At 43.8% G+C, this 287,622-nt stretch overlaps 9 protein-coding genes and 1 long non-coding RNA gene across 26 annotated transcripts; 5 read left to right on the plus strand and 5 right to left on the minus strand.

Annotated features, from left to right (window-relative positions):
* Positions 1-3,969: 3,969 nt before the first annotated feature.
* secisbp2l (SECIS binding protein 2-like) lies at positions 3,970-40,053 on the plus strand. Of its 6 annotated transcripts, XM_048262676.1 has the most exons (19): positions 3,970-4,227; positions 4,509-4,607; positions 22,739-22,926; positions 24,197-24,524; positions 24,668-24,845; positions 25,442-25,701; positions 27,338-27,362; positions 27,460-27,569; positions 27,754-27,906; positions 28,047-28,136; positions 28,239-28,406; positions 28,688-28,829; positions 29,054-29,223; positions 29,501-29,633; positions 29,760-29,919; positions 31,049-31,269; positions 31,627-31,781; positions 36,500-36,719; positions 36,886-40,053. In XM_048262676.1, the coding sequence occupies exons 3-19, from the start codon at positions 22,811-22,813 to the stop codon at positions 37,524-37,526; spliced, it is 3,270 nt and encodes a 1,089-aa protein (XP_048118633.1). In that variant the 5' UTR covers positions 3,970-4,227; positions 4,509-4,607; positions 22,739-22,810; the 3' UTR covers positions 37,527-40,053. The 6 variants fall into 6 exon arrangements, with proteins under 6 accessions (XP_048118633.1, XP_048118629.1, XP_048118630.1 ...); XM_048262672.1 differs by lacking the exons at positions 3,970-4,227; positions 4,509-4,607 and adding an exon at positions 17,534-17,754; XM_048262673.1 differs by lacking the exons at positions 3,970-4,227; positions 4,509-4,607 and adding an exon at positions 17,534-17,754 and having other exon boundaries at positions 27,463-27,569.
* A 189-nt stretch (positions 40,054-40,242) lies between these two features.
* Positions 40,243-53,051, plus strand: LOC125306993 (SHC-transforming protein 4-like). Of its 3 annotated transcripts, none has more exons than XM_048262679.1 (12): positions 40,243-40,312; positions 41,647-42,226; positions 45,275-45,345; positions 47,563-47,626; positions 47,884-48,003; positions 48,249-48,302; positions 49,655-49,706; positions 49,827-49,953; positions 50,660-50,846; positions 50,956-51,028; positions 51,358-51,665; positions 51,937-53,051. In XM_048262679.1, the coding sequence occupies exons 2-12, from the start codon at positions 41,720-41,722 to the stop codon at positions 52,063-52,065; spliced, it is 1,692 nt and encodes a 563-aa protein (XP_048118636.1). In that variant the 5' UTR covers positions 40,243-40,312; positions 41,647-41,719; the 3' UTR covers positions 52,066-53,051. The 3 variants fall into 3 exon arrangements, with proteins under 3 accessions (XP_048118636.1, XP_048118637.1, XP_048118635.1); XM_048262680.1 differs by lacking the exon at positions 40,243-40,312 and adding an exon at positions 40,341-41,316 and having other exon boundaries at positions 51,358-51,741; positions 51,937-52,043; XM_048262678.1 differs by lacking the exon at positions 40,243-40,312 and adding an exon at positions 40,346-41,316.
* Positions 53,052-67,866: 14,815 nt separating this feature from the next.
* fbn1 (fibrillin 1) lies at positions 67,867-127,548 on the plus strand. The gene is made up of 66 exons (XM_048263387.1): positions 67,867-68,187; positions 68,403-68,687; positions 69,755-69,837; positions 70,748-70,846; positions 71,840-71,935; positions 72,082-72,177; positions 77,537-77,734; positions 80,693-80,818; positions 82,571-82,696; positions 84,969-85,121; positions 85,566-85,781; positions 86,050-86,190; positions 86,389-86,508; positions 86,685-86,810; positions 87,308-87,427; positions 88,139-88,261; positions 88,742-88,894; positions 90,946-90,999; positions 91,114-91,239; positions 91,516-91,641; positions 91,773-91,892; positions 92,029-92,166; positions 92,282-92,332; positions 92,562-92,687; positions 93,021-93,248; positions 94,098-94,223; positions 94,629-94,757; positions 95,696-95,821; positions 97,680-97,805; positions 97,926-98,048; positions 98,556-98,681; positions 98,988-99,113; positions 106,125-106,247; positions 106,522-106,644; positions 106,742-106,867; positions 107,338-107,460; positions 108,256-108,378; positions 108,634-108,801; positions 109,135-109,203; positions 109,387-109,512; positions 110,131-110,253; positions 110,446-110,604; positions 110,701-110,772; positions 110,866-110,991; positions 111,291-111,413; positions 112,605-112,730; positions 113,034-113,150; positions 113,426-113,551; positions 113,773-113,892; positions 115,367-115,492; positions 117,143-117,295; positions 117,451-117,513; positions 117,623-117,748; positions 117,941-118,060; positions 118,400-118,522; positions 119,258-119,389; positions 119,998-120,123; positions 120,548-120,754; positions 120,982-121,107; positions 121,238-121,360; positions 122,881-122,997; positions 123,677-123,805; positions 124,021-124,140; positions 124,830-125,061; positions 125,317-125,494; positions 126,199-127,548. The coding sequence occupies exons 2-66, from the start codon at positions 68,521-68,523 to the stop codon at positions 126,580-126,582; spliced, it is 8,652 nt and encodes a 2,883-aa protein (XP_048119344.1). The 5' UTR covers positions 67,867-68,187; positions 68,403-68,520; the 3' UTR covers positions 126,583-127,548.
* A 3,044-nt stretch (positions 127,549-130,592) lies between these two features.
* dut (deoxyuridine triphosphatase) lies at positions 130,593-135,242 on the minus strand. 3 transcript variants are annotated; one of them, XM_048263391.1, is made up of 7 exons: positions 135,083-135,242; positions 133,689-133,836; positions 133,475-133,566; positions 131,834-131,878; positions 131,603-131,677; positions 130,878-130,948; positions 130,593-130,719 (listed from the first exon to the last, which is right to left on the minus strand). In XM_048263391.1, exons 1-7 carry the CDS (start codon positions 135,087-135,089, stop codon positions 130,663-130,665), a joined length of 495 nt encoding a protein of 164 aa, XP_048119348.1. In that variant the 5' UTR covers positions 135,090-135,242; the 3' UTR covers positions 130,593-130,662. The 3 variants fall into 3 exon arrangements, with proteins under 3 accessions (XP_048119348.1, XP_048119346.1, XP_048119347.1); XM_048263389.1 differs by lacking the exon at positions 135,083-135,242 and adding an exon at positions 134,415-134,933; XM_048263390.1 differs by lacking the exon at positions 135,083-135,242 and having other exon boundaries at positions 133,689-134,211.
* LOC125307423 lies at positions 132,878-138,034 on the plus strand. 2 transcript variants are annotated; one of them, XR_007195715.1, is made up of 4 exons: positions 132,878-132,933; positions 137,503-137,606; positions 137,710-137,827; positions 137,944-138,034. It is a non-coding gene; the product is annotated as an uncharacterized LOC125307423 (long non-coding RNA). The 2 variants fall into 2 exon arrangements; XR_007195714.1 differs by lacking the exon at positions 132,878-132,933 and adding an exon at positions 134,211-134,340.
* Positions 136,360-147,710, minus strand: slc12a1 (solute carrier family 12 member 1). Its single transcript, XM_048263388.1, has 26 exons — positions 147,298-147,710; positions 145,901-146,035; positions 145,269-145,344; positions 144,167-144,262; positions 143,820-143,959; positions 143,486-143,596; positions 143,264-143,375; positions 142,981-143,108; positions 142,580-142,664; positions 141,817-141,965; positions 141,608-141,715; positions 141,346-141,469; positions 141,085-141,186; positions 140,795-140,950; positions 140,561-140,660; positions 140,360-140,471; positions 140,088-140,228; positions 139,797-139,903; positions 139,607-139,689; positions 139,055-139,168; positions 138,431-138,559; positions 137,999-138,110; positions 137,727-137,813; positions 137,460-137,595; positions 137,239-137,306; positions 136,360-137,112 (listed from the first exon to the last, which is right to left on the minus strand). The coding sequence occupies exons 1-26, from the start codon at positions 147,493-147,495 to the stop codon at positions 136,977-136,979; spliced, it is 3,045 nt and encodes a 1,014-aa protein (XP_048119345.1). The 5' UTR covers positions 147,496-147,710; the 3' UTR covers positions 136,360-136,976.
* Positions 147,711-151,538: 3,828 nt separating this feature from the next.
* Positions 151,539-154,159, minus strand: ctxn2 (cortexin 2). Of its 3 annotated transcripts, XM_048263300.1 has the most exons (3): positions 153,893-154,159; positions 153,584-153,762; positions 151,539-153,010 (listed from the first exon to the last, which is right to left on the minus strand). In XM_048263300.1, the coding sequence occupies exon 3, from the start codon at positions 152,961-152,963 to the stop codon at positions 152,721-152,723; it is 243 nt and encodes an 80-aa protein (XP_048119257.1). In that variant the 5' UTR covers positions 152,964-153,010; positions 153,584-153,762; positions 153,893-154,159; the 3' UTR covers positions 151,539-152,720. The 3 variants fall into 3 exon arrangements, with proteins under 3 accessions (XP_048119257.1, XP_048119258.1, XP_048119259.1); XM_048263301.1 differs by lacking the exon at positions 153,584-153,762; XM_048263302.1 differs by lacking the exon at positions 153,893-154,159 and having other exon boundaries at positions 153,584-153,802.
* Positions 154,160-157,250: 3,091 nt separating this feature from the next.
* On the plus strand, positions 157,251-165,687 carry myef2 (myelin expression factor 2). 2 transcript variants are annotated; one of them, XM_048263223.1, is made up of 17 exons: positions 157,252-157,519; positions 158,473-158,681; positions 159,330-159,382; positions 160,164-160,171; positions 160,263-160,356; positions 160,450-160,623; positions 162,002-162,155; positions 162,366-162,415; positions 162,514-162,574; positions 162,658-162,759; positions 163,401-163,439; positions 163,680-163,769; positions 163,873-163,962; positions 164,593-164,661; positions 164,833-165,011; positions 165,110-165,161; positions 165,278-165,687. In XM_048263223.1, the coding sequence occupies exons 1-17, from the start codon at positions 157,311-157,313 to the stop codon at positions 165,439-165,441; spliced, it is 1,797 nt and encodes a 598-aa protein (XP_048119180.1). In that variant the 5' UTR covers positions 157,252-157,310; the 3' UTR covers positions 165,442-165,687. The 2 variants fall into 2 exon arrangements, with proteins under 2 accessions (XP_048119181.1, XP_048119180.1); XM_048263224.1 differs by lacking the exon at positions 164,593-164,661 and having other exon boundaries at positions 157,251-157,519.
* A 199-nt stretch (positions 165,688-165,886) lies between these two features.
* On the minus strand, positions 165,887-169,625 carry slc24a5 (solute carrier family 24 member 5). Its single transcript, XM_048263245.1, has 9 exons — positions 169,421-169,625; positions 169,081-169,260; positions 168,883-168,966; positions 168,594-168,697; positions 168,346-168,446; positions 167,710-167,993; positions 167,282-167,488; positions 166,463-166,564; positions 165,887-166,379 (listed from the first exon to the last, which is right to left on the minus strand). The coding sequence occupies exons 1-9, from the start codon at positions 169,572-169,574 to the stop codon at positions 166,057-166,059; spliced, it is 1,539 nt and encodes a 512-aa protein (XP_048119202.1). The 5' UTR covers positions 169,575-169,625; the 3' UTR covers positions 165,887-166,056.
* Positions 169,626-186,504: 16,879 nt separating this feature from the next.
* Positions 186,505-202,835, minus strand: sema6dl (sema domain, transmembrane domain (TM), and cytoplasmic domain, (semaphorin) 6D, like). 4 transcript variants are annotated; one of them, XM_048262815.1, is made up of 19 exons: positions 202,696-202,835; positions 197,671-197,830; positions 197,145-197,256; positions 196,903-196,963; positions 196,659-196,721; positions 196,449-196,550; positions 196,099-196,189; positions 195,678-195,797; positions 195,121-195,209; positions 194,296-194,513; positions 194,058-194,189; positions 193,806-193,961; positions 193,543-193,716; positions 193,141-193,281; positions 192,901-192,978; positions 192,746-192,804; positions 192,306-192,362; positions 191,525-191,689; positions 186,505-190,347 (listed from the first exon to the last, which is right to left on the minus strand). In XM_048262815.1, exons 2-19 carry the CDS (start codon positions 197,777-197,779, stop codon positions 189,062-189,064), a joined length of 3,213 nt encoding a protein of 1,070 aa, XP_048118772.1. In that variant the 5' UTR covers positions 197,780-197,830; positions 202,696-202,835; the 3' UTR covers positions 186,505-189,061. The 4 variants fall into 4 exon arrangements, with proteins under 4 accessions (XP_048118772.1, XP_048118773.1, XP_048118774.1 ...); XM_048262816.1 differs by lacking the exon at positions 192,306-192,362; XM_048262817.1 differs by lacking the exon at positions 191,525-191,689.
* Between the last annotated feature and the right edge of the window lie 84,787 nt (positions 202,836-287,622).

Here is a 287,622-nt window from a genome sequence, read left to right on the forward strand (position 1 = left end):
GAGCCTCACAGCCACTCACGAGAGCCCAGTGTCCTGGGCGGCCCACACAGACGGCAGAAGCCGTGCCACTTCCGCTCACATTAGAGGGTAAACACGGTGGATTACTGTGGGTGAATCATCAGAGATGTGCTCAAGACCACCGAAAAATTTTGGTTTTGTTCTGTCACTTGTGTATATGCCCTGAATAAATTGCCACTTTCTCAAATAAATCCCTCTTTAACTTGATCTTGGAGTTGAACTGTTGCAGACAGGATGCACTCAGAACAGATACTAAATCTCAGGTTCAGATTCCTGGCAGTGGTCTGAAAGAGCACTGATGCCTGCACAATGCATAGCTGCTTTAAATCAGTTTAAATCTATGTAGTTAAGGCTTCATCGTCATGATTCTAAGTTCTTTGAAGGGGCATTCTGTACAAATAGCTGGCTGTAAGTGCCACATATTCCCATCTACACTATGAACACACAGTAACATACTTATATGGGCCCAAGAACTGAATGGGGAAGCTCTGGATATTGCCTATACCATCTGCGGGGGTACATGATGAACTGATTGCAGATTTCCAGAGCTTGCTTCACTCTTTGGTGTAGTGTGGCATCTACGTTATGTAACCTCAGTGACCACACACAGTCGCTGTACTGCAAATGACAAATGGCTGCTTCGGTGTTAACGTTCAAGCTTTCTCACAGACATTCATGTCACCAAAGGAGTGAAGAAGAGGTACTGCTCCAGAGCTACGTGTGACAGAGGCCCATTGAAGGCATGCCTTGACAGCACTCACAGCTGTTGCGTCCTAGAGTAGAGAGAAGCAGATTGATTGATTTATTGGCTGTTACTGGGAAGGAAGAGATATTTGAGCTCTTCATGGCCCTTGGACGGACCCTTACATGGAAGATTGCTTCTTCACACAGGAAGGACAGAGGCCTTCGCTTGGGAAGAAAGCTTTGCTTATCTAGAATTCCACTGGGCGAGACTCTGAGCAGATGGTCTAGTATCAGGCTGAATGCCAATAGCATTTGCTTCGGTGAACTGTTTTGTTCTGAGCACTACGCATTATTCATTTGACATTTTCGTATTCCCGGATGACTCAGGCCAGCACATTAGGTACTGCGGACATCCAAGTTTATCTGAGTTTGTCAGCCCTAAAAATGAGATTGCTGCTTGGCTGCTGGACCATGAAAACATGGCCAGAGGTCACCTGAGGGCCGTGGAGCACAGGAGCACATTCTCCCTAAAGGCACAGGAGCCTAAGCTCAATAGGCTGTTGCTTGAGACGAAAGCACACAGTCAGGCACAAAGTCAGGACCCGGCCACATGCCTTACCAGTACAGGTGCTCTGTGTTGAGTTTGCCTGTGTGTTAGAATGGGGGGTGGCTGTGTTCAAAACTTTGTTTGGTCTCAGTGCCTGTGTGTGTTTGACTTGATGGCCCAAGCCATAAGGTCCTTGTTTAAAGAGCTGACCTTCACAGAAAAATCTGAAAAGTCTGAAAAACTCCAGTAACAAAGACCAGCTGGTTTTCTGCCAAATAAAGGTTTGTTGTTGTTAGGGTGAAATGTGTGCCATATGCTTGATCTGCATCAATAATAGTTTGTAATTTGTGTAATAATATTTGCTTTATTACATGTAATGTAGATCTTGCCCTCGCAAATATTTCCCAGCTGGATCGAGTCCCATGTTTTTGAAAAAAGGTACAAGCCTGCACGCACACTGTCATCAAATTGAAGGGAATTGGAGTGTCAGAGACAGGGGGAGAAACTCAAGGAGACAGTTATGGTGAGATTGGCCCATTGTTTGGGACTCCCGCTGAAGTGATGCCTTGACTGTTGTTGACCACACAGCTCTCTGCAGAAATGTACACCACATTGTTTGTCAAGGAATGCGCCTTGGTTTTAATCAGAATGTCTGTTATTGTTATTTTAATATTTTGGTTTGTTGGTAGCATCCTGCAAATACTGGACAAATTCTTACTTGGTCTTGTTTGTTTTACCTGCATCTACAGCCAATGGATTTGCTTTTGCCATTTCCTTATTGAGGTTACAAGGCAGGATGCCAAGATCCATTTCTCCCCAAAACAGGACATATTTCATTAGACCTGGCACAGGGGGGACAAATATGTGCCAATGATCCTAATCAAACCACACTTAACAACAGGTTCTGTATTTATAGCAACAGCATCTATTCTTGGCCTTGGATTGATATTATATAGCTACATCCCACTTGATGGTTAGTTCAGTAAGTGTTCCAGTACTCCACTGATAAGAGTGCAGGCTGTAAGTGTCCATAAAGTTCTCCTGAATCCCGGCAGTGGAAAGTTTCAATTAGTAATTGGCTGTCCTGAATGGAAAAAATCTTTAGGACCTCAGTACAAGACGAACACAAAACTCGAGTGGCTCTACCTCCGGAGTAAACATAATTACTGTAATGGCCTGAGCACGATTTGTGTGCACCGGTGACGCAGATGTGACCAGTATGCTGTGGTATCTCGGACTCGGTTGTGGCCTTTTCAGGATCAGCTCCAACTTTTGTCAGCTTGTGATTACTGACCAATGGCAATTGAACTTCTGCACGCAACAATGTCTAGTTACTTTCGTTCTCACTCCCGACCCCCCATGTGGTGCTGCAATGGTATGGCAGCATCAGTGGATACATCTGTAGTTCGTAGGTCACTGAGCCATGAGTGGTTTGGGCAGTGCAGACTGCTGCAGGTCAGAAGGTCAGTGGTAAGAGAAAATGAGTCTGGCCAGATGCCTATCAGTCACACTAAACTCCTCAGGGACCACTGCTGTAGGCCTTGGGTATTTGGCCTTGGAATTAATGCAGAGCTAAACTTTTTGTCATGGTGGCATTATCCTCACTCAAAAGCCCTTTTTATATGCTCAATAGAAAGGATACAAGGCAAAGATGCACACTGATATTGTTTTAGATAACATGTAAGGAAGAAAGGTTAAGATAGGATAAAGCTTCTAACTTTATTCAGACAGTTAATTGGGTTATGAACTCAGGAATGTCAGTTTCCGATTTGTTTGGTTGTGACCAAAGATCTTAGAGTTTAGCATCCTAGAATCTTTGGTTGTGACATTTGTTTAACAAATATATACAGAGAGATTGAAAGAGACTTCCCATAAAAGAGATGATTTCAATCAAGATCTCATCACAGATGATTCACACAAAAGTCTGTGAATGGGCCTGTGACTCACAGGAACATGTTCTGAAATCGATGATAAATGGGAGTAATGGGAACATCCTGGCTACAGAAATCTACTTTTTCATGGGAGCAAGAAAGTCACGCAGGTTACAATGTTTCAACAGCACCTCTCGTTTGCTCGGTCTGACTCCCATGCCAAAGCAGCGTGACTGAATAGCTCTCCCTGCATATCAGCACTGCACTGTCAGCAAGAGAAATTGAGCATCTTGTGTTCATGCTATGATCAAGTATATTACGTTTATAACAATTATAACGTATGTTCCGTTTATAACAAGTAGCCTATAATGTATGTTCCGTTTATAACAAGTAGCCTATAACGTATGTTCCGTTTATAACGAGTATAACGGATGTTCCATTTGAAATCTGGGATCTCCCTCTCTTCATCCTCCTCACTTTGCTGTCACCTCATGCTGCAGTATCATTGTCTTTGTGAGCTCATTTCAGGTGCGGCAAGTATGTTCGGTGGCATAACATACTGAATGTAGTAGGTAATATCTAAATGTTGCATTTAGATGTTTTAAAATACATTTTCATATTGTTTACAGTATACACCATCCTTTCCATGTTGCCAAGCAGGTTGCCTCTTGTGACAGATTAATAAGTCAGGCCCCTACTATAGTCATCAGTAATCTCTGGTTAAACCATATGGTACCAGATAGCTGCATTGAAAGACCCATATTTTCAAAGTAAACTATACTTTTACCATATGGTTTAACCAGAGATTACTGATGACTATAGTAGGGGCCTGACTTATTAATCTGTCACAAGAGGCAACCTGCTGTGACCTTGAACATGAACTTTCTTTTACATCTGCATTTATTTTCTTGTTCTGTGTAGACTGAGTTGGGAACACAGCAGCCTGATACTGTTAACCAGTCATCGTCGTGTCAAGTCAAAGTCATAACAATACTTGTGGGATATAATGCTATCTGAAAGTATAATTTACTTTGAAAATATGGGTCTTTCAATACAGCTGTCTTCCTTTAGACTCCTGTGACCTCTGAGCTAAACAACAAAACAAAGGTGATTGTCATATATAAACATACAGTATATGCACATATTTCTTATATACATCTTACATAGACATATCTATATCTATCTATCTGTCTATCTATCGATCTATCTATCTATCTATCTCTCTCTCTCTCTCTCTCTCTCTATCTCACTTTATATATGTATATGTATAAATAGACATACTGTATACGGGTATGTTTTTATTTCATCCACTGGAATGGAGAAAGAAACAAAAAAGTGAAAGTAAAAAAGTATTTTGCATTGATGTATCAATTATTTTTTTTTTCCAGTGGGAATGTGGAAGATGTTCGCCACCTGCCTTGGCTTGGGCCACCGGTGTCACATCTGGACAGGGAGGAGCAGATGACTGATGGTCCATATGGGTCAAGGTGATGATGGTGATGGATGACGTCAGCCACGTGCGTGTTGTGTGCGCACACACCCACACACATACCTACACCACACCACACCGCACACCACCGAAAAAAACTAGCATGTGCGTGCGAGCGAGGAGGAGTGTGTATGTGTGTGTGTGTGTGTGTGTGGCGTGCGTGTGTGTGCTCAGCTTGTGTGAGGCCTCACTTGGAGTCTACCCTGATGTGCAATAACAGCCCAGCACACCCAAATTGGTTTATAAAAAAAGCCAAACACGCTTATACCTTGTTAAAAAAAACAGAAACAAAAACAAAATGTCTAGTCACGCATCCTCAGCCTGTGAGGAGATGACCCACGGCGAGCACTGGCAGTCCTCCTGAGAGCGCGCGGCATCGCCCTTCCGTGAGCACTTTATTGGAGAAACACATTTAGAGGTGTATAAAATCAAGCAGCATGCTGTGCAAAGTACACAGGGGCGCCCTTGCCAAATGCCAGGCTGGAGACGTATAAAAGGCTCTGGTAATGTTTAAGGAACTGTCAAAAACAGGATTACGTGAACTATATTATGGTCATTAAGCCTAGCATAAAACAGTTTTTGGCAAACCAAAATTAAACGACTGATAAAGCCTTGTGTACACATTTATGACACGTGGATAATATTAATGTGTTAAATTTTGTGAAGTGAATCAGCAGTAACTTGTGACTGTTGAGTGGGCTGCTTAGTGATGTTTAGAACTCCCCTCTTTGTTGTTAAATATGTCTGGAAACACATGTCTAAAAATGTCCTCAATAAGCCAATAGATCCTCATGGACTGGGTATCACTCAGAATTAAGAGTAATACTCACACTCAAATCATGACCTAACACAGCCAACTACAATTCATTTTCATCAAGCATTGCTGCGCAATTGATTAAGTAGCTTTCTAATACAAAACAAAAAATATCATTGACCACATTGTACATTACAATTAAGCTGCTCAAAGTACGTAGCAAGAAATCTAAGAATTACAGACATTTAACATCTGATGTCAAGAATAGTTTGAATGATTTTGCCTGCTGAAAACATGGCTCTAAGACAAGGACCGACTGTGCAAACATATAAAGGAATGTCTGTGAATTACTGAAAGGAGATTTAAAAGCAGGTAGTCCACACATAACATATCAGTGGAACATCCCTCCCAGTCTCACTGACACAAATCAGTATATTGTATTGTATTGTGATAATTAATAAAAATCCAGTAGCCATATAAAAATAGTTATAACTAGCTCTTCCTCTGTATCTACTGTATCTATCTATCTATCTATCTATCTATCTTTTATTGCCTGACAAGCTAGTGATGACATCCATCTCGTCAGTGACACAGACAGACAGACTTCTTTAGCTTTCTTGGATGACATTAAGATTGGTTTAGAAAACATAAACAACTCAAAATAAAAAATGAGCGCTTTTGCAATACCGTCCTCCCTATGATTAAAACCTAACCAGTGAGTGAAATTGATTATAGCTGAGAGGACAGTACTGAGTGTGGTAGCCAAAGTTATTTGATAAACAGTCGCAAAATATATTTAAACTGAACCTGATCCGAGCTGTCTGAACTCTGACTTGGCTCTGAGCACTGTCACGCAATGTTTGTATAAATACACATAAAAAAACATGGATCATTCCTCAGTAATAGAACAATGCCAAGAACTCTCATAGTATGCAAATTTGCTTGTGTAAAGCCTAACTGTTAACCTCCAATAAAACGAAATGTGATAATCAATGAACTCATCCCAATATACTAAATTTAGTTGGTTAAAAATATAAAGAAACAAAGTGAAATTAATTAAAACGGCAGTTTAGATGTCAAGTATCATTGTGTCTTTATCTTAATGATTTCTAAATTAATTTAATGTACTGTTATTGAGTTTGCCCTAATTTGCCATTTGAGCCTTTAAACTGACAATACAATCCTGCCTGTGAAGTCAGACTCAGGTGAAACCTGTTGATATGCGATGATGGCCATAGATGTATCAACAGTGGAATGTCAGCGCCCCCTGTAGGTAAATATTTTATTATAACTCTGTGCTTCTCAAACTTTTTCTGTCATTCCCCACTTTGGAGGTGGGGAATTTTCACCCCGGGAAAATGGTAACGTTAAAATATTATTTTCGCATTTTGGTTCCACGTTACATTTCCCGCCTCGGTCCGCAGGATCTGATGATGTTTTAATTCATATGTTGGTCTGTTTATGACTGCTATGTTTGTGTGTGGTATTTTGTGTGTGGTATCTTCCTTGTCAAAAAGAAAGGCATTATTTAAGATAGGTACAAAAAAACAAACCTGTCATGTCTCTATTCCCCACTAGTGGGGCCCGCCCACACTTTGAGAAGCACTGCTCTAACTAGAGAGCACTTACAGTAACACAAATGCAGAGTTGTCCCAACTAAACAGTGCTTGGTGAATGCCTGATGTGTGAATAGGAATGTTTATTCTTTATTCACCAAGAAGCAGGTGCAAAAGGAATTTCTTGGCTGCACAGTTGCAGCTGTGAACAATGGCTAATGTTAAATCCAATAAAAAATACATACAGTATGTATATAATTTATAATAGCATAAAGTAGAGTACTCAAACAAGCTGCAAGTATGTAACATCTTAAAGGTGCAGTCAGTAATTACGCAGGAATTCGCGTTTGTCTATGTTTATATTTGAATTTATTAACAGAGTGCTTTTGTCCAAAACAACGTACATTATATATTAACTAAGAACCAAACAAAACACGTCAGAGAGGTAGCTCACCCATCCTTTCAGGATTCTCAGAGAAACCCCATGCATGGTTGGTTTTGGTTTGGGGGACAGGCTGCCCCCACTTTTCTTGTTTCCAGTTTTTGGAGCCTGGTCCAGAGACCGTTTTTTTTTTTTTTTTTTTTTTACAGAAACGTCCTTTATTCAGAAGCATTATAGACAGAGTCGCATTAATGGGGCAAAGTGCATTTTTGCAGTTCAAAGCAGAATATGTCAGGAGGATGATAGCCTGAGGAGAGAAGCTGTGGAGGTAGCGGTTGGTCCAAGTCTTTAGGGCGTTCACTCTCAGTCTCCACTCAAATGAAAACTGATGGAAGAGAGAATGACCAGGGTGTGAGGCCATGATTAACCCCGCCCTCTTCCTCATCTTGATAAGTAAACATAATCAAGGATGGAGCGCCGACTGCTGATGGTGTGGTGCAGCTATGCTTGGTGTGAAGATGGAGAGCTAATCCATGACAGAGGTTATGGAATGAATTCCATCCAGTCCTCTTAAAGGGAATGATTTGAGATACTTTTCTTGACCCGACATTGTTCTTTGACTGGCTCCAGGTCTCAAAGTTTATTTTGTTAAAAGTTTGTGAAAAACACCCATACTCATGTTATCATGTGTCCAATGTCGTACTGTCCTCTGCTGTGCTGTATCGTCATGAGCTTTAACAGAACTGGATAGGCAAACGCTGCCTCTTCTGGCCAACTGATAACTTACTGTAAGACCTTTATATCACAATGCAAGTGGTGGCAGTATTGAAATAATGGAGGAAATTTGGAACAGTTTAGCAGAACTAATACTATTTGAACCACGCACAGTGGTTTTCAGTTGATTCCACCTGCTGATCATTTTGCCTTAACAATTGACCTTCAACTTAACATGTATGCAACAATATTACATTTTAAGTTTATGATTGGGCCTTACACACCTGTTTAAAATTCAATGACTTTTGACATTACATGAGGTTATAATAGCTATGGTTTATTACTACCCTGACAAGCAAAATCCCACAAAAATGTATGCAATGGCAAGCCTAAGCCCTGTATATTTCCGTTCACACAGATATTTCAGGAAGTGAGTGTCAATTTTTTACCAGATGTTTGTAGTCTGTGTTACCCATGGAACATAGCCTATTGCTCTCTGTTTCCTTCACTATGCTCTTGTTAATTGATGCATTTACAAAAAGTAAAGGAAAGCTGACCAGAAAAAGAGAAGGGTACTTCCTTGCATGCAATAGTGGATTGCGTGTCTGTAAATAGTTACTACAACCCACACCCCATTTTAATGAATGAATAGTTTGTTTTGATTCATCTTCTCAATATTTTGGTGATGTTTTGAGAACATTACAATGTATGGATGTGTGTAAAAAATGTTTATCTTCTCAGTGACTACCAGAATAGTTACATCACTGAGTCTCAAGGGAAACATCCTGAGAACAAATCACACAATATACAGTAATGGCCAATCCATACAAAAGCATACAGATTACCTGACCGAGCGACCACAGTTCGTCAGACTGAAGAACTGTCTCTCTGACACTGTGATCCGCAGCACCGGAGCGCCACAGGGAACTGTGCTCTCGCCAGTCCTGTTCACCCTGTACACATCTGACTTCTGCTACAACACCGAGTCATGCCACATGCAGAAGTTTTCTGATGATACTGCAATTGTGGGGTGTATGAGGAACGGGCAGGAGGAGGAGTACAGGAGCCTGGTGGAGGAATTTGTGCAATGGTGCAAACTCAATCATCTTCAACTTAACACTTCAAAGACCAAGGAGATGGTGGTGGATTTCCGCGAGGTCTAAGCCCCTCTGCTACCAGTCCACATTGATGGGGTCAATGTGGAGGTGGTTAGCACCTACAAGTATCTGGGTCTCCACCTGGACAATAAACTGGACTGGTCAGCCAACACTGATGCACTCTACAAGAAAGGGCAGAGCAGGCTGTACTTCCTGAGGAGGCTGCGGTCCTTCAATGTGTGCAGTAAGCTCCTCAGGATGTTCTACCAGTCTGTTGTTGCCAGCGTCCTCTTCTATGCAGTAGTATGTTGGGGAGGAAGCACAAGGAAGAAGGATCTTGGGGCGAATTGACAGGCTGGTAAGGAAAGCTGGCTCTGTAGTGGGAGCTAAACTGGAGTGCATCACTTCACTATCTGACAAAAGGACCCTGAACAAACTGATCAACATCTTGGACAATGAGTGTCACCCACTCCACAGCACTATTGTTAAGCAGAAGAGCCTGATCAGCTGGAGACTTCGCTCACTGCCTTGCACAACTGACAGACTGAGAAAGTCATTTGTCCCCAGGGCCATTGAACTGTTCAATGCCTCACTTAAGGGAAGAGGAGAAATATACTTCTCTGCATAGTCTGTCTGCCTCTTCACCCCCTCCATGTTTGGATACTGTCTGTCCACTAGCCACTTTTACCACTGTCTTTATGCCTCACTGTTTGCATGCTATATTAGCACATTAGCACATATGCATAACCCCCACCCCTCCATGCCACAGCCACAACTGTGGACACACTTATACATTTTCTTTAAATAGTTAAATATATAGATAAATAGACTTTACTTTATTTCTGCATTGTTGCACTGTTGGATTTACTCATTTGCACTATCACCATGACCACTATCACCATTGCACCACTATCACCACAATGACACTTATTCACACAGAGCACCTTAGAGCACCTTACCATACCTTACTATGCAAAGAGAATCACAGGCTCAGTCCCTGCCTCAGTCATTGCAAGCGCCTCTGATTGATTAATCACCACTGTGGATACTGTTTTTAGAATTGATTTAGATTAAGTGTTAGTATAATTTGTATTTTAGTATATTTAGCATATTCTTTATCTTCTACTGTCCTTATTGCTTAGTTGTGTTTTTATATTATATACTTTAATTACTCTTTCTGCTGTTAAAGAATGTGTTTGTGTTGTCTGTATGTTGCTGAGACCTTGAATTTCTCCTGGGGATCAATAAAGTATCTATCTATCTATCTATCTATCTATCTATCTAGCTATCTAAGTTACTTTATCAAATATATCTGTGATTTCTGTACACAGTCAATCTTTAGGAGAGAGTTTATTTTTTTATATTATAGCCTACAAGTATATCCGATAAGTTTAGTGATCACAACAACACGAGACGTGTAATGCGAGATGTGTAATGTTCCTACATTATCCTCATTTATTCACTTCAGGCATGTTACAGCTTAAACACTATCTAAATACATTCAATAAGGCCATTTCACACAGAGATCACGCTAAATTTGCGGGAAGGAGGGGACGTCTTTTTGCCATCTTTTTGTGTCTGAAAGCGAGGTGAAAATTTGCAGGCCTGCTGATCTGTTAACATGATGCGGCATTTTGGGAGAGGCGGTTAGAGCCGAAACTGTATGGCAAGCCGATTGAGCATTTATTCAGATATCTTGATATCAGGCATAATTGTCATGTACATGCAAGCCATTTCTGTCCACTAGTTAACTAGTGAGCCATTTCTGTGTGAACTAGTTAACTAGTGACAGCCAAAATGCTCACTAGTTAACTAGTAAGACCCAAATTCTCTCTAGTTAACTATTTCATATGTTTCATATCTTACTAGTTAACTAGTAATGCTCAGCATGTTCACTAACTAGTGGACACTGAAATGTGCACTAGTTAACTAGTTTAAAGACTTCTATATTTTACTAGTCAACTAGTAAGGTACACAAATTTTTACTAGCTGACTACTGAATGTCAAATTCCCACTTGTTAACTTCTATGTAATTTGGCCAGCCGCTTGAGCATTTATTCTGATATCTTGATATCAGGCCAACATGCAAGCCATTTTTGTCAACTAGTTAACTAGTGAGCCATGTTTGTGCACACTAGTTAACTAGTGACAGCATAAATGCATATTAGCTTCACATATTAGCTTCACTAGTTAACTAGTGAGAGCCAGAAATGTCTAGTAAAGGCCCAAATGCATACCAGTCAGCTAGTTGAAGGCTTTTGGGTCTCACTAGTTAACTAGTGACAGCCAAAAATGTGCACATGTTTACTAGTGAAGGCAAAACTCCTCACTAGTTAACTAGTTGGAGTAGGTCAATGTCACTAGTTAACTAGTGAACCATAAATGGCTTACTAGCTAGCAAGGTGATGGCAGCAGGCTCACTAGTTAACTAGTTGATGCATCCTTTGTCCAAACTAGTTAACTAGTGAGGTCATAAATGTATACTAGTAAACTAGTTGAAGCCTAAATTCACACTAGTCAGCTAGTGAATGCAGAATTAAAATTAGGAGGAGGAGAACTCTGGAAATTGGGGGCTTTCTATTGGCTCCCTATGTCCAAATAGAACATGACAACCAATCACAGCGCAGAATTTCACAAAATCCCACCCACAACATTTGCATGTGGCACACAAGTTAACATGCTGGCCAAAGGAACTTTAACTAGTAAACTAGTGGCTTCAATGTGACACTTACATGTAAACTAGTGAAGGCAGAACTGCTCACTAGTTAACTAGTGAAGACACAAATGCCCACTAGTTAACTAGTGAGGTCTAAAAAATGTCACTAGTTTACTAGTGTGCACCAAAACACCCACTAGTAAACTAGTGATGGCAATTTCCATTCGACTAGTTAACTAGTGAGGTGCAAAAAGTGTCACTAGTTTACTAGTGTGCTCCAAAACGCACTAGTTAACTAGTGAAGGCTATTTCAGCCCCACTAGTTAACTAGTGAGATGCCAAAATGGTAACTTGTTAACATGTAAAGGCAAAAATACCCTCTAGTTTACTAGTGAGGGTGTTGTAGGCCTAACTAGTGGCATGTATATTTTGTTCACTAGTTAACTAGTTACACCTAAAAAGAGAAACAAGCTGACCGTTTTTGTCCACTAGTTAATTAGTGGAACAATTGAAGGCTCACTAGTTTGCATGTGTGGCAGTGAAGCAGCTCACTAGTTAACTAGTGCGTGAAACAGCTATTATGCAAATTCTAATGAGAGGGTGGGTAGAAGACTCCTATTGGGTATTATGTAAGAATCCCACCCAGTCTAAATGTATATTTACTGTTCATAGCCTCGCGATCAGGTCCTGATGGGTGCCCCTAGTGGCTAAAGTGACACACTGCTCTGCAACGGTACTTCATTATAGATAGTAAAGCAGAGCCTGCAGAATGGTTTTTAATAATAACAGGGAAACCCCATGCTTTAACAAGTGAGCTCTTAGTGATCCACACCAAAGATTCAAGGGATCGATTTTAATATTATTAAGTTTATTGTTGCTAGGCAACCACAGACATATATGTGTCCATTCAGTCGCGCTTTTCTGATTAATAACTGAAAAACAAAAGATTGTACACATTAACTGCACATGGTTTCAAAAGTAATTAAAAGCTCAAGAAAAAAAACATCATGCACTTCTAAGGAATTGAACCCTGGTTTCCCACATGATGTCCTGCTGCTTAACCACTTGAGCTAGTCCTGCCACATCAGCAAAGCTATTATCAATGTTCATGTTACTAAAACGTTTTGTTGCTAGGCAACCATATAAAAATGCCTCCAGTTTTATCGCGATTTTCAGACTAATAACTGAAAAACTAAAGATTGTAGACATTAACTGAACGTAGATTACAGCAATACACCACAACTTTGTCACTAGACATGTTATCAAAACATATTTTTATGCTCAAACGATCTTATTTTATAAAAGTTTGCTCTTAGAACAGCCTGGACGAAGTCAGACATGTTTTCTAGGTTTCTGAGTCCTAAATGGACCAATCAAAATCCTTGTTCCGCCTTCTTCATTTGCATGCAAGTGCGACATTGCGCACTAGTTAACTAGTGGCCAATGTTATGTCCCACTAGTTAACTAGTTGCACAAAATGCCAGCCGTTTGTGTATTTATTCAAATTGCACTAGTTTACTAGTGTGAGGGGCATTTTTCTCCTGCTAGTTCATTATGGACAGTGTTTTGTCTTTACTAGCTAACATGTAAGGCTCAAAATGCCCTCTATAAGCTAGTGAAAGGCATTAATAATGCAGATATGCTCACTAGTTAACTAGTAAACTAGTAAGGCTAAACATGTTAACTAGTGAAGGCCAATGTGTCACTAGTTAACTAGTAACAGTACCTTTTGCATTACTAGTGAACTAGATAGCTCCAAAAACAGCCACTAGTGTGTGTCTTGTGCGCACTAGTTAACTAGTGAGCTGCTTCACTGCCACACATGCAAACTAGTGAGACTTAAATTGTTCCACTAGTTAACTAGTGGACAAAAACGGTCAGCTTGTTTGTGTTTTTAGGTGTAACTAGTTAACTAGTGAACAAAATATGCATGCCACTAGTTAACTAGTAAGGCCCACAACACCCTCACTAGTAAACTAGTGGGTATTTTGGCCTTTACATATTGACAAGTGACCATTTTGGCATCTCACTAGTTAACTAGTGGGGCTGAAATGGCCTTCACTAGTTAACTAGTGGGCATTTTGGGGCACACTAGTAAACTAGTGACACTTTTTGCACCTCACTAGTTAACTAGTCGAATGGAAATTGCCATCACTAGTTCACTAGTGGGTGTTTTGGTGCACACTAGTAAACTAGTGACACTTTTTAGACCTTACTAGTTAACTAGTGGGCATTTGTGTCTTCACTAGTTAACTAGTGAGCAGTTCTGCCTTCACTAGTTTACATGTAAGTGTCACACTGAAGCCACTAGTTTACTAGCTAGAGTTCCTTTGGCCAGCATGTTAACTTGTGTGCCACATGCAAATGTTGTGGGTGGGATTTTGTGAAATTCTGCACTGTGATTGGTTGTCATGTTCTATTTGGACATAGGGAGCCAATAGAAAGCCTCAATTTCCGGAATTCTCTGCCTCCTAATTTGAATTCTGCGCCACTAGTTGACTAGTGTGAATTTTGTCTTGAACTAGTTTACTAGTATACATGTATGACCTCACTAGTTTACTAGTTTGGACAAATGATGCATCAACTAGTTAACTAGTGAGCCTACTGCCATCACCTAGCTAGCTAGTCAGCCATTTATGGTTCACTAGTTAACTAGTGACATTGACCTACTGCAACTAGTTAACTAGTGAGGTGTTTTGCCTTCACTAGTAAACATGTGGACATTTTTGGCCTTTACTAGTTAACTAGTGGGCATTTCTGGTTCTCACTAGTTAACTAGTGAAGCTAAAATGTGTTCACTAGTTAACTAGTGTGCATATTTTGGCCCTCACTAGTTAACTAGTTCACACAAACATGGCTCACTAGTTAACTAGTTGACAAAAATGGCTTACATGTACATGACAATTAGCCTACGCCTGATATCAAGATATTAGAATAAATGCTCAATCGGCTTGCCATTAAACTGTACTGTACCGTACTTTTGTCCTGTCTTCTTGCGGATGTTGCATAGTGTCTCCATTTTGGGGAGCCAGATTTTTGACGTGCAACAGGGGGCGTGTAGAGTGATAGTCGTAGGCCTTTATGTGCGTGGGCCTTTAGATACAGCAGGTGTGTGATTTCAAAAACCATGGCGGGAGAACCGACTGCACTTTGGTCAGCTTGCATTTGCTTTGCTGTTGCTGTTAGAATGTTAAATTCTTGCGATAGATGTCTTCAGACAATAAAACGTAAATGTACTGTGCATACAATTTATTCATGAAATCATTAAATATTACAGCAATAAAAATAGCTTGTGTAGCCTACTGTCTTAATTGGAACATGCTTCGCGCACAAATGATAGCCTAGGGCAAAGAGAATGGACATCTCAACATAAGGATACATTAGAAGATGATGATTAGTGTAAACTTTGTCACACGACGTGATAAGCAGTTCTTTAAACACGCAACGTTCCATTCAGTCATGAATCATTCAAGCGTAGGCCTAGTGCTCGTCATGAAAAGAAAACAGCAGCTTAACCCTTACAGGAGTACCGTCACACTGGTGTGACGGGAATGTTGAGAAATGAACGTTCTAAAGAATATCTGGGTTCATTGAATTCAACATAGAATTTTAGAACCTTCAATTGTTGCGGAACTTAGAACGTTCAAAAACCTACACCTTTAAGGGTTAATATTTTTCAGGTGTTTAACAGTAGGCCTAGGCGCACTGTTAGCAGTTATACCGAAGGCAGTGAGATTATTACATTGCATCCCGTCACTCAACATCGCAGTTCGGGTTGATAAGATTCAGTTAATGCGAGTATGGATCGTCTCAAAGTTTGGGACAACCAAACAGCAGTGTAGGCAAAGCAAATCCTAATTGTTAGGATACCATAGCTGTCTTTTCTCTAGTCCTGGGCCTATCGGAAATCGCGACATAAGCACATTGGTTTCTTTTTTCTTTTCTTTCTTGTTCGCGTGTTGGGTAGTGAAGCGATAATGCATTTAAAGCAGAGTATCATGTGAGCCAGAGCCGATATGGTCAGAACTGCTGCTCTGTAAAGGTATTTCTGTCCCACCCAAATTTGCTGAACTAGCCTACTTGCGAAGTAGCCTATTCATCACAGACATCACATGTATCACACAAAAGAGCTTTTTCTCAGCCTTTAAATGATGTTGTTGTGGTAAACGGTTCGCGAGAAAAGTAGCCTAACTTTATTTAATCATATTTTTTTGCGCCCGTCTCCCTATCCATTAATCTTGGTGGAATACTTCGCGAACTTTCCCTCAACACATGACAAACCATGTCAGAATAAACAACAGACCTTACCGAACATAAAGGTGTAAAGCATTCCCCTGCAGTTAGCCATTCCAGAGTAATCCGGTTTTAAATTAGCAGCGATGTCTTTATGCATGTCTCCAACTTTGCGGTTCCTAATGTGTTTAAATTGTTCAATAAGTCTACATGATTTTATAACAGGCCAAATACAAAATAAATGTTACAAATATCGCCTAGATATCTGTAAGCATTCAGAGGATATACATAGGGCAGACAGACGCTCATGAGTTCATGCTTTGTTTTATCGCTGGATTTTAGCCTATTATGGCAACTGATTGCATTCCAAGCTACAGTCAACTCTAGCAGGCATTGAATGACTGGAGACTTTGTGAATTTATAGATTGACATAATGTGCTGTCTCTGCTATTGCTGCTTTTGATCAGTTAGATTTATTTGCAATCTCATGTGGTGGGCATTGAAATGCCCGCCCAGATGCCTTTCCGCCTTGACCCATTCACCCGTTCCGCCTCGGTCTATGTGAAAGGGACAGTCGTTCCGCGATTCTGGTACATAAAATCGCGGCGATTTTGTCAGTGTGAAACTAGAAATGGCAAATTCATCAATTGAACCAAGTTACTTGAACCTACCACCTGAGGAAAGGCTGTAGGCCTAGGCTAGTAGTAGTCAAACTGCTTTAGACAGTTAGAACACATTCCTCCTTAACCATGTCACTTCTGGTCAAAAATAATAATGCAAAAATGCATTTACTTTATTTTAGTCATTGTGTGGGACAATATATCTCTTTCTTGTGCAAGGGTCAATATTTAAATGCCTATACTGGAAACTTTACAAGCCCTTGGCTAACTACCACAGCTCAGGTTTATCACTTTGAAATGGACTTTAGGCCTATAGCAGTCTGTCTTGATTTCAGATTGTATGATTATTGGTAGCATTATTATATAAACACACAGATGAGCTTGTTGACTGTTGTGTTTGGGGACATGAAACTCAATATCTCATTAATTCTCTTTAGAGGCATGTGCCAGATTGACATCAGGCAGTAAGGTCTTAGAATGGTAACTAGCCTAATGTTCATTGACATGACTGGAAAGGCACAATAAGTTGACTACTGCTTTGCAATGTAACACCTGGATGCTTGGAGATGCTGGAGTTCCTGAATGACTGCATTTCAGAGTGTGAAACAATAGGCCTTTTCACACAGAGATAACGCTAAATTTGTCTCGGGGAAACTGCGTAACTTTTGGAAAGTTCTGACCTGACCAGTTTATGGCAATACGTCTTTCAATATGTGAACCTTTTTAGAAAATGGAAGCTGACAGGAAACTGAAGAGAACCCAATGCTGCAAATACAAACTCATTGGTAAGTTATATGACATAGATAACGTGTTTTCCGCTGTTAATTTTATTATCATAGACACAGAGGCTAAAGATAGGCAACTTGTTAGCCTGGTAGTCAGAGGGGTTGACCCTGCACGGCTTCCGTTCCAGATGACTCCCACTTTACGTTGTACTGCGACGGTCCAATGAATAGCAGCTAGCAACAGTGAAGCTTCAACATTTACTACTTCGCCGATGGGGTGTGTTTTCCCTTAGTAGCCCAGTATAAACAATGATGAAATTAACGACAAAGACATCCTGACATCCACAACATAATCAATGTGGGTCCATCACAGTTTCGGTGACCGACATGGACACAAGTGACAGCAAGGTAAATGGATTTTTTCAGCTAGGGTGCAAAAGTAGTTGTCTTTTCCTAGCCGTGGTTAGCTACGTTAGCTAACATAATATCCGTTCTGCGGTAACATTAACGTCAGTGGGTGACTGTAATTGACCGGCAAAAACAAATGCATTTAGTTGTTTAACATGAAAACATAACAGCAAGATTATGTAATACGGTTAAACTAAATGTGATTTGTATCTGCAAGCTACTACAAATGAGATCCTGTACTAACATTCGCTCTGTGGTATGAGATAGGAACTGGAAACCCACCAGCTAACGTTAACGTTAGCAAACTAGCTTCTGTCACAGAAGCGTCTGATAGGCTATCACTGTATTTATTGGTGTTTCCACGTATGTGTTTTCAAAATGTTGTAATTTCCTGTTGTCATTTTCTAGTTAATAATGCTCAAAATGTGTTGGTATATGAAAGGATCTAACCGTAACGTTTAGTTATTTTGTAAAGCTAACGTTAATGTTTACTAGCTAGCCAGCTAAGTTTTGCATAACATTAACGTTATGCCCTCTGAAATTGGAACAGTGATGTTGAGCTATGAGCTTGGGATAAAGTTGGCTGACGGCAGACACGATAGTATTTTTCTGACTTGATATATTACGGTTAAGTGTAACGTTAATTCATCTGGTTAGAACAAATATTTACATCGCAACGAACTCTTCTTGTACAGTTAACGTACAGTGACTATCATTAGCTAGCTAATGATACAGTAACGTTACTCACTCATGAGTGGCTAACTTAGCTGCTTGTCTTGAAAATAAATAGCATCGGGTTAGCTAACTAGCTAACTTACAAAACGGTCTGATGTGAATACTTAATAATATACACGTTACCTAGCTATCAGTAGAGTAAACTGACTGTTTTGGCTTTACATTCAGCTTGTAGCCGTTAACTCGATGACTTAACTCACAGAGCAATACAGCTGGTGAAGTTATAAGTTAATGATCTGTTGAGAGCTGTCATTGTGTCATGATTAGGAGCGGAAGCCACTAAACATTCAGAGAGAATCATACGAAATTGCTCCTGCTGTTCAGTTATGTTGAACAAATTGATTGAATGGCGTTAATAGGGTAAACTTGAATAATAATTCGAATAGTGTCGTTGCATAAACATGATTAGCTGATTTCTGTAAGTCGAATATCTCATTGTTTTCAAGACATGATTTACGATCAGCAATGCATCTATCTCGATCTGTTTTCTATTTGAAATTGAAGCTAGTGCATTGGTTTCAGATTTTCTTTGTCTTTTGGGTTGTCATTATGTTCTATGGAAAGTGAAGGAGTTTGAGATGGTCTGAATTCCTGTGCTTGTGACTTCCATATTATTTTCTAATTTGGAGCACATGCTCCCTCCCCTTCTGTCTCTCTCTCTCTCTCTCCCTCCCTCCCTCCGCCTGTCTTCATGTTCATTTTGTCCCACCTCGCTGTATATTCCTACTGTCACTATACTGTACGAGAACAAGAGATCCTCTGTTCTGATAAGAAAGTGGAAACAATGATGGAGAGACAAAGGGCTGGAAAGACAAATGGCAAATCGCCCACCCTCATCTCCACATCAGTGTCCACTCCGCTCGTCCCCCTGCACATCTGGGGCTGACTTCAGTGCCACCCTGACAATCAGCCCTTTGCACCCAGACACGGACTGCCCCTGCACTGCAGCCTCAAAACAATCAAAAGCCTAACGCTCGCTCTGAATGAAGAATGGGGACAAATCAAAGCTATTCTTCTTATTCATTCTTTCTGAAGTAGAAGAATGCCTTCTTTTTCAGTCGGTCTCACTGCAACACATGCACACCTTTGGAGGAGACACAAGGGCCTAAATGTTTTTTAGCAGCGCATAGGAGGCCTCGGCACTAATCATGCCTCACCCATAGGCCTACGTATTATGTAATTAGCTTACCTTCTGTTAGCGACCTTAGAATGCTTAGCTTAGCGCTGTGCTTAATCCTGAGGCCACCTCTTTCCTTTTAACAATGCCTTAAAACAGTGCTGCAGCTTTAAAAAATTAGCTTTCAATTCCTAGTGATTTAATGAGCTTTTGTTTCCTCTCACCATCTTATCATAGGTCATTTGCATTTGGTCTTTTGGGAGCTGGTCCCCTTCGCATTATCGACTCTGGAGTTGCACGGAGAGGAACGGTTATAATAACGTTATTTCATATTTTCAGCTCAGGATGTCCAGAATTTGATTCATGGCTGTTGCAAGTCCAGTAGCCCGGCACACAGTCCAGTTGTTGGGCCCAAAGGCTGAAACAGTGCTACCCACAGACTATAGCGCTAGTGAACAATGACTGCCTGTATATAGTTTGAATTATAGATGCATTATGCATTCACAGTAGCTGTTGGGGAAAAAAACGTCCTTTTGTATTTTGAACCCGGTCAACTCAGCTGTAGGTTGATACAGATCAGCAGTGTTAGTGGTGGGCTAGCCCTGAATCTTTGTTTCAGTGGCTTACCATCCTGTCTGATTAGATCTGCTGAGTCTCTGCAGCTCTCACCACTGTAGTTTCACCACACCCTCTTCGGTGCTGCTAGCCCACTGGGACAGCCTCTCTGACCCTGCTTAGGCTTTTTGCTGCCCTTTCACCCCAGAATGGCCGCATTAATGAAAATCTGGTGTCTGCAACTATCCCACTGTTCGATGAATGAAATGTGAAGTGACTTGAAGGCTCTTTGGGTAAATCTATAATAAGGATTGAATAATGCACACCAGTGAAACGAAGTATCTGGCCCATACCAATGTTAAAATTGAAAAAGACATGCACATCCAGGCACAAGTTCATACTAGGTGCTGGAAAGAAAGTGAGGCACAAAAAGTCAGCGCACTATTCTGGGCCCAAACTCATTAAATGGTATCAACACCTGTGACATTCCAGGCCGAGCCCTTCCTCAGGCATGGCCTATATGACACAGTGAACAGCTTACTTAAACAGCTGTGTCGTCTGAACCAGCTCAGCATTTTGTCTGCTGTTTAGCCGACAATGTAAGAAAAGTGTTTCCATAGAATTAGACAGGGCACTGAAAACACAGTCTGTTTAGCTGAGTTATAGTTGAGCTTCAAACACACTGATTGGTACTGACAAGTATATGATTCCATTCCTAAAATGTTTAATGCCGTGCTCATTGTACAGTATGTTCTCAAGAATGTGAGCCTGAATATCTAATATGCTAACTGGTGTAGATGGCTTTTGATGTAGCCTTTAGCTTAAACCTTTGGCAGTTTTATTATATCAAAGTCCTGGCATACCGCTGTCGATGACTATGATGATTTTAGCTTAGAATTTCATGTAGGAAAAATTAATTGGGAATATTTTCACTTCTTGAAAAACTTGAAAATCCTGATGAAACAACACCGACTGACTAACACTGACAGAAATGACTATACTATTTCAGATCCATCCAGTCAGAGTGTTACGTGGATTTACTCATGAACTATAGATGGCTATATTTAACCTTAGTTTTCACGCAGCCACAGTTTCCAGTCCAGGGTAGTAGGGTGGCTTTGTGCCTCGGGATCTTACTGCTGACGACACAGTCATGACTGACGGAACTTTGCGTTGACAGAACACGGAAGCAGAACCAAGCACTGATTACCATCATGCAAACATCAAGGCAGTGGAGGCCCAGCTCACGCCCCTCTCATGCGTCTGTCTTTCCTCAGTATATTGGGCAATGTTTCCCCCAGTTGTTGTCTGATATGGCTACTTTCTAAAAGCACTCCCATCTTTTGTTTTGGTGACTCCACCTTATTGACAGTGACGTGAGTGTTTTGTCTCTAGTCATTATCCTGCTGTTACGTAGCTTTGTAAATGATTACTCTCTTCTGTGCAATATTTGGAGTGGCCTGATGTCAACCGCATTTTTATGACTGTTAATGTATGACATGAGTATTGTGTCAGAAGAGACTGTCCATGTCCAGGAGAGCAAAGGTCTCCTTCTGACTGAAGTTGAGCTTAGATGGTGGTGAGTCACTGTTTCTGGTCTCTTCATGATCACCTGTTGACCCTAAGTTTGCTGTAGTTTCAGACCAGTAGAATGTTGTTCCGCTTGCTTCATTCAGACTAGCAAACAGGGCCAGGGAGTAAGATTCTTTTAAATTATTCAGCCCTCTGTCTCGGAAAGTAAGAAATTCCCTTGTGAAAAACATGTAGGGCTCTGACACTTGATTCTAGGTTCTTTAGATGTTTGGAATTGGTTTGGAATTGAAATAGTGTGATGTGAATGAGGGGTGAATTCTCAAGTCACCAGGATAAAAAAGGCATACTTCTGCCTTGAACTCTGAAGGGACAGAAGGAGGAGGGGTTGACATTTGAGCTCAGGTCCAGTCCAACTTAAAAAAAACCGCACCCAATGCAGCTCCTTTTTTCCTCCGAAAAAGGTACATTCTTTTAGGTCACTGGCATGGACCACATGTGTCACTTCAGCAAAGTGTTTACTCTCTCACCTTTGTTTTGCTTTGTTCTCAGTAGCATGTAGGAATGCCCTGCAAAGGAGAAGGAATCTGTTCTAAATATTTGCTTAAGTGCTGTATCATTATTCAGTACTTTGTCCTCTTGTCCAGTGTGTGGACCAATCTGTGTACCTGCCACACCTCTCTTGTCTTGTGATAGCACCTACTAAAAATAGCCTCTATGCAAACAAGGCTGCTCCTGCTGTTAGTGTAATATTTGTTCATGATTATCTAAATTACCTTGACCTTACTTATAGCAACATTAAAGGCACACGCCTGAAAGGGAACTGTAGGCTAACTGGTGTAACCCACTTCTAGTGACTTATGCTAAGCTAGGCTAATGGTGTCAGACTGTGTTATTGTATGCACAGAGAACAGAAAGGTAGGTGTCCTTTGTTAACTCTGGGGTAGACGGCAAAAAGCTAATCGCTAATCTCCCAAAGAGTTGGCACGCTCCTTTAAGGTTGTGATTTTGACTGATTTGACATTGCTGTTCTGTTCTTGGCCTTAGGATGTGAAGCTTTCTGCCGAAGTGGAGCCGTTCATCCCCCAGAAGAAAGGTCTTGAGTCTGCCCTGGTCACCATGAGCTTGTCCGGAGAGGGTGGAGGGGGTGGTGGAGGCAGCGGGGTCGAACCCACTCCCATCCCCAGTTACCTGATCACCTGCTATCCCTTTGTCCAGGAGAACCAGCCCAATAGGTAAAGGTCCAGCCACAAACAACACACAGTTTGGTGTCTAAGCACTCCACTTTTGATGGTGATGGTGTAATTAGCAGATTACGTTCATTTTGTCATTTTATAAAATGATCATTCTCAACCTGAAATGGATACCATGCCAATAGAAAGCTGCATTAATGCCTTTATCTCATTGTAAAGGACAAACATTGAGGGGAAATCATTTGCACGTAAGCCGGTGGGATCATGAAAAGTAGACAGCCATAGGAAAACAGATGTCATGCTTAGGCAAATCTCCTCAGAGGAACGTACAGTTCCTATACAGGCTCAATCACTAGCATCAACAAATCTAAACGTTCTTGAGAGCTTTTGTTTCCAGTATAAAATACTAAGTAAACATATTCCTTTTTCATTCACAAGCTCAGAAGTACAAACTTGATTGTGTTTGTTTGGTTTTTGGCTTTCACAATGTAGATTACCATCAGATGAATCCAATAGTTTACTTGGAAAAATGCCATGGTCAGCTTGGTTTGTAGTTTGTTATGGCAAGGCTCTGGGCTCCCCAGTGGAGAGAGGAGTCCGCTCTGAGGTCGCCTGAGCTCTTGGTGTGATGTGTTATATCCTCAGCGCATCCGCCCTCCCCTTTCCTTCCTCTCCGGTTTGAATACCAGGAAATGCCCACTTTAGAACACTGGCCGTGAAAATGTCTGTCGGATTTTTATCAGCGCAGCGGCACGTTATCTGGCCTAGAGAGTCACCACTGTGTAAAGTCATGCACCATGATGCAGTTTTGAATGATTATCTGATGCAATGATTATTCTACTCAGAAGACAGGATGGATGGCTCATCTTTTTTTTACACAAAGTTATGAACTTTGTAGGAAGTATTCAAGGGCGATTTGATCATCATTGATGAATTTACTTCATTGTCTGCATTGCAGTGCTGTGGACATCCCCTTACACACCTACAGAAGGCCTGAAAATTAGGATAGTAATTGCAATTTACTAGGAGGAAAAATATGCATCTTGTATGTCCAGGTTCATGTATGTTTGTACACATATAATGTGCTGGTGGTTGTTTGTGTGTCTGATTGTCTGTAGGTCACAGACTCGATACTGAACATGTATTTTTTAGAGATGTCTATAATTTTAACAACCTTTGTGTTTATTTGTGAACTGGCCTTGGGTGACATGAAAGGCGCTCTAAATAAAATGTATTATTATTATTATTATTATTATTATTATTATTATTCAGCCCTGACACTGACCTCCTGCGTGCTCTCCTGTGTGTGCAGGCAGCTCCCCATGTACAGCAGTGACATGCGCTGGCAGCAGCCCAACCCCAGTCCCGCGGGGGGCCCCTACCTGGCCTACCCCATCCTGTCCTCGCCACAGCCCCCCGTCTCCAACGACTACACCTACTACCAGATCATGCCGGCCCCATGCCCCCCCATGATGGGCTTCTACCAGCCATTCCCCACCCCCTACGGAGGGCCAGTCCAGACCGGCGTGGTCAGCCCCGTCTCTGCCGACTGCAACGAGCGCCTGCCGCCCCCCAGCCAGACGTTTGGGGTGGCCGGCCAGAGAGGCAGGGGCATGACCCGAGCTGCTGCTCTGCCGAAGGTAAGACGCCACAACAGACTGGCCATTACAGGGCATTACCAGCTTTTCATTGACGTTTTCTTTTAGTCCAGAAGGAGGTAGAATATATGTGCAGGAAACCGATGTTACATGTCAAAATGTTTAGTAACATGAACTGTGCACAGAGTTGTAGCTATACCAGGCTTGCTCTCTGTGTCTATCCACAGCCCCTGCTTCAGCCAGTGAGAGGCAAGAGAATGCCCCCACGTCGCCACGACGTGGCAGTGCAGAAGGAGGTGGGTGCCTCAGGTCCAGACGGGAGGCCCAAGACGGTGCTGCTAGTGGACGCAGCACAGCAGACAGGTAGGAGACTGCACACCTAAGACCGATAGGGGTTTAACATGATCAGAAAATCCCTGTATCCGTCTTGCATGGAGATTTACTAGAGACTTGCCGAGGCGGCAGAAACCGACGTGTGATCTGAATGTATTTATACACTGTGATGCTGTGTTTGGAAGTTACACAGGATGAGACTTAAATATTGGTGGCACTGGTAAGATTCATTTGGCATGTGGTTCCATTCAGGCGTGTTTTCCATGATAAAGCATGTTTTGTAAGATGTTAACAGTGGACCTGGCACTTCTAGCCTCAGATAGATAGATGATGCACTAGACCATTGTAGGAGATATGAACAACACAAACATATTGTGTAAGCTGTGTCACTAGGGTTACATGGTACTAGGTAGGAAAACATGCCATTGGGTGTGCTGCTCAGTAGTGACGCGTTTCAGGCTTAAGGTTTTACCATCATAAGGGGGGAAGTGCCAACCTGTTCTGGTGAATTCCTGACCGCTGTGCTCAGAGGAGGAGAAGCGATGAGAAGAATGCGATCCTTCCAGTCTGGCGTGATGTGTGGCAGGAAACGATACTGATGATCTGCTGCTCTTGCTTCTCAACAGATTTCCCCGGCGAAGCTGCAGGACGGAATGTGCCGGAGTGTGGCAGCCCGCAGTCGTGGAAAAGCAAGCCGCGCCGCCGCCGGTCCTCCCACCCCGGCGAGTCGTCCAGCGAGCAGGGTGCCAGCGAGGCCGACATCGACAGCGACAGCGGCTACTGCAGTCCCAAACACAACCAGGCGGCGGCCCACGCCAGCGCTGCTGCTGCCGCGCCCCTGCTCCCCTCCTCCCGGCCCAACGAGCCCCCCGCCGCCGCACCCATGGTACTGCCCCCACCATATCACTCGGACACATGCTCACACACACACTGAGCACTGATCCTAATCACTAGTCACAAACTGATTTCTGACTATCACAAACTGATTTCCCGATATTTTGGGGCCGATTGGCGATGTACGATATATATCGATATTTTAAACAGAAAGAGCTAAGTGTTTCGTATTCACTCAACATGACAATTATGACAACACAACCAGCTTTAATTAGAATAATTTCAGACTGCTCTAACACAGCTGTGCAAAAAAGTGTAAACAATAACATAGGCCTACCAATACCAGTAGGCATAGTAGGCTACAGCTGCTCTTATAAAGCTGTGCAAAAAACAAAAGACCAATAAGTTGACCCTGACTGACAACACAGGCCTACATTGTACTGCACAACGCAATATTTTGGGCACAAAAATATTGCAGTGGCCTACTGCAGAAAAAAAAATGCAGTTTTTTTGTCACACAATGCAGTTTTTTTACCGTAAAGGTTTGATAGGCTACATTTGCTTGTCATGTAGGCCCTATGATGGCCTAGACATGTGTAACTTGCTATCGATAACAATTAAATTGTTTTAAACAATTAGGCTACTTAAACAACGTAACTGTCACTCACCAAGAGTGTGATAGACGCTACCGTCATTTTGTATGCGTTCATTACCATTTTTGCATGTTCCGGTTCGTAAAAAAAAATCCCTATGCACGATTGAATGGGGTTTCGGGAATCATAAAAAATGATGCCCCTGACTGCTCGCGAGTCCCCGCGTGCATATCCTCTTAATAAAATCAGCGTGTAGGTTATCTCCCTGAGGACTTTAGACCTGCTATATCTGCTAGGCTATGTACCAAAAATGACATTTACCGTGAGTCGAAGAGCTGTAAACAGTGTTGTAACTTAAATCTGCATGTACAAAACCGCTTGGAGCTCCAGTGGAGTTTTGATTTCACAACGAGAATTCTCGGTCTAGCCGTTGATGTGCAGACGGAACTAGGCATCAGTACCAACCTCTGATCACGGTAAACAAAATCTGACTCAGTGTCCGTCATGTTTGAAAGTTTGTAGTGCTGCGAGGGAGAACGTGAGCAGTTGAGCAGAGCTGCGGCTATCTGAATGGTCTGAACACAAGTGGCTTTGATAAAATGTCCCATTATTTGACATAATACCGGTATTACGATATTGTCTCAACTACATATCATTTTCAAAAATATATCGGTCGTAGTCGTAATACCGATATATCGCCCAGCCCTAGTTGCAATGTGGGAATCAGTATATTTATTCAGTGGTGGTTGTGGGGTTGCGTATTTAGTCAAAATGGTGGTCCCTGGTTCACAATCAGTTGAAAACACCTGCACTAGACCTTCACATCACATGATGCACACAGACAGTGGAAACTTATATACATAGACCTTGAGTGTCCTCTCAAGGGGAAGAGATAATGAAATGAGCCTGGTGTTTACTTACACCTCATAATCCCCCCTATTTAATTCGTCAGATGACCCTCACATATGACAAGATCAGCATATTTGAAAATGTGTTTGAGAAATGCAATCAAAGCTCATCAAATATGAACTCTCCTCTGACAGGCAGAGTTTGTGTAGATCATCACATTTCATCACTGTGTTTATTTTCCCACAGGCTGTTGAAGCTGGTGTTATGACCGGTAAGGCTGTTGACTTTACAGACGTTTTTATTGTTGTAACAGTGCTGCTTTGTTGTCCATGGCGCACTGACGGTGTGTGTGTGTGTTTATGTGACAGCAGTGAGCTGGGTGAACGTGGCCTCCCAGGCCAGCCAGAAGCCGTGGGGAGAGCGGAGCTCTCCTTTCCACAGACCAGCCAAGCCGCCCGAGCAGAGGAGCTTCTCCCAGGTAAGAGACTATTGCATTTGACCACTGCTCTCCACTACAAATGGGACATAGCAGCCTTTATTTAATGTAATGCTAAGAATCCATGGTAAATGAAAAATATAATCTACATGGAATGATGTAGTGTGTTGGCAGCAGCTACTTTGGTTTTCTCTCCAGCTGGTCTGAATGTGTGTGTGCTCTGTAGGATCTCCAGGTGGGCTACCAGGGTCGTGGCTCCCCGATGGGTGCTGCCTCAGACAAGGGCGTGTGTGGACCAAAGAGGCTCCAGCAGGGCACGGTGCAGCCCGCACCTCAGATCCCCGGCACCGAGCTCACTCCTGAGCCCCTCTACTTTGCGGTGAGGAAAAGCTATGAGGCGCATCAGTTTCCCCAGATGGATATCTAAGCACAGCACTGAATTTAGGAGAAGTAGGGTTTTTGTTCTTTAGTTGTTTGTGAAGCTTCTGTGTTCTAAGGTTTCTCTGTTTCTATCATCAGGATGAAGATGAGTTTCCTGAACTGGCCAGTGGTGAGGCTCCTGCGCGGAGTAGACCAGAACCGGTCCAGCCCAAGATGCCCAAAGGCCTGGTGAGTGGGTCTGGTGGCCTGGCAGCACCAAAACACACAACAGCACCAAAACACACACCACCACCTTGACCTCTGCCTCCCCTTGTGTGTTTTTATTTTCAGCTGGAGAACCTGCCGGAGAACTCGCCCATCAACATCGTTCAGACGCCCATCCCCATCACCACGTCCGTCCCAAAGCGAGCCAAGAGCCAGAGGAAGAAGGCGCTGGCCGCTGCACTGGCCACGGCACAGGAGTACTCAGAGATTAGCATGGAGCAGAAGAAACTGCAGGTCAGCAGACTGCCTCTGACTTTTAATCACAAAGCAAAACAAACAGCACACTGAGGGAGTGGCCTCAACACAGGAGCAATGCTGCCATAATGAAGGGCATCCTTCTGGCCCTACTGCTGCCTCTAGTACTATTACACTGTTAATCAATTAAAGTGTTATCTCATGACTCTGGAATGTAATGTCATTAATGGCAATATGTAGAAGTTAGAATGCATTTCATCCTTCTGTGTGTGTCTGTGTGTCTGTGTGTCTGTGTGTGTGTGTGTGCGCTCCCTCTATAGGAGGCATTGACCAAGGCTGCAGGGAAGAAGAGTAAGACTCCAGTACAGTTGGACCTGGGCGACATGCTGGCTGCTCTGGAGCGGCAGCAGCAAGCCATGAAGGCCCGGCAGCTGACCAACACCAAACCGCTGTCCTTCACAGGTATGCCAAGCCACTCCGCCGCACAGCACTGCACACACGCCAGGTAGCTAGTGGAGGCCTCGTCAGGGATCACAGGAAAATCACTGACCGGCTGTACTGTGTCGTCTGTTAGTCTCCATTCCAACACTGGACTTCCAAACGTGGCTGTGGTTTATGAGTTGGCAGAGATGTGTTTTTTTGGGTTGGTGAGATTGACAAAAGTTTCCTTTGTGTCTGACCACCAGTTGGCACTGCGGCCCCCTTCCATGGCAAGGAACCAGCTGGCAAGACAGCAGCGGTGAAAGGACAGCCCTACGCTGCCCCCCACAACATGCTGGACTCCTCTGCTCCGCGCATCAAGAGGGGCAAGGAACGGGAAATCCCCAAAGTCAAGAGGCCAACGGCCCTCAAGAAGGTAAAGAGCCCTGTGACCCTAGCACAGGTCAGCCCTTCAGACAGAATGTCTCATCTGCATTGCCACACTAAGCCAGACAGTAATTCCGGCATGTTTGTAACAAAATTCTGACATGATGTAGGTTTTGCTTGTAGAAGTTCAGCGCAGTTCAAAAAGAGGCACATTTCACACACTTTGCTTCGCTCATTGTTTTCCATGCATATTCTGTACTTAATTAAAAGAAGACATAAAAACCAATGACTTGATGACTTCTCAACCGAGCTGCCTCTGTCCCCAGATTATTCTGAAGGAGAGAGAAGTGAGAAAGGGCCGCTTCTCTGTGGACCAGAACGCCGCTGGTCCAGAAGAGCAGGGCGATGACGAGCTTCACTTCACAGACGACCTCTCTCGAGACGGCGTCTCACAGGAGGGTGAGTACTCGCGCAGTGCCAGTCAAACTCGCATGAGGGTCTTCACGGGACTTCACGGGACTTCTTAGACGTTTCAAAGTCACTTGACCTGCTCTTACAGTACCTTTGCTTCCTGTTGCTTTGCAGAGAACGGCCTGAGCATGCCCAGTGACGCCTCGCTGTCTCCGGCCAGTCAGAACTCGCCGTACAGCATCACGCCTGTCTCCCAGGGTTCCCCAGCCAGCTCCGGCATTGGCAGCCCCATGGCCTCCGCCATCACCAAGATCCACAGCCGCAGATTCCGAGAGTGAGTCAGACTGCCCCTGGCCTCCAGCGCCACTGGTCAGCACAGCTGCCTTGCAAACCCCTCAAGTAGAGAGAGGACAAGGCACCATGCCCCTGTCATACGGTCTCTCTGAACTGAAGACCTCAGAACAGGCCTGTGTGGCTGGTATCAGATCCCTGCTTCATGACATTGTCATGCTTTAGTTCATCAGAAAGATGATTGTTCTGATCATTGGTGTTCTTCACCAGTCCTGTCCATAGGGCGGTACATCTCTCCTCTTATCTGTAGATGCTCATGAGTGCCAGAGTTTTTTGTTCTAAAGTGGCGGTGCGCACTGCACACAGTGCTGAATTGTGCAGTGTGTGGGGCGCCGATGAGTGGCACGTCCTGCGCTCCACAGCACAATGTATGCCACGCTTTACAGACCCTGCTTTGTCTCCCAAAAATGTCTGCCGCAGTGAGCCCATTGTGCTGGCCAGGGCCCTGTCGCTCAGCTCCTGCGCTTGAACAATCGCTGGACGCCCACCGCGGCTCAGGCCCTCAAGCTGTGGCTGCTTCCCGTCCGCCTTACTGAGCAGGATTAAGATAACTGAGCTGTACATGAGTAAATTAAGTCCTCCATTGTGCATAATGCACACCAAAATGACAGTTGCTCATGGAAATTATTACATTACATTTTTAAATGGCATTGTACATTTGTTAGTAGTAGAATTCTCTATTTATGGTTGTTGGATATATCAGTTTTGCATTATCTGTTGGTAGCCTTTAAATATCCAAGCAAAGACATGGAAGTTAGGGGGCAGCCGTGGCCTACTGGTTAGCGCTTCGGACTTGTAACCGGAGGGTTGCCTGGCTAGGCATGACTGAAGTGCCCTTGAGCAAGGCACCTAACCCCTCACTGCTCCCCGAGCGCTGCTGTTGTTGCAGGCAGCTCACTGTGCTGGGATTAGTGTGTGCTTCACCTCACTGTGTGCTGAGTGTGCTTCACTAATTCACGGATTCGGATAAATGCAGAGACCAAATTTCCCTCACAGGATCAAAAGAGTATATACTTACTTATACTTAAGTGTACACAGCGTAGTAAGTGTAAAGGAGTGTTATTGGCTCTCTGTTACAGCCATGACCCTTTAACATGTTCTTGTTGCTCCAGGTACTGCAACCAGGTGCTGAACAAGGAGATTGACGAGAGCGTGACGCTGCTGCTGCAGGAGCTGGTGCGCTTCCAGGAGCGTGTCTACCAGAAGGACCCCACCAAGGCCAAGGCCAAGAGGCGCCTGGTCATGGGCCTCAGGGAGGTCACCAAGCACATGAAGCTGCAGAAGATCAAGTGTGTCATCATCTCCCCCAACTGTGAGAAGATCCAGGCCAAAGGTTGGACTCACCTAAATGTTCAAATGACAAAAATGTGTAATTTGTATGTGTAATGTGTGTAAAGTAGTAGAGCTCTCCCCCCTCTAATTTAATCTTTCCATTGGCTTTTTAATTTTTATTTTTTTTACAAATTCCTTCTAATTGGGACAGTACGTCACAGTATGATTTAGTAAGAACTTTTAACAGAATAAATTGAAGAAAGTAACAGTAACTTTGCTGATTGCAACAAGAAACATTTCAAATACCGTTCACAAGAGGGCAGTGTGCTCCATTCAATATGACTGTGGCACAGGATGGCTGCCTTGTGTGTGGGAAAAGATTCAGAAACACATAAATGATTACTATGTGTTGAAACAGGGGGTCTTGATGAAGCTCTGTACAATGTCATTGCGATGGCGAGGGAGCAGGAGATTCCCTTTGTGTTCGCCTTGGGCCGGAAAGCACTGGGCCGCTGTGTCAACAAGTTGGTCCCGGTCAGTGTTGTGGGCATCTTCAACTTCTCTGGAGCAGAGGTATTTAATGAAACACACTCACACATCTCTCTTCTTTTTTTAACACCCTCTCTCCACACACACACACACACACAGATACACTCTACAGTGGGCAGTGCTTCGACTTGGCCAGCTTCACTCGCGGTCCGCGCGTGGGATCACGCGGTATCACGTGACTTTAATTTGTATTTTTCCAGTGAGACGCTGCAACAACCCAAACAACCGGTGGATGGCTCAAGTGAGCAGGGTGTCTCGTAAAAAGAAATGGAGCCTGGAAAACCCTACACAGACTTCACTACAGACTTTAGCAGACTGGTTTAGAAATAATTTAATAGCCAGAAATATGCCTGCCCTGCCCTAATAAAGAAATATTTGGTTAACTGCGAGTGAATCCCGTTTGCAGCCGTAGAAAAAACGCAGGACAAATGAAACATTCTGGTTTTCTCCGAGTGCAACGATGATAGACAGACATCATTTGGACAAAATATAGAGCATATTAACCTCCGTTGCTCAGCCAAATGCCTTCCTGTTACGTCCTGTTATCACGGAGTTACAGGCGATAAACGATTTTTGATGGTCACAAGTTTACTTCATTAGCGGTTTATTTTATTTTTTTGATTATTAAAAAGTGTTTTTCATTTAAAGGTTTGACTTCGTGCTTATTCAGTAGAGCATCCTGAAGATCAATAAAGTATCCATCTATCTATCTATCTATCTATCTATCTATTTAGTGCTCTCCCCAATCCCAGACGTTCACATTGCATGTTTGTTTGTAATGGGTGCAACCGTGAGATAGGCTATGCGTTTGACGGCAATGAGTTGTTAACAGACATGAACCAAGACATATAGCCCAGCAGCAATCTAGGGACTGTTCGTTATTTATTGAAGGGGCCACCGGAGGAATTTTGAGTGCTTCAGTTGCAAGTTGCATGACCCTCTCTTGCCTGCTAGAAATTGTTCAATGACCCTCCGACAGAATTGTTAAAAAAAGACATGACCCTCCCTGCCAATTGTCGCTGTCTTCGCCCCGCGCCACAGCCACACACTGTGATAACGTTCTCAATCTTTCCCGTGAGCTTGCATGCTACCAGTCCTTCCTTTTCAAATGTGTTGCGCCTGTTTGCACAATTTCACAAATAATCATATGTGATTAATAATATGACAAATAATCCCTGTGCATGGGGACCGAAACAATACATGCTTTTTCCGTGTTTATCACGTATTTTAACTTTCCCCCGCTGTCTTGCCGTTTTAATGTTTTCCCGTAGAATATCCCATATTTTAATACTCTCATAACAGCCCTGCCATCAGGCCTGTCTCTGTGTTGCCCTGTTGCTACCCCGTGCCCTTCCAACGAAACAGATGTCTTCAAATCATCGTTTTCCTTGCTTGAAGATGAACTTAGAGTGATGTTAACCTATTTAAGTTTAACGTATGTGATTGTCGTGAGAGCACGATTCATTGGGCTTGCATGTTCGGCCTTATGTCTACGATCGCACCTGAGGCTACTCAGCTACAAGAGAAAGAATTTCCCCTGTTTGTATGTTCACTGCAAGTTGGCCTACCATAACTTACCAACTCTGCACTGTAGACCCTAACTGGCTATTTATATTTTTCTGTGAAATAAGCAAATGTATTTGTTCAACTTTATGAAGCATAATTACGCATAGGCTACTTGGAACATAATACATTTAACAAAGGACAGATGTATGTTGCTAGTGACAAAATATTAACTTTCACCAACCACGATGTCTTTGTCATGGGGAAGTGGGGGCAGCTCCCAAGCAGCTTTCAGCCATCTACTTTGAGAACATTTCAATTCACCCGACACTAATATATATATATATATATTCAAAATGTTGAAAACTATTTTGGCATAGCCTATAAAGCAGTTTAATTAAATGGAATGTTAGTTCTAAACAAACGAGCTACTTGGTGAGGCTTGGCCTCACAGATGCGCTCGTGCCTTAGATGGCAGGAAAAATCTTCACGATAGGCCTATTAACTAACCACCCGATTCACGTTGGCTGGGGGAAAGGGGAGCCATCAGACATTTGTGCCCAGTTAATCCCGCCCTGCCCCCAACAAATCACACCTTCCCACCTCTGACAGCTTAAAAGAAGTCAAGAGGACTCCTTACTCACAGACCTATTCACAAACCCATGCATTTTGCGTGTTTTGAAATCCTATGCAGCTACAGGAGCTTCCAATCGTGAGGAAGCAATTTTGCATTGTAGGCATAACTAACATGCAATAATGCCGCCAACAACAACCAAAACTAGGCTAATCATTGTCAACATGTAAATTAAATGTAACATTATTGTGAATCAAATTAAAATGTTCTCTTTTGCAAACGTAGGCATAGTAACAGAATAATTTAATAATGTTACAAAGATACTACATCAATCCATTATGTTTCATTAGGGCTACTAGGCTGTTTTGCCTTGATTCATTTAGGCTAGGCCTTTTTATTCAGGGCCGTATTCACAAAGAATTTTAAGGCTAAAAGTAGCTCCTAACTGGCGAATTTAGGAGCAACTCTTAAAAATAATGGGCGTGTCACTCCTAACTTTTTTTCACAAAAAGTAATTCACGAAGCATTTTAGACCTAAAAGTAGCACCTAAGTCTGGGACGGCTTAAGTCAAGAGGACTCCTAACTCACTAAGACCTATTCATAAACAGCTTTTTTGTGGCATTTTACGTTGATGTTTTGAAATGCGTAGCCTATGCGCAACAGGAGCTTCCAATCTCGAGGGAACAATTTTGCATCGTTTCATTGTGAATCAAATTAAAATGTTCTCCTCTTTGCAAACAAATACCATATGGTGACAGATTAATTTAATAATGTTGCAAAGGTAGGCTACTGCATCAATCCATAGGCCTATGTTTCATTAGACTACTAGGCTATTTGTTTTGCCTTACTCTTTATTCATTTAGGCTAGGCCTTTTTATTCAGTTATTAATCATCTTCCGTCCTTCAAGACTACATTTTGTGTAGCGACGCATTCTCCGACCTGTCACTCATCATCGGAAGAGAGGTGTTTGGAATTCCCGTTACAATCGTCCAGCCAATCAAGGTGGTCACTTCAGTCAAGCTCGTGCATGAGTAATGACGTCATCCATAGCCACGAAGACTCACTCCTAGTTTAGGAGTTGTCTGAAAGGCTTTGTAAATAACTTTTAAGAGAAAACTCCAAGCTAAAATCTTTAAGTGCGATTTAGGAGTAGTAATCCTCCTGCCCCTGATAGGCCTACCACAGCTGTAGATAGTGTGGAATGTTTAAGTAATAACACAATTCAATGTGTGTCTCAATTGTCCCCCGCTGACCACCTCACACATTTCTCTAGATTTTGCAACGAACTTACATGACACAATGCCATAAAATATGCCAGTTTTAGGACACAGAATAATGTTTGTAATGATACCAGGTAGGCCTCACGCTTAACAGTAACAAGTGTAATGAGCTATTCATTGTCGAAGGTGCATGGTGAAGTGAAATTCTTACTTTGGAAAACAAACATTTGCCGATATCATCACGATCATCAGAATATTGCAACAGATTCTGTGTTCTGGACTGCAGGTAACTTGTTAAGCCAGTGGTTCTCAAACTTTTATTTCATTCCCCACTTTGATCAAGGGGCATGACTGATGATAGTGGAGATAACGTGTTATCCCGAGGCTTTTGCAAGTCAGCATCTTAGACGGTAGTCTATTAAAAATATAAGTTTTTGATGTCCCAAACGGAGAGCCATACTTTATTGTTTTTAACGATCTCTATGCTACTCACAAAAATGTAGGCATGGGGACATGATGAAGTAGGCTATCCAACTGTCGCGGTGTTAAATTATTGTGATTACAAGCCAGTGGTTTTCAAACATTATCGGCCACTCGGACATCTAACTAAATGCAACAGGCTCATATCGTCCCTCTCACATAATGCAAAATGAAGACCAGTGTTTTGTCAAATTGCAAATAGCTATTCGTTTTTAACGATTTTTTGTGATAGTATGAAGTGCTTTTTTGTATAGGCTACTATCTTAATCTTGGAATATGGGGAGGGAAGTGCGCTGCCTGCAGTCAGCCAAATATGAATGTAATTCTCATGCATAAAGCAGATGTATTTGTTTATTGTACAGAAAAATAAAAAATGACATGTCAAGCAGTCAATTGACTACATTGCAGTCAAGAAGAAGGGCAAATTAAGACACTGTTTTGATTTTTATGAAGTTGCGTTACCCCCAACACTGACAATAACATAGACAGCAAATTAAGATATTTTTTCGTTTTGTGGAGCGGCACCGGTAGGCTATCAAAAGCAGATTTCGATTTTCGCTACCACCGGGTAGTCAAGCCTTAAGCCATACCCAAATAGCCTTAATCGAGGTAATGTTTAATTACGATTTATTTTGTTTTTGAATTGTGAGGCTGGGATTCCTCGGTAACAATTACGTTTAAAGGTAGCCTAGCCTCCTGCTTTTTTCAGAAGGGACGGCAGTCAGGCTACTGACAGAGCGATGTACAGTGGCAGAGCGACGCACAGTGGCTGAAAGTGGTACTAAAGCTTCACGCAGCTTCACGCCTCGTAATGCGTGACTGAAGTGGCCATTTGAAAGCGATGCCCACTGTACATGGACATGCATGAATAGTTCTGAGTGTGATTGTGTTTTCTCAGATCATGTCCAGTGTTAAATGGTGGGAGCATCTCAACCTTCTCTTCCCTTTGCTGTGCATCCGCAGGGTTTGTTCAACGGGCTGGTGTCCCTGACGGAGGAGGCCCGGAAGGCCTACAAGGACATGGTGTCGGCCCTGGAGCAGGAGCAGGCTGAGGAGGCCCTGAAGAACGTCAAGAAGGTGCCACATCACATGGGCCACTCACGGAACCCGTCCGCCGCCAGCGCCATCTCCTTCTGCAGCGTCATCTCCGAGCCCATCTCTGAGGTCAACGAGAAGGAATACGGTACGACTCGATTGACTGGTTTAGATTAGAGTGATTGAACCTCCTATGCGTTTTGGCTGCATAGTGGGGAGATTCTATTTAAGACAGTATGGCACATATGAGTTTGCACACTGTGTGCTAAGATTATTGATATGATATTTACATGTTTCTATCTGGTATTCCCTAGAAACCAACTGGAGGAACATGGTAGAGACTTCAGATGCGCTGGAGCCTATGGAGAATGAGCCCAGCAGCAAGTCCACCAGCAGCACATCGGCCCCTAAAGACGTAGAGGGTCCAGCGGTGGCCAGCGTCAGCTCCGCACCTTCCACATCCCAGACTAGCCTCCGGGCACCAGCAGCCGCCGAGGGCAGCAAGGAGGAGGGCAGCGGCAAGACGGACGACCGTCTGGAGTTGGCCTCGCAGCAGAGCACGGAGACGGGCTCGCTGGACGGAAGCTGCCGGGACTTGCTCAACTCGTCCATCACCAGCACCACCAGCACGCTGGTGCCGGGCATGCTGGAGGAGGCCGACGAAGAGGACGAGGAGGAGGACGACTACACGCCCGAGCCCATCTCCGTGGAGGTGCCCTCACTCAACTGCAGCCGCATCGAGTCCTGGGTCTCCAAGACGCTGGAGAACCTGCAGCTGGGCAAGACCCAGGACAGCACGGAGGACGACGAGGAGGACGATGATGATGATGATGACGAGGAAGATGAGGAGGAAGAAGGCGCGGCAAGCGAGGAGGAAGACCTGGAGTCCTCGGAGGTGGTAGAGATGGTGCCGGACGACAAAGAGGCCCAGGAGGCCAAAAAGGTTGTGGGCTGATGGACTGGGTTCCTCCTCCACTCCATTTTCTCCTTCTCATCCCCTCCAACTCTTCCCAGCAACCCCCCCCCCCCCCCTTCAAGCAACCAGCAGCTTCACAGCCTTGAACAGCAGTGTCTCTGGATCCAAACCTAACATGATCTCAGGAAACCGACCAACTTACAGTATGAAACCAAACACACATTTGAAAAAAGCAAACACACACACATACACATACATACAAAATGCTGAGCTGTAGCTGGAGAGCTAATAGGGACCTCCATTAGTCCACATCTCCACCACCCCCATACTTGAATTAGCTTGTATTGACTGACATTTTCAGTGAGGTGTTTCAAAGGGAATTTGCGAGTCCCTCAAGACCCCCTTCAGTTTACTAGTTGGAAGTAACTTGTGGACTTATGTGAAGTATTGTACCAGGAATGCTTGGTAGCTGTCTTGAAGGGACTCCATGATGGGGTTCCAGCTCAGTGGCCCAATGATCGAGCCATTCGCTACTCCAGTCTCTTGATCTGTCTTCATCATAAATGGTGGGTTGTTAGCTATGTTTGGGGAAACGTGGGCTTTATTTGAGCATATGTTTGTTCTTGCTCAGCCAGCGGTTCTTTAGCTGATTAGTTGCTGTGCTTCACCCATTAATTTATTCACTCATGGTTGTGTGTTTACTGTCAGACAAACATGGGATGACCTGTTTTCATTTAAATGGGGAGTATAGATGCATAAGGTTTACCCTTCCACTAATGATTATCCCCATTAAAAGGGGACTCTGTGATAGAGATGTATGACCATAATAAGTGCAAGTCATTACTTTCAAAATCATAGTTCTATCTGAATTCACTTGGTGAATTTTGTAAAACTTTCACAATTCACTTTTTTTTTTTGTTGATGGTTTTATCTCAAATAATGTCTGTTTGTGTGACAATAGTTTGAGGTTGGTAATATAACTAATGAAAACTTAATCCAGAACAAATATGTCTTGATTGTACATACCATGTATAGGTTGTTATAATAGGTAATCTGTTGTATTTATCTTGCGTGGTTAACAAGCTATCTGGGGATGTTTTCTGTGTGCTTCGTTGCTTGTTCATTCTCCCTCTTTGCTGGTTTATTTCTCCAGGTCATGGTACTGAGTCACAATTCTGTGGCGTTACCGTTGGCAAACGTATTGGCCTGTAAACTGGCATTATAGATGGTCATCTTAACAAATTTGATGTACAGTAGGCAGTGTATAAAATGATGATGAATGCTTATTATAGCAGCACCTCTTGATTTGAGTGGGCGCAGCATGCAGACAGCGGGACTGGACCAAGGCTGGGCTGACCTGTGTGGGGACAGTGTTTGTGTGTGTCGGCAGGGGCCCCCTAGCACCTACTGGAGCTGCAGCCTTGCCCAGGACATCTCCGCTCTCTCCACACACACCACTGGGTCCTGATAAGACCCACACTCTGCTCATCTTCTCTTTTCTTTTCTCTTCTCATCACCTTCTTTCTTTCCTCTCATCAAACTTCCTGTCTCCTCAAGACCAGATTTGTTGTCTTTCATTTTGAGTTCTTTCTCCTTGTTTTGTTTTAGTTGCCACTATGCCTGGATAACTCTGCCACAGTGTTTGCTACTGAGTTGGCAGAAACACCTGTTTTAAGATGTGACTGCAAGAGGTGTGTATTTCTAGATTTTATAGTACCAAATGTCTACAAGACAGTCACATTTTGTATGTCACCTCTATTGGAACACTGCCTTGGTAGAACTGTGGCGGAGTTAAGCACGTCTTATGGTCGCTGTCTCTGATGCAGTTCTCTTTCTTCTTTTCTGTGTTTTTGAATGCAAGTATTATTATGGATTTGGAAAACAAAGCAATGGTGTCAAGCTAGTTAAGTTCAGTAACAGAATCAGTGATTTAACCCATCTTGCTTGTGAGGAAATGGGCAACGAATCCTGACAGGAATAATGAGTTTAAAAAATTGGAATGATAAGGATTAAGTGTCATGTTTAAAATATGAACTTATCACCAAATTTTAAATTTATTTTGGTAGAACCTTCAAATTTTATGATGATGAATGAAATGTTACAGAATCAAAATTGTGAGACCTATATTTCATCATGCTCAGACATAATGGCAAATGCTCCCATGTGAACAGTCTAGTTAAGTGTTGTGCAATACCATGGCTCTGGAACAGTAAAATGTTGTAGACATGCCAGTAAAAAAGTGAAGGTCTTCTGTTTGATAAAAGGTACTATATGTTGTAGGCTTTTTGTCAACACTCTATCCTTTTGTTACCATGTGTCTAAAGTAATGAAAGCAAATGTGTTCTTTGCACTATGTAAATAATAGTAAACAACCTCTTGTAATTAATGTGAAAAAATGGTTCTATGAAGTACCTTTTTCAGTGTGTGGCTGTTCTTTATATTACTATTTAAGAGTTGCTCTTTAAAACTGTACAGCACTAGTAACATGTAGATGCCTCGCATATCTAATTGTAATCTTAACTATCTGACTTATCGTTAATGATAATAAAATGTTGTTTAAAAAATGTGCAAAGCCCTGTGTATGATTTGCTATGTGGACATTGCTTTTGTGGAACAATCCTGTTGCTGTTGGGTAAATATGAGCAGTGAGCAGTCTTAATTCCTAAACAAGTTGTTGGCAACACCTAAACAAGTTATGCGTTGCGTTGGCAACATATTGAGTTCTTAAGTGTACAACAGGTGTCACGATGGGACGCTCAGGAAGGATTAGATTTTCTGCGGCTGATAGGACTCATATGCAAATAAATTCTGCCTCTGCCCTTCCGGTACAGTATCTTGCTTGTATTTGAATTTTCAGGGGAAGTCTGTAGGCTAAAGACCAGTTATGGGTTGGTTAGCCTAATGCTTTTGTGCGCCTCATCCGGATCTAATATTATAGCCCGTTTAACGCTGATGCAATGTAGCCTAAGTTTCATTGTAAATTACGGAAGATGGTGTCTTCTGCGGCTTGAAAGTTGTCTCGTGCAGACAGGTCGACGGAACATCATACCAATTCTTTTGTGATCTTAACAGGATAGCGCCTTCAGAGGGTCTTATTGTTTAATCTTTTCACATCGCCAGTTTGACACCGAGGGCTTCAGGAAGTTGAAACAGGCCGGAGATTGTGACTGGGCCATAAAAATAAGACTAGCTGTGAGAAAGCGCTTCATAACTTCCCTGGGGGGAAATACCATATGCCTCAGTGTCCAAGGTAACGAGCACTCAGAGATGCCTTTCACATCCTGTGTGTCTTTCCCAGTCTCTAGCTTCTGTTTAATTTCGTTTGCCCGCAAACTGCATCGACTGAACGTTTGGCCAAACACAAGGGCATCGTTCACCTGTCAGTGTGCCTAAAGATAGAAAACTGATTACAATACTAGAGAACGTTCAAATGGTTGCTGCTATGGTGGATGAGTCATTCGGCTTGTACGCGATTGGGCGATGGTTTAGCGGAGAAAAAAGCTCGGGGGACTGTCAGTCAATTACAGGCATCTTCTCTCCTATTCACGCGTTTCTCAGCATGCGCAGTACGGGAGAGCAACTCATTCATAAAAAAAGGGAAAGTTCATTCATGAAAATTGCGACAGCGCGCGCTCTGTCGCTATAGCATCGTGGCGCAAAAAGGACCTTGACTCACTTACACACGCGCACGCATTCTGCCGAGGAAGAGCTTTTAGTGAGTGTCGGGACCTCTCTTTGCTATGGTGGCGTTGCCTGTGAGCGGTAGACTAACCCGTCAGGGTACTACAGGATAACATTACCATCCTGGATATGACTCTGCCCCATGGAGGTGAGTGAAATCAGTTTAAAAGTACTACTTTATTGCATTAATAGATCATACAGAGTAGGCTATACTCTGAGATACATGCTTGCAAATTAGTATGTTAACACTAACATTATGTGTTTGGGCAACCTTTACTGTCTTTTGGATTTGTGGATCAGGGCAGAGGCCAGTAGCTGTCTGTTAAAGACGGGTGAGAATAATATTTTGTGTCTCTGCAATGTCTATTAGCAAGACGGTTCACCCAAGCGTGACCTGGCAGGGCAGAGCAGAGCACACGCATTCCCAGACGCTACTGATAGTTCTATGTGTGCCACTGCTTCCTCCCTCTGTGTGCAGGTCGTATAGCTCTTGGCGGGCGTGCAAGTGTTTGTTCAACTTCGACAGCGCCTTCCCTCTGCCCTCTGTGGCTATGAAAGAGTCCAGCTTGCCCAAAGTCTGTGCAAACGCTGGTCTCTTCGCACAGAGAGGCATGCTGTACCGATCCAAGTACAGCCGCCTCCGCAACGACTCGGTCACCTCGCTGGAGGACAGCCCTCAGACCAGTGGTGGACCCCTGAAGGTCGGAGCCAAGGCCCCTCCCTGTGTGGCCCCCAACCAGCCCGGCAGCCTGGCCCTCCTGGACCCCGCGGCGTCCCCTCCCCAGGAGGGGGGCCCGTCCACCCTGTGCACCTTCATCCCTCGGATGGCCAACATAAAGATCTCTAGTCCGGCCTCACTGCTGGGGCTGCGGAGGCTAAGCCCCCGGAGCCAGCCTGCACCTGTGTCCAACTGCTGTCCTGGCACCACCGGTCAGCACGGGGCGTCCTGTCCCTTGGCATGCAACCCAGTGTGTGTGTCATCTCCCCGCAAGACCAATATGGAGATCGACTGGTGTAGACTGGATCAACCAGGCTGCGGAGTATCTTTTAAGATCAAGGTATGAGTCTGAAATCACCTTCTGCTTGAAGTGGGACATTGTGGGGTAGTGTGTTGCTGATAAAGGAGCTCTTTTGCCGAATGAGTACAGATAAGATCTGTTGGTGATTGATACCTCATGGACAGCAGTAGAGAGCTATACACATCTTATCAAATCTGTTTTACCTCATTACAGTTATAATGAATTTGGTGGCTGTTGGAGCTAAATGCAGAGAGGAAGTGTTTTGTCACCTCCACCAAAATGGACCAAACTTTCACCACTAGGAAATTAAAATATACAAGGGCATATTCACCTCCTCCAGTTTTGAGTCTGTGATTGGTGGAGTGGTTGTGAGATGCTTGAAGTTTTGGATATTTTTACTGTTGTGGTTGTGGTTGAAGACAGGATGATTTAACACTAATTATATGCCCCAATGCTAAACAATATACCTCATGCATAAACATTTTTAACACGACACTACACAAGACTTCAGTCGGTCAATCATCCTTAATCTTGCCCTGTATTCTTCACTGACCACAAACCCTAAGGTGATGGTAAATGGGAAGGATGGGTTATTAGGTATACAGCATTCTATACAGGTAGATCAACTGTCAAATTTCATTAATACATGATGGCACAGAGACAAGATTAATGTGCCATTAATGTGGTCATTGGTTGCGGTTGTGGTCATCAAACCATATACATCTCGGTGGAGAATGCACCATTGGCCACTTTTCATGGGTCCATAAACTGTCTTCGGTGAGAGCTCAGCTACCTAACTGGCTGCGGGAAATACAGTCACTAGCAAGAGGACGTCCAGAGTCGTTTGTGTTTTTAACCAATCATCCTTTGATATCGGCTCTGGTGACTGAAGACAACCGGAGTTGCCGGGTGTAGAGCCTGTGACAGCTGCTGTGCCTTTGTTTTGCTGTAGGAGGAAACAGGGAGTGTTTGATGCCACATGCCCCGTATGACACTATATAGGTGCTTTATGCAATCCCTCCCTAAAGGCATAAGCTTATATAACCTCTCTGTATGCTAGAGCCCATTCCTATGCCTTCATCGCCTCTGCTGCTCAGCTTTGAACTTCAATAAGCAAATTACAAACACACGCATACATTAGACACATAAAACACACTTAGCATATGTTGTCTTACACATGCATACTATATACATGTGCACTTACACAAAGATACGCAACGACAGCACATACACGGGCATATCAGCTTATGCTTGCCCTTGGAAGTTGAGCTGACCCCTGAACTAGCATAAGTCAGGTGAGCCCTTTCTACTCAGCTGTAGCAACAGAGCGCCTGCCTGCCTGGCTGGCTGCCTGCTGAGAAGCGGTGCGAGAGGAGAGGAGAGGAGAGGAAGAGAAGCACCTGGGAGATGAATGAGTGTGCGCACACACACAGCACACCCCCACAATCACACACCCACCCATCCCCTCCCCTCCCTCACAGACGCGCAGTGCTTCCTGTACTCGCAGGAATGACTCATCCTCTCTCCCTCTCCCTCTCTTGCTCTCTCTCTCTCACTCCATCTCTCTTCCTCTATTTCCCTTTGGATGGGGGCTTCATCGATGGGAAGCACAGAGGCAGGGATGTGAATTCAAACATGTTGCGTTGGATGGCTAGGCAGTCGGGAACAGCTGGGCAAGGTGCTTTCTGTTGGTCAGGAGACAGAGCTGCAGCTTCCCTTGTTATCACAACTTCTTTCTGCTTTCACCTCAGGCTGTTGTAATAACCTGTGTGATCATCCAGCTCATGATATCATGCGTCATATTGTTTGATGTCATAGTTTTTGCACATCTGCTATCAAGTCATGACTGTCACTCCCTACTACCTCTAGCTGGGGGAGGATGTTGTCTAAATGTTGGTGGGGGCAGGGGTGTATAGACACAAATATAGTTGTGTATGTGATTGCTTAGATATTGGTAACTGATCGTAACACAATTTGTTAATTTCATTTGAAAATGAGGCACCATGCACTGATTTCATTGACAAATGATACCATGTCTATAAGTAATCCCTGTAGCTTTAGCTTTGCAGAAAATGTGAAGAAAATCAGACAAGGAAAAGCAACAGAAGGGAATAAAGGAAATGTTCCTTAATTTGACCGGGAAGTGTGACTGGGGTGTTTGACCATTAAGCCCCACAAATGTTTTTTTGCTGGACTTCAAAGAGAATATGAGAGAGGGGAGTGTCAGGCTCGAAGGACCACACTGACAGGCGTGCGCACTGCCGGCTGGTGCCTCATTGATTTCTTTTGGCCTCCTCGCTCTGGAGCACGGAAGCAGTGGTGGACTTACTCATCCTGGCGTAAGCCTGGGCGGGTGAGTCACCTGCCCCTGTACAGGCTGGGCCCAAGCAGCGCTGCTGCTGCTGCTTCTGCTGGAGGAATAGAAACACGTCTGTGCATCCTGTCTGCCTGCTGGACTCGGCAGGCAGATTACGCTTCTTATGGGAACAGAGTGCTAGCCCTCTCCCACTATACCTCATACACAGCCCCCGCACACACACAAATTTGCATTCAAACACATATACATTTTACATGGTCTCACACCAAGGGGAGCATCAAAGCCATTCATATATGCCGCTATATATGTATATTATAGGCTGACAATATGTGCTGTTGTCGTTCACAGTGATTTAACATCAAAACACACTTCAGACCTGTGGTTGATCAGAGTCTCTTTGATCCTCAGATTGTGTCATCCACGGTTTGGTGTTGACACATGAAGGATAATTTCTCCTCTTTGCATATGAATACATTTATTTAACACAGAATATATCACATTAAAGCATTGTGACGTCTGTTTTGCAATGAAGTACATAATCTATTTATATTCCCTTAATGTGATATTGGGCAGCCATGGACATGGATACTTATTAATCCCTGTGAAATGAACTGTCGGGAAATGCTGACGGTTCAGCTCCCTCTTCATCAGCTGTCGAGCTGCCTAAGGGTGATCAAGGTGAAAGTGCCGGACAGATATATGTCCACGCTGGGTCCCGAGATGCTCTTCCTCCAAGTCACACTGTGTGTTCTTGTGTTTTTTTCCTGCAGTACATGGGCTGTTTGGAAGTGATCCAGTCAATGAGGGCCCTGGATTTCGAGACAAGAACGCAAGTCACACGGTAAAGAGTCTCACTGCTGTTATTAGCCATTCTGGCTGACTGCAATTCAGCCGCATAAGCACTGGGACAGGCTGTCCTCTTTGTGTTGTCTGTTTTTGATTGTGTGTGTGTGTGTGTGTGTGTGTGTGTGTGTGATTGTGTTTGTGAGGAAAGGGGAGTGTTGAGATGAAAGTTTAAGCTATTAGTTAAAGCACAGTGAGGGCTGTGTTAGGATGGACATTACCCAAGCCATTAGTGGCTTAACTCGTTAATTCACGTTGATGCCACCAATATGCTGTGTGTGGCTTTTGCCCTGTCCAAGTTCATAGAAAGAGGTATTTGTGCTTGTTTGGGAAATGTTTTGCCATCAAAGACACTTAAACTTCTAGCCTACTAGACTGTTGATACTAAAAGAACAAAAGTGCAATCCACTCAAATGCAGGATATGTCCTACGCTGTCTGGCCTCTGTGTTTTGATTTCAACCAAATAACACTAAGAGAGAGTCTTGGCCTTAGTCTAACAGAACAGCCTGTGTTCATGCGATTGCTACTGCGCAAAGAATGATGTGCTAGAAAATTCAATTTGGGCAAATTTCCTCCTAATGATGTCTTGAATTTAAAGAGGTTGAGAGATAGTCCATCAATTGTAATTTGTTTTCAGGAGAAAAATACTTACTTTGTCACTGCCACGACCAAAGGGAAACTGGGTGGTGCTTTTTTTTTTGCTTGCAGTGTATTCCTTTTTAAAGCGGGGGCCATAGATGGCCAGCTAACTGAGGCTTCTGTGTAGCGCTTGATTAATTTTCATTAATCTATTAGTTCTAAGGGGGGAAAGACAGGGGTGTATTCTCTACCTTCTATGTGCTCGGGTAAATCTAATATTTCCGATCCGGCACACTGATGGTCTGTCTGGTCCAGCCTTGTGGTTCCTGTCCCATGGTCTCCCTGGAGGCAAACGCTGGGGCCTCTCACTGGAGTGGACAGCGTCGTGACTGGGAGAGAGGACCGCAGCCCGCCCAGACCTCGGCTCGTGGGGCCAAGACAGGCGTGGGAGTCGCTCGGCCTCTTGCGCTGATCAGAGGATGTTAGCGGGGCTTTGGGCTGGACGTGACCCCTCTGCCCTGAGTGGGCGAGTCCCTGGCACAGGAACTCAGTCGGCCATTGATTTGTTTTCTCCTTTCCCCTGCAGCCCCACTGCTCAAAGGCCCTACGTCCTGATGCTCATATGTGCTCGCTCTCTCTCTCCTTCTGTGTGTTTTATCACCAGATCACAAGCTTCATGCATATGTATAGCCAGGAGGCCTGTTCTAACTCCTGAAAGGCAGCTTGTTCCGTTTGTCAATTGTCAATTTTTTTTTTATTTCACTCTTTCTTTTCTAATTCTATTACGTACACACTGAAATCAAATAGGCACCGGAAATATTGGATTTGAGTATTTAGTTTTGGAGTTGGTTCTCATGCACAGTTTGTTAAGGGATTTTTTTTTGCTGAGATTTATATTCCTATCATTCCGATTATTTTTCATTCCAATTATTTTTTTATAGACAGATGGCTTCTTCCCACATGAGTTAAGCACAGACACTTGGTTAACATGGTTAACCACGCAAATGTGGTTGCGACGCAGACATGATAATGGTTCCTGTCACCCAACTAAAGAGATTATGTTTTAGTCTCAGATGGGTAGCGCATCCCACGGCGGTCCTCTGAGCATGGAGTCTGCTCCCTGTCCACCCCCATAGGGCTCCATCATCCTCACCTAGCAGTGTGCCATAAATCTCCGTATAATAACTTCAATTTGGCCTTCCTGTCTGACTCATCATGCGTGCTGTGCACAAGAGCAATTAGGGAGGACTGTCTTTTATGTGTCACTGCGGCTTTAATCAATGAAAACATCGCTTGTAGACAGCAAGGTCTCTGACAACAATGTTTTTATACACGGATGAAATGTGATTCCTGTGAATGAATTGAGAATGACTCTCGCTGGGCCGTTTGTGAGCTCTCTGTGTGTGTGTGTGTGTGTGTGTGTGTGTGTGTGTGTGTGTGTGTGTGTGTGTGTGTGTGTGTGTGTGTGTGTGTGTGTGTGTGTGTGTGTGTGTGTGTGTACATGTATGCGTGTGTGTGTGTGTGTGTGTGCGTGCGTGTGTGTGCGGATGGCGGCGGCAGGTGAGTGGAGTGGTGCTGGACACTGGGGCATGGGGGAAGTGTGTCATGTGCCTCCTGTGTCCTCTCTCCTCCCAGGGAGGCTATATGTCGGCTGTGTGAAAGTGTACAAGGGGCCAAGACAGTGCTGAAGCGGCGGAAGGTATCTGTTTGCCTGTCTGTCTCGTGCTCTGCAGCACTCAATCCTTCTGTCTATTTCCCTCATCATGCACAGATAAACCTAAACCATCTCCACAGACAGATTGTATTGATTATTTTTTTTTTCAAATTACATGGACTATTTCAAATATACATGCAACATGCTGACTGGTTGTCTATTCCTGTTACAAATTAACTCATTTTATTCATGCTTTATGTTTGTGCATAATTATATTGTAATTGCTTTATATTTCATTTAAGCCACCACGTAAAGGCCTGTCAACAATTCTTGGCAAGAGCAACCTGCAGTTTTCTGGAACAAACCTCAAGCTGAGCATCACAATGAACAGTTTAAAATTAATCACTCTTGATTCCCTTCAGGTAAGAACCATGAGGAACAGTATGTTATAGTTACCAGTTACCAGAGTGAAACAGTCCCCTTAGCTATAGCTATAAGACTAATGTACTGTATTATGTTTTATAATTATGGACATACATTAATAGCAATTTCATTAATGTAAATCATTCCTTATACACACCATGTAATGACATTGTAATGACATATACAGTAGGACTTTGTAAAAAGCAAGTCAAAAGTAGAACGCCGTCTTTGCCTTTGTCCTCAGACTGTGGCTCAGCATCCGATGCAGTCCATTTCCTTTGCCTCCGGAGGAGACCCTGTAAGTTCCTGCCTCCTCTGCTCTGGCAATAATCATGTTTTGTCCTGCAGCAGACAGCTGACTGGACGAGGCTCTTCTCTAAGAATAAACCTGTGACTCCAGTGTTGTCAGTACAATAATCCTTGTGTTACAGTTTAGCAGCACAGTATTTTTTATTTTGTTTCTGTTTTTTTTGTTTGTTGTTTGTTTGTTTTGGCATGATGTTTTTGACCATGAAGTATTCAATATTATCCAGAGAGCTCTCTGTACAAATCTTTCATGAGACTGGGAGCAATCAGAGGACATATTAGAAACCCTACCTAACTGTATTTAAACTCTCTTACTTCCGTCACTAACTAGTGCACTGCCAGTGTACTTCATTTGGCCCTTGGGGAAAATTCTCCTTCTAAGGATGAAATCAATTGTCTTAGGACCTTTCACAATGTGCAAATCTAAGAGCAAGCTGGATTTGAGATGTTCAATAGAAACCAGATATCAACAGAGCACATTCCTTCCTATCAGGAGCAGTGGATGCTGGATGTATGAAGCTGGCCTCTCAGTTCTAATCACCAGCCATAAAAGCCTCCACTATAATTGGGGGATTAGACACCCATGCTGTGTGCTCTCTTTGAGACGGTGCACCTTAAGTGCACGTCCCTGGCGTCTCATCTGGTCTGGTCTCAGCCACACCGCCGAGGAGTCACCCGTGCTGGGAGATACTGGGAAGTCCTTATCTGGGCATCAGCCCTTCCTGTTTCCTGCGCAGAGGGTGGCAGCGCAGAGTGGCGCGGCAGGAGCGCTGGTGCCACAGCGCCTCATGAAAATATTTGTGAAAGGGCTTTTCCTGCGATAAGGCAGCCGCTCATGAAGGAGCCGCACTGGAGCATGTGATGTAATGTAGCGAGGGGAAATAGAAGCGGCTTGATAAGCGGCGGCCTGATTTAATTAACGTGACAGTCTTCCCCCCCGGTGCCCAATTCACTTCCTGGTCTCTCATCCTGTAATCAACATTCTGCTACAGTGCATGCGACACACAGACGCACACACACAGACACACACACGCATACACACACACACACACACACACACACACACACACACAGTCATAAATGTGACTAGTTTCCTGTTCTGCCACATGGTGTGTAACGTTGCTGTGTAGTTAATGCCCACAGGTGAAGACACAACTGGTCTGAATGTGGGACATGATAACTGACACCTCTGTTTGTTATTATCATTTTATTATGTCTATATCATTGTTGTCTTTTGCTGAGATTTGTGTTATGATATCTAATAGGTGTGTTGCCAAAATAAATGCTGTGCAGTCAGTGATTTGAATATGTAACCATCAGCTATTCATGTTTGTTTTTCTTCAGGAGACTGCAGATTATGTTGCCTATGTTGCCAAAGATTCTGTCAATGAAAGAGGTAGGTTTTTAGTGTGTTCATGTTGACTTGCCATTTGGGCATTGTATTACTCAAATATGAAATATAAGTGTGATTCATATCTTCATCAGTATCTAACAGCATACACACTCATTTTGTCAGCTTGTCACATATTGGAGTGTCCAGAGGGCCTGGCGCAAGAGGTGATCAACACGATCGGACAGGCGTTTGAAAAGCGTTTCCGGCAGTTTCTTAGCAGTCCACCGTCACACACAGTGGCTAAGGAAAGGTCAGTTAATTTCGAAGAGTGTCGCTCTGATTCCTTGGCTCCGTCCTGATTATTTCACCTTTATGACATCACACACAGACGCAACCAAAGTGAGTCAGCTCCATCAACCCCTCCCCCACCCCACTGCTCCACCCAATCCCTCACTGGCACATCGTACCCACCCACCACCACCACAACTCCATTGATCAAAGTGGGAAACATGCAGCTCAGATTATGATGAACGACCATGCGATCTGTAGCAATCCATCATGCAATCATTTGTAACAGCTCCAGCATGGCACTACTCATAGGACATGAGTAGAATAAGACAGCTCAGTGTAATGTGTCATTGCACAGTTCTCTTATATATTTGTTTGGTCTTTTCATCTGTATTGTGTGATTTGAATAGTATGTAATAAGTTATGTGAAACGTTAAATCTACACTGTAGTCATGATAATGTTGTATCATTTATAGAAATTGCCATTCATCCAAACAGCACTGATTCAGCGAATGTCTGGGTTGTCATGTAATTATGTTTTCATTTAGATGGCCTATATTCTGTAGATGCTGCAGATTCACTGCAGCAGATAAGCATTTTCAAATATGTTTTGTTTGAGATGCTGGTGGAGCCATGTAGACAAAAGCTGGAAGTCAGGATGTTATCTAAATGAAGCACTATACGCTCGCGTGGATGTATGTATGTATTTATGTCTGTCATTGTTACAGAGTGAATGCAGAGGAGTCCCACCGCAGCCTTGTGCTGGTCAGAAGCCTCAGCCCAGAGTGCTTAGGCTCCCGGGGAGGCCACAACTACTACAACGAGGTCCTGGGCAAGGCGGCGCCGCTGGGGGGTCTGCAGGACCCATGCGTGGAGCTGGCCGAGTTGCGGGAGGAAGACGAGGGCCGAGGAAGGGTGAGGAAGGCTCGCCCACCGCCTGATGCACAGCACAGATCTCGTCAGCAGCGCCGGAGCTGCCACTTCCTGCGTGACTCATCCTCTGTTGTTTTGTGTTGGCTTGCAGACAGGCTCCCCGCCGCTCAGCGCACTCTATGAGAACTGCCCGCTCCCGCACAGGCAGCTGCTGCCATCTGCAGGTGAGGGAGGAGAAGTCATGCTCCTGCTAGTGGAGAAAATGAAAAGTCTAAGTCTAAATGTAAAAAATAAAGAAAAGAGAGCTGAGAAATATTTAAAGTCTTGTCTCTTGGAGTCACACACCCTACCATAATTTTCATATGATGCAATAAAGCATTATTTTCATGAGTGAAACTATTTTAACTATTTACTTAAAATAATTAATTCATACTATAATCAGGCACTTTCTACATTACCATTTGCAGTTTCTCATACCTATCTCACTCTTATGTTCCTTGAGAAAAGCACTCCCATAAATATGACATGTTCTTGCGCATGTGATGTGACTCAGAGCCGCTCGAACAGACGGGGAGTGAGACGGAGGTGGAGGATGGCCCGCTAGCGGAAGCGCCACCGCTGCCAAGCGCGCCCGTGCCTGTTCCCGTGCCCGCCCACCATCACCACCCCCAGCAGCAGCAGCCCTTGGCCGGAGAGGGCTGGTACCACGGCAGGCTGAGCCGGCGGGAGGCCGAGAGCCGGCTGGCCCGCAGCGGCGACTTCCTGGTGCGGGAGAGCTGCTCGGCGCCGGGCCAGTATGTGCTGAGTGGGCTGCAGGGAGACGCCGCCAAGCACCTGCTGCTCATGGACCCGGAGGGAACGGTGGGTAGGCCGCCCCGCCGCCACTTATTTACTACACACGACACCGCGCGCCACCCAGGCCGCCATCTGGCCCTCGGTGAATAATGCATTGTCATCTCACAGCACCACCAGGATCTGCCTTTATTATGGCTCCTTTGCATTCATTACAAGCTGCCTTTTAGTTAGTGTTCTTTTACGTTATTATTATTTTCTTAGTAGCCTAAAGGAAAGTGTTACATTTACATACAAGGTGTTTGTAATCTCTAACATTTTTTTCTGTCTGGCTCTCAAGGTGAGGACAAAGGATAACGTATTCCAAAGTGTTGGACATCTCATTCGTCATCACATGGACAATCAGCAGCCAATTGTGTCCTCTGGAAGCGAGTTATGTTTGAAGCAGCCTGTCCTGCTGAAGCAGTAGCCAGACCGGCGTTAGGAACTCTGTGCCCGTACATCTCTTTCTGCACTTTCTGTGGACCTCCTTCCACCTGCATGCCATTATAGTGAATACAGTGAACAGCTACTTTGGTCACCATTCATGGACTTACTCCATGGATTTTAGCCACAAAAGAGACTCTTTTAGCTTATACAGGTGTCTGAAAGCACAAATATATACAATATAAGTAGAGCAAGAGGTTGCCTGCTGTGTTTTGTTAAAAAGATTTTCTTTGTGTTGTTTCTTTGATATGGTGCCTTGTTGGAGTTATCAGACATATGATTGAATATTTTGTAAACTAGATTTTTGTACTTTGTATTTTGATACATGTCACATTTCAGAAATGTGGTTGTCTTTAAAATTAACCAGAGCTGATATATCTGGCTCTTTCATATCATGAAGGTGAAGGAGCTTGATTCATTTTGATTAAACTATACTACACTTTAATACACAGTTCAACCCTGAAATATGCAAAACATAATCAATACGTTGTTTATACATTGGGGCTTTAAATAGATTCAGGAGATGCATGAATAAGGTACTAGGGTAGAGCTTGTCAGTGGCCTAAATGTGTTTAGCAGCATAAAAACAGTCTGAGCTCGGTAAAACTTGGTTTTACAATTCATTACAACGGAATTCATAGCAAATGCAAACTAACAAATCGTGGAGCAACCAGTGTTTCAGTATAGTTACATTCATCTAATAAAAATGAAAATTTGTATGAAATGTTTGGAAAACCTTGTTCCTTTAAGATGAATGTTTTAAAATGATATAAAATGTTAAATGTTAAAATGTAAAAAAACATATAGTGTAAGAGTTTTAACTGATATACCTTTTATACTAAGTTAAGATAATTAGGCTGCTCAAAACTAGGCATCATAGAATCATAGAAATGAAAATAAGAATTTCACTCTGCATTGTAAATGTATTTCTCCTTTTCTTTTTAAATGTACATGTAAATATTTTGAAATGAAAATTAGTATGTTAAAATAAACTGGCTTGCTTTAGATAGTATGTTTGACGTCTTAATGTGGACACATTTTGAAATGTTTGTATTGTATGAGTTCAGCCACAAGATGACACTATAGCGTTAAACTAGTAAAAGGCTGACTTGGAAAAATCTTGCTTGAGTGGTAAACTCAAGCAATCACAAAAGATATGTCCTAATACTCACCTCCAGATTACTGTCAAAATGCACCACACATTTGGGATCGATTATCACCATGTTTGGGATGCACAGCATTTCCCATTAGACCCAAACTCACCAGAGTCACCACCAACACTCACCAAAAAGCTTGATTTATCTCTTATTTATTTCTCTATAGAGAAGAACACTGTCGCTGTGTCCAAATTTGCAGTGAGTGTGTGACTCTCTAAACTGCTTGAGAGCTGGAGGCCCGTCGGGTCCTGCTCAGGCCATCTGTGGCAGGGGTGACAGAGGGAGGTGATTGCCATTTGAGGACTCTGGGTGTGGAGCGCTGGGGCCTTGCGAGGGCTGTTTCCATGATGAGCCAAAGGAGGGTCCTGGCGGAGTGATGTCAGTCCTCCGGGTGAACCAGCAGGGGAAATTCCATCAAGCCTCGCAGCGCTGACCTCCGACTACACCCTTCAGCGTCTGAAGCCCGGCTCTCACATGGAGGTTGAGGGCCATCTGCGAGGTCTAAACTAGGGATACACATTGGATTATGTATGTAAAGGTATTAATGTGCTGAAGTATAATGCAGTGTGAAGGCACACATGGAACCAAACTTGGGTGAACTCTCATATACAGGAGATTCATGCACTAGCTCCTTAGGAGTGGCCAGAGGTTGAGTGTTGTTCCAAAATGAACCTCTTGTCTTTTGATATGATTTTGTAGGCCTCTGACCAAGCATGTTTTTAAGGGACTTGCCCTCTCCAATACGGTTCAACTGTGCACACTGAACAACTCAAAGTGTTCCAGTGATGCACCATTAGGAACACCAACCTAATGTCCAAGCTGACGTCACCCGTGTGAGGACAGAGACTGAGATGAAACCATACCTTCTCATGTCCAGTGCGTCCAGTGGCCACGCCCGTCACATCCCATTACTCAAAGCCCAGGCTGAGCTCATGGGAAGGCCTGTCTGCAGCAGCCAGAGGAGAAAAAAGACAGAAAGAAAACATGAGTGACCCTTCCAAATGAAATGAAATGTGAAATGATATATGTTGTCTTCCAGGATGGGCGAGGCTGACACATTGTAATGTATTTTGTTTTCACGTGTTTTTATAACCAAGTGTATGTCTTGAACTCATTCTCATTTGTTGCCTTTCCTTGTGATCATAAAAAAACTACCTTTTTGTAGTTGATGAGCTCATAAGGAAAGTAATAAGACTACATATGTACAAAGAGTGCTTTGCTTTGTCCATGTAATTTCCTTCTATTATATGAAAAGTTTTTTTGTTGTGTATTATCAGTGTAGCCTATCTCAGTATAAGAGTGACACTTTCAGCCATCCAGAGATTACAGTTAGCTCTTAAGCTGTTTAGACTAGAATACCTGTATATCTCGTTTGTTTTTCATGCTCTTTTGTTGGGGCAGGCAGACAGAGACCAGTTTCCTCATTGGACCTGCACTTCAGCTGAGAGAGGTTCTGCTGGGGCCTCAAGCCCTGATGGTGAGCCAAGATTTGCCCTTAATGACTTCAGTCTAATGTCTACCAGTTGATCCACAATTTCTTTAAATTGCACCTCTGATTGGTGGCCTGCTTTTAAGGGCACAGTATACATCTGTCTTGTTTTTCAGACAGCCGTAAAGGACCAGGAACATAGAGACCTATTTGAAGCTATAGTGTTTAGCATGTACTGTAGGCCTACTACAACACTCATCAACTGTTTTGGGGGAGATGTATGGCTTTTTAAAACAGCAATGCACACAAATAAGAGAGCTAAATAAGCATCCAGAATCGAAAAGAGTGTCCAGCCCTCATAGACTTTGTCTTCTTTCTGAGGTAATTATTGCTATCATTCATGCTGAAAGCATGGCTCAGGCGCTTGATTGTTTCTCTAGCTCTCTCATTTGTGGGCTGTGGCCATTTCACACTGATGTACAGCCCTGACTGTCAGTACATTTTTATTCTCCTGGCATCTGTTTGGTGTATGCTCTAACACAACCCACTGGTCTGTCTGTGGTGCTCGCGGCTCAGCCTCTGGATGGTGTTTCTTCGAGTCTGTTATTATGTTGCTACCGGCGTCACGCCCATAATGCATAGAGAGGCTTGCATGGGATTTACAACTCATTTCGGGCTTTGACAGTAAAGAGCTCTACATCACTGTCATAGATGCTAACTGGCCCTCATGTTGTGGCTATCAAACATGGCGCTGTAGAAAACCTCACTGTCGCGAGGCTTAAATGCGTGCAAGGAGGATGCTTTAGCACTGTCTGTAAGAGCATGAGAAGCAAGATATGGATTGTGACAGTTAAAGCAGCACTTTCAGTCCGCAGCATGTTTCTTGTAGCCCAAATTCCTGGGTAAAATATCTAGTGCACTTGAATGTCTGCCACGGACAGAGAATGAGGGAGCAAAGCACATTTTTGCAGGCTTTTCCATTTATTTCTTTTTTAACATTTCATCAAAGCAACAAGCATATAAACCAATGTCATGAAAAACCATTGGTCTTTAATTGTCTTTTTTATCAGTCAGCATGGTTCTTCAGGTTATTGAACATATTTGGAGATATTTTTCTCTTGTTTCACCCTATAATTTCTTTTATTTGAGTAAGAGGAGTTCTATCCATTTCTCCGGTCTCTGGATGTCCATAAAGATAACTTCTTTTATTGTTTGTGACAGGATCTGTGTGCTTGTGGAGATATGATGTGTGCTTGCTGATATGAATGCCAAGTCACACTCATCCCAGTGCATTGGTTCCCCCTTGTGGCATGTTTATAGGATTAGTGTCAGTTTGGGGCACTTTTTTGTTTAATGTTGATTCAAATGGCCCCCAAATGGCGTATTGTTTAGATGAAAACAGAATGTGTCATGCTAGTAGGCCTACCAGTTGATGATGACATACATGTACAACCATTCAAAAACAAACCTTGATTGCAGCCTGTGGTCGAGTGGGGTATCCCTACGTGTTTTATTGTTGTATAAAACAAATAGATTGTTTAACACAGCACAAATAAACCCATTTTCATGTGAGCTTTGGGACAGCTATCACTCCAGCGAAGATCCTGCACTGGTCCAATGCTTGACATACTGCTAAAAGTATGTTGTTGACAGTTGAGGCTGTGGCGCTCGCATCCCAACGGAAAGATGCATTTGGAGGGGTCCTGGTCACATAAATCTCAATGCCTTTGCTCTGTGAGCCTGTTTTGTCAGATTGAGGTCAAAAAAGACTGAGGAACGCTAAGGACTCGGGGCGAAAACAAGTCTCCTGCAGCTGTAAACACAGCATTGCTCCCTCTCCCAGATTTGCACTCCTTGCGGGGACAGACTCTCCTGGTGAAACACTAACTGAGACACTATTGGCCTAAAAACAGAAAGTGTACAATTCCTGAAGAACTTCAAATAGGACAGAATGCTTTGGAACATTGTATCATTAAATCATCAAAGAAAAGTAATGTCCTTAGGTACATTTGAAAGCAAGCCTGAGTGGATACCTGCTCATAGGAAGAGGAAAGGGTTTGAGTGAGGAGTCTGGGACTTCTCCTTAGCTCCCAGTCCCACCAGTGGGGTAGCATTAGGTAATACACCCATTGACTCATATCTACCTCGCCCAAGACCATTTACCCAAGAAAAATAATGACCTACTGTATGAGGTCATCTGAAACGTTGCGTGTTGCACGTGTAGCTGCTCTGTGCAACCTAATGATCTCCCCCCACACACACACACACACACTTCACAGGTCTCCCCTAAGCAGGCCTGTGATGTGAACCTGCTGCACTGCACTGAGTAATGCCTTCAAGCAGAGAGAAGTCAACATCCCACCTCAGAACTCATTGATGGCAGCGAATGAATCGCCTGTCTCCGATTAGGGAGGGGACACATACACATCATCAGGGGATGAGTCAAGGGATTGCCGTGGGGATGTTTTGAGCAGTGGCCCTTGTCGCAACAGACATCAGGCGCACCAGTGCATTGAGCAGAGACATCTTCATGAAACAGAGTGTGGTCTATTTCTTGCTAGATCACTGTTTTCGTTTTAGGGCTTTGTTTGTTTTGGGGTGACTATGATGCACACAAACATCCCCCCCCCCCGTGTACTCTCAGTTTGAGGTAAGGCATGATAGATTTGGATGCATCATTTCCTGTGGGACTCAGAGTGGAAACAGATGCGGTGAAACATATCTGTGCTTCGCAGACTTCTTTGGGAGAGAAATCTTCAGGTCATGGAGAATAATTAAAGTTCCAGTGAGGAGCAAAGTGCCTGCAGCTGAGCATACACAATTAGCTGCGTTGGCTGCGGCCATTTGTTCGAAGGACAGCGAGACAGGATGGACCGCGGCCAACCCTGATACCCTCTCTCTGCCCACCTCCACCACCAGGCCAAGTGACACGTACTTCACCAGGCCTACCTACTTCTCAGCTCTCCAGCCTGCTTCCAGCATGTTCTCTCCAGCCTGCTTCCAGTATGTTCTCTCCAGCCCTTTTTCATTCCCCTCTTTTTCTCATGTTCCTGTGAGGGAAAATATCTTGGGATGAGAATCAGAGTGGACTGGCTTCCAGCATCCAGACGCCATGCTGATGAAAGGGAAGGCAGCTGGCACAAGCGAGAGTCTCCAAAACAAGCCATTGCTCCCGGTTCTATCTGCTGGATTGGGGGGAGGGGGAGAAGCAAACATAGGCGAGGCAGTTTTGCATGACGGAAAAGGGTCAATATCTCCATAAACAACAGCTTTTACAGGGGCATGAAATCATCTCCTTAACCCCATGTTATCAAAGTCATGCCGAGTTAATCAGAACGGGATCTGTGGGAAATAAACCATATCTCCTTATGAAGGCCATTGGCTGCGTTTGTTTTAGTTTAGAAGTCAACAGGAAGATGTTTAGTGAGGAATCTATGAGGGAACAAATTCATTTGTGGTTAGTAATGAATGAACACTTGGTTCTTAGGTCAGTCAATGTGGATTCACTGAGGAAACCAGCTTACAGTGTGAGAAATATATACATATATATTACACATGGTTTGGGGCTTTTTACTCATTTAAAAAGACGGCATAAGGAATACTTTTGACATGCATAAAAAGTATATTTTCCACTGAGACAGGACATACAGGAAGGCTTGATGTTTAAAATATTTTGCAAGAGCTCATGCATGTTTAGAGACTAAAAGTTGAAGTGGTCAGCTTGGACCTTAGATGATGTCACAAGAAATTTAAAACCTGTTATTCCACTGCTTGGTTGAATTTCCCATTGTCCTACGTAATTAAGAACGACCATTAACCGTATGTTATCTGCACACCTATGAAGTAGATCCATTTTTTTGGCCGTATCACACTTGTATATTAATTCGTCGAACTCGTTGTGAAGTTTAAATGAACTGTCACGTTGCATCCGAGCTGCAGACGTTCAGAACATGGCAACATTGTAGCATATGACGGAGGTGGCTTTTAGCTAGATGGATGGCTAGGCTAGTTATACGTAAAATAGCGATGTTTCAAAGCTAAAGTTCATCAGAATCTTGGGATACGCCCGCTTGACAACGGGAGAGATAGAACTAACGACTGGCCTTTGGCCGTAGCAACCATCCATTTAGAACTAGTAACGGCAGTTTGTCCTGCAAGTTGAGAAATTAGTTGATATGTATCGGAAGAAATTAGTTCTACAAACAAGACAGTTTTAGCGATTAAAACGTTAAAATTGTAACAGGAAATGAACACAACGCAAGTGGCAACAGTGGAATAAGCGGGAATGGACTCCACCGTGGTCTGTTCACAGAAATGAACACCTTACGGACCTCCGCTTCGCGTCGGAAGTGACGTAGCCTAGTTCCCGCCTTGACAAGTGACTTGACAGATTACAGATCGAATTGCCATTTGAATTTTGCAACACAAAGAGTGTGGCAAAGTGCAATGCAATCACGGGGGGGGCTATTTCTTTTCCATTTGAATAAAATGCCTCAAAACGATGGCAAAATAGCCTGGCGGGCCATCCTATATCATTGAAATGCATAGTCTGGCATCGAACCATTCACCTTGCTTAATCCAAAGGGCGGGCAGAGAATTGTCTTTCAAACTGCCTAGGCATGCAATAGGCCAGCGCCACGACCATATCCGCCAGATCCGGGTCGGCAAAACGGCAAATACATCCTTCTTCGAAAGGAATGACTTAAGTGCATTGTGTTGCTCAACTTTCAAAGAAAAGCACAAGTCCAACTTCTCCAAAGTTGACGCCAACGCCGATTCAAACAACTGCTCTTCGTTCGCCATAGCCACCTTCCTTGTTGTTCACCGTCGCAGGACTGTCGTTATCCTGTTAAGCCCGCTTTAAGACTCTAACAAAATAGAGCGCTGTGATTGAATAACATCCACGGTGTCAGCCAATAGAAATCCCTATGGTTTGATACTAGACGTACAGGCTGAGCAAATTAATTTGCCGCCGCTAGGGTGCGTCTAGATTTCTAGGCTAATGGCAAAACGTTTTGCCCAAAATAATCCAAATTGTTTTCAGGCTGGCATTGTCAGTTTTGCCAAATATGTTTTCAAAATGCAATCCTACATTGCACTTTGAATATTAAATTGCAAAATGAATTGACAGTTAAAGGAGCGATTTGTAGGATTGTTACCGAACGTTCTGTAGGCCAAAATCAAAACACTGGTGAACGTTCTCAAGACTACCAGACACGAGCCTCTTCTGGGTTGCCAGATGTAATGAAGACTTAGCTAACGTTAGTTGACCTGCAGCTGCTTTAACATTTCTCCAACCATGACCCAGGTACACATTACGGAAACAGTGAAAACAAAAAATACCTCTCTAACCAACGTAACATATTTAGCTGAATTTAGCAATGCAGATGAAGTTTATCCTAGGCTACCTGTCATGGAGAAATATGACCAGCTCTGCGTCAGACTTGATATTCTTCGTTTGAAGAAGACGACGCCATCTCAGGAAGCTCCTCCGATGTCTACTTAATTTGTTTCTTGTTTTAAGTTTGGAATTTTGCCTGCCTCTCGTAGACGTTCATAACTACAACTGACAGCAAGTTGACAGTTGGCCTTTGCTAATTTGGCAACACAAATAGGAGGACACGCCAGCCCATTATTAATACGCTATTCTAGAATTAATCGTTCAAAACATAAACAAAAATTCCAAGAGATTCCGCCCCGTAACTCATTTTTTTTCATGGGTTTTACAGGGTTTTACAGGTTATAGTAATGTTGTCAAATAAGCCATTACTTCAATTCATCATGTTTCCTTACTCTCTGACAACATATGGTGATTATTTTTGGAATGGTTACAATATATTTTCCATTATTTCCTACATACTGGTCCTTTAAATGATGAAACTGAATATTGAAAATTGAAATGTAAAATGAATTGCCATTTGAATTTTGAGACTGAAGTACCATGGCAAAATGGAATGCAATTCAATCCATGTTTATTCTATTTTTTAACCAAAATTATTCAAATTGATTTTAGGATTGCATTGTCACTTTGCAGATTAAAATACAATTTGTTGGAAATTATTGCAAATTGCAATATTAAATAACATAATGAATTGGCAATTGCATAATGTAATATCTTTTTGAATTGCATATTGCAGATTGCACTCTCATTTGAATTAAGCTACACATACAGTATGCTTCCATAGTTTTACAACCTCGACCGTGCATTAACTTCTGTGAACAGACCACCGTGTCGTCCATTATCCCTTACTTGCATATGACAAACTAACAAGATAAATTGGTCTGTTGATGTCTAAATAAGGTGTAGGGACTTACTCTGGAGCTGAGGTATGTCTCTTGTTTAGATGCTTGTCGTTTGTTTGTCCTACCACCATGCACGCATCTGTCCTCTCTGAGTCACTTTGGGAATGACGTGCGGATAAACTGAGTCCCAGATTAATGAATGCCCCACAGTGTTACTCTCCCACCCCATCAATTCAATGCAGGCCACATGTGCTGGTCTGTGTAATGTGATTTTGAGTAGCAGTGCCACATCATAAATCCCTCGTACCCATGGGTTTTCCGAGGCCTTGAGTGAGTCTTCTGGCTTTGACTGGGCGACATGTGACCGTGCATGTTAAACCTCCATTGTTGCGGTGATCTGGGCCTGCTGACTGGGGTGTGGAAGTCCCAACAGGGAGCCGGTGGAATTGTGCCGCCGTCGGCGTCGCTGCTGGCCAGGCGAACACTCCGAACGTGCCACTGCTGCTGGGGCCAGGGGCAGCTGGGCTGGGCTGAGTTGGGCTGGGCAGGGCTGAAGTGAGCTGACGGCATTTCTGTCTGTTGTAGTGGTCTCACTCTCTCTCTCTTTCTCTCTTTGCACATTCTCAGACCTTTCCCACAGCGTGAGACTGACTAGAGGAAATGGCGTGTCCTCATGGCTTCAAGAACAGTATGCCCCTGAGCTTGACTCTCTCTCTCCCTCCCTCTCTTTCTCTTGCTCTCTCTCTGTCTGACTGTTTCCCTCTCCTCACAATGTCTTCTCCTTGTGAAACTAGGTCAGTTTCTGTGGAATGAAATGAAATCAAATTACTACTGTGAATATAATGAATTAGGTTTAATTCAAATTGTCAGAATCTGTAAATCACACGACACATTCATGTTCATTCAGAATGTTGTTTATCAGACATGACAGTCTTATCAATATTATTGCTATTGTTTTGAGCAGCACAAAAGGATGGTTAAATGGTTAAAAGTAAACTTGTTTAACCAACTTTTAAAGTCCTCCCTGTAAGATATTAATGCATGATTTGTTAATAATTTTTGAATGCATGATTTGTTAAATTGCCTGAATGTTAAATTGTAAGTCAGTGCACCTGATCACTGTTTCATATCTTTAACATCTTCAGCAACTGTCATTAACACCAAATTGTGCTCTGACTGTTTTGCATCCAACTGCAGAGTTAAAGCCTGAGAGGCAAACTGTCGTATTTCTGTGACTCAGTGACACTCAAACCCTCTCCAGTATCTGCTAACGGCAGCACCCCGTGTTGTACCTCATCACACGCTCTAGCCCTTCTACTGTACACACAGTATGTATACATAGCATGGAGAATGCTGTGGTCAGAGTTAATAATACAATACTTCACTCTCCAGTTCAGATGCATATCAGCACAGATGTCCCCTACAAAGATGGGCTTGGTGGAGTTGGGGGTAAATGGGGAACAGAATGTTTTCCATCCCTAAGATGGTCAAATATGTGGGGAGACATGCTAACTCACACGGCATGTTGAGATAAAGTTCCTGAAGGGGAAGTTTGTGCACTTGTGTGCCCTTCAGTGTATGGGTTGCTTCCGGGAGGGAAGGGGAAAACAGTAAACAAAGAGTTTGCCTTGAAGCTGCAGACCTCAATCCAAAAAGGATTTACCTGAAATTGACTCTGGAATTTAAATATCTCCAGGCATTTTTGTTAAAACTTACAACTGAACAACTATGGTCCCGTCTAAGCCTATTTTGTGTGACACTCCGGCCTCATTCGCTGTGTTACATTCTGTTGTGTCTCATCCTGGGGCCTCCTGAAGCCAAATTCACTCATGAATTTCCCAGAGCATAACTTTTTTATCCCATTTTGGTCTGACAGGAAGCAGTCGGGATCTTCCTCGGCCTGAGAGCGCAGAATATTTCTGTAATCAGAATCATCCCCTCCTCGCTAAGGTCTAGAGCTTCTTGCAACATCAGCAGCCCAAATGCTGTCCAGCGGACAAACTAGGGACTTACCCATGGACTGCTCCTGCGTGATGAATGAGTCAGGTCTTGGAAATGCTTGTTGTCTCCGCACTGCTCTTTTCCACTGCATCCTGAGTGTGGCGTTTGATGTATTGTGTGAACCCACCTGTTCCTGCTATCTTTCTGGACTGGCGGAGCCAAAAGCACATGTGGCTGAATGAGGTGTGTGTGTGTGTGTGTGTGTGTGTGTGTGTGTGTGTGTGTGTGTGTGTGTGTGTGTGTGTGTGTGTGTGTGTGTGTGTGTGTGTGTGTGTGTGTGTGTGTGTGTGTGTGTGTGTGTGTGTGTGTGTGTGTGTGTGACAGAGAGGGGCTTGGACAGGCTTTCCCTTCACTTCATTCAGTGTCTGCTTTGCTTTACCAGCTGGACAGTGGATCCCCTCCCTGTGAGCCCCTTAACAAACTATCTCAGCACAGCAGTGAGCCATTAGGTAAAGCAGACAGAGCTGCGCTGGAGAGTTTGCTCCAAACATGCTGGCCTCCAAACACACTGTTTCCGAATGCATTTAAAGAGGACAAAAGAGTGTGTACCCAGTAAACAAAATAAAATCCTGGCGACGTCCCCTAAAGGTCCCCTGGCGAACGTCACCTTCTCAACATTGTGTAGGGTTCCCTTGACGTCCCGCAGACCTCTGTTCGGGAGGTCTAAAAGACGTCCCCGAAACTTTGAGGGGACGTCCTGTAATGGTCACCACGTTATGCGCGCAACGTTTATATTACCGTGATGGTAAAAAAAAAAACATGAAACGTGATTTAGTGGTAGGCTAGTACATCCTGAAGGCTTCATCGCTGCTAGGAGAGAGATTGTCGGAACATGAACATGCATTTACAGAATGACTTGCACTACAACCCTTGATGTCCCCGGTATAACGTTATTGTCGGGTCCTTAGGACGTCTTTGAAATGACCAAATGCAAATGTCATCCGAGGGACCTGACGGTGACGTCCCCAGAAAGTCCTGCACCGGACGTCGCGCAATAACCAAAGGATAATGGTGCATTCAGGGCACTTCGGAATGATAAGGACTGCCCCCATGGCTACTTTGTTTTTCCGACAGCAAGTGTTCATGTGGTTTGCCGTCGGAATGTGTGACAAACACGGACGCCACAACAAAGGTTAAAACATACACTCACTAATCCTAAACAAACAACTGTATTTGCTTAAAATATAGTGTAAGACGCTTGTGAAAGAAAGATATGCAGCTTTCAAGTGACAAAAATGGCAAATTCCCAAGTTCACATTAAAACTGTTGGACATGAAAGGCCACATGGACTACAAACAAACTACAACGTGACGACAAAAGTGATGACGAGCCCCTAACTGGGCAACTCTGTTAGCAAAATCTAGCCCCAGTTTCCGACCTCCCCTGACCGCCTCTGACTCACACATTACGTGACGTGAATGACGCGGAATGATGATGTTTTCACTCGGAAAAAGGTTTTTCCGAAGCCCATGAATGCTAGGCAACTTGCTCAGGACGCCAATAACGTCACTGGAACGTCCACTAGAGAACATGACGTTCGGGACCAATCGGGGACGTCGTGAATGTCCGCATACGGTCCGGGGGACGTCCCGTGTTTGTCGGGTAGACCTCCACATTATGTGGGCTTATACTCACTCTTCACATATTCCTCATACATCATGAAAATGATGCCTATCAATGCTTTCAGTAGATAACATTTCACATTTGCCCATGTTTTGAACATTTGTTATGGCTTCATGAATCACGATTGAACATTTAATATGTTCGGATGTCAAACGCATGTTAATTATGAATTATGAAACATTAGGAAACAGCTTTGTGTTTGAGCAATACATTTTCATCTGTGCTCCATCTCATTTTCCTCAGGCATCTGGCAGGAAGACTGGCAACAGTCCTGTTGCTAAAGACAGAAGGAAATGAAATAAGACGTGCAGTGTGGGGCCAAAGACAATAAATAGTGTGAGAAAATTTGAGGAAAGTAAATGTTTGAAGCAGAAGGACTGATCATCAGAATCGCAGCTATTAGGAGAGCATTGTGAAAGGCCACAGACAGTGCTGCCATATTGTGTCCGGCGAAAAAGTGAAACTGCTAAGACGGCAACAAAGACGGCAAAAAAATCCGATTGTAAGTAGGTCACAGTTTTCGCCCTCCCACATCTGTTTTATTCATAGTATTTGAGCTCACATGCAGTATGGCCCATAAGGCCATTTCAGGCTGAGGATAAACAGCCTGAAATGCTGTGGAGAATAACAATCAAAAAATAGCAGTACTGCAAGGGTTCTTGTTTGGTCATAGCTGAAGAAAAGATATCTAGTGTGAGAGTTGCTGTTCTAGGCATGGATCTGGACAAAAAGTTTCCTCCCACAGCAAAAGCATAGGAGTGCGTCTCAGATTTGAGGGAGATGAGGGTCTGTTTTAGTGTGAATGGCCTTTCGCATACAATTTCCTGTGGAGGGAGAGCATGAGTTAAAACAAATAAAAACAGCAGAGGAACAAACGAAAGCCAGAGCACTTGGCAGAGAGCGGGCCGAGCTTTAGAGCGATCCGTTTAACCGCAGCTCTGACGCCCTGGCCTCTGAGCTCCTCGTATCTTCATGGGTTCATGGAAGACATGTCAGTTTGACATAGCCTTGTCATTACTGGGATTCTGCACACACACAGACACTTAATGGCCAGATAGCACGGGGCCGGAATGCTATGGCGGTTTGAGTGGTCCGTCCAGCAGGTCAAATGTTCTGGAGCGAAAACCAATGAATCTGCGGTGTCCATAAACAACCGCAGGCAGACCTTCTCCCCACACTTTTAATTTAAGGCAATCACAATATCTCAGCTGATTATGACAAACTGCAGAGAAGATCTCAGAAGATGAAGGTAAACACAATAAATCAAATGCCCCATCTACTGTACTCATTACAGTAAGAAAACACATCTTGCCTCCTCTCTGCCTGGAGAGAGTGAGCAGGAGGTGCTCCTCCCTAGCACAGGCGATGAGGCTACTCTTTGTGTTATTAATGAGCGGGCCGTGGAGCTGTGGAGAGTGATTTCAGGCTTAGCTCGGCACCAGTGACGGGTACCCCACCACTGTTTGCTCTGGAGGGGGAGAGGAAACCTAAGACCCAGTGCGATCACCAGCTGTTCTCCTCATCTGGAGAAGAAGTGAGTGAGAGAGTGAGAGAGAATGAGAGAGTGAGGGGAGTGAGTGAGAGAGACAGAGTGAGAGAGGGAGAGAGAGGGTGAGTGAAAGAAAAGGAGAGAGAGAGAGGCATTTGGCCTCCCACCAGATCTCCACACCAAGGGCTGGCTGCATGGAAGAACTCGACTCACTTGTTTCAGACCTTATTCCAACAAGAGCCGGGTGTGGCTCACAAAACAAATCATTTCCATGTTAGAGTTCTGCTCCGTTTGTCTCCCACCCTCTCTCTGAAATTCCCTAATATTTTCTCTCCAACAGCCCCTCATTAGGCCTTCAGAAATACTTCATACAAAGACAGACATGCACTTTTATTCGTTAAAAGAGAATTCTAGGCCAAGTGGTCTGCATAACGAGCCAGTCGTCATGTCTGGGATTGTGACACTGTCAATATTTCACATAAGTTGTGTTTCTCATCCTTCTCTTATATAGTGTCTGTACACTGATGGCATAGAAAACCACATGCCTTTTAGAATTGAGACTGTCATTTTGAGCAAAATATACTGTAACTCATTTTAACATTAAACACAGTTTGGTTTTCATACATGGAAATCTAGTGAATTACTTCAATTTTAAATATTATGTTGTTTTGTATTTGTGTGTCGCTTTGGACAAAGGCGTCTGCTAAATCCATAACCATAACCATAACCACTTGCCAACTTTAATAAATTTAACTGAATTATACTAGCTGACCTGACCTGAGCTGCTGCTATGAAGTGTGCTGTTTTGTATTTTTGTTGATGGATTGTCTACGAAAGTATGTAAGATACAGTATATCTTAGATCCTTATCCATAGAAATTCCATGGTGAGATTTAATGTTAAAAGTACACATCTAGAGAAATACAAATCAAATACCATATTGCAGGTATAACTAACATGAACGTAGTGTTTCATTTGACATGTGTTGTACAGATCACTTTGGAGTAGCCTATTGTATAGGTTGAAATGATGTCCCCAAATGGCTTCCCTGCTGCTGTGCTTAAAGATGGTGTTGACGTTTATTTCTCTGAGATGCTACGTGTGAAACACAGTATTTCGGAGGGAGTACCACTGGCCTAGTTATTGGGGGAGCAGTTGGAGGGAGGAAGGCAATAAATTCACTCACACGGACTAGTCCAAGTCCAATGTCAGGTTTCAGGATAGGCTGAGGGGAGTCAATTGTGCATTGTTCGAATAGCCACTCAGCGGATTCATTACATGACTCAAGGGCCTGTGATAGACTGCCAGACACAAAGCAGACAAGCAAAACGTGCCTTGGGACGGGGACAAGAGATGATGCTGTGTCCAAAATATGAGGGGAAAGTCACAAGACTGGACATAGCACAGAGTATTACCATCTTAAATCAACATAGGTCAAGCTGCATGTGCTCTTAACTGCTGTGTGAGTGATATGATGAATTAACAGAAATGATCCCAAATGGATGTAAGAAGTTGTGGACATAAGGCAAGCCATGGAATGAGGCAATTATACAAGTATACACTATACATGTGTATACTGAAATTGTATAGCACTCTAATTGTGCTTCATTTAAAGCAAATGTCACCTCTGAATGTCAACTGAATCATCAGCTGAATCAACAGCATAATCACAACAGTTTGTAAAGGAAAGTAAACACAGGGCTGATTCTCCCATTCTCTCTCACTCTCTATCCCTCTCCCTCTCTCTCTCGTCTTTTTTTTTTTTTTTTTAAAGTTAACCCACCGCACTTAATTTGAGCAGGAATTAGTGTATCGCGAGACCAGGAGAGAAAGTTTCGTCGGAAAGTGGAGCTGTGGATGAGAGCAGGGGAGCGAATTCAACAGAGACGATGAGAAGGAGTCTGCGAGGGGATTATTTCTCATCATCTTGCTAAATGCACAAACATCTTTGATTATCATTTAATTCAAGCCTCTATCACACCGATACATCAGATTGATCGGAAAGCTGCATGATGGTGTGAGTTACATTGCGTTTGAACGACTACGTCTTCTATTTTGGGACTTAAAAGTGTCCCTTGAAAACGTTTATGCAGCGCAGTGTTTGAAAACAATCGCACATCTTGTTGGTTTGGTCACGAAGGAACAATCTCCTTTCGGAGAAAAGGTACGACACAGCAGGATGTTGCTTTACTGTACTACATTTATTTTCTGTTGTTCGTTACAAGAATTTATGAGCATGCATTTTAGCACAAACTTGGTAAGCGTTTTTACAGTTTAGAACTCTGACGCATATTGTCTTGCAGTGAATGTTCAACTTGGTTAGTTTCAACATCTGAATAAATGCATTTCCTGTAAACAACTATGTTTTTCTTTTTTCAGACTTGGGATCATAGGAACAGGCTACATATTTCATTAAGAAGAGGGATTCTACTCGGTGATATACAGTTTTTTAAAGAGGAGAAGCGCATTTTGAATTTGGAAGGAACATAAAGGCAGTATGTGGCAGGGGTGGCTGCTGAAGTTTACCCTGGGACTTGCAGCGGTCTTGTTGGTCAAAGTCGATGCCCAAGATGTTGGCATTTTAGAAAGCAAGGCTGGTAAATCCGGTGAGCAAAGAGCCAACAGGTCGAAGCGGAGAGGCGGAGGTCAAGATGTTCTCAAAGGGTAGGCTACTTTTTCTTTGCGCGCTCTTAGCAAGTACCCCCCAATACCTCCACCTGCCCCATAAGTCTCATAATTAACCATGACAAGACAGTATGCATCATGCATGACTAACAACTAACATGGTATATATTTGTAATAATAATAATAATAATAATAATAATAATAATAATAATTATCCGATTTAAGATATAAAACAGTGTATTGAGTAGGGTCAATAACTTTGTCACATGAGATATGAAATTATTATGTCATTGATTTGTACAGTAATTATGAACTAATAGAACTGAGCATTTGACTTTAAATAAGCCTCACCATGGTCATCAGGAGAGCGTTCAGTCTCAGGCTTTTCTGTTCCTAATTTGCCAAGAAATGAGCTGGCCTGATGGGAAGGCTGGAGGAGAGTTTGGTAATTAAATACTGGCAAGCTGCAGCATTCCTGCTTTGCTGCAAAAATAAGTTATACTTTAAACAAAGGAGTCCATTGGACATCCGTTCCTCTAGGAATGCTCCGCAGAAAACTGGCAGACCATTGTAATGCAGATGCAATTCTTTTTCTTTCCTTGAACCATATCCTAGACAAGACATGTGCATATTTACAAAGACACTATAGTATGTGCCGGTATGCTTGTAACAACAGGTTGAAAAATGTGTAAAATCATGTGTTCTCAAGGCGATTTTTATGTATTACACATTGCAATATCTGTGGGTATGTTTTGCTGTCAGTGTCACTTCCAGTTCCATATGTAAATAGTGTATGCATCTGAGTATTCAGGTGTAGGTCAGATCCTTGATTTAGAATGCACCCCAGGTTATTACTAGATTAGAACATGACCAATAGGTTGTGCTGTTTCTCTTCAGCGCTTTCACTTCAGCTGGGTAGCAATGTCACTCTGGAATCTGGATGGCTGTTGTAATAAGTCATTAAAAGAACACATTGCTCAGAATATAAAGAAAGTCAATAGTCTTCATAGACAGATGTCACAGAGTTTTTCCTTTCAGCATGCACACCAAATTTAGTGCAGAAGACTTCATGTGAAGTGTCTTGAATTGTTTATGCTCTACATCAGGCCAAATGTGTGCGGATCACGTTTCAACTCTTACTGTTGCCCTGGGTGGAAGACTCTTAGTGGAGGAAACCAGTGCATTGTTCGTAAGTGTGACAGCTCTTGTACATATTTTCTCCAGTCTAAAACATATGTCTTGTAACATTTACTGTACGAAAGAGAATTTAAGTAATGAAGAGAGACTGCCTTGTAACTGTCATCTAAATAAAGCAACATGTGGGCCTATAGCAGGGGTATCATATGCATGATAAACTTTTGCACTATACATTTAATTATACAGCATACACATGTGTGCCAGTATAGTACACTATAGCTGTGTAGGCATAATAAAATATTTATGTTGCTATTTCAGACATTTTGGACATAGGAATGGGAACTTGATTTGTGTGTATACATTTGTGTGTGTGTGTGCATGAGTGTGTGTGTGTGTGTGTGTGTGTGTGTGTGTGTGTGTGTGTGTGTGTGTGTGTGTGTGTGTGTGTGTTTCTTTAGCAAGGTCGGAGGCAGAGTTATGGGCCAAAGAGCTATGTGGTAGTAGGCCTGCCTACAGTGTGGGCAGCCCAAGTTTGGTACAGATCCACTCTCCACAATGTTGTTTTTCCTCCTTGGAACAAATAGAAAGCTGCTTTTTTCCCACACGTGAGGGCTCAGGAAGGCTGCTGTCTCTTAGCCCTGTTTTCTATGATTGCAGTCTGGCTGTCTGCCCTACTCTGGACAGGGTCATGATATTGTTTCACAGTTGAAACCAAGGAAGTAGGGTCAAGCTCGACATTCTCCCTGATTGATCTGAAAGTAGGTTTACCTTGCCAGCTCCAGCCCCGGGGGACGAAGCACCGCTGTGCGACTTCCCGTCCTTTCATTCAGTGCCCCTGCAGCCTAGGCCCGACCCTGTACCATACCTCCCCAGCCCACGTGTGATAAACAAATATCTCTCTCTGTTTAGTCTGCCCTGATCTGTCCCATTCTGAGGCTCTTTGATCTCGCTGCCCTCCACAGCCATTTGTAGAAGCTCCTGTGGAGATGGGTTCTGTTCCAGACCCAACATGTGCACCTGTCCAAGTGGTCAGATCTCCCCGTCCTGCGGCTCCAAATCAGGTAATGTGCTGGAAATTTCCACTTGAGATGCTAGGGGACCCTGCACAATCCACTCACGAGTTTCTGTCTAATCACTTGTCTGTTCCTCACGGCAGAAACAAATGACTCTCTCCCTTCACCAGTTGGAGTGTGTTCACACTTTTTTAAATCACTGTTATTGTCACAATGTCTTATCACAATTGCTAGACTAGTATTAGTGCTATTAATGTAACCACTGCCATTACACTGGCATAGCCCTCTGGCAAGCCACTGTAAGCCCATTACACACAAATGGAAACGAAAACAATAGGGTTTCTTGAAATGTAGGGATAAGGATCATGTTAATGTTTCCTCCTGTTCAGTTGGCGCTTTGGCAAAGATCACTCTAATTGAAATCAGTTTTTGGTTTCTGCCCTGCCCTGTGCATGATGTTATATCCGGTTCTATGCCTAATTCTCTTGTGTTTATGTGTCAACAGTGCAGCTGGGTTGCCTAGAAGTTTGTCATTAAAATTCACTTAGGACAGTGAGCATGTCGCATCATTTAGTTAGTTGCTATGTTAAATAGGTCACATGGCTCAGTCACACATTTTGACTACAGGCTAGTCCCAATGCTCTGCACTGGGTGTGTTCTGTGGAAATGATCCATGGGTAACAGCTTCATGTTTTAGCGTAGGCAACACAGCAGTTTTACACACTCTAGTAATTTGTTTTTGCCAATTAAATTAGTATATGTGTTCTTTCCAACCCCCTGGTGTCTTGTCATTGTCTTATAAAACATTTATAATGCTTTTATAAACTAAATGGGAACTCAGTGCTATACTCTTGAGTAGTTACATTTGCTGTTGTAGCGTAGCCTAATGGAATCAAAGTAGATAGATCTAAAATGATGACCCAGTGGTCAATGGGCCCCCATTTACTTAGTGTGTCAGGAATCTGTATCCTTAAGGCATTTGTACTATAGGTGTTGAACCCAAAGCTAATGTCCGCTCACTGCTTTTTCTCTGGACTGTAGTTCAGCACTGCAACATCCGCTGCATGAATGGAGGAACCTGTGCAGAAGACAGCTGCATGTGCCAGAAAGGATACAATGGAGCTCACTGTGGACAACGTAAGACCCGTTTATCATAACAGCACAATGTTCTTGATAAGGCCCCAATTGGAATGCATGATACTTTGTTCTAATTAGGACAATTTCATGGTGTAGGCCCCTGCTTAAAAGGACACATTGCCATATGTTCCCCTGTTTCTTCACAGCTGTTTGTGAGAATGGATGCCTCAATGGTGGACGATGTGTGGCTCCCAACCGCTGTGTCTGCACCTATGGTTTCACAGGAGCCCAGTGTGAAAGAGGTAAAAGACAATGTTTTTTGGTTTGTCTCTTTATCACAGGACATGCTTTGGATAAAAAAGATCATAGTTTTGTCATTTTCATCTTTGCGACAGAGGTGTGGCAGGCAATATTAGTAGGGGTTGTTCAATGGCACTTCTGGAAGTTTGGAATGACATGACACAAGATTTACTTTCATTTAATTGTCTGCTTTTCACATGCATGCTAAGAAGTCAGTGAAGAGAAAGTCTTGATATACAGTACATAGACACCATTTCCTTTCCACATGGTTGTCTGGAATATGCACTTCTGCTGTGCAGGCTAGTCTGGCAAGAGCTCAGCTGTTTGTCATGAATGTATGTATGAGCCAGTCAGATATTAGATGACGTGCAAACAGATGTAAAGTGAGTTCCTCTAAGTGGCAGTTATATGAATCAGAGTTATGTGTGATACCAAAGCAATGTTATTAAATCTTGACATCATTGAGACTCTGCTATAACCCCAATAAAATTCGGTCTCTTTACTGTGACTCCATAAGGCTGTCATAAGTCAGACTGATGCTCTATGTAATGTTATTTTATATGCAGAGCATGGCTACCACCGTGTCGTAAATGGGATAGTTTAGTTTATTGTATACAAGAACTGGGCTGGCACACATATTCTGTTTCTACCTGTTGAGAGGGGTGGGATGGAAATGTGTTTCAGATTTATAAACAAAGCTGGACTAAAGCATGAGTCGCATAAATGGGAAAGCTGGGTTCTGGACAGAGTATAATGGTTACGCCTAGAAGCTCCGAGCCAAAGGCAATATCAGAAATGTTACTTCTCATGCCTGATTGTGGGCTGTGTACTGCACCGTGCCTTTGATTCCATATCACATAATAAAGATGAGGAAAAAAGATCTGAGTTTTCTCTCTGAAGGAGGTTCCTGTAAAAGTCTGTCTCTGAGGCTTGTGTTGCTGTGGCTGAGAAGGACTGTTTTGTCTTAGAGCCAATGACATTGGAGTCCCATCAGAGCCAATAGCCCACATGCAGATGGTGGTATAAAGCCTTTGGTTTCTGTCAAGGAAATGTTTGGTTGGCCACCCCTCTGATATTGCAACCACAGATTAGCTCTTTATTTTGTGTTTTTCTGTGTGTGGCATAGCCATTTATGTAGCTTGATTCCCCCCTTTTTCTTTTTTGGTGCTTTTGAAAGGCTGCTTTTTGGAATATCTTGTCCATTTGGTCTCATCTGCTTTACTTGCTCTATTTAATGCAGATGTGTTGGAAGTTTGCTGCTGGAAAGGGTTGTGTGAAAGAGAGGACTATTCTTTGCCTGGGTTTGTTGCCAAGCATTTTTCTTTCCTTATTTTTGAAAACACATGCATAAAAGCCTAAATAAAGAAAAGCAACATCATGTTTACAAAAGCAGACATCTATTTTGTATAGAAATGGTGAAATCAGATCTTTTTATTATAATCTAAGGTGTTATACATGCAAAAGGATGTCCATGCGATTTCATACTGGGATCTTTCTGCAGTGTGTCAACAAATAGGTTAAGAAATGTTTGTTTTCTTTCGGAAAGAATGAGTAGTGTCTTCAATAATAGCCACAAGTCAAGCCAGACAAGGAAAACAACTGTAGCTGATGCCAGTCATAGCCTTAGAGCTCAGTCAGTGAAAATCAGCTAAACAACAAGCACAGGACTGAGTGGGTTTTCCAGTAAAACAGCACTATTTTGTGTCTCTGTCATTAGTTCAGAAATGAATTGTTCTTTTAAATTGTCCGTTCTTCAAGTCCAAGGCAGCTAGTTGTAGTCTAGACGATGAAATGGGCTCCATTCTTACTTTACAATTTTAGAAAAAGGTTTGGTTTTGGCTCTGATGTGTATTTAAGGACTTCATCAGTTTCAAGTGTAATTGGAGATATTTTAAGTTAATGATGGGATTCTTATCCAAGATTGGATTAGGTTAAATCTGAACTTTTCACTGTTGACAGTGAAGTATAGTAGCACTGATAATGGCATAGTTTGGATACTCTAAAGGAATTTACGGTCCCACCCCTCACCAAGGGTATGTGTCCAAGGTTGTGGACTGACTTCATTAAATGCTGATTAATTTAATCTGGTTGCACAGACTTAAAATATGACGTGGGTTGCAATATTATGAGGCAACCGCAAAATAAACACTTGGTTTGTGGTCTCTTGGCAACAGCCTGAATTAGACAAGATGTTTTTTTTTATTGTTGACTTCTTGTTTTCCTGTTGTCTGTGTCTTATCACACATTTTTATGTCTCATGGTCAATAGCAGTTAAATGATAGTTATCCACTACACATATGGTGAGATAGCCTGCACTCCCTGTCTTCTGTCTTTAAATCAGATTTTAAACAGTGTGTCAGGGTAGTCATTCTGATAGTCCAGTATGCACAATGTAAACCATTTGTGACCACATATTTAAAGGACACTGTGTTTGTTTGTTCAAGAGAGGAAATAAGGACATAAATCTAGTCATAAAGCCGTGACCGAGTTGTAAATCTAGAGTTGGCTAGATGCTAAATGTATGCGATGGTATCCATTCAAAACGCTACAAATGCCACAGGGACACTATTGTCCAGTCATAGCGTTATGTGGGCTCTAAAAGCAACAAATGAATACTGACAGCTGTCTTGAAATGAGTTCCACCCAAATATCCAAATCCACAAGACAGTTGAGGAACATGCTGGTGGATTAGGTCATCCAGTTTGTAGCCAGGGGAAGGCTTGGCATGGCTGTGCACTGAAGGTAATCCAAGAGCTGAAGGAAAGAAGGGAAGGCTGGGCTTAACTCTGGAACTCTGGAGCTGGAAAAAAAAATGTGAGACGTTAGATGGCATTTTGGTATAAACACGTTTTCTGGGACCCCTCCAGGAAAAGTAGTGACCTAATTCATTGTGTTGCTCTCACTTTCACACCAAATCTATTGTTTTTGTGTAAACATGGAGAAGCTCAAATGGAGCCAACATTGAGACTCATATGGCCAATTCAAGGCCTCCTCATTCAAGCCCACTCACTGTTAATACAGGACAGGACAGAAAGTTCATGTATTTTTATATCGTGCGTGGGTGTATGTGTAAACAGTGTCTCAGGACTACGCTAATATCATAAAGCCAACCCTCAGACGTCGTAAAAAGTTATAATTTGACCGTTTGCTGCCCAGCGTCTGCTGGTCTCCCTCGCCTGTGCACGGGGGCTGCTGCGATCCAATGGAGGGGAGACTGTGGAGCTGTTTGCCGCCCGGATTGTTCCCAGATGTCTGCAGACACTGGGAGTATCCCACAGATGTGCTTGGACAAAGAGCTTGGATGAACACTGGAATGACACTACAGTTTCCCTCCACACAGGAACTCTCTATCTCATGTCTCAAAAGAGAGAGAGAGAAAGAGAGAGAGAGAAAGCTATAATGCGAGATCTGACTGTTTTTTCTTTATTGTCGCCATCATTCATGCTCCCTTTGTTATCCGCTGTGGTTTTACATCTTAGAACACGTATGATATATATGAAGTTGAACATTTCTGAAAGCTCTATCTGGCCCAATGGAAGTGAGGTCTCTTTTATGAAGCAGTGTTCAAGTTAAAGTTTAAGTTGTGCTCTGACCCTACTTTAGAGCTGGGCTGTTAAACAGTCCTACAGTCTCCTGCTGCCTTCATTCCTTCTCTACTGTAAGCAAAGGGCGAGAGAGGGATTACTGCAGCAGGCAGAGTATTGCGGTAGCATTAGACTGATATTACTCTCAAGTGTGAGCTTTTCCTGAACCCTTTCCCAGGCCCCTAGTGACTTCAGAAGAGAATTTGAGAGGAACTTCTGGGTAATTAATTACTCCAGATATGAAAATGAATGATTCTTCTCGAGCACAGGGCTTCAACACTGTAAAAGTACTTAAGAGGATACTTTATAGAGAAGGATGACCTAGTTATGTTACGAATACTTGATATGCCAGAAAGAGGAAAGTGCAAAACAAAACAAAAGTTACAGTTAGACGCGAGTGCACGTGAGTCACGTGCACTGTCTCCCGAAGTCCGAAGGACACAATGTTTCATTTGTTTCAAAACGGCGGCTCTTTTGGAACGGGACGGGCTTTTGGTGCTCTGCCGCTTTCCTCATGCTGACTGTTGTCTGCTGTAAAATGTGGGAATGATTTTTGTCCCTGGACGTCTGCCAGTCACAATTTGGAGCAGCGAAGCGCTCACACCACCGATACGGATCTCGCCTGTTTAGACTTCATCCCAATGGCATTTACGGGCAGGGGAGAGACTTCACGGTAACACACTGGAGCTCAAGTGGGGTATCCCACGTCCCGTGAACAACGCCGCATTAGCCAGGGCGCTAAACCTGTCAGCATGAGCTTTGACAGGTAAACCAACCGAGTTGAGATTATTATTGTGCATGAAACATGAAACATCTCTGCTCTAGTTGTGTATCCCACAATATGTGTGTCGCTCGGAGACGCCAGTTGGCAGACCATGCTGCATTATCACAAGCATATTTCCATCAGTGCAACAACAAAGATCAGCTATTTCATTTTTCTCCCTCAACAGACTTGCATGTTGAAATCTGATGTCAACATCCTAGTCATACTCTCACCATTACCTCGAGAACACTGCCTTGAGAAATAGTCATCACTTTCTCTTTGTCTGCCAATGATAAATCCCTGCTGGATGGCGTGGTTACATGTGTGTAATGTTGAAGTCCTTAGGCACCAGCAACAGACTTTACTCCTGGGCATTCTCTGTCTTTCATGTCCAAGTTAAATTGTGTGTGCTTGTTTGTGTTCGCATGAGAGAAGGAAACAGAGAGTGAGACAGACGGACGGAGAGAGGGAGAGATTAATAGATAGCAAGTGGAGAGAAAGTTCATGTCACGTGTGTTTTGTGCGTGGGTGTGTGTTTATGTGAGTATTGTCTCGAACAGGCTTTTCAAAGAACAACAGCCCTCCAAAACTGGCTGCAGAACTGCCTGTGTGTTTTGCCCTCTTTTGTGTTGCTGTGCGCGTACCGTTCACTTCAGTTAAAGGAACAGGCCAACTTTTTGGGAAAGGAGCTTATTTGCCATCTACCCTAGAGTTAGATACGAGGATGTATACACTTCTCTGCTCTGTTGCCGTGGCATTGGCGTGTTCCTTTAAAAGCATCAATTCCCTTCAGCCCACCTCTGAAGCCAGCCAAATCATGATTTAAAAAAGCACAAACCACACAATGCTCTCTCTATGCTCGGCATTGCTTTCCACACCTATTCTCAAAGGCCTGTGTGTGTGTGTGTGTGTGTGTGTGTGTGTGTGTGTGTGTGTGTGTGTGTGTGTGTGTGTGTGTGTGTGTGTGTGCGTGTGTGTGTGCGTGTGTGCGTGCCAACTCTACTCCCTCCACAGATTACAGAACCGGGCCCTGCTTCGCCTCCGTCACCAACCAGATGTGCCAGGGCCAGCTGAGTGGCATCGTGTGCACCAAGACGCTGTGCTGTGCCACAGTGGGCCGTGCCTGGGGGCACCCCTGCGAGATGTGCCCTGCGCAGCCCCACCCCTGTCGCCGCGGCTTCATTCCGAACCACCGGACGGGCGCTTGTCAAGGTAACCCGCTGCGCCGATGACCCCCTTTCCCGGGGGATTAGCCATAATTGAGTTAAATTGGTTTCGGTCCCCCCGTCTCTGGAATGCTGTCGGACACGAGGGCCAAGTGGACTGTCAGAAGCGAGCGTTTGTGCTTGGCTGGCCGCACCATGCGGAGGCACCTTCATTAGAATGAAGCCTGCCGCTCAGGCCCAACACACACCGAGATCAGCACGGAAGCCCCACCGCTGACACAGGGGGAGCTGGACAGAGTGGAGCAGCTCTGGGAGGCTTTCTTAATATAGACTCTCCTCATTACGTGCTAAGCCTTGAAAAGTCATAATATCAGAGCCCTCGTAACTACTGCTGGAAGTCAGAAGGTTTGATGGGTCATTGTAATTTTCAGGCTGCATCTGTTCTATCCCATTGAAATCTTATTTCATCTCAGCCAGGCCAGTTTTATGGCTGACTTCTGGATGGATTCCGAAGCCTCTTTTAAAAGTGTACGGTCAGGGCAGCTGAGTGCGGACATGTGGCCGGTAGGCACAAAATGTCCCATCTGGCCACTGCTGCAGCGCAGAGCTAAAAAAGGGTTCCTTAAAAAAATGGATTTGGAAACACCTGCAGGTCAGCAGATGGAACAAAAGTAAAAGGGAAAAAAAAAGTCTGGATTTTCACAGAAGGAGTTTTTTGAAACGCATCACTTCCCCTGCATGCCACAGTGAGTTGGAAACACCCATTTCTCTTGCATTCTGCATCGGGCCTTTCCCTACATGAGCCTTGGTGGTACCAGTGTGAAGTTTTACCATTACTGTGTTTAAAGGCGAGCTCCCTGAGTTCTTCTCTTAGTATCTTCTAGTTCCACCCAGTGTGGTTGCTCAAACAAACTATTTGTGCTCTGAAAATGGGAAACACAAAGTGCCCAAGCCACATGCTTCAGGAGCACAGAAAGAAAGGCCAAACTGCCCCCAGTACAGGGCTCCACCATCACCATGTTAAAAAGACAGAAATGCCTGTGTGGCTTCACCTCAGTGTTGACCACAGTGTGTAGGACAGGGCTGCAGTGGTTGCCGACCACAGCTGACCCTGAGAGAGGCAGCCGAGCAGCCAGCCAGACTGACTGAGCTGGGCTCCTCAGACGGAGCTCCTGCTCCTGCCCCTGCCCCGTTCCTGCCTCTGCCCCTGCCCCTGCCCCTGTTCCTGCCTCTGCCCCTGCCCCTGTTCCTGTTCCTGCCTCTGCCCCTGCCCCTGCCCCTGCCCCTGTTCCTGCCTCTGCCCCTGCCCCTGCCCCTGTTCCTGCCTCTGCCCCTGCCCCTGCCCCTGCCCTTGTTCCTGCCCCTGTTCCAGACAGACGGGTTCGCCACATGTCCCCCTTCACCTGTCATCAGGCAGAAATTAACACACGCTGCCTCTTATACTGTCTCTTTTGTTAGCCTGGCAACAAATCACTCACTCACTCACTCAATCTCTCTCTCTCTCCGTCTAGCCTCTATCTCTCCCTCTCGCTCTGTCTCTCTGACCTTCCCAGGGAGACGCACAATCAGCCCCCCTGTCTCCCTTTCCCACACACACACACACACTCTACATGCATGTGCCCTGTGTTTTGGCACGGCCTGAGCCCTTTCTGCCTGGCTAGAGGTCTTCCTGTGAAGGTGTTGTGCTGCTCCAGATGTGTCTGAGCAACGGCTGTGCCCGGCGAGGTCCTCTAAAGTCTCTCTCTCTCTCTCTCTCTCTCTCTCTCTCTCTCTCTCTTTCTCTCTCTCTCTCCACTGCGAGTTTTGGCCTCCTCTCTAATTCCTCCAGCTGTATAAATTCCTTTATCGTCTGGCTGTCTGTGGGACGCTGGCTCTCCCTCCCTCCTTCCTTCTTTCTCTCCTTCATCCCCCCCGCCCTCCCCCCGTCCCCCCATCCACTCCGTCTCCCTTGGACTCTTTGTGTCTCTGTCTCCTCCGATCTCGCCCTTCTTTACTCTCCCCCCTGCTCTCTTGCTCACTCTGATTTACTACGCGCTGCATGTTTGTGTGTGTGTGCGCGACTGGTGGGATGCATTCCTGTCTCCCGCACTCTGCTCCGCTCTGCTCTGCTCTGCTCTGCTCTGCTGTGCTCTGCTCTGCTCTGCTCTGCTCTGGTCAGGCCCTGTGTGAGTGAGTGTGCTCTGCTTAGCAGGCTGGGGCTTTAGTGCACTCAGGAGGCCGCACGTCTCCGCAAGCGCAGAGCAGCCTCCTCTCAATGCTCATCAGTGTCTCCCATTCTCACGCACAGCAGTTACCTTCTCCAATACACACGTGCACACACACACACACACACACACACACACACACACACACACACACACACACACACACACACACACACACGCATGTATACTGTGGATTCCCAGATGATAATTTACATGGGAGGACCCCTGCTCGCTTGTAATTCTAGTCAGACATAAAGCCTTTCATACACATTTCAATGAAAACCGTCCAAGTGAATGACAAAGGGTATTTGGAAATGCCTGCACCTGTGTTTGGGTGCCTGCATATGAAATGCCAGAAGATAAGCAGCCTATACATCCACTCCCCTTTCAAGGGGTCACGGAATGCTTCAGAAATGGCTGGGGAATATCAGTAAACATGCTCTCTTCATGGACTGGAGCATCAAGATCTGTAATGCATCTGATGCCATAATTTCGTAGGTTCCTTTGATGCTCTACTGTCCACTGCCTGCACAGTATTTACTGTCACGGGTCAAACAGTTGGACTCTTGGTCATTACTGTGCTACACTTGGAAATGTTTTTCCTTTGGGTGAAAAATCTCTGTAAGTACTGTATATAACCAGTCCAGTTTGGTGTCATTGTGGTTGTGTTCATTTCTCCTCTGCTTTTCACCCACCATTTGTTTAACAGATATCTTCTGGCAGATGAGTAGTATTGGTGTGAACAAATGAGTTGCCATGACATGTTTTTTCTTTCATTGCGGGTTGTTTTTCCTCTGCAGATGTGGATGAATGCCAGGCCATTCCTGGACTCTGTCAGGGAGGAACTTGTATAAACACAGTGGGATCCTTCGAGTGCAAATGCCCTGCCGGACACAAGTTCAATGAAATCAGCCAGAAATGTGAAGGTAGATTATTTTTTATTGTCATTTGGGAGGCACACATATATCAAGAAAAAACGTTTCAAAAGATCATTCAGTACGGAGCCCCAGTGTGAGGGCAGTAGAGCCGGCAGCAGCAACAGAGCAGCTTTATTCAACTTGATGTGTCACACCGTCTCTCACATGCGCAGCAGTCTAAAGGATTTCATCCATCCTGGGGCGCTAGTTTAGGAGAATTCTGTCTCCTTGTAAAAGCAACTTCCTATGGGCTGTGGTTCATTCCTCCAGGGTCTTAATTATCATGGGTGTATATCGATTAGACTGCCGACCCTCTTTTAAATTAGACATAATTACATTGCTCTGGGATGCTTTCTTTTTTTAATCATTTTGTTTAATTACTGCCAAGTTAGCGTGAATGCCAGGTTAAGTGCAGCACATGTGAAGTCCTCCGTGTGAGTGTGCTGCCTGGTCTGCAGCTGGCTGGCATCCTGGAACATAAGTGCTTCAGCAGGGCTTCACTCAAGTCAGCAGCTGCAGAGCCATTCAGTAGAGTGCCACACATTCAAAATACAACAGACTGCTCAAATATTGCATACATTTGTTTATCACAGAATTCATATTTCTTACTTTGCTACATCTACTGTATCTAGGCAATTTTCTGTGTTGTCTTATGGATTTCTACATTGGATATTAGCACAAAAGACAAAAGATGCAGTGTATAATTGAAACTGATGGAAAACAATAGGTGGTATTGTATTTCCAAGTTAGTGGCCTTTACAGCTCCCCTTTTGAGAGACACAGCCTCTGCACTAGCTCTAGCTGCACATTAACTTTCTCAGTTGAAGGACTTTAGGGTTTTCCTGGCCCCCTTGAGGAGGAGCTCAAATCACCAGTGCAGAGCCCTGTGGTCGGTGTGCCGAGTCGTCTACTGGACTCTGGGTCACGCTGTGGTTGCTTCGCTCTCTCCTCTCCCAGAGCTGGGTAGCAGCCGGGACACACTGTAGTATGTTTCCCATGTTTGTCTTCCCAGCAGGAGGCCTTGTGAAAGCCCCTTCAATAAGGCACTGCAGAGGACTAATCCATAAGTAAACTCAAGCTTACATCCACTGCTGGCACATACACTGTACATGGCCTGGGCTCATGTTAAAGAACTCTGAAGAGAACATTTTGCTTTTTTACTTGTTGGCCCAAGAGAAAATGTTCAAGGCTTCTGGAAACCTTCCTTTGGCGTCCTTTACAAAACTGATACAAATGAAGGACTGATTCTTCCATTGCTATTATTAAAACTTGCAGGAGTAGAGGTCTATTAAGGAGCTATTAGTTCCAGACCAGTCTTATTTGTACAGTCCAATTTGATTCACTGAAATATACAGTGTTGGCCAAGGATGCATTTGCGGTGATCATTTTCGTGCTGAAGTATGTTTGCACTGTTTTGCCCAGAAATAATAATCTAATTCTTAGAATGGTTCCATAAGGAAGTCAAAACCAGCTTTGGTAGTTTTCACATCAGTGTAATTTGCTGCATTCACAAACCAAAGGTGGTTTGAACAGCCATGGAGTGTATACCAGAGAAGAGACGCTGAATTTAATATCCTGCAATCATGTTCTTTTTTCTCACCGGCTCTGTGCTGTCATGAGGTTAGACTTTCCACTTTAAAAACTGTAGTCTACTGTCTGTATTTATGTGTTCCTCTGAGATCTTACACAAGGTGTCAGTTTGAAATGCTATTGTTTCCTTAAAGTCGGCCTCCTCACGCTATATTTTTGTTTCTCTGGCAGACCGTGACGAGTGTGCCACTATCCCTGGTCTATGCAGCGGCGGCGAATGTTCCAACACCATCGGCAGCTACTTCTGCAGATGCCCACAGGGATACGACACGGCGATAGATGGCTCTCGGTGCATAGGTGAGTATAACCAGACCTGCAGATGGTCCTTTGTGTTGTGATACTTATCCACAGATGTAGGAAGTTCAAGTGCGTTATTAATTGTTGCTGAGAGTGGATAGGCATTGCTCTTGGAAACAGGACTGCCAACATGGCCAAGGTAACCTGCCAAGATGATCTGAAATTGTGATGTATTTCAATGAAGGTTTCTGCACAGAGAACAAAAGGTGTCAAGTTGGTTTTCCCCTTGGCCTCCTCTGCCTGCCAAAGACAGTGGGATAGGCCAGTCCCCCCCCCCCCCGCCCCCTCCTCTACCTCAAGCATGCAAAAGTCTCGACCACCTTTCAGCCATTAAGCCTGGCTAATGACCACCACTGGACTCTGGCCCCTTCCCGTCCGAGCTTTCCCTCTGGGGAGGAACGTTGGGCCCTTAAGCTGCCCCTGCGGACTCGTCCGTCCAGCCCTGGCCCGTGGTGATTAATGCGAGTGCCAGGGATGGGAACGGAGCGGGCTGCAGATCCGCGGCAGAGCTCAGGGCAGGGGGAGTAAGCGGAGCTGGCTCCCCAGGCACAGAGGAGGCCGTGTGGAGAAGAGCACTTGAACCGCGGCCAAGGGAAAGAAGAAGAGGAAGGGAAAAAAGATGGGAGGGAGGGTGGGAGAGCGAGAGAGAGAGAGAGAAAGAGAGAGAGAGAGAGGGAGAGAGAGAGTGAGAGGGGAGAGAGAGAGAGAGAGAAAGAGAAAGAGAGAGAGTGAGAGGGAGAGCGAGAGAGAGATAGAGGGAGAGAGAGAGAGAGAGCAGGAGAGGAACTCCTGGCCGTCTGAATTTAGGTCAGTAGTCGCTTGCTCATAATTCCGCAACAATGAGCTATTTTCTTGTGTGGCGGCAGCAAGAGAGGAGAGGAGAGGTGGGGAGAGGGAGGAGAGGTAGGAAGGGGAGGAGGGCAGGAGAGGTGGAGAGGAGAGGTGGAGAGGAGGAGAGGAGGGGAGGGCAGGAGAGGTGGAGAGGAGGGGAGGGGAGGAGAGGTGGAGAGGAGGGGAGTGGAAGAGTGCGGGGCGTAGCGTCACACTGTGCATACCTGCATGCCACCGTCTCCCCTTTCGCGTCTCATTAGGGCTCTGGGACGACCACTGCCCTCTCGCATGCCACCTCGGCGGGGATCCTAACTCAATGTTCCTTGGGCTCATTAAAATGCCCTGGCCAAGTCACCCGTCCAAAAAACGTCTTACGGGAATCATCCTCCCCGCCCGCCTGCCCGCCCGCCCGTCCGCCCACCCCCTGAGTGAAACTGTCCGACGTTCCGGCAACTCGGGGCAAGTGCAGCACGCTGCGCCGCGCATCCACAGCTGTGGGCCACAAGCTGTTTTCATTTCCTCGTCAATGCCTCAGCCTCATTGCCAGTGACACATGGCCAGATGTCTGCTTTAGAGTTCTCTCCACTCTGTGATGCTGACCAACACATCATGCAGACCTATTATAGTTTACTATGAGACACTAGAAGCTCTCATCCATCGTGTGGATATCATGATGGTGTTTGTTTTTAGGGTGATTTGTGGGGTTGAAATCCTCTGACAACAGCGTCGGAAACCCTGTTTTTAACTTTTTTTCTTCCACTTTTCAGTGATATCTCTTGTGCTTGAGACATTATGTTGGCAATTCTGTGGTGTGGAAGGCTGTAGGAGAAAGAGACGTGAGGACGCACCCTGCACGTGGTACTGCCCCTTCCGCACGCCAAATCTGGAGTTAGAAAAGTCCCCTCTCTTATCAAGCCCGCTTGGGTTCTTCCGAATTCTCGGAAAGCTCTGCAGAAACGGGGAAACTGGGTCAGAGAATTTCAGCTCTTAAACACACCCACGCACCCACCCACACACACAGACACAAATAATAACTAACCCCATGCACATACACAAATACACACACACAAATAATAACCCCCCTCTCTCTCTCTTACGCACACACACCACACAGAAAGACACACACACTGAAAGAAACACACACAGAAAGACCCACACAGTCACAAATCCCTCTCCCCCTGGAGGATGTTTGTCCGGAAGGAATGTCCGCTATGAAGCGCTCCCTTCCAAGCGTGCAGTCCTGCCAAGCCTCTATCGATTTCCCATGACTGGTGAGCAGCGCGAGGGGCCTGCCCCTAGCCATGTCCCCCTACCTCAGCCCTGCTAGTTTGAAATGTCCAGAGGACTAAATGTGCGGCCACAGACATCCGATAATGCGATAACTAACTGCCCCATTTGTCCACCTAATAACATGAGATGAATCCTTGTCTCTTCTCCACAGATGCCCGTGCTGGCTTCTGCTATTCCAGTATGGTGAGTGGCAGGTGTGCCAATCCCAACTCGCAGCCCATGACCAAGTACCAGTGTTGCTGTGACAGCGGCCGCTGCTGGTCCAACACCGTCACCCCAGAGATGTGCCCGATGAGAGGAACAGGTGGGTATCAGACTAGGATTTGGATCATTTCAGTGCAGCATTCAGCCTAGTAAGTCATCTTCAGATACATGCTCAGTGTTTCCCATACATTGACTTATTTGAGGCGGCCCACCACAATATCAACATTGACCACCACACAATGATTTTTCAGGTTGTACTAAATTGTGCTTAAATCTGGTTAGCATCATAACCACGCTGTGCTAATTTGTTAAAAACTGTTGCATTCATGTTAATTCTGCAAACCAACCACCACAAATGGAATTCAGTTCTCTGGGAAACACTGATGCTAAATCGACTGATTTTCTTTTCTTTTGTTATTTGGTACCTTGAGGCTCTCTTGGACATCTGTAGCTAAAGTGGTACTATCTTGTCGGTATTAAAAAAGGACTCATGTTCCAAATGCATGACTCTAATGACTGGCCATAATGGCCCATGTCCATGCAGATGAGTACCTACGGCTGTGCTCCCAAGTCCCAGCCGTTGGCCCTGGTGTTGCAGTCCCGAGACCTCCCATCATCACGGGACCAGGTTTTCCTATTGGTCCTGGCGGTGGTCCTACTGGTCCTGGCATTGGTCCGTACCCTGGTCCTGGCCAGATTCCGATCGACCCAGGACAGGTTCCGATCGACCCAGGACAGATCCCACAACCCATTCGTCCTGGTGAGCCTTTGCTGAACGACAGTCAGCTAATGTACTCAAACTTATTCATTTGGCTGGCGCTCTTATCCAAAGCCACATTCACATGTCAATAATTATGAGGGCCACTTCATTACTACCACCCCACCATAATGTAACCATAGATACTCTGTAATCCGCCATGTTTCTAAATCAAGCCATCACCCAAGGAAGCCATATTATGGGATGTTTTGCATCTCAGTGACAGGCCCTACACTTACATGCTCTTCTGCATCTCCCTCCCTTACTGTAGTCATTGTGACCCAGAACATCACCAACACATGTAAGCTGTATCTCAATCTCTGTGTTAACGGCCGCTGCATTCCGACCCCTGGGAGCTACCGCTGTGAATGCAACATGGGCTATAAGCTGGACTCCCGTGGAGAGTGCATCGGTCAGTATGGTCATGTATGGTAATGTATGGTGGCTATTTGAAGAGATGTAGTTTGCCTGATTGTGGATACACGGATATCTCACTCAGCTTCCTGGAGGCTTTTCCTCTTTCCAACTTTCTGAGTTCTGAAAATCAGCTTCTGGTTGTTGAAACGATGATCCAGTGTTACTGAAAAGCTCATATGCTGCTGTTCCACAGATGATGACGAGTGTGAGAGGAGTCCATGTGTGCACGGCGAGTGTGTGAACACAGGAGGGTCCTACTTCTGCAAGTGTGGACCAGGCTTCCAGACCACGGCCACCAGGACCGAGTGCAAAGGTACAGCAGTTGAACCTACATAACTACACATAGACATACACACACACACACACACACACACACACACACACACACACACACACACACACACACACACACACACCCACACACTCAAATGTTCACCAGAAGACTGACCAACGCACATACTCATGTAGTACTCTGACTGATCTTGACAGATCTGGATGAGTGTGTGGCCAATGGGCGCATCTGCAACAATGGCCGCTGTGTCAACACTGTGGGCAGTTTCAACTGTGTGTGCAATGCTGGCTTTGAACTCACACTGGATGGAAAGAACTGCCAAGGTAAAGCTGTGAAGCTTGGCCTCTTAACTGATTTCTGATTTGTTATTGTTAGTGTGTAACTTCCAAACTAAATTGTTACCAGGATAGATTCATTGGTTTAGTGCATGTTTTTAGCTATTTAAAGTTACATTTGTGTATAGGGCTGCAAACATTGATGATGGCTGTTCATAAGTCTCTTTGCCATTAATTATAATGTTATACTATCCCTAGCAATAGGCTTTACCATTCATATTTAGGCACTAAGTTTGATGTCACAGACAGTTTATTTGTAAAATTCCTGAAAAACTGTTATTTAGAACCAGCTATCCTTCAAGATCCAGTAATGAAACATTCTTAAATCAATTACATATTTTGTTTCTATGAAATAACTATTAATATTCATGTAAACTCTCGCTTCCAAAAAAACAGACAGAAAAAGACAGAAACTGCCCCAAGATGTCTGTGCCCCTCCGAGTGGGACTTGCTGATAGAATTGTTCTCATTTGTCCTCCTTACAGACCAGGATGAGTGCCTGAGGAACATTTGCCAAAACGGCATGTGCATGAACGAGGAAGGCAGCTTCAAGTGCATCTGCAAGCCAGGCTTTTACCTGGACCCCACTGGACGCTTCTGCCTAGGTAAGTGTGTGTGTGTGTGTGTGTGTTTTGTGTGTGTGTGTGTGTGTGTGTGTGTGTGTGTGTGTGTGTGTGTGTGTGTGTGTGTATGTGCATGTACATGTCTTCATTATTGCTGTGCCTTCAGGCCTGTCCAGGAAGAGGCCTAGTGAAGCCATGGCGTTGATGAATGCTCTCATTAATGATTTGTATAGTCTAGCATGGGGCCGCAGCCCTTCTCCGTGTCTGTGCTAGCGTAAACTGATCTCGCAGCTCACTGAGCTCAGACATAATACCCAGCCCAAGCATATCACGGTTTGGACTCCATTATCATAATTCTGATAACGCATGGCTTTCACTCTTTAAGAGGCTTTGTGTGACTGACCAAAAAAGGACATTGTTTGTTTGACAGATTGGAGTGACTAAAAGAAATGTTAGTTTATAGTAAGGTTAATATAATTTTGTTTGATGCCAGACTTCTGTGTTTTCTTCTAATTTACCACAGAAAAGAATAATCTGAACAAATGTGATGTATAGTATTTCAAAGTGGAACAATACACTCTGTGTCACTTAAGTACTGCATTTCAATAGTAAACACATCTGTGATAGTAGTCTTGCATTGCAATAATATGTTTATATTTATGTTTCTTGGCAGACGCTTTTGTCCAAAGCGAGTTACAACATTATAATATTCTATTGTCTAATACTTTGTTCTTTTCTGTGTCCTTCCTCTAGACATTAATGAGTGCGAAACTCCTGGCATGTGTATGAATGGCCGCTGTGTGAACACAGAGGGCTCCTTCAGGTGTGAGTGTATGCCAGGCCTGGCAGTGGGCCTGGATGGCCGTGTGTGTGTAGGTGAGTAGAGCCTGTCATCAGAAAACATACACTTGTTTATCTTATGCTTCCTTGTAAATTCAATTGAGTGTGTGTGTGTGTGTGTGTGTGTGTGTGTGTGTGTGTGTGTGTGTGTGTGTGTGTGTGTGTGTGTGTGTGTGTGTGTGTGTGTGTGTGTGTGTGTGTATGTGTGTGTGTGAGTCCTTAAACTACTATACCCATGTTCTGACCACAGATTAAATAAAGCTTCCAATAACTGCTTGTTATTTCTAGTATACATTTCAGTGATTAAATACTGTTTTGGCAGAGCATCGAAGATGCATCATGCAACATGTTTCATCAGCACCAGTGGTTTCTTATTTTTCTCCCCCAGATAGTTTTGTTTGTCTCTCTTTGTTTTCATTGAGTAAGAGGATAAGAATCATGTTTTCCCCTCTTTCACTTGCTCTCTCTCTCTCTCTCTGAGTCATTGTGTCTCACTCTGGTCTCATTGGGCCTCAGATACACATATGCGCAGCACATGCTACGGAGGCTACAAGAGGGGACAGTGTGTGTGGCCCTTCCACGGTGCCGTCACCAAGTCTGAGTGCTGCTGTGCTAACCAGAACTACGCCTTCGGGGAGCCCTGCCAGCCGTGCCCACCTCAGAGCTCAGGTATCTTTGCCCCTCACTCAAAGCACCCGTGGCAGGAATGGGCCTAATGTCAGTAATACAAGAATAATGTCTTCCTTATTTCCTTGGAAATGTGTTTTTTTTTACCACACTGGTTTAGTTGTTGGAGCCTCATGTTTTGTAAAGGTAAATCCTGCTATTGTAAAGGTAATCCTGCTAAACATACCTGATATGTGTAAAATACAAAGTTAGTATCCAAATTGAAAACGCCTGGGTACATTAAATCTGTACTCCCTATCAGTGGAGAAAAGGGCCCTAGTTTGAGAGAGGCTGTGGTACTAGCCATTCTACTCTACAGTAGGTATTTCTGAAGCACTGTTAGATCTCCAGAATTTTCATGTTTTGGAAAACACAAAGGGACTTTTGTTAGTGCCCTCCAAATAATATCGCACAAATGTACCCACAAGGCTTCCATGTTCTGTTTCACTGTTTTATTTCATTGGGGCTCAATTAAGATGCCCTGTTATGAAAACCTCCTTCTTGTGCTAATTAAAGATAGCCAACAGTCCATTTTTACAGCACTTATTATTTCTTATATAATCATTTGGAAGACTGGTGATATTTGACACGAAATCAGGCAAGTCATGCCCATTTAAATTCCTTCTCCAAGAGTTCACATTTACTGTGCAGTTTAATGACAGAAAATCAAACTGGACCTCTGGTTTTAATCATCAGAGAAAAGAGCAAACTGCCCGCAGAAAAAGTACACTTGACATAACCTTCCCTTGCCCACTGCTTCATAAAACACATGTTACTGAACGGGTATGGCCAGTTTGGCTTTGGCAGCATTGGGCATCAGGCATACTGCAGTGGAAACAGACTGTGGAGCTTTTCAGTCTCTCTTGAGTCCTTCTATTATCGTCAGTGACAAAAGGACAGATGAAGAGGGAAGCCATTTAAAAACACCATTCAGTTTTCTAATGGCCAGTGAAGTTTGACATCATGAGGAGAAATACAGTTGTTGTGCCCCAGGAGCGATGCAGACTTTGTTTTTGAGCTTTAAAATAGTTGAGTAGACTTGCAGGGAGGGTGCTGGGCATGGGGTAGCTGGCACCACATGGTGGATAGTGTTACTCCACTGCTTACGCAAGTTCACCAAGCCAAAGAACCAATGGTTAGCCTGAAAAAGCCTGTGTCTTGGCATGACCCCTTATAAAAATATCACCAAAAAGGATGTGTCTGTAGACAGCTGTTGCCTGACGCTCCTGGGGGTGCAGGGAGCAGACCCCCACAGACCAGTGCATGGACATTCAAAACAATCCCAAATTATATGACACATACAGCTGTGATTATGAAATCTCTTTTTTTAAAAAAGCTTTTTAATCTAAGAAAATTCGTTTATACATTCAGTTTCATAATCTGACTAGAAGAGCACTCTCAGGTGAGTGCAGGTGTCCGCCAAGGCCACATTAGCTATGGCAATTGCAACATTGTGCGAAAGTAAAACTAAATCCATGGAGCTGCTCAATGATTCGGGTCCACTACAGAATTAACTGGGTTCATCCTTGGCCCATGCTACATTATCCCACCAAGTTTCATGAGAACCAGGCTGGTTGTTTTGGCATAAACCTACTGACAGACAAACAGATAAACAAACAAACCGCACCATAACCTCTTTGGCTGATAAAGGTACTGATAAATGTGATTCTCATGTGATTCATGAGACGTTTAAATAGATGAAACCATGACGCGTGTACATATTGATTCTTTTGTTTGCATGTGTCTGGTGCTTCATCATCTTGATGTCTTTTTAAGAAGTCCTCTGAGGCTCGATGTCGCCACAAGTAAAACAGCGATCTCTCGTTAGTTCTGCCCATTAAAGTCTCAATATCAAAAAGACGCCAGGCTGTACCACATTAAGCAGGCGAGTTTTATATACGCTAAGGCCAAAGAGCCTCAGCCGCGAGAGCATGGAAATGCATAATGACATGGTATTAAATGTCTTACGGGATTTTTACAAAAAGTTATATTTTTTATTCCATTATTGGCTTGGGGTTCACACTGAGGCTGCTCTGTGTGTATTTGTCTTCCAGCGGAGTTCTTGGCCCTGTGTAGCCATGGCCCTGGCACCACCACCGACGGCAGAGGTAGGACATGCACGGAGAGACAACAAAACAATCGAGAGAGGGACCGACTTTGAGACTGGAATTTGGTGAAAATGGCCTACAGATGAGTCAACGCTATATGTATTTGTGTTTCAGATATCAATGAGTGTGCACTTAATCCTGACATTTGCGTAAATGGAGTTTGTGAGAACATGCTGAGGACATACAAATGTAATTGTAACTTGGGATTTGAAGTGGATTCTACTGGCAAACAATGTGTTGGTATGTATTAGAGAAGCTGGTAAACATTGAATTTGTATATTTATGTATGTGTATGTATGTATGTTGTATGTATGTATGTATGTATGTATATATATGTATACTGCTTTGATAGATGAAATTGTGCTTGTGATTAAAGTAATTGCTTTATAGAGTGCATTTGGCAGTTGCAAAACCTAACTCTTGCGTTTTGCGTCTTGCGTGGGGTGGGGTCAGTGTGTTGCGTCTGTGCAGTTTTACTTTGTCATGTGTGTGACGCCACATGTCATGTCTCAACAGACATTGATGAGTGCGCTGTGAACAGACTTCTGTGTGACAATGGACTGTGCAGAAACACTCCCGGCAGCTTCACCTGCCAGTGTCCCAAGGGCTACGTCTTCCACCCAGAGACCGACGTATGTGAAGGTGGGTCAAATATTCACTCAATATTCATATTTGTTTTTTTTTTTTTTACTTCTGCTGTGTCCCATGATAACTTAAACACATTTTGTGTTTGTGCTTTCTTGGCTTATTTTGGATGGGTCTTATCTGTGCAGACATTGACGAGTGTGAGTCCAATCCCTGTGTGAACGGCGGGTGCAAGAACAGCCAGGGGTCCTTCTTGTGCGAGTGCTCCGTTGGCAGCACGCTGGACAGCTCTGGAACACAGTGCATTGGTACGACTTCAAAGCTCACAGAGGAATTGAAGTCTTGTAAAGGAAATTGCTGATGTATATTTAGGTGTCTTTGTTTTATTGGTGGGGTGAAAGCTCATTCTCCGGGTAAATCCATGTATTTACTGTATGCCAACAGAGACCAGTAAAGGACGATGTTGGCTCAAAGTAGTGAATGGCCGCTGTGAGATCAACATTAATGGCGCCACTTTGAAATCACATTGCTGTGCCACTCTTGGCGAGGCTTGGGGCAGCCCCTGTACCAAGTGTGAGCCAGGTAAGATGGATGCTTTTGTACATGTGTGCAGGAAGTCTTTACGGGGCATTCTTGGGTGGTGTTGGAAAATGAATGTGTTGTGAAAATGCATATTTTTTTTATTTCTCTCTTGCAGATCCACACTGCCAAAAAGGGTATGGAAGAGTTAAGGGATCAGTATGTGAAGGTAAGACCATAAAACACAAACCTTGAAATGTGCCTGAATTGTCACAATTCTCATGATGTGCTTTCAGATCTATAGCAGGCAAAGTAGCCCGAGTCAATCATATTGATGTCGATTTCAGCCCAAGAAGTTGATGAAAATACTTCATTGGGGTTCTACAGTATTTTGTCCGTTTCTCAGTGTAAGGTTGTTGACGCAGGCTGCTTCTGACTGCCCTTTTGTGTGCTGCTAGATGTGAATGAGTGCGAGGTGTTCCCGGACATCTGTATCAATGGCAAGTGTGTCAACACGGCGGGCTCCTTCATCTGCCAGTGCCCCAGCGGGATGACGGTGGACGCTTCGGGGAGGACATGCATCGGTAGGTGCCCCCAGTGGGACGACCCTGATGTGTCCCCTTACACACACACACACACACACACACACACACTACATCCCCGCTAATGGATTTAATTTATAAGGAGCCGTAAATGTAATTATAGTGGACTATAATCTCAAGACCCGCAATTGACGCTATAAATATGAACTTGGCTGTAGCGAACGCTGTGACTCAACTGTTATGGGCGAAACGTGATGGCTCATGTGATTTTATGAAGCTTGGCGCTCATGTCTGTGCATGTGTTTGCGCAAGCTCATGTGTGTGTGTGTGTGTGTGTGTGTGTGTGTGTGTGTGTGTGTGTGTGTGATTTGTCAGACCTGCGGACGGAGCACTGCTACCTGACCCACGAGGACGAACGCTGTGGCGCTCCCATCCCAGGGCGGCACCGCGTGGACGGCTGCTGCTGCTCAGTGGGCGTGGCCTGGGGCCCCGAGTGTGACGAGTGTCCAGAGAAGGGCAGTAAAGAGTTCAGCCTGCTGTGTCCACGCGGGCCGGGCTTCTCCCACCGGGGCGACTTCATCAACGGAAAGCCCTTCCTCAAAGGTAGCACACTCCCACAGACTGGTACCGCTATTTAGATAGATTGCGTTATCATACAGAAGTCCTCAAATGCATCACTTAAATGTCATCCCTCCTACACTTGTCAATAGACCCTTCAGATTTTTGGAGAATGTAGAACCAGCTAGAAGTTGTTGGAAAATAACTTCATACAAAGCAAGTGTTCCATCACCCTAGACGGGTTCATTTTGCAATAGTATGTAATAGCAATGAATAAGGACAATTTGAATAAGGACAATTTTCCATAATGTTATCTTATTAGCTTTAGCAGTATCCATTAAAACTCTGTTGATGGTAGTGTATCAAACACTGGTGTGCCATGCCTATGATACACACTTTAGCAGACATCTTTATAGACCACTTAGATTGACCAATCAGAGTTGGGTATTCCACAGAGCCCTATAAAAGACTGACCTGAACTGTGTACTCACACACTAATCCTCACTCTAAAACCCCAGCTTGACATGAACCTCTGCAGCATTATTAAAAACATGCACTCGCTCAGTCACGTGAAGCCAGGTTTACAGTGACCATGCAGAAGTTCTGGTGTATATGGTATCTCAGGAGGCCTGTAGTTTTACACAGTCCCCCCCTCCCCCTCCCCCTAAATCTCTCCATTCACAGCCGTCTGATATCCACTGCTGCACACCACGTGCATCAACATCTGCATGGCTTCCTTGCACTTTCGATGGTAGCCGTGCCAAGTAGCGCACACATAAAAAGCACCTCGCGCTGGCGCTGTTTGTCGGCCATCTGAGAGAAATGAGCCGGCACGCTGCTGCTGCTGGGCTCTGGACCTGACCGAGGGTCACCTCTGTCTGTCTCTCTCCGCAGATATCAACGAGTGCAAAATGATCCACAGTCTGTGCACCAACGGCCGCTGCCGAAACACCATTGGCAGTTTCCGCTGCAGGTGCGATAATGGGTTTGCCTTGGACTCCGATGAAAGGAATTGCACAGGTGAGCTCATGGTCTGAGGCTGCTATTCCCATTCCCACTGTTTCCGCTGAGTTCTGCCTCAAAATCCGGTCATTAATGCTTTCCCCAGCCAGGTGGGGGCTTGTGTAAGTGTCAAACTCCAATTTCCATAGGTAGCAGCTGTCTATTTATAGAGACATGTTAAATGAATGATCCCAAATCAAACCTCATGTTGAAGTTTCAATGTTATATTGAATGTTAAATGTGTCTTAAGTGTTAAATATGCAGCGCTTCATTCTCACATAAACACACACACACACACACACACACACACACACACACACACACACACACACACACACAAATGCTTCACTCAAACATCCACATATACACTGCTTTACACATAGGTTGCTTGGATCTAACTGTATAGAAATCTGTCCTCTGCAGATATCGATGAGTGCCGGATCTCCCCCGATCTCTGTGGTCACGGCACGTGTGTGAACACGCCGGGAGACTTTGAGTGCGAGTGCTTCGAGGGCTACGAGAGCGGCTTCATGATGATGAAGAACTGCATGGGTGAGCTGACCACTCTGGGCACCGCCAGAGCCGACTCACTACTAAGATTTACTTTTCGGCCGCTTTATTACAACACAACCATGCCAGCCGCTGCAACATACCTTATACAACGTACCCTTAGCCCAGTTAATGGCCCTCAAAGGGACCCTCACATGCAAAAAAACCCCGAGATTTATTCACACCGTTTTACCCGCAAAACAGGACTGGATCCCAGTCTGCCAGCCACCCTGCCCAAGGCACAGTCATTTAAATGTCAGATTTTTTCCCCTTCCCATTTCTCCCTCTCCCGCTTTTTTTTGCGGCTTCAAATGAGCGGCTAGGCAGAATAATTGGCCGGCCTCATAACGGGACGTGTGCTTGGAAGGCTGCTCAGGCAATTTCCTTGAAAGGGTCTGTGCAGCATGTTGAATCAGCTTTATGGGAATCACAGTTGTGCGCTTAAAAGCACTGCCTGTGCTCCTCAGCTGTGTCGACACCGCACCGAACGCCCCCCACCCCTCCCCACGCCCTGCCAGGATTCCCCTTCCATTAGAGAAACACGCCATCGTTCAGGGCCCTCCTCAACTATTTTTATATACACAATTATCCTCTCCTCACATCCTGCCATCTGTGGAAATGTTTGTTGATTCATCTATGAGTTTCTTTCCTAAATATTAATTTATATTTGTTTGCCAGGCCACCAGGCTCTCTCCTCTCTTTCTCTCTTCTCCTCTCTGTGTTTATCTCTGTCTTTCCCCCTCTCTTCCTCTTTCTCTCTCTCTGTCGCTCTCTTTCTGCTGAATTCATTACAGCTGTTGCTGAGACACCATGATAGCCTCTAAGCGTCTTTCGCCTGAGAGATGAGTGCTGAAGAGATTCAAGTGAATGATGCAAGTGTTTGTGTCTGTGTGCCCTGGTGCCTCGCCCCCCCCCCCCTTCCCCACTATTTCCTCTCCCAGACATCGACGAGTGCGAGCGGAACCCTCTGCTGTGTCGTGGCGGCGAATGTATCAACACCGAGGGCAGCTTCCACTGCTTGTGTCCGGAGGGCCACTCCATCGCGCCGGATGGCTCCGCCTGTCTAGGTGAGGAGGGAGCAGGATTGGTGGACTTGGGCCAGGCCCGGGTTCTGGGAAGAGCTCGGAAGGCCGCCTCTTCAATGTAAACCAGCAGAGTGCTGTGTGCCGGGCGGCAGTGGCGCTGCCAGAACGTTTGAGCAACGCTTTGCACAGACAGAGCTGAGAGGAGCGAGGGAGGGAGGGAGGGAGTTGCCCTTAATCAAACAAAGAGGTTCATTTACACTGTGGGTGTTACAAGTCATTATTGCTGCCTTTGAAATAATGTGATCAAATTGCTATGAAAATAAACAGCCACTTAGCACTCTCAAAATGACTGAGCCAAAATTGGTAGATGATGATGATGGTGATGATGATAATGATGATAAACACATTTGAAAAACAATGGAGGATTTTTCATTTGCTATATACTGATCACTTTTATAGCTTGGCTTAATCAAAGTTATTATGTAGTGGGCATTCTGTGAATCTGTAAAACCAGTTCAGTCAAATTCGAGCAAAGCCGCAAGCCGCAGTAAGGCATACTGCAGATGGACGTGGTGTCTATGGTGGTTGTGCCGCACGTGTAGATGAACATGTTTTAGCCCTGGTGTCAAGTGGTGTGAATGGGTCCATGTGTTTGTGTCTGTGTGGGTGTGTGGTCTTCCTGGTCAGCCTGATGGATGTGTTAATAGGCTCTTGAGATAACAAAGATAGAGAGTATGTAGACGTCTCCCTTTTTTTGTCAGGGGTGGCGGTGATGTCTCGTGTCTGTATGTGTGTGTCGTGGGTGTGTGTATAAGTGTATATCTGTGTATATATGTGCCTGTGTCTCTCTCTCTCTCTCTCTCTCTCTCTCTCTGTCTTTCTGTGTGTGTGTGTGTGTGTGTGTGTGTGTGCATATACATGTGTGTTTGTCTGCGTGTGTGTGGTTTATCTGTAATGACGGGTGTGCCGCGGGTGAGATAGAGTCTGTCTGGGTGAGAGCCTGCGCTGGCAGGCCACATGTTTTGAGAAGGCTTGCTTAGCTTGCTCTAAGTGGATGGTGAAAGCTCCTTGTGCATGGAGAGTTGCACTCTGACACGCTGGGCTGGGTCCTTATTTTATTTCCGCGAAAGAAAGTACAAGCGTCATTGAGGTTTTCTAAGCTGTGTGAAAGTGTTGCGTGATGGATTGTGATACAATGTTAATATCCTGTGATATTCCGGCCTTTTGTGCTTTGTGCTTTGTAACAAAAACGTTAGTGAGTGAGAGCCATGGCCCTGTTCCATGCTGTGCTCTTCCACACAGTACTTTGTTGTGGCATGGTGAGCTGTACTATAGTCTTTAGTCCCTACTGGGCCATGCCACTTCATTGTACCACCCTCCCCATAGTACTGCGTGCTTCTCTTGGGATGGGTTCTGCTGGGCTCTGCTTTTCCGTGTGAGGCTTTGAACTCCAGGACAGCAGATGGAAAGCACACTCCTTTCCAGCTAAGTCCTCCACATGAAAAGATAAATACACACACTGTTGAAAAAAGCAGCTCCCAGCTGTATCCAATCACATTAAAGGCCTTATAAGAGCAGGCCTCTCATGGCTGCCTCCACTAAATGCCTCTGGGAGTTATATTGCACCAGTGATCTGAATATAATGGTTTGATTATACATCTGAAGTGAAAAATTCATCATTTTGACCACATGTGTGTGAAGTGGATGACCTCATACATTCATGCTAATTATTTGTGTTGCTGGTGTACTCTTATTATGGGGGACGAATCCTGGGAATTAGTAGCAGTGAATATGTTAATTTGTTTAATAATCATTGGCCTCTGTCTCCATGCATGCACTTTACTAGATGTAAACGTGTGTGATGAAATATATCTTAGAAATGCCTTTGTTTGTTCCACAGACATTAACGAGTGTGAACTGAGTGACAAACTCTGTAAACACGGCCAGTGTATTAACATGATTGGACGCTACCAGTGTGCCTGTGACACCGGATACAAATCCACAGAGGACAGACTTTCTTGTATAGGTGAGAAAAGCTTCACTATGTTTGTTTCTACCGTTTCCATAACAGTTAAGGATTTGCCATCTGTGCAGTGGATGAAGGTTAGGTTTCACAGTTACACCTCTCTGTGTCCTCGTCTCGCAGACATCGATGAATGTACCATCCAGAATGGCGGCTGCGAAACGTTTTGCACCAACTCGGAGGGCAGCTACGAGTGTAGCTGCCGCAGTGGCTACGCCCTCATGCCGGACTTGCGCAGCTGCACAGGTCAGTCTCTCCGCCTCTCGGCCCACGTCTGCTGGCCTTTCGAGGCCAGCTTGAGCCCTGGTCACCCTGCCTCTGCTCCCACTGATGGGCTGAGTAAGGTCAGAGAATGAGCGCGATGTAACCTCAATACTCTAGACAACCACCTTTTTTTATGTCACTCAGAGTATGTAATAAAATGGCTTGATTTAATAAAGGTCTCATGACTCAATAGTCAAGACCTCATGACTTTTATTGCCCTGGTGACAAGGGTCAGATACAAAAGCTCTTTAGATAGGAAATTCCCTAGATGGATTAAAGGTATATAGCTGAAATAAAGTCAAACAATGACCATTGCTGAGCTATATGCCAGCTGTTGCACTCCTCCACAGATGGCTGGTTTTCATGATTACTCATGAAAATGCCTGCTGCCTAACTGTAGATACAGGAATAGAATAACCAGGTCACACACACATAGAGACCATGTTAGCTTGGCAATGCTGTTTTCCTATTGTTTGTATGTTTCCACAGACATTGACGAGTGTGAGGACAATCCAAATATATGCGATGGGGGCCAGTGTACAAACATCCCGGGTGAATACCAGTGTCTGTGCTTCGATGGATTCATGTCCTCTGAAGATATGAAGTCATGCCTGGGTAAATTTTTTTTTCCAGTTTTACCCGTCCAGTACAAAAAGTGCCCTATTGTGTTTTCTATTCACAAATCAGATCCAGTGAGTTGATGATGAGAATGATTGGAATGCAACTAGTTTTCAGGGAAATCACAACAGTGGGAAGGGGAATGCTTGATATTTGGGAGAAACATGACAAGACCGATGAGTAAGATTGAAACCAGATCCTCCTGTGGAGAAGTTAAAGTGGACGGGTCCTTTTTTGGTCTGAATAAATAGTTCTTATTTTTAGACTGAGAAACCTCTTTTCCCCCTTTGCGTTCTTCTGAAGATGTTGATGAGTGTGAGCTCAACCCAAACATCTGCCTGAGTGGGAAGTGTGAAAACAGCAGGGGATCTTTCATCTGCCACTGTGACCTGGGATACTCCGTCAGGAAGGGCACCACCGGCTGCACAGGTAACATCCTCACCTGAAACCTCACCTGGAAGAATGCTGCAAGTCCACAGAGATGAAGAAACCTGTAGCATGAGCGTAAACCACACACCGTAAGCAGCTATACAGCATGTAAGCCTGACTAGCTGTTGGCTAGTGAGCTAAATTATGGCACACTCACCACCCCAAGCAGGGGACAGTATATTACTACTACTGTACATATCTAGTTACCTCTTCCCCATTTGCAGAAGTAATGAAAAATGAAAAGACTAGCTGAGGCTGAAAAATACCATTAGCGTCTCCATCAACATTAATCAACATTCATATACATTAACTTAGTCAAACTTAGTTCAGTCCAGCACTCTGAAAATGAATTGAGACTGTGTATGGAATTTCTCCACAAATAAACATTTTTGTCATTATTCTAGCCTTTTAACTGAAAGAGGCATGCTTGCTTTGCCATTTGCCAGAAAATTACCATTTGCCAGAAAATTACCATTGATTAACTAGCACCTCTTGAGGTACAAAATGGTATTATGAGAGAGCGGACATGCCAGGAATAGCTTGTGAGCATGCTAACTTATTTTAGTGGGTCTAGGCATTTCCATTTTTTTAACATCAGGTCAAAGCAATTATTTCTTCACGTTCTATCACATTCTATTCTATTCTATTCTATTTCTTGTTTATTATTTTAAACTAAAATGATTAAATGTAGTACCTAAGTTAGTGTTAATTTCGTCAGACGAGACGAGAGGAAAAATGTTCGTCAACAACCTTTTTTTCCATGACTAAGACGAGACGATGACGAGACTGCACTAATGTCCTGAAACACTGACTAAGACTATCTTAACATGCATTATTGTTGACGAAAAAAGACGAGACTAAAATGTTTTGCATGAAATAAAAACTAAGATAAAATTTCTCTTCCATTTTCGTCTACAAAATGAAAAGACAGAATAGCTGTTACCTTTTCAAAATATTCCGAATGAGTTCATGGTTCATACGCAGCAGCTTTCCTGTAGGCTAGTCTACGTGCTGTTGCTGCAACCCTCTGGCTGCAGCAGGAAACTACATGGAACAAGAACACCGGAGATTTCTGCCAGAGTTAGGCTTTATGCCACAATGCTACATACCCAGAAGTTGAAGCTTCTCTCATACATATACAAATTAACATCTCCCAGAATGTCCATACGAAAATTTTCTGCAAGTAATGTCAACTATTTAACTAGTTACACTGATGATGCAGAGTTTGCTAGCAAGTGTTTAATATGGAAAAGTAAGCTAGCAAGTTAGCTAAGATTGAGAGTTTGTGTTGCGTTTGGGCGCATATCGCCATCTAGCGTGGCGGAGTAAAACATTCATACTTGGGTCCAAGACAGTGTTTCTCAAACTTTTTCTAGCAATAAAAATACAGGGTGGGGATAGGAGTGGAACACGAGTGAGAACATGAATATGATGGGTCACTTTCACACCTACGAAAGTTGGTCAGGACAGGGAAGGCGGTCCACTAATTGGATTTAGAGCACGGCTGCATGAATGAAAGGGCCCTTTCTTCCCAACGGAGTCAGACGGAGCCTGGTTCTCAGGCGCAGCGGCACAGACAGCCCTTCCTGGAGAACGCAGAGGGATGATGTCAGTCAGATGCCATATGGAGGCGAAAGTTTACTGAGTCATGAGGAAGCTGCCAGTAATTAAACAGGAGTTTAAAGGAACGGAGCAGTGAGGCAGAGAGGGGTAGACCTGGCAGAGGGTAAAACCCCTTTTCCAGTGAATCGTTGCTTGACATGTTTTGGCCTGTGTTTACGGTAGAGCCCACTTTCCCAGCTCTTTTTGTGGTGAAGAGTGACTATACCGGCCTTGACCAGGGGCCCACCCAGCAACTGCTTCAAAATAAGTCCAAGAGGAGACCTAGCACACACTTGGCCCCTTTTCGGCCGAGGCTCCATAGATTTGACGTTACAGTAGCTACTCTCTGATAAGGATGTCTGTTACCGTCACCCTGAAGCTGGCCTGTTGTGCTGTGTCCTCTCAGGCTCCCCTCTCGCTGGCTCCACAAGTCAAAAGGCTGTGGGCTGCATGCGGTGTGTGAGCTCACCGAGATCTCATGTTGGTTGTTTGATTGAATGCCATATGCCTCAAATTACACATTGTTTGTTCCTTTGTTGTCCTTTCATTAACTCAAGTTAAACATGACGCTATGGTTGGGCCATTTCGAATAAAACATAATAACCATTCCAAAACAAATAAATAAGGCAATGGAGGGTGGAGCTGGAAGTTCATTTTTTCCCGCTCCTATGGCATCACTCATGCACTGTTTGGATGAACTTAATAGAGGCGCGAGGACGATAGAGGTCGTGAGAGCTCTGTGTTTGCCGTCACGGGGAAGTTTGTAAATTGGTGTTAACTGATGATAAGTGTACACAAGGCCAGGGCCAAAGTGGAAAACAAAACCCAGCCAGCTGCTGGAGAAGCTGCCTTTTATAAGCGTGCGCACACACACACACACACACACGCACACGTACACGTACACGCACACACTCAAATATAGAGACATGCCCTCAGATACATACATACAGGCATACTCAACCAATCCACACATATGTACACACACTAAGGCCACAGTTCTTGTGCTTGCAGGCTAGCCCTGATTGTGTGTGTTTGTGTGTGCAGAGATACAGATGTTTCAGCCAGAAGGCCTGGTGCTGAAGGGGGAAGTGCAGGACTGGTGATGTCACTGTAAATGTGATGGGAGCGAGGCGGAATCGCCCTAACATAGAGGCTAATGGGGCCATGACCTTCAGTTAGAGAGAGAGAGAGAAAGGGAGAGAGAGAGAGAGAGAGAAAGGGGGGGGGGGACTGAGAAAAAGAGGGGGAGAGGAGGAAACTGAACGAGGGTGGAAACAGAGCTGCCAACTGAGAACAGCAAGCTGGAGTTTTGGAAAAGAAAGCTGGAAAATTGGAGAACAGACAGACGAATAGGGTCCACAAGAAAAACCCTACAAGATGAGCGCTGTGCTGCATGTGTGTGTGCGTGTGTGCGTGTGTGTGTGTGTGTGTGTGTGTGTCTGTATAAGACAGAAAGAAGGGGGAAAGAAAGGGAGGGAGTGAGAGTGTGTGAAACCAAGACATGTGTGCACGTGACGCTTGGCCGCCAACTTTCTGGGTTTTATTAGCAATCCATCTGCATGACTCAGCTGGCCTGTCATCGCCGATTGTTTCCAGTTCGACAAACAAACAAGTGGGACCAAATCATGAAACAACCTTCGGAGAATCCCCCACCCCTGCTCGGCAGCTCAACAAGCATTCCTATCCTACACAGATGTTATTTGCTTCATGTTTTAATGAAAGTGTATCATACGAGAGTCTGGAGTGGAAAAAGCACACAGAGTTTTGGTCCATTTGATTGGAATTCAGACCTCTGCCATAATGGAATTTACAATCGAGCAAGGCAAAGACAACCAACAAGATCTCATAAATGAAGGTGGCAGCTCAGCTTAAATAAAAGGATCAGAAAGCAGAATACTGGATGTTAAATAAATAATTAAATAAGCAACTCCGTAGACTGAACATATTGTCACACGTTAGCACACAATAATACAACTTTTGGCCTGCCTCTGTATACTATTATAGTAGTAATAGTCTTAATACTTCTTAATACTTAAGAATAGTCACCAATTCTTTCCTCAGAATGGCTCCATAGTAGAAATGGGGCTTTATATGTACTTTTCCTGTCTACAACACTCAAGATGAAATTCCTACTTGTAGACTGAGTTGGCTTCTAGTCAAGATAGCATGATGGCTAAGGGGGCTTTTATGAAAGTGTATATGTCTTTAAGCAGCCAGTCGTGAATGTGCATTCGAGTGTTGGATCCTCAAAACACATGCATCTCTGCTTTTTGACTTAAGACCTTTAAATGATTGCCACACTAGTATGTCACCAATTCTAGCTAGCACTTAAAATGGTGAGAGTAGTTTCACTTTGACACTAAAGAACACAGGTTAATCACCATCAAAACCCAAAGTTGGAATTGTGACCATTACAGTTTTACTGGGCCCCTTTGACACATAAGTAAAGTATGGCCATAACTGCTCCACTCCAAACTATTTGGAAATGAAAATGTCAAGGGCTGGGCCCTTCCTTCACCATTTTAGCTAAAGCTCTCCCTCACTCTCTGACTTGATCCAGATGCAAATGATTGCCTTTGGGGAATAATCCCCATCTCTCTCAGTCTAGTCCTCACCGAGCGTTGCTGCACATATAAAGATAGGGTGGGAGTCCATTTGTCAAGCACAGGGGTTTACAAGCTTAGGAGTGGCCCTGTGTACTGTAAGTCCACATTAAATCACCCTCGGAGGGCTCTCTTTGTTGTGCACATGGGATGTCCACTGTGTGCAGTAGACACGCTTGAAATCTCAGCCCTGTCTACAGTCATGGCTTTCCATGCCTTTGTTAGAGACTTCCCTCCCTCGTCCATATGCAAAGCATTAGCCCACTTTTTCAAAATGCACAATCTGAATTTGCCATTAGGACACGTAAACTGAAACGTGACTGTGACACAGACTGAGATTTCTCTCTCTCTGTCTCTGTCTCTCTCTCTCTCTCTCTCTCTCTCTCTCTTTCTCCCTCCTCAAGCCGATTTTGCTGCACTGCGTTGGAGGACTGCTTGCATTTTTTTATTTTTTTTTACTGGTGGAGTTTCAACATTCTTTGCGTGCTGCAGTTGTTTTCATGACCCCCCCTCCCTTGGACCCCTACATTTTGTTTCAAGGGTTCACAGGAAGTATCTAAGTATCTGTAATCATATGAATACTTCCAAGGCATCCTGTAATCAGCTCACGACATCTCTCAGGCCCTCATATTAACACCAGGGCACCTTGATTTTTTTGTTTGGACCAAGCCTCAAATTTGCACAGTGAAAATTGAATGCCCTTCTCTCTCTAATGAGATTTAGCTTGATTATGATGTTTCATTCTCCTTGATTGTGGGGCAGAGAGTAGAGTAGAATAGAGAGAGAGAGAGAGAGAGAGAGAGAGAGAGAGAGAAGAAATCTGAAATCTTGGTAGGGCAGTGCCAGGCCTCCACTCAATCCTCTCATGTGAGCCTTGCCTCTGTGGAATTACCACAGGCAGCTGGCCAGGGATTGTTTCACATGAAAGTTTTCCAGATGCTTCCAGAGCCAGTGTACATCTTTTGTTATGGGCTCTGAACGCTCTCTCTCTTTTTTTACTGCAAATAATATTCATCTTGCCAAAGCCTCTCATCTTATATCTATGCACTAAATCTTATTCATCTTGACCTGAGAAGATTAATGGGAAAATCTATTTGAATTGTTTAGATATATACTAGATCTGAGAGGATATCAACTTAAAAGCCCTTTATTCTAATCAAATGTACTGTACTGTATCTATCTAGCTTGAAGGTGCTGGTATATACTCTCAAAATCAGATATTCATTTTCTTTGAAATGTAACTTTTTTAGAATAGTTGGATGTTTTAGGCCTAGTTATTTTTCACATGAGTTTTTTTTTCTAGTATAATTGGACACAAACATTATTTAAGAAAATAACTTTTTATTTATTGGCATGATACATTTTCAGTGAACAAACCCCAGAGGCTCCCTAGCATAAAAGCCTATGGTGAGGCTCATAAATCTCACATGACATTAAGGACTACATGCAACTCAAAGGTCTGTTTTAATATCCAATGTTATTGACATCACAAATTCATAAATTGTTTTTTGACTCTTGGGCCTTTTGACAGTTCCTAGACATATGACACATTTGTATGATGCCTGAAAGGTCCCTGCTTCCCACTGGAGATGGCAGGACTTTGTAAAATGGACATGTTTTAGTCCACTGAGAGAGCATTAAAGGAGGCTTCGGGGTTTCATCATGTCATCTCTAGTGGGATGAGAGTCATGATGTGTCTCATTTATAAATGTCAAACTCCATGTTACTCCAGTCCAAAGGAATTAAACAATTATTCTCACAACCCTCCCAATGTTAACTTGTTTTCTCCGCTGGAACATCTAGTCCTCAAACAACTGCTGCACTATTAAAAGACAATAGTTTATATGGCAAATTAGAGCAGGCACGGCATTGTAGTTTATTAAAGTCATATTTTAAGTGGACTGAGGCTTGCAGCTTAGTGGGTGTGAGCCAGCAAACATGCCAGCCGTTTCACAGCGGCCTCAGCTCCAGGCCCAGATCAACACGGAGCGGCTCCTGCCAGCTGTGTTTGTCCGTGCGGACGCCTACGTCACTTGGCAACCGAGCATGTTGCCTTTTAGGACTGTTCTGATTAGCTGGGGATGCTGGGAGTGTTGTGACATTTCCCTCGTCCGTGTCGAGGACCTCTCACCTCGCTTCCCCAACTGTATACAGCGTTGCACACACACTGGAGATGGACACCAATTAGGGGCAGACTGGCTGGACCAACCCGGGTGGTGGTGGCGAGAGAGAGCCGCGCAGAAGGGGGGCAGTGGGGCAGCTGATCCAGGTCGAGTGCAGCCTCCCATGGCTGACGGGCGGGTGGGCGGGCAGGATGGTGCGATGTGGGAGTCCCTTGTTCCTCGCCGGACAAAGAGACTGCCTTTCTGGGCATTCCACGGCCAGCGAACAGACGGCCCCGTGTCGTATGAGTGGCACTCCGGTTGGAAATAAGTTTGTTGCATTCTTGGCGGATTAGATTTGCTCCATTAAGTGCTTCTGCGGTCAGGAGGCTTGATAGCGAGCCCAGAGGTTTTGAAAGGCAGATCAGTGCTGCAGCTTACTTCTCCCCCTATAGGTTACTGAGCAGGACAGGGCCCTGGTCAGAACCCAAACTGCACCCAGACACTGCCTGTCAGTCGTTAATAGCTAGCACATCTAGATTATTCACATCTAGCATTGTTTTCAGTTGTTATCGTGATTGAATGTGCATCAACCTCCACACATTTCTTTAAACCCAAGCTCTCTTCTCCCCCCTCTCCCCTTTACAGTGTTGTCTGTAAAGTCAAGTACTGTATCTGTAACTTCTTTTCTTGAATTCTTTTAGATATCAACGAGTGTGAGATTGGAGCCCATAACTGTGACAGACATGCCACGTGCACCAACACAGCAGGCAGCTTCAAGTGCAGCTGTGCCCCAGGCTGGATCGGTGACGGGGTTAAATGCACAGGTAAGAGCCCTTAGTCTGAGGCATATAAACACTGAGAAAAGCCCATCCATTAGCTGTCAGTACTGATCCTGGTGTTAGCAGTAGTCTGAGGTCATTTCAAGGTCATGGGCTGTTTGACTCCATTTCCTGTTTGCCATGTTTGGGTTTAAGATTTACAATCTCCATGCAAGTACCCTCTGAGCACTCTGACCTCAGGCAACCTCGTATCATATCTCAGGGACTCCAGTGCATTTAGTTAAAAGCAAAGATCATGTGTGTTCAACGCATATTTCAGATCTGGACGAGTGCTCCAACGGCACCCACATGTGCAGCCACAACGCTGACTGTATGAACACCATGGGCTCCTACCGCTGCGTCTGCAAGGAAGGCTTCGCTGGAGATGGCTTCTACTGCTCAGGTGCGTGGGCCTCCCAACACTTACGCCTGATTGAGCGTTCCTGGTTCTGATGGCAGTTCACCCTGAACCCAGTGGCCTCTCCCTTCGGTTTGTGCAGACAGCGACGAGTGTGCAGAGAACGTGAACCTGTGCGAGAGCGGCCACTGCTTGAACGTGCCCGGAGGCTACCGCTGTGAGTGCGACATGGGTTTCTTCCCTACGGCTGACGGCAAAGCCTGCGAAGGTAAGGATGCTCTCCGATCAGGTCTGCTCCTGAATATCCAGTCAGAGGGTTTCACAATACTTTGTTACTTTCACCAGGCATCACATGTAGCCATGAAACAAGTCCAAAGCTGTTAGAGCAACTGCTCCCTATGCTTCTGAGATTACTTGTGTGTTTAGTCAGATGATTAAGCTTATACTAACATTCTTAGTCTGTTAAATCTGTTTGCTCTGTTTTTATAACCGCTTATGAGTGAGTGTTGAGTGTGTAAATGTTCAGGCTGTGAGTGGATGTGATGGCACGCTGTAATCAGCTGCTTCCAGCAGAGGTGTGGGTTTCCTCCGCAGGGCTTCATCCTGCCTCCTTGCCCCAGAACTGTCACTCCGCTGTGAGGTTCACACGTCCTCTCCTCCCTGCGTTCTGTTGATTTTCCCCTCCGTCCCATGATCGGCTAATCCCTAACAGCTGGCCTCCCCTCTCTGTCTGCGCAGACATAGACGAGTGCTTCTTCACCAACGTCTGCATCAACGGAAGGTGCCAGAACATGCCGGGCCTGTTCAGATGTGACTGTTACCCTGGGTACGAGTTGGAAAGAAGTGGCGGCAACTGCACAGGTAAGTGGTCCCCCACAGTGTCAGGGCCCTCGTTATCAAGACGATGTAGTGTTTACTGTCAGCCTAGTGGGAACTGGACTCCTCGTTCTGATGTGCCTCACTTTGTGACTCAGGAATGAGGTCAGGCGAATATTACACAGCCTTCGGGCCGAGCCAAACGGATCATTCCCCCTTGGGGCAGATTGCGTCAAACTCATCGAAGGGGTCGGTAATGACCACCCATTTCACAGCCATTATGAGGCGATAATGACACTGAGTTCACGGTAAACACAGAGCTACCCGTGTGTGTTTGTGGGCACTGAGCCATGGAGAGGTTGCAGGCATGACTCGAGCGGCGTTCCGCTGCCAGCACTGAGCTGAGGTCGTGACTGTCCGGCACAATGGATGGCACTGCTCCGCCTCACGTGGAGGGAATGGAAAGAGTGATCGGGCCCCATATCCTCCCTGGACGCGCTGTCATGGGGAATGAGCGCGTGCGTAAATAGTGGGAGGCGATGGAGGCCGACACACCGCAGAGCCACCGAGGGTTAGCTGTGGTCATCCCCAGCAGCAACAGTGGACCGCCAACTCACACATATGCATTTGTGTGCATACAGAAGACACACATACATATTCATGTACATGTAGACATTCAAAACTGAACACAACAAAGTAAAACAATCTTAATGTTGTGCAGTGCTCATGTATGTGTTTCTATGGCTGCCCCAATTCTGCTAAACTACACAAACAGTCATGCATGCATAATGTCTGCTACTTTCTATACATGTCATAATGTGTCTTTCTTTTACTTCACAGATGTCAATGAGTGTCTTGATCCTACCATTTGCATCAGTGGGCTCTGTGAGAATACTCCTGGCAGCTATAAGTGCATCTGCCCACCATTCTTTGAACTTAACCCATCAGGGGTTGGCTGCGTGGGTGAGTTCTACCAACTGCTTCTGAGGTCTCTTAACGACCCCTCTGGGACCTGAACTGTACGTCTAATGAAATACAGTTATGTTTATGACCCACCGCACTACATGACTGTCAGATGAGTTTGGAATAGAGGCTTAAAAACCTTTTCCTCCCATGTCAATGTAGTCAATGCTACCCGCAATGAATCACAAATATGTTTTTTTTCCTGTGGAAACATTGATCGCTGTGCCCACACCCTCTGTGTGTGCTTGTCTCTAGACACCCGATCTGGCAACTGTTACCTGGACGTACAGTCTCGTGGCGACGCGTCAGAGAGCCTGTCCTGCTCCAACGAAATTGGCCAGGGGGTGTCCAAGGCCTCCTGCTGCTGCTCCCAGGGCCAGGCGTGGGGGACGCCCTGTGAGGAATGCCCCTCACTCAACTCCTGTGAGTCACCCCAGCCCGTTTGGCAGGCCAGCAGTGTTAGTCTTTGTCAGCATGATCTTAACTGTGTTGGTGTCTATTTTTTTTAATAAAGTAGATTACAAAAGACCTCTTTGTGCAATCGTGAGTGAAGACAAATGCCTTATTAAATCTTGCAGCTTTATAACTTTGGTGGGGTTGTTTTGGGGAGGTGGGATGAGTGTGTGTGTGTGTGTGTGGTAGGGTGGGGGCGTTTGGAGGGTGTAAGTCATTTTGTTTGTTAGCCTTGGTGTTTTTATGACGGTGTGTAGCCAATGTTGGTGCATGTGCACAATGGTCTGATGTGACCTCTTACAGCGGAGTATAAAACCCTGTGTCCTGGAGGAGAGGGCTTCCGGCCAAACCCCATCACTGTCATCCTGGAGGGTAAATGTTTTAGGTCACAGTTTGTAAGTTACACACACAGTGCTCTCTGGAGTGCTGCTCAGTTGTGATGTATGAGAGCGTTGTTGTAACACATACTGAATAACATCTCACTCTTATACATAACATACATACATTGTGATTAATATCTCTCTTTTTTTATTTCCTACTCTCTTTGTTAAACAGACATCAACGAGTGTCTGGAGCTTCCTGGTTTGTGCCAAGGAGGAAATTGCATTAATACATTTGGGAGCTTTCAGTGTGAATGCTCAAAGGGCTTTGCATTGAATGAAGAGACCAGGATCTGTGAAGGTAAAGGATAAAACAAGTCTGTTTTCTCTCCCTTCAGGCTCCATCTCTGAAACATTTTAGGCAGGAAGGAAATTGAGACCAGCCGTTTGTTTTCCTAGGATGGAGAACGGGGAGGAAATATCAAAACAAGCAATGCTAGCATTTGTTGTCTCCTAGCCATCGTGCTGGTGGTTGTGCTCCCTCATGCAGTCACATGTGTCGATAAATCTGGAGGAGCGGCTGACTTTGGGGCCTAATCCCCCCCAGAAGGCCCATCCGGCCCTGTCACTGGGAGCCTGTGTTGTGGTCAGCTACCATCCCCACGACAGAACACTGTTAAAGAAATCATGGCCCCGCAGAGACTAGCGATCATCGCCTCCCTGGCCAACATGTGCTTAACGGCATTTTAATTGGGCCCCGTGTTGGTTGGACGGCAGAACAAAAAGGTTGTGTCTGGAATTTGCAAGCATCCATATCATTTTGGAGAGGATGTGCTTTATTTTCATTTCTTTTTTTACTTAGCTAACTGCAGGGCTAGCTTGCTATTTTTTTACCATCCTCTGGAGGCTTGAAGGCATGGTTACAATGAGAGCCTTCCCTAATGAGATGTCCTCTTCTCTGTGTCTCGCCCTATTCCAGATGTGAACGAATGTGAGCGTCCAGGAATCTGCGGGCCCGGTCAGTGCTACAACACCATCGGCAACTACACCTGCATCTGTCCACCAGATTACATGCAAGTCAATGGTGGCAACAACTGCATGGGTGAGCTTTTGTTTCTTACATTTTAGTCTCATAACTTTGACTTAATAAGACATAGAGTCTCAAATATAGTCTCAGATAGAAGAGTCATTATAATATAATTCAGAATACTATCCTTGCTGGACGTAAATTGGGATATTTCAAGATATCTTTCATTCTACCTATGTTGATGCTCCATACTTTTTGACCACACAGACATGAGGAAGAGCCTTTGCTTCAGGAATTACTATTCAGACAATGGCACGTGTGATGGGGAGCTCAACTTCAATGTCACCAAGAAGATGTGCTGCTGTTCATACAACATAGGCCGAGCCTGGCACAAGCCCTGCGAACAGTGTCCTGTACCAAGCACAAGTGGGTACACAACTCAAATGTCAAGGGCCTAGTATGCTAACTTTTTCCTCCTCAAAAAATAAACTTTGCTTTTGTGAATTTGTTTTCTCTCCGCAGCTGAATTTGCCCAACTATGCGGCAGTGAACGGCCTGGCTATTATATTGACATTTACACTGGACAGGTCATCGGTATGTAGGAATGTAAATTACATTCTTGTTACTTTAATATCTCAAAAATGTTGTAATGCAAAACTAAGTATATGTTTTTTTGTGGTTTGACAGACATCGATGAGTGCAAGGAGATTGCTGGTCTGTGTGAGAATGGTCTGTGCATCAACATGATTGGAAGCTTCAGGTGTGAGTGCCCCATGGGATTTGTCTATAATGACAAGCTGCTCATCTGTGAAGGTTGGTACATCAGCTCCCTCTGGCTGAAATAGTGTACTCTTGTCTATGCCCAAAGTGCTTATCCTAGCCATGACAACCAACATACACAAAAACAGATGCAAATAGTTAGTAGAATTTTCAGTCTGTGTGTCATTGGGGTCACTCATTGTCATTGTAAAGATGGGCTATGGCCTAGTAATGTGAATTCAACTGTGTCTGTGTGTGTGTGCGTGTGCGTGTGTGTGTGTGTGTGTGTGTGTGCGTGTGTGTGCGTGTGCGTGCGTGCGTGTGTGTGTGTGTGTGCGCGTGCATATTCTCAGACATTGATGAGTGTCAGAATGGACCAGTGTGCCAGCAGAATGCTGCTTGTCAGAACCTGCCTGGAAGTTACCGCTGTGAGTGCAAGCCTGGCTACCGCTTCACTCCTACAGGACAGTGCCTGGGTAAGACCCCATCTGAGGAGCTGGAAACAATCCCTAATGTCATGAGTGTTTTAATGTAATTGATTTGTCTTTTCACTGCTTTTGAGTTCCACCTCATGATCAGAGACAGAGGCTAATCTGTAGCATTCCTAGCAATGCTGGCCATGTAGTCACTCTCAGGAATGAAGGAGAGAACTAGCAGTGTGAGTAGACTAGCAGCATAATCAATCACTAACAGTGACTAACAGTGTACAAGAAAAAGAAAAATAGAAAAAGTCATCTTTCATGTTTGAAACATAAACTGAAAATGTCATTTCAGTGCCGTTTTCAATTCACTTCTAATGAAAGACATCCAAAGATTCTGTTCCCTGTCAGTTCCACAGAAAGTCAGACCATAGACAATGCTTAGCCCAAATACCATGCTAATATTCTGACTGTAACCTCACAATACCTTGAAATTAATGTCAGCTTAGTTGCGTGTAACTAACCCAAAGGTCTTAATTTGCACTCAGGAAGTTTAACTGTGAAATAAAAAATCCCCCTCAGCTCTTGGCCCGCCGCACTTGAACCATGCCCAAGCGAGAGCAGTGTCTCAGGGATAGAATGCCCCCCACCCATCCTTGCACGAAGGGGAACATTAAGACATGAGCTATGCTCTGTTATAACTGGACAACAGCGGGAGCTATTTCAAGCTGTGGAGGAGGGCAATCCATCACAAGGGTCTGGCCTCTCCTCAGTACACATCCAGCTCTGCTGCCGCTAGTGCTGGTGCTGGTTCTGGTGATGGTGCTGGTTCTGGTGCTGGTACTGGTGCTGCGGGGGTTTTGCACAAGGCCCCTCGGAGGATGACTCAGGGTCTGGGAATTCTCAGCCCGCTGGCTTCCCACTGGCTGGGCTTATTTTGTGTGCAGTGGCACAGCTCTCTATTTGGTATGTGGCCAAAGGTAGCAACGGTGGGGACGAAGATGAAGATGATGATGGTGGGGATCGTTTTAACCGCCCAGACTAGACTGGTGATGTGAGACTGGTAGTGTAGAGTGATGACCACAGTTGTTGTGATATTAATGGTGATGGTGGTATATTTCTATGTCAGTATAGAATACATGCAAGACAACAGATAGAGCTCTATGATTACTGTAAATGATTATGATGATGATAATGATGATTATTATTATTAGGTCTGTTGACATTTCTTCTTTTCTCTTTCTGCAGATCGTAATGAGTGTATTGAGAATCCCAATGTGTGCCACCCCGGACAGTGCTTTGACAACATTGGGAGTTACCGTTGCCTATGCCCTAATGGGTATAAGTCCACCTTAGATGAATCCATGTGCATAGGTTAGTCACATTCAATACTGCATTTCATATGAATCCATGTGAATAGGTTAGTCACATTCAATACTGCACTTCATATGAATCCATGTGCATAGGTTAGTCACATTTAATACTGCAGTTCATATGAATCCATGGGCATAGTTTAGTCACATTCAATACTGCACTTCATATGAATCCATGTGCATAGGTTAGTCACATTTAATACTGCAGTTCATCTGATTTTCTATGTTTACTGTTTTAGCTCATTTTGTGTTTTGGGAGTGCAAGTGGACTTATCTGCGGGTGTGGTTGATTTCTGCTTATTAGATGTGGATGAGTGCGAGAGGCAGCCGTGTGGAAATGGGACGTGCAAGAACACACTGGGCTCCTACAACTGCATCTGCTACCCTGGCTTCGAGCACTCCCACAACAACGACTGCATTGGTACGCCTTGAGAAGCATGATTGACCATGCTCTTGTTTCACACGGCCTGGTCACTGACACATACTCAAGTGTCCTGACCGAAACTGACAGGACGTCGTTTAGAGATCTTATTAAACTGCCTGCATGCCATAGTGCTGAAGGCTTACAGCAGAATGCCTCCTGCTCAACACAGAGTTGGACTGTTTATGGCCAGGCCAGTTTGGCCAGGTTTTTGGACTGACTGCTTTTTTTGCTGTTGACTGTTTTGTTGACTCAGTTTTGCGATTGTGTTTCAGACACGGACGAATGTGCCACGCAAAGGGGCCTGTGCCGCAACGGAAACTGCCTGAACACGGTGGGCTCGTTCCAGTGCGTGTGCCGGGACGGCTACGAAATCACGGCGGACGGGAGGATGTGTGTGGGTAAGAGGAAGGCAGTGACCCCCAGCGCTGCGCCCGATGCCAAGAAAAACAGGATACGGTTTCTTGTGGCTAATTTTTGAGGTTGTGAGAAAGGGGGGGGGAAACGACGGGCTGAGCACTCAGTGTGTTTGGCAGCAACAGAAGATCATATGTGGGTTCAAGTGCTCTTGTTGTGAGGACAGATGATAGGTTCTGATTTAATGCTCCGTGTTCTCCCGTAGACATCAACGAGTGTGCCGACAACCCTGGACGATGTGGCCCTGGAACTTGCCAGAACCTGGATGGCACCTATAGGTGCATCTGTCCTAACGGGTACTACGTTGTGGACGAGAAGTGTGAAGGTATATACATACCGCTAAGCTCCAAGTCCCATCTTTGGGCTGTGCTAGTGCACATCGCATGCGTGCCCTGATCTCGTACAGCGTGATAATGTGATGCAGACGGCCCTTGAAGCAGAAACTCCCGTTCCCAGTGTTACACACACACACACACACACTCCCAGTGTCAGGAGATATAAAAAGACGATTGTTCTTTGGTCACAGGGCTGCTGAATTAAGCAACTTTTTTTCCCCTCAGTGCTTCTCCATCTGTTGCGTTTTCTTAATGCATGTGAATAAAGACACACACACACACACACACACACACACACACACACACACACACACACTCACACACACAGACACTGCATAAGCTGGGATGAGTGACATTCTGTCATATCCTGCATAAACTTTGTTTACTGACCTGGAACATCTAGCGCTCTCTTGGTCTTTTTATTTACAGATAGATAAATAGATAGGCAGGTGTAAATCTAGGTTGAGTTACTGTAAATACATGTGTTGATATGATGTTATGTTTTATGAACTACAGTGACCTCAAGGCCATAACCCCTAGCAATCTACACTTTTAGTGTTTCATGTTTTTTTTTTTTTCATTCCGTTCTGGAAAGGAACTGATCTGCAGGTCTTTTAGAGCTCTGTTTTATAAGTGAAAGAAAACCACACAAGTCCTAAACGAATGTAGCTCAGCATTTGCTGACAGCGTCCCATACGAGCTGCCGGCACTCAGAGGAGCACACCTGTTCACACACATTTGTGGTCAGGAGCTCTGTGCTCTGTAATACTCAGGCTGGATCAAAATGCTGTCGAGTGCTCACAGGCGAGTCATGCTGAGCTCGACAGGAAGGCCAGGGTCAGTTCAAAAAGCCCCCTGTCAGCTTTGTTCAGTCTCCCCTGAAAACCACAGATGAGTTTGCAGGGCCCATACTCTTTGTGTATAATGCCAGCCTGATGAAGCTACTTCAAGTCCAGCTTCTTCAGTCAGTTGAGTTTCATGCAAGGCTCCATGGATCCCTGTGTTATGTTGCGAACTGCACTAGTTTTGTATTATAGGCATAATATTATGAAAGGGTTGACATGTCCTGACTTTTTTTTTCATTCTAAAAACATTCCCATTTAGTTGTCGGAACATGGATTTAAATTAATTATTTAGAAGAACATAATTTTTCAATGCAAGCAATAAGTTAGATGCATCTTTTTGGGAAGGGCAGGGCAACAATTGAAAAAATTCAGATCACTTTCCAAGGGGACTAAGTAAAAGATGCTCTTGTGTGTGGTCCCCATCACATTTATGGTATTCTGTCATTTTCTGTTTTTCTATGTTTTCGTGATGTTTATCATCACAATACAATCCATTGACTCATAACATTCCCATTTGGTTTGCTACTCCCACAAACTAATTCTGTGGTCAGACATTGTGAGTGCATGTAAGGAATTACTCTTTACAGATGAGATATGTTTTGTGTGTTTCTTGTGGCAGATATTGATGAGTGCACACAGACCCCCGATATCTGCATCTCTGGTACCTGCACTAACACACCAGGTGGCTTCAGATGCGACTGTCCAGAGGGCTACCAACTGACCTCCTCTGGACGGAGATGCCTGGGTAAGCCTTTTCAGCATGCTCATTTTTAGATTAGCCCGCTCAAGCCAGGAGCAGTCATTTTAAGTGAGAAGGAAACCGGGATGTTTAACAATTACATTAGTGGAATTAAAAAAAGATCTGTAAAGCTTTACTGCAGAAATAAAATATATTGTAGTGTAATGTGCCTAAGAGTATGAAGCATTATATTACAGCATACACACCATGCTATTTCTGGAATTTCTTCTGGACTTCAGCATAGTGTCATATATGCAATGTCCACTTTGTGTTGGGGCTTCCATGACCACCTTGATTGCTGTGTCTTCCGTGATCCGTTACATAATGCAGATAAATCAGAGGTGCATTTTCACAGCTCAGATCACCAAGTGATGGAATACAGTGCACTAACATGTGGCCAGCTTCTGTCCTAGCTTTTCTTTTAAGCACTTGAGGTACAGTATTGTTTAATTACCAGGTCATATAGTCATCCTCATTCACAAGTAATTAACACCGGGAACACTTCCCCAGGGAGGCAAAAGACATGTCAGGTTCCCCGTGTCGAGCTGCTGTTTTTCCATGTCGTCATCCGCGGAGCAGGAATGTGTTTGGGAGTTCCCCCTATACTGAAGAGAGTGATGACATAAGTTGAAAGGGAAGGTTTACGGCCTCTGCCTCCCTCTCCCACACACGGGACAGCGGCTGGGCAATGGGCGAGGTCCACCAAATTACGAGAAGCAGGTCTTGGGAATTTGAGGGAAAAAACACACAATTGAATAATAGATGGTCCCCAGGCTCCCCCTCAATTAAACACTTTAGTATTTCACCACAGCCCTGGCTGCCATGTGATAATTGGGTGCCCTCTGAATACATTCAGTGGCTTTCGCGTGTACTGTTGTCATACCACAGACGGAGCCGATGCATTGGGTGGGTGGGATGCTGATGCTGATGGGAGGGAGACTGGGCCTCGCTTCTTTGGTTAAAGACTAAAGACAGGGAAAGAATAAGCTGATAAATCACTTTTCGGGGGAGAAAAAGGAATGAGACGCTCACTCCACATTCTTCCACGGTATTTTAAGCCAGGTGTGTGTGTGTGTGTGTGTGTGTCTGTGTGTGTGTCTGTGTGTGTGTCTGCGTGTGTATGTGTGTGTCGTATGATCTACGGGGGTCAGATGGATTATTTGTGTAGAGCGAGGGAAGGCCAGTACAAACACTCCAGAGGCCACATCTCCAGCGCCTGCTTTTCATTACCAGCTGAGGAGGAGGAAAAACAGGTCCCTCGCAGGGCTCCAGTGAGTGCGGGTGAAGGATGGGCTCTGGCTCAGGCGTGGGCGTCTACGCTACAGTGGCCATGTGATGAGCGCTAAGGCCCCTGGGCCCAGAGGCCCGCACCTTCTAGACCGATCAGGGGACGTCCCGATGGCCCGGTCTCGCACCACTGATGAGGAGAGTGGGCCCTGGAGCCAAAGGCCAGGGTCAGGATCCTGGAAAGCGCCTGCTCTTGTGATTGTGAAAAAGACGACCTTAAATCCACTCTAATCCCACCTTAAATCCCACTCTGTGCCTCAGAAACTCATTTGAAAGTCTGAAATATGGATGAGCATGAAGTTAACTTCTCTCTCTCTCTCTCTCTCTCTCTCTTCTCTCTCTCTCTCTCTCTCTCTCTCTGTCCTTCAGATATGCGGATCCACTACTGCTACACCAAGTTCGAGAATGGCCGCTGCTTGGCCCCTCAGGCCCATAACACCACCAAGGGGCAATGCTGCTGCAGTGTCATGCCTGGTCAGGGCTGGGGCGACCCCTGTGAGATCTGCCCCAGCGTGGGCGAGGGTCAGTCCAGTTCCCCCGAAGCCCTACAAGACACATTTCACACTTTTGAAATCATAAGCTTTTTAATATCATTCACACCTAGAAGACCTGAACGCATAAGTAATGCATAGTAAGGTTTCCGCTGCTAAGCTATATGTTTCCATTTCTTTTTCCAGAGGCATTTACAGTTCTGTGTCACCATGTTGGCCAGACCTTTGGGCCAGATGACAAGGCTCTTGGTAAGCTTGCTCTATGCTCTGTGGTTGTGCATCTTAACAGTCAAATGCCTTCACAATGATAGCCATGTCAGGACAGATCATTGGTTTACTGTCTGATGCTTTGGGTTAGACATTGATGAGTGCGCAACCAACCCGAATGCCTGCAATAACGGAGAGTGCATCAACACGGATGGGTCTTACCGCTGCGAGTGTCCCTTTGGTTTTAGACTGGACACCTCTGGTATCAACTGTGAAGGTGAGTTTCTGGAAAGGTTGGCCATAGTCAGAATCATAAATTATACATTTTCGAAAAAACTTGTATCTGGCATGATGCATGATGTCACACCACTCAAATACACGAGCGTCCAATGAGGGAGGTGAAAAGTGAGTAGGGAAAGGTGTGGTGAACAGAAATGACATTTGGTCTCCATCCTCTCACCCCCCACAGATATCAACGAGTGTGACCTTGGCAACCCATGTGGCAACGGGACCTGCACCAACGTCATCGGGGCCTTTGAGTGCACTTGTGACGAGGGCTTCGAGCCAGGACCAATGATGTCGTGCGAGGGTATGGTGTGACTTCCTTTCATCTTCAGCAACTCAGCTAATTCTCCTCTTGCTCAAGAGCTGTTTACACAGATGTGAGATATCTGTGATGCCAAGGAAAATGCTAGTGATGGTACCAAGATGTACAGTGATGTATCGCCGCACACTGATGAAGCCATTAAAATGATCACTTTCCATATGGACAGCTCTCTGCACATTAATCTTTTTAATTTAAAAAACATCATGCTGGTCGTGGTCATTATAATTTTGTTAAACATATGGAAGTACTAATTGTGCATGCACTGCCGTGGCAGTGAAGTAAGAACTCTGTGGTGTCCCTGCCTCCTCTGTGCCCCTCCAGATGTGAACGAATGTGCTCTGAACCCTCTGCTGTGTGCATTCCGCTGTGTCAACAATCACGGCTCCTACGAGTGCAAGTGCCCCACTGGCTACGTCCTCCGGGAGGATCGCAGGATGTGCAAAGGTGCTCCATCAGACATACAGTACAGCATTCACAGAACTGAGAGGATTGTTTAGATACACAGAGCCTTGTGAAATACAGTTGGTGCTTAAAGGTAGTTCATCTCCCTGGCAACAATCGGAAGGTAATTTTAGCTGCAGTGTACGAGTTTGAACTGGATGAGCTGTTAAAAGAGGAGGCTGTATCTTCCCATGGCATTCCTGAGACGACACTGAGGTGTTATTTGACAAGAAGCCCAGACAGGGTGGCATGAGCTTCAGCTGCTGTCTTTCAATAAAGAATTCATAATGTAAATCCACATTTTTGGCGTTACGTAATGGATAGACCATTTTCCTGGAGTCTTTATGAGGGTGGAAAATACACACAAGTGCGTTTACACTCCTGGATGAGAAGCTGAAGTGCAGTGGACAAGACCCTTTCAGACTGTAAACTCTGAACAGGTTGAATCCCTCAGTCTCTTGGGCTATATAGGCTCTTATTTACATTTCACTTATAAACAGCACCCTAGCTCCATTTTCAAACTTGCCAGCAGACCGAACCTGGCTGGCTTAATAGTGGACTACGTTGCTCTCAAGCTTTACTGCCCATGTGACATAATGCTTTCAGATTCACACAGCAACAGCAAAGGTCGGAGGTCATTGTCTGACCTCCAATATGGTTATTTGTCATTTTGACTCCCATGCACACACAGGCTGTGTGGTGTGAAAGTAATGTTCTCTTTGTCATTCTTTTTTTTAGACCAGAACGAGTGTGAGGATGGCATTGACGACTGTGAGTCACGTGGCATGACATGCAAGAACCTCATCGGCACGTTCATGTGCATCTGCCCGCCAGGATTCATGCGACAGCCCAATGGAGAGGGCTGCATGGGTACGGTCACAACACTGGGTCAAGTGCAAAATGGTGTACAACGGCAAATAGTACTCACTTGGGGAAAGGAAACCAGCTGATAGCCTTAATGACTCCTCTGAGTTCATTATCACTCTCTAGGAGGTGCATAGTAAATCACTTGGTGAGTTTGGTTTGGTTGGGCTTGTTTATAAAAGGGTATAGGCATGGAGACTGAGGAGTATGAATGATCCAAAATGTTGGCGATGGAGGCAAATATCCGTGTAGGCTATCAAGTGTCATCAAGCACACAAGAACCGCTGAGATGCCATATAACAGCCAATAGAAGCATTGGAAACATTGTTAGAAATGAAAGCTCATTTTAAGATCAATTATTACGTTTCTCCAGTTGGAAACCGCTTTTATTTTTTTATACCAGTTTATTATTTCTGGCAAAAGTTAATGTAAACTACAGTTTATGCCAAAATTGTGATTGATACATAGCCTTGTCATAAGTTTAATGAACCAAGCCAAGTGTCATTAAATGAATCACCAGTCCCATTTATCTACCGGTAAAATACTAATTATTAAGTAAATTGCATTTTAAGCTGTTCTATCACACAAACCCTTATATGATGTGTTGTGTTCAGATCTGAACGAGTGCAGCGCTAAACCAGGCATCTGTCAGAATGGACGCTGTGAGAACACGGTGGGCAGTTACCGCTGCAGATGTGACCAGGGCTTCAACCCCAGTCCCACGCAGACTGAGTGCATCGGTGAGTAGGTGATGATCCACCTGGAGGCATTTAGGGTTTTCTTATCTCTTTTCATGTCTGTTTATATAGTTTACACACCATAGGCTATTTTCTCCTTGTTTTTGTTTTATAATTTATAGTCTGTTTTTATAGTGTTTTAAAATAGTGTTTTAAAATGATGCCCGGAATGCGTCAATAGAATGTGTTACGTCATTATGTGTCGGATGGTGGGGGTACGCGAGCCGAGTCAGGATGTAGGTGGTGGTACACGGGGGAAAAAAAATTTGGGAACCGCTGGTATTGTTGTAACATTTTGAAATATAGCGATTTTTAGCCGAATATTCCCACATAAGAGTGTCTTTTTGGAAATCTCCCAGATTCCTTTTGAAGATTGCCACCCGGTTGAAAACTACAACAACAACAACATGTCTTTGTTTGTTTGCAGACAACAGGCAGGGCTTCTGCTTCACGGAGGTCCTCCAGACTCTGTGCCAGATGACATCCAGCAGTCGCAACAGCGTCACCAAGTCGGAGTGCTGCTGCGACGGCGGCCGTGGCTGGGGGCCCAACTGTGAGCTGTGCCCTCTGCCAGGCACCACGCAGTACAAGAAGATGTGCCCACTCGGCCCTGGGTACACCACAGATGGCAAAGGTAGGCTTTTTAGAAGTTAAGTTACCACTGACGCACACAGAGATGGAGACCTACGCGGAGCAGAGTGAAGTGTTGGGCTTGTAATATTGCTAGCACACCAGTTAGCACAGTGACTTCCTTACCTTTAGTCTGAAGGAATGATCTTAATTCAAATGATAAAATGTGTAAACCTGTGACATCTGTATTAGTTGGTATCACTGTAAAGACATCCGTGCTCTATGTTTTAGATATTGATGAGTGTAAGGTGATGGGGAACCTCTGCAAGAACGGCCAGTGTGTCAACTCCCTGGGCTCCTACTCCTGCGTCTGTAAAACAGGCTACACCCCTGATATCATTGGAACTCTATGTGTCGGTGAGTGACTGCAAACCTATCCACCTGTCCAGGCATAATGCCAGAGGTGTTCAGTATTCCTTTTTGCAATATCCTATATGGACTAATCACAACAACACTCTACTGTGAAAACGTATATTCCCTACCTTAGATGTGGATGAGTGTTCCCAAGCTCCAAAGCCCTGCAACTTCATCTGCAAGAACACAGAGGGGAGCTACCTGTGCTCGTGCCCCAGGGGTTACCTCCTGCAGGAGGACGGCAAGAGCTGCAAAGGTACCGGGGCCTCACTTTCTCATTCCCCAATCCCCACCGAGCAGACATGCAGATAGCCAGGAGATGCACGTCACTCTAGACCACTCAAAAGGGCCTTTTCATCACAGTTTGACCATCTTCTGCTACACATATGAACTTAGTTTTAGAGGTGATATTAAACTGGGCTACTCTTCATTTCTCCTCTATTTTCTCCTCTATTTTCACAAACACCTTTAGGCCTCATATTATACAAGGTTTTTACAACCATAATTAAAAGTTTAGGGCACTGCGTGTGAACTTCCCTACTGTATCTAGCTATGTTCCCATTCAGTTAAGTACTGTGAGTCTGTGAACTCTGCAGGCTTTCCAGTTAACTAGAGTTCAGTGAGGGGTCCTTCTCTAGACAAAACTTCACATTCCCTCTTGACGTGCTTTCAAGGTCACCATTTGGCGGAGAGAGCGCTGGGCCCTTTGCCCAATTTCCTGCTCGGGAGAAAGGAGGGAGGGCTTGCTTGCTGCTACACTTCATCTCTGGTTACTCTCTTCTCTCTCTCTCTCTCTCTCTGTTTCTCCAAGCTGATCTAGAATCAGTATTCCCAAATCACACCTCTCCACTAATTGTGAGCAAGACATGGCTACAGTTCCCAGACCAGCTGCCCAGGACAGAGAGTTATGACACCCCATGGGAAACGCTCGCCATCTTCCCCTCCCCTGTTGGCCAGCTATCAGTTCAGTACATAGAGGCTGTGATCCCTGCATCCTGCCAGAAATGTTTTTTTTCCCCAGTTAGCATTAACTCGTAAACAAACCTTAAACCACAGAACGGCTCGGCAGTCATTATATTGCCATTCCTCATTGTACATACAGTTGCAGGCTAGAGAGCTTTTCTACCCCATCGTGTTTCCGGGGGCTAGTTCATTCACAGGTCACTGTTTTAAGGGGTAATGTACAATTAACAATGACCCCCTCCCCATCAATCTCACAAACACACACACACACACACACTAAGCAAAGTGTTTGGGTTGTGAGTCTGCCTGGAGAGTAGGGGCCTGTGTGTTAGCTAAAGCAGACCAGAGCTTTGTGTTACTTGGCAGCCACAGTCTCCCTTTTCCTGAAGCTCCAATCCCAGACAGTTTCTCTCTCTCTCTCTCTTCCCCTGTCTCTCTCTCTCCCTTCCTCTGTCTCTGTCTCCCTCTCTTTCTGGGGGGAATTTCATCAGTGAATGAATGCTCCCTGCTTCCTCTTATCTGTCACCCTCTCTTTTTTCGCTTCATCCGAAGACAAAGTCTTTCTTAAAGCATCCAATTGTTAATCTAGAGCTGTTCCTGCAAGGACAGAACATAATATCTGAACTAGACGGTCAAGGTGCACTTAAGCTTGTTCAGACATTGTGCTGGATTGGACAAAGATCTGGCAAAAACTGATTGGGAAATCTTTCTTTTCTCTTTCATTTATTTTTGAGTAATTCCATATCTTTAAAAAGCTATATATTTTGCACTGCGTGCTGGTTGTACTGCTCACTAATTTACCTCCTATCGCAGACCTGGATGAGTGCTCAACCAAGCAGCACAACTGCCAGTTCCTGTGTGTCAACACCATCGGAGGCTTCACCTGCAAATGCCCTCCTGGATTCACGCAGCACCACACTGCCTGCATTGGTAAAAATCTCTCTCTCTGTTTCACTCACTCACATACTCTCTCTCTCTCTCTCTCTCCCACACACACTCTCTCTCTCACACACACACACACACACACACACACACACAAAAACATACAAGTTTTACTTCTTATCTCACATCCCTTTTATTGCCTCTTTTACGGCTTTATCCTGGAATTAATGGATTCAGAGTAATGTCTCAACAAGTCCAATAAACCTAACTGATTTGTAGTGATGGCAACGTAATAGTTGCTTGTTTTGGAATTTCCAGCACCTCTATCACCATGGATACGACGAAGTTTGCAGTGCCCACTCAAGCACTTTTAATAGTCGCAGGTCATTGCAGGGACAAAGGACTGCACCAAGTAATATCATATATTGTTGCCTAGGTTTCAAGTGTCAGGGTAGTATTTTGTGCAGTCCAATAAATCAGGTACTGTAACGGCAGGTATCACTTATGTGATGAAATTATGGGAACGTTATTAGATTCAACTAAATTGTGTGTTGATAGTGTTAACTTGTCTTTTACTAAATTAGGTTATAGATACTTGGACTGTTCGCTACCCTGATATACACATGATACATTTGTTTGATATGTCAACAAACGTAACACCCTACCACCTATGTTGTTGTTTACATTTTGAATTGAGTGTAAAGTAAAAATTCCTCGTTTCACACAGACAATAATGAGTGTGCCACTGATCCTGGTCTCTGTGGAACCAACGGTGTCTGTCAGAACAGCCCAGGCAGCTTCAACTGCGAGTGCCAGCGTGGCTTCTCTTTGGACCAGAACGGTCAGAGCTGTGAAGGTCAGTCACTACAACATGTATTATCTGCTGTGGAATTGTACTTTTAATAATAATGAAACTTGTACTATAAACAGAAACAATCTAGTGACTATCGAAATAATAGAATAGATAATAGAAACTAATTGTGACCATCGATATTAACTTGTACTTATTGACTATTGATTAATTACTTAATTAATTTGATATACATGGACAATGTGTGTGTGTGCTGACAGACATGGATGAGTGTGATGGAAATCACCGATGCCAGCATGGTTGTCAGAACATGGTGGGTGCGTACCGTTGCAGCTGTCCTCAAGGTTATCTGCAGCATTACCAGTGGAACCAGTGTGTGGGTGAGTAACTCACAGAAGCTGTCTGGACTGGTGTGTCTGTCTGGGGCACACACACACACACACACACACACACACACACACACACAGACACCACACACACACACACACACACACACACACACACACACACAGACACCCACACACACACACACACACACAGACACACTCACACACACTCAATCTTTCCTTGTCACAGCCTTTCTCCTATGTGCAAGATTTCCCTTTCCTGGAAGCTCAACCTTTCCTCTCCAGATTATGCAGAGTTAAAAGGATGTCTAATCTTTTTAGAGCAGTGACCTCACAGTTGAACCTCCCTTGGTTTCCTTCAAACACAAAAACACACTGTCTGAGCTTACAGTTGGAAAATAAATATTTATGCAAAGTAACATTTGGGCAAGGATAAGACTCAACAGATTTGGGTCAAACGAGCGCCACGCTCCATGCTCATGCGGACACATGCATGGCGGTTCACTCTCGAGCCTCTTTCGTGAAACCCGAAACCATAAAAGAGCTGCTTATTAGCAGGGGAGAAAAACAGCATTATATAATTGTGTGGGCACACACTGCTTAATTTCTAGGTGTAAGCTACAGTTTGACAGCCCTAATAATAAGCAGTGATGTGAAGGAATGCGTGTGGACAGTTGCTCTGTGGATTATGACACCCGTGCCCATCTGCCTTGGCATTCCAGATGAGAACGAGTGCCAGAACAGCCAGATCTGCGGCAGCGCTTCCTGCCACAACACCCTGGGCAGCTTCCGCTGCATCTGCCCGAACGGCTTCAACTTCGAGCAGCACAGTGGTGGCTGCCAGGACGTCAACGAGTGCTCGTCCTCGCAGAACCCCTGCAACTACGGCTGCTCCAACACCGACGGAGGCTACCTGTGCGGATGCCCGACGGGCTACTTCAGAGCAGGACAAGGGTGAGCCCAGACATGCCATTCATGTGGAACTCTGGACTCAAACTATAAACAGTTTAAGAAAGTTTGCAGAAAGTTTGCAGGACTACATTTGGGTTTGCTCATGTAGACAGGTTTCTAATTTGTTTATGAAATAACTCTTAACATTATGGGAAGTAGTATAGTCATCCAACTGTTGCCCAGAACATCTGAATGATTTCTGACATGGTGCTCTTACCTTCTCTCTGGTTGAACGGTTCACCTGTGTTTCTGTTTCAGGCACTGTGTCTCTGGCGTTGGCTTTAGCACTGGGGTTCCATTAGCCAGCGGTGGAGGTGGAGGTGGAGAGGGAGATGACAACTCCCTCTCCCCAGAAGCCTGCTATGAGTGCAAGATCAACGGATACCCCAAGAAGGGCAGGAAACGCCGAAGCACCAATGGAACTCTGGATGAAATGGTAATAGTGCATTTATCTTAGGGAGTATCTGTGGGTGCTGTGTGAACTTGGCCCCAGTATTTAATTTGTGATTGAGGTTCTGAATTTTAGAACGATTCAGTCCATTTCTGTGAGTGTATTTAGACACCTTTTCCCAGTGCATTACCCAACCTTGATGCAATACTATCTTGATGATAGACCAGTTCTGTTTTGGATATTCCGCAGATCTTGACAGAAAGAATTTTAAGGCAGACATTTGTGCCTTGTTTAGGTATATTCTAACCACTTGTGGTCAGAAAAACCCTCAGCACCACTACTTAGAAATATAACCTACATTTCACTGAATGACTTACAAAAAAGTTGACCAAGCAAATGTAACAAGACAGAGTCTGAATAAATAGTGGTAAGTCTTAAACACCCTTAGCAACGATGTATCCACAATTACGCCATATGTTTAAAAAACACAGTTTGCAGATTTTGACAGGTTGTTATTATAAAGTCATTTCAGTTAGATAAAATATTTGTACCCATGGTTGAGTAATAGAAAGAAGTAAACATGGGACTCTCTGTTAGAGTAAATACAAGCAACTTGCTCCTGAAATATTATAATCTCATATTCTTATGTTCCAAGTTGCAATATGTAGAATTCTTAGAACATCATTTTAGGATTGCGACAGTTGAGTTTTGTCAGCATTTTGAAAACATTTTGTCTGAATTACTTGCAGAATGAGCAGGAGACAATCAGCCTGGCCAGTGTGGACGTTGAAGACACCCTCCTGTTCAACCTGAACATCAGTGATGTGAAAAGCAAGGACCACATCCTGGAGTTCATCCCAGCACTCTCCACCCTCAACAACCACGTCCGCTACACCATCGACTTTGGTAATGACGAGGGCCTCTTCAAAATCAACCAGAAGGAGGGCATAAGCTATCTCCACTTAGCCAAGAAGAAAGCTCTTGTCCCTGGAGCCTACTTTTTACAAGTCAGCAGTGTGCCCCTGTATAAGAAGAAAGAACTGGCTCAGTTGGAGGACAGGCATGACAAAGACTACCTCACGGGACAGCTGGGGGAGACACTGAAAATGAAAGTGCAGATTGTATTCCATTAACCTGGACAACAGCAGAAGGGCTTGCCACCAAAGAAATGAGCGGGTGGGACTACTACAGTATCAATTCCCAAAGACGATTCCATATATCATAGATACAATTTCTTAGCATTCCAGTAAGAATTACCACCACGGTGCCTCTTAAATGCACTAGACATGGATTCTGCTGACAAAAACCACTTTGATATGCATTGTATGAAAAAAAAAAAGCGAATGTCTTCAAATAAGATTTTGTACTATGATATGTTGAATCTGGCAACACTTAGTGGGACAAGGAAGACTGCAGGAAGGCACTGATGCTGCGATTTGTTCACCACTCGGCAGTCAGAAGTGTTCTTATTTTTTAAAGTTTGATGGACTCCGCTTTATAATTATGCTTTCCCCCATCTTCTCTACTGACTACATCATCGCTAATCATATTTACTGGTGCTAGTAACATGACAACATAGATTTATAAATGCACTGTAATACTCCACAGGCACGGTGGCCGTACGCAGTCTGGCCTATAGCAGGCCAATTTCCCATCTCTTTTGCAACCAACAGCAGTTAGTTCAATAGCCTCTCTGTTCTCAGTATATGCCTATGCTATGTGTAAATTAAGTGTGTTTATACTGTAATCATGCCACTTTTTAATCTTGGAAGCATTTGTAAACTAGATGGAGCCCTTAATTGAAGAGGGCTTCGTTATGGTGCTTATAATGACCAACTACTTTGTTTTTATTTCTTTGTTTTTTTGTTTTGTTTTGTTTTAAAACTGTGTACATCGTTCCAATGATAAATATCTGTGACTTCAACCAAAATGATGCACTGAGGTCCTCCTGGCCACTCACTCTTGCGCAAGTACAATCAGTGCTGTCATCCCCCATGATGACGACATCAACACCAACTTAAGTACCAGTTTTTGTTTCCTGTGTTCACATCAGTGAGGGGTATAGGTGTAAATTCACAATAAAAAATATTTTGGTTTTATGGGGTTCGGGAGTGGCTTTCCTTATTCAACTACTGCATATTCAGGGAACCTTCCAGAACATCTGCTACACGAAGAACAAGAAGATCTTGAAAGTATGCAAGACCCTCAGTAAATAAATAAATATGAGGCTAAGGCTTCCAGAATTAACACAGTGAGAATGGGGCACAAATCCACAATATTTGTGGCAATACTTTTTTTAGTCTTTTTTCCCGCAGATCAGGGGCTAATCAGCCAGTGAATTAGTGTGACATACTTTGGCAAAGACTATGGAATGGAGTGGATCAGCTGATCAGCTACACATTTGGTTAGTGGTCTTGTGCAAGCATCAGCCAAGCTCCACTAAAATTACTGGGTTTCAGGACTTTTTTGTAAAACGCCTTCTAGGGAATGACCAGGAATGTTTAATAAGGAAGTATTATGGCATGCACTCATTTGCCGATGGTTCACCTTACATAGGGTCTACTTGTGTGTAAGCCAATCATCAATCCCTACTGGTCAGACTCTTACATTAAGCAAGTGTTAACTCCTTTGCGCATGTCAATAGGGGGATTCGACTTAATGCAGCCATCTTAGGCTGACTGCATACGGTGATTATTTCTGAGATTCTGATGTTTTCAAACCGGAATTGTGCATATGTCATGGTTAAAAATGTATCAGAATCTCAGAAATAATCACGTTATGCAGTCAGCTTAAGACGGCTGCAGGTGGCTGCATGAAGTCGAATCCCCCTGTTGACGGTCGGCTCCATATGTTGGGAGGCAGGCGCACCCCGCATTGGTGACGCAATTCTCGTCACACGCTGAACACAGACGCAGGACTATATTCGGGCCCTTGCTCTGTTCACAAATTCCAGTGGCCAGTCGTGGGGTTTTAACCAATTCACGCACCTTGCTCCGTCTACACTTACTTTGTCACTGGATCTCTCAGTGTTGCAAAAGCGGCATATTTCTACAGTTGTACCTCTGCACCAGATTATGTGCACCAAAACTTAAACTAGATCATATTTCAGACCAAATATTCATAGCCATAGACTTAAGGTCTGTCATTAACTAAAAACTAATCAATGTCAGTGGATATGGAATAATGTTATAATGTGCATTAAAGGAGAATTCCGGTGTGATATTAACCTAAAGTGTCGATGCCGATGCTACCAACAGCTTTTTCAATAGTGGTGCTTCGGCATCGGGCTAGCCATGCAAATAAATCACTGTTTTACACCCATTTACAAGGCTCAATGTATCTCCACACTTCATTGGTAGACTTCTGAGGGCCCTGACATTTAAAACGATACATTGAGAACTTTGAAAACGCACTGGTAGTTTACTTACAAGACGATTTATACAGACAGTATCTTCACGAAGTTTAGCGTTTGCAGCCATCTTGAATTTAGTCACGATGAGTTGAGCAACCAGTAAGAATGAACAGGTATGATAAGGGATCAGATTCCAAAAATAATTCCGTGGAAATGCATGGATTCCAGTTGCTGCTACTGGAAGAAACTGGAATCCGTGCATTTCCACTGAATTATTTGTGGAATCTGACAGTGATTTATTTGCATGGCTAGCCCGATGCCCAAGCACCACTATTGAAAAAGCTGTTGGTAGCATCAGCTAACTAGCGCCAGATTTTGGAGTGCAGGGGACAAGCCGAGATGGGCTATGAGACATACGTTCACACTCGGTATCATGTTTCAATACACTTTAGGTCAATATCACACCGGAATTCTCCTTTAAAGGTTAACCCTCAGGGGATTGTATATTTCTTTCTGTTCAAACTATCACTGAAAGAGAGGAAAGTTTTGTAATGACAATTCAGCAACCGAGGAGTTGGGCTAATATTTTGTCATTCAGTTGATCTGTGAGAAATATTGGGTGGGGGACTTGCTAATGACAAAAACCCTTAGCCAATTACTTTTTTTATATGAAGTACTTGCTCAGGGAAAATGCTGCATTCGGCTGTTCATTCTAACCCTGAGTCTAAGTCATAAAGCACTGCAGGAAGTTGCAAAGGCCCTCACTATAGAGGCGAAGGATGTGAGCCACTAATTGATCCTGTCACTTTCAATGTAATGTGAATTGACACACATTAGCTCAACTCCGAAACTCCAATGGAACCATTCCAGACCACAATGAACGCGGTGAATGTGGGTTGGGCAGAGGAAGACTATCCCTGTCCCATCTCAAACTGTCAAAACATTATGAGCTGTTCTGACTGCTAGATTTATCCAGTCAGAAATGAGTAGGTAGATATCTACTGGATCATTTTAATTTCCAGAACACATTCCTTTGTCAAATGTGTGTTCATGTGGATTTGAAAAGTGAAATGAATGTGGCTAAATCTTCAACTACTTTCGCCACACCTATGGGCCTCATCTCACCCAGAGGGAGTGCTAATTTCCAACAAAACTAAAATTGTGTTAAAATAGTTAGAAATAATAATAGACAAATCACCAAACTGTCTACATACCTGTACAAACTAAGTATATATCAGCCTGGGGAGTTGCACATACAATTGTGATTAGATGTGACTACATTTGCAAAGAAAAAGGCTAAAACCTAGAAACCCTTTTAAACAATTTTAAAACTTAGATTTTGGCTCCCCTCTGTGGTAGGCAGAGGTACTGCATGGTTGTGTATTAAAAATAACAAATACTGTTTATTCCCATTCAATGTTGATGTGATTTTTCAAAAGATGGGGTGAAACAAACATGGTCAGGTCTCCAATTGTCAAATTTAGAATCTGTATAATTCTTTTGAGAGAACATGATCATTAAAAAAAATCTAAGTCAACTACAGACCAAAAACTTCCTGTCCTAGTTACAGCATGCTGGAGACTGGCTAGTATTTCTGGCGTTCACCCATTTCTCCCAAATGGAATTTGCATGGCACACTATGCAATACGTTAAACTGAAAATGAAATGAAACAGAAAAAAAAACCCTATATTCTAAGGATAAGAAAGCTGTTAGCAACCTTGAAGAGCAGCAGTGGGTTGGCTATAGATAATTTATCTTATATTGATGAGGGGCTACACAAAAGCGCAAACTTAGAAAACATGACCTTTATTATTGCAGAACACAGAAACAGTACATTACATTTCATTCAAGTACATTCAGTTAATTCTTTCCCGTCGATCCGAATCCACCTTCACCGCGCTGAGTCTCATCCAGTGTCTGAGATTAAACAAACACACATTTTGATGATGCAGGATACAAAGCACGACACAGGATACTCTTTTAATGAAAGGAAAATTTAGAAGAGGAAAGATCTGTATGCTGTTTGTATCTATATCAGTTTTCAGGTGATCTGTGACAACAAATTAAAGACTAACCTCAAGTTCAAGTAGGTCTGGATAGCAGATCCTCTCACAGATCAACTGAGCTATCCGGTCACCCTTTTTCACTTTAAAAAAAAAAAAAAAAGGCCAGCGTCATTATCAGAAGCAGACTTGTGAACATGCAAGGTCGACATAGCTTAAAGCGTAACTCTGGAGTAAAAACAACTTAGGGTCATTACGGTAGTTAACAAGTTCAAATATTTGATTGAGAGCAAAATTATGTTAACTGGTGGAGTTGAGCAAGACCATTATTTTGCATCAACACTAAATGGGCTTATAGTGAAAGCTAAGGGCACCAGCTAACACGTCAAAAAACAAACATTATTTTAAACCACTGACTGATCAAAATATAATTACACTTTTGTGGTAGTGTGGTGAGGGTCCCTACAGACAAACCGAAGTATTGTAAACTTCGAAAGAGTACAGAAAGGTTATAACAAGGACCTGTATCTGCAGAACGTAAATTGCCTGGCTTCGTGTTCCAGTAGTGTCAAATCAGTGGACATGTTCAACTTCTTCCAGCATTGTGTAGATCTGGCTGAACGTAAGGCATGTCTGTATTGTAAGATTCAGCCAGATCTGCTCAGAGCTGTAAGATCGAACAGTAAGATCGAACAGTAAACAGTCTTGCTCAAAACTCCACCAATTAATGTAATTTTGCTCTCAATCAAATGTTTGGACTTGTTAACTACCATGAATAGACCCTTGGGGGCACATACCTTCAAACGTCTCCTTGTTGAAGTTGAAGAGCACTACTCCGACGTTTCCCCTGTAGTCTTCGTCCACAACACCAGCTATTAGGAGAAAAGACCGTCATGAAGCCTAAACAAACCTTCAAAAGGATGTTTTACATACCAGTGACAAACCTGGACCTGTTCGCCATCATACTCCCATTTACTTATCTGCCAATCGTTGTTGGTGTCCCATCCAAGAAATTATAGCCAACTTACCTCCCACATCTATAAAATGTTTAGCTGCCAGTCCAGAACGAGGGGCTGGGGAGATAAAAGAAAAGCTAGAGTCCAAAGGTTCACAAACCGCAAAATATAACATTAGTTATTATGATGCCACTATTGCTGTAAGCAGGGTGATTTGTGAAATAAAATAATAAAAAAAAAAACAGAAGGGGAGGGATAAAAAAATAATAATAATAAAAAAAAATCATCCGCAATTCACCCTTCGCTAAGCCACACCCGAAAACCGCCACAGGCCAATCGTGGCTTAGCAACCAGTCACTAGGCACGGGAGGTCTGACAAGCTTTTCGAGTTTTGCCATGTTAACCTGTGGAGACTGAAAGCCTGTGGGTCATGAAGGGCACTTATTTGAATGTGTGGTGCCCTAACCCACGTAAAGACACAGTAAAATAGCATGTTACACTATAGAAACATGATATAATTGGGAACACATATTGTTCTAACTATAAAAATGGCATATTGCATGATATTTCCATAACCGCGAGATACACGCTTCACGATAACGGCAAGAAGTTGTTAACAGACGTTCACCAAGATGTATAGCCCATCAGCAATCTATTACAAATAACACCTATTTGAAGTACCATTCATGATATGTTGTCAAATATTGAAGTTGTGGGAAGTACATAGCTTAAATGGTATGTTTCTTTCGTCCCCCATGCCTGTTCCATTCATTCTGGCCAGGAGAGTCGAATGAAACAAAACGCACATTTGACTTCTGCTTAAATAGCTCATGAACGGTTTTGTTCAGAGATGAAATTCCAACTGTATTTGAAAGGACAGATGTAGGTTGCTAGTGACAAAATATTAGCTTCCAGTGTGGTACGATGTCTTTGTAAATTACATTTCATTGAAAAGTCCCGGTTTCCCCTATGTAATAGACGTGCAGGGTGCTAAAGCTTGTCAGGCATAGCAACAGTAAGTAAGGAGGGCGGGACTTAGCGAAGGGTGAATTACACAAAGATTCTAGAGCGCTACGCTCCGCTCTAGAATCTTTAATTACAGGTAGTTCGGTAGAGGCATAAGCGATACAAAGCAATATGTAACACTTTTTGTGACCATCTCCTCACCCAATGTAAGTTGCTTCTGACAACCTGTTCATTCTACTCTATGTGGAGTTGTTCTCAACCTTACCAGCTCAGTTGCACCAGTTATCAGATGTTGAGGGTTCTAAAATATAACGACATGCTACTATGAATCTATCGTTTTCTTTAATTTGTCCAGTTAGCTTATCCACTGAAACTAGCCATTCATGATTGATTACACAGTCGGCATTCTGAAGCGTCGTGCATGATGATCAAAGCGAAATTAACCAGCCATCAAGCAGCCACTGTCAGTTTCTGATATATCTGATTATTATTTACTAGCATTAGACTGCTAGACTGTTCTAACGTTCATATGAAGTAGCATCAATATGATGGTGGAGGAGGGGATAAATTGTCGCATGGCTGTAAAATAACGTTAACTGTAGAGAGTTACTGGTGAATTTGTTGTACTATCAGTTAACTTTAGCGTGTCTTCCCACTTGTTCAAATGGCCCTTCGGTGGTGTTAACATGTCCATGACAACAGTTCCAATAGAAAAATCCAATATCAGCTGTATTCGCATCCACTCACCCACTCTCCCATAACATCCATGAGGAATTGCAATTTGAATGTCGGTCTTCACGATTGCTTTATCCATCGGTCCAACAGTGTAGTCGTAAGCACTACATGGATTAACACACAATAACGTTAACAGCATTCTTGATACTGGACCATTTATTTAAATCTAACATTATCTAACCCTCTTTAAACGTGTTGAATCCGTTAAAATAAGAACGCTACGTACCTGTACAAATCATAACCAGCTGCTTTTGCTGATCCTCGTGTTGGAACAGTGGCATTTTCTGTTAATTTCGCAAACTTCAGGACTGGTTTGTCTGTGACTAACTCAATCTTGCTCTTCTTTGAGGGAGATACAGTTGTTTCTGTAACCTCTGAACAAGGCATATTTGCAGTTTTAGCAATAAGAACAAATACGAAATACGAAAATAATCACAAAGCAGTGACTGCCAAAATACTGCACATTAGTTTGCGACCGTCTCGCTCTGCAGCTTTCAGCTCACAATGCAGATACAAATTACCCGCCAAAAATCCCCGCCAAATCCAAACAGGAATATCCGCCTTAAACAAACTTTAAATTTAATTTCAAATGAAGAAACGGTTATTTATTTTTACTATTTTTGCCATTCCTCCTAAATTAAAATAAATACAAATTAAAATAAATAATTTGTTTTATTCTTAATAAACGTATCTCTCGTATGCCACTTAACTACCATACTCTCGCGAGAGTGTGCTACAATCAAAACATTCCGTACAACTTTGTAGCACCACCAGAGAAATTCTAAATAGCCTAGGACGCTGGTAGTAGCACTGAGACAGACCACTGCTACAACATCAAAAACTTGCTTACAGAATACACAACGACCGTCTGGTTAAAAGTAATATACAAATCATTTCATTAATTCTAATGCTTAACATGTTCATATGGTCTACATAATATAACAGACATAACCTTTGCAAGCAGATCCAACGTTTCTGGAAGAGTTAGCAAAGTGAAGTCTCCGTCCTTTTATAAAAGGACCAAAGTAATGACGAATAACGTTAGTGCTTTGCACTATTCGGGCCATTTCGTCTCTGATATAAAAGGTTCGTTGCTGTTAATTTCCTCGATAACGTTAGTCTCGGTATTACGGCATGTATCCTAACGTTAGCCTAGACCTAATGGTAATTTAACCTAATAGAATGGATAACGTAGCCTAGCTATTGACAACAGCAGATAATTTAGCCTACTTTAGATGTAGCATAGATTTCTCGACTCGTTTACGTGTCACTGACGTCTAAAACAAATCAGCAGTTCAAAGCTTTTCTGTCGTTCAAAATACCCTTGTCCAAGCTAACATGTCCGCCCGCCTCACGTCTGACGTTGATTCCGACGTGCATTACGCCAAACTAGGCTACAGAACAATTTCAGATTGAATATCGATTTCCCTTGCATAAACAGCCACATTGCTTGATAATGCCTTTTCCCTGGTCGAGTAGGCTACTGTTGTTAATAAATGTCGGCTACCGACTGTGGAGCTGAAACCTAGCTCATATAGGCCTAGCCTACATAGGTTAACACAACCCCACAAATGTAAAAAAAGATGTCTCGAATTGTGCTGTGGAAACACAGACTCTTACCTTGCATGTGCTCAGTTTCTAGCTTTACTGTCTGGTTACTAGTCCATTCCCATGTAAAGATGCCAATCAAACCCCTAGCACTAGCTCGAGCTCACAGCTGCTGTAGGTCGGTTACACAAATGTCACTGCATGCATGGTAGGCTGTTTATGTAATCACGCTTTACTTAGATTTAGGCCTTATAGTAGAGGTCCTGGGTAAGATTTATATGCACTTCATTTAGCGGAGAATATCTCAACTGTTATAGAGTAAAAATGACCCCATTGAACAACGTGGGATGTGTGCCAAAATCTCTACCCGGGACGAAAGTCCTGAAAATGACCACAATAGGTGACACTATTATCACACTTCAGGTGAATGGGACCCCCCTTATGGATATCCATACATTTCTACCAGTTTAATCTTCATATTAAGATAATTACTTTTTGTATTACACTTTGCCTAAAAAATAAAAAAAATATGAGACAAAAAATGAGGCAATATATTGTTAAATCTTTACACTTCCCTATTTTGAGTTTTCTTGAAATTGCACACCGCCTACTAACAATGGTCCGGTTTCCATACTTTGATTTGAGTGCTTGACCTCTTTTGAAAGCAGAGGCCTTGTGTATTATTTTGGTACCAATAGATTGACTGTGTGATGAACTGAGAGTGGCAAAGGGTAGAATGATAGTTTTTTTAGGCGGTTTTGTACATCTCTGGAAATGACCACATTCTGCCCTCTTGGTCATTTATTTTGTCTTGGAAACACAACTGAGGCCCACTACCAGGGCTTGTGAATCTGTATCTCAAAGTAAATCAATATAGAATGAATGGGGTCATATTAGTCTATAACAGTTGAGATATTCTCCGCTAAATAAAGTGCATACTTTCTTACCCATGACCTAGACTATTAATGGCACTGGCTGCAATAGGCTAGACCGATTCAGAACAGATTATTATTTCTTGTTTACTTTGAATATTTAATGACCATGTAGCCAAAGCTACTGTAGAAAAGAAAAAACAGCCACTTTATTTTATCTTTTATTTATTCCCAGAAATTACAACGAAAGCAATACAATGTTAAAGCAACACCAAAGAGTTTTTTGTACCTTAAAATAATGTTTCCAAAATCGTTTCAGTGGTTCATCAACTTGTAAAAGGGTGAACGGCACTTCTGCATTCGCTTCACAGCCCTCTATCGGCTATAACCGCATTTTGTAAGTTTGCCAGATCGGGTAGCGGATCTGTAGTTCGATGGAGTGAGACATAAGAAACTACAAATTTGACTTGCATCTGATGTCGCAATACATCGTACTTTCATAAATCGTACAACATATTCTACCTAGTCTATGGACATCGTTATGGATAAACAAATAGCATGCGTGCGACAGAGGGAAAGTTCTTTGGTGTTGCTTTAAATACACTAGGCCTATACAAGAAAGCATCCAAACATCACAGGCATAAAACAAAAACAAGGAAATAAGCCAGTTAAGCTATATCAATTATTTTGCTAATAGAAGGATAAAGGTAGCAGATCTTTTTTCCAAAATGTACAGCTGTTTTCAATTAATTACTTTAAATATATTTCTGGAGATATGCTCATCCCTGTATGAAAAATAAGAATTAGCCTTCCTTTTTACAATCTCATTATCTACATTTCATCTACCCTCACAGTAGGCTTTAACCAGACCTTTATCTTACATGGTTATTTTAAAATCCATTAATTGTATTAATGTCTTTATCATTATTTGTCACCTAACTACCATGCACACTTTTACAATGGGAGACAGGATATATACTAACAATTCCAGAAGAGGGCAGCATAGCTGCTGATTATGTAACTCCAATCCATTCCATAGCATTATGTGTGCACCTTTTTTGTTTTGTACAACGGAATGGCATTTTTTTGTCAGTTTAAGAGTAAAAGGTCAACACACTCTTGTGGTTCCCTCTGATCATCAGAGTTGGTGGTAGGTTCTTTGACAGGGTGTCCAGCCAGGCCATGTACAGGTGGTCAGAGATAGATCCCTTACGAGCAATGGGCAAGCTCCTGCAAGAGATTGTTATCTTTAGTCAGTGGCTATCAGTGAAATCAGAGTTTTAGATGGTCTTTCTTTAAACCGCAGTTTATTAGAATACGACATTCTGTTTTAAAAAGAAATGTCAGCACACTTACACAATGATGAGTTTGGCTGTGCTGGATTTCTCTTGAAGGAGTTCGTTCAGGCGGATTTGAAGATTTGTCTGTGAAGAAATGAAGCACAGAACACTTTGTCATTTTCTCACAAATTACACATTACTTGTTTTCCTGTTGTGTAAGAGTGACATAATCATGCGTTGACCTCATGTTTATCTACATTTGGAGCAATTCTTGAATAGGCTACTTGTTGTGTTTACCTTCTCCTCAAATGTCTCCAGTTCAGTATCTGTGATCTTCCAGGGGCTCTTCTTCTTCAGAGCTTCTGCTTGGGTAGTGTCCTTGGATCCCTCATTCAGACGGAATGGTGCAATCATGTCATCGAATGTCTTCAAACTAAAGTGGCAGTAGGAACATAAATATGCATTAATCACACATTCTGTATTCTCTATTACCTGGAAATTCTGTTTTTTCTGAACAATAACATTTAATATCTGATATGACCCAAAGATCCACAATGAATTTACCTGGCAGAGGTTGGTCTGGCATTCATATCAGGAATGACATGGATGTCATCACATTTGATCCTGAATTTCTTGAGGAGTAACACCATCCTAGAGAACAAAAGGTGACAGATTATTTATGAATATTTTCATTTTCATTTCATGGCAATATCAAATTGTTATCTCTCAATTTTGATGCTGGAGTTACTCCTCTTCTAAGATCAATTTCCTGTCTGGTCAGATGTATCATTTCACTGGGGATGTGTCCAGATGGTCTGTGTTTGGTGACCACTTACTCGTCTTTGTCTTGCTGGATTCGGCCAGGCAGACCAGCAATGAAGATTCTCAAATTGCAGTCCTTGAATTTCTTTCGGGTAGTGAGGATGTAAGGGAGCAGCAGGGTCAGACCTGTCACAGTGAAAACATTTATTACATAGCGAACACACAAAGGACCACAACCCCCCTGCACACACGCACAAAAAGTGTCAACGCGTTGACAGTAGGTCCTGTCTGTGAGGAAAGACAGCCCATGTCTGCATCTGTCACAGATTTCATCAAGTCTTGTAAATGAAAAGGACCAATGCTCACCGAGAGATAAGACTCAAATTTATCAAAGCTGTCAAGTTGCGACTGAAAATGTGTTATTTGAATGTTTAGTTTAGTGTCATTGTATCAATTAAATGATCTGAGTTCTAATAATTTTTAAATAGCACAATATTTGTAGTTACCTCCATCATCAAACATCCACCACACATCAATGGTGCCTTTGCCAACTTTCTTTTTGAACTGGTTGCTTGCATGCATCAGTGCCTGGTTTGTCCTTGCCTCTTCATTAGACTGTGGAACATTCACAGACACTGGACAAATGAAGGAAGTTTTAGAGGAATATTAATACAGATAACCAACTAAAACTGAAATTTGATTGCAGGAAACCATAGCACCACACAATAATGATATGATGGAAAATATTTTGCTTGGCATGTCAAGAATTGCAAAAATCAAATATTCTTCTGTGTTTCATGGTCTGTGGTCATGTAGGAGAGACACTGACACCTAGAAAGGCTTACTAGCCACCAGAAAATGAAAGTGACTACATTATTGGATTACATTGTTACTCACCTTTTTTTATATAAACATTTTGTTAGATTTGATTGTGACAGGAGGGATCTATTCTGATTGTGTGTGTGTGTGTGTGTGTGTTGAGAAATGCTGAACAAAAAAGGCATTTTTTTAAGGGCTTTGGTAAATAAATGTGTTCTCTGTCAAAGATTACCAAGGTAAGATCATTACCCCACAAATGAGATAATTTAAAGGTGATGGGTAAGGTACACAAATTAAATCTCTCATAGTACCTCGTGTTGTAAGCACTTGTTGTGATGTTCTTTTGGATTTCTTGGATATTTTGCCTTTATATTGGAACTGCTCATTCTCAGCCAGCTGTTCCTGTGCCTGTTGAATCACTTCCTCTGTGGATGCACAAACAGAGATTTGATATTATTCCTTTCTGTGTTAGGTTAACATTTAAGTGCATTTTTACATTATATAATCATTTTACATTTCATTTTACAGTTTTTTTTTATCCCACCATGCAATAAATCTTTTTATTTAACTGTTCAAATGAATCTAAGGTTAAAAGGTTATTTTTGGTGATAGCCCTGTGGCAATTTTTATCATGATGACTGACCTTTGTTTTATTGTTTAGTGTCTCTCTGATACAAGTTTTTATGAGCCACATAGTTGAATTTTGATGATCAAGAGTTAATTTATAATTATGGGCCAGTACATTTCCTTAAACCCTCAAATCCTTATGTGTACACAATCTTCTGTCCTATATGTGGCTTCAATTAGCGCTATGATTTCCACCCCAAAATATGAATATAACTACTACTCTGGCTTGGGCTTACCATTAGGCTTTAAGAGGATGGAAATGTCAAGTCCCTCGGTGACCCTCAACACCACAGTTCCATACTCGAAGTCAAAAGAGTCACTGAAAAATACACAATCGTCATTGACATTGACTTTCTGCAAAGTGGTCATTCAGTCATTCTCAATGCGCTTTACTAAAGGTAGGTGAATAGACTGGTAGGGACTCACTGGACTACGCCAACATAGTTATTTACATCCTCGTTGTTAGCCATTCTCCAGTCTTTCTTGAATCCCAGAACCACAGTGTTAGGTTTTAAACGGCCAAGCCCAGCAGCCTGAGGAGGAACACAAGGACAATATTTATGGTCAGCTTTTAGTTACTGAGGGACTAAAGACAACACTGCATCTGTTTGAAAATCCCTTATAGAGCATCCTTATCACATCGTTGATAATAGGGCCATAAGGATGCATGATTTGGATTTGTCATTAACTTTGCAGCTTTCGTATCATGGCACTCACCTCCAGTAAAGTTTTAGCTCCCTCTCGGAAGTTGTTGCCTGCCACTGGAGCATAGAATGCCTTCCGTTTCTTAGACTTGATCCACGCAATGTTACTGTCCACACACTCAGCTATTTCCTGTTGCATCTCAGCACGTGGCCCCTGGTGATCATTGAGAAGAACCAGTGTGAGGCCATCGCCATTAGGTAGCAGCATGTTTACCTCTCTTGTATATTTGTATTCAATCGGTAAAGGAATAAATAGTGCTGTGCAGACCCAAAATGATATCTCACCTTAAATACTTCACATGTAATGCAGAGTCCGTAGGTCTTTGTGAAGGAATGGGCTAAATCTAAGAGGGCAGGCCTGTTCTTTGGAGATCCAGTAAACACTAGGCACTGAGGCCTGAGGATGTAGAAATGGGTGGCATTAGATAAATGCATGTACTTGTGATTAGCGATCTTGGGAGGATAACACATCCTGTTAGTGCTCACCTGAAGTTCTTTACATGGTCATCCACACCAGACAATGCAAGAGTATTATTCACTGCACTGACAAAAGTAACAGCCTGAGTCGACGAGCCCCAGTTGACATCTGGGAAAGAGAAAACATGCTTTAGCTCCATTTAATCAGGAATAGATTATAATGGTGATAGTATGGGGGGTGCTTTATAGATGGTGATGCTTATAAATGGTAGATAGAGAGAGAATAGAAGATTTTTCTATTACCTGGCTTCTTGACAGTCACATAGATATAGAGGACGATTTCTATGAAATATGTCAGCAGCGCTGCCCACCAGTTAATGACAAACATCACAACACAGCACAGCAGAGCTCCGAACAGGGACAACCACATATTGTAATATTTATAGGCAGGCCTCCATCCTGTCAGAAAGAGTTGTGTTTTTGAAGCAGATACATTATGTTGAGAATAGAACAGACTGACAGTCAGATACACCACCCATTTAAATTTGATTTGTATTTTATTTTTCAGTCTTGAGGATGAAGACAGAACGGACCTGGTGACTTGGCATAGGAGGCATGGAAGCAGGAGAAATTAATGAGGGCGTAGGAGGCCAGGAAGAAGTTGGATATAATGGGAGCAATTACGTTAAGATCAGCTGAAAAATATAAACACTGTTAGTCTCATGTCAACATCAGATCACATCAATTATTTTCATCAGTGTTGCATTGCAATGAAAAATGTCAAAGATATCACAGATACAAAAATCATTCAGAGTGCTGGTGGCCATGATAATATTGTGATAAAATATTAGCACCTATTAAAATGAACGCCACAGCAATGATGAAGGTGAGTACGTAGCCTCGAAGAGGTTCATTGTTTTTGCCATGTCCTTTGGCAAAGAATTCCAGGCCTCTGTAGATCTTGTCTTTGCACAATGCCTGCAAAAGATACAGTGCAAGTTAGAATTCAGGGAATGCTTCAGAGTCAAACCAAAGAATGTTATATTGCAGAATCTACTTATTGATTAAATGTGGTTAGATGTCTTGCATATTAAGAGATATCCGACATTGACGCACCTGAAAGACTTTGGGTGCACTGACAAGAGAGGCCAGAGCTGAGGAGAGAGTGGCTGAGAAAGTCCCGGCAATGATGAGGGGTCCAAATCCTGACACCATTGTCATGACCTATGTGGAAGAGTAAGGGTTTGTTAAAGTATTGTAGCTTGTGAGTGGCAAATAAAAGCATTACAAATGCATTACATCCGCTGATTGTCACCCAGCCATACCTGGAAGTTGTTCATCAACCCAAAAGGACACGATTCTGTTTCACAAATTGAAAAGTCATATCCAAAATCACATGCCACGGAATAGTTGCAGGGTGTTCCTTCAGTAATGGTACTATTAAGGCCAGTTGCTTCACGAACAGTAGTTGCCGCTGAATAAATGAGATAAGGAAATTTAATTAATTGAAGATTCTACAATGTCTGTTTAATTGCAGGTTAAATGGTAAAGGGAATTTAAATCGTAAAGAACATAATATCACTATGAATAAGATTATAGCAACTTGGGTGTATGGATGAAACAATTTGGTCAGCTTCTGAATAAAAACAAAATGGTCTCCTATGATATCCTATTTTACAATCCCCTAATGATTTGTATGCCTTCATAAAACATCCTGGTTGGTACTTGGCACTGTTAGAGTATCATTGATTTTTTGAAGTTGTGTATACCAATAATTACTGGCCCAAAGATGGCATGAGGCCAGGTTTCTGATTGGGATTTTATGGGCCCCAGTGTTTATTGATTATTATGAGAGGGACAGTGAGGCTACAGAGAAATTCTGAGGTAAGGTAAAGTTGTGTGTAAAATAGTAATCCATTAAAAAGATGTCAATTTTAATAGAGTTGCCTCGCTCTCCCTGACTAAAGAAAGTTGCTGTGAGTAATTTGTCTTCAGGTAGCTCTTGAAATGCTGCATTGCATATATTATGAGGAAGAAAATGATGGATGCTGTACCATTTTATTTTATATATTAATGAGAAACACTTACCCACACAAAGGGCCACGAGCAGGTATGTTATACCTGTGATAAAAATGGCCAGCAGTGTTCCTTTGGGAAGAGCAGAATTAGGATTCTGGAAAAATAAGAGAGGATTATAAGCATTATTTGGAGGGCTCTATAAACGGACTACATGTAATTTTATGTTTAAACAACTCAGTTGTACATCACAAAAAAATGGAAAACCTAATGTTATTTATGGTCTTTTAAACAACTCAGTTGTACATCACAAAATAATGGAAAACCTAATGTTATTTATGGTCTTTTAAACAACTCAAATAAATCGGTCAAACTAGCTGACGGTCAACTGAGCCTAATTGTGTTTTCAGTTTCAAACTCATTAAGCTTGTTCAGTCAACAGGTATTCTGAGTTAGGAAATAGTTTTCCATACCTTTAAATCCCCAGAAATGTTTGCTCCTGCCAAGATACCTGTGGCTGCTGGGAAAAAGATGGCAAAGACAGAAAAGAAGGACTCTCCATCTTGAAAATTAGGCATGAAGTTTTCTGAGAGAATAGGCACTGTGGGCAAGAGAAGTAAGAGTCCCAATTAGCAGCAGAATAACATCCTTCTTCTGTGACATCTGTTGCACACTGTGGTATGGTATCGAAAAATTATTTGGATTTAAAACATTTTATTTCATCACAATATCGGTGTGTTAGTATGTCACCCTTACAATGGTAATTGAAAAACCCTTGTCTTTTTTTGCTCTCAGTGGCAGGAATGAATGTTCCCACAAAAACATTGGCAATGGCCACGAGCAAGATGATCAGAAGAACAATCTGAGCCTAAACAGAAAGAAAGCAAAAACATTTAAAACAAGTTTTAATATTGGAAACCATATTGGAAACTGTAAAACATCACTTGTCTATTTGGTCAAGTTTTGGTCCTCACTTACCTTGGCCTCCCACTCCATCCCTATGACGCAAATCCCCAAAAGCAAAACTACAGTGATGCAGCCAACAATCCTGATGTCATTCAGTTCATCCGTCATAAGAGCATTATTGTCCTGTGGACAACCCATGTAGGTAGCCGTTAGTACAGACAGAGTAGGTGATGGTCATGCTATGGGATCTGTGCACTAGCTTACTATGTAGCTTAAGTCTGCAAATATGGCTGTCAACAAACACCTGACGATGAGTGCTTTAGCGATGTCAACGAACAGGAAACTGGTTTGCCAACTTCAAGTAAGCTAGTGCACATGGGCCATTATTCCTTACAATATCACCCACCTTGAGAAGGTCCACAAGAGTCTCTGCAAATCCCACCACATACATAGCAACAGCCACAGCATTGGCAAAGGCAAAGATGAGACCTATGGAACCTCCGAACTCTGGTCCTAAACTGCGAGAGATCAGGTAGTATGCTCCTCCTGGAAAATTGGTTCATTGTAGAATTGATTAAAATACCTCCAGAAGGGCAGGAAAACATATTATGCTGTCTGTTGACCATCTTGCACATCAGACTATTTTTTTTTTAAATGTTAAATTACATTTCTAACCTAACCAGAAATCCCAATAGGACAATATTCATGTTAAGATTCTTATGTAAGCTGTGATATGTGCTTAAATCCATTTACCTCCTCTGACCACTCCATTGGTGCAGATGGCAGACATGGACAGACAAGTGACAATGGTCACCACCATACTCAAGAGGATGATCACCACACCCAAACCTAAAACAGAACCAAAGCATGAATGAACAACCATGAATGAATGAACAGCGCCGTGTTAACCAACCCTGCTGTTTCAAATGTGTTTAGAGTGAGTGCCAGCAGCAAATCACAATGGACTCATAATGAAATCATTTCACCACCATCTAAACTCACCCCTAACACCTTAAAAAGTAAAGTAACGCTACGGTGACTCTCAAGTACCCAATTTCAAGCACTAACTGTGCTGTGGGGCTTGGATTCTAACTCAGTTCAAAGTAACTTGCAAGTTTTCTATGTAGAGCCTTCAGGCCATGACTGTCATTAGTCATGCTCCATAAAGAACATTTGAACCAGTCTGTCCACCAGGAATGTAGTCTGCATAGGACAGTGTGCATAAGTATAGTGCAGAAGGACTTTGGTGCCCAGAAGACCAGCTTGTGTCAGGGACTAATGAGAATCCTAATGGTCCGTCGGACACTCGCCCTCACCAAGTGGCCCCCTGCCATTTAAATTGGAATTACAAGAGCAGCACACACCTCCTGTTATTTGACCTCGAGCTGAAGGACGACTGGGAAAGCAAACAATCAGCTGAGATGTGGCCCCCACTGTTCGTCCCGTCGCATATCCCCACTCTGATCCCCTGTTCTTCTGGTAACTCATCTCGCTCTGTACACACCCCCTCTCCTCAGAATCAGATGTGCCCCTCTGTCCCCCAACCCCTGGCCCTGACTGGGACTCTCCCCATTAGCTACGCTCTCACTCCCCTCAAACCAATCAGGAGAGATCCAGACTGTGCTTTCAGATGTAATTAAGTCACTATTGTCACCGCATGGGGTACCAGAAAAAAAAAATCTGATCCCTTACTCATACACTTGGATGTGTCTTTCAGCTGAGAGGGCAAGCTCACCAGGAACTGATGAGTATTATTTTACGGGGGCTGAGGGGTGGGTAGGTTGAAGTGATGTTGTGAAGGGTCATTTAAGATGGGAGAGAAGAAATATGAACAGCACAGACGGAAGGGACTCACCAGCACCAGCTTGTCCAAACACCCACGACAGGCGGATGAACAGCATGACTCCCCAGATGTTTAACATGCATCTCACCTGGAGAAATAACAGCACAGAAGTATTTTTGAATCTCGTTTACTTCATACAGTATATCCAACTTGTGCAACTGATGAGCATTTTGTAAACACACCTTGCATTTTCCACAACTGAACAGTGGACATTGCCGGAAAGCAGTAAATTGACCATCAGATGTGACAGAGCAACAAAGCCAGAAGAGTGTGATGTCGACAGGTGTGCTAATCAATGTAACTTGACAATGTAATTAGTTTCAAATTGAGAGAATAAAAAAATCAAAGGGTCAGGTCTTGTTTTTAATAGACTTCTCCACAATGGTTACCTTGACCATCAAAGTTCACTATAAATAACTATGTCTAACATTTCATCAGTATTTCAGTACAGTACATTTCTCAGAAAGACTTACACTCTAAACAATTGAGTTATGTTAACTGATATCTTTTGATTAGACTAAATAATTAAGATAGGCTTAATCATTATTTTGAGTTTGACTGTTCGGGCTTACTTGAAATTTCGCTTTCAAGCTATTTTACTCAGAAACAAATTGTTCCATCTCAATTCACTCCATTCAACTCACCAAGACCCCTTTTATCCAGCCAAACTTAACAGTGCCATCTTTCCCTGGGGGTGTAGCCATCTGAGAATCATCAGTAAGTGTACCGATACTCCCTTCGGTATCATCCACTGTGTCAGGGATCGCAAGCCCTCCATTCTTAACAGATAGGAATAAAATAATTTCACACTGTTAATGTACAATACAGTTTCAATGCATTGCAATAATGTGCAACTATAGTTGTTGAACTGTTAAATATAATCGTGGAACAGAATAGAGGAACAGTAAGAAGTATAATATAAAACATTGTGTGTAGCAGTTGTAGCCTATTTGAAGCTGTTTTGAGCTATTGGCATCAGATGTCAATGTGTTTTAGTAAGACAAACTAGTGTACAAAAATATATTGTTTTCTGCCCGACAGAATGAATTTAGAAGTTATTGGATGTTGTGCAGTCCAGCTCTAATGAAGAGTAATATTTTGTCTGCGTAGTGTAATTTTGTCCTTCACAGTTATATATCTGCAGTGGGGACCACAGGGAGTTAGGGAAAACACAACAAGTTTTTTTAGGAGACTATCCAAGTTAATGCAAAAAATCACAAGCACCTCCAGTGAACATTGTGCCTAGTGATTTAGAACACATCATTGGCCCTTGTTTTATCATGAGTTAATGAATGAGTGGTTATCCTTGGGGGAATGATTGTTCATGAATGATTATAAATTCCCTTACACCTTTCACATAACAATTGGCCATATATCAGCTTCATATTTAGCTTTTGTCACTGCTACCCTCACACAGACACACAGCTCAAACAACAGAATTATTTGCCATCAATCTCTATAACTGCCTTTTGTGGTGGTGCATCCGAGTGGGAGTTGATGGTAATTTTGATACCATAGATTTAATAGACCAATAGTATAAAAAATCAGGAACAGAGTTTATTTACAATGATGCACATCAAGGGAGAGACAGCATGACTTCACCTAAAGATCCATCAGCTGCTCTAACTAGACAAGGAAATAGTTAGGGTTTAAGTATCCTTCCAGGTTGACGGGAGATGGCGTTGGTCATCCCATCTCACGTGGACTACACTGAATCAGACCCTGATTAGTGGCAGCCTGGCAATCCGGAGCAGATAGCTACTGACGCAGCCATGCAGAACAGTGAAACACTGCAAAGTCAAAATATTCCTGCTTATCTCTAAATACAGTCACACCGAGATATACACAGGGACAGTACAGATATCATACAGTCATTACATAGAATCATACTTTTAGTATCAAAGTGACCCACTAATGAGAAATGCAGAACATTAAGCCACATATTGGAATATTGGACATAATGCAGAACATTAAACCATATATTGGAATATTGGACATAATGTTCTATTCCACTTTCTCTCAGAGTGCAAGGGAAGCCTACCTTCTGGAAGATGTCATGGAGCTCTTGCAGAGAGGGCCGAACCGCTCGGTGGCCACTGACACTGCCAGCGTTGCGATAGAAGTCAATGTTGGGCACTCGGTCTAGTGTGTCATGGCCAAAGGCACTGATTACTGATGGCCTGACATCTCTGTGCTCAGTTTCTTCATATTGTGGAGGATCGAAAGCCGGATTCTCCATTTGGAATGTTCAAATGGTCTACCTTGTTTCGTGTTAATTGAGTCAGTCAGTCAGTGTATAAAAATACACCAAAAAAGGTAATAGAAGCCTCAAACAGGTATTGTTCTGAAATGTCCAGATTCAAGGCAACAAGGTAAAAAAAAAAATCTGCAGTATGTTGTTTAGTTCATCAACAACATGGTGCAGGTGCAATCAGGTCGAGCTTTATTCCTCATGCAAAGTCTTCAAACAGGTAGCAGTGACCCTTGGGCATCTCTTTATATACCCTCTCTATCTCACATTCCCCCAGAGAGCCAAAGCCATTGGCTAAACCATAGGATCTACCCTTAGACTTGTGCAAAGGGTGTCAAAAATTTCCTTGCTCCATCAAAGAGGGCACATGGCAGTAGATTAAAAATTAACTGGGCCAATAAGGCCAAAAAAAGATAAGGACACTTACAGCCGCACTTGGATGTATCGATTATTAATACTATTGTCTGAAGTGCAAGTGAGAAGGCACATGTTGTCCTGCTGTTTTAGATTTTATTACCTGTATTTTACATGGTTTTGAACAAGGTGCCAGGTCTAATGACTCACCAAATGACTGATTAACAGTCACATGTAAGTATGTTTGAAGGAAACACTTTTATTGATCAATTGCAACACCAGTCAGAACTGGTATTTTCCATGGAGTTAACATTAAGGATAGATGTGATTATTCAGATTTTGAATCTATTCATTTATTTTTTTCATATTCTGACAAGTAGGACCCATACATGAAGCTAAATGGAGTATCATTATCTCATTAATTTCATTTGGAAATTGTGTTCCATTCTCTTCAATGATCAGCAAAATAATATTTATTCACAGTCACACTCTGTTATTTGCCCTTTATGAAAGCATCATCTGACAACAATCAGTGGCTGCTTTATGCCTGACAATATCCAGATGGCTTAAAAACAAAAACTTGAGTTGAATTTAGATCAGACACCTTTCAAAGAGTAACATTAATCTAATTCAAATATCAAGAGTTGTAATGGTACGTAATTGAAACATCTGATTCCTGAAGCATCTTGAAATCTTGTCAAGCAAGTTAAATGACAAACGTCAAATTAAACGTCAAAATAAACAAAAGTCAGAAAATAGGTGAAAAAAACTTTCCTTTCCTCTAAACAGCAGTTTGTGTTGCGTGTTTGTGTTGTGTTTGTGTTCCAACACATTTGTTTTAAGAGTGCATGGTGTCAATCAGGCTATACCTATATAACCCTGTAGAAAGTTTAGACACAATCGACTGTTAGCGGATATGACCATGATATTGTAAATTGATTGTGGCAACTGCACCTGGACCGAATAGCCACAGTCATATTTTTCAACTATTACATCTTCAATTTCTGATGTGTGGTTATGTAATGATGTTTGGCTTTTCTTAATAAATGATTAATGCTTTCTGAATAAATTAAGAAATTACACTTTTTTGAAATACTTGTTTTAAATAATTCATGAGAAAACAATTGAACAGAAATTAAATAACTGGTAAATCGCATGGATTATTAGCTGTTGACAAAAGTTAATGTGAAGCCACATACACTGAGAACATGCTTAAGGCATTTCTCTTCAAGCCATGACCTTTCTGCTTCTTTGTGAGGGTCATTGCAAGAATGCTTCCTTATTACCAAATTGACCCCAACTTTCCCACTCCATAATTTCCTAATGAATACAGTAAACATTTCCAATGTCCTCCAACTGACCTTCTTGTTTCATGTGACTGTCACATAAGTTATGATTACTATTGATCGTACAGTAATACACCGTGGAAACACATAAAGAACTCCTTAGTGATTTATTTTAGATCAATTGCATAGATTTAAACAGATATTTAAACAGGTATTTATGCTTTGGTGCAGACCAAGCATTGTTTGAATCAAATACAAAACAAGACAAAATGTTATGAGAGGAAAGCAGGTTACAAAATGTTTTTTTTTAATAGGAACCGAGGGCAAGGTCACAATGACTCCAGGGGAGAGGATCCAGTTATGATATTACAACGAAGGTAAGGCGCACAGAAGTCCACAGTTCAACTCCTAATCATTGAGCAATACCTCTTCCTTTCTGCACAAACACATCTCCCCATGTGATTCGCCTGTCACATCAACCCCTTAATTTGCACTCAGGATGGTGATATTGTTCTGCATGTGGAGGGGTCGTTGGTTGTGGGACACGTTCACGTTCTGATGGGTGCTGCAGGAAGCCAAGACGGTGGGCGGTGGCTGCGGGTGTGCCCCCTGTGACTGACAAGCCTCAGCTGAAGGCACTCGGAGGCACTTTGTTATCAGCCAGTCTGGCGGCATGCTGCTGTCTGAGCAGGCAGCAGAGGCAGAGTCTACCCTGTGGCTTTGGCAATGGATGGGAGTACCATACAGAGAGAGAGAGAGAGTTTTGTTTTGTTTGTTTTTCTACAGTATAGCACTATTGCTGAAGCTATTATTGTCCTTTTAATACCATTTGCCATTTATCCTTTTATTATTATTATTATTATTATTATATATATTTTTCCTTTCATTATTTCATTTGATTTCTATACTAATGCTAAAGCCACATAATTTTCAGTGTCCCGCTGGCGGGACGGTTACCCCCCCCCCACCTCCCCCCAACATTCTAAATCAATTGTATGCACCATGTTGCTATGTAGCATAGGAATGTTATACACCATTTCAAAGCTTTGACTCTTCGGAATCCAAAAATGACAACTTTTTTCATGTACAATCTGTATAGTGCTTTACATTCTCAGATTAATCGTATTATGTCTCAATTAAATTTGATCCAAAATTCCCCCCTCCCCACTCTGCTTTTGGTGCTACCCTGACTTCTGGCTGCAGTGTAGCTGCAGCACAAAAGTAGATGCAACATATTGGGTACTGAAATATTCACAAGAATCCATAGAAATTTAATCTTCATGTTGTGCTATCCAATATTAGTTGTACAGATGTATACTCTATCTTATACACACTCATTGAACCAACAAAGTAAATGCAAAAATAGAGACTTTTTTGTAGTCATTCCATATTTAGTGTAGTCATTCCATATCAGAACCCCTATAATCCAAATACAAGCATAAAACTTCAATGTGTTACCTTTCATTTGAGACCAGGATTATGCTTCTACACAAAGGGGTTCATGTGCAGTAAGCATTTGATTGTCAGTATGCATTTTGGATAACAAAAAGTTCTATGGGGAGTTTCCATAGGCATTTTACAAAACGCATGAGCATACCTTGGCAAACAATACTCTAAAGCACTCATATTTTCATTCTATATTGATCTACTTTTGCACAGAACTTTACAAGACCTGGTGCTAGGGCTCAGTGGTGTTTCTAAGTCATATCAAGGGACCTAGAGGGCTGAAATGTGGTCAGTTCAGAGATGCTTGTAATCCAGCAGAAAGAAAAAACTATATTCTAGCCTCTGTAACTCTTTGTGAGTACATCACACATTTATTTTGATTGTTTCCTACGAAAACTAGAGGTTCTCAGCTTTCTAGAGGTCCAACATTTGATGGTAGGCCCCAGAAGAGGTGGGAACAATGCCCTTGTAAATAGGCACAGTGCAATTTTAGGCAAAAGCTTGAAATTATTTTTGAGATTTAAAGAGCTAATGTAAAGTTGATTATTAACATGTTATACTTGCAGCTTTGGCAACAATAACTTAACTCATTCATGCCATTAAATCACCATTTGACTTGATTTGGTGTGATTTGAGAGAGAGAGAGAGAGAGAGAGAGAGAGAGCGCATGGAGGATTTATTTGTGTTCCAACTACATGGTGCGCTAAATTACTCGTTTATGACACATCTTATCACATGCTACTTCCACAAGTGTTGCATTGGCTCCTTGATCTTGTGAATTGGATTTTTCCACTCTGTTTTACTTGCTTGTAACTCAGGCAGACATCGTCATTGTCATATTGTCATATTGGCTCAACTGAGGGAGACACTGTCATTGAAAAAATAAGGGCCAGCAATGTTGAAATCAAGAAGTTGCTTTATTCCACAATATGTCCACAAATCAGCTGAGTACTGAAAACCACAGATGTGGACAGCAAGGGGCAGCACTTCATTATGTGTCACATACACACATATGATACACAGCACTTCATAGCAGTTAGCCATCTCTACTAATCTAACGGTCATTTAAGTCATGAAGGCACATAACCCCATATAAGGTCACAGTAAGGCAAACGCACAGCACAAGAAACATCAGAGAGTTTCACTGTACACTTTGGACCACAGTAGAGTAAAGGGCCGGGCTGCAAGTGTCAACACAAGCAATTGGTAGAGTGGTTTAATACAAGAAATATTTTTCAATTGGTGGGTAATAGAGAGTGTAGTGCATTTACTTGAGAATTTTTTCTGAATTTGCGAGTTTAATATCTCTTTAATTCAGAAAAACACAGCTATTTATTTCTGAATTAATAATAATAAAAAACAATCATTTAGAAATACCAGCCCCGTCTGAAATAACAATAGACATTAAAGTAATTCAGAAAAAACAGCTAATAAAATTTCAGGAGGATACCTTTCCTTATGTCTGAGATGTTTTTATATGTTCTAATGCTTTTTTCCCCAATCACCATATATTCACAAAGTAACTTGGACACCATTTTTTTTGCTTCAATTTCACATAGTGAGACAGAGTGTTCAAGAGCGCTACATTTATATTCACTATCACTATCTGTCAGGCTGTAACATACAAAACAATGAGACACCACAAATGCTTTCATGTTTCAGATCTTCACTAAACACAGCAGCTACCTGGATGAGAGGTGTGTAACGTCACAAGATAAGATTGCACTTAGAATGCTTACAAAACATATAGACATAAACCCTTATCTGCCACTGTGTGCAAAAAAGAGTACAACCACATGTGCAAATCTCTGAAGTCCATGTCCAAAATCTTCAACTCATCTTCAAAGAGCCATTCTTTAATTCCCTGAGACTGTCTTTTCTGTTTTCCATCATTGTATTCTGTGGCACCTCTTGCAACAACAGCTGTCAGGTTCCAAAAGGACAGTTAGGTCCTTGTGCCAAACCATAACAAACGTGCCTGATGAAGACATATCATATGTACATATCCAGGAGTCACACTTTCACACCCCAGCATATTTGGTGGCACAGCTGCTTGGCAAGGCTTTTCTGGAGGAGAAAGAGGCTTCGGAGTGGTATTGGTAAGAATCGACAGGGAGGGGCGTTGGCTCATGTCAGGGCATATTCAAAGGTCCCTTTTTCCAAGCCCTCCAATCCGTCTCCCCAGTTAGAGGATGGCATGCTGCTGTAAGGGTCCAGTAAAATCCTGAAGCATCTCACTATGAGAAGACCCAGAAATACCAGCAGCATGCCCACAAATGCAAAAGCTGTCTTTTGCTCCAGTGTCAGAGCATGAGCAATATTGTCATTCCCACTGATAGCCGCCAGAGAATGATTGTAGTGGCTGCTCATCTTCTTATGGTTGAGATCAGACTAGACAGGATAGCCTGCATACTACCCTGAGAGAGAAATACAGAGAGGGATTCAACTGTTGTAGTCATGTTGATGTTGTAATGCCACTATATGTATTTTTAGAAAACTGGTTTTGCAATCTGAGATTTAAAAGCAGGGAGATAGCAATGTGATCATTATTAGTCCATTATAAAATCATGGGCATGAACCTTGAAATGTTATCAGCAAGGGACAGTTGAGTAAGGATAATGTACTTGGCACGAAAAATATCACACAATGATTTGTGAATATCTAATCAAACATTGTCAACCTTGCACCTTTACCCATATTGCGGCAAAGGTTTACTGTACTATATAATCTTCAAACGCACTCAAGAAAATGGGTTGCACATTTGTCAAAAATAGAGAGCACACTCAAAGGAAACACAAATAGCTCAACAGGAAAGACAGGGAGCCGCAACAACACAGAAGTCTGCAATGTGTGTATTCCATTCAATATCCTCAAATGTCAAATGTGGCTCCAATCCAAATGGAATGTCTCTCGGATCCGTATTACCCTCGTTGCCCACTACAGATAGCTTTTGGTAATTCATCAGGAGAAAAGGGGAAAGCTCTTCGTACCTGTTGCTTGCGAGCGGAACTCAGACGGATTGTGGCGGTTTCATTACGCCAGAATGGGAGGAATGTGGTTGAGAGGATGGATGATGACTGAAAATGATATGAAGAGACATAACGAATGGATCCCAACTCCCTCAGAGGCAGAGAGGAAGCGGAGAGAGCCGCGCTGAGGATGCCACAGGCTGCGTGGAGCAGCAGGTGGTGGTGGCAGGGGAGACAGAGAGACAGATGCTATGTTTACAGATGAGAAATGTGTTTCTTAAAAAAAGAAGCCAGAACAAGAAAAGCAGAGGGGAATTGAATGCCACTCACCTTCATTTCGACTTAATCTTCACAAACCTGTTGCTTGTGATTCTGCTGATATGTGCCAATATTTTGTTAGGAGAAGATACTGGAGGCTGTATTGATTTCTCCATAAGCCCTCTCAGTTAATTGCAGGAGACTAGCCCTCCCCTCCACTTAAATTGTGCGGTCAGTCTTCAGATTCTTGAAAAGGCTAGTCGGGGGAATGAAAGACAATGTTTTTATGGCATGCTGCACAGCCCGGCTCACCAGTCACAGATGTCTTAAGGTCAGAAATCCCAGCCTCTGCCTCTTTACGGAGAGTCCCGGCGCTTTTCACTGGCTGCCTCATCTTCATTATCATTCCGTCTCTCTATCTCTGTCAGCAGAAGCACACACACACACACAGACTCTCTCTTTCCCACTCACTCACACACACACACACGCACACGTACCCCCCGCAGAACAATACACACCCCCCCCAACAATACTCTCTCCCTTTCTCTCTACATAATGACCAGTTGTTAGACAATCTATCTATGCTATGTTTCAGTCATTCGTAGAAACACACACTGTCGTAATATTCCTTTCACACACAGTCACTGCATCCATTAACAGTAGCTTACAGAAAATGTTTTCTCCACTCAATGTTTATTTGCCCATTTTCAAAATGACTCTTCCCGTGACAGTGTTTTCCAGCAGACAGAGAGCTGTGTTCATCTATCAGGAAAGACTCTCTGTCAGGAAAGACTTTTTACAATATATGTCTTCAATTGTCTTCAATTTGACAGGATCTAAAAGGGGCATGTGTTGCAATAGCTGCTTAGACTTTGAAACAAATTATCAGGTGAGATGACCTGATTGTATTCACAATGAGGGTGAATTAGGTTGTGTTTTTGAACGCTCCAAAAGCTGATGTTCATTGCAAAACACTACACTAGAGTGTGGTATTATAAGATGCTGAAGCTTCAACTTGTTTGTGGTTGGAAACCTGGATTGGTTATTCTTGAGACTTCACAACACATTTACGAAAATTCCTGACCACAGCATGCACACTTACAGTGTTCTTTGGAGCAGAATGAAATGACTTTCTGACATCAGCTAAGTCTTTTTTTGAATTTTTCTAGGCTTAGCCTAATCTCTGCAGGACAAGCCTAGAACACCATTAAGACAGAAATGCAGTGCTCATCAGAAATGCATATCATCAGTACGTATCAATGAAACAGTGAATAAGTGACATGCAGAGACGTGGTATTTTTTCTATACATTTTATTTTTTGCATAAATATGTCCACAAATAATATAGCGTGAATTGCGGTCTTGCTCCCAAAATAGCATAACCTTTATCTCTTACAAATATGTAATTATGTAAAACCATGGTGTGAAAATCTGGTCAAAGGGCAGACTGTCTTCTTGCATAGTTGGAAGAATAGATGAAGCAACAGCACAGTTGAAAGAATAGATAGCGGAATAGATAAGATAGCATTTAAATATAGTAACAACATAGCATCATTGATTGATAATATCTCAAAAGTGATTCGCAAATCATTGCAACAGAGTGACTTTATAATCAAGCAGTGTGTGAATAACACAACAGTTCAAAAAGTTATTATAGTCATAATAACTGAGAAATTACAGTTTTCCTTGATTGCTTTGATGCCACAGTTAACTCAAACTCCACATTTTCAAAACAGTTAACACACAGGCTGAAACAGTACTCATGGTCAAAATGACACATTTTGCCTGCAAAAGACTCTAACACTCTCAAATTCAAAACATTTACGTAAAACACACAAGCAGATTTTGCCATCAAACAACACAACTTGTAGTCAAATCACTGTTCACTTTCAAACAGTACACACTGCCCAACAAAATGCAAAACACCGTTCTCAAAATGAGGAGTTTCAGCCTTCATTTTTGCTATGTCTGTGCCATTTCTTATCATTTTTCTGGTATCAGAAAAACTATGGAAAGACAAAATGTATTGAATAAAAATGAATTGTATTCATTCCTCCCAAGATTCATACTTGTAAATAGCAACACAGAACAGGCATGGTATTTCTTATGGATAATGAATGATTGCTGATTGAAGAATTGTGCAAAGGAGATTCACACATTGACATTACAAGTCCATAAGTTTGCAAGCAATATATATCAGCTGTGGATAAATGTTTCCTTTTGTTACACACAGTTACAGTTTTTTTTTTCAATTGCTAACACACTAAAATGACATGCATAGCACACTTATTTAAACTGACACAGAGAGCAAAACCTCTTCTCAAGTCTCCAAAAGTCTAAACGCATTTTCTGCTTTACACACATTTTGCAATTCAAAATGTCACTTTTTAAATGCACTGAACACGGTTCTCTGCAGACACAACAATCTAACATAAAGTCACATGTTTGCTATTGCAAAACCCTCATTCAAAATGATACTATACATGAGCTAATTGGCCTATATATGCATGTTGCACTGACTTGTTTGGTGATTTTTTTTTAAAATCATGTGTGTGTATCTGCAAATGTTTCTGTATATGTGAACAATCTGAAGGATTTTCTACAATTTGAACTATTTTAGTAAAGCATACTAAAAATGAGAGTGCTTTTCATTATGCCCAACAGTGTGTAGTTGGTTAGACAAACATCTGATAAGATAATATGAATGAAGTGTGTGCCATTTGGTGCAAAAGTTTGATTTTGATAATACTATAGTTTTGGTTGCATTGCTTCATTTTGCAGGATATATGAGGTATTTTGCAGTTTGGGTGTGTGGTTTTGTGAATTGTGTTAAGTATTTTGATAAAACCAGACTTGTTTGCAAACTTGTGTTTTAGCAATTGGAAAAAACTGTAGGCCTAATCCAATGGAGTTTGGAGTCTTTGTATGAGAACTGTGTTACATGTTTTGAAAAAGGATGTGAAACATGAGTTAAACCAATGAAAATCATTGTTAAATCATTGTTAAATCATTTGAAGACATGACTTCTGCTGTGCTAAGGTGAAGCTTAAAGCTAAAGTTGGAAACAGTTGGAAACACATGGTCTAAATGTCAATCCAATGCCTAAATGTCTGTCTTTTATTAAAGGAGCTACTATTAAATGGACGCAAGAAAAATATCAGACTTGTCTGACAAAGTCTATCTATCTATCTATCTATCTATATAGGCCTAGTTATGCAGCACCTCTTCAGTCGTTTGCCTCTGAAATGCAACAATAACACAACCTCTTTAGCCATGTGCTGGTGTAATCTTGGAGACACAAGTTAATTTCAGTTTTATAACATTTCTAACTAATGCGATGGCTGAAACAAGAGAGGCGGTCAAGCCAAAGACCGCAAATGTGTCTTCTCGTTTAATCTCGCGACAATAACATCAGTGCAGAGGGGGAGCGTCTGTAATTTTGAACTGCGCAGTCAAAGCGGCATTTTTTCCGACGATAGAAACAAGCAATCATGGCCGATGTAGAACTGGATTCTGAGATCAAGGTAGAGGAAACGACCCCTGCAGCTGAAGAAACCGAGGCAGAGCCAGAGCCAGAGCAAGAGCAAGAGCCAGAGGTAGAGGCAGAGACTGAACAAGAACAAGAACAAGGACAAGAAGAAGAAGAAGAAGAAGAAGAAGAAGTTGGAGCAACCGAAGAGACTACAAATGGCGTTAAAACGTAACGTAGCTTAACTATTTTCTTTCTGTCCATTCTGGGAGTGTTATACAAGTCAGCTAGCATTGCTAGCTAACGTTACCCGGGCCGCTAAAGGCTAGAAGCTAAAATGGAGAATGTATACTTTATGGTTAAAGTCTCAGCTATTGCCTTGAAATTATCTGCCGCTAGCTGTAATGATTTGCACACCATAGCAATAACAGCAACTTTGGTAACATTCTTTAATATAAAATATACAGATTATAAGGCATTGGTGGTAGTTCGCATCAAACACAAAATATCGACCTGACAATGCACCCAAGACTCCAAGAGCCAAGAGCTAGTTTATGCTAAGCTAAGCTGCTTCTTTTGAGAAATGCTAAATTACTTAGCTGCTAGCTATCGGACTTGGGTAACGTTACCTTGGTGGTCATAAACAAAAGTCAAACAATTCTCAAATAATACTTTTAAAAAATCACCAGTTTACCCATGTGTGGCGTTTTAGATGGACATATTTGCTATTAACGTTTCGTGGAAGCTAGTTCTAGTTCCTGTTGGCCTGCTTCGACGTTAGCGATAGCTCAGTGCTATTTAGAAACGTCGTTAACTATAAACTGTTAACATAAATATTGTGCATATAAAGAGAACTTGTAACGGAGTCTATGTAAAATAAGTGGTTTTAACACCACTGGTAGTGTAATTTTATGTGGAGATGTATTAGCAATAAGGCGATTCACCTAAAAACACGCAGCTATAACGTTACGCTAAGTTGGTTAAACCTAGATTCTATGCTATGATATTTACGGCAAACAATACAGATGCCAGGTGAGTTAACCCGTTTCTCATGCAGTGCTCGTTAAAAGTTAATAACGCTAACTGATTTCCTTTCCCTCCTATTTACTGGAGCTATATCTGCATTTGTTTTGAGCAGCCCTTAAGACTATACCTAATTTACAGTATTGTCTTCCTCCCCACAGTGAAACCGAGGAAGTCCCCAAGGACAAACCGCAAGGAAAAGAGAAGTCTGGTGGCCGAAAAATAAATCGTTATCATCCCTACTCAGATTGGAAGGACAAACACTCAGGGCCGGGGGACAAGAAGGGCGCTCACAGAAACCGAGTGTTCATTAGCAATATCCCTTATGATATGAAGTGGCAGGCTATTAAAGATCTAATGCGAGAGAAAGGTAAAGCACCCGGAGGTGTAATCATCCCTCTCAAGTGATGCTCTCTCTCCCCTACAGTGACAAATTGGAAAGCATTCCAAATGATCCCCCTTCTGTGATGTAGTGATGTTGTGAATTTTCTAGTGTAGAGCAGTGATAAACAGTAGTCTGGGTTGTTTATTTCAACAGTCCTCATGGGAGGATTTTTGATCTGTTGTGGTCTGAAATTACCTGATGAAGATTTCTTTGGTCTAGATTTATTGACAGCTCCAAAATGTAACCTCATTTAAGTTGTTGTTCTGACCATCATTGTGTAGATTTTTGTAAGGAGAAATGACGAACCAAATAATGTCTTGCTGTGCTTGCTTTTTGAAGGGATGGAAGGTCATTTTAATACAGAGCCAAGACTTGTTGGAAACGTGTTGACCAACCTGCTCAATGTATCCATGCTGATTTTAGATCTTTGTCTTTGGCTGATTGGTGTTTCAGTAATTGAACAGTACGGCATGGTGGTGTGTAGTGGAATGTTGGTCTGGATTGATTCATTTGTTGATTTTCTCATGGAGCTTCTCCACCTGTAGCGGTGTGCCAATGTCGACTGAAGAGAAGACTGGTGATCTTAAATGCATTGTTTTCTTTGGTATTTCCCCCTTTGTATGTCTCATGTAGTCGGTGAGGTTACATACGTGGAGCTCTTTAAGGATGCTGAAGGAAAGTCAAGGGTAAGTGATGTGGACGACTTGCTGCACGAGGTTTTAAATACCCTCTGCAGTTTCATTTTGTGTTCCTTCTGGTAAAGATATCTTAGGCGATGTACATGTGAATTGCTTTTAAACTAGAAGGGAATTGTCCTATCACTGTCGGTGGTTTTGTAGAGGTTTGTTGAGGTTTTTCTCTCAAATGTGACTGGAAAACTAATATGAAATTCATAACTCAAAAGCACATTTAAGTGTATTATTGTGAAGTTCTCTCAATTGGTGGTTTTCAAGAGTGGCAGTTCCAATTTGTCAATGGCAATAAGAGATGAAGTGAATTGTTAGCAGGTGTTTCATTGATTGATGATTGTCATCAAATATGGCATTTGTTTTGTCACACCTGATGTTATGAGTGTTGCCATGTATCTTTTCAATTGACTAAGTACCTCCCTTGAGAAAATTATTGGCTTTTTTTGCAATTCATAACTTCCTTCTTCCCACAGCGTCTCACAATGTACTTTGTCCCATTTGTTTTATGACTCCCCATAGATTTTGATAAAAGTATCCTGCAGTTAATTGATGAACATTTGTATGTAACATTACCATTATGTCCTCAAAAAACATGTTTACAATTCTCTTTTCATTGCACATCATCCGAAATTGTCAATGGATTTGATATGGTTACATTGTATTACTCAAAATCTAATGAAAGTACTTTTGTCTGTACTTTCCATCGGTGACTATTTATCATTTATATCCCTCTGGATTGATTTGGTGCTGTGTGGATCATCCCATGTCTCACCCGTAGGGTTGCGGGTAAGATTCTATTATCTAATCTATCAGGAACATGTCAGAGGCTGGGCTGACATTTGATGCATTGTTTTAATCATTACTTCTCTCCCTGCAGTGTTGTTGAGTTTAAAGATGAGGAGTTTGTGAAGAAAGCCGTTGAGGTCATGAGCAAACATGATCTAAATGGCAGACCACTCAATATCAAAGAGGTATGTAGCATTCCATGATGGGTTTTCTTTTGGAAGGAGAAGGGTCTTCCTTGGCTGGAACCTGACCTCTGTGTTGCTACTGATGTGTGTCAGGATCCTGAGGGGGAGCACGCTCGACGGGTGCTGCTGCGCACTGGAGGACGGGGCGGAGATGGCGGTCCAGGAATCAACATCCCTCCCGCCATCGCCAACAACCCCAACATCCCACCTGAGATCATAAATGGCCTTCAGGGAGGAAGACTGGGCTCCACTGTTTTTGTGGCCAATGTAAGTAGCATTAAGGCGTCTCTTTATTTCTGCCCTGTGGCTTCATATGCATATGGAATTGATTCAGTCATTATTTTCTTTGCCATCACTTAATATTATGGATGTAACGAAAAAAAACAAGCATTTATGTAGCTAGATTTCAACTTGACAACTAATTGTTTGGAGTTGCTGGCTCTGTATAATTTGTACATCCCTCCATTGTTATTCCAGCAGTCATTACTGCCAGCTAGGGCTGGGACGGTAACCGCATTACCGCAATGCCACGGTCACATGACCCCTACCGCGTGTCTGAGCTCGTCACAGTCATCACCGCAAAAAAAAATAAAATATCTGAAACATTTGGGTGATTCTACTTCGACGTTTTTAACCATGACATTAGCACAATTCCGGTTTGAAAACGTAGCAGAATCTCAGAGTTATGCAGTCAGCTTAGGCTACATGAAGTTGAATCCCACTATAATTGGCCTGCACATGTGTACACATACTGTAGGCCTATGTAAAATCATGATGTGTAATGTGATGAACCATCTTATGACATTGATACTCAGAGAACCACAGTTACGTTAAGTAGGCTAACCCTCCGTTTTCACAACAAAACTTCAAAACCTATCATCAAAAAAATTAAGCAAATCCGACCTTTTGTGTTGGGGAGCGCGATGTTCCAACATTCCATTTGTTTACTATGCGAGAGTAGGGGAGAACTGGCACAATCGTAACACTTTTCTATTCTCTCAGTTTTAAACTCGATTTACATAAAGCTGTTAAACGTGAAAGCTGTGAAATTTGGCCAGAAAGGAGTCATACATGTTTAGTTCATGAAAGAATTACAAAATATGTTCTGGTTTGTTAAGAATTTAACTTAACAGTGACATGTAGGTCGAGGCTAGCCTCGGACCTACCTTTGTTACAACCTGACGCAGCCATTAAAACGTGCGGTAGCCTACCGTTGTAAAATTAGCATAAGCGTCATGACTAACAGTTCTTAAATCATGATAGCCTTGTTGATAAACTGCTTATTTCTTTCATGTCTGAAGCATTTGGTCCAGTTGTCTTTGAAGTTGCTGCAGCTGCCTAAAGTTGAATTGGCTGTGATGGCTGATGGCGGCACAAAATTCATAATCCATTTTTTTTTTTTTTGGGGGGGTGGTATACCGCAAAACTGCAGCAATTTCTTGCTTACCGACCGCGGTAAGAAAACATCCATACCGTCTTAGCCCTACTGCCAGCATGAATACATTAGGAATAAAACGCTGCTGTAAGACATAATTGTGATCAGTGTGGACTGTTCCTGAATCTGATTTTGTTAATTCGTCAAATGAATCGCTTACAATGGAAATGTAACCCTTGACATCCGTGTCTTTTATGTTGTTTTGCCCAGCTTGATTTCAAAGTTGGCTGGAAGAAGCTCAGGGAAGTTTTTTGCATGGCTGGGACGGTGAAAAGGGCTGATGTCAAAGAAGACAAGGATGGGAAGAGCCGTGGAATGGGAACAGTCACTTTTCAGCAACCTTTGGAAGCTGTCCAAGCTGTCTGTATCCTCCAGAGAAACTCAAAGCTTTAACGTGTCTGCCTACCTCTACATTAAGCATGTTTTAGCATGTGCCTCGTGGACTACAAAACAGCATATCTATTATTAAACACTAAATACACCAAGAGCTGTTTAGCATTAAATCCATTAGATTTTAGATTTGTTCCTCTCTTCCGACCTTAATCTGTGTACCTACCTTGACTTCGACATAAAGCTATGTTCAATGGACAAATGTTGTTTGACCGACCCATGCATGTCAAAATTGTGAGTAAAAAGTTTTGATTGATTTCTATTATTGTGTGTTTGCCAGTGATGCATAAGTGTTGCGTAAAGGCTCGTTTTTCATGATATTTGTTACACAGGATGATAAGTCTCTTCCCATTGATGATTTTCGTCCAGCAGAGAAATCGCCTCAGTTGCCAAGTGGGTATTTTATCAGTCTGTTTACAAATGAGCAGTGTCTCATTAGAATTGGTTTGGAATACATTGAATGTTTGCGCACACAGGGGGTCTTGGAGGCATCGGAATGGGTCTTGGCCCTGGTGGTCAGCCAATAAATGCCAACCGCATCAGTGGAGCTGGAGGAATGGGAGCCATGGGACCTGGAGGTACTCCTACAGTCACACACAAACTTTCCGTCTCAGTCATTCTTTGTCTGCTCTCAGAGTCTTAATGAGCGATTTTGAATAGGAAGCTGCTGTTGCTAAACGGATTAGTTGCTGTTGCTAACTACTTTGGGCTACTACTTTTGTGTTTGCAATATTCCAGTTTTATTTCAAAGTTTATATTTTCTATTTCAAATAAAACACACACTAAATCCTAATTAAAACCATTTGAATAGGCCCTGCCTTGTGAATTGACTTTTTTTTTTTTTTACTGTTGAGTTCTAATTAGAAGATGTTTTTTGGCTTGAAACTTTTACAAATGATCAAATGTGACAACGATGTCCTGTGCAGTCTCATGGCTAACACACCAGTCAGTGTGCAAGTTACTTTTTAATCAAGATGGCCGAGTTTTGAGTTACAAAGATCTCTTGCGTCTATTCTAGTTTGGTCGTCGATAAGATAAGATAAGACAGTGTGATTGAGACAGAGGGGTTCCCAAAAGCAAATTCCAGTTCTCTGGTCAATTACTAGTAAACATCCCTCTGGTATACATTTACCCGTGATTGTTAACTTATAATGTTCATGGCCAGTCTAGCCCTTCTATTGAGTTGAAAGAAATTTAAACTCATCTCTGTTTTTAATAGGGATGGATGGTCCAGGATATGGAATGAACAGAGTGGGAGGTGAGATGAATGATAATTTTGATTACTCTTTGTCTTGGCACACACATCAAAGGTTGAATAATAAATATATTTCATTAAAAAAAATTTTTTTTGTATGTCCACATTTCCCTCAGTCTGTTCTACTTGCATGTTTTTGGTTTAATTCGGTCACATACTGTAGTGAATATACAGAAAAAGGACAATTCAGGGCACTTTGTCATTCGTTTACCATTTGTATAATGCATTTTTTCCCTCCCTCAGGAATGGGTGGTGGATTTGGTGGTATGGATGGCATGGGCAATATGGGTGGCTTTGGAGGCCGTGACATGGGACCCATGGGAAGAATGGGAGGTATGGAAATGCACTAGTCATTCTGACAAGAGTCTTCTCCGATTTGAATCAGGCCTTTTTTTATTTTGTTTTTAAATGGCTTCTTATATCTACTCCTCTGTAGACATGTACCGGTCTGGTATGGGAATGGATCGTGATTTTGGCAGGAATGACATGGCAATGAATCGTCCCTTCGGTGATGCCTTTGGACTAGGTGAGGATGCTCTTAGCTCCTGCATCATTAAGGAGCATGCCTGTTTGAAGGGCTTCTAAGACAAGCTGCATGATGAGTATGCATAGACCAAATTGATAACGAAATGCTTGACTCCAAGTGAACCGTTTTAAGAGGCAAGATTGTGTGCATTTTTTATTTTAAACTCACTGCTTGTCAGAATTCTTCTTGCAAGGATTCACGACTCCAGCCCCTTAGATCTTGTGGTGACAAGGCCACTTATAAACCATAAATCTGACAGGGACGTCTTAGAGTCTCTCTTGACTTACGGTTAAATCTCTGTATAGTGGAGTAGGGCAGATTGCAAATATATTAAGTCAGTACACACTGTACATTTCCTATTTTGTGATGTCAAAGTCCTGATGTGCTATTGATTTGTTTAGATGTCCAGCATGATGGATTCTTTGGTCAAAATAAACCATTAGGGAAAAGCACAACGGTGTGGGGAGACGTTAGAGCATTCTGATTTGGCTGGTGTTGTCGCTGTGACATTCAGTGTGGGCGGGATGGTGTGTTGTGTGTTTTGTTTTAATTCTGTTTGAAGTGTGTATGGATTGGGGCCTGTCTTTTGGCTTGCTGCTGTTCTGACTGCCAGTGCGCTCTCTTCATCAGGCGGAGGGATGGGAGGCTTTGGAGGAGGCATGGGGAATGCTGGCATGGGTCCCATGGGGTCTGGTTTAGGTACATCACACACTCACCGCTAACCCTCCATTCTCCCCCTTCCCCACACCCTGCAGCCACATTTGCTTTGACTCATTTCCTTACCACCTTTTAAAAACCATGACTTGTTCACATGAAACTCCTCATTTGAAGGCCTCATTGGCTGAATATTACACTTTGACTCTGGCACAGGCGGTGGGATGGGTAACATGGGCATGGATCGGATGAGCGCCGGCTTCGACAGGATGGGTGGCGGCATGGACATGAACCGTGGCTTTGGCGGCTTCGGTGGTGGTGCTGGTCACATGGGCGGAGGAATGTCCGACAGGGGATCAGGATCAAAGGGCGGATGCCAGATATTTGTGAGAAATGTAAGCATCAGTATTAATCTCTCTAATGTATATGTTTGTCAAACACTTGGTGTTCTAGATTTGAGACTTGTATGATATTTTTTTTATTTGTATTTTAGCTCTCTTATGACCTTACCTGGCAGAAACTGAAGGAAAAATTCAGCCATTGTGGTAAGTGCAGAAGTGGATTGTAATGGAATACTTTGGTAGTCATTTTTATATTTTATAGCCTTGAAAAGTTCACATGGTTCAGTTGTAATGACTACTGGCTTTGTTGTGAATCCCAGGTCAGGTGATGTTTGCAGAGATCAAGATGGAGAATGGGAAGTCGAAAGGGTGCGGTACCGTTCGCTTTGACTCACCAGAGAGTGCAGAGACGGCCTGTCGGATGATGAATGGCACCAAAATTAATGGCCGTGAAGTCGATGTCCGCATTGACCGAAATGCCTAAAACATCGTAGTAACAATTCACCCATCACCCTGTTTTTTGTTTTGTTTTAAAAACACATTTCCATAAGTCTCTGCTGTTGTACCACATGCTCAGTGAATGACACCACCAGCCTCAGTAACTGGATGTGTATAAGGTTTGTTTATATACCGTGATATTTTTCCCCCCCTTTTACTTTTTTGTAAACCCTTTTTAATTTGTGGGCCACCGGTTTATTTGAATGACAAAATAAACTTTTTAATTTTTAAACTTTGGTGTTTAATAACCTTCTTTGTGAGATCAAAGTGTGCTTGTTGCTTTGTTATTTTTAGCTTGCGTATCATAAACTGTTATATGACAGATCCTGAAGCTATTTAAATAACGTGAAGTGGTACTTTTCCGTTACCATGCACATACCCAGAGAAATGAGAGGTGAGTGGAATTTTTTTGGTTTCCTATTTTATTTTATTTTGTGTTTTGTTCCTCTTTATGTCGCTTGTGTAAAGGGATCATAAACGCTTATCAGTTTTGGCCTTCCCAGACTGACTCCCTTTCAGAAGCAAGATAAGGCCTAGCAGGTCAGGCCTCTTCAAATTGTCCAGTGATTCCTGAGTTTGGTCAATTTCTTTGGATAATCAGTTAGTCATTGCATGTTCTGATGGGGTTGTTACCGATAATTCCCAGTTCATACAAAATGGACAGAGTGGCAAAAAGAATGTAGAAAAACAGTGTAACGACTCCAAGCTTCCAGTTCAATCTCCATCCGTTTGCGTGCACCGTCACAAAAAGTATGACGATAGAGAAGAGAAGAGAGGCAGTTGTGAACACCAGACCAGTGCTGTTCACCTCGACTGGAGAGGTAGTGTCAACAAATGCTGTTTTGATGAACCATGGCAGACCCAGGCAGAGCATGTCGAATACATTAGATCCCACGATGTTGGACATGGCCATGTCTGCTTTGCCTGAGAAAAGGGGAAAGTAGATCTGAGGGACACCTCACTTTTTCAACTACAAACAAATTAAACGATATGAGTTATAGTCTCACCTTCTCTGGCTACAATGACACTGGCTACTGTGTCTGGAATGCTGGTCCCAGCAGCAAGCAGAGTGAGGCCCATTACCGTGTCAGGGATGGACAGCGTTTCCCCTAAGAGAAATGACGAAGACAAGGACTTATCGGTAATGTATTCTTAATGCATTCTCAGATCATTTACGCAATGCTTTAGCTAATGGGAGTGAGCCTAAGGGATTTAAGAGGCTCTACGTGGAGAGCTGTGCCTCATGATAAAACTAAGAATGCTACCCTGGGGGCAACTACATTCAGGATGTGCTCAGTGACCATCACGCTTTCCTGGGGGCAACAGAGTCGTAGTACCTGGGCGGTCCATTCAGTGGGCTTAACAATGGTTACTCTCCTCTTTTCCTCATGTGAGACTTTTATGACAACTAGCAGGATAATAATCCTATTGTACTCCACAACCTCTGCTAACATCACATGGTTTATCATGGTAACCCACAGGGCAAAATAGACCTTAATCCTGCGTTGGCGGAGAGTCACGTCTGACCCAAGATGAAGGGGCTACACTAATCTCCCCGGGATACAAACTCTCGGCATTTCAGGAATTAGCCAGTGCAGCATGTGACTACTCTGCATGGCCTACTGCTCACATGCGTTAGCCTACCATTCAAAATATGGAATCTTCAAGCCAACTGAATTCTCTAGACATGACATCCCTCCAAAGAAAAATATTTCCAAAATAAAATCTTATTTACCAAATTAGTTTTCCTCTTTCCCATAGTCAATAATAAACATAAATATATTGTTGTAAGTGTTATAAAGTTAAAACAATGACTTCTTCCTTACCCACCACGGTAACCATCCACACCAGTACATAAGTGAAGGCAGAGATCCACACAGCTGACATAAAGAAGGTCATCATGTACCATTTCTTCCAGGTGCGCCTGCGGCAGTCTGGTATGGTCAGAAAGAGCAGCAGGATGGCCGGCAAGGAGAGCACCCACAGGATACGCTTCAGGTCATTCTCAGGCATCTTGAAAACACTCTTGTGCTCTGTCATGAAACAGTAGAGGATTTCAGTATTGGAATTTTAAATTACCATGTTACAATTACAAATTTCCTTTTTTGAGTAGGGAGGCACATATATTATCAATTTTGGCAGACCTAACTACAGTTAATAATTTATAACCACAAAGGGGCTGTAAATAATTTCATGCAGAACAATCCATAATTTAAACTGTCACACTGAAAGTGAATCATTATGTGTCTTTTACCCTCTGGGATTTCATTTAGTCCATGAAGACTGAGGGAGAGGTGAGAGTATCCCGAATCGTCCTGGAAGATGCCACTGTCTGTCCGGGATCTGCGGTGCAAGCGGAGGCTTGTGTCGTCCTGCCAGCCCACCAAGGGCTGCTGCTCGCTGCGCTCCTCTGCATTTTTGGCCACACAGGTACAGCAAGGGCTGAACTTGCGTAACACATACTCACTGATTCGGATGTCGAAGCAGAGCACGACTATGTATACCCCATACACAAGAAGTAAAGAAGCTGCTTCATACCTGGAAAATGTCAAACAATATGATGGTCACTGTGGTGGCATTTTGATCTACAAAATATACTTTTTGTTATCACAAGGCTATTATTCAAAGAATTGGGAAATAAAGCATTTTTAAACAGTAAGCTAATTTTAAGGGCATCTACAATTACTGTAAAAGTAATTCTGCAGAGCTTTTTTGGTTTGGAAGACGGAATAATACAAGAGATTAGAAATATATTGACAAAAGTGCAATTGCTAAATGATACATGACTCAGCAGGACCAAAGTCAATGTCCTTTGTTTGTACAGTATGCGGTAGTGATGCTACTGTTCCTGACAATGTTGTGGTTATATTGAGGAAATGATGTTACTCACCAGTACACCTTGTTATCTGAGATTATTGCTATTACAGCAGCCACGCTTATAGCATAAGCCAAACAGTCTCTGAACAGTGGCCAGCAGGTGAGTCGCCCCACCTAGACATTGTAAACAAAATACTTCAGCTCAGTGTAGTACTGTATCTTCACTACACGATGGGTCTGCAATTGACCCAGAACAGGCTGTTCAGTTGGTCATTTCATGTACAATGTGGTTAAGCAAACCTTTTATGGGAGATTACATACCACAGCGGTTAAGAGTCCACATGCTGCACAAATACCAAGGAGGTTGTAAACGGCTGATCCTACAATGGTACTGACCCCAATGTCTCCCTTTGTGACAAATACACCTGTGAGAAATTATAATTTATGAATGACTGAATTTCTGTGCATGATTAGATTTAAATCATGTTGTTACTTAGTTGATGCAGTGAAATACATAAAAAAAAAACATTACTAAAATGTCTTGACCTTTTGAATAGTTTTAAAATAAAACACAACAGTTACATAGAGATATAATCACAGGTTTATTTACCCAGAAAGGCTGTAACTAGTTCTGGAGCTGAGCTTCCAGCTGCCATGAATGTTGCTCCAGCTACATCTTGTGAGAGCCCAAGACCTGTAAAATAGTATAACAGAGAAGTAGGCTACATTATTCTCGGTGCATAACCTTACGCCTGACCAACTGAAAACAATTTCAATCAAACAAATCATTCAAGAAATGACCACTTACGCTCACTGATAACTTCAAGGGATGGCAGAAAGTAGTCATCACAAATTATAGAAATGGCCAAAAACATATAAAAAATGATCATAAAATATATAATAAGCCCTCCATCTTTTCTCTCTTGCACTGTGAAAAAACCCTCTGGGAATTCCGACGACTGTGGGGACACGCACTCCGTTTCATTTTCTGAAAGAAAACATCCAGTTATTCACTGTCAATATGCAAGACAGTTACACTTCAAGCCCATGACAGTTCTGGAGTGGATAGCTTTCAAAATCATTCTCGGACCAAGAAAGCAAATGGAATATAATTAGCTCTGAGGTCATGCTATGAAATTGTTTCTTACCAGTGTCCCGGCGTACTCTTGGAGAATTCACATGATATGACTTTGAAAAATAGAACAGTGTTTGTACCGAGCAATACAAAAAAAGCACGAATGCAAAAATATATAAGAAAATATCTCTTCTGTTTTTCTTGTGATTACTTACGTTTTTATTCATTATCTAATTAGTTTGCCTACACTAACTCTGGAACTATAAGAAGTCAAGTCATGAGACTGCCACACTAAGCTAGAACATAAAAGTTTTCCCTGTCCTAAGCCTCTTACATCCACAGCTCAACTGAACTAGATGGACCAGTCAAGGAAAGCATCATTTGCACGCTGCTCTACAAAGGACTGGAAATCACGAGACAACTTTATTCTGCTTGAATAGGCCCCGTGCCTGCGGCTAATACGAAACCATATCAAACCCTGAGGTAGTGCTTAAGTCAGGGTAGAGGTTTATTGGCCCTCAGTTAATTCCTAAAATTAGCATGACAATATAAACAAACAACATTTAATTATTTGTGGGTGTAGGCTATGCACGGCAAATATGCAAGGCATTGATCCAGGGCTGCATTACTGTAGGCCTGTTTCATAAAGTTATGTGTTAGATTAGGCCCAGTGAGCTGATTAGAACTTAAAAACGGATGAATACCAATCAATATATCATTGGCACCATTTTTTTTGTGTTGACGTCACTGCTCATGTGAAGGATGCTGCGAAAGAAGTGTGTGCACGATGCTAAGGTCATGTTGGGGCATGTTCATGTAGCTAGGTATTCTCCTTCAGTTGAGATGATGCTGTTCACACTGTACTGAATTGTTCGATGGCACACGGACCTGATCACTTTTAACTTTTCTGTTTTTCTTTTTGAAGTAGACATACGTTGTATTATACTTTCAGACATTGTGGTAAGTTGAATGATTTTACAATTGCCCTTTAATCATAGAGGACAGAACGCGAAAAACCGCAGTGTGCGAGCTCTGTTTATTGACTTGCCCGAGTAGGCTTACCTATACGCTATATTTCAAGTCAGGCATGTCCTATGTAACGTATAGATTCAGTGGTTTATTAAATGCATTTCCCCAGGAATGTGTCTCCATAGAAATCTTGGCCTTTTTATCCCAGTTTCTGTTAGTGATATAGCCTATATAACTTTAGGCCTACATCAGTGGCATTTTTGAAAATCCCTCACTTTAATTCTGCTGCCAGGTTCATTTTCATGGCATAATACACAACGTATATTTTCCTTTAACTATTATGTAGTTCCTCATGGCTCTAAATTTGCCCACTTTGCAATGTTTTGGGTACAGTGACCTCTTGAGTTTCAAAATGGCAGTGCACACAGATAGGATCCACTTACAGTGCACAGAGGATCCACTTACTTACAGCAACGTAGGTTAGACAGCACAATAGCCTACAAACCATGGTGGAAAACATGAATTAGGGTTTTGAATATTTAGATTTGCACATAGCATTTTACACAGTAGGCTTATGCAACTTATCTTTGCCATATGGGCCTACAGTTGTTTGCCTTTCAGTTGACTGAATTCAGTGTGTAGAAACTATACTATGCACAGGCCTAACAAACTCAAACTATTTTAGATTTTATTTGCATAAACAGGAAAATGTTCCTTTTTATTATGAACTCCAGTATCCATCTTTGCACACTGATTGTATTTGAAAATATCCCACTTATTAAACCACTGGCTCAATTAAAGTTATTAATTGGATCATTTTACATTATGTCTCTATTATTTATCTCTTTGAGGAAATAAAACCCCTTGGCAACTTTACAATAACACCTTCCATAGCCTAGAATTTCAGACATAAATTGTGGCATGTTGCATGTGTTGTCCTAGACAATCAGCAGATGGCAGTGTTAGTCCATCCACATTTTTCAGAAAAGTATTGTTGTTAGTCCATCCTTTCACAGATGGCAGCATCTTTTATATCTTTCCATTTCCACTATATTAGAGCAATGACCTTGTTTGACTTAGAAATTGGAGCACTAACTATTCACAAAGTTGTCGGTTGTTGTAACAGCAGACGGTGTAAGCCTACCAACTACTTTAGCACACGTGCTACCTCATCTTTTCGGCAAGTTTGTAGAGGACAGCCATGCTTACATGAATTGACAGCATCTGTGTTTCCTTGAGATACATCAAAATCAAACATATTGCACGTTTATTAAACCCATATGCTTTCTGTCTCTGAGTTGAAATGCAGAGCTGCTTTTTGAGCTCTCTTGGAGCTGAGTGCGAGGCCCTAGAGGGGAGAGACGGGAACAGACCAGATTCAATTTCATCTCCGTGCTACTTGCCAGACTGGAGCTTCGCAGTTCCTTGTGTGTTTTCCCTTCTTTTTTCCCTGTGGCTTGTGGTGGAAAATGTTCAGTGTCACCACGGATTACATTAGATTGTTTGCGCCTAACTTGCGAAAATTAACTTTTAGTATTTTTTTGTGTTTGGATGGAAGTAAGGGATTAATTTGCATGCTCTGCCTGTGGCTGAATGGAAGAATTAAAAGATTTACCACACATTTGTGTGAAATAAGTAAATCTACTCAGCTGGCAAACAAAACAAAAATAAGGGGAAACTCAGGCAAGGGACAATCAGATATCTCCTCTTCAACTCCTTGTGAAGCTTGACCACTGGACTGGCAAATGTACAAACCAGACAGAAATCCCTTCTCCAAGCAGCTTCCCCAGATGCTCTTCATCACGGAACTGAACTCGACTGTCATTTAAAACCATCTGCAAGCCAAGTTCAATTAAAAAGTATGTTTAACAACGGGCTTCATCAATTTTCCTTGTTCATCAGCCTGGAGAGGAAGCCTGGGAACGACTCTCTAGTCCGGTGTGCACTTCTTCCAGTAATTACCTCCTGGTAGGCAGTGCGTCTCTCTTCACACCTGTGCCGGCCGACCCTATTATTTCATATTCAGAGATTGACTAAGGGTCTCAGGAGGTGTCAGAGCCTGAGTTCTGTCACGACCCCCCTGAGTTGGCCTGATATTAAAAGTCACTCATTAATTAGGAAGGAATAATCCAACAGGCTGACTTCCCCCCCGTCCTTCCTGACTACCAGTTAAGAGACCTCTTGACACTTTTTTGGACAACCACTGTTGCCTTTATCCAAGATGTGTTTTTTTTATGTGAACGTCTCCAGGCGGAGTACCGTTAATGGGTTGAAGAGCGGCATGCTGCACTCCAAGGCATAACACTGAATGAGAGGCTGAAGCTACACGGACCAATTAGTTCCTTTATATTCTTTTGAAAGCGCCCAACCCAGCAAAGGTTTCGTGCAATATTGTGGAGGGCTGTGTTGAGAGTCATGAGTCCGTGGAGCAGGAGAGAGTGGCCTGGAGGAAGAAAGGAGGCTTTGGTGAAGAGTTGCACTGTGGGTAGATTTCATTAACAGTCTGTTGCCTTTTCCTCCTGGCTGAACTAAAAAATCAGAACATGCAAATACTGTGAAGTTTTTAAAGTTAGTAAAAGTAATGGTAATAGTATGTGATCCAATAACAATAACAGCAGACTGTGAACATTTGCGTTTCCACTTTTCAGATAAGCTGCCATGACTACAAGAGTAGCATGCTATTTTTTCCCTTCCTGCCTCTCTTGGAAGCCCAGCATCAAGAGATTTGCATCATTTCATAGTTAATGAAATCTCAGTATTCAAGAGTCATCAAAAGAGTCTAAGGAGTGCGGTTGTCTTCTTCATTCATTAGACTGTAAATCTTTACTGTGAAAAAATGTTCCGCCTGAATCTGCCTAGTACCACTGCATTATCTAAAGTGGGCTAATTAAATTTGCTGTGGTCAGCTTAGTTTCATCCACAGAGCAATTACAATAATGAAGAGTAAATATATTTGATTAAAGAAAGGCCTGACAAATGTGGGAAACAAAACATTCTTGGAAGAAGAAATCCAATTTGTGGGTAAGAGGTTAGCAAAGCTATGAGGTCTAATGTTATTGGAGCTGAGGGAATAAATGTTGAACTATGAGCAAAAAAGTTACTGAGCCAGTGTTTCCCCCTTGCCTCCTATTGACTGAATGAGTTAAGTGTCATCATGGGCTGACCCAACTAACTGAAGCTGATGAATTGCATTAGATGGATTAACTCTAATGGTTCACATGTTTATGACACCATTGCTGTGCTTTAGTATTAGTTTAAGAGTCAATTTAAACCTCTAAGCCTTTCTGAAGTTGTGGTGGTTTGGGAGAGATGCGGCGACTTGTATTGGCATGCAATCAAGACCATGATATTGGATGATATAGAATTAGACAGTATATAACATGATACAGGGTCTACAAATGAAGTCTCTAAAGCTACAGTACATAAGATTTATTTTTTGTTAGAATTATTATGAATGGAATTGGACATCAACATCTGCATCAATTTATCTTTCAGGTAATTCAACAAAAGTCTACAACATTGTTTGACAGCCAACTGAGTAATGATGTAAGCTGGACCTCATGAAGAACTGTGGTCAGATTAGCAGTGGACAACCCTCCCTTTTGCTCCAGCACCTTCTGTAGTCATCTGAGATGCCATCTCCTGGGGTGAGTAGTGCCATCTCCTGGGTGAATAGCGTCATGGCAGAGGATTACACAGCACAGTCAAGTCACCACTTGCTCTGCTGCCTGTTTTCTTGCAATGTAGTCAACAGACGGAGGCTCCCATCGGTGTAGAGCCAAGCTCTGTCAGGATAAATACAGTTCATGCCCCTTTGTAGGTACAGACATCCTTTAAGACCTTTATAAATAAAATAAGAAAAACATCACTGGTGCTGACCTCTGCGCTGAGATAGTTTTTTCCATGGACATATGCTCCTTTGAGCCACGATGAAGAAGCATTAGCTTTTTGGCAGGCTGTGCAATAGTATCCTTTAGATAGTCTGAAGGTCAGCATCTTACAATGAACAAATCCTTATATGACTGGCAGTGCACTGACAGAGTACTGTGGCTGCTTAAGTCTCACCTTGAGGAACATTTGTGCGCTATTTACTGTCAGGCACAGGAATGAATCCAACTCTTTTCACAATATCGACTCTGATTTTATTCATGGATAATTCCTGCTTTCCTGTTTTGAATAGTGAGTTGTGAATGTCGACTCTTTAAAAGGAAACCTACTCTTTGGAGCAGTAAATCAGTCAATAGTCCATAATAGAAAAAGAAAAGGGCGTATTTGTCAGATTTGAACAGATCGTTCATATGTTTCAACATGCACCTTGTGCGTGGGAATGTTTTGAGCCTCTCAGGGCGTGCGTCCTAAGGGTGTGCTGGCCTTCCCAGATCAATGTTTTTGTTCAGTGGCACTGCTGAGCTTAGAGAAGAAGAGCAGCAGTTATGTTCCCTGTACCCTCAGAACAGCTCTCCAGTAGCTGAAAAGGTTCAGAGCCACTGAGTGCATTCACAAAGCAGTCATTTTGCACTTGCCTGTGTTTACTACTGTGGTTGAGGCTCTTGGAGAAGGCAATCAGTTATATTTGGGGTAATATGTAACTAGTGTAAAGCATTTCCTAGTATCATTCCATACTAAGTGTTTTTATATGCAAACTTGTGTTTTGTTTCTATTGGCTTTATTCATTCATCATGAGTAGCTTGGAGTACATTTATCTTATGATCAGATTAAATAGGAGATGGATTATGAAATAACTTTTTTTGTATGTTCCTGCTGCTCTTTTCAAAGGACTCAATTTTTTAAAGCCCTCTCGAAACTGTCGATGTTATATGAGGCACTGTTTTGTCCTGCTTGGCAACCAATCAATGCTCCGATCCTATTGCCCCCGGCTGGTAATTAATTGCACATTTTCTTAATTGCTGTTTGTGGGCACAGTGAAAGTGCTTGGGGAGAGGCTGTTGCTCCAAGCTTGAGAATTGCCATATGTCAGATTACTTCAGTGCCGGCTGTCCATGCTGCCCTGGCCAAGCAGGTTTAAATCCTGAAGGAATCTGCTGGCCGGCACAATTCAAAGTACTGATTAGTCCGTGTGCTTGTTTGTCTGATGTATTCCTCCTTGGAGTGGAGGCGTGGGGGAGGAGTAGGGCCAAGCATTAGCATTCGTCTTAACTGCCTCGTATAATTAGGAAGTAGATTATTAAGAATCTACTATCACTGCTATTTGTTGTTGTCTTTATTTATTTATTTATTTTTAAAAACCTTCTTTGGATTAAACTGGCTAGTAATTGCATCTGCTGTTGAGATCCAGTGTACAGCAAACAACATCCCTCAACTGTACAGCTTGAGATAAGTATGGGTGTGAAGATGCTCCCCAGTTAAAACATTGGAAAAAGGGCTTCGCTCGTCCTTTGACACGTTCTCTGATTGACCCACTGCCAGGGGTCAGGCTGGACAAAGCCCGCCAGCTGAATGGGCCCTTGGGTGAAAGGAAAGTGACCCGTCATTGTTGGGAGTTGTATGGAGTCCGGGGCAGGATGGTCCCTGAGCTGTCTCCAGCTGAATGGCCTCAAACCGCAGGGCACTGCCGGGCCAACTGGAGCTGCCGAAACCGCCCGTGCTGTTTGTATAGCTGGGGCCGGCCCAGAGGTGAGGCCCTGTGGTGTCCAAGCCATTGTCTTCCCCGTGGTCAATAAGGACGAGCTTTGTTTCACCACTGCATGATGCGCAGGCTTGTTTGTGTGGAGTGCCGTGCTCTGAAAGGGATTTTGCTCTCTCTCTCCCCTCCTCTATCAGTGAGCTGAGTCAGCTGTCCCTCCAAACCTTGACCAAAGAACACCTAAACAGAGTGGCCATCTGGCTGTTTAGGAGAGCCATTTGCAGAGCTGGCTTGTTGGAGCTTTGCATTTTGGTAGAATAGCACCCAAATGTTACTCCTTTGCATTTTGGTACAATGGCATCCAAATGTTCCATGTGAATGTTCTGGAACTAAGTCTGTTTTGCTTGGGGTATTTGGAGAGAAACTGGTCAACTGGTGAACTGTTGAGCTCACCAAACAGGATGGCGTGGTACAGAACCAGGGGCATGCCTGTTTTACACTGCTGTTTTTACTAGAGCTACAATTTCCCCGTCATTACCCCTCTTGAGACATCCACTAAATCACACACAGTGGGGAGTAGTTGAAACCCAATATGTTGTAAGACCTACCCTTTTATTTGCAATTTTTAATATAAATTATCCTAATGATTGGGTAGATGATTAACCATACTCTTCAGAGAGATAGATGCCTAGAGGACAATGTGCTGACGCATAGATGTCAGGGAGTATGTGGCCAGTAATTATGAATCACTGGCACTGGAAATTATTTCAAACAGTAAATACGATGCCAGTATTGTCTGGGTCTAAAGATGGGTTTCACTGACAATCTAAAAAAAACAAAAAACAAACAAAAATGAAAAAGGGAATTGTTAATAGCATATCAACAAATACTTGCACACATATAATGTCTTTTGTAAATTGAGACAATGCTAGGTTTTGTCACAGGCATATAATGGAGTGTATTGTTCAGGCAATACATATGGAGAGGGATGGATTACTGGCCAGTGAAGGTTTCTTTTGTTGAAATCGTAAGGGATATGTGGGCTTGGACTTAAGGTGCCATTCAGAGCATGGGTTGTTTTCTGTGCTAGAATGGACGAGCTTGTCCTGAGGACAAAATCTGATACTAGCATAGCATTTGTTTGTGGGCACAACATAGGATCCAATTCATCAGGCCAAAGCTGACATATTTGGAAGTGTTGTGGTTTGTTTATTTGCTTTCCCTTTCTGTGGTCAACAGTTGTGTTAATCCGAGTAGTTGGGGGTGCATTATGAGGGACGGGTGTGGAGGAATCCCAACTCGTTGGACTGGAAATATCCATTTTTTGCTGTCTTCGAAATGGAAGTGATATTGGTTTGACAACAGGGAGTGGAACGGGAGGGTTAACTTACAACCCCCCACCCCCTGCGCTCCTCAACATAGGCTTGCACGTAGAAACTCTTATTTCTTTGTCTTTGACAGCCCCTTTTACACACACACACACACACATACACAGTCACACACACAGCCACACACACACACACACACACACACGCACAGACACAGACACTCATACATACACATACAAAAACAGGCCCAACCCCCCACTGTGGCAAAGATTTAATTTATGGCTAACTGAACAGTCTGGCCCCTCTCTGTGCAACCATGGTAAATCAAGTGAAACAACGACAACAATGCCTACAGCCCAACCCTGGTCAATGTGAGACTGCTGGAGGCAGGGAATCGATGCAGGTAAAAGAAGAGGAGGGAACTCCTCTACTCGCCCGAGCAGTGGAGCTGCGTTCACTCAACCGTTACCTGGATCGCATCCACAGGTGCAACATGTTCCACAGGCCACCATTGTTTGCAGACAGGTCACTTGTCACTATATTTAGTCAGCAATGTACCAAGCTCTTTTAGTTGTGCCGACAAGGGTTTGCACGCTGCTGAGATCTTCTGTGGAAGAAAAGAAGACTTTTCTGGTCCCTACCTGTCCCTACCTCTGAAATATGTCATCTGCCAACGCCACGGAGTCTCCTCTGGTCTAACCAGCTTCTCTTTGCACTCACAATACACATGATTGGCCCTGGGTCAGATCTCTCCACCACTCTTTTACTTTCGCAAAGGCTCTGCTTCTGTCTTCCATGGGCCTCCATCGTTTTTCACCCCTTACAGCTGAATGGCAGTAGCCCAGTCTGCATGGCAAAGCCCCCCTCCCCTGGTTTCCACCTCACTGGGCTAAAGTCAGTCTGTGTCCCGCCACGATCAAAGGCCTGCTATTCAAATTCATGACCTTCTCACACAAGTGGGCAGGGCCTCAGAGTACGGAATGGCTGAGCCCCTTTCTCCACCACCTGATGTTTTCTTCCCTTTTCTCCTCACTGAAGATAAAAAATCTTGTCGCAGAATAGTCTCCTATCTCAGGTTCGAAGGTGATGACCTATTTCTAATGCCCAATAGCTTTTGAACCGATTTCTTAACAGGTCTTTATTTTAAAGCCCAGTACAAACAGAGATTGAGTATTGTGTGTGCATTAAGATAAAAATGCACTTTACAGACAAACAGAATTACACTTGTTTTATACTGTGCTTGTACTGAGGAATCAAACTGATTTCTTAACTATTCTTTATTGTACAGCATAGGACAAACGGAGATTGAGTATTGTGTGTGCATTAAGATAAAAATGCACTTTACAGACAAACAGAATTACATGTGTTTTATACTGTGCTTGTACTGAGGAATCGAACTGATTTCTTAACTATTCTTTATTGTACAGCATAGTACAAGCGGAGATTGAGTATTGTGTCTGCATGAAGATAAAAAAGCACTTTAGAGACAAAACAGAATAAAAAAAAAACATTATACCGTGATGAAACACGGGGAGAGGTTTGGTAGAAGGTGGATGGTCTTAGATTTCTTTTCCTCTTCGCTGAAGGTACATTATGCTGTCATAAATGATTTGCTGGACCTTCACATGCCACTGCAGAATAAGAAGAGAAAAACAGGATTTCAGAGTGGTCAGTGCAGGAGGAGGACTATGAGGATCCCTAACACACCATATCTGGAGAAGTGAAGGTCAGGTGAAGATTTGCACACGCACCAGGGGAAGCAACTGTATTTCAACTTCTCTGTCACATGCACTCTGACTCAGTCTTAATACAGAAACGGATTGTTCTCACAAAAGCACACACACTATATTATCAGTAACATGCAAGAGACAGACTGGGAAAGAGTGGAGTGCATCATTCCATGTGAAGTGATGTGAAAAGGGTCAAACAAACAATAAACACTGTCTTCTGAACAAAAGCACAATTCAAATGTTAAACTATATCCTAGTTTATGTACATCCATATTTCCAAAAGATCTCAACCAAAATACTGTCTGTCAATGCATTGTTTGTGTGTTATGAGTGTGTGGCGCTGTCTAATTTACTGTACTCTAAAACTAGACGCCTGGAGTATTCACCAACTGTTGTCTCCTTACATAGTTTGACTGGAGACAATTAAGCACTTTTGCATTCCAATAAATCACAAATTGGATTCATTTAAGACTAGAAGCATCTTTTTCATATTTTAAGTTTCTGGCTTTAGCACTTCATTTATATTAGTTTAACTACTTGCAGTTGCATGAAATACAAACATATTTAATCAAAATAGAGGAAAAAGTCCTCATACTGTTCAGAATCCATGTACTAGTTTGTTACTATCTGAGATTTATATTTTGAAGAAATGTTTTAGATTTCTAAAACCCCAGTCACTGGACTTTTTCTGCTGTGTATACGTGTAAAACTTTGTTAACACTGAAATGGTCTTTGTAGACCACAGAGTGAACACAAAGCTCTATTTCCACATGTTCTACAATGCTGTGCAGTGACTTTGTGCAATCTTTGGCCTGGGGAAGGTGCATACATGCCTTCTTGAACAACTGCTCTATTCTCTATGTACAAAGCCTTAGCATGTGGAAGTGTATGTTCTGCATGTGCTGAATGTGTGAGTGTAAACCTCATCTGAAATTGAGCCCTGGGGTTGGGAGCTGTTGTTACTCTGTCAGCACTGCTCTCTAGTGAAATGGATCTGTCAGGTCCCAGTAGCTGGAAGTAATCACGCAGAGGCAGAACAAGACAAGCAGACTCAGATTAAAGGAGAAGGTTTCGCCAAACATAGCAGGGCCAGAAAGTTCTTTTCCCTGGGTCAGGAGATGCTTCACATTTGATGTGTTGCTTCAGTTAAAGCATTGAGAAAAACATGTGAGAAAAGCTGGGTGAAAGTCAGGACAATCCCCCCACATGACATTTCATGATGAACCTTATGATGCATTTGACCTTCTAAAGTACTGGAAATTCTACTGTTTATGTAACAGTTCCTGGACATGTCAGTCAATGTGCTCATAGATTACTGGTGCATGTAAGAAGCCTCTCCACTTTCAAAACAGATTAATGTTGATTTTTTGCTGACCGGATTTGCCTATCAACCACCCGGTTATCATTATTATATTAGTATGTGCAAATATTTGCCATCTTCGTTGGAGTAGTGCCTGACCATTATTGAGCATCAATATTCATTAACATTTTGTTTGAGGTGTAGGAAAGAGGCAGGGATACAATGATCCGATTAGCAGTGGATCAGCAAATATTTGTCTGAAATACAATTGCAGGTGGTTAGTACTTTCAGAGCTGCATTCGAACTAAGGCCAGACTTTTGAGAACAGATGGAGAGGAATCTAATAGAGAGATGTTTGCACAGTCAACGGTGCTGTGATTTTCAGTGTGTTGTCATTAGTGAGCATTTTCTGACACACGGTAACACTAGTGTGCATCCTTGACATGGCTGGTTCTCTTACAAATCCCATCCTCATGTCTCTGGCAAATCAGTGAGGAACTGCAATAACAGCCCCCTGTTATGTATAAAGCCCTGTCACACAGTGTTCCGCAGACACACAGTCATAATTAAGAGTGGGCACACCCTCGGCGCTCCCGACCCCATGCTGAAGCTTAACAGAATGGTTTGTAACCCCCCCATGCCAGGCCCCCTTCACCTTGTCTTCTTTGGTGAGATGGAGAGCTGTTCCTCACAAAGGCCTGGGAGACTGAACTCTCCCCTGCCGATTCCCCAGTGAAGGAGCTCTCCTCAGGCAGGCTTTTAATAAGCCCAGTCCCAACCTGCGTCTGACCCTGCCCCCCACCCCATGCGGCCCACTGGCACTTTAACTGGGGTTCAAATCTGGGTTTCCGTTAGCTGGTAATGGCTGGTTTTTGTTTGGTAACATAAGATATATCCTTGTTGTTATTGTCACTTTTTGGTAGCCAAAGCAAACAAATCAACAAATCATGGAACTCTACCATAATATTTTATTTGTATTGATTTAATGCAAATCTGAAAGTCCAACCACTTAGATTGTAAGACAGTGTGGGAGAGAAAACAAATTTTAGACTTTTACGTTTCATTCTCTATACATTTTCAGTCTGACTCTGTCATGATGTTAAATGGCAGTAATCTTAATAAGGGGAAGTAGGCTTATTCACTTTATTGGGCCAGTTCTGTTTATTTGAACCACAATTGGCTCATGTTAACAAATTAACTATATGCAGAATTTGCACTGTTTTCACTAAAGCCTTATAACTTGGTTATACAATAATATAACATTTGCATAATATTGGTTATGCAAATATGCAATATGGTTTCACCATGACCTAGTGACCAGCAGTAAACAATACAAATTCGGTACACAATGCTTGTGCATTTAAAAGCTGAATATTTTCATTCACATGTTGTTTAGTTTCATGTCTGCGCTTGCTAAGCAGCACATTTTGACCACTGGATCAAATTAGAATGAAGTGGTGTCAAGCACAGTCATGCAAAGTTATTGTTGTAGCCTGGCAGATTTGGACATTTGGACATTATCCATTTGTTGTATTAAGCCCATCCTTCATCAAAAAGCACACCCAAGGATGGCAACCTGGTAGCAGTCAAACTGATTTGAAGATGTTATTGTTTTGATTACCTAGGTGTGCATTGTAGGTTATAAGCTACGATATATTCGCATCAGGAACATGGATTGTTATTGAAAAATAAGCAGGTAAGTTTTGAATTTTTAAAATAAATTACCAACACTGGGCTGGCAAAAAAAGGTTTCTGCAGAAACCCTTGACAGACATGACAGATTACTGTTTACAGACAAACAGAGTATTACTGTTTATCGTATATATACAGTATTGCCAATATATACAGTACTTCTGCAATAATAATAAAAAAACACACTGCAAGAGCAACAAATCTTCACATAGACCAGGCCTTCTGAGTACGTACAACTGACACGGACACCAAAACAACTTCAAGTTCCAGCTGAGCAACATGTTTTCTCCATTCCTCATCCTCCCCAGTCCTTCTTGCCTTGTTTTTTCCACCGGATATCGTAAACACCTGCCCTGGTTTACAAAGTCATCCTTGTTGGGATTCTCAGTGGCACTGGCCAGCAGCAGCAGTGGCCAGTGTGCTTGCCAGCCCCGTCCCCCCTCCCACTCTCTAGCTTGTGGCGTCTGAGGTGAGTGTTCCCCCTGGCACAGAAAGGGCTGTGTTTGCCCAGCGGACGCAGCACAGGCAGCTCATCTCAGCGCTGCGGTCATTACCCATCGATCCGCGCGCCCTGTCTGGGTAAGAAGAGGCTTTTGTGTGTGAGCCTCTGAATGCCAAGCCCACTCTCTCATCATTTAGCTCAGTGAAGGAGGGGGAATGGTTGGGGGTGGGGGGGATTAGTAATATGTTTGTGAAATAGCAACATCTGAAACAAATAACAAACAAATAACATTTGAAAAGGGTTGAAAAAAATCTTTGTCATTTTTTTCATGTATAAATTTAAATGAGAATTTAAACTTAAACTGAGTTATGCATTTTTCCCAAGTATGGGATGCTTTTATGCCTTTACCACTAACCACTACAATAAGTGTAACTGTTGGGTCATCACTGAGTCAAAGTGACACACGGATAAGGATAGGGAGACCAAGCGATGGGAGAGGTCCTGACCTAGACTCATAATCATGACTATGAAATTTGGCCTGTATTCATGCTTTGGTGAGCCAATGCACAATTTGTCTCGTCCCATTGCCTGAGGAGGTATGGTAATACTTTATTATTATTTGAAGCTTGTGTAGTGCAGTAAGCCCAGTTGCTGTTCTCTCTTGTTAGCCAGACACACCTCTTCTGTGCGGATGACTAATACCAACCCTCCCATAAGCCACGTAGTGAAAGCCCTTGCGTGCAAGGCTGATGATAAGGTGTGTTTCACCATATAAAGGTCTGGCTCATTTCCCCTGCTCTGGGGGCTTTCCTAAGCCCCACCCTGACATCAGAGGGCCCCAGGTGGGCTCGAGTCAGAGGAGCTTGTGCCTGCCAGGCGTGCCGCCACTCGCCCCGTCCTCCACTGAGCTGACAAAGTCCTCATGAGAATCGACCGCTAAGCACCTTTACCTGCATTGACTGGCAGTATGCTGGTGCTGTGGGTAGGTTTGAAAAAGCCGCATTAGACAATTCAGTTTCCTACCTCTCTCTCCCCCAAGTCCCCACACGGGGTTATTGTTGGTTGCTTACTGCTACATCAGCATAAGATACTGAGCAGTAATGGAAAAGCCCTTCAAGTGCTCCCCTATTTTTCAAGCTCAACTCCCTGTCAAGAATGCATAATAAAGGTCTGTACAGAAAGTCATATGCATTTTAGTTCATTCCAACTTTTTTTGTGAAAGTCACTGATTGACAAGTACCTTTTAAACAGCTGAGAGGGCTGGCATATTTTGCATAATGGTGTGTGCTAAGGTCAAATTTACTGGATACAAAGTAGGAATTTCATTTGAATTGCATTAGGGTGAAAAAGAGCTTGACACAAGTGCTGATGGGAATTCAAAAGACTCTTGTGGAGTACCTTTGTCCTTCTGAACTCAGGTTTCTTATGAAATGCATCATTTCTGTTTTTCATCTGTGATTGACTGTGTTCATGGTGCTTTTCAGCTATGATATTCATGCAGCGCAAATGTAATCAAAGCTCGTGTGATACAAAAAGAAATGAATCACGCTCGTGATTGCATTTTTGTGGAAACACAGTCGCTTCAGTCGGAGAGGTTGCCCACTGCTGTGGTTTAGAGTGAGGTCTTGTGACAGTTGGTCCAGCTAGTGGAAACAGCTGCTACTGTATGTGCTGAAGTGCAGAGAGGCCATTTCCCTTAGCTGTGAGAAAGCTGCCGTGGCAGGGTAGGAGGTGCGTGATGGACAGAGGAGAAAAGTAGAGCCATGGATTAAGTCTGACCGATAGGAGGTTACATGAACCCAGGGCAGTGGTTCCCAATTGGCAACCCAATTGATGCTCTTAAATCCCAACTGGGCAGTGCATCTCCCTCACCCTTCACCTCTTTTCTCCTTGTTTTGGTAATGAAGCTTGGCGCTCTGCTTATTTTGTCAGATTGATTCAGCTTGGCTAAGGCTATGTTGAGGCAGAAGAGTGCAAGCCTAGTTTGTTATTTTCATTAGTTATGTTGGTATATATTTTAGCATTTGTCTATGTATGGGCTTTCTGTCCCCTAGCTGGCAATATTTTCTTTCAGAGGAGCTCAGAACATCTCCATTAACGTGTCAATTTTTTCCCTCAAGGTTCTTTTAAATGCATCGGCTGTAAGAAATTGTGCTGAATTCAATCATCTACTGTTATTCTTGTCTTAAACCCTAATTAAAATATAAAGGCACCAAAAATCACTTTAATTGGCATGTCTGAAGCTTGATTTGAAGTCATTTGCTATCCCATTGAATATTTACGCTTGAAAATGTCTTGTCTTTCATAACTCCCTTCAAAGTGTAATATGTTCTTTAGTTACCTCTTTCTAAGCTGCTCCCTAAATAGTAATTATGCTTTACCTCCCAGATATTTTGGACAAAAAAAAGAAAGTCATACGAGGCTTCACAATTGTCTGTGTAATTGCTACCTTCTAATTGCCTTTAAAGTTTCTCAAGGCGAGGGAGTGCTGGGAGCAGGGAGAGCATGGCTTAGAGCCACTCTGCACTCTAAACACTGGATCAACACTGGTCCTTTTCTCACCATGTTGTTGTTGTTTAGTATTTACCAGCTGTGATTATAGCCATTTAATTATTTCAGTTTGTATCACATCTTATGTGCTCGCTTTGCCCCACTTGAACTGGGAGTAGCAGGGGTCTGGGTTTGTTTTAAGGTTTCATTCACCCATCCCCTTCCCCTCTTTCTTTCCCAGGTCTGCGCCTGGTCTGAGTGCTGATGGTGTGAAAGAAAGCAAGCAAAGCTGCGTGTGTTTGCCCGTCCCCCTTGTTGTTTATCCTCTATGAGGCCTGCATTTCAATCAAGACATCCCTGTGTCGGCGCCCCCTTCAGCAGGCCAGTGTCATGGGTTGGGAATGTTGCCACTATTGTGTGAAAGAGGAGGACGAATGGTGGGTTTACCACTGGGTGTGAATTTTCAATGCTGCCTGGCAAAAGCAAATGAAGGGCCACTTGTGCCAACATGGAGATGGCAGTGACGACACACAAAAGCAGCTTGATCAAACATAGGATCAGTTTGAGCCAGGATGAACAAGTGTTGTTAAGAGTTTGAGCCTGGAAATAATAACAAGGAAATAATGTTGGTTGTTTGCTGTGGTGATTTAGAAGAATAAACGCTTTTCATCAAGGCTCTGCAAGCTATTTGCAGTAAAGCCCTTTCCAGTAGGAAACGTTATGGGCTATAATCTTTCTCGATGTGTTCACTAACTTGTTTGTAGTTAAATCTGGCTGCGTATACCTCAGCAGTGGTGGTGAAAATGACCTGCTGATGGATGGTGTCCTCATGGACATGACATTTTAATGCTGAACAGTGAGAAATGTCCCCACATGGAGCGGAAACTAAGAGCCCATTAAACAATGCTTTGTCTGCAGTGGTAATGACAACACTATGAATCATGGCAGATAAGCTGGTGGGGCTTGCAGTCCTGCTCAGAAGAAATGTCATTCTTCAGTGGACAGTGTAATTACTGTACGTTCAGCGATTCACGCAGTTGCCTTTGGCGCGGCGGGTCCCTGCTGCTGCAGTCTCCCATACCTGATCTTATCAGCCAGCTGTGCTGGACCCCACTTCTGAGCAGCTGCGGAGTGGCGCAAGCTGGCCAGATGTTGGCCACTATGGTTACAAACGACTTTGGAAACTTTCCCAGTGCTATCTGGAGTGCTCAACTCTCCACTGGCCTGAAACTTCAAAACAAGACGCGTCTAAAAATAAAGTTCCCCCCTCCCTCAACCGGCCCATCAGCCGCCTCTGCTTCAGAGTGATTTATGTTTTGCTTTTTAGTATCGCTTACTAAAAGGTGTGATGGTGTGAGTTATGTGCCTGGGTTTTAAATATCATGTGCTGCTCATGAGATCTGATTAGCATTATAATTACGGAAGGAAGTACTCATCTGTGCAGTGATATTTTATTTCAACTATACATGCCGTAAAAAAAAAAAAAAAAAATATCCTTAAAACAAAGAACTTAATTATGTACACATTCACAGTACAACTTTACAATATATCTACACGTTAAAATACTCTGTAAAACGTACAACTGTATTCCAACTGCCCAGATCACACAGTATTGAAAAATGAAAATTCCAACCATCTGGTTTATTTGCACACAGACTGAAATAAAGGCTTAGATTCAGATTGCAACAGAAAAACTCTGATTCATATTGCAATATACAAGGCAGCTTATCATGACACTGTCGAGGATGGAGATCATGTGCAGCTCTCAGTCAGTACAAAAACGTAATATTAGCAGATGATGACATCCAACTGAACAAACAGGCAATTATTCAAATACAATCATTGCTTGTAAACAAAATGTAACTTTGGGCTCATACAGGCTGTTGACACCTCATTCTCAATATACTGAAATGCAAGATATTGAAATGACTTGGTTGTATAAAGTAAAACAAAACAAATCAAAAAAGAAAAACACTGAGAATCATTCCTTTCTTGTCCATGAAAGTTCAATTATGCATCATACACAATTTGTGGTATTTTTTTCTTATTTAAAGAATTCAAATGGAAATTCTCAGATAACAGTATGTTGGTGTACATCCCACTGTCATAATACATTCACCATGTGTGGAACCTCAGTGTTTCAAATTAGCACCCTCCCAAAGACTATTATGAGATTATCAGATTATCCTGATTTTACATCCTGAAATGGAATGTTTGTCACTAAATTGACTCTTATTTCCCAATAACTGCAGTTGAAGTAGTTTCACAGAACACACATTTTTGCCAATCAAATTTAGCAGACTGAAGAAAGACTATGATATCTTTTGAACCAATTTAGCATGTCTAAGAATTACTATTTGAATAAGGCACACAATGCACAGATTTAGGTAAACTTGCCAAAAAATATTAATATATTTATATCTATTTACAACATTGTCATTACCGGCATGACAGCGCAGGACACATTGGTATATGTTGCAATGATTGTACAATATTCATTAAAATGATAAAACTACTGAATATTTACTAGTTGTTAGACTGAGAGCAGCATTGGCCTGTTCGCTTTGCAGCAACATCAATGCAGTTATGTGTTGGTTCCCAAGAACACGAAGAGACAGACACTAGTGACAGACATGCATTTTGGCATTCAAATTGGTGCTGAACAAGTTTGTGGAGCTTTTGAGGTGACAAAGTATATAAGCTCAAGCACACCACACGGGCAAATACCATTTCATTTTTGGAATGGGATGTGTCAGAAACACGTCATATTGTTGAAGGATTTACATCATAACTATTACTGTATTCACTGTGTATTACTAATTTGTGTAATTAGCATGTATAATTAAATGTCAGTAATACCAATGAGGAATTGTTAAATACTTTGGAGGTAAATAAAAATAATTGTTTAAGGTAAAATAGCTGTAATAACTGACTCATTAAAACTTCCTGATGTTCATTCAGTGCCCAGTGTCAAGACTTCGAGGCAAAATTCACAAACAGCTTTTGCAAGAATGCTGCAAAAAATCTTAACAAACAAAATCACTAGCATTGCCTGATTTAAACATGTTAAATGTTTTACATGTTAGGCAATGATGCTGGTTTTGTTTGAAAAGATAAATGAAGCATTTCCCAATTGCTCTGTAAACCTACCCCCTCACTAATCTTTGTCTTGCTAAGCCCTCGATGATGGTGCACTATTGGCAATCAGCTAGGCATTTTGCCGGTGCTACCACACTGTATTTCCACACAGCTAAGAAAACCAAAATGCACACAAGACAAGACAACCAGAGCCGGATGATTTCAACGAGCATGGAGTCCAAAATACACAACAATGATCATTATCATTTCAACTGATAGCAGCAAAGTGTTAAGTAATTTTCCCAGTGAGTTAAAAACATCAGCTATCCAAGTAGGCACCCTGGACATCACACACACAGAAACTCTTGATTAATGTCGGCAATTCTACATCCACACAACACATATTAATGTACCTTGAAATGGGATTCAGTTGTATGACATGAATTAGTTGGTCCTGTTTACAGTTTAAGTGCATCCCTTTGTCTGTGAAGTCGGTGCACACTGGATAGCCCAAAGGCAGTACCTACTCTGCACTACTGAACGCTAGCACTTAGTGTACTCCCCCTCTGTGTCTTTTATTCCACATGTATCCTTTGTTCAGTTTGATCTTTCTCCAACCATAAACCTTTTTGTCTCTTACTTTTGTGAAGTTCACATTTAATGGGAAGACAGTGCATGGTGGCAATGAATAAATGAAACCCATTCTTCAAGTATTCCCGTGTGTCAAAACTTCAAGCTACCAGGACAGCCCGGCTGCACAAGCGGAACCACCAGGGTGCCGTGTGCCGCGCACTGGCCCTGGCCTCAGACGCAGGAGTGCCACTGAATACTTGGCCTTGCCTCTTGTCAAGGTCTTGAATGGGAAGGCTCTCCCAACAGGCTGCCACCTGTCACTTGAGTTGTGAATGGTGTGAAAACAGAAATGACAACTGGTGGACATACCCAGAGTAGCTTCTTTGGCCACTTGCGAGTTCCCTTTTTCCAGAGTGCGCTGACACACTCACTGGGAAACTCCACCAATGCTAGGACACACCTGCAGAGGCCTGCCCTCTCACCCCACATTTCAGTCAGCAGAGTGAAATGGAACTCAGTGTCGCTCGGCTAGTAACTGTACTTGTTTACCACCCTCATTTGTGTAGTCTGTGGCACAAAGCCGTTGGGTTTGGGGGGCACGTCAGGTTTTATTGAAGGTGTCCTCTTTATACCCATGCGCGGCAGTGAGCCATGCCCACTGTAGCTGCTCTGTCGGGACACTGAGGGCTGCGGATGCATGCCCATGGGCATCCCGTGCGAGTCCATCCTCGACGGAGGAGTGGGAGGCATATGCCCTCCCCTGTTCATGCTGGGCTGCCGTGACACAGACACCCCATTGGGAGAGTTCATGTTTTTAGGCATGGATGAAATGGAGTGCCTCTGTGAGGAGCTCCGGTGGTACGCTCGCTGCCTCTCCAGAGTGCTCATGGGCCCTGTGGGTGTGGTGGGGGTGGTGGGGACATCCACCCTTTTAGTTGGGCTGTTCCTGGGGAGGGAGGAGGAAGGAGAGTACAAGGAGGCCTCCCGGCTAGGGACTTTTGGCGGTATTTCCGTCATGCTGACCATGGGGTCCAGCATCAAGTGCTGCCTAGACTTCTGTGGCATGTCTGCAAGAATAGCTTTTGGAACACCATTGCCGTCATTCAGGTGCTTCAGAAGGTCGTTTAAGGTATTCCTGGCATCCACAGAGCGCCGATGGTCTTTTCTACTTGATTTAGAGCCAGACTGTTCAGTGTTTTGGACTTTCCTTTCAGAACGGGGCATCTCAGCAGTGCTGTAAGCAGACCGCTGGTCATGAGTGGCATTGGGGAGAACAACAGCACTAGGAATATGAACATTTCCAACAACAGTGGTGTGTGGTGGAGGGCTCGAGGGAAAGTGCTCCTTGTGGGATCCGTTGACCTTGCCCTGGGCCCTCTCCCACTGGTTCTTTAAAGGCTGCATGCTCTTTTGCTGAAGGACTGGAGTAGACTCCGGTGTTGGGAGGGCTGCCAGCTCTGGGGGCTGGCTGCTTAGTATCATTGTCTTTGTGTCTTCACCGGGAGGCATGTCCTTCCCATTGCTCAGGAGGTTGGTGTAAAGCTTCGGGGAGTCGATGTTGGGCTGATACTCCTTAACTGGGCTATCGAACAAACCGTTGAGCTTGGCAAAGCTGCCGGTGGAGTCTGTGCAGGACTGGGCCGACTCTGCATCCTTCTGGATCTTCCTTGGCTTGCGTAGGAAAGCATCGCGGTAGCAGTAGACCACCATTCCAGCTATGAAGGCGCCCAGCAGGAAAGCAGCGAACACACAGGTGATGAGGATGTTCATGTGGACCATCTGGTTGGACTCTCCTGACTGCACCTCCCACACACCTGCAACACACAGTACTTGATGTAAGATGCAGGAAATCATTTGCTGTAAACCCTCTGGTTCTCAGTCTCACTTGGTTTCACATTGGAAATGCATGAATTCTCCACCTTTCCCTCCCCCAACGGTATTAGTCAGTTTTCATTCAGAAAAGTTTTACAAATTGAGAAAGAATGTTACACAAGGCACATTTTGCGTCGTATTCTTTTATAGACAATATATATATATATATATATATATAATATATATAGACAAAAAGAAGCATTAGTTGTCTTTACCAGAGGAGAAATTGTTATTTTCAAGCAGATATATTGAAGTTGCTTACATACTGTACCTTGATTAATGCTTCATTTTTTGATTCTACGTTTTGTTTTAAATGACATGCATTTTAATAGAGAAAGTTTGTAGTGTTTCCCTGGTTAATGGAAAAGCTAGTCTTCCCTTTACCAGAAAAAGGAAAAATAATGATTAGCCATTGTGCATAAAGAGAGAAAAGGGTGGTCAACACCTCCTGGTTGGTGTTTCAAAGTTTAGGATTTGTTAGTTACCACAGACATTCGAAGGAGTTAGTCATCATAGGTGCAATAACTGCTTGAGCAGTGTGTGTTAATGTCAAGACCTGTGAAGGTGTCCTTATTTCCCATGGTTAATAGTGTCATGACAGTGATAGAAAAAAGGCATAGAGAGTGTAGAGAAAATGTAATTGAAAGGAAGCCAGGAAAGGAGAATCCCATCAGGAAAATTCCAATGACATAAAACACATCAAAGAATATTTGTACATGGAGAAAAGACACCCATAAAACAATCAAATAGCGTGAGGATACATAAATCATAGACAAACAAACAATGAAATTGAAGAACAAAGAAAAACTGCCATGTAAGCTGATGGAAGTCCTGTATAGCTGCTTATCCTAGTGCTAACAATTGTATGTGGTGTGTGGAGAGGGATGGCATGTTCTCTGGCTTCAAATAAAATCTCTGTGGCACACATGCATTTATTTTGAATGGGACCCTTCACTTCGCAAATGCTCTGTGACTTGCTATTATGGTGTGTGTTGTGCTGCTCAGTGGGGGTAGAATAGCGTGCTCTCAGGGATGCTGGCCCTCAGTGGGGCTCGATAATGGCAGCTATTAGTCAGGACTCCATTCAGCAGAGCAGAGCTCTCCCTGTTAAGGCCTTACCCTCCGGGACACCTGGGAATGAGTCAAAAGAATGGGTGGCCGGGTCGTCCTGGAGCACAAATTTCCTTGAACCAAAGAGTTCAGGTTTCTGTGTGGCAATGATTTTGGGTGAGTCTATGGGGCCAGAGGCCACTGGCGTGACTGACGGTGATGACAACTCCATGTCTGTGGTAAACAAATTGTTAACAAACGGGGTCAGACAGTGGGCAAAGCATACTGTTAACAACCTTGTTAGTAGGTATGGTGCATGGACACTGGTTAGTTAACAGAATTTTTTAAAATAATGTATGCATTTTGAAAGCTTTTTTACATGGATATATTTTGATCAGCTTCAATTGTTAAACGCAACAAATACAAAGTGGCATTGTTGTATTCGTCCTGAGAAATGGTCCGAATAGTAAACAGTTAGCTGTTTTATGACGCCAATTAAAATGAGTAACATTCATTTGACAGACATAATACAGTTTGAAGGGGAGAAGGATCGGAGTTCTCTTTTGAAAGTGGAAAGGAGAGTGGGGAGTTCATGGGGTGAAGAGGGCATAGTCCAGGTGGATGGCATCCATGCATGAGATGAAAAACAAGAGGTGTGATAAAAGGTTTCAGAGGTGAAGAGAAATAAGTCGTACTCGGAGTGCCTTGGGGTGGCTGTGATGACGAGTTGATGAGGGATGGGGAGCATGTTAGAGGGCTGAGGCCAGCAGCAGAGAAGGAGAGTGGGGTTGAAGTGTGCTGAACGCAGGAGGGGGAAGAAATCAATTGAGTAAAGGAAATTAAAACTAACCAGAGGTTGGGTTGCCATATGATTTGTAATCTGGCGCAGATGTAGTAGCCAAAAATTCTAAAGGAATTAAAGGAACAGGAAATCAGCATAAAAATAATCCAAAATTATAGAACACAAAAATAAAAAAGGCCCAGTGTTTCAGTTTAATCAAATAACCAAAAGGGCAAATAAGTCGTTAGCTTCATTATCTTCTCAGTCGCATCCACTGAGAAAAAAGGTCCCTGTTTCAGGCAACCGTTGTGTTCCAAAAGTTCAGCTTGTTGTCTCTTGTACCACCGCTGCCTGCTATGCTTATGCATTACATGGGCCATTAGTACAATGTGGCTGTTAGATGTTTGTATTAAGGTTTTGCAGAGGAATGTTGTGAGAAGTTACTACTGTGACGTTTGCAAGCTAATGGTGTTTCTGGGCATGGGTATGGATGGCCGCTGGAGTCTCACCATGACAGTCACCAAGTCGCGTTGTGTTGCCAGATTCCACATCTTGTTCATAGCCCGTGCTGTAGATGTGGACACAGGGGGGAGATATGAGAGGAATGCACACTCATTTGGCCATTTGTTTCTCAGGCATTTGCACAGCGAGCACAGCTACTTACAGGACACCTGGGGAGAGCTTCTCACAGGAACCATGTGGCATCCACCCACAGTATGGATCCCGTGATGCAATGCACGACCTAAATCACAGGAAAGCTTTATTAACTAAACGGTGCAGACACATCACCATGGCATATCTGTGACAAATCCATTCATTATGTAAAATAAAGATGGCTGCTGCCAATGTAACTGCCAAACAGGTGTTCTTAGCAAGTAGTCACGCGCAGGTGCGTCAGACTCACTTTTGGCAGGAGCTGTGCCGCTCACAGCGGCTGAGGGGGATGCGGACCACACAGCTGGAGAAAGCCACGTAAAGAGTGTGTGTGTCCTTATCCAAGTGGAATGACAGAATGCGCCGGTCGTCCTCGTTGGTTGATAGGCACCTGGAGTGAACGTGGGAAGAGAGTGAGACAGGTAGGGAAGGGAGGATCCCACCATTAATCCCAGTCCACTCGATCAATTCAGCCAGGTGTGTCCTCCCTTTGGCTTAAATCTTACACACCCAGCAGTGACGTTACCGGCCAAGGTTTAAACAAGTAATAGCATTTAGTAAAAGGAGGGCCGTTGTCTAGAATAACTTGGTAAATTTCGAAGAGGATAACTAAACAAAGGAGAAGAAAGGTGTGAAGAAGCCGCCCACATACTTTGCCCGGTTGAAGACATCAATTTCCTCCAGCAGCACACTGTCATTTAGGGAGAAAGGAGATGACTTGGCAAGCACTTTGAGGATGATTCCAGCCTCTGAGCCAATGAAAACCACTGTGTAGTTCTTGTTGGGTCCTGCTGTACTGTCAACTGCTAGAGCTGTCAGTCGGTACCTGCAGATGAATGGGGGGAAAAACGTAAATCTCTGGCCAAGGTGCTTAACCCTGTGTTCTGGGAAATGAAAGAGGGTGAGGCAACTTACCTCACTCGTGTTTTAGTGAACCATGGCTCATCTCCAATGGAAGGCACTGCTGCATCCATGAGAGGGTGGGACTTGATGAACTGCAGAGTCTCATCTGGAAACTCCATGGAGGATTTGAAGGACTCTGCTGGACTGTGCCCCGCACAACAGCCAGGTCTGAATGATGAGAGGCAGACAATGCAAAATGTGTTATTAACCATAGGGGCCTATTTTCATCCTATAGGAAATACTCATTGCATTGCAGACCCTCACCTTGGCTTGGGCAGTCTTTCTTCAGGGAAAGGTGTCCAAACTGAGTCTGGTGTTTTTTGCTCTTTAAATCTTCCCCTAAACACCTTCTCGATGTCTGCCATTGAGAAAGCACAGACTGCAGAGCCTGGTATGCTGTTAATGAGGACAAAACACACCATAAAATGTGTTTAGAGTTTACCAGCTCGGTGAAGTGATTCAGATTGTAAGCAATGAAAGAAGTTGGAGACAAACTCCCCACCTGTTCAGCTGTGTGGTGAACACTCCGACCACTGAGGGGACCCCGTTGATGTCAATGATGTCCGTGATGGACTGAAGGACATCAAAATAGAAAAAGGACTCCCCAGGGACAGAGCAATTCAGGCGTGCCTTCACAAACGAGGTCCAGTGCTTCTCGAGAACTCTTTGGGAGCCGCCAATGTCGTTCTTGCATATGCGCGCCACACGGGAATACACAGCCTGCAAAGACAGCACACGGCCGAGAGGGTCCAGAATCAGCAGCGGGAAAACACTTCCAAGGCCTGAATAATACATCTCCACATGCTGCCACATTCCCCAACACGGCAAGAAGGCTTCTTTTACCCTGAGGCAGCAAACAAGCACCATTTCGGCGTCCTCTTTCAACAGAGGATTCTTCCCGTTTGGAGAACTTGAAGCATACATATGCAGTATAGCGTTTGCTTACTAAGCGAGGACAGGCTTGACTTATGGGCTTTAGGCTTGAAATTAGTCAAGTGTTGCAGGTTTAATAATTTACCAGGGCAAATCTCCACCACAGCACAGGTGTCATCCCTCGCATTAGTGCAAGTGAAATATTTATTAACCTGTGGTGAAGCGAAAGCGCTTTAAACCTGACTAGCGACACACTTGTGATGTATTGGTAAATTTAACCCAAGCTCCAGGGGGTAGAGTGTTTTTTAATACCTGGGGGAAACCATCTATTACCTCAAGGGCCAAGAAGTCTTCAGTGTGGGCATGCATGCGTGGCAATATATTCACACATATTGTATGAAATAAATCAAAGGGTATTGGAATCTCATAAGGTATGCCGTTTTGGTTGTCCTACCTTTCCCAGGTTGTTGTGCTCTGCTGCTATTTCTCTGTAGAAGAAGTATACATAATGCCCGTATTCCACTGCATGCAGGAAATGTGGCTCTGGAAAAGAGGTTTTCATATTGTCAATGACCTTCACTAAATTTTTGATACAGCATTTTAAGTAAGCTGAAAGTGTCTCAGAGTTGACCTAGATTGTTTGACAGGATGCTGTGCAGTACACAAGCTAGACATCTTTATTCTGAGGGGACAAAGCCCCAGTTAGAGTAAATGCAGGTTAGTGCAGCGTATAGGGGCTGGCTCTGGAGTGACAATATAGGTGAAACTACAAAGCCACTCATGTCAGGATAAATCATGAAGTACCCTGTGTCTGTAGTATGTCAGTAGTATGTGTACATAGTGACTATTCACTCTTACAATTTCTCGGTCTGTTCTCAATTTACAGAAACTACATGAAGACTATGGAAATGGCGAGAAAAGGAAGCACACATAGCCATGGTAATTCTCCACTGCTGGCTCCAAATGAATAACTAAGTGCAGGTTATTCAGGCAGTAAAACAGCATGCTTACCTTTCAGCCACTTGGAGTCATATTTTATGGTCCTTAGGGCAGAACCATCCCCCATGCTTCGGTAAATAACAGCGTCACTCGCCAGGAAGTCTGCCACTGTGGCCGAGTACAACTTCCCATCTGAAAGGACACGTGTAAGGGTCATGATTTCTTTACTTGGTCTGAGACTCCTGACAGACACCAAACAATTCATTTATTAAAAAACAGGTTGTGTTCTTGTTCACTGCCGGCTCCAGGGCCTCCGTTGCCATGGATACTGTTAGTACACCACTCATTGGGGCCAAAGAAAAAAATGATGATTAATGTCTGTGGATGGGGCTTGGCGCTCACGGCTCCCTTTAATTTTCAGCCTGAAGCCCCCCACAACACTTGAAAGAGCCATTCATCATCCTGCCTTATTATTTAGAGGGGTCTTTCATACCGGCAAAGAGGGCAACGTTGGTCTGCTTGGCATCAAATGGGCATCGGGCCAAACCGCTGATTTCTTCCCCATCAAATTCCAGGTTATCCAGCTGGGAACAGAGGATGTGTAAACAGCTGTGTCTTATCTCAGCCTTGCATTAAACTACAGAGATGTTTACAATCATGTTTGTGCCAGACAGTTTGTTTGCCTGGCACAATCACCGTTTAGCTGTGTGCAGTCAAACCCGCACAGGCATAAACCAAATCACAAATGGGGAGCTGGGACAAAAATGCCTCCACGGAGGGTGACATTGTTACATGTGTGACTATAAGTCTGCTGAAAACAGGGCAACCTCTGTCATTACTTACCCTGTAATATCGGCACATTGGGTTGAAGCCATTTGTGCCGCAAATGAAGACCAGATCATCGTTTCTGGGGACAAGCACTTTGATGAAATTGTGACATTCATCCTAAGGGGCAAAAATGATGGAGAACATATTACCCAGTGGTACAGGCAAGTACTGAAACCCTTTTCAGATTCATAAGGCAAAGAGGAAATGAGCCATTGAGACACTTACTCTGTGCTTCCCTTTCAAGGCACACGTCTCCCTGTCCGCTTGGCCCGATCTCCATGTTAATTTCTGTTATTTTAATGATGATGGGGGAAGTATTAACACACTCTTCAGTATTTCCAGTCTCGCATTTATGAGCTCTTAAAGTTGTGGTTTATGAGTTTGTTTAAACACACAGACACGACTGTTTAGCTTGACAGCTATAAGTGAATTTATGAGTAATAATACTTAATGCAGTAACACAACTTACTCTGTAAGGAATGATTTCATTCCTGTAGGATTCTCGCAGGCTGACCAAATAGACCTGGTCTCTTTAGGGGAAAAAGGAAAAAGGAAACATGAGCACCAAAAGGTTGCCAGGAGAAATGAAGGTGTGACCCACTGGGTGACATACTTCAGTCAGACCGATCGATGCTTCCAGTGTACATTACAGTCTGGGCATGACCAGAGCCAGCATTGTCAAGGACTTCTTTCCCCTTCAAAAAGACATACCTGCCAGCGATGAAGAGGGTGTCTTGGATTTTTGTCATCAGTTGAAAGTCTAGTCTGTGTTGAGATTCATTGCCTGAAGGGCGGCCCCTGAACACAGGATACTGCCGTGAATCTGAGCAAGGAATAAGATGCAGCATTATTTGGGATTACTGGGCCACACAATCAATAGCAAGTATTGATTGGCTGTATATATGCCATGTATAATGGCTTTGAAGAAATCCCCTGGTAATGTAATGAAAACTAGAGCTACAAGCTAGAACATAAATACACGATGCTGTGTCTGCTGATTTTTTTTCTTTTGCCACAGCACTCTTGGAAAATAACATAATATCATATATGACTTCACGCTGACTCAACGTATGAATTTAAGTTGCACTAAGAGTCAGTCGCTGACTACTGGGTATGTCAATGCAGGTGCTATCTCAAGTAAAAATGCTTACAAGCGGAAGGCTACCAAAGGTCATAACAGAAAGCCTCCAACAATAAGGAAACCACTATGGGTGACCAGTTAATAATTGATACTCACAGTGGTAGTCCACCACTTCTATGGGAACATTATCCTCAGGAAAACTGACAGCCTCAAGACGTGATGCCATCAGGACAAAGATAAGGGGAAACAAAGGTCTGCTGCCCATGATTGACACAGAAAGTGGACACTTCCTGTTTGGCAAAAACTGTAATGTTACCTGGAAAACACAGAAGCAACAGGATTAAGGGACGGCACATTGTGCTGGGCATGTTAAAACCGTGGGGCCCACTGTTATCTTAGCATTGCTCTAGCATGAAACACATCCTGTCCTCTCTGAAAGCACTGTGCAGAGCACTCTGACAGTCAGTGGTGACTCAGAGCCATTATTGCATCTGTTCCTCGCAGGAAGGTCAGATTATTGGGCAGCGGGGGTGCTTAAAATACAGGAGGCATATTGCAGATACCCTTGTTGTTGGGCACAAGGGCAACCCAACAGCTTTGTTTTGATTGTTTATTCTTTTCCCACCAATCTTGCATGGGTTTCTGTATCATTTCATGAGTGCTATATGTTTAATCCTGCGTGTGTGTGTGTGTGTGTGTGTGTGGGCTGATTCTATGCTATTTGGCCACACACCGGCCAGGCTTGGAAGTGACAGTGGGACCACTGCTGTGGCTGGCCAGTGTCCTGGAGTGACAGTAGTTACAGACATCCCTGTGTATGTGCATATTAATGAGCAATGTCCAGTCAAATATTTATAAGGCAAACAAATTATTCATGTGCATGGAGCCTGAACGGATATAAACAATTCGCTGGGAGACAACAAACAGCCAGGGAAATGGATTAACCGGCAGCGTGCGGTGAGCAGAGAGTGGAGCACACGGACGCCAAAGTGCTTTCCCTCCTGCACACGCACACACTGGTATTGACACGTTTTCAATTAGCCTCCACTGCACACCTGCTCCAAGGCCAAGCTACGCACAAACTGCCGATATGGCTAGCTTGCCGATTGATTGGAATAAAGAGAGCAGAGTTGATTAGCCATCCTGTAGCTATTTAACGGGCCGTCAGCATGTGGGGGCTTTGTTTCCATGTGATAGCAGTAAAAAGTTGAATGCTTGCCCATCCCATACAGATGTGTGACTTCCTTGTGACTGGGTTTGCCATCATGAGGCTGTGTGAATATATCCATTTGAAAAATGAACAGCCAGAAAATGTGAACTATATTAGTGAACAGACTGAAAGGGATAATGAGCCTTCACCCAAATTAGTTCAGCTGATTGAGAAATTAAGACTAATGTCTGGACAGTATGCAGATTTCAAAAGGTCAGGAACGTAGCATGCTAACTTGGGTCGATGCATCTGAAAGAAATACTATACTGGTTTTAATTAACAAATGATATCTGAGAGTAGCCCTGGTCAGCAGTTTTCACTGTCTACAGTAAAAAACAATGATGTCAGTGTAAACGGTGATGTCCTTTGCAAAACTGTCTGTTTCATGGAGCTCATTGTTCAGCATCTCTGGCAGCCTGTAACCATTTTGTTGCTTTCTACCGAGGAATTTCCCTATATTCTGTATAACCTCAGAACATGAAATGAGTGTTTTCACTGAAGTGAATCATATTCCCACCAGACAACTAAAGCACCCCATGCTCACTGATCATTATTCATGGGAAAACGGAAAAGAGCTGAATATACATGTCATTTGGCCGTATTTCCTTGCCACAGTGCATTAGAGTGCCAGGGAGGGCAAAGCAGTTTTGCCCAGGAACTTAATGCAAAGCAGAAACAAAAGGACAACCAAAGGTCAGTGATCTAAAATTACTTGGGCAATCTACAGCCAGCGCAACATGTTTTCGATTGAATGTCTCGGTACGGTTTCTTATTCCTGCCCTCCAGTGTATGAGCCTCGACAAGTTCCAGGACGCAAGCAGACCGCTAGTCACGCAAACGTCTTACCATTTAGCATCCCCCCCTCCACTCTCCCTGTTATTATAGGGTTTTTCAATGTCCTACAATCACGCACTTTCTCCACTGATGTTGTTGGCTGGGTTTCATTTATTTTTTTTATAAAAAATGAATGGGGGAATGGGGGTCGTGGGCTCACAGTTTTTGTTGGCTCCTAGATTGTTTCAGAAAAGTTTGCCTGCAGCAGTACATGGCTAGAATCTGCCCTGCAGCGAGGTCTTACAGGAGAAATTGGGGCAATAAAAACCTGGCACACAATACAAACAGGTGTCCCTCAGTCCCCCTCAACAATGAGATTGCTGGGATTAACCAGACGGAACAACAGTTGTCAAGCCTTTGGTCCATTTTGGTGGTCAATTGTGTTACATGCCGGCCATAAAGTCCAAGACCACAAAATCAGATAACTTCTGAATGGGGCACTTGAGCCTTCTCTGTCTCTCTTCCTCTCTCTGAAGCATTGTGAAGAACCTCTGGCACTCCCGGAGGCATCTGCTAGGAAGAGGCTGTTAAATTGGATGAACAATATTACTATTTCATCCAAATCTGTGCTTTTACAAAGCAATCAGAGCGCTCTCTCGGGGGGACGGTGTTATCTGATGAGACCGAGACCTCAGCAGTGACAGTGAAAATATTTGCCGCTTTTCAGCTTTCGATGACAATAGCGTATGGTCCTTAAGTATTTATCCAAAAGGATTAGATGTGAGGAGTTTGAACTTGCTTCGCAGTGCACTGGGTAGGAACCTGGAAGCCCTGATCCACACCATCCCAGCCCCACCCCTACCTCACCTTCGTGAGAAGGATGAAATGGGAGAGGCCCCGGTCGACTCAGCCGTGGCCCGGCTTTAATTCCCCCATAAAGAGCTCTCTGCTGCAGGTGTGGCATGGAACAATGGGGGCTCAGGGGCTTGGAAGCCTGAACAGCACACAATGGAGCCCTCCCTCCCTGCTCTGAGGGTTAACTTGAGCTACTCTAGCCTGACCGTGCGGGCAGCGATGTGGAAGGGAGCTGCTGCAGTGGCCAGCTGTGTTGTTAACAGGCCAATGATCATTGTGGGGGCTGGGGATGATTATCCTGCACTAGCACCAGCATCCTGTTGTGGTCAGGAACAGGTTGCCTGATGATCTGTTGCAGACTTTTCAGACATCCAGAGAGTTGGCCAGCCCTAATAAAGGTGATTTAGGCAGAAATGTCTAATCATGCAAATGTCGGGAGCCATTCCAAACCTCATTTTGGAAATAATATTTTATACAGACTGGATTTAAAAAGTCACCGAACTAGAAAAATGCAAAAAATAATTTTGTGTAAATTGTTAGAGAAAGCTGTAGACCCACCTCACTTTATACTAATTGTTATATGTAGTTATACTTTATACTAATGTAAACTAATGTTTCTGCTGACATTGCATGCCTGTCACTCAGAAATCTAATTTAATTTGCATTTCAGCATTGTTTGCATTGCGTGCAACGATGGCATTTAATTTATAGTTTTAATCTACAAAGTGTGATTTTAACACATTCATAGAAACCTATCCTGGAAACATTGGCATACAAGCTTTTTGTGCAGTAAGTAAATGCATTCACAATTGATCCGTGGCAAGTCTTTCGTGTTACATTCAATGCATTTGCCAACAAAGACGCGAGAGCAGCATATCTGACAAAACAGTAACGTTAATGGATTAGCTGGTAAATTGATTCTCCTCTAATGCATGGCTACGGGGTCAAATTTAATGAACGCAACACACTATATAACCACCAACAACGCCCGTATCCATTATTAGTATTAGACGCACTCAGCTGTTCGCAAATAAGCAAGTTATTCCTTAGCAGTGGGAGTTGACCGCAGCGTAAACAATCGGCTATTCGGACACTTTTGTAGCTTGTATTTCCTTCTCTCCTTTAGTTTGTATGGTCCGAAGTATTATTTGTATTAATATTAAATACAATCTACATGGAGTAGCCTATACAGCGATATTAAGTCGTTATACAAAAGTTAACACAGTTGCCCAGCAAATAGGTGTCCATTTAAACCACCGTAGCCTAAATGCGTGCGCTGAATCCACGTCTTTCCTTGATAAGAACAGGCTACACAGGTTTTGTTTTTCTTCAATAAAGCGCAAATTTGTATACACGTCTACATATAGTAGCCTATATTGTTACAATGATTGGTCTATGGTTACAATGATTTCCCAAAGACTATTGCAAATGGTTATTTGTGGTAGAAGTTTTTGTCCACCTCTAGCCTGAACAAAACAGCACCGGTCGTTTAATCGGAACTAATGTAGTAGCCTAACATCACTTTCAATCAAGCTTACTACACGCGATAGTGGTAAATTCATACATAAAAGCAATTCAAGAGTTTTCAAGAGAATATGTTGTAAGTGTCTATATGAAACAAACTGGGTTCGCGAAAAACGAATGCGTTTTGCTTCCCCGAATCAGTAGTAAGAGTCAATGATTGCCTACCTGGTTTCCAAACAATCACAAAAAGATTCTAGCGGGTCTTCATATCCCCAATATATTTCCTAGAGCCTATGAACATCCATTCGGTAAATTAAGATGATCTCCATCCATTGTACCATAATGATTCCATTCTCGTCTGTATCCACCTTAGCAATAATTCCGATACGAGAGAAAAGGCGCTCCCGAAGATTCGTCAAGCTACTCCGTCCTTGGGCCCGACTCGAAGCTTTCTGATCTTCAAAGCTCAACACCGATCAAATAGCACCAAGGCAGCACCCTCCCCTGATTCGACCATCCCCCCGTAACTTGAAATTACGGACAAAAACACTGTGTCTATAAAATAAACTGATATATAATTTGCTTCCAAGTAGAAAATGAGCAGAATGGCAAACGGATACAGTCATTTATCTTATATTAAACATATCACACCATTTATAGTGCGAGTGCAAACTACCCAAATGTACTGTACACAAAAACAGCTTGGCGAGCAGGATAAGCTACTATTTTCGTGCATAACCACTACTCGAAAGCACAGTTGTAGCATAGAGCGCTTCTGATCTTGCGATTCCACCACTTGGATATTCGGAAATCTCTATCTCCACACTTTTCTACATTAACTGTGATAATGAGCAAAGCACGTCTGTGTAAAAACTTACCTCATCGGAAAGTGTTTTTGTATCCCTTATGTGTTATAACAAATCCAAATAAGAAGCCTTTAAGTCTCAGAACTTCTCGCAGTGCGGCGCAGGCTCGGAGAAAAACAAACTAATGCACGGCAAATGGTGTAATTCGATCCATTCCCTGATTCAATCCATCAAGCGAGCGGTCCGGTGCCTACCAATAAGCCACGCTCTACCGCTAGTCCCGCCCCCAACCTCTTCTCCTAGGCTTGGCTGGATGTGGATTTTGGCTGCTTTCCCCGCTCCTTTTTTCCCGTTTTGCAGCAGAGAGGCCCCCACATCTTTGGTGACCCAGCGGTGCCCCACTCCACTCCAGCCCCATCCCCCATCCTAAGTAAGCGGTTGTTAAATCTTTTCAACAGAGCTGTTTTCAGTTGGAGGGAGAAAATCAGTGATCTACAAAGAAGCCTCTTTCTACATTCTGTCTCCTGCAACCACCTACAACTCTTTCAGATATTAGTGCAATCCTAATTTTATCATTGTTTTGACTATTCTTTCTGCAGACTTCACCTTAAAAAAAAACAAACAGGTAAAACGACATAGCCATGCTAAACTTAAAGAGATGAATAACTTCACAGTTATGAATCAGGCTAATTTGTTGTTAGAGAAAAATTAAAACATTATGAAATGACTTCTTAAACAAATATAGAACATTTAAGAGAAAACAGCAAGTTAATTCCACACACCTTGTATCCACATAAATAAATAGGCTACATAGGCCTAGGACATACACACACACACACACACACACACACATACACGCACAAACATTGGGCTACAAATACAATTCTACCCTGTGGAAAGAAAATAATTCTTACAATTTGTCCCATTAACCCAGTTTGCCACTGGAAATCACATCAGGGGGATTGTCATGCGTCTGCTGAAGGTCAGCTAAGCGAGCAAGGGGTGATCGTAGACATGCAATTATATATTCTGGGGCAAAGCTGTCTGAATGCTCCGTGTCTCCCAGATCATCGTTTTGTGCATGAGCCATTGGAGTTGGATTAACAGGAAAATTAATAATTTTGCCTGTGACTTGTAACAGTATGGTACAAACTATAAACCAGCAATAGACCACTGACAGACTCATAGACCATTGACAGACTCAAATGACAACACAGCAACACACAGAGAGATATTTAAGTATTTAGCAAAGCTTGCAAACATAGTCTTTACATTTTAATGCCTGGTTTGTGTATGTTTAATTGTATTTGTTTTGTTCTATATACCGAGGGGATCTTTACTTGTACTATATATCCTAAGGGACTGAATTAAATGCTTATAGTTGTTTTAAAAGCCGAGGTCCGTGCATGTAGCTCTCAAGAAATGACGCACCCTTTGCGCCTCATTAGGAAAGCGCCTTCACAGATGTGAGAATGCTCTTGCCTGCAACCCCCTCCCTCCTCGCCTGCCTTCCCATTATTGAATGCCACTTAAGACATTTGCATCACAATGCATTTACAGGATGCTTTTCTACTTTGGCTCACGTTGACATTAGCTTCCATTGTTGACTCGAGGTGTGAAAGTCCTTTTCAAATCTCCATAGGACAAAGGCAGCTGAAGACATGCTGCCCTGTGCCGGTCATCTGTTTGCCCTCCATCCCCCGAATTCAATACTCCTGATTATCTAAAAATCTGCATCCAAATCCATACATCCTCACACATTCAGAGCGGATAACTGAGTGGGTCAATCGTGATGGGGTGGTGGGAGTAGATGGATGATGCAAGGACAGGGGACAGTGCTTGCGGAGCTCTTTTCTATGCTCCCCGGGGAAGTGTGCAGGGCTGCGGAGAGAGAGTGTGTGTGTGTATGTGTGTGTGTGTGTGTGTGTGTGTGTGGGGGTGACCTTCGGGGGCTGCCAGGCCATGGCCTCGGGGTCCAGGACGAGCAGCGAGAGTGGCGAGCCGCGCCCTGATTTACTGCGAGGAATGCCGCCGCAGATGGCCCAGGGATGGCAATCTCAGTGTCTCGGCACACGTGTGTGACAAATGGCGCACACAGGGGCAGGAGCATGCCAGGAACGGCCTCTTAATCAATCAGGGCAGGCCTCTCAGGAGCCACTCGGTCCGGCCCCTGCCACCCAAATGGACAGTCTCTGACATATCTGAGGGCATAGCTGGGAATCACTTACACCTCACTCAGTGGTGTGTAATTATTTGTTTTAACAACTGGTCGCCCACTTAAGATCCGAGGTCTGTGAGAGCAGGGCAGTTACAGGGTCACATTTAGACATGCTGCTTTAGACTTTTGGACATACTTGGCGATATGCCGCACAGAGTTGATGTTAGAGGAAATCAGATATTTCCTTATAGGAACTTGTAAAGATCTGTCTCCATTTAAGTGAGTCAGTTTTGCGAAATGATAAACTACGTCAGAACGTTCTCCTTTCTCCTGTGACCTCATACACATTGAGTAAATGTGGGTAGTTGATGGTCAAGGCACCAGCTGTATTTAAATCGCTTTACTAACAGGATGTGGTGTATCATCATGGCATATTCACACTGAACTTTAGTTTTAATTTAGTTGGAAGCTTTAGTTTTTTCAAACTAAATGTTGTTTTCATGGATCATTAAAAAAAGCTTGCGTGAGCATTAGGTGTGTGTGTGTGTATCATCTGATTCTCAGTGATTCAGGGTTTAGTGTGAAACCATTCACTGGGCCATAAACCAGGTTGAGACAAGTCCGAGCCCTTCCCATCTCTAAAGACACTTAGTCCTACTGCCATTCATAAAGCTCTTATTTAACTGAACTGTCAGCTCCACAAAGAACATCACTTTGATTCTTGTTTGTCCACTTTTATCCCACATACTTTGACTGTTTTCATTGCATAGAATGGGAAATTACCCACACTGTAAATGTCCTCTGTTCTTTACCACTCACTGACATGAGAGGCTTACTGCATTGTCAGTGTCTGGTGAGGATGTTCAGTATGCAGGGACAGTCAGGGAGGCCATTTTGCCTCAGTCTGTGTCACTGATCAATAGGCCTCTCATCTCACTATTGCTTATATCATTTTTTGCTTAAGATTTTCACACTTGGTGGCTGCATTGAATTGAAAGTAATGACTCAAGAAATATCTACTGTGTCTACCGATCTGTGGACCTTTTGCTTTATGACATTTCAACAGGTTAGATTGGGGCTGACATTATTTTGTGGCTTTAAAAAAATCAATTTCAATTACAAGTATGACCCCATGATGTTCCTGTTTATTTATTTCTTCAAATCTATTTAGTTTGTTTCTAGCAGAAACTTGTTGAGATGGTAATAACTTGTTGATTTAGCTGCACACTGTGGGATGCTATAAAGGATAAAAAATATGGTTGGTACTTTAAGATTGTTGTTGACACTCACATTAATTATGTATTTCCCTTGGATATGCAAAGCCATAGATGGACATAATCATATTCATGACGATGCTCTTGGCAATTGTCTGGGAAATATGAGCGCAATGATAGGAAGTGACACTTGATTGAAGAACTCACATGGCATTTTTAGGTCATTATTAATTCATCAGGAGCTTTGGAAATCCTCATCTAAATATTCCCCATATGCTTGTAGTATTCCTTTTTTTTATCTCTGTGAGTTTCTGTAATCATATCTCTGTCAGTTTCTGTAATAATTCTTCACATCTTCTGAAGTCATCAGCGGAGTAATGACTACACTCCTCTTTTAACCTGCTACAGCGTGACATGTCTTGTGATTATTGGGGTGGGGTGATGAGGGGGTCCAGGCGTCTAATAAACTGCTTAATAAGGCATTTGGTGATGAGGGGGTCTGCTGAATATTATGATTTGGTCTGTAGGTGTTTGATTTTCATGTCCTGCTCATTCCTTGTTTTCTTTATTTATTTATCTATCAGAAGCGTTTAGGTTTAAATATGTGAGCGATCGCCAACTACTGTATGCAAAGAGGAAGTAGTAGATCTACTCGAGTATACAAGGTTTGAGGAATTCATACCATATTCAAAGCATGTAGATAGTTGTTGTTATGCTCCTCATTGGTGTCTGTGTAATAATAATTCACAGCCATACTTTCCCCCCGGGTAATGTTATAAAGTTATCATGTAGCAGCCCCGCAGTCGGTCAGTCTGTCAAGCACATGCACACAGACAGACAGGTGTTGGGAGATGTGCTGACTAGAAGTAAGTCCAGCTGCTGTGTGTGGGAGCACGTTGGGCAGTTCTCCCCGCATTCTCAGACCCGGTTTCCGGACACGGCCTCACACAGCTGTTGGGGGTGAGGGGGCACCGCACAGTTCCCACCTAGTCTGTACCCCAGATTTCTCTCCTTTTCCTTCTTTCTTTCTTTCTTTCTTTTTTTTCTTTCTTTCTTTCATTCTCTCTCTCTACCCCCCCACTCTCTCTGTCACACAGCAATCATATCGTATATCGGCATAAGGGTGTATGTGTACCTACTTGTGTCAAGTATTTGTAGTTTCTATCATACAACAATCTATCTGCTATTTTACTATCATCTAATAACTTTGAATAACTTCATACAGACTCATTTTCAAAGGTGTAAAGACATTGAAGTATTGCTGCGTTATTAGAGCCTGTATCTTGTAGCCACTTCACTTGCTGAACAGCACTGACTTGCTCTGATAGGGTAAAGGTTCTGTAGATTTCTGCGCTAAGCAAATGGCGCTATCACAGTCTGAGACAAGTTATATATCCAAGGACTCCCTGGCCTCTCTGTTAACTGAATACATTTATCAGTGTACAATTTGATCCATAGCAAATGAAAGGTAAAAATCGAATGCATAGCCAAGGTCACATCGCAGTCAATGTGACCAAAGCTAAATGAGCCTTGAAATGACTATTTTGAGATTGTACTTTTGTGATGTCATGCATCTTGAATACAGCCGCCTTTTTAAAATGTGGTCCATGCATTTTTAAAGGTGGACCTAGTTCAGCCAAGAACCTACTTCACAATCTTGTGTAATGATATTACAGTCTGTGCGGCGGCGTCTTTGGGCACTTCACTGAATCCTTTATGCTGGGTCACTCAGAAGACATCAGTCTGCTGTAGTTTGCCTCCTGATTTGATATGTAAGAGATTGACGGGGTGTTGCAAGTGCAAATGGATCCCATGGTATTGTTGGGGTAATGACCAGGATGTCCTGAGCTCAGGGGGATTAGCATTCACAGTCCCCTGGAATGTCAACGGCTCTCAGGCCAGGTGTAAAAGGAAGACACCCCCCAGCTACTGTTAGTGTACCCAATACACTGTTAGCAGCAATCAAAAATTACAATTTAAAGGTGAAATTTGTCAGTGTGGAGAAGGGCACTCTGACTGAATGTCTCTCTCTATTTTGACCAGCCATGTCAAATCTCTTTGACCTGCCTGAAATGACACATGGTTTAACTGTTAATCAGATTTCTTTAGGCTACTGTGTGACTTATCATATAGGGTGTGAATAATGTGTGATCTCAGCCCTAAGTCCTGCAGATGGGTAGCTGTCTTTTTTCATTACGCCAATATTAAAGAAACCAGGAGCAGCTGCAGGAGGTAATCCTGTCTCAACAGGTCGCCCTATTAGGCATGCTGATGCAGGCTTTTATTACCAGATTCGTAATTAACCAAAGCCTACAGGGAAATTGGAGCGATGAAAAAAAGTGAGTCAAGGTTAAAATAAAAAAGGTTTTCTCTGTGAAGTGACAGTGGTCTTTGGCTGGCTGCAACATGCTCTTACAAGACACACAGCTGTGCGTATATCTCTTGTTGTGACTCGCTATGTGAGTATAGACTGGAGTTTGCTGCAAAATGGCTGCCAGTGTATCTATCAGGGGTTTTATCTGGCAAGATTAAAGGGAATTCATTAGTCAGCACTTTGCTCTCCCCAGTGCTCTGGACTGCTGAGACACTGGATTGAGTTGTGCCCCCGTTATTATGAGTCACTGATGGGTTTGTGTCTGTGCCATGCTTGTAAACAATGATACAGAACACATCTCTACTGTCACAGATAAAAAGCTGTAATATTGGATTGAAGGGCTGCGCCACAAGATAGGACAGAAAGCATAAGAGTGACAAAATGGAATACAATTTCCAGACAAATGTTGGTTGCAACACTATAGCAGTAAGATTAATATGATATACTATGTGTGGTTAAGTCTTCATGTTATCAGTCAAAAGACATGGTAGACATGTACTTGCATGTTAGAGATGGTGCATGTCCCTGTCACTGAAGCCCCCACAGCTTTATCAAAGTAAATATGTGTCATCATAAGCTACGGCTCGTGGTGGAGCAGTTCATGCAAGGCTTAACACCGTTCCCTGACAGCTCTGTAATTTGGAGCGAAAATACAAGTTATCAGCGTGGTCCGGGCGCACTGAGAGGCAGAGGCAGGCATTATTCTGGGACACGGCCGTAATTATTTCCTGTCTTTGTTTACCGGCGGTGACGTGGCCGCAGAGAGCGGCGTGCGGAGGGATGCTGATGCGGGGGGAGGCAGCCAGGGATGCAGAATGTGATTAGTGCTTCCACTCCACTGCTGTTTCAGAGGCGAGGTATCAAATGTCATTTCAAATGCATTTGTCAGGACGTGCTGAAAATGGAACACAGCCTTTGCAGCCCAAATTGCAGCTGTTTTTTTTTAAGAAATATCCTAGAACTGCTACTATCAGTGTGATCAGCTGCTCCTTGGAGGCTATTTAATTAAATTGTATTCAGAACAGAATCTGCACCGCTATTGATTTTAGTGCGCTTTTGCAGTAAATAATTTTTTTTTTATAGATTTCTTGGAACTTTCCTCTCCTTTTCTTTCGTCGGAAAGTGTGGGAGCACCATATGTTTCCCACAGATAAATTGGTTAAAAATACTCACTCAACACATTCTCCTTGAAAAGTTAATCTCGCCATGTACTCTGCCTCTCCAAAATAAAATGGAAGTATTTTTATTCACATTGCTAAGATTAGGCATAGAATTATGTAAAAACTTTGACATAGAGGGACTGTACCAGTTCTTACAGCGCTTGTTTACAGTCGGCATGGTGGGGGCTTCAGCACCTAGAAGTGCAGATGCAGGAAAAAGATTTGACCCCATTTTACACACCTTTTTTAGGCTGTGAATGGAAAGCCGGTAGCTGTGAGGTGTTAAACTCCCCAACAACTAATGACTTCTATTATGGGGAAAACACCTTCTGCAGTTTACCGCCCCCAGGATAAAGCACTGAAGTAGCTTAGCGTAGTGGTTCTTCTCCCCTCCCGGCCCCGGACAAGCTTCTTCTTGCATGTTAACTAAAGTCTTTACGCCTGTTTTCTCCCTCCTTCTTTGTCTTTGGCTAAGCACTCCATAATGAGCCTGCTCCTTCCATTAGGATTTCCCAGCAGTCGACATTATATTACTTCTCCCTCTGATGAACGTTGGGAGGTGCAAAAGAAAGAGGGGGAAAAAAAGGCAATGAATATTAAGTTGATGAAGAATGGGGAATATGAGCAGGGTGTTCTGCGCTCCATGGCAGTAGCTTGGGGGTGTTAATTTTATCTTTCTTTGTGCTGCCGTGCCCCTCTCTCAGACTAAGTGGAGTCATTTACAAGAGGTTAGAGTTGGGATCGGTGGCTTCGTGTTCTGATAAGGCGACAGGGGCGGCCTCAGCTTTGGCCCCAGAGCTAAAATCCATAATTTCAGGCCTCCTCACTGTAGCCCCTCTCAGCCACTCTGCAAATTGAGCCCTCAGGCCAAAAGATCTGCAGTGAGGTTGATTGGAAAAATGGGAGGGCTGCCTTTGTGTTTACTGGTCTGGGTTCAGTGTGTGGAGTGAAGCGAATGCCTGGCTGTGCTGCTGCATGTCTCAGATAATCTGTTCTAATTTTATTGTGCTTGTTGTGGAGAATGTGTTGACTAATAAAAAAAGAACCATATGTTTTTTTCTTCTTTTCTTTTTTTGTGTCAGATAATTGTTGCTGAACAGAGTTTTGGTGGCAGTTAGCGTTGGACTGAGCTTTGTAAGAGATTCAATGGCGCCTTTTATTTTGCATCTCTGCTTGTTGTGGTCACCAAATGTAAAGGCCAGCTTCCTTTTGTGTGGGAATGTTTCTCTTTAGAAAGCAACAGAGAAAAGAGCTTGTTGTATGTGTGAGTAGGGAGGGAATGGAGCTGTCTCAGCACTAGCAACACAACCACTTGTCTGTGACTCAATCAAGTCAGCTGTGGGAGTCCTGGGTTAACCCTACATTTCACACTTACTCATTCACATACATGTTTGTAATTCACGTTGCTGTAGTTGTGTAGCCGTTTTCTGTGGACCCTGGAAATTGTATGTGATAAACACAAACGCTGGCAACCTGTTTTTAATCACTCGCTGAGAAAGATATTTTTGGGGTTTGTCTGAGTGTTTGCCAGCTCAACGCTTTGATCCAAGTTGTGAGATATCCAGGCCGCCAAAAAAAAGTGATCCAAAACTCAGCTTCACAATTAATTATGTACAGTTTCGTGTGACTCATAACACGTTGTAGTAAGTGTGTTGAACACTTTGATTTTTCTTCACAAGTCAAGGAATCAGCTAAAGTTATACTTCCGCTCCCCGGGAACAACTTGAAATAACAAGGGGCGATGTTGAGCCTCGTAGCACTGGCTTTATTTACCTCAGAACAGTGGAGTGACGCACCGCTGTTTCCAGACTGTGCCAAAGAGCGCTGTCTGAAAAATGAGCCTGGTAATGAGCCCTGTAGGCGTGCACGCCTCTGACTCACTGTGGGAGTCTTCATTGGTGGCATGGGGGATAGTGTGTGTGTGTGTGTGTGTGTGTGTGTTTGGGGGGCAGGGGCAGGGGCAGGGGCAGGGTACAGGATGACAGTGCTTGGAAGTGGTGGGAGTGGTCATAGTCTGAAGCATGTGGATAGTTTGATGTGGTGGTGGTTTGTCCCTGGCGGTGGTTCGACCTGCCCCCTCCATCTCTAACTTATTGTTATTGTGCTTACGGAGGCAGAGTCCCCGTTCAAGCAGGACACGTGGGAGTGAGCAAAACAAACCTTTGGAGCGCAGTTCTGAAGGGTAAGGGATTTACTGCTGAGCTACAAGTTATGGCAGGGCCTGCCGCACGCGCCTCATGCGCCTCACGTACACACCTGCAGGTGATTCAGAGGGCGCACCTGTGTGTGAGGGTGTGCACTGAGTGTGTGTGTGAGCGCTTACAGTAGGTATTAGTGTGTGTGTCAGCCAGTAAACAAGAGCTGACTCCCCAGTGAGGCCATTCGATGAGGCTAGCGGGGCCCTCGGTCGTGTGGTCTGTGAATGCGGGGCGGCCGATTGTTTGTCCCCGGTCTAATGCAGCTCTGATTGCTCTGGAGGATGAAACACAGCCTCTCTTGTGCTCTTTGTTCTAAACAGAGAGAAAAGAAGAGAGGAGAGAGAGAGAGAGAGAGAGAGAGAGAGAGAGAGAGAGAGAGAGAGAGAGAGAGAGGGAGAGAAGGCCTCTCGCTACTGTACAGATCTGCCTGCGGGCAAACCATGGAGCAATTACTCAGTTCAGCAAAGGTTACGCTACCTCTCAAGGCCTCTGCTGCTCCACTGACTCTTTTGTTTTGCTGTTCCCCCTCTATTTTTTCATGGGCCCACTTCAAACTGGACATTTAAATGCCATTAGTCATGTAAGGTCTTTGTGTAGCTCATGTAATCAGTTTGGAGAGTTTTCTTGAAAAAACATTTGTTTTTTGGGACACTCTATAGGTTTAGGAATACCAATGCGACAAAGTTTTAAATTTGGATAAGATGCTGCATCATCATCACTACCAATGTCGACGGCAACATTTCTCTGCCATTCCGTCTCATTATGAAAACTAAAAGGTGCCCTCTCAGGCAACACGCCATTTCCCTCGCCATTGATTTCTTTTTCTTTTTTTGTGCCCGTGAAAGAAGCAGCGGTTTTGAAAGCTCAAACAACAGAAGACGTCGGAAATGTATAGGATGTTTTGCCTGCAGATCAGTTCTGTGGGCCTTTGTGTGGCAAATGAAAAACAGCGTGTCTAAGGCCCGGGCCTCCTCCGGGTGGACGTGCTCAATGAGGAAGGACGGCGCATGGGTCCGGCCGCTCACGCTTGCGTGGACACACAATGTTTCCCACTCTAATGGGAGCTGACACCCTGACATCCTTTACTGAGCTCTTTATTTCGAGCCCCGTTGTGCGCGCAGGATGCGGGGGATTGTGGTCCGGGGGCAGGCCTTGGATGGACGCGGCCGGGCCCCCTGAGAGTTTTTTAACCCCCAAAACAAAGTCACTTTCATTAGCATCCAAATGGAGAGAGTGGCGGGGGCCCTCCTTTATGGACTGTTTGCTCATGCTGCAATGAGACCCTCCCACCAAAGCTGCTCTTCCCCTCCTTACACCCACACACACTCACACCCCCCCACACCCCCTACATACAGACTGACACACAGTCAGATGGCCCTGTATGGGAATTTCCTCTTCTCCCACTCATACAATACGTTTTGTTCACAGTGGGCTTTATACCTCTGTGGCTTTCTCTTTTGCTGGGGACGGGTGGGGGTGGTTGTCTTTAAATATGTCTTGTTTTGTGGAAGGTCAGAGAGCAGTGCAGAAGGGCCTTGCACGGGGGGAGCCATCTGGTTGCTGGCCATGCGTTTCACTGCTGGGCCGATTGGGTGCTGTGGTTCTTCGCCCCAGTAATGACACTGTAATTAAACTTCAGACCCAAACACACATGAACGGAGAGCGGACTGAAATTAATCCTTCTCATGCAAACAGCCCCCATCCCCCATCCCACTCTCAGCCCCCTCACTCAGCTGTAAACTCCAAAGTCGGGTCAGTGCGATTTGGTTAAAGGCTGGCTTGTTGTGTGATGTTGCGTGCTAAAAGGGTCTCACGGAGAGAGAGAGAGAGAGAGAGAGAGATGGAGAGAAAGAGATGGAGAGAAAGAGAGGGAGAGTGCTGGTGGGGGGAGTTTGCGATAAAAGATTGGAGCTAACACTGGGCCCAGCCAGCCACATGGGATCAATCACTGTTTGGCAAGTCGGCAGCTGAGGACGAGATCCCTCTCCGCTCACAACGTGTTTGGATTCGACCATATCCTTTGGAACATCTCGCAAAGCTCTGATTCGACACTGGGAGTCGAACACAAACAGTCAGCGAGCACACAGCCCCCAAACGCTATTTATGTTGGTTAGGAAGTTTATGGAGTGAATTAACGCTGTTGTCCGACTTCCAAACTTTCAAGGCTAAGGAAAATATTGCGGTTGGTTTGCTGGTTATGAAAATTTCAGAGTGTCCAAGCTGCATAGAATACATGAATAATCAAGTTGCGTGAAACTGGGCCTACTTACTTACAATTCCGAGACCTTTAGAAAGTGTGTCATGTGCAAGAAAAGAGTCTCTTCCTGCCTCCAATTGTTTTTATGCTGGTAAGGATTGATTTCCCTCTAATGTAGTTCCCAGCTCAGACCATGGTACTGCTGAGAAGTTGGAAAGTAGATATTGATTCAGCAACAAAGATCATCTTAGGGGCTAGTTTGGGATATTACTCTAAGATGTAGCCTGAGGTTGTCTGACAGAATGGACAGAAAGGAGCACTTTCCAATTTTCAGGGAGCCGTTTCAGAGCACAGGCGTCTGACCTTGTCCAATCCCTCACAGTTAAAGCCCACTTTGACATGACCTCAACAGGAAATCTTTGAGTCTGTGTTCCATGTTCACAAATTTGGGAACTAAGATCTGCAGAGAGAGAGCCACAGTACACAAAAGGGAATGTGTCTTTTAAAATGTTTCAGCTGACGGATTATTTATAGCCCGTGTTTAGTGTCAACTGGAGCAGCTTGAATCTAATGCAGAGCAGGCTTGCGAGTGAGCTGTCGTGGAGAATGTCCTCCTCATGTGGTCGGCGGCGAGAGCTGACCCTGCCTCAGCGCTGAAGCGTGGGTGTGGTGATCAAGTTTGGAAGGCCTTTAAATGATTTGCCATACCACTTCCTTTTCCAAAGGGAAGGGTGAGTCATATGGACGAAACTTCTACAGATGTGTGTGTGTGTGTGTGTGTGTGTGTGTGTGTGTGTGCCACAGCTCCCCAAAGCTGGTGTGGTACCACAGCACAGCCCATGCAAATCTGCCAGTGTATTACTGTTAATAGGAAACAGATGCGGCTAGCGCGGGTATTCCCTAGTAAACAACTCTAGCCAAACTCCACGCAGTGACTGTGCATTGTCGCCCCCGTTCATGTTACACTGTAATACGCCGTGGAAATGTACAGACTTTTCAAGGTGCATTTTTGAGCCACCTTAACTGTAGCATGCATTCTGCTGTAGTTTAAGTGCCATTCAAAGTGGGGGAATGTGTGCTTCTCTGTAACAAATGGCTGGAACAAGATTTAAGTGCCTGTCACAGAGAGCTATGAATTGATGCACTCTTAACATAATGCCCGTCCCTGTCATGGATTACTCTTTTTAGCCGTCTGCATTGTTCATCAAAAGGAGACTGCAGCTGCCGGCGTACCTTCCCTCTTCAGACAAACAGTCCAAACAGACGGCTTTGAGCCGTGGCCAGTGCAGCCCGTTAAGAGTTCATCCATCACCGCCCCACGAGACAGTCTGGACCCCAGGGCCGACAGGGCTGGCTGGCCTGGCAGGAGCCCCATGCTAAGCAACTGCAGAGCTGGGCAGCGGCCTGGTGTCAAGCCCCTGCTAACAAGCCAGTCCCCGCTCTTGGGCATTGCTCTTAATTGGAGTTGCAGAGCCTGGTTGTCCTCCCACTGTGCCAGGCACCCAAGATGCAGACATTAATATGCAGCTGGGGCCGGGGATGGGGGGTGGGTGGGTGATATTTCCCCCGCTCACGAGAGGTTACTTCCCATTCTGAATTGTTGTGGCCCCGTGCCACAATATGGCCACTGATGCCACCAGTGCTGTGAGGTCATGAACTCTGGGGCACGTTTACAGATGTAATGTTCTATATTTGTTTCTCATATGCTCATTGCTCCACTTTCTTCCTGCTTGTGTTGTGAGTGAAGCTGGATTGTGGGTTTGACTGGAGGTCAGGGCACAGGACACAGGCTATGTATTATGTAGATGTGTGCCAGGCTGATGCTCCAGCCCACCAGAGGATGTTTTTATCTTTTCAGTCTTCATGCTCAGTATTGTTGCATAAACGCATTCCTTTTTTGTTAACCCCCCCCACTCCCCTTTTGAATTATTCACCACCATTATACATAGGGACTGGGCCGGTGTGGCCTGGATTTTTAGCCGGCTGCTGGCCTTATGCAACATCGTTTATGTAATCCGTAAGTTTAATAGCACTGTTTTGCATTTTCCTCCTCATTCTGCTTCATAAGTAGGGGTAAGATATTGATCCTTGTGTACCTGACAAGACTAAGCAGCAATTTACTGCACCGAGGGAGGCTGAGATACCTTATCGCAACTCTTTTGGGAAAGATCCAGAAGTGATCCAGCAGTCTATTCCCAGTCCTCATGGCGGTCTTATGCACTTTCATTTCATGGCCTAGACATCAGTGATCTTTAAATGAAATATCTTGGTGCGCTTTCATTAGTGTTGACAGGGACGAAGGCCGACTCACATGCAGGTCCACGCATGGCAACGTGGACCGGGCATGGGGGCTTCGCCATTTTGTGCAGTTACTTACAGGGACTAATGGGATCGATGGTGACAAGTGCAATTACCCCGGACGGGGGTGGCCTCTGTGTAATTATAGTGCCGTAGCAGCAGTGCGGCGAGATGCACAGCTTCGGCTCTAACCAAGGGGAGACGGGCCGCCGAGGAGCCCAGCCTCCCATCATTAATGATATGTGGTATTTATAACTCCATGATGGAGGAAGCCTTCAGCCTGAGCCCTGCTAATACTGGAGAGATCCCACTGATGTAGTAAATATTGAGCGGCGTGGTATGAATGCTGTTTACTGGACTGTAAGTGCTCTAATAGTCCTAATATGAAACCAGCTGCTTGCATGATATGGGGGGATTCTAGAAGAAGAGTTATTTTTGCCAGAAAGAATACTGAACGGGTTACGTAATCTCATTAGCCTTTATGACCGAGTCTGTCTCCAACTGTTATATGAAAGCACTATTGACTCCTGTCATTAGACTCACTTGCCTTGAAAGACTAAACCTTGCAATTAGGCTCTAATTGAATTAGAGTCAGTTTATTTTTGTCAAAAGATTGAGAACAGAAGTTTCAGGGTTTCGCACACCTGTGTTATATGTTGTTGATTATTTAGCTTGTAAAGAAAAAGTCGTTCATTTTATTAGACCAGATAGTGTGTCTTCAGGCATGCAAAATGCACGCAAACACATCATCGTCAAGAATGGCTTTTTAAATGTCACCATATGCTTGGGTGGGTATATACTGCATTTAAGAGGCATAATTAATTTCCACCAGCAGGTCCTTTAATACATTATAAAACGTTTAAAGAGATTTTATCCGTATCGCCTCCAGTTCAGCTCCGCCTGTTTTTCTCTCCCCAGGGGGAGTCACCTTGATCCCTGCACAGACCATATACTCCATGTAATCAGAGATAGTGAGGGGAGTGAGGCTCCTTTTTCAGAAGTGCCCTTGAGGAGCTGCAGGTAAGGGGGCGGTGGTGGGGGTGGGGATGGGGTTGGGGGGTGGTGGGGGCTGATTGCGGTGTCTGCCTCGCCCCCGCTCTCTCCTGTAGTGGAGACCTTGCAGGCCACAGCAGTGGTAAATAAGGCCTCATGCCTAAGCAGGCATATCGATCACACGAGCATCACTCAGTCGGCAGAAATGGATGGTGATTAATGTTGACTCGAGGACCAGTGTACATACACAGCAGTGTCCAATGTGTAATGGAAAATATTTACAATCTGCCCTGACGTATAACATAATTACTGGGGCTCGCCGATCCGGCACACTGGAGAAACCGGGAGGGGTGGGTGTGTGTGTGTGTGGGGGTGCCATAGCTTTTCCCTTTCACGGAGCACAGCCTGCGGATAGCATGCTATGAGACACATACGGCACATGCATTCATAAAAGTCACAGCACTTCACAGCAATAGGATTACATGGGGGACTATAAATCTACCTCGCGATTCACACACACACAAAAAATACAAAACAAACACACAAACAAAAGACTGTGCTGTGGATGTTGCACACTGTGGGAACATCCCTTCTGATCATGGTAAAACACTATAGCACTGAAGCAGCTGGTGCTACCCCCCTCCTCCCCCCTATACATACACACACAGTTTTTGTTCTTCTACTCATTAAAAGTCCTCCTGAAATCAGCGGTGATCTCATTGTGTGCGAAGTGCAAAGGCTCAAACGTAATAAGTCTAGCCGTGGAGGAGGCCTGACGCTCTCCTTTGCAATCACTTGTGACAGAATGATGAGTGTCTTCATCACACTTGTAATTGAATGGAGCTGGGTTTAATTGGCCCAGGCCAGGGGAGCGCACAGCCCCGCGCTCACACACGCCCATCTGACCCCGCAAGGATTGATGTGCTGCGACTAGATTACCTAGAGTCAGGGCCACTCGGCGGATGGGGACACATTATTAGGAGTTAACGGAAAATGTAGCTGGGGAGATGGGGAGGGTGGTGATCATGTGCATGAGATAGAGCGTGATTAAGCACTCTTGGTGGAGCTGCTGAGATGCTGTAACTCAAGACTTCGAGGTGGTGGCGAGGTGTGTGTGTGTGTGTGTGTGTGTGTGTGTGTGTGTGTGTGTGTGTGTGTGTGTGTGTGAGAGAGAGAGAGAGAGAGAGAGAGAGAGAGAGAGAGTGAGTGGGTGTGATTGCAAGTGCAAGTGTGAGTTTGTGCTCTTCTGTGGCCATTTGTGTGTGAGAAACTAATTCCTCTTCACAGACAGGCCACATTCATGTTGCTAAAGGGATTATAGTCCACTCTCAGACCTGAGACAAAACCACTCAATTGTGTGGCCGGACATCTAAACAGTGAGGAAATGACGTAAGAACAGAACTGAGCAGGGACCTCATGGCCCGTGAAAGTAGGACAGGCTCACAGAGACAAAGAGAGACGGAGAGAGAGAGTGAGAGAGAGAGAGAGAGAGAGAGAGAGAGAGAGAGATGTGCACAACCATGAGCACTGAAACCACTTGAGCCACTCAGGGGGAACTAACCCCTCAGACTGTAAGAGAGACAGAGAGAGGGGATTTCAGACTTCTGATGGAAATTTGACTGCTCACCTCTTTCAGAGGTCCACTCTCTCAAATGACCTGAAAGAAAAAACACACACCTTGTCAGGTATTTCAGTTTTGCTTTGTAGATACGTATATGCATTTCAAATATCCACTGGCAGTTTTCTATATGCATACAGAATGTCACTGGTGGTTTATTATGCACTAAATACTAATGAATTCACGCCCCAACCACCACTACACAAATTACTACAAGGTACCTTACAATACTCTACAATGGTTTCCCTTTATTCATTTATAACTGTTGTCTTGTTATTGATTAATCTGGAAAGAATGGGAAATGAATCCGGTGTGAAATACAGAATGTCCATAAAAACAGTTCCTTATTGTGTATGTATGAGCAGATTCAGTCTGAGACTGGAGGAGTCTGATAGTGTTATCAGCGGTCTAATCTCCCTCATCTGAGGTATTCTAAAGTTTACTTTCCCATCAGAGCTCTTGGAGCATACACATGGCCAGTGCACTTGCCGCGCTGCAAGCGACACCGGCGCCTGTTCAGGAAAAAAAAACACAATGTCCCTTTATTAATCGAAAACAACGGCCTTAGAGCCTTTCAAAGTCTCGAGGAGTGGCTCCGAATTATCCATTACATCTTTGTGCAACCTGTCCAACGCATGCTACCACACCATTCAATATGGAAAAGAGGGGTCTTTCATCCTCCATGACCCCATCACTCCATCCCCAGAAACAGGAGCCGGCCCCCCCTCTTCACTCACTTTCAAAGCGCTCTTTGAGTATTGTGTTAGAACTCAGCCATAGGTCAATAAGAAAGCGCAGAGCTTTAGGCCGGGAATCTTAGTATAGACAAATGGGTTGTTTGGTGAAGGATCTAAAGAGGCTTTACAACTTCCGACAGACTGGCTCTGAGCCCTTGCCAGGACTGAGTGGCTACTCAAATCCAGTCATGTTATTAATAAGAAAAGGATTTGACTATGTTACAAAACTACCTTCTGTGTGGTGTTGGTAAATATTTAACGGAATGAAGTGGTCCAATTTGCTGTTTGGCTAATTGAGCCTGGAAGTTGTAATGAGAGACCGCATTAGTATGTCAATAATGTATTGCTGTTCTTGAGTCATCTTACTGTGAATATTTTCATGAAATTCATCTTTCAAAGTGCAAATGTTAAAACACATATTTTCCATTCATATCTTTTGAAAAATATTATTAACCATGTGCAAGATTATCTATCAACATTGATATCAGGTCAGCGCAGTGAAAAAAGAAATAATTTGATGTGATCTTTTTCATATTGTTTCTTCATAAAATAAAGATTATTATGAAATTTGCAGATGTGGTATCATTTTTCTGATATCTTTTTGTATTAACAAGTATCTACCACCACCTGAAGCAATAAGGGCTTGTATTTATTGAGTGTGCGGGGGGATGGGTACCCCTCATGAAGAACATTTTTATCAGACTCTCCATCTGCCCTGGCCCATGACTGACTTGAACTCATTGAAGTCCTATCTCTCAGCTCTTTATACTGCCATCTGAATAACAAGGTGATTGGACTGCATAATGTGACTGATGTCCTCGAAGCAATCTGCTGAAAGAACAAGGGCGCGTGCCAATACGTAAAGCCTGGACGCCTCCACGAGAGAGAGAGAAAAAAAGAAGCAATCGAAAGGACGCTGCAACCTTCGCGGCGCGAGTGTGGAAAAAGTGCCAAATTCTCATCTTTAATTATTCATGACGAGGACCTGTCCCAAAACGCATCAGCGCCCGGTCACATTATTGTCTAGACTCGCCTGTGTGTCGCCACAGCGCCAGGGCTGTCCAGCTCCAGGAAGGGCAATGTGCTGGACCATCTGCTGCTCCAGAGCCCAGCTTCAGGCTCAGTGCTCAAGACCCTATGTCTTGGACATTCTGTATTTCAACGGCTTTCACTTCCAAAGGTGGAGGTGCGTGAAATAGCCACATTTTCTGCCTGTTAGAGGGGTAATGGTCTCGATTGCGTCTGCCAGCTGACCGAAGAGGCTGTGCTGCACACCTTGTTTAAACGCCGATGTTCAATTCATGTCACATGCGCATGGGCTCTGACCTTTCCTTGCCTCCGCTGTTTTTGTTTTGTATTTTTAAAGGGATGTGAAAAAAAAATGGCTGTTTGCTCATCGTCATTTCTCTCCCACCACCTCCACTTGCACATGTAGAGAACCTACTTTTCTCTTGCACAATATTTGCCATCCTGGCTCTCCGCTTGTTGACTTTAGTTGAGACAATCCTTTGCTGTGATAAGCTAATTCTCCCTTGCTCGTTTATCGTTCTGTGTAATCAGTGGTATTGTGTCGAGACGCTGGTGGAGAGCGGGGGGGGGGGCGTCGGCTGATGGTGGCGGGTGAGGTGATGGATGGTGTTGGGGCGGTCAATGCTAACTCTGTTAGCTGTTGTTTGACACTCTGGTCACGACCACGTTTTGAGTCAGAGAAGAACAGCTTTGGAGTGAATCGCTCCCGTGTTCTAATGTACGCTGGCACTGTACCCAAGTTATTTGTGTATGAGGTAATCCGTCTCTGCCATATCGCCGCAAAAACTGTGTTAGTATATAGCATATGTGTGTATATAGCATATAAATATGTGTGTGTGTGTGTGTGTGTGTGTGTGTGTGTGTGTGTTTGTGTAACACCAACACGTACATCTCAGCAGATGTTTAACCTTGTTTTCCCCTTGAAACTGACTCAGTCAATTTTCAGCCTATATTGGGGGTGTGATGGAGCCTGTTCCCCTGGCACCTGCCTGTTAATTAGTGGGCTGTGCATCACATACCAGTTTAATGGCCTCCCAGTTATCTTTATCTGCATGATGTAAATATTTACTCCATTTTCAGTGCCCCCATGCCAAGCGTAATTACTCCAACTCTGGAGTACATCGATTCCTAAATATGAATAATCCTCTCTTAGTAATTGGCACTTAATAACCTTGGAGTTTTTTATTGCTATTTCCCCAAAATGTAAAAGGTGGCTGTTTTGTGCTCCCTCGTCTGCTGTTTTCTGCTCTCATCTTGTCTAGACGATAGAGATTCCTCTCATGAAATCTACGACTCCCAAGTCAGTTCTGTGCGCCCTGGCCCAGTGTGCTCCATGTTTTTTGTGTGGTGTTGTTTTCACCACTGCTGTGCGTTAGCCAGGAAACACATGTTAAGGCTTAGGGTTCTATTCTACATGTGACCATCTTTTTCTCTTTGTGCATATGTCGTGAAAATGCCCTTGACTGGACGGCTTTCATTGATATACCAAAAGGGTAAGTATCGTCTCATACAGAACTCTGATGACAAAACCCATTTAAAATGCAAACTGGGCTCATTTCTTCCATGGTACAGCAGTTCCATTGGTTATAATCTGGCTGGACAATCACATGCAATTTATTTACTAATTACAGTCACGTCATGCAGTCAGTCTTGCTGAGGACGTCTGAGGGTTACATTTCAGTGAGCCTGCAGAAGGGGCCCTTCCCTGTCCGACTCTGACATGATATTTGCTCTAAATCTCAGTGTTCTCAGAGGGCTGGTGTGGATCAGACAGTTTATTTGGATTTGGAGGTATCTGTGGTGCACAGGGTCACCCAGGCGTACTCCTCATGCTGGATTTCTCCCACAGTCTGTGACAGCCAAGCTAGCAAAAACAAAACCCAAAGAGCCGAGGCAGCCATGAACCACTCTTTTGTTGTACCATCAAGCAAAATGTTTAATTCTTTCCAGAGTATAGACCTTTAACTTAAAGGTACCTTCCATCTTGGCAGTGTTTCACTTTGTGTGTGCACTGTGCATGTACATGTATGTGTGTATGTGTGTGTTATTATTCTATACTAACCTTTCATTATCTGGAGCTCTAAATCCCCTCGGCAAAGCCAAAATAAGGATTAAAGATGATATATACATTGGGAGAATCATGGATTATATCTCCCACGGTCCCGGTTCCTTGGGCCCTGAATAGCGAGTTGATTCTCTGAGTCATCACATAATGGGCCTGACTAAGCCTGATGCAGAACTGGTGCTTTGTTTTGCCCCCCTCGTTTGCTCGCGGGGAAAAGATGAGCTGTGCCTCGTTTGGAAATCACCGCTCGCTGTGTTTTCAATTTAATGCCTTCTTCAGCCAGCTCACGAAGACGTCGGCCAGATTATGCAAGTGCATAAAAATAGTATAAAACCCGAAGAAATAAGGGGGAATCTGTTCGGATTAGTCCCTCATGCATATTTGAGCTAGATGCTAATCATCATTGATTGAGATGTACTGAATGGAGCTGTGTGTTCCATTATATAAGGTGGTACCCTGGCTGGTAGTGCCAAACAGAACGTGGACTCATTAGAGCAGACTTTGTCAGGGCTTTGTGTCAAATATGAAGATCGTGGTGCTGAATTGGGAAGGCACGTTTATTCACCACAGGAGCCCTGGGCCAGGAGGTGTTGTGCCCTGCCATGCTGCGTTCCCACTGGCTGACGGCATGGCAGTGGTAATCGCCAGAGCTCCCCACGATGCAGGTGCCCCGAAAGCATCCTGCCCCCTTCTAGAAACGGTCCTTCATGTTTGGACGTATGGCGCGAGCAACTCTCTCTCTCCCTCTTTCGCTCTCTCTCTCTCTCTCTCTCTCTCTCTCTCTCTCCGGTGGCCCTTGTTGTCCGTCCTCTCGTTTGGCGTGATCAGAGCGTAAGCCACGTCTGTCTGCCATGTGACACCCGCCGTGGTTGGGCAGCCTGACACTCTGCATTAGCGTCAGGAGACGGGCGGTGATGAACCACATATGAAACAAATACAGCCGGCCTCCAGGGAGATGATGCCGAGCTCTGCCTGGGCCTGCCGCACTTTTAACGAGGAATTAGAAGGCAATGAGGCGTACGCCTATTTCCTCCCAGATTTGATTTTCTGACTTCTACATACATCAAATTGCATCGCTTGAATCATTATTATTGCCTATTAGAATCGCTCACCAGACATTGGGGCTGACTTTGAATGCTATGATCAGTTACCCCCGACGTGACGGGACTTAATGATCAAAAGATTCAAAGGGAATGTGACATTGATCTCCTCACAAATAAACCTCTCCCACATGGCGAGGCAAACAACTTTCGCTTCTCGCGCAAAACAGATTCCTCTTAACTGCCAAAAACGGTAATGGTTCTCGGTAAACCTATAAGAGCGCTCTGATGGCACCAGAGCTAATCTCCTCCACCTCTCTAATGAGAGTGAATCCTTTTAAACACACCAGTAATTAAAGCAGGGTTCTCAGGGATGAAAGAGGGACCCCCTCCCATTTTAAGGACGCAAGTGTTGGAGAGAGCTCTTAATCTGAGCTGCCCTGGCGCGGGGCGGTGGGGAGGGAGGGAGGGGTGGAGTGGAGAGGAGTGGAGGGCCGAGGCTGGCGTGCCCATCAGCCCTCGCATTAGCCCGTCTGGGAATGGCGTAGTCGGCGGCGGCCCGACAGCAGCGCCACGTCCCTCCCCGAGCCCGCTGTTCCAACATGTTGTGCCACATTATGGCAATTAAACGTGTTGAGGTCACAGTGTGGGAAAATGAGTAGCTACGGCTCGCAAGGTGTCATCAGCAGCCTCCAACTTCTGACTGTCATGTTTTTTTTACCAGCTCAAGCCAGTTTTTTTTCTTTGTTTTTTTTCTTTCTTTTTCTTCTTACCCTCCGTCATGTGAAGTGTTTAGTCAAGGCTTCAGCAGTCATTAATACGTGGATCATGAGCCATGGCAGTTTTTTTGTGTGCACCAGATATTGTTGGTTTCTACACTGTTTGTCTAATTAGGATATTATCAGGTTATAAAGAGGTCAGCTGTAGAGGCTGACAGACGTAACCTTTGGTGAAGCACTTTTAATTAGCGGCGCCTCCAGCCGATGGACCATATGGCCCGAGTGCGTCCTCTCCGCCACTGTCCTCGGTGTCACTGTTGGCATCTCTGCCGGCCGCGCTCACCTGTTGAACGCCGGACCCTGATTACAGTAAGCCTCCGCAGGCCTTTCACACTCTCAGATAAGCGTGCCTGGGGCTCGCCTTGACATTCTTATCAACAGCAGATAGGCCCACCTCCTGGCTTGTGTGCAAAGTGGGAGAGGTCTGCTGCCTTGATAACCCAGACCAGGCTGACTCCCAAAGCAAACTCCTCAGCCTTGTTTTTTTTTTATTGGAATCTCAAAGTGCACAGATTTGTGCCCACTGTTCAAATATTGAAGGCTGATCTTGCTTTTTTCATGTTTTGTTTCCTTTCAGTTCTATTTCCTCTTCCAAGTAACATAAATCATACAGAACATATTCTTAGATCCAATATCTGGCAGTTGGTTGGAACAAGAGAAAGGGTTCCTGCTGACCTGTTGTTTTACCTACTGCTCAGAAATCAAATGTTTTTATTGATGCACATAGAGGATTTTCAGTTTTGTTTTCATTTGTAATTGCAGCAAACTTTCATTGGTAGTCAAATATCATAGCAAGGTATGTTTTCTAATGTTATCATAGCAGTTTCAGTATTTATTGATGTTCAGCGAGATTACGGGAAGAGGTCTTGAGCAACAACATGTTCACATTAGCTGTGTTGCTGCGTCATGGAAAAGATTGGTACTGCTTGTGTGTTTGTGTGGGTCGTTGATGAGCCCTACTCATGTGGTTTTGTTCACTGGCCTGATGAGTGTGCTTCAGAGTCTTGTCACTTAGTGTGCGTCACTGCCTTGAACGTCCAGACAGATGGGCGTGGCCTTCCTATCACTCAGCTCCCTGGTTAATCACTGATATATGGAGCATCTCTCATTACTTGCAAGCCGAAACTGTCCTGCTCCAAGTGGACTCACTGGTTTTATAGGACTGAGTTGGCATGCTCTCAATTGCTTTGGATTCTGGCCCCATATCCCAGTGCATAGCTAGAATGTGTACTCTATGTTACTCTCTGATGGCATAATTACTTTGGCTCCCCCATGCACACCCCCTGACAGATCCTCACTGTCTGAAGCAGCTGAATGCAGGGCTTCCTTTTCATCCCCTCGTCATGACTTAGAGTGAAGCGGCTGCTGTCTGAATGCCGTACCCTCATTGAATGTTTGATTGCTGCTCATGTAAACATCCTTTGGATAATTAATGGTGAAGGGAACCCATAATGAGCTGTAGTCAGCATGAATCTTAAACCTAATGTCCATACTGGAAAGCGGTGATAGATCATTATAATAAATTGGAGGAGGACTTTCCATATTATTGCTTGAGGCTCTGGGGTGAATCTGAAAGCAGCACTGTCTTCTTGCACCGATATGCTTCTAACTCATAGATTGTACTGTGTGTGATTTCTTTGGCTGTATATCAACGGCACGTATTTGTGTCAGATGCTCACTCTTTGCCTCTTATATTTTAAAGATGTCCGCCAGGGGCCATTGGAGATTATTATTCTGTAATATCAAACATAGCTGTTATGAGGGGGAGGAAATGTCTCAAATGTGGCCATATTTTACAGATTGCTGCATCTTTAGTAGTAAAAGTATTTCTATTTCAGGACATGAAGAAACTTTCCGTTGGTGATTGCCTGGTGAAAAAGAGGGGAAGGGGGGAAGAGAGAACTGTGTCTGAGGAGTACATGGTCACAGTTGCACTGAGAATTGGTTTTCTTTCATTTCTAGTGACAAGTGGAATTCATTATATTTCTTGGTTATGTTTCCTTGTGTCAAGGGAGGTGTGTGTTTATAATTAAACACTGTAACCACAAAACAGAGCAATTGTGGTGTTTTGACAGATTGTTTTGAAGATCGTTTAAGTGCAACAGACATATGTTTCCGTAGTTGATGCGTTTGTTCAGAGAGCAGAAATGCACAAATGGAAATTGAATTTCACTCCAGAACACAAGAGGCATCCATTTAGCCCACCTATGTTTTCATTTCCCCCTTTCATGTGATCAGTCTGCTGAGAGGAAATAAAATAAGAAGCATTGTCTATGTTACGGTTTGTGAGTCTGCAGGAATGGACATAATTGTTAATTTGTACTTGTCACATATCTGGCAATCAGAGCCAGTCAGCCAAAATAAATAGATTCTCTTTAACAAGCAGCATCCTACCCAGCCCCAAGGCGTATGCTTACCAATCTGTACTCCTCTGCCCGGCTTTTAATTATTGTTATGGTTGAAAAATAAAACGAAAATTAGACAATTTGGGCGCATGCAGCAACCTTATCTATAAAAATGGATATAATTGCTGTGTTTTTATCACCCATAAACAGGTCAGTATTTATTCAGTCAATTTATTTCTGCCGATTTTTCTGTTAGCGGTAAATGAATTTAAGTGGCACCTACATGGTATTGGAAGGTCAGCACAGAGTACATTATCGGTGATATAAAACACAGGGCTGTCATTATGTCCGGTAGCGGATATCCATCAGACTGGTTCTGCTGACGAGAGCCTTTAATTCTGATTACTGAATGCAGCAATTAGCTTTAGAGGCTGGTGCTGGAGTGGTTAGCAGCAATAATGCCATCTGTCTTGGGGCATCCATTACGGGGATTGTTTGGAGGCAAACTGCTGTACACTTTCATTGTCTCCCAGCTTTTCACACAGGCTCACTGGATGACATCCAGCGATAGGATATCAAAAGTTAAAGGCTCATTGTGGTGAATGGCTTAGACTTTACTGTGTTGATAATTGCATGCTTCCAGGAAGCACTTTGATGGTTTTAATGTTTTGCAGTGCCATTTGCATACATCTCCATATAACCCAGTGCAGATATTTTGAGAATGCACTGTGCCCGAAAATTTATGAAATATTGGCAACCTCTTGGCTACCATTAGGAAGGTGAGATGTAAAAACATATTTACTGCTGAAGCATGGGCAGAAACTGATGTGTCTGGCTGTGCGTTTGGTTGGGCAGACCACAAGGAACTGAAACAGGAGGCTGTGCCTCTTTACCCTTGTCCAAGGCCCACTACCCCCCTCCATATGAGGGCGTACTGATCAGCAGCCAATTCCCTCCATCTCAACAATGGGTCAGGGATCAATTCAAATCCTGAGGGTCTCCTGACTCCCGAGCTAAGAGCATTATCTGGCCTCCTCCAGCCCAGCACGGCGCCTCTGCTTTCCTTGGCTCGCTCGCGGCGCGCTCTTATAAAAACAGCAGCTCGGGTCCTGAGTGGAAACTTAATACGTCCCCCATCCCCCCACGTCTGCGGCTCACCTTCATTGTTTGGCCTAAGTCTTCTGCTGGAGTTGGTCTTTTTTTTATGTGGATGAGTAGAAGGGGGAGAAAAAATGGCCCAGTCACAAGGTTGCCTTCACCCCCAACATAAAGGTTGTGACGCTCAAAATGGGCACGTCAGTTGTTCCCTTTTTTTTATTTTCTCAAGCAGCGCTGAAGTTCTAGATCATTCTTTGCATTTGTATTTACAACAAAGGTATCCTCATCGATCATTGTTATTGTGAACGTATAAGCGATGAAGGGCGTATCCAATCGCGCAGTGTTTGGGACCTGTCAGGCTGATCCCTGCGCTCTGTCCAGAGCTGATCTGCCAAGCCTGCCTTTCCCCATCCTTTTGTCCTGAGGATAACAAATGTTTTGAATGGCAAAGCCACTGGCACAAATACAAAGCTCTTGTTGTTGCACAGGAAACAGTTCTATTAATAATGTAACAAACCAGGGGGGGGAAAAATCGCCCTGCAATTGGAGCAGACTGTCAGGCATGAACTCAGTCCCACTCCAGGTCATAAACAAGTCCCCTACACTGACTGACTGAGAGAGAGAGAGAGAGTTGTAAATGTAACGTGGCTTTTTTCTCTAACATGGTCTGTTGGTGATGTTGGTTTTGACCAGGGCATTGTTTGTGGTAGCCTTGCACTCGAATGGACAGCACAGGGGTCATGTATTGTCCTGCTGGGCCCACACAGGGCCCCTAGTGTTCAGTACAAAAAAGGAGAAGGAAGAAAAGAAAAGCTGCATCAATTAGTTTCCCCCTATAATCCACTCCGCTGTCATCTGATCCAGGATGTTTGGAAAAAAACACACTGGAGGGTTCGCCTGGCAGCCCAGGAAATGAAATGACACATGCCTGACAGCGCACGGACTCCTGAGTCCTTCATCCCCACGTTGCTATGCTGGAAAAACAATTTAGTGCTCCCAGCATGTCGCGAAATGTATTCAGAAACCCACGCGGGAGAGGAATTAGGGGTGTTAGGTTTAGGCTGTGTCGGCTGTACATTAAGTGATGCATCGCGCTGATCGCTGCCCACAGTCTGACTACCCTACAGTCAAAGGATAATAGGGAAAGCGTTTATTTTTGTCCCGGGGATGGATTCTATTCTAAAAATGGTGTGAATGTGGATGAAGACAGAGGAGCATATATATAGTCTGCTACATCAATAAAAGATCTCGTCCTGTAAGTTTACATTCGTCTGACGCAGGAAACGCATTACAGATGACGTCCCTCACCTCTCTCGTCCACGTCATGTGGAGCAACCAAACCATGTGACGTGATTCTGCTCAACATTACCCCATGGGATGTGTGCCATCTAGAAGTTGATGAAATGGAAAGAGACAGATAGAGATGGGGAGAGTGAGTGTGTGTGTCTGTGTGTGTGTGTGTGTGTGTGTGTGTGTGTGTGTGTGTGTGTGAGAGAGAAAGAGAGAGAGGAGAGAGAGAGAGAGAAAAAAAGAGAGACGGTGTGTGTGATTGCGTGTGTGTGTTTCAGTGTCTCTGTGTGTGTGTGTCTGGAATACCCATCCGAGCAGGACCTCAGATGAAAATCCAGTTCAAAGGCTGAAGGTTGTTTCATTCAGTTTCTCTGACAGTATAGCCTGATCAAAGTTGAGTGGGGAGCGAGAAATCACTGTTTCTGCCACTCTCTATTTGTCCGTGTGTTTGATCAATATCCACAGCTATCTATCTGCCATAGTGCTGTGTGCTTTGAGATGGAACTATAAGGAGTAATTGATTGATACACAACAGAACAAAGGCAGTGATTGGCTTTATTCAGAATTTGCTTTAGATTGATTTATGCTATATCAATGAAGTATGGCATTATCAATATTTCCCTAAATTCCCACAGTGCTGAGGGTTTAGTTTGGGAAAGAGGAGTGCGGCTTAAATCCAGTGTCACAGGGAATTAGGCTGCTAACAAGGGCCTGGGTGTGTGTTGCTGCTCTTTTAAGTCAGATCATGCACTATGATTGTGTACAGTGGCGATTTGGTTAAGTACTCCACACTTGCATACCATCAACACACACACACACACACACACACACACACACACACACACACACACACACACACACACACACACACACACACACACACACACGAAACAAAACAAGGTCGAAACAAACAACATGCCTACTCACCCTTTTCATTTCCAACCTTGACCCACGACCTCACAGAAGACAATACTTCATCTCTCTGTTTAGGCTTTGCATAAATGTTTGTAGGGTACCCCAGGAAAATAAAAAAGTAACCTTTCATCATTTACATCAGTAGATTCATAGCCTTGTTTTTGGATGCCGAAATGTAGTTATTTTCTCTCTTACAAAGAAAAAAACAATCCCCATCAGATTTGCCTTTCAGACCTGTTTATTCGGTCGGGGCTATGTAAGATTTTTGGCCTGGCGAAAAGAAACACAAAAAAACAATCCTGGCTTTTCTGATTGTTATGCAAATTTCCCTCGAAGTGTGCTAGTTATTTATATTCTTTACAGCCGCAATTTTAATATTTAGGACTTTGATTTAATTTCTGGAGCATAAAGTCAGTGGATTTCTAATGCACAGCTCCTCTCTCCCACTGGCTACAATTTAGCAAGCCTAGGCTCATTAAATAGACTAACACCCGAACATACATGTCTGGGGTTGCCACATTACCATATAGAACCTTGAAATGTGTGTTAGTTAGGCTTGTGCTCTGAGCATTCATGTAAAAGGTCTCCACCAGGTTTATCATCATTATTTGTGTATTTCATTAAATGCTGAATCCTACATTGAACTGTATATTCACAGTGCTTTTGTTTTGTTTTGTCATGGGAATATAAAGCGATCTGTTATTGGCTTCTTACTTTTGTACTATTTATTCTTCGCTTTGTAAGTCTACAATCAGTTTCATTTCAATTGTTTCTTTTTTTAGTGGCTTACTAGTATGCAGAAATTATCAATGATTTATCCATCTGTCAGCATTGCCAAAAGTGGTTGATTACAATCTCTATATCTGCTGCCTGGCATTTGTCATATCACAAGAAAAGCAACGTCCCGCCTTGTGTTGTTTGTTTTCTGTGGCTTGGTGTTTGTGGCAGTGGATTCTGGTAACTGGGCTGCTGAGGCCGGTGAGCTGTCACAGGCTCGCACCCTGCTGATGAAGCGACGCCAGGATGTGCAACGACTCCCACTGGCTCCCTAACCCCCTCTAACCCCACACGCTCCCCACAGAGAGAGAGAGACACCCTCCAGAGTTAAAATCACGAAATCTCCCCTGACAAAGGAGCTCGGTGTGAAAAACACACGCTCTGTTTACATAGAGCCCAGTGCAGTTTAGACTTGCAAAAGTGTGCTCTGCCTGGGGTGTTGGGCAGCCTTCATGAGAAATGAAATTCGTCTTAAGTGGCAAAGTTCACAGGGGCACAGAGGTGGGAGGATTTATTGTCCCAGGCCCGGCTGAAGGTAATAAAAACACGCGTCTTTGGGGACTTTGGAAGTTCAGCCACACTGACTCCCTTTTCACTCATATTTACCGAGGTCAAAATATAGTGATTACGCCAGCTGGACTTTGACACGTTTTATGTAGCTCATTTTGATAGACGTGGCTGTTTTTCACCCATGTCATTTACTGGAGACCTGATTATGGAATCTCAGATTTTACTTCAATTATTTACTTTCAGCCAGATGACACAACCTTGGGATACTATCTTCGGGTTTTGATCAGGACAATATGAGCTTGCAATCACAACAAGCACTTTTTTATTCAAAGCTATGGCCTTCTACAGTGCGAGCACACTGTGTTTCTGTCTGGATCATTTGTTTATGTGTGGGTGGTTTAGCAGTCTTTTGTCCTCCTTGTCATTTGTCTCACTGTATTTAGTGTTTGTAATGGCTGAACACAGAGAGACTGTGTTTCACATCTTAAGATCTCATCTTTTTTCAAAGTGGACGCGAGAGTTAAGTTAAAAGCAAAACTTGTAACGAGACACTTAACAAACTCAATGACCTTGTTTGCTTTGTGGTCCTGTGTTCCCAGAACAAGAGCAGACACAATGTTCTTTGGGCCAGTTTAGGGGGTGGTGGTGGTGGTGGTGGTGGCAGGCACTGTTTTTTTTTGCGGTGTAATTAGGAGGAGCCATCATGGAGAAAGAGCAAATGGACACGGTCCTGGCGCTAGCATCTCCCTGGTCTCTTGCCCTCATGCCCACAATCAACACTAATAATGCTCCTGCAGCCCTGCACTTACCCGAGCAGCAAGCCATCATTGTTAATCTGGGAGGAAGCTCCGCACCCTTGCTTTTTTGAGCCACCCACCTAATGAAATCCAACGGAAAGGTTCGGCTAAAGTCATGTGAAACCACACTAATGGCAATCCTGGCGAATAAAGCAACAGAGGCAGCTAAGTAATATTGCCACTTGAAGGCTGTGGTGAACAAATGAGTTGATTCCCTGTGTGCATTATCTCGAGCTGTGAGAGCTACCACTGAAACATGACTCACTGGCTGGCGAGTGTGTGTGTGTGTGTGTGTGTGTGTGTGTGTGAACAAATTGACAGGCCTACTCTTTGTGTGTTTTTATGTGCACCTGAAATCGAGTCAATTCTCAGTACTTTTATATAAACTTCTTCGCTTTAACATAGATTGAAGCCACTGTTTCCTGTGTCAACATTCACACGTTTTGACAACACACGGAACGCCAGAGGTACATCTGCCTGAAGAATAGAACCACCATTAAAGACGAGCTCTATCAGCATGACCCCATTCAGGCATTACACAAGATTAAGTCATCTCAACATTTGAGCCCTAATTCCTGTCTCATTGTGCTATATTGGATTACCAAACTCCGGGGGAAGGAGTTGGGGAGGGGGGGGGGGCGGGGGGGGGGGCGATCAAAGACCTCTGATGTCTAGTGTAACAAGTGCCTTGACCTGGCGTCCGAGTGGCACAGAGGATGTGTGGGGAGCACAATGCTCCCGGGGCCCTTTGATGCCGAGACCATCTTGCTCGTGTGTGTGCTCGAGCCTGGCCCCCTTATTTCACCGCTGAATGGGTTTACATCAAGTTACCTCTAATTGTGTCTGCAGATATACCCCAGATCCAATAACGCTGCATTAATGTGAGACAATTACGGGCTCTAATGATGGCGACGGCTGCGGCTGCAGCGTTACGGATGCAGAGAGAGAGAGAAAGAGAGAGAGAGAGAGAGAGAGAGAGAGAGAGAGAAAGAGAAAGAAAGAGAAAGAGAGAGAGAGAGAGAGAGAGAGAGAGATATGAATATGAATATGAAGCGCAAGGCTGCGCGTGCATGTGGGCATGTGGGGGGTTGACTGGGGTGATGCCGTCACCCATCTGTGACCCATCTGCTTGACAAAGAACTCTCTAGAGCTTTGGGCTTCACTGTACACTGCACTGGTCCTGGAAGCTGCTTTGCTATGATATTTTTTAAATTCTTCCATCATGACCATGATCCATGACCATGATCCATGACCATGATCGTAGGTGTGGCTGGATTAGTTAGAAATGTGATTCTTCTTGGGTTTTCAATTGCAATCATTTGCATTATGGTATGTCAAACGTTGAATAAAAAAAAAGAAACTCAGATTCAAATGTGGGATTTCATAGGTGGTATATGGCATGCAGCACATACTTGACATGATCTGCCTGATATCAGATCATCAGGCCAACTATGGTTGACTACACTGTGGTTTAAATTTCCATCAGTCTCTAAAGCATGGGGGATTACCTCGGCATATCATTGATGTGAGCATGCTGCTCACACAGACATCATCCTAAGTCCTTATTAGCGGCCCCTAATTCTGTGTCCCATTCGCCCGTCATACCACAGGATGGATCCACAGCATTTCCCCAATGAAAGCCATTTAATAACATTAGCATTGCTGCAGAGTGGCGTGTTTTCACCCAGTCCGTAGGACACACAAGACTGATCATCCGTGCCACTCCGCTACAAAGCGGAGGGTGAAGAGGAGTTGACAAGTCTTTCATGTGCCATACATCTTTTATGAGAGCTATTATCAGCCAACAGTGCAGAGCCATGAGCCGCCATCTGGAGGACGGGGTGGCGCTTTATCAAAACAAAACTGCAAAAATGAAATTTTGATTAAGTTGATTAGGAGGCTCAGATCTAATTTGTGTGGGACATTCAGTGAGTTCTCCCCATGAGCGAGCTGGTCATGGAGAGTTTAATTGCATGGAAATGGGGTGAAGGGACACCCAGACGAGGAGGGCAGGAGGTGAGATCCGCAACATAGGAGTGAAGAGGGGAAATGTCACTGCTTTATGCCTTTTTTGAATGGAAGAGTTTAGATGTCTTGCCATGCCTATGCCCTGTACTGGGTCTCTCTACTTATTGGTATGCTGATTAGGTACATGGATGGTTGGTTTAAATAATATTTTCCAGTAAAAAAGCTGCTATTCTTTTAACCAGATAACAAATTGGCGTACATTTCAGTCAGATACCATCCCCTACAATCCAATCCATCTTAGTTAATGCTGGAGACCAGAACTACTTGGCAGAGAGGGCAAGATGATAATGTGGGGACACATGATGCACAACCAGCATTATTATGCAGCTTCTTAAAATATTCTCATTCAATATCAGTCAATAATTGACTCTGTTTCAAAGACTGTTTAATCAGTGCTAGAGAGCACATCATCATCATCTGCCTACATTATATTGTCATATGAATGATGTCACTCATCATTTGATGTCATTGATGTCAACCAGCTATCTGGAACTACTGACTGTAATGGATATTAGAATCTGTCAGACCATTTTATCATTGTATAAATCAAACCCTGGGTCTATAGGTCTGCCAGCTGTCATAAAAATGACAGCCACTCTCTCCTGTTTATACCTCAGATAGTCACCGTTGGAAACAATGTTCCTTTCCTTTCCTTCCCTCTGTGTTTGTCTAGAGTAGACTAAAGAACATTGTAAGTTTACCTCATTAACTGAGTTGTGTGTTTTCATACAGCATGCATGCACTATAATTTCTTACCTTTCCAGACACAGTTAGGTGTTCATGTCACGTTGTTATGGTTGACAGAGCGTGCTGAAGTATCACTGAAGTGGTGTATGTATGTCCAGGGATCCTAGAGGGAAGAGGAGGCAGCATCTGTCAAACATCCGAATCGTAAAACTAGAGGTATAATTATGCCAGCGGCTCTGATTACGCAGTGCTGTTTGAGTTCAAGTCAGGCGTCTATTCCTTGTCTCTAAAGTCTGTGGCACTTTTGGATCCCAGAGGAAGAGGCAATTGTAGTTAGGAGGACTTGACAAAACTCACTGAACGGACTTTATCGCCCGACAAATTTCCCCTCCAAAGTAATCTTTGGTCACGTGACCCAGTTCAATCTCGGAATGTATATAAAATGTGTCTCAGAAGAGCTGGCATATACTTGAAGATTAATGAACCCAATTTGCCAGAGTGACCTTTTTGCTGCCAAACTGTGTAGACGCTAAGCCTCTTAATACAGGCCCCTTTTAAAATGTTGTTATAGAGCAGCCCTAAAGATAAGGGGGAGGAGGGGAGAAATTAACTACATCAGAACTTTGAGGCGCCAGGATTAAAGTCACTTGAAGCAACCAGCACTTCAGACTGCTTCAAAGGAGTTATAATGGAGAGCACTGAATAAGTTGATCAGGTTAAACTACACCAGTTGCACTGCATTCTGGGAATCCTTTCTGTATAACCTTAACTTAAAAAATGAGCCTCATTTAACTGTTCTCATAATACAGTGTAAGAGAGACATGAATGAATGTTTGTATGTATGTGTATTTTCATAACTTCTCCATTTATAAATGAGTCAGAGTCTATACAAATGTGGCTATTTGAGCAAATTGGCAAAGTATATATTGCTTAAATATAATGCACTTAAATAGCTAGCCTAACTTTTCACTGTTGGAATTCTCATAGCATGAAAGAAGAGCCAAGGCTTTAAAAGTGTAATATGTAAAACAAAGTATAATTTGCCTTAGAGCAACTGTGTTAATTTTGGACTCTTTTCAGTTTTAGGGAGCCACATTTTTTCCATCAAGATGAGTAGGATCACTTTCTGCGGAGACAGAGATCATGGGGTGGCATGCTGTGAACTGAATAATTATCAGAGGGATAAATTAACACTACCAGCGGTACGGAAGAGCACATCTCAAAAGCAAAGCACATGGTATTATGATGGCTGAAGCTGACATTGGCACAGAAATTGATCTAAATGCCAGTCATGTGCAACATACTGCCTACTTCGGAGCAAAACTCTGTCCTCTTTGAGAATATTTAAGATGGTCTAAAATGTGTTAAGAGCTGACGTGTTAGTAGCCATTTTAGGTTTCTGCATTTTGTGTTCTGTTTCTGCTTTGTCGAGAATGCTCGACAAAGCATGCTTTATGGTGTCTGCTTTATGGTGAATGCAACATGCTATTTCAGACAAAAACAGAATGCTATTTAACTCACACTAAACACTCTATACCAGCCAATACACTCGAGAATGTAGTGTATTGTATATGTAGAGATAGTGTAAAAATACTTGAAGAATGCTTGAAAATACAGGTTATAGATGCCAAAATAGAGTGCAAAATACCTCAGAAAGTCTCAAACATTTTGGAAAGGAAGTAATAGATTATTTGATTTAAAAGAAACTTCCCGTATTGATATGAAATGTGCTGTGGGGAAGTATTTCTCGGAGGAGATGTAAAGGTTCGAGCCCTCAAAGCTTTAGCTGCTGGCAGTGGTGCTGTGCCCGATATTGAACAGCTTTTTTTGTGCGGCCACTAAAAAGGAGGCTGAATGTGCTTGCTGAGAGCAGTGCAGAGCAGTCGGTGCTGGCGGCCTCAGCACTTGTTCACAGTGGGCTCGGATTGCATGGAAGAATGAGGGGAGAAAGGGAGCCTGGCGAGCTGATCCGGCTCCTCTCTGGATGGCTCTAACCTCCTGTTTGCACACAGCTACATTTTGGTGACAATTTCACAGCTCCCCTTTCACAGGCTAATGAAAAGGGGCAGATTCCATCCTGGTTACTCAACCCACAAACCAGGGGGTGGAGGGAGGTGGGGGAGAGGGACCATCATGGGAAAATCCGAACCTTTGGCATCTTCCGAGGGGGCATTCAAATGGATACCTCTGGCCGGCGGGCACCGGCCCTTTGCAAACAGGAGGCGTAATGGGTGTGAAATCTGCATACAGGGGTGGCTCCACACGAGCTGGAGATGAGAAAAGAGAGCCGCATACAGGCCTGTCCACGCCGCCGATGCACACCCCTCGGAATGTTTGCTCTCTCCTGTACGATGTATACATGCATTGTGCTCCATACGCTGCCTGACCCAGCCAGATGCCAGGCATATATAAACACCCCAGTCCACCCCCCTCCTCCTCCATCGCTCTCCATACCCCCTCTCTCTCTTTTTCCCCTTTGACTAACAAGCGGGCTAACTGGCCAGGATGGCTCCCTGCCACTTCTGGCCACCGTGGCAGGGCCAAGATCCCCAGCGCACCAGCCAAAGAAAGTAACCTCCAGAAAGTGCCGACATAATGCTGCTCTATGCAATAAGCTGAGCCCTCCTTTTTTATGACAGTTTTAAATAGTGTGAAATAAATCCAGGCTGGGGCTGAGCCTGGAGCCAAAGGTTTCATTGATGCCTTCAGACACAGGTGTTATGTTGGACACACATTAATGCAGAGTGAGGGAATACAGTAGCTTATATTGAGTTATAGCACTCATCGGCTCACTCCACCCTGCCAGGGGCATTTTAATAATATCAGACTCAGAGGTGGTGGCAGGGAGAAATATTGTAATAATAAATGTCCCTAGAAGGTGTTCTTTTTTTGTGCCTAACTAATCGAAACTTTGGAGAAAGTAGCATAAAGCATGATGAAGACAGATCACGTGGGTCATGTTTTGGCAGTATCCTAAGCGTACTATGCTGCAAGAATGAGCTGGAGAAACAGAAACAATGACCTCCATGGATTCAAGCTTAGACACACCTAAGACACTTAGGACTTTGCTGTTGTTTTATCATTGGACAGTTTCACTCTTGGCAACTGATTGTGTTTGCATGAGCCTCTCCATGCCAAGCAAGTCATCGCTCTATGAGAAGTGTATTGATCTCTCTGTAAAAAGAGAGAAAGGAACAAAAAAAAAAGACATCCCACAGTAACATCAAACGGCGTCCACAGCTGGGGTATTGTGGGCGTCTTCAGTACAGTAGCTACGCTCTTTGTTCCTGCTCTCATCTGGCTCAAGCTCGCTCCATTTGATTCGGAGCCAGGCTGCCTCGGCTTCAGCGGCAAAAGAACAGTTTCCCACCGCCAAACAAAAAGTCCTGCCGGCTTGGGCGCCGAGATGCATGGTGGGGGAACAGAGAGGAGAAAAGGGAAGGCGCTCTGTCCTCGGGAACTAATAAGCAGCTCATTTGGCAATGAGGGCGCCTTTCTCCGCTGCCGGATGAAAAGAGGTGGAAATGCAGTGAGACTTGCCCGCGAGGGGAGGCCCCGACAAGGTCTTAGCCACTGCACCACTGCTACTGTACGACTGCCCAGCAGTCCATTATCCCCCCGAGTGCTCTGCATCTCAATGGCCCATTGACGCCACGGCGAGACGATTGGCAGCGGCGTCTTTGAGAGCCCCCCCCACCACCACGCGCACGCACGCACGCACACCTGAGAGACGGCTGCCAGCTCGCCGCACAGGGCTCGCCCGCACCGCCGCTGAGTCCATTAGTCACGTCCCAGCTGTGGTGACTGGCATCGAGTTGATTTTGCCACTGAGAAAATGACTATGTGACATGATGGTCTAGAATGTGAACTAAGTGTCAGCTCAGGTTCTCCTATTTCTGATTTCCATTAAAGACCATAGTCTTTAAAGAAATGTGAAGTACTGACCGCAGGGCGCTTCCTGCCAGATGCCTTTTACTGTGGTCTGGCACGACCCGGGGTTAGAGTGAGTTTTCATGGGCTCGGTGTGGGTTATCAAGTTCAGTGAATGAGGAAGACATTTATGAAGAGAAAGTCTGTAATCCCATAACAAACATTTGTGATGATAATTTGCTTGTGAATTGGAAAGGCAAATTTCACCAGACAGATTTGTAACTCATCGCTGTGCCGTGCTTTGAAGCAAATATATAAAGCTTTGTATTCCTAGATGTATTTCTCAACTAATTTCTTTTAGAAATAATGTGTCAATAGAATGTTAATTCAGCACATAATGCATATCTCCCCTGCACACTAAAGCCATCCGACACTTACCATGCAGTGATAGACTTTCCAATAAATATATCATATGTGAAATAAGCATATAATGTGCCCTCCACATATATTTTTCAGTCTTTGTAACCACACTTGTGCAACACAAGCACCTCTTCAACAGGCAGCGTTCAGGCAGGTTTTGTGTGTTTGGAGGTCTGAAAGCTCAGAGGGGAGCGTGGTGTCTGTGATCTGTAAGCTGTGCCACCTGGTAAACAGCGTCAGCAGTCTGCCTGAGCCTCAGCACATCTCTGCCACCAGCCCCCATTCAGCTCCTCTCCCCATCTCCCATTCACTCAGATATTCATTTAGAAGTACATCTGTTTAATAACCTCCCCTGAGCCCGGCCTCCATTAAGTCTCACTCAGATGGCTCGGGTCCTCCTCTCAGAGGAGTTACCAAGTGCTTTGGTCTATACATCCCTCCCAAAAAACCTGAGCTGCCACCAAACCTAACTGTGCTATCAATTAGAGGAATGTTGACAGCACATGTGTCAATCATCTGATCTCCCCTTAAAATAAGACAGATGTGGCCTTATGGAAAAGTATTGTGCTAGGCAAGTAAATTGAATTTCTATCTGAAGGTGGTTTGGGTCTAAGAATGGCAATGCAAATGAAATTCTTTCTGGTCTTGTGTTTAGTTAGAAGCTCCTCGGTGTTCCTCTGGAGACCGCGCTCTCTGGGAATCAGTGGATGTTGTTGACTCTAATTGGTGATTTTGGAGCGCTGGGAAGCCGTGCTCCAAACTCGCCCATTAGTCGCTTCAGTGCCTGGGCTACGCTAATCACATACTCTAGATGTCATTGCCCATTACTGTAGAGAGTACAGCTAACATTTACAACTGTGTGAACTCTTACAAAAAACAATGGAGTGGGGAAAGGAAGAGAGACAGAAAGAGAGGTTCTTGGACAATACAGTTGTCACTGTTCCATGCTTTTCTCATTAGGAGTGCTTGAATCAATGTGTTTCTTAAAGTCATAAATTAAATTAAAGGAAGGTGACTTCTGAAAAGTTGAGATTGTATAAAATTATTTGAACTTCAGAACTGAGATTCATATTTGTGTTTACAGACGCCATTCCTTTAATGTGCTATTGATTGTGGGGTTACATCAAAGGGTGTCGCTTTGCCCATTAAAACTAACAGTTACAATTCTCTGAGTCAGTCTATGTCATTGAAAGTAACGGAGACATTTATTCGTCTTTAAAGAACACATACTATAGGTCCCCGGGGCTGCTGGGGTTGAGGCTTCATTAATGTTTTCAAAGGTCTCTCGAAGCAAATGATTTCGACTGCTCTCAAAGTCATTTTGTTTTATTTACACTGACATTTAGCAGTACACGGCCTGCAGAGCTGTGGTGGAGCACAAGGCAGCTGGAGGTTTGCCTAATTATTGGTTTCAGGCTGTTTACAGGCTCTAAGATCCCCGGATCCTAATCAAGGTCCCAACAGTCTTGTTGTGTGAACTGGGAACCTGTTTGTATACTTCCCATTATTTGTTAGTGTGATGACCATCCAGCCCTTTTGTTTGTGAGTGATATTTTAATCTAGCCAGGAGCTCTTGCACCGGAGACCTTACGGCATTTCACTCGTGAACTTAAAAAAAGAAATGCGCCGTCAACTTGAATATCCTCATTTGCATGGTTGGCAATGTTTTGCAAACACGCATTTAATCAGAATTCAGGCAGGCCACGTCCAATGGTGCCTTTGGCGCATCTCTGTTAAGGTCATATAACATGGCTATGGATGCACAAAATATCCACAGCACACGGCATCATGTGATGGTTATACATTTTGAGAGTGAGTGTTTAGTTGCACTCATATTGAAAGGACAGTATATGCAATCATCATTAATAAGTGATGTGCTTTGATTGCTGTCCTGAAGAGTCCTTGGCAGTGTTTTAAACCACGCCTTTCACTGGCTTTGTCTGATAAGCTCATGTAGTTACCACCTCCCTACTGTTCCAAATAGACAGAGACTCATTAGAACCATATGCCACGCTGCACAATTGGTAAAGCTGACATGCATTAAACATGGGTCTTAATACATGCAACCAAATAGCGCCAGCTTGCTTTGATCTAGATGAGGGATTTCCAAAAATAACTAATTGGTATTCATCCTTGCAGTTGCCATTGTGCCTCCTCTGCATGGTTATATTTTCTTTAGGATTGAGGGATTGTGAGATCCGGGGCCTAAGCGGGAGAAGTTTAGCTTCGGTCCGCATTGAAGCCTACTGGAGCATTCCGGTGGCCTCCGCCCCTTCGGGCAGTCCAAGTTCAGGCAATCAGCCTCGCTCTTTCTCTCCCCTCTGCCGTGTGGAAGTTCACCAACACACAATGCTTTCTTTCTCTCACAATGCTAATGTTATGGAGCCTTAACGCCCAAAGATAGAATGAAGCCATGCAGAATTCATAAGGAGGTAGAGAGATAGGACCAGGTTCTTACAGTAAAGAGGGGAACAGAGTCACTAATGAACACTAATAAGGGCTTATTACAGAAATGAAAGGTGCAGCCCCGGGAGAGTGTGAAGCTGTTGATTCTAATCCCCAGGCATCCACACAGAAGCCCTCTTTAAGGGAATGCCTCTTCTCCTCCACTTCTGGGTTCACTAAAGGCTCAATAGAGAAAGTACATATTTCAACATGTGCGAATTGTTCCAGTGATAGAAGACAACACCAGGGGTCTGAAGCATGGGGACTCCCCGCAGTATGGCTCTCAGCTACACACGGCATTCCATTGTGTTGGGTGGGTTTCCGTGGGATACATCCCCTCTAATGTACGGGTCCTGTGACGATCACTGATGAGTATGAATGAGGGACAGCAGAACGATTGGGGGAGAGCTGGGAAACGTAGTCTAATTTTCTCAGTGCCAGAGGAGAGCCAGGAGAGGAGCAGAGTGTTTAATAAAATGCAGCTGCCTCCCGTGGAGGGATTGTAGAGACAGCGGATGGATGTCCTTCCTTTATTTGAACACCTTTTTCAAGCCTGTGCAGGTTGATGCTTCGCAGCCCCCCCACCTTTCCATATCGCGGAGATTGAACTTTGCGGTGATGGCAAAAAGGTGTTAATTATTTATTGATATATGAACCTCAACTTTTCATTCTCCGAGGACTGCTGTAACAAAACAGGAGAGAGAGATAGAGCGAGAGAGAGAGAGAGCGCGAGAGAGACAGATGGGGGGAAAAACAGATGCAGCGTCCTATCTGCTCTGTGAATGAGAGATGGTCTTTATCATTTATTTACCACTGTGGCGTGAGAGCCTCAGGAAGGGAAGTTTAAGAGTAGTGTCAACAGACAGAGGATCACACTCCCAAACGTCTGCCCCGGCCTGGACTGCACCCACGGCACTGGGTCAGCTTCATTTATTTAATGCCAGCGCGCCGTCTGAAAAATGTCAGCAGAGCACGGACAAATGTTCTAGTGCAACAACAAAAACTTGACCCTGAGATGGGAAAAAGAAGAATGCTTCTTCTAGAACTTCAGTTTAGCTAATCAATAGTTCTGGGTGTTCTGGGTGACTTTGTTTAAGTCCAGTGAAATGATTTGACATACTGAGGTTAAAATGTGTTTTTAAGCCTACCGCGAATCTCTCCAAATGGTAGATATTTATGAGTAAACATTAATGCACCATTATTTTAAGCTTGGTGCCTGCACTGTGTCGGCACACAGTTGTTAATTACACATAATTACAGGATCATTAGCCATTTTAGTATAGACTTTCCCTTGATAAATATGTCTCTCATTCCACAGTATTGACCCATTTCAGCCCCTGTCAATTTGATTAGTCAAACCTGTCATACGCCCCTTTGAAGATCGATGAGCATCCCTTTAGTTGTGCCCCAGGCATACACACTAAATACATCACTGTGCATAGTAGCATACACACTACCCAAATCCATCACTGTGCATAGTAGCATACACACTATACCCAAATACATCACTGTGCATAGTAGCATACACACTACCCAATTACATCACTGTACATAGTAGCATACACACTACACAAATACATCACTGTACATAGTAGCATAGCTCAACTGATGTGTGTGTGTGTGTGTGTGTGTGTATATACAGTGACCACATGCCGCATATGATTACTTTCCTCACCAGCCTAGGCTCCTTCAGTGAGTATCGAGTATTTGGCATGTACATTTTAATTTTACGATCAATGTAATTAAAATATTTAATTGAAATATGCTTAATTAATGTGGTTCCTTTTATTTAAATATCAAATGCTTGGCAATGCAACCCCATTGACAATGGGTTCACTGTCAGGACAGCACAGTTTAAAAGCACAGATGTTAGATAAGGTGCCACTTTGCACAATCAATCTGATATACTTAGACCTAACCATTTTTCTCACAGAACATATTCCCCAGCCAAAGCTCTTTAATAGATATAAAGGAAAATAAGTGGGGCATGGAATATTTAACTGTCAATTTATTGTTTGTTGGTGTGTTTACGAGAGCAGCCGATTTTCCTCAGATTTGGTTGGCTTTGTCTGCCATTTTCTGTTGCTGATAAGTGCTAGTCAGAGGCAAAATGAAAGGAGCAGACCTGTTGTTGTAATCCCCTTCCAGGCATCTGTAGAAACCTGAGCACCATTTGTTCATTACCCTGGAACTATATGGTGGATTATGTGTCTCACGGCACATTTACTTCTTACAATATTTCACGCACTGTGCGGATGAGTCAAGGGGTAGACACGCTCTCTCCATCTTTACGACTCGGTTTGTCATTAAATGTGTTCCTGGAGACAATTTAAAGTCCTAGAGATGAGAGGGACGTGCCATTCTCGGAGCATAAGTTGTGAGGCAGTGATGCTAGATTTCTGCAGTAATAATGTGCCTGGGAGCTCAGAGACATGCCACGATATGGAGAAGAGGAAAAGTTGTGGGAGGTGTTGGGAATTGCTGCTTTGATAGTTGCTTGTTGTTCAAATAAGTGGGTACATGTGTGGTTGTACGAGAGAGCCACTCCAGAAACCAAAGACACCAGAGAAACCCAAGAGCAGTGGCGCTGTGCTAATGTATGGCTGGTCCCACTTAATGGGCTGTGACAGGAAACCAGGAGAACATGGCTGATGCTGCTGGCCCATTATCAGTGAGCAAACAGCCAGGATACTGCATCCAACTGCAGTCCCAGTGGCCCGGCTGCTGGCTAAGTGATTAGATTTACTTAGTGCGCTAATGCAATTACCGCTACTGTAATTTACAATGGCTAACAGGACACCCAGTGTGCTTAACGTTTTGTGTGATTAGGTGCAGGATGCTGTCAGACCACTGGTCCTCTCTTGAGAGGTGTGTGACGGTGTGTCAAAATATTTTTGTAATCTCCCCCCCACACACACACACATTGGCTCACGCCATCTGTCAGCGGCTCCAAAGCTGTGGTCCCAGCAAGGCATTGCCGTCTCCTCTTCAAAAACAAGTGATCAGTCAAGCAGCTGACCCTGCACAAATGAGATCATTTCCATCTTGTTGAAGCCCCATCTGATTCTTCTTTTTTTCTCTCTTTCTGTACAGCCATCAACAAAGATGTTGATGCTGGTATTATATAGCATGCAGGTTGAAAGCAGCCTTTTTTTTTGTTGTTCTAATGGCCAGCCTTGCTAATGGAACTGAACAGCTCTCAGTGGTGGCAGCAGAGAGCAGGTAATGTGAGAGAGCGAGCGTTTGTCGGTCAGGTGGCTCAGGGGCTCTCTGCGGTGTTGTCCCCACACGTGGCCCTGTCCCCTCCCCGCCCCAGCCCTGCCGGCGTCGAGACACTGCTGCCGCGACTTCTGATCTAGCGATTTGTGCTGAGCCCGGTGCTGCGGCGCAGCCTGGACTTTTAGGTCACTGGCTGCGTCAGCTTTGACCAAGCCCGGGGGATTTGCGGCACGGAGACCTCAGTAATTAAAAACGCCAGGACACCAAAACTGTTAATAAAGGCTGACACCAGGCCTTGCTACTGCTTCTGCCACTGCTGCGGTCACTGATCTGCATGTGTGTGTGTGTGTGTGTGTGTGTGTGTGTGTGTGTGTGTGTGTGTGTGTGTTTACATGCTGCAATCAGCTCCCGCCTACGGCGGCTACTCTGCCAAAGACAGACACCTGTCTCCAGTCTGAGGCGGAGGTCAGGCCAGAGGGTGTGGGAGCACTAGCAGGACGCCGTCACTTGACCGGCCCTGAACTAGCCCAACAGACAGGGGTCAATCTCAGACGCATGGGGCGCCTTTTCACCCCCAGAATCTGAATAAGACATTTTTATTTGGTGGGTTACACTACCTCATGAATAGGTTGATGTTAATGTTAAATGAGGTTTACCTCAAGCTTGCTCTGAATACTGAGAGGCTTATTTAAGGTACCGGTGGCAAATTAATTCTAAACTTTTTATTGCGCTTTGATTTTTTGCCATGAAAAGAAAATCTAACCTCTATACTTGGAGAGAATAATTCTAAATTGGCTTTGAAGATGTTTTCAGAGCCATACAAACACCTTGAATTTTAAATGATGAATCTGACTAAATATTCAGACAAACAAAAAGGCTTTTTTTATGAAATACTTATTCACCCTAGGGGCATTTCCATATTAATGTCAGCATACACTTAAACTAATTAAGTCTCATACTCAAACTTTGAAATGGAAGCCCGGCTGAAAAATCGAGCGTGGACAAGCCCTTTTTCTGTCTCTGAATAATCATTGCGTTTGCCAGTGGAGCGTAGGAGGATTCCTGATCACAGAGGCCTCTGATAATGCCACTACCCCCCCTGGGAGTCAGGTGTCAGCAGGTGTTCTTGACCATATGTGTCTGATCTTTGGCCTGGGAATCTCCCTGGCCCAGTCAGGGCTCTGAGCATATTAATCAGCCTGCTCAGGTTCCCAGCTGCTACAGACACCCTGAATGGGCTGAGCTGGATTTGACGTGAGACACGCAGTGTAGTGCTCACCCATTCAGTGCAGTGACTAATTCAATTTAGAGCTTTAGCAGTGGCTAAGTAAAGTGGCGGATGCTGCGTGTTTATGTGAAAACGACGTCAACAGCTCTTTGTTCACTTTGCCAATCCTTCTGTTTCATGTTCATTCCATGATACCTAGCAAGACATATGTTGCTTGTTGTCATGGTAACCCCAGAGAGCTAGAACAAAAGCCATCTCTAGCAGATAACTGTTTTATTAATGACGTAGTTTAAGTAGGTATTTCCAACTACATAATACAAACAAGCTGGTCTAGCATGGATATGCCCCCAAGCAGTTTATCTCTATTCTCTCTTTTAAATCATTCACTGAATTTGTCATTAAAGAATCTTTGAAAGTTGAAAGTTTCCCTGAGCCCAGGGCCATGCATGTCGTTGCTGGGTGTGGATGCCACTGGTGAGTATTTTTTGCCCCGGGGCCTTGTAGTGCCAACAGAGCCTCTGCCAGTCAACCACATCGCCATTCCCACCTCCTCCCTCTCCACCAAGAGGAACTACTTCACTTTCAGTCTCTGACCAGACTAACAAAAATAGGTCAGCCGATTTCACATATGAATGCATTCCATATGCCTGCCCGGGCCTGCGTGAGTTATGGATTATGGTAAAGTGTGGTTTCCGACATGACAGACCTGGAGTTCACACAGGCAGTGGCATGTTGGGCCTTTCTGAGCAGCGTGTGTGTCTTTTGGACAAGGTCCACTCTTTTCCTCTCTCTGTGTAAGGACAGGGAAGGACACACACAGAACTGCTCCTGTGGGCATCTCTGGGGTCTGGCCTACACTGGTCTCATTCTCCGTTGGCTTTTATTTGGTCCTTATACAGATTGCTGGCGGACACCTGATACCTGTAATGCCCTGAGGGGAGACTCTCTGAATGGTGGTAAAGGGATGAGGTTCCCGTGACCGTTCTCAGTCATAAAGATTACAACGTAGGAGATTAAACTGTTCCCAGATCTGTGCTTTGTGGCCTTTCAGACCAGCCTCTGCTGAATGTGGGTGGCAGTGGGTGGTAGTTAAGGGTCTGCTGGTTTCTGCTTATTCTGTTTTTGGAAAACATTCAATGAAACCAGCTTCAGAGAAATCACCCAAGTTCATAAAAACTCTCTTGGTCTCTCTCTTTCTCTGTGGTCAGCAGAATCAAGTCAAAGGCAGTGCTAATTATTCACAGTTGGCAGTCACTTTTGAGTGGGTCTCTGGACTGCTTCTCTGCTGGCTCCACAACAAAACCCATATTGTTTGTTTTCTTTTTTCAAGTTTCCCTTTGGGGGTCACACAAGAAGTGGAACCAGAACTTTTGTAAATTAATGTTTTACCTTTACTCTACCCAGCTTCTACATTTTCTTTTTGCTTGATGTGAGCAATCTCCTTTTTGTATTACTCAGACATACAGATCTGAATAGACCTGACAGCTTTTCATGCGACCTTTAACAAGTTACTTCAATTTAAGATGAAACTAGACAACATTATGAACTGCTTTTGTTAAATGGGTTTTGGAGTTAAATGATCATTTTTTGTCTTCAATGACCTGTGAATGGTGGGTTTGCATTAGTCATCTGATTATTATTTCTAAAGTAGTTAATCACATTGTTAATGGCCTGTTCTTTCCTAATAACATAATTATCTCCCCTTTAAATTGCTTGTGAGGCAAACTTGAAATGGTGTGATTTTATCTGACATTACTTAAAATTATTCTCCTGCCCATTATTGCTAATTACATGCTCAAATGTGAAATTTCACTAACTAGAACTTAAAGAGACGACTTCTTTTTCTTCAGCACTTAAACTAATTGAATTAGAGCCATTCAGTTCTTTTCAAGGGTCTATAAAGTGGGACCCTGTTCCTGGTCCTCCTCCATTGTGTCCAGAAAACCTTAAATTATTGGAGCTTTGCTTGTTTTTGTGCTGGACAACAGACCCTGAGAGGATAGTTACTGAGAGTCCTTGAAGCAGTGGCGACAGTCGCCGAGGATTTTGGCGAGGTTGTGGTTGGTCTGACTGGTGGCTCCGGGCTGTGAGATTAATGCACAATTAGAGCGAGAGCCGGGAGGAGTGTCTGGACCGGGGCGCCGCGTCAGACCCGGACAGCTGCGCGCCACGGCGACCCGCACCTGCTCCTCAGACGGAAGGTCACCGCATCCCCGTCAAGGCAATTTCACTCCCATCATCTGGACCCCCGCTGCACACGACACCGCCCGCATATCTGCCGGAGCCACGGAGAGTCTGTGGAGCTGTGGGAGGCCAGGGGAGAGGGATTGGGTGTGGTCCGAGTGGGTGGGTTAGTGGGGGGGGGGGGTGTGAGGGGTGAATTTGGGTGGAGTCATGGCGCCAGACCCATGACTTATTGTCTGTGGCTCTTCAAAGGGAATCTTAATTAGGCGCCCTCTTGAAGTTGCTGACAGGCCATCCTTGTACAAACAGGCCAGCGACGGGGCAGGGAGGAGTCAGGTAAACACCACCACGCGGTGGTCATTAGCGTCCAGTGCAGTGGGTGGAGGAGGGAGCAGGGGAGTAGCCTGGTCCCATCCATACCTACTGCAACACATTTTTATTCAGCCTGGCAAGCCATGCTGCCTGGCTGGGTCACATAGCTAGTCCTCGTTCTACGCTAATGACGAGGGATTGCCGCTGATCATGAACAGCAGTTCCTCTCCAGCGACAGCTCCCTGCTAGGCCTCGCCGTTCTCCAATTACATTGCGTTGCGTTGTCCCCATGCTTGTTACCGGAGAGGGAGGTGAAGGTCGTTGATAATAGCGGCAAAGTAACAACTCGAGAAGTATCTCTGTTGTTTTTTTTTCTCCCCAGTCCACCTCCCCACTATTTCTTTTTCAGCGACGGCAACAGCCAATTAAACTTCCTCTCTCTTCCAATCCAGTGTGTCTCCCTGATGGCGTGAGCTGTGCCAGTTAACCTCATTAGCTGTTTGTCTGAGAGTGAAGGGCACAGAGCAAACAGAGGGGACAGAGTGCCAGGGTGGTCAGGGAGGATGAGTCGTCCAGCCGAGCTTCATTAGAGGGGACCAGTGGCCGCGTCTCTGCTCAGGTACACTCTCAGATCAGTAGTGGATAAGCCAACCCTTAAAACTCGCAAATACCAAATATCGTAATCCGTCGGTCCATGGAGACACTGGCCAAGAGAGTGGAAGTCAGCGTGTTGTGACCAATACACACAATTCAGTTCTGGTCACAGGTCTTTTGAGTTAAGTGTGCAAATGTGTAATATAAAGTGCACAATACTGTTTCTTGCCATGGTAGACAAAAACACCATGACGATAAAACAGTTGTAGATGAGTTGTTACCAATGTTGTGCTTGAACGAATCTCTTTAACTTGATCTGTCAGAATGGCCATAGCATGAGTTGGATTTATTTAACTGTCACATGCATATTTCAAACAGCTGGCTTAAAGTTTCCTTGGAAAGGTTGCCAGTTTTGTATGTGCTCTCTTGGAACATGATTTCTATGTCAGTGGACATGATAGGATGCCAGGTGCAGTACATTATGGAAACAACTCAAAGGAAAACAAGCACAGATAGAGCTGGGCCAGGGAGTAAATGGAAGTCTGCTGTTGCGTGTTTCTCCACCGACATTCTTGGCTGAGGAGAGGGAAGCTTTTTCAGTAATGTTCTACTGTCTTGGCACCACACCAGTTAAATGGCCCTCGGTAACTGGAACCTCATCCTATAAAGCGCAGGCTTATTGCTTTATAAATGGATTACGCAACGTTCCATTTATTACTTAAGGCTGCGGGCTTTCTGGGAAACGGGCATTTGGGGGCCCTTTCTGGTCACGCTCTCGTGCCACCAGTACACCCCCACAGGCCAGGTCCATCTCAGACCCCAGGGCAGGAGAGCACCCACCGCACACCTAAGTGTCTGGTCAGTCAAATACACCAATGGCCGATGGCCATCCTCCCCAACAGGGTGGTGTGACGTGGATGTTGCCCTCTCCTTAGCCGGGCGAAACCTGACTCTCCTCGGAGTCGCGCGGAAGTGAGGTCCCATATTCGCTGGGGAATTAGCTCTGGATACAAAGCACATTAGTGCTGAACTGGAGCTTACAGGCAAGTTGTGACAGAGCAGACCGCCACCTCGGTTGACACCAAGGGAGGGATCAGACTGTGTGTGTGCCGTCCAGACGTGTCCCTGGCCTTTTCACTGAAGCAGACCAGTGGCAAGGGGACACCGAAGGGAGCAAGTCAGTTACTGAGTGTCTGTGAGAGTGTGTGTGTGTGTGTGTGTTGGGGGGATTATCAGACGTAGTACTTCTCCCTGTATAGTATGGCCCTGGAGAAACAGGCCACACACACATTTACACACACACATACACACACATACACATTCACATCCAGGTTCTTAATCCCCTCCCCTGAGATTAATTAGAAGATAATCAGAAAGAACAAGAGTTCTGCTACATAGCTGCTAATTAACTATGCCTGTCCTTTTGTCTTCAGCTGAGAAGTACTTTGTTCTTTCCCTGTCCTAAACTATATATATATATATATATATATATATATATATATATATGCATGCATACACACAGAACATACATACAGTACATACACATACACAAATATATTGTACATACATACTGTGTATATAAATGCTTGTCTTGTCTTCAGATGTGTTCAATTACCAAAACACACAATATGACTGTGCTACTTAGCATGTATTGGAATTACTAAAGATCTCTTGTTAGGACAAAAAGACTTGTATAGAATGTCTGATAAAACATATTGTCATATGTCTCCAAAAAAGGGCTAAAGACAGTCTACAGTCTGCAGTTAACAGTTTACAGTCTACAGTCTGCACTTGAAGGAAAGTTATTTGATATTTAATGAGAATCATGTTAAGATGTGATCTAGATCAATCACTTAAGATGTATTGCTGTATATACCCATACTAATTAAAGCAATGGTTATGGTGGCATTATATTAATATGATAACATGATAGCATAATATTTTATCACAGCTTTTTGTTGTAAATGGAGGTTTATTTCCATATACACAAAGGGCCACGCCAATAAGTTATGTGTGTGTGTGTGTGTGTGTGTGTGTGTGTGTGTGTGTGTGTGTGTATGTGTGTGTGTGTGTGTGTGTGTGTGAGAGAGAGTATGTGTGCATTCGTCTGAGTGCATAGATGTGTGATGGCACATCTGAGCCCTGAAGTGAACCTATCAATTATAGATTAGCTTTATCCTTATGCTAGCATGAGCATTTAGCACATGGTTTGGAGCAAGTCATTCATCCTGCCCCGGCCATCTTCATCAGTGACGACAAAACTCCCCTTTAATAATAGATGCCTCTTACTGCATCCCCTCTTCCCCTGGTTCACTCGAATGGTGCCTTTCCAATTTACCAACGCAGCTGTGTAACACTTTGGATTGTGTACTCAGTGCATGGGTGCGCTCTTCTTCTGGTCCCTGTGCCTGGCCAGTGAACTCCGCCCCTGGAGCATGAGATAAGGCTGTTATTCGAGCCAGGCCCCAGAGAGTGGGAGCGTGACCTTCAAGGCGATGTGCTCACCTTGATTTGGGAATTGCCTTTCTTGGCTTGTGGTGCCTCCGATAGCACCTTCATTAACTTGTTTGTGCTGAATGCCACCTTTGTTTACCCAGGGAGCATTAAGTCAGTGTTGCTGAGTTGAACAAATGGTTTCATGCTCCACTGTTTTTGGCTTCCATAATGTGCATCTTGGTGTAAAACTGCAACTTAGTGAAACTTTGAGAATTTTTTAGAGCATGGCAATAGAACAGTTCTGTACGAAGAGAGAAGAGAAGATCATGGAGAGGAACATAGATTACCTCTCCAAGATGTGCATTTCTATGAGCAATATCTCATCGCATTTGCAGCCAACTCTTTGATGTGAACTGGACCAAGTGCTTTCTAATGGGCCTCTAATGTTTCTGAAGAGGTTGGTGAGAAATGTGGCTCTAGATTGCATTACTGTCAGAATATAAGGTTTTGTCTGCACAGACTTGTGTGGTCGATCTGATGTCGTCTCGAGCTCTCAAGTTTCCACAGCGAAAACCACATTCGGTCTGAATAATTGAGGCTGTGTTATGTCTTGTTACATGTTTCCTTTTTTGTATCTGAATCTAGTTTTACACCTGCACCCACGGTCAGTCTCACATATCTAGTCTTGTGATCATTTTCTGTTTGAGCCAGACAGACATGGGAGCACCGGGTGATGGCGAATCAGACTGAACACTGTATTGCAGACATTCACAAACACTTTGGCCAAAGTGAGTTTGATGTCCCCAGAAAAATAGGATCATGGCATTATTAAATCAAGAGGTAGGTAGATAGATTGTTTTACCTCCCGACGGGAAATGAATCTGCAAACTGTAATCATAGGCATTAATGAGATGGAAGCCTCTGGTGATTGATAATGTCACCTGATGTTTGTATGCTGCTAATTATTCCCCACTTTGAATGGCTGCCTAAAAAGGCTGTCTAAAACAAGAGATTTGTCTTTGAGCACTCTATCTGCACAGGACTTAAGGGTCGGGATGGCAGAGATGCTCTAGTCCCTATTGATAGATAATTAATGAAACTCAGTTGGAGACAGAGATTGATGTGAGAAGCTAAAGGTAAAAAAAGAAAAGAAACGTGTGTCTAGCCCGACAGTTCTCCTAGCAGTGGATACAGAAGGGACTGTATCGAACCAGAGAATAATATCCAACCACATAGCATCTACAGGTAGATCAATGGGGACGGTGCTGTGTTAAGACTAGAATCTATTAAAGTGGCATTGGAAAAAAACACTGGCTAGCTGTGGTGATGGAGCAGGGTGGAGGAGAAAGCAAGCTGGGGAGGGAGTGATGGCTGCAGCCCAGGGGACAAGAAATAGATTAGTGAGCCTGTGGTGAAAAGAGCTGCCTAAGGAGAAATAACAGGGCTTCAGAAAGCCGACGGCTGAGAGGGAGAGTACATATCTGTAAATGCGGTAGGGGCAGAGTTTTCCCCTGGAAAATGGGCTGGGCGCATGGAAGCTGTGATCACAAGTTGGAGGACGTTTGGAGACATTTGGAGAGCTAGCCATCCCTCCTTATCTTTGCAGTGGAAGCGAGGCTTATGTTGATCTGTGAAGCCTTTGTGTTGGACTGTGTGTGTTTGAATGGTTTTTGGCATGTTTGGATACAACAAACAGTCTTTTGGGATCATAAGCGCAGCCGTAATATAATAAGCTGGGATGTGAATAAGGGATGGATTTTCACTGTGCAAAGCAGGTCGAAAACTTAAATTTTTAATCTCCTAAATGAACAGCCATCTTGTGAGGCTTGTTTTTCAATTTGCATTGTAGATACTTTCAGCATAATTTCCACATAAATATGCATCCTCCTCTTGCAAACAACTGTTACTGTGCTGTTTTCTGGTTGCTTATTTTAAAATCCAGCGATGGCAAATGTGAGGTCCCAATTTTGCAAAAGAAAACCAAAAAAAAATGTACATGTGTACCAAAGAATGAGCAGATTTAAACTAGCTGTGTAAGCCCGCCATGGGAATAAACACAGGCTGCCTTTGAAATCAGTTTTCCGCAACTACCCTCCCCCTCCCCCAAATGTAGGAGGCTGATTTCAACAGATGCACTTTCTGAGGAATATAAACCCCACAAGACAAGAGGAGTGGTCACTGCACAAAGGGACAAGAAGTCACCATATTGTTAAGTTGGCATGTGAGCGGAATGGGAAATGGCTTTACCAGTCGTCGCTACGGCCACGCCGCTGCTTTTCCCATGCGTAATGCACAGCATCTCAGCGGTGAATTATCTCATGTATAATTCATGGGCTCTGAGTGTGGCTGGGTGGGGTTTGGAGCTAGCGGGCAAAGTAGAGTGCCTGAATCAGCCCAGGCTTGGCAGTAGAACAAAGAGCAACTGAGAGATGCTCCGTGTCGGAAGTGGGAATCAGATTGGTGGTGGGGATAAAAACAAGCCGACAAACAAACAAACAAACACGCCTCGCCCCTGTGGGGACTCCCTGAGTGGCACATACATGAGGTTGCCTGTGTCCACCTACAGCTCACAACATGACATACTGAGCAACTGAGGAAATCACAAAAGCAGAAAAGGTCCTAACTGTATATGTAACAATGTATTGTTTTTTCTCTATATATATAACAGCACAACAGACATCAAGATCACGCCACCTGGTGAATAGACCGGTATAGTTATTTATGTTTAAACCACCCCAGATTTGCTTTATGATACAGAAAATACCATTCTCATACAGCTTCTAGCATTAGCCCTGCATGTGGGAATGAGGGCTGACTGTATCACAGGTGAACTTGTTTGTGTAGTTAGCCGTCGGCGTGCATCATGATCAGACTCAGAGGCATTGACAGTCAGGTAGAGCACGGCACCTCCATTCCTGGTGATAAATTACTGAGGGCGCTTTTAGCAGATAGGATTTTCCAGCATACATCAGCTTTAAGCTTTTATAAATGATTTGGTCCAACCCTGGCAATTGTAATTATGCCCCATTGATATGCTGCCAGTACTTGCACACTCATAAGTCCGTGAAATAAGTAACCAGATACAAATATGCACACAGTGGTATGATTCCAAACTTAATAACTTTCTCCTTAAAGATGGTGCATATCACGCAAAGGCAGGAGCGGAAAGTGGAATATATAGAAGTGCAGATTATGAGAGATGAAATGCAGTGATGCCATGTTCACAGGTGCATTAGCATGTGTGACCTCCACTCTTCCATCTGCACATCAAGTATTCACAGTACTGTTTTTAAATCACAGGAAAAACAATGTAAATCTCAGCACACGTGTGCCTGTGGGAAAAAGAGAGAGAAAAGGAAGGGGAGACAGAGAGAGGCAAATGGGAGAAGCACATGGCATGCTTCCTTCTTACTCTGATGCAGCTCACATCTTCCTAATGGATATTCAGTACCGATCTCAGTGGCCACTCTCCACATGAGACAGCTGGCATGTTGAGAAAACCTTATCAAGCATGCTGAAGCTGAACCACAGAGAGAGAGAGAGAGAGGAGAGAGAGAGGGAGAGGGAGAGAGAGAGAGAGAGAGATGACTTAAAGTATAGTGTTGCGTGTTGCTCAGTGCTCAAAGTGCTGGCTGGTCAGCTTCTCAGTCAACAGAGAGAGCGCTCCAACAGAAGGATGTGTGAAAGAGGGAGGAAAGAGAAGGAAGGAGAGAGAGAGAGAGAGAGAGAGAGAGAGAGAAAGGGAGGGAGAACGGAGGTAGACTTACTTTTAGGAGGTGATCTCCACAGGCAAAAATGGGGAGTAGAGTGTCGCTCGCCGGCTTCTGCAGGCTGATTGAGCTGTTACAGTCAGAGCCTGTTCACAACACAGGGAGTAAAGGCTCCGTCGGACGGATGGGCTGTAGTTTCCTGCGCGGATCGCTCGCTCGTTGGCTGGCTGGCAGGCTGTCTCTGTGGCAGTACTCTCCAGCGGGATGGCTGGTGGCGTGCTGCTGTGGAGAGTGGCTGCTGTGCTTCGCTCCGCTCGGCTCTGCACAGATAGAGTGAGACTGCCCATTTCTTAAACTCCAGGGAGTTGTGCTCTCACACCCCCCCGACATCCACCCCCACTCCTCTCTCTGCCTCTCTCTCTCTCCCTCCTCTCCTCTCCCCTCTCACCACACAACACCACCTCACCAAGTAGCCAAAATTACAGCCAGAGTATTTAGCAGTTGTGAGATAAAGCCATATTCTGCGCCTCAGCACTTGGCTCTGAATGGGAAATCAGTGTGAAATAGTGGGAGCATGTGTGCTCTGCACTGGAGGGGAATTTCTGTGTTTGAGACTGATAAGGCATTTGAGCCCAAACCAAGACAATAGGCATAATGTGAGACAAATGGATGGCTTGCTCCCATGGCACATTGTTTGTAAGTCAGAAGAATGGCTGGGGCTTGCAGAATGGATAGATATACAGAGTGATAGCAGGCAGGGTGCTTAATTCCTTCTCCTTTATGTGCTTGCCTTTCCTCTCACCCAATGATCCCATTCAGCTGGGCTCGAAAGGGAAGTCGAGCAGTGTTGCTGACTGGAGAAGTCAATTCATACTTTTGTCAAGCGAAATTAGCACTCTTGAGATCCTGTTGCTATTTTCAATATCTCAACTTGTAATCTAAACGGATGATAATTGCAGCATAATGATGCCAGGTGTGAAATTTGCATTGTGTTTTTGTTGGAAAAGCCATTACTGCCACGCGACCCCCCTGAAAGAATCCTGGGGAATAAGCGGGTCTCAGAACAGGCGGTGTGGTGTTCGAGCCCCGGCAGCCGTGACTTGGTTGGGGGGGTGGACGATCAGCTGGGCTCAGCAGCGCTATCAGCTCCAGGCTGTGGAGGTTTGAAGAAGACAATCAAACAGTCACTCAGCAGCGCCGATAGTGAGAAGGAGAAGACAGGGTCGCCTCAGACAGAGGAGTAGACTCAGCCTGGGGGCATCTTCCTTCTGACAGCCATTTTGTCAAGCCAGCCCCCTCTGTCAAGGACTGACGGCATCTAAGAATCCATATCTGGCCTTTTTTAGAGTAAGATAAGTCGCCCTCCACTCTGGTATTCCGAAGGTCAACAAAAGGAAGCTTTCAAGCCCTATTGTGAACCTCAACCTTGTTAAAAGAGCTTGCTTTAGGAACTGCCAAACCACCACCTTATGCCTTCAAAGAGCAGACAAGCATTTAGGCACTACAGGATCACACTAAGCACTTTAATAGCGCAACATAGGAAAGATCATTGACGGGTCATAGGAATTTAGTTCATGTCATGTCTATAGTCTGGGCACCAGTAGCGGATATGTAAGGACATGGTTAGATGTGCTTACTCCAACCGGGACGGTATCAATTGAACCCTCATAGGATATTCTGCACATGTAGCAGTCTGTCAGACTCCGGGGTGGAGAGGGACACGGCAGCACTGCTAGCCATCCCCCCCGAGTTTCGTTTAGGCAGCGTGTCCCGGGATCTCCCCTCGGAGCCATAAAGTTCATCAGTCACTGAAGGGATCGACTATTTGTATTTCCACCAAAAGGGCACTCTGGGGTGCTGGCCCCATCATAACAGTCATTACGTACCATGGAGGCTTATTATTATCACTGAGATCTGTCCAAATTTACTGAATTGCTCAGCTGTGCCAGTGGAATTTTAATGTGTATGTGTGTGTGTGTGTGTGTGTGTGTGTGCGTGCGTGCGTGCGTGCGTGCGTGCGTGCGTGCGTGCGTGCGTGCGTGCATGCGTGTGTGTGTGTGTGTGTGTGTGCTTGAGCGTGTGTGTGTGTTGTGACAGAGAGAGAGAAAAAGAGAGAGAGAGAGAGACAGAATGTGGAAGTATTGGAGATACATTCATGGTGTGAACATGCAGGCGATTTCCATAACTGAATTTCAAATGCAAAAATGTAGGGGGGGGGGGAGTGTGCAACCGGGGCATATGGGAGAGAGAGAGAGAGAGAGAGAGAGAGAGAGAGAGAGAGAGAGAGAGAGAGAGAGCAATGATGCAAACCAGTGTGTGCCAATAGCATTGTGCATTTTCTAATTTTGTTGTAAAAAATGATCAGAATTGCCACAAATGGTTTTGATGGCAACAATAGCAGAATCTGTCTGCTCTCTCTCACTCAGTCCATTCCTCCCCCATGTTCCTCTTTAACAGCTGACTGTGAATATGTGGCCACTTTAGATGGGTTTGGATGAGTGGCGAAGGCCCAGGGTTGAGATATAGGCAGTGCTTTTACTGATTACCATTGTGAGTTATAGTCATTTGATTCTCCTGCCAATTTGCACACATTACCAAGATATCCCCCCCCCAGTCCGCCACCCACCCCCACCCCTCTCTGATTTAATCAAAGGGTGTATATCATTCACATAAAGTTATTCTATCCCGCTTGGCCCAGTGATCTCCCTAGTATACCAAATGGTGGCTTTTACTCGAAAGCCAATGGGTGATAAGTTCTCTTCTTGTGAACTAAATGTGGTCATCATTCACCCAAATGGCATCATCTAGCATGAGTCACCCACACAGGTCCATTTGGAATCAGGAAGGCGCATTATGCACATCTAGACGGACTGAGGCCATTTGCATCCTCCAGCCCATGGCCAATCATGTGCGAGAGCTTCGGTCTGTGCACTAGTGTGTTTATTTTATTCTGTGATGCTAATCAGGCAGGCTGTTTGTGTGGGCTCACCCGTTGGTCATGCTGGATGAGGCTGTCAGAAGTGTAGATTATTCACCTGCCGTCGCATACCAAAACCCCCTCGTGGGACAGGAGAGGCTCTCAAAGCATGGAAGCTCAGCTGCCTGTCATAGAACCACCCTCCCCCTGCTGTGTGTGTGTGTGTGTGTGTGTGTGTGTGTGTGTGTGTGTGTGTGTGTGTGTGCGTGTGTACGTGCGTGCGTGTAACGTGCGTGCGTCGTCGCGTGCGTGTGTGTGTGTGTGTTTGCATCTGTGCAGATTTTGTGGGTCTGTTTGAAGCTGAGGACACATGCTGGAGTAATCTGCTTGATTCCAGTCTCCTTATGAATATGTAAGCAGTTGGGTCAAGTAGACATCAATTAGACCATCCCCCTTCAATTACAGCTAACTCAATAAGCACTGTCTAGGGGAGGTGCTCTGCTTTTTCATGCAGTCATCAGATATTGCTTTACCTGTATTTTCATGCCTTTGTGTGTGGTATAAATGGCCCAACAGTGACAGCCATTTGTTATGTCTGATATTATCAGATTGTGGTGATGATAGATAGCTGTGTTTTCTTGTGTGCAGTGTTATGAGTGAACAGTTTGACTGCAGTGAAATGCTTGACATATCAAAGAGTTTCTGGGTGGCATTTCATTCTTGTTTCCCTCCCAAGCCTTTGAAACGCAACCACACACACAGGTGTACACTCCGTGCACTTCTAGAAATCACATGCAGAGCCACGCGCACACACATTCAAAGAGGCCGTTCTGTACGCTTTTTTTGTACATTTTAATTACAGTAATTAATCCTCAGCTGGGAGCCCTTAACGTTAATATAAGTTGAGTTTAGATCAGATGGAAACCGTGAAAGTGTTAGTATATGCACTTTTAGAATTTTTTTTTTTTTTTTTTTTGTGACTAACACCCCAGACAGCTATTAGACATGAGTCCAGACCTCTCATATCACTGAGCCCTATGGACCTTGCACTACAGAGGTTGTGTCTTAACTTGCAAATGGGTCCAGTGTACTTACATTGCAGCAATGACTACATCAATCAATATTTTTTTCTGTGCGTGTGACTCGCCCCAACTCGCAGAAACTCTTTGTCCTTAATCTTAATTCCCCTGGTGGTGAATATGGCTGTGGTTGTAGTCTCATTATACTCTTCGAAAAGATTAAGTGGGCAATTAGAATGCTGAGCAGCCCACAAGATGTTACGACATGCGTCGGCATTCATTTTTATGGTTTTCATGACAGCCTTATCTTGATGAAGGCACAATGTCGGGGACAGTGCAGCTACCGTATATTTTTACATTACCTGATTTCAAGGGAGGATAATTACGGGAAGGCAACATAAACAGTTCTGGGTGGAAATAAAATGTAGAATAAAATGATGCACTGGGAATACACAAGTGGGAATACACAAGTGGGAATACATCTGTGACATGACATGGAAGGGACATTCTCCAAGAGGTGGGACTTATGTCTTTGTGTTTGCGTTTAATCTCTGTCTCTTCAAGCTCTCTGCTTCATTTTTATTCATGATTTAAAAGACACTCACTTAAAGGCAGTTCTGGACCGTTAACATGCCATTGTCATTGACATTGTCAAATGTTTGTGTATTGGTGAGCAATTGTTATATTTGTAAAAGCATAGCTTTAATATAGCATATACTTAATTTAAACCCAGTGTACACAAAACATTAAACAAATGTATTCAGCATTCATAATGCATGCATCATACAGTTCACAGTCTGTAGATAAACATGACGACACTCATCAACCATTATGATATTGCAGTATGAGTTACTTTAAGAGCATATGGTAAATAAACAACATTTTGCAAAAGGCATCTATATTTTAATAATTCAGCTGTAAGGGTTTGTACTAAATGATATTCTAACATTCATTTCTATGTATAGGCATTATGGATGTGTTTATAGATAGATAGATAGATAGATAGATAGATAGATAGATAGATAGATAGATAGATACTTTATTGATCCCCAAGGGGAAATTCAAAAAATATGTTTTATGGATAGTGGGTTTGAGTAAATTGATGCTACAAAGGTACTCTGTCTTAACTACTGTCCAGTCTGTATAGTGTTTTTCCCTCTCTAGAGCACTGAGGCTGTGCGGTCCATTCACTGCTGTTATAATAGTGCAGGTCAACCAAAGGGCATCTTTCATTTCTCTTATCACCAGGGCTGACACATGCCGTATCAATTCCCAGCTGAACAGCCAACCTGGTCACACATCTTAAAATATGACTTTCAATTCCGCTACTCTTTTCACCGACAGGTGTCTGAGGCTTTTCACTCAACTGTGTCTGAGGCTGAACTGCCAATCTTAGAACAATAAATATGGCCCTATGTACTCTGAGTAGCAGTGTAGACATATGTCATATTTTTACAAAGCCCCCAAAGCATGTATGATGTAACATGGGATTAGCTAGCTTGTTGTTTATTAGCTCTTGGACAACAGTGCATAAGATTGGGTGTTTTTCCTGCCGATACTGTGATAACAGCATATATGTGACGGCCAGCTGTCCAAACACATCTAGCATGACAAGCTGAATTGATCAGAGTCTCATTCTCCTGCAGAGCATTGCTGACGGAGACTGATCTCATGTTTGTCCTTCAGGATGTCTGCTTGCCTCCATCATCAACACAGATTTGTTAATAAAAAATGTGTAATTTATTCAAAGAAATTTGTAATTTAAATGAATTATTTGCATGCATGAATAAAGTTTGTGCTGTGCTTTAGGTTAGTTCAAAAGGCTCACATGGCAATTTCAAAAACAGACATGCCAGACCGGGGACATTAAAAGATTAAAAGATGCAGGAACTGACCAGTTGGCATTTACAATATACATATAAAGGAATTACAATTCCAGAGTTCATATGTTCAGTACGGAAGGTTAGCATATGTAGAGTAGGCTCTAAATTAACAAATGAGAACTAATATTGCAATTCTATGTGCAACATTTCTGCAAACCTATTGTCTCCTTCTGAACGTACTTTAGTTAAATAGGATATATCTGTGATAAAAACAGTTAAAGCTTAAAAAAGAAAAAGAACAGCCTTAGTGGAATATATCTGATTCATTCCAAAAAGCATTATGGTCCTGTTCAACACCCTGGTTCTGGGGTATTCATAAATATATGCATAGTCCCAAGCCAACATTCACTAAATCGCACACTTTGAGATTATTACTTGTTCTGTATACAGGCCCTTATAAGTGTTGACGAAAGATGGCCCCTGCATATTAATCTTGCAAGGAGTCTTGTGAATTCATCAAAACAATGAGCCCCATTAACTAAACAGTCCCAGTCTGAATGCTAGCAAACTGACAGAATGAATTTCATTTTTCTTTCAACTCTAGCTATTCATGCATTATGCAATTCTTTTTCATGCAAAGTTGTCTTATACGGCATTTCATGTGCTTTTCCCTAAATGGCTAGAATGTATTTCCCAGGAAACAGCAGACAACACAGAAATTGATAAAAAAATGAAGGTCTATTAATACCCTGGCCATTCTTCTATCAAAAGAAAACAACCCCAGGGATAGCCCGTAACTGTCTATATGTCTTCCATGTCTGTTCAGGTTCTGTAGATGATAGCTACATAAATCACAGGTGTCATGCTCTGTAGCCTATGTCTGTCTGAGGTCAAGGATGACATGGTGGAGTAACAAACTGTCCATGTCTTATGCAGAGCGCACCCTGACCCTGTGGCCCAGTTCCATCTGAGGAGCTAGGAGCACAAAACACTCTCTGACTTCTCAACGCAATACATCAACATGGTACAGTAATTACGGTATATGGGAAAGAAAAACTGTAATATTACCTTTGTTGGCTAGCAACCTTCGTGGACTGTATAGCCATTAGCATTACATGTGTTAAAGGTGCTCATAAGTAGTTATTACTATGCTTCTTGTTGCCTGCACACCAAAATAATTTTCATTGAAAATTCCCAAGAGGAAGTTATACCCAAACTTTCAAATTCCCTGCATTTGACTAACATCTCAAGAATAATGTATTCTGTTGGATGGACACATGTAGCGATTTCTGTCATCAGGAGCCATTTGTACCGACTCCTTGTTTTTGCCACATTTATCTTTGTCAAACAGGATCGTGAAGTGACGCACAGCATCCTTTCTCACAAGACAGAAAACAGACAAATAATGAACAAGCTATTTAAAAAGGAGAGAGAATTGCAAAACAACATGATTAGCACAATCATCATTAAAAGCAGCGGAGTTGATTAAGTTGGAGTAGTAATTATTAATGAGCGAACACATTTTTAATCAGTAAACTTTCGAGTTTTGCATTAAATGGACAGGCAGCCACAGTATGGGGCCCCTCTCCTCCTCAGCGAGTGAACTCGATAATTTCCTCTGGCCACCTGACCATCATCATCTAAATGCGAGTCATTACACAAGCCCCTGAAGTCCAGCATTAAGCTACTCTGAGGCGGAGGAGGAGGAGAGCGCATCGGGGGTGGCTGCCCATGGATGAATCGCTCAGCGCCGTACTGTATGTGTAGAAAGAATCTTTCAGGACTCATTTGGTTTATTAAGCTGTTTCCTTGCGCTGCTTTGTTTCCCTGTTGCCAAATTCCATCACGCTTGATAAGGCTGCGGGCAGTGCCTCTGCCCACTCACTCATGCTGTAATTCTGCCTCGGCTGCCTCCCAGTCATCATTGGCATTTAAGGCGAGCCCAGCCCCTTGTCTTGGGCTGTTTCCATCACTGCCATCGCCAGGCGAGCAGGCCCTCCTTTCTCCCTTGTGTGCAGCCAAGTGCCAAGTCTGGAAGGGGCGTCAACCCCTCTGACTTAGACTCTTAGTTTGTCAATGGGACAGGGGCGAGCATGAGGTAGGGGTACTCATTATCTTTTAGGTAGCACTTAGGGAATCAGTAAATGGCAGAGACCCATTGAGAGACCTCTTGCAAATAGCACGTCTTAATATTTACCATGAGCATCTAATGGTTATTGTATTATACACATGAGCAAATACAATTCTGTAAATGGCTGTGCCATGTTGTATTATAATTAGTTTGTTAGAGGAGCCGAATGAATCAATGTTCAAAATGCAGCCCTTTTCCTCACATGGTTACTTCCTTACATAACTCAGTATAATAACATTTGCCCTTATCATTTTACTAACTGTTGTGTACACTGACATAATTTGTAGAAGCTGTAATATTTTAGAAATGGTTGGTGCATTTTTTTGCTCAGGGTGCAACCACAGTAATGTAGCTGGTGTGTTTGGAATCAATAACATTGTCCTCATTTACGAGCATGCGCTGCAAAGTTAATGGAGCAAACCTGCTGTCCATCAGGAAGCCACTCTGCTTCGTTTCGGAGTTTGGAGCTTGTTATTTCATTTCTTCCCTCTTCTGACATACACGCCCATTGCCGCTACTATCCAGTGGTGTTTGTAATTAGTGTCTAATTAGCTGCAGTTGTTTCCTTGATTGCTTAGCAGGCAAAATTATAAAAAAAAGTATAGATTTTTTCTGTTTTGTTTTTTTCGTCTGCTCTGTTTTTGGTTGGGAGGGATAAATTCCCCATTTTTCATGTTTCCTTCTCCTTTCGGAGGTGGGCGGGCAGCATAATGACTCGCAGTTTGATTTGGTTCATATTGTGGTCTTCGCTGCTCCGCTCAGTGATTCCAGTTCCTGGCAAAAGCCATTTGAAAAATTCAAGCTAAGGTCATCTAGAGGCCACTAAGAAGCTCCATTTTGAGTTCTGTGACCCACAAAAAAAGTCTTCATTCCTGTTGTCCATCAAAGTGACGGGCTTACTTGGTTTAGGATTACTGTAATCCTTAGTTCACAAGAACGAGTGAGCCTGCCCGGTTGTCATCCCTAAAACTAGTTACTCCTCCTTTTCTTCATCTAACTTAGAAGAGTCTTTTTTGTTTCGGGTAACTGCAAATGGCTGACTAGCGCAAGGAACATTTCTGGGACACCATTAGCTCTCCCTGTCTTTTAAGCTAACCACTGCACTTCAGGACCTGATGTGCCATTTAGCATTACAAATAGGCTTCCTCCCATTGCGATCTCTGAAAAGCTTGTAAAAATGTAACAAGTATAATGACCCAAGTTAATGTACCACTAATTCCTCTCTCATCATTTCGGCACTGAAAATGAGGACGATATTGACAGGCACAATCCCCTCATATGTGCTGACCTCCTGGAAGCCATATCCCCAATTAATGCCTTTTGAAATAAAACATTTATTTCAAGTGCCATTAGCATGCATAGCTCTCTCTTGCCCTTATTGGTGATTCCAGGTTAGTTTCATAATGTCATCAGGCACTGATCACAGTGACAGTAAATTGCGCCACTATTGAAAGCCAAATGGGTGTTCCGTTAATCTGTCAGATGATTATGTACTGGGTTTCCATTAATCCACTGAAGTTATTAAGAGAAGAAAACCAGTGTATCACAAATATGCTTGACATGTTTTGCCATGCTAGCAGCATCCTGTACAAATCATGTTCCCCCATCTAGACATGTCTGCCTTCTTCAAGTCTCACAAACCACCTGGCACTTTTACAAATGCTTCATTTCACGAGCTAACCTTTTCCCCTCCTTGCTATGGTTGACACAGATGCCGCTCCTGGCTCAGGTGATAGATAGCCGGCTGTGAGCAAATGGAACCGGTGTGATGTATTCAGTAGGGCGATGATAGCGGAAGCCATGAATGTGACAGTGACTTTACATTTATCCACACTGACATTTGTGGAGAGAGAGATAGAGAGAGAGAGAGAGAGAGAGAGAGAGAGAGAGAGAGAGAGAGAGAGCCCGACAAGGCACACCCTCTCTCCTCACAGATACAGGACCCCCAGCTAGGGTGTGCAGTAGATCATGGCTATGCAAAAACGCCAGAGAAAGAAAGACCGACAGACAGAGGAAGGGAGAAATCATGGGCCAAAACCACACAATGCTCTGCGCGCACCTAATATTGTTCTACATTTTGGTGACCTTTTCCTGAAGAAATGTCAGCAGCGCAACAATTTACTCCTGAAAGACTGCAGGATGAATCGTAAGCTTGTTAGATAGAGCAGCCAAAGCCCTGGTGAGTGCAGTAATTTCATGAGACAAAAATAGTGACTAAATATTAGATAATGAGTTTGACATATGTGCTTTCATATTCCAACACTGGTCACGATCCATAATCACTGCCAAGGCTGGTAATATCAGACAAAGACAGGGACAAGGTGTCATTTATGACTGGAACTAAATTTGTCATCTATTCAGCATCTCGCTAAAAAAATGACCTTAGTTTTTTAACAGGTGGAAAAAGAGGCAGTGACATGTTGAGTGACACAAATGGAACCGTAATGTGTATTTCTTGTAACTGTGAGTGCCCTGAGACCTATAGTATTCCAAGCCTGTGTGGTCCAGGCTTCCCCAGCTCCTGTTGCATTAAATAACAGTCATTGTTTCCTGGGGCCCAGGAGATTTGTCACCCTGTTTATTATTTTCCGGACCTTTCCAACTCCCATACAGCTGTTGCTGACAGAGCAGCCACAGGCCCATGCTGGCGTTGCTGCTTACAGCGAGTCTCCCTTACACCTGTGCACACACTGGAAATCAAATCTCCTGCACTATGAAAAATTCATGCCAGTCTTGAGACGACTTTGGAAACTGCCTAGAAAGATAAGCCTGGAGCATAAGCCCTTTTAATGTATGGGACGTTTTCCGACTCAGGCTGTGTGACCTGATTTTCAACTAGATAATGCTGAAAATTTCATGCAGTCCTTTGATCATCACCTGGGGCTCCAACAGACTCAGCATAAGCTGGCTTAGGCCTCACCTAATGGTTCCAAGAACAGCCGACTCTGCCATACTTCCGCACATACAGCTTAGCGGGCGTAAATGTGCACCGCAAAACTGCAAATGTGCGCTAAGCACACTCGATTTTTGAGCCCGTTTCCGCAAACAAAATGAAAGCATGTACTACTAACTCTGAATCTACTTCTAAGTTTGAATGGTCTCCTTAATTTACATAAAGTGGCTTTAGTTACAACTACCTGAGTTGCGTGCACTACGTGCAGTTGTATTGTATTAATCCAGTAGTAGATGTACTGGAATGTGTTTCCTGGGTGATGGTTCTTGCATTGTGTAGGGACAAATGCGAACGTGGCGATCTGGAGAGATGCGTGTATTCCCTATAAGCTCAGAGCACGCTAGGCTAACCAAACAGTGAACTTTATTCAGTGCTGTTGTTTCTCCTGGATCGGGGTATTGTGGCAGCCCCCACAAGCTGCATTGATGACAACATTTGCGTTCTGCACATGGTGTGTGTGGTGAGCACAGACTGGACTTGTGGAAGTATGCCTGTTCCTTTAGTCTCTAATCAGGGTTCCAGGGCATTCCAGACAACTCGGATGTCGGAGGTCGGACATCAATTCCAACCTTGAAGTTGGGGCAGACGGACTTTCCTTTAAGTGGTGTTCCATTGTACTTTTTCCCAGTAGGAGGTCAGAATGTTTGACCTCCGAGTTTGTCTGGAATGAAATATAATATATAATGCATTATACTCATATGATAGTATATGATGAATTTGATAAGTTCAGCCAAAACTCTTAAGCATGTCCATCAAATAGTACACACAAATATAACTTGTAACTGTACAAGAAACTTGTGACCTTAAGAACGTACTAAAATATCTCTTCAAACTGGGTTTCTGAATCGTAGTTTCTGAAAAACATAAAAAGTGTCATATTCCCTTCAATAGTTCCTGTGACATAAAGATATGTGTTCCAACCTATTTCGAGGTAACAGTGTGGTAATTCTGTTTTAGTATTAAATCTGTCGGACCTCTAAACGTTCTGTTAGAGTTCAGTGGTGTCATTCCTCCTGCCACCACATTTTCTTACTAATTACATGGCTGACACCTCGGAAACTGAACACTTACCTCCAAGACCAACTTCGCCTAAAATAACTGTCCTGGTCTGAAACCATTCTAATAACAAATGCCACAGCTATAAAATTGCCTTCATTTCCCCCCGTAGCTGCACTTTTGATATGTCACTATAACCTCGCATTCTGGGCACGAACACATTTAAATTACTGGCTGCCCTTTTTTGCGCCTGCTTGCTGGTACTAGAGAGACACGCATCAGATGGCCGAATAAGAAAATGTGAGTCGGTCACCTCGTCAAGGCCACTGCGCAGGATTTATTGGTGACCTCTGACAGAGCCCAGCATTTGCATTTTAACGAAGGACTAAAGGGCGAGCTAATGATATGGCTAAGGATGGTGAAGTGCGTCATAACAGAGGTGCCTCAGCACCAGCCAGTGCAGGTGGATGTTCTCGAGCGAAAGCGATTATGCCACACAGACAGCAGCTGGGGCCTGGCTTATAAATCACAATTAACCCGAGCGCATTCATTGGCTACCTCTCACACGGCCACAGGTTTCACACGAGGCCCATTAAGAGCACGCAGATGTGTGCTTCAGGTGCCACATTTATTGGGTCCTGCTGGAGGACTGTTGCCTAACTCTATTTGTGATTATTATAGACGCAGGCACACTCGTATACCCGCACAAACTCATATGCGTATATGACTTATTTATGGGTCAGTAATCAAACATTCAGAGAGTGCTGAAGGGCGTTGCTCACCCCCCACCCACTTTCCCCCCAAAAACTGGAACATTAGTGAAGTAATGGGACAGTTATACTGGCCTCCGGCAATGATAAAATCCAATACCCACCCAACCATCTGACCATTAGTTCTTGTTCTAGAAAAACATTTCTGTGTGGCACTGCATTCACCCGTTTCTGAGATTGTATTGCAGTGTGTTATGGACTGATTAAGTGATAGTGTGATGTGATGTGGTACCAAGTTCATCAAGAAGTGAAATACTCCACATTTCACTCCATTAACCCAAGGAATAGATTATGTCATTTCCTCCCTCCTGGCAGTATTCTGTGTTCTGCTTGAGTGGGCGCGGATGACAACTCGCGTTATGTGTAGCCTGACCCCCTTCCTGATTCATTCCCCCAAAAATTCGAGGGCTCATCCTCACCATATAGCCTTGAAACCCACTCTGGAACAGCTTCCAGCGAAGTGCGTGTCTCATGTTGTTTGTCGTATTGGCGCCCATGAAAATGACAAATGATCTGCTTTAGCCCCAATAACTTCTGAGAGGCCTCACGCTGTGTTGCCATCAGGGCACGCTGATTCTGTCTTATGGCAGGAGCTGAAGGAATGCCACCTATGGTACTATAGCACAGAGGGCATTTCATGAGATTGCCATGGAAACATGAGGATGTTGCTACATGAACAAACTGGTCTTTTAATTATGGTTATTTACTTATTTATTTATTTATCCATTTATTTATTTATTTATGTGATGTACGTGTTTCAGTTATGACTCTCTCAGTCCAAGTGGTTCCGTTGATTGCGCACAGGCTAATGCGGGGCTGTGAGAATATACTTGGGGAAAAACCTTGCTTGATCTGCCAGTTGTGTGTACAGTAGGATCAAAGCCTTTGTTCTGATTCTTTGGTGGTTTTCATATGTAAACACATGTTGTATGTTTGTGTTGGAGTAAGTGGATGCGTGGACTGTGTGTTCCTGTTTGATTTGGATGATACATTAATTAAGAAGGGAACAAAGCTGATGCTCTACTGATTTACGATAGGCGCTCAGACCAAATCAGTCCCTCCTGCATTTGTTTTGGTCTGAGGTGGTATTTGGTGCTGGGTCTGGCTAATCACGTATTTGTTTATTTGTGGTTTCTCTCTCTTTGGTGCAGGTGGAAAAGTAGTGCAAAAACATCTGTACTTTGTAGACCAACATATGTGGCAAGCACATCTTGCTCTCCCTCTTGATGGTGTTTTTTAAATGTTGTTTATGCTCTCTCCCAGTCATCGTTTGCTCAAAAGATGTTATCAGACTGTTGTGACTATATATAAACATCAAAGGCTACCGATCTCCCTCAAATCTCCCTTGGAAATGGGAAGTCTTGTTGAAAAACTTCAGCCGGCTTACCACTCAGTGGCTTTATATTCACAGTCGATGAAGTTAAGTGCAATAGATGCAATGTGTTTCCTCAGACACAGCATACAGTACACACCGCGACTCAAAGTCATTAGTCCTCCCGAATGTGTCTGGAGGTGTAATAAAACCAGACACTAGTTGTCCTTTTCCGGATGTTTTTTGTGTTGACTTGCTGTTTTAATAATCTAAATAATAAAATAATAATAACTAAAATAATAATAACAGTCTCAACTGATGAGCTAATCTCAACCTATCAAAGAGTCTTCCAAGGTCTTCTAAGATACATGAGCAGTGAAAGAAATATTTTCAATAAGAAATAATAAAGCAAAAAAAGATACAATGTCAAACCGCATCCCACAAATCTGGGCTCTTTAACACATCAGAGGGAGCTTTGCAGGCTGATCCGCACATGGCAGCCACTGCTCTATTGTCCTGTCTTCCAAGGGCTCCAAGAGGTTGAGCGTCGGCTGCTCCGCCCTGAAGCGCGGTGGAGGCCACTCCGCAGGTGGGCTGGCTGCAAGCAATCAAGTACAAGCTGTCAGACGAGGGCATGCCAGGAGCAGGGCCCGCGCCCAGTCTCAGAGGGGGCACTATCTGTTTCATCTGGTGCCCTCTGTGCCACGCCAATATCACAGGGGCTTTATATAGACCTTTGCTTTTTGCCATCTTTTTCCAATTCAGAAAGGCTTCTTCAGTTCATCAAAGTGATGTTAGTATTCTGACTGACCTTTGCTTGACATTCTTTTTTCTGCCATAGTGTAATAGGATCACTGTTCTCACTTCAGGACAACCTGCAGAAGGTAACTGAAACCTTGGGGATAGACTAAGGTCAAGACAGTCTTTATGTGGAACCTGAATTAGACAAGTGGCATCCAGCATAACCAGTGAACCTAATCTTTTTCAAATCACTGGCCCCTAGTGAAGGAAGACCTGGCCTAGTTTGACTTGTGAACAGAGCTGACTTCAAACAGTGCAGCATGGCTAGTTTGACAGCGGTCTGGTTCACTTCATCTAATAAAAAGGGAACACCCTGGAAAATAGTCATGGAATGAGATTGGTGCCACCTCCTCCAAGTACCTTAGGAAAGGAATGAATTTAGGCCTTGATCATTTCCTTTTAAATTGACTTACTGTGTTGGGTACGAGGTATATGAGCAAGATAGGGCACTCTAAGCCCTTTTAAAAAAAAAAAAAAAAAAAGAACTCTTCTCCTAAATGTGATTTCCCATCTCTTTGAGGGATTTACCTAAAAGCTTAGGCAGCCAGACCACATGCTGCATGCCAGCGGATTCATATGGACTCCCAAGCAATACCAGCAAGGGTGGGACGCAGGGCAGTGCGGCTTGTAAATTCCTCTGCACCTGTGGCTTTGCATTTTTAGCATCTCTGCCTTATTTGGACCTTAACGAGCTCTCTCCACTTTCGGTGTAATGCTGTTGCACTGGTGCTCCTTACAGGGCTAGAGCCATGCCACAGAACACACCACTAATTGCTGACTGCAAATGACAATCATGCATGTTGTCAGGATTCTGCGGCATTACGGCTGCCGGATAGCTCGGCGCTCCGCATCCCAAGGAAGTTTGTGAAAGAAGCCAGCAAGTATGCTGGGGCTTTTTGGGACCAAAGGGGCAGGGGAAAGGGCAAATCTCTTTAGTGGTCATGGAGTGACTGCTCCTGCACTTCTCAGAGGTACAGCCTTCGAGTTCCTCATTTCCTGTGGCGGAATTAGAAGGAGCAGACCGTTTATGTGGATCTCCGCGAGCAGACAGCATATTAACTCTGCATAGGCTGGAATCAATGCTATTGGCACTGACAAATCAAGCTGTTGGCTGAGGCGTGAAGTGTAAGATTGTGATCAGCTCTGCTTTACATTGTGATTCATAGATAGAGCTTTTGCGGCAGGGATGTGGAGGATTCATGCCTCTCTACTGGCCACAGCCTGTCATTGTAGCCTACAGGACAATGGCATCGGGGCCCCAGACCCAGGGCCCAGGAAGAGACTTAACACAGTCAGTGCACAGCAGTACCCCTCCCTCAGTAATCCCTTCTGGCCAGTGTCGCTATCCGCAACGGCTCAACCTCAACCTCACTCAGCAACCTCATACAGCAAGCTGTGACCTCATTGATATAACACGGTAATGTGACCCTGCAATAACAGGGACACTGTTTTTTTGACATTAGATGGGACATTTTACCACCACAGGTTAATTTTCTACATGTGTGTGACATGAGAGGTGGCGTGTCGAAGAGGGAAAACACAGTATGTAGCTTTCTGTGATTAGTCTGCTGACTACCATGACTAATTACTTGGTCCCAGCCAATTGATTTCATCAGGGTAACCAATCACTGGGTATTACTAAAGCCAAAGGGGAACAATTAATTGCCTCCTTTCAGAATGGTTGGATGGAATAAGCAACCTTGAAAAAAACAGCCTCAGCTGTGTTAGGAATAAAAAGATGAAATATTTGTTTGTTTCAGGTCAAGGACAATAGAAACTCAAGGACTAATGATCACTGAAAAGCCCAGTAGGATTTCCAGCAGCCAAACTGGCTGTGAAATCGAAAGTCTTGTTCAGGGCACACACAAAAAACATCAATTTCTCAGTTGATTCAATTAGGTAAAAATAGGTTTGAGATAAATGCAGTGTTATTTATCATGGACTACGGTGGCAGTCAATATCGAGCTATGTTAATTAGACTACCACAGCTTCAGCGAGTGACTTTGGGTGGCAAAAGGTTTCCCTAAATAGACACCATCTAAATAGCTGCTAATGGATTTTAGCCAGATGTGCTTTGTTGGCTCTTTGTTTACTCAAAGAAGCAAAAAAAATGCCATGACAGGGTTATAATTGTTTTATTTTGATAATAAATAGTGGCTCATTTAACCAATTATCATCCATTACCATTCCCCCATGTACTGCATAAGTATACACATGTACATGCCTGCATGTGATAAAGAGGTTTAAGAGGATAAGAGCCATGCTCTGTCAGATTAGTGCTATAGCTTTTGATTTATTTTAATGATTTAATATACTGCATGGTACACTCAATACTCACAATACACAATGCTCTCTCTCTCTCTCTCTCTCTCTCTCTCTCTCTCTCTTTCTTTCTCTCTTTCTTTCTCCTCCTCTTTTTCTGTTTTTCTCTCTCTCCCTACTCTGATCTGCCACACCCAACACATGCTCCCCAGCCCTCTCTTCTCCTCCTTTGTGTGGATGACCTTGGGGGAGTGCCTGGGAGATCAGAACGCTGGAGCTGTGAAGAGACTGGCTCTCAGTGCACAGGTGTCTGATTGGGCTGAGAAAGCATTCTCTCACTGGCCAGCCAAAATAAAAGAATGCCTTGAGGCCACATGCAGGTCATTTAATTGTGTACCTGTCCACTAGTGTTTATCAGAAGCAAGGCACAGTGAGATTGCTATTATTCTAACATGGGATCCCGGGGATTTGATATTGATTGACAAACAAATTATTGAGGATCACTAAAGAATAAGCACAGTATGTTGACCTTATAGCTTTACTTACGTTGAGTTGGTTAAAGGTCATTGTATGCCTGCCTTGATAGCAAGGAGCAAAAATGTGCTTGTGGCTATGTTCAAATTTATAATGACATTGTTTGGTTAAAATCTAACCATCTGGGGCCGTATTCACAAAGAATTTTAAGGCTAAAAGTAGCTCCTAAGTGTGGAATTTAGGAGCAACTCCTAAAAATAATGGGCGTGTCACTCCTAACTTTAGGACTCCTAATTTTTTTCACTAAAAGTAATTCACGAAGCATTTTAGACCTAAAAGTAGCACGTATGTCTGGGACAGCTTAAAAGAAGTCGAGAGGACTCCTAACTCACTAAGACCTATTCACAAACAGCTTTTTGTGGCATTTCACGTTGTGATGTTTTGAAATGCGTATGTGGCAACAGGAGCTTCCAATCGCGAGGGAACAATTCTGTAGCCATAAAAGGGATGCAATAACGCCACCAACAACAACCAAAACTACTCATTGTCAACATGTAAATTAAATGTAACGTTTCATTGTGAATCAAATTCAAATGTTCTCCTCTTTGCAAACGTAGGCATATGGTGACAGATTAATTTAAAAATGTTGCAAAGATACTGCATCAATCCGTAGGCCTATGTTTCATTAGACTACTAGGCTATTTGTTTTGCCTTACTCTATTAATTTAGGCTAGGCCTTTTTATTCAGTTATTCATCATCTTCCATCCTTTGCACTACTTGTGTAGCGCACGCATTCTCAGACCTGTCACTCATCATCGTAAGGGAGGTGTTTGGAATCATTCCCGCGTTACAATCATCAGCCAATTAAGGTGGTCACTTCAGTCAAGCTTGTGCATGAGTAATGACGTCATCCATAGCAACGAAGACTCACTCTTAGTTTAGGAGGTGTCATTTTTCCTTACTAAGAGTAGGTCTGAAAGGCTTTGTGAATAACTTTTAAGAGAACACTCCTAGCTAAAATCTTTTAGTGCAATTTAGGAGTACTCTTAGTGGTAAGATAAAAGGCTTTGTGAATACGGCCCCTGACCATAATCTTTCAACCAGCTCTGTCTTTATAAGAGAAGAGCATTGCGATGGCTGGTGACTGTTTTTCCTGCTATTTCAGCGAATCCTGGGTGCTGTTGCTTTGTGGTGTTGTTCCTGACAGGCTGCTCTGACACTGGGAATGTGCAGTCTATAGATAGCAGGAGCCCCAGCTCCAGGTTGTCCACGCACGCTCGCACGCTCGGCTCCAGCGCTTCCCTGCACCTAGCTTGGCTTCACTCCAGCAGTGTGGGCTCCTCTCCACTTTCATATTTAACTGAACCATTTAAAGAGGCATGTCCTCTCTTCCTTAAACCAGAAGACCAAAGCTTGGCGAAGACCGAGCAATGTTCAGCAACACAAAACAAGCCATCATAGGAAATGCACTCCGCCTTCCCATTGTGATAGTTACACTGATAAATGCACCGTATTTGTAGTTTATTATTGTAAATAGCTAGAGGTGTTTATATGCTGAAGCTTAGTTGTGTTTGTGTGCTGTTTGCAAATTTGAATATTACCATAAACTCTGCAGCAAGTCTAATGAGTTCACAGTAAAATACTGAAAATGGAACAAAAACCTTCCCACAAATCATTAGAAATATTGCTATTTTTTTAGTTTCTCCCACAAAGTCAGTGACCTCAGAGTCCTCCTCTGTCAGCAGAGTTTGATTGTTCGTGTCTTGCAATAGATGTGGATCATTTTGTGAATAGGCCTAATATAAAGCGCATAAACACCCTGTGCTCTCCGTTCTTACAGCTTTCTCTTATATTGGCTCTGTGTATGCATCCATACTTGCCCTAATAATTCCCAAGGGCAACTGCTGCAATAACTATGGCGACAGAAAACACATTAGTCACATTCCTACTTCCCCCTGGATCCTTTTTTCACCTTTTTCTATAGGTGTTAGCTACCACCTGTAATGAACCTACATCACTCAAAGCTCCTGTGGCAAGAAGGAGCCGTTTCTTTACCTGAGAGCTTCTCCGTGGCGTGTTGAATGCACTCCTGCAGCAGGCCGGCTGGACGTCTTTGGGTCAGTGTGATGGATGGAAGTGTTACAGTGTGGTGTGAGAGAGTGACGCGCGTGTCCCAGTGAGAGGCTCGGCTTACTCAGCTTCCACTCCAGCTGCTGCCTGCTTCCTGTTTGGATTAGCAGGTGAGAAGAAACAATTAGCGTGTGTAGCACTTCTAACGCGCACAGATGCTGCTCACACTGCCCCAAGTGCGATAACAGACAGATCCTCGTGTGATGGGAGATTGAGGAGATGAGAATGCTGAAAGCACGTGAGGCACGTCAAGAACGTACGGAGTCACAGGTTACTCTCTTTACACCCGCGTTCCTCATCACGACACAATTAAAACGGTTGATCTCTGTCTGACGCCCGGCGTGCCAGTGTCATGAATTACTGTCCTTTCTGAGGTTCACTGAGCTTAGGGTGAGGAAGCAGTGGGAAAAACAGTCACCTCAGTGGAGTGGAAAGGTGTTTAGTGAAGCAGTCGAGTCGCATGCTCGATGTCACTGGGTTGGAATTAATGAGCAGGAGAACGGGGGGCGCGCAGGGGGGGGGATGATCCTGGAAGGCAGCTCTGGGTGACTGGTGGTGTCTGCCGCTCGCTCAGAACGGGAGCAGGCGCTGGGGGAAGAAGAAGAAGAAGTGTGCGTGACGCGGCGCCGAGAAATAACAGCCGCTGTGCTCTTTTTAAAGTGTCCCCAGGCGAGCTGATTTAGCGCCGCATCCGTCGTTTATGTATCGCTTTAAATCACCCACCGCCACGTGCTCAATTACTGGAGAGAGCCCCTTCCTGCTGGGCGTGACCTGCCTGTCCACCCAGCGTGAGCGAGTGGGAGAGTGTGTTTGCGGCAGTGCTCTAAATACACACGGCGCTAATGATGCAGGTGACCATGAAGCAGCGGCCGGCTCTCCTGAGGCCAGCGAGGAGCGGGCAGTGGCGGCGATGGCGTGCTGCAGGGCCTCACCTGTTCGCAGGTAAACAGCGGCGCTCATTATCCACAGCACGGGCATCCCGTCTGAGGGGAACACTGGCCTCCTCCCGTAGCGCGGACGACAAAGCCCGTCCAGTCCAGCCCGTCCAGTCCAGCCCGTCCAGTCCAGCCCGTCCAGTCCAGCCCGTCCAGTCCAGCCCGTCCAGTCCAGCCCGTCCAGTCCAGCCCGGGCTGAACCCACACACGTGTCTCCCCTTCCTAGCGCCGTGGATGGAAACCTAAAAGCGCGCGCCTCGTGTTCACTCTCTTAGATGGAGATTCTCCCCCCGACTCTCCGTCTCCCTAAGCTGTATCCTTCCCCTCCCATCCCCGCCTGTTCCCCCTGAAAAAAGTGCGTAAGCTGCACCCATCATTGCCCGCGGCAGCATGACTGAGAGCGTCAGGCCCAGGCAGTGCAGTGCGTGTGGGGCGCCAGCGCAGCGGCTCGAAACGAGCGCCTGATGCCTTCACCACATGGAGGCGTCCCTGAAGGCCCGCGCTTCTGGAGCATGTCTGAATGTGGAGATTTAGGGCTGGAAAGGCTCTCCAGCAACACACACACACACACACACACACACACACACACACACACACACACACACACACACACACACACAGTCCTCCCCCACACACGCACATACTCACACACAGCCCCCATGGATGTTTGCAAGGGGTGGTGGGGGGAGGGAAAAGAAAACTGTATGTGCTGGGGGTAACAGATCCACGGAAACGGAACGCGTCAGCTCTCTCACCCACGTCTCTCATTAGTATCTGACGGAGCTGGGGATGTGCCAGAAAACACGCGCAGCTATTTTAGGCGTCTAAAAGCTTGCAGATTCACACGCGCAAACAATGCATCAGTATTAGGAGCCGACATGCATCTGCCATATTTTTAACCTCTTTGAGCCATTTTGGGGGCTTTGCGTGTGTGACAATCACACTCTGATCAGCCATAAGGGATGCGTGACTAGACAGGTCCCTCAGCTATATTTTCCTCTCCCTATGGAGTGGTGAGTGCTGGGGTGAGGCTGGACAGGGCCAGGGGGTGCATTTGAAGTGGAGTGGACGAGACCTGACCACATCTGCTGGTGGTCACAGTGGTGTGCGCCTGTCTTCTGGGCGCAGCAGGTGTCCCTGACCTGGGCGAGCTCCGCCTCTCTGAGCACAGCGGCGCTTCCTGCCGAGGCCGCTGATGGACGCCTGATGGACACATCTGGTACTGGAGGCTGAGGGCAGCTTCGCGTCTTTCAAAGCCCTCTATTTGTCTGTTAGTTATTTTCTCTTCCTTTTTTTCTGGTATCCACCCACACTCGCTTTATGTTTTTTTTGCACACGTTCATTCGCTTTCTCTCTCACTCTTTAGCTCTCATTCCCCCTTTCTCTCATTCTGTCACTCTCTCCCTCTCTCTTTGAAAGGATTCATTTGGTATCCAGATTTTCAATCATCCAGTGTGTATTTGTAGGATGCTAGGGTGAATAGGTAATCTCACTATATTTTCCATCAGCTGCAGAACATGCTTTATAATACACATGAAAACCTCTACAGAATAATACAATGGTCTAATAAAAAGGGCTTTCCCCCCAACACTCTCCCCCATGCTAATTTGACAGAGCATGCATTGCAAAGCCATAACAGACTCATTGCATCATCCTACTGTAAAAATGGAGAATGGTAAATTAGAATATTCTAATGCATCATCTATCAAGTGTGGATTAGTCATAGGTCACATACACTCGTGTGTCATTTCCAACAAAAAATTATTTATAATGTCACTTTAATTAAATTTGGTGCTCTCTAAATGTAGCTTATATATTTCCAAGAAAGCTGGATAGATCGGTCCTCTTCAGTAATGCTTTATGAGAAACAGGGATCAATATCTATCTCTGTCTCTCAGTTAAATGAAAAAAGGACAATTTTCTTCAAATGCATCCCCTTTATTACTTGTATTTATCATCTGGGCAGGAGGCAACGGTGGAAACGCCTTCTTGTACCTTCCTGTAAATCTCTGGGTGTCGCTCTGACGGGCTGTTATCAACTAACAAAGCAGAAGAGTTGTAGCTGCATTGTCTGTGTATAGTTGTAGCTGCATTGTCTGTGTACCTAAGAGAGGAGACTTTAGCATGTTTTCTGTGTACACAGCATATTTCCTGCAGTCTGTTTCTATTCTCCCCTGCAGACTTTCATGACGCCCTCTTTAATTTTTGATGAATTCTGTAATGGCTTTTTTCCCCCCTTGCTGAATATATTGCAGATCTGCCCTCTGTGTGACTGAGGCGACAGCAGTGTTGGGAAGGGACCATATGTTGCAAGTTTGAAATGAAATTGGCTCTTTCTGAAATGGAGAGAAAGAGAATTGAATGTTTTTTTTTGACCAATAATCAGGGGGAAAAGAGAGGAGAGAGAGAGAGAGAGAGAGAGAGAGAGAGAGAGACAGAGCAAGAGAGAGAGAGAGAGAGAGAGAGAGAGACAGAGCAAGAGAGAGAGAGAGAGAGAGAGAGAGACAGAGCAGAGAGAGAGAGAGAGAGAGAGAGAGAAAAAGAAGAGGGGGATTCTTCACACCGTGCTTCATCTTTTCCCACAAAAGAGGGTATTAAAGTAACACCTGTGGTTTGAGCAATGAGATCCAGAACTCACCCCCTCCCCCACCCTTCATTCCTCCCCTCCTGCCGATGCTGCTTCTCCCAGGCTGCTCTGGGGCATAATCTCTTCCCCAGACAAAGAAAGGGAAAGAGAAGCTGACATTTAATAGAGTCGAGGATTCAATACAGTATTTTTTTTGACCTCTTTTCCACTCCTGTCTTTTTTTCATTTCCGCAAGCTCTGCCGCCTTGTTTTTGGTCATTTGAATTCTACTTCTCGACTTTGAGGGGAGATCAGTGACGGATGACTGTTAATGATGTGCTGACAGGTTGTCAAAGCCAGACGCTTGGACGCATGTGGCGACTGGTAGCGCGCATGTGTGTGTGTGTGTGTGTCGCGTGTGTGTGTGTGCGCGCGTGTGTGTGTGTGCGCGCGTGTGTGTGTGTGCGCGCGTATGTGCGTGTGTGCGGTGTGTGGTGTGTGTGTGTGTGTGTGTGTGAGGTAGGCCGTGGATCGCGTGTTACCGGGAGCTCAAGGCTCTCGTGGCACTGCGGTGGTGTGATTGTCTCTGACACGCAAACCTTGCAGGGGTGGAACCCACAGTGGCAACCCCTCTCTGACAGGGAGAGTAAAGCCAAATCTAAATATGCAGTACCAGACCTGTCATTTAACCTGGATGCTACTGATGCTTGAAGACCTTGTCCAAAAAGACTGCTATATATTTTGGTGGAAAAACTATTGTCTACGGAGTGTTTTTCTCTGTCAAAATGCCTTCAGGTCATTTCCTGTGTGTTGGCCGGACTTGCCTTTGTCTGATATGTGGACTCAGGTAAAAATGTGATCGGGCTCCTCTAATTGTCTCCGACACAAGGACACACTCGGTGGGAGGGTGCGGGCGGACGGGAGGTGGAGGTGGGGGTGGAGGCTGGTCAGCGGGGAGGGGGTGGCCAGAGCAGGCCTCCTTTTTCCAGCTGATTGCAACGACCTGCTCGTCCTCTACTTCCAGCAGGAGCGGTGCCCTGGACGGGTCAGGCATGCGGCACTGGAACCCCTCCAGCCCGCCGCTGCCTCCGCACCCGTGCTGACCTTTGCCGTAGAGGTCTGCTTTCTTATGCAGAGTGGTCTCTCAGACAGCACCGCCAGCACCCCCCAAAGAGCCTGCCTCCATTTCCATACAGTACGAGCCGTACATTCAGTCCCTGTGCCGCCCCATTGTCCAAGCTCCGGGAAAATCATCTGCAAATACTGATGCCTTTCCAGCTGTCCACCCACAGCGACAGATTATGCCCAATTAAGACAAATCGGGAGGCTTCTTACACAACAGCTTTGATTAGCATTGTTTATTTGTGTGTATGTGTGTGTGTGTGTGTGTGAGTGAGAGAGAAATAGAGAGAGAATGTATATGCAAATGATAATGATGGGGGTTGTGTACAACACACACTGTTGTACTTGGACCTCATTTGCAGTCCGATTGCTGCATCTCCAGACATGTGGCCATCGTGGGAGCAAGAGAAACAAATGCGCGTGGGGCTGTGTTGTCACTGGTGCCGAGGAGGAGGGGAGAGATGGAGGGAGAAGAAGAAGCAGTGAGCGGATAGAGAGAATGGGTGGTCAGCCTGGGAGGAAGGTGAATAACGACTCCATCAGTAGCGCCGACGCTCAGCGAGACGGTTTGTCACCGCGAAGCGGTAGAGATGTCACCGAGACGCCTCCTCTGCTGGGGAGGGCTGTCCTGAGGCCCATCTGCATCTGCCTTCCTGTCTCCTCTCCTCTGCTTTGTTTGTGCAGATAAAGTGCAGCCTACTCCTGAGTGTGGGTTCTGTAAAATGGAACGTGAACAGTGGCATTCATTGCACGGTAATTGCTGCTGTGTCTGGCATTTCTCATTGAAAACCATTCAAGCTCCATTTTGTCATTTGGGCCCAGTGGTCGGTTGATATGTTTATTTCAAATGACAGCTCTGTTGCACATTCACAGTAATGCAAAACTGCTATTTTCTCAAAACAAGTAAAACCAACTAAATGTCTCAAAATACTATGTTAAATTTGCTGTATTTATCAAGTAAGTCATATCAAGTCAAGTCAATTTATTTATATAGCACATTTTTTTTATTTATATAGCACATTTTTATTTAGCACGCAACAGGGTTAAACCAAAGTGCTATTAAGTAATAGAGAAAAGGCATGAGCATGAACAGGATGTTGATTTTAAGTAGTTCACGAGACGTCTGTCAACAGATCCAGCGCATCTGTGTTTATGTTTGACTTGGACAGCAACGTTGTGCTCAACCCACCATATGGAGCTGAGCATGATGTAATGATCCCAAACGTGACAGTGGACTCAGATGACGGCTCAGCGCTGCCGTGAGGGACTGTCCACCGCCATCCATGCGTGAGCTTTTACGAGCCGCTGGTGTCCCCAGAGGACCGCGGTGGAGATGCACTGCGTAAGCGCATGCATGACGAACGGCCCGCTGGACACACAACACAATGGACTCACTGTGTGTCCGCGAGCTATGAAACTGTTTACAAACTTCTGAATGAGGCTTGGAGGCGTTCCCAGTGTACGGTTCACATCTCCAAACCCCGAAGGTCAGCCGTGAGAGCACAATTTATACACGCAAGAGTGTTTCATAGTCCTGTACAGGTGGCACATCTTGCCTGCCTCTAATGGCCTCCAGAATGCTGAGCGGGACCAACAATATTACCTCCTACACACCACTGATGAATTGTACTGGTGGAATACAACAATATAAATGTACATCTTTATAAACTACTCTGTATCCATTTTTCAGTATGTTTCACAATTTAACTTTATTTCTCATTAAGGTCATTTCAGAGGTCATTGAACATTCTGAGGGCGTTGTTGCTCATGCTTTAGGTGCACACAGCTCCACCGTAGGTCACGGTTCCAATAATTGTTTTGTGGTGTTCCTGGCTGCTCAGGGGCCGGTCCGAGACCCCTGCTTTAGCAATAAACGTGCTGACGGCTGCCCGTGCTCCCGGGGTCGCCGCGAGTCCGCAAGGAGATGGATTACTTCACATCGCTGCCCGGATCCCTCTGACCACACTATTTGGACACGTCCCGGGTTCAGCCAACCCCGATCGGCCTTTCGGTTACTCTCATGCCCTCGCCCCCCCCCCCCCACACACACACACACACACACACACACACACACACAGAATGCTTATGGCTGCAGAGGGGAGATGTGCTGAATCAAAATGCCTCGTTTGTCTAGCTCACACATCCTCCAGTTATCAGAGTTGATTTTGTTGACCAAACGGATGACAGAAATATTTGCAGACAACATGCTGTCGGGGTAGGATGACAAAAAGGATAATGCGAAGAAAGCATTACACTGGGACGACGTCTGTTTTATTTATGTGCTGCCTCTAAATGTTGTTTTCCCATCAGAAAAACAGGGCTTTCTGTATTCCACAGTTTGTTGTTGCTATGGCATGGTTCTTTTTTCTCTGAAAGCACGGTTTGCCTGCCAAAATACAACAAATGTGGCCACTCGAGATGGCTGACCCTGAAAAGGGCAGAGGCATGTTATTAACTCAGGTCGGTTTTGGACAAGAAATGCTTTGGCAGAGCTGTTCTCTAGTTACAGCTCCAAATCTTTGCATGGCTCCAATGCCACCCAGAGTTTTGGATGGAAGAAAACAAAACATGCTTAAATATCCAAAGTATCAATTAAAACATGCCATGTCATAGCCCAAAGTCCATTCTGTCAAAACAGACTTATTTTCATCAGTTTTGTTTCGACTAAAATGATCTGTATTGGCTATGAATAAACACAGTACTTTATATTCTTGCTGGACTAAATCCATTCAAAGTAAGACTGAAACGAGGCACCAGAGCCAACACACTTCCCAATATTAGTGTTGGATATGCACTCGCAAAAAAAAAACATATAGATGCTTATATGTTTTTTTGTCCTCCTGGAATACAGCCCTCCTCCCCACCTTTCAAAACACTCACAGTGACGTTCCAGCCACACACTCCGTGGCAGTCCCCAGACTGGGCCACTCACTTACCTGCTCACACACACTCGACACCTCACATCTCTACACTCGCTATTTGTCAAACTTTGGCCCTATCAATCCTGTTTGCATCTGCCACGGAGGCAGCTCGATGCTGCGTGCTGATAGGTGGGCCGGAGCTCTCGGGGGCTGACTAAGACAAATCCCCTGTGCACTTGTGCATTCAACCAGTGTGCCTGCCTGGGACAGCCAGTCAATCAAATTGTGATGAGCTTTAATCAGACCTCAGACAGATCAATTAGTTATTTTCCAGCGGAGACAAATGGGGAAAGAGCGCTCACCGAGTTAAGGATGGTTTCCATCTTCTCTTCTCGGCTGGGTTGCATGTTGTTTTCGTGGGGGTTCACTCGACCCGCAGCTTCGGAGTGCCCATATTTATATGTCTGAGAAATGCGAGGCAAACAATGTGCTTGAGAAATGAGTGGTCTTTCCACAGGCTGATTTATACAGAGTGGCTTCTGAGCTGTAATGTATGTCTCTCTTCTGATCGGAGCTGCATTCCGTAATAAAAATGGACTATTTGGACTTCTGTTTTACCTCTCAAAGAAAGAACATTTCATAGATCATCAGTCTGGAGGCTGCAGAGGTCATGTGGAGGTCGTATGCGTTGATGCCAAAGCAGCCCATGTTAAAATGATTACCACAGAGGCTCGGGAGCACTGAACACCAATTCTGGTACATCACTGTTTGTGGATGTTACATATTGCAAAGCAAATGTTGCATGTAGGTAGGTCTGATGTGCCAAGCCAATAGCCTGTGGTCACAGGGATAGGCCTCCGTGATGTCTCACCATTTCCTTTTTTTGTCCATCTGGCAGCCTGCTCAGGTATTGTAGAGTCCGGCCGGTTGTCAGTCCTCCAAATCACATCCCGGCTCTCTCGGCTGATGGTTTCTTAAAGAGCTACCCGGTGCACCTGGTGATCGTCACTTGCCAGGGTTCAGCTGAGGCAGGCCGGGTGCTGGCCAGTGCACTGCTTGGACCCAGGCCCCCGTGTTTGCCGGCGAGGGACGGGTGCTCGTTAGGCCCTCGAGTGAAACGTGACCATTAATTAAAGTGTCCTTGTCTTAATAGCGATCCAGCTCTGGCTGGGTCATCGAGGGAAAAACAAGCCTGGACGGTGCGATCGGTTCACTGGCCCCCTTGCCCACTTGGTACTTGGTATGCATGCAGCCAGCTAAGCAGATGGACCGGAGTGACTGTAAAAAAGAGGAATATGATAATAAAAATCCACAAACGGAGGGGACACAGTGCCGGCTGTGAGGGAGGAGAAAGCAGCTCTTTTCCAAATCTCCATGCATTCGTTCACTCAGTAGGAGGGTGGGGGGAGCTGCCGTGCGTTTGTCATAGACCACCTGCTTGACACCAGCCCATCTATGGGGGAACATTTGGATAGCAGCCTTCGGGCATACTCAGAATAACACCACCATCTCTCAGAAATGTAAATGGAATGTTATGACATGCTGCACCAAGAGGGCAATCCCACTCAATACAGAGTCATTAAGCATATAAAAATAGCCTATAAAAATAGCTAATGGTAGCTGGAGTTGCACACCAGAACAAATTGGTTTGTTTCCTGTTAATATATGGGTATTGTTGCAGGATAGCTCTTTGGAGTTTTCAGGGCAGGATTCCTGCCTGTGTCATCTTTCACTGTTTTCACATCTTTGGATGTTTCCTCTTTTTCGTGCCTGGAGTATTTTTCTAGCTGTTGTTTGTAGGCATGGTTAAGACCTTACGCCCCCATAGCCTAACCCTTTGTGATGTCTGAGTCTTGCGCTGTAAGCGCCTGTGTTCACAGCAAACTGAATTTACCATGGAAGAGGAGAGCAGTCATGACAGTTCGGCTTGCCTCCTACCCTGCCATTCTGGGTACCGGACTAGGAGGAAACATTTTCCACTTCAAATCCATCCCAGTGCCTGCTTTAAAGATGCCACTTTGCAACTCCAGAGCCTCTAGCATCTCATGTCAGAAGAGATCGAGTCAGTTAGACTGTGAAGATAGAATGTGTAGGGTTCTTAGATATTGAAATAAACTCATACCACACCATTCAAAGGCGTAATTTAATAAAAAGTATAGGCAAGAAAATATCACAAAATAAACATCAGAGTGAGTAATATAATAAACTGATGATGGTCATCAGAAAAAGTTTTTGTGTTTGTTTTTAATTCTTGGAGAATGAGCCAGTGTCTGTGCCCGGGCTTCTCAGTGTAACCAGGGCATTTGTATTCAGCATCCATTAATTCAGAATAGTATCATACATGAGCACCTTGAAGCCAGATGTCGTGGCGCACTGTTATTTCACTTCCTCCCCTCTCTCTGAATGCAAACTGCAGAAATTAAACATTATTTATGATGAGAGTGAGGGGAAAGTTAATTTCTTTCATATAGCAGAAGGCTGCAGCTGCTGACAAATGATTGGGCAAGTGCACTTCAGTGGCTAGAATCAGTAATGTAATTGTAACGTCAGCCTCAATAACCGGTCTAAGAATGCAGGGCAAAGCAATTATATTTTTCATCTGCAGTTTTTGGTTACTTCCTGCTTGGCAATAACTGGATATTGGATAATATTGAAAAATCATAACAAAAGCCATATCCCAGTCTCACCCTGATGGGCATGTCGTTTTTTCTTCTCCTGCTGTGGCATAGCTGTCTAATCACACTAATGTGTCATGGCTATCAGCTGAGCTGTGATGGACTTGCCTGTATTGAGGGGAGCACTGTCTTTTTATGAGTCACTGATTCCGTCTGTGTTCCACTGCACTGAATCGTGGGGCCATGGCAACCTTAGAACTGCAATCTGTCAATGCCCCCTCTTGTGCTCCCATGTCTGTTGGCTGTCAAAAAGCTTTGGTCCAATGCCTCAGTGCAGTGTCAACCGGTGCTTTAGCCTTTGTTAATTAGGAGGATTTAAATACAGTATGGTGGTACTGAAAGACTGCACTCTGAGGCTTGGCTGTATGAAAATATCCCAAAGCAAATGTAAAAGCATTCACAATGACGTTTCAGCGAACAACTGTATTCATGCTATGCTCAACACTACATTTAGAAAAATATCTTTTGCTAGCTGGGTGATATTTCTTTCAACATTATACTTTAACGATTAGTCTTTGGTTTCCCAGCTCTGTTTTTAATTAATTGCACATGGTTTAAGGTTTTATTCTTACCCGTGTGGAAACTTTAGTGAGATCAAATTGAGTCTATTCTGTCTTCAGCAATGCCTCGGAGCTGTTCTTCAAGGCCACAAAGAGGATGTACTATATAGCGATAGGGGGTGGGGGGTAATTGACACATAGAAAATGGATGAAAAAGCAAGGATGATGAAGGCGGTTCTGCATTGTCATCCACTGGCACTGTGAAAAGTCGACTTCCTTGCGCTGATTGTCTTCTGGCTGCTTGGCCCTGTGATTCAGCCGCTCGTGGAGTGAGAGCGAAGGCGCACAGATCAAAGTCTCCCTGAAAGGTTCTGCACTGTTATCTCACTCTCCGGGCATTGGCAGACAGGCCAGATTGCCCTTCAGATGGGGTAATGAAGCTGCTTTATCAAAGGCTTTTATGGCCATTTGCTTCTCACTTCATCCCCTTTTTTAAAAAAAAAGGAGAGAGAGAGAGAGAATGTGAGATGTGTTTGCAGCCACTCTGTGCCATTCCGTTTCAAGACACTCTTTTGCAGACAGACAATTCACTGCTTTCTCAGATTTTTTCATTATGTCGATGTAGCAGGTCCTCATGCTCATCAGCGTTTCAGCGATTTACCTCTGACTGACCAAAACTCATAGACCTCGTAGAGTTATATAGAGTACTGTATATCCCTCCAATGTGTCAATACCTCACAGCTTTTCATTTATTCCTTACAGTCTGCCTTTGTTTTTTTTTTTTGAGGAGGTGGAGGTGTGTGTGTGTGTGTGTGTATGTATGTACGACCCCCCCCCCACCTCGAGGCGCCTCTGCCCCCGGGCCCCGAAAGTGACACCTGGAGAGCGGCCACCATATGGATCCGGCTGCAGAGACCTGCGCTTACATGTGTTCTGCCGGTGCAGCGCGAGTGACTTGCCAATCTCTCCCCGAGCTGAGGGATGGCAATAACAGATGCCACAGAAGGACGGCGCCGCAGCCCCCCCACTGGCCCATGCTCACTCTGCTAATTAACCTGCAGAGGCCTCCCAGCAGAGAGCACGGGGGTGGCAGGCAAAGTGGGGCTAGATTTGGGTCACGTGTGTGTGTGTGTGGGTGTGTGTGTGTGTGTGGGTGTGTGTGTGTGTCCAGGGAAGGAAGAGAATCCACAGGGAGGAACGACGGCTCCACCACCTCCGTGTTACGGGTGGTATAGCATGCTCGGGCGGCCTCAATGCGATGTGTAAGTGCTTTTGCACATTGACAGTTGAAAAGGGGGAGCTTGTCTCCCGTGCAGGTGTGTTGGCAGGATGCGCGGGATGAATCCAACCTCAGAAGAGTCTGCATGTTCCTGGCCAGGAGCTTGTGGAGTTGGCAGGAGCAGTGACTTTGGGGGGTTGAGAGATGGCTGGAGTGTTAGCCTTCTGACATATGCTTTGACTGAGCATGCAGACAGGAACTCGTTTGGTGCTAATGTGGTGGCAGGAAGCTTACACTTTTTGTTTAGCGCCACACAAATGAGTTCCTTATGGAAATTGAAGACTGTTTTGTTTTCTGTCATTTTTTTCCAGATTTATAAATGGAAGCTGCAGCAGCGTCTGCTGGCTCTAGGCTCTGCTGCACACTAGAACGGCTCGAGATGTCTGCAAGCCCCAACTTTCCAAAATACAGCACAGCCCTGCAAAAGAATTTTGCATAGATATATTTTTTAACTAGTGAGAAATGGATATGAGGTGACAATGGATCGTTCCATCCAAACATTTGTCAGCGTCAGATGTTTTCTTGGCCATGTGGAAGGGAGACAGATTGCTGCTGCCGATTTGTGTTGAAAATTGCCTGAAAAATGTGATAACTACATGGGCGGGGGGGGGGGGGGGGGGGGGGTGTCGGTGTAGGATGGGGGGAACAGGAAGCAGATGGTCTCCACAAGGAGGAGAAATCCGCTGTAACATCGGAGGAGCTGGGACCGTATGGAGATGGGGAGCCTTTGCCACTTGCCCATGGCAG

This window comes from Alosa alosa, chromosome 14 (genome assembly GCF_017589495.1).
Source record: "Alosa alosa isolate M-15738 ecotype Scorff River chromosome 14, AALO_Geno_1.1, whole genome shotgun sequence".
Lineage (NCBI taxonomy): Eukaryota > Metazoa > Chordata > Actinopteri > Clupeiformes > Clupeidae > Alosa > Alosa alosa.

Bases quoted from the DNA above. Each gene is read 5' to 3' on its own strand.
- ctxn2 (XM_048263301.1), bottom strand. From the start codon at position 152,963: ATGAGCAGCCACTACAATCATTCTCTGGCGGCTATCAGTGGGAATGAC.
- sema6dl (XM_048262815.1), bottom strand. From the start codon at position 197,779: ATGGGCAGCAGACCTTTGTTTCCCCTTATCTTTGTCCTGATGGCATCA. The intron at 195,210-195,677 runs GTAAGCATGCTG...CCTCTTTTCCAG, and splicing joins TGACTCCAAGTGGCTGAAAG to AGCCACATTTCCTGCATGCA. The intron at 190,348-191,524 runs GTAAGGCCTTAA...TGTGTGTTGCAG, and splicing joins ATTCCCAGGTGTCCCGGAGG to GTGTGTGGGAGGTGCAGTCA.
- slc12a1 (XM_048263388.1), bottom strand. From the start codon at position 147,495: ATGGAGAATCCGGCTTTCGATCCTCCACAATATGAAGAAACTGAGCAC. The intron at 144,263-145,268 runs GTGAGTCCCTTC...GTTCTGTTTTAG, and splicing joins GTTTGGACAAGCTGGTGCTG to GTTTGGGTGTGGTGATCATC. The intron at 143,960-144,166 runs GTAAATGGATTT...CCAATTTTCCAG, and splicing joins CAATGGAGTGGTCAGAGGAG to GAGGAGCATACTACCTGATC.
- LOC125306993 (XM_048262679.1), top strand. From the start codon at position 41,720: ATGAAAGAGTCCAGCTTGCCCAAAGTCTGTGCAAACGCTGGTCTCTTC. The intron at 49,707-49,826 runs GTAGGTTTTTAG...TCATTTTGTCAG, and splicing joins AGATTCTGTCAATGAAAGAG to CTTGTCACATATTGGAGTGT. The intron at 50,847-50,955 runs GTGAGGAAGGCT...GTTGGCTTGCAG, and splicing joins AAGACGAGGGCCGAGGAAGG to ACAGGCTCCCCGCCGCTCAG.
- slc24a5 (XM_048263245.1), bottom strand. From the start codon at position 169,574: ATGAATAAAAACGTAAGTAATCACAAGAAAAACAGAAGAGATATTTTC. The intron at 167,994-168,345 runs GTGAGTAACATC...GACATTTTCCAG, and splicing joins TCAGATAACAAGGTGTACTG to GTATGAAGCAGCTTCTTTAC. The intron at 166,380-166,462 runs GTGAGACTATAA...CCCTTTTCTCAG, and splicing joins TGTCATTGTAGCCAGAGAAG to GCAAAGCAGACATGGCCATG.
- myef2 (XM_048263223.1), top strand. From the start codon at position 157,311: ATGGCCGATGTAGAACTGGATTCTGAGATCAAGGTAGAGGAAACGACC. The intron at 162,156-162,365 runs GTATCCTCCAGA...TTCGACATAAAG, and splicing joins GGAAGCTGTCCAAGCTGTCT to CTATGTTCAATGGACAAATG. The intron at 163,963-164,592 runs GTGAGGATGCTC...TCTCTTCATCAG, and splicing joins CGGTGATGCCTTTGGACTAG to GCGGAGGGATGGGAGGCTTT.
- dut (XM_048263389.1), bottom strand. From the start codon at position 134,529: ATGGCCCGAATAGTGCAAAGCACTAACGTTATTCGTCATTACTTTGGT. The intron at 133,837-134,414 runs GTTATGTCTGTT...TGCCTTGTTCAG, and splicing joins CGTTGGATCTGCTTGCAAAG to AGGTTACAGAAACAACTGTA. The intron at 130,720-130,877 runs GTTAGTCTTTAA...GTTTAATCTCAG, and splicing joins CAGACCTACTTGAACTTGAG to ACACTGGATGAGACTCAGCG.
- fbn1 (XM_048263387.1), top strand. From the start codon at position 68,521: ATGTGGCAGGGGTGGCTGCTGAAGTTTACCCTGGGACTTGCAGCGGTC. The intron at 113,893-115,366 runs GTATATACATAC...TTCTTGTGGCAG, and splicing joins TGTGGACGAGAAGTGTGAAG to ATATTGATGAGTGCACACAG. The intron at 125,495-126,198 runs GTAATAGTGCAT...AATTACTTGCAG, and splicing joins ATGGAACTCTGGATGAAATG to AATGAGCAGGAGACAATCAG.
- secisbp2l (XM_048262672.1), top strand. From the start codon at position 17,734: ATGGACACAAGTGACAGCAAG. The intron at 29,224-29,500 runs GTAAAGAGCCCT...CTCTGTCCCCAG, and splicing joins GGCCAACGGCCCTCAAGAAG to ATTATTCTGAAGGAGAGAGA. The intron at 31,782-36,499 runs GTATTTAATGAA...GTGCATCCGCAG, and splicing joins TCAACTTCTCTGGAGCAGAG to GGTTTGTTCAACGGGCTGGT.